Raw genomic sequence first — 288,358 nt, 5'->3', positions numbered from 1 at the left:
GCGCAACCTCCTTGTCACGCAACTCCCATATAGACTCTTTCAAAGTCCCACACTCTCTTTCAACTGCTTGGAGCGCTGAGACTTTGCTTCCTACAGACAGTCAGGTGGTCGTACCACCGATGCAAGGCTTCCCTGCACCTTCCAGCCTAGTCCGTAGGCACCCCTCAATTACCCCCACAATAGTCAACGCTTCATGTTCTTCCTTATATGGTGTGCTCCCTTAGTTCATTTGTCTAGTGAGGTGCGGCAACAGCCATGGTATCAGATCCACAAATCCTTCTGATGCAGTAGTATCCCTGCCTCCCTTTTGTCCTATCGTACTTAGTTCCTCGGCATAGCCCACCTTTGTGATTTTGGTTTTCAGTTTGTTGATTTATTTGTCCAAGATCCAGCTTTCCTTCCTCAACTATACTCAATTTTCTTTGAGTTTGCGAATTTTCAAGTGCCCTTGCCTAATGGCATCCTATAACTACATATAGTTGACTTCGCATAGCGGCATAATTCCTTCATCCTAGTCCCTACGAATTGTTACATATATGTGAGGATTCCTTCCTCCCAAACCTCTAGCCTCGACCCTGTCCATCATCTTTGGGATCCTATCCACACTCAGATTCTTGTACAATGCCTTGGAGGCCCATCAAACTATTGGTACGTGCCGGTCCCAATCAGCTTGTCTAGCCTGGTGAACCTTGTTCAAGATTCTACATACCTTCTTGAATCTTTCTAAGTGGAACATTTGGGGTGTGCATCGCTTTTCCTATTGTTGTGACTGGTTCTGATTATCGATCCTTAGTCTAGGGTGTGCTAGTGTGGACTGCACAGCCCAAGTCTGCACCCATCGACACAGGTGAGCGTGCAAGCTTCTCTGTCTGGGCTACTCGATTCTCGATCGACACTGGGGGCTTCCAACCCAGCTGTGCCAGTTTACCATGCTCTCCTAATGTGTACTCACCCTTCGTACGGTTGTTGCGCATAGTGCCCCTTACAGTGTAGCATACCACTACTGTTCCGGTACTACGTTTTCAACTTCGTTCAGAAAGTCATCCACCATTGTCACTTCATCATGGGTTGGTAGTTCCCTTGCCTCTGTCATCACACAATGGAGTGATCTAATCATCATGTTGAAATTTAGCATTGTCACCTCATGCACCGGTTCTGCCAGCACTCTACTTCCTCGTTTGAATCCAAAATGCAGCAGCTATCGCTCTCCCATGAGATTCTCCCATCTGCAGTCAGGTTCACTTGATCCTAGTCTCGCGTCATTATCTAGTGAATACAATCCAGCCCATTGTCGCTTTCCTCGTCATGCACTGGTTCGGTGTAGCGCGCTCCTTTAGCTAGGTCTAGCGAAACTACTACGTGTAGGGAAGTTTTCTCGAATATCATCTTCCGCTTCTTTAGGTTGAAGACTCCATTCATATCAGTGGCCTAGTCTATTCCTAGCAACGTGGGATAAGGATTGCTGTCATCGACAATCTTTATTACTTCAAAGTCCGTCTGTGTGCTCGCGCCTTCGATATCAACTGTTACTCCTTGCAACCTTCCCATGGGAAAAATCTTCTGTTGGTTCACCATTCGTAATTGAATAGGGGACCACTACAATGCTAGCCTATCCATGCATTCCCATGTTTGCTTTGGTAACAAATTCACATCCGATCCCAGATCTAGGCTGACCTAATCCATTTCATACTCACCAATCTGTGCAGTCAACCTCATCTCTCTTCCATTGCACAATGTATGCTTCCCCAATTTCCAGACTACACGCGGTTCTCCTGACCTTGTGCACCTAGTGATCAATTCTTGTAGTCCTTTATCTACCTTATTGTCACACAGTAGTTTCATGCATGTCTCTAATAAGGTAGTAAGCATAGAAGAATCCATCCTTGGCTCTTGTTGATCCTTACTACCTGAAGTAGAGGCCTCTGCGAAGCTCTTCTTAGCTTCAATGAATGTCTCCTTTGCGCAATCTAGGTAAAACTCAGGTTCCTTTGTAGGAGCCTTGCGAACCCATGTATCTCCCTCAGGCTGCTTCCCTTTATCCTCCCATGTGGTCACACCGCTTCTGAGCATCATGTTCACATTTGGGTCCTCTTCGCGCAGTTCAAACTTCATCATTTGGATATTTTGAGTTGGTGGAGGCTGGAGTACCCCTTTCTTGTGCATCTGTGCGATCAATGTACGACAATCTATCATTTCATGATCAAATTGATCACAGTACGAATAGGATATTCTTGTTGAGTTGGTACAATCATGGGCATAGTGCCCTAGCCCTCCGCAATTGTAACAAATTAACAGTCCACGACCCCTTCCTGGTACCATTCCTCCTCGTCCTCGACCTCACCCCTGAAATCCAGTGCATGCTATCCCCACAGTTGGGTCGAGGCCTCACATTTCTATCTACATTCTATAGGCTGGGGTTTGCTCCATCATTAACTCATAGCTATGACAAGTGCACTCATCGTGGCCTACCGACCTGCAGAAATTACAAAACAGCTGTTGTGGGGTCTGTGTATGCTTCTGCAACATATGACAATTATCTGTCATGTGCTTTCCTCCTATCTGATAGATTGCGCACCATAACATGGGTGTCGCACTTGGCCCTACCTGTGCCTCCGGTCTCAATGGCATTGGTCGCCCACCTGCCAAGTAGTTCACGAATACTGGACAGTGGTCTTTGTCATGTCCCTGGCCTTTGCATTTTATGCGCCATACTTCCGCATGTGCCTCTAGCCAAGGTACCCTATCCTACTTCAAGCTCTGCATCTCTAGGCAGAGATTCTATAGTTGCACATGGATTTGTTGAACTCCTAACCCCGAATCTTGTATTGATGTCTCATGCAATCTCATCGCCATTTCTAATGCTTCGGCCTGGGTAGAAAGTTTCTGTTGTGATAGCGTCATCCTCAGGTGCGATGTTAGAGATGACACAAACCATGCACGATGTTGTGCATCTGTGAGCATCATATTAGCCTCGTAGATCATACTCTTTAGTCTCTGATCTAGATCCCAGGGGGTCTCGCCTAGAAGCATCGCGATCTCTTTAAACCCAATGATGGATTGTGTCTCTGATTTCGACTAGCTAAATTATCTGTTCAACGCATTTTGGATCTCTGCTATTCCTACATTTGGGTGATGATTAGAGTGTTTGATATACCATGTCAATGTGTGATCCTGCAGCGCGCTCACCAATGTATCCTTCTTAATGTTGTTGTTCGTGACCCCTTGCACTTCCCACACTACTTTTACCACAAACCAAAATTGGTCCGGATCCTCATTCCCTACTCCTCTGAATATGGGTAGCTTGATCGTGCTCGCCATGCTAAACTGTGGGGTTGGTGGAGGTGGAGTGGGTGGAGGCGGAGGTGAAGGAGGTGAAGTGGGTGGTGGGATGGGTGGGGGTGGTAGTGGCAGAATGCACTGTCTTATCAAAATGACCGCACTTCTTGGAGAGACCCGAGCAAGCTCCTCCTCGCTCTCTCACAAAGGTGAAATTAAGGGATTGTTTCCTAATTCCCCAATACCTTTGTACATATTTCCACTCGGCTTTGTTCTAAACATTAATGTATTCGCATAACCCACTTTTCACATAACAATATCTTAATCCAGGTAATCAGAGATTTAATATACTTACCTCGCGGTCCTTTGAGAAAACATCATTCTGCTTCGTTGTAGCTCATGGTTGTGTCTATCGTGATCTCAGTGATGAATCCCCCCATTATCTGGTGGAGCCAGCGGTCCATAGTTCTCGCAATCTTGTCTTCTGATGCCTCTATTCTGTGCACTAATTCTGGAGTCCACACTATGGGTTGGTCGATCTTACACCTTCCCTAGCTGTAAGCTAATCTCGTAATCCACTCATGCAGCTCAGAAGGAAAGGATGCAAAGAAGATCTCATGGATTACTATATACACGTAGCGATCTAGCCACCTTTTCTCAGATACCTATGGAGTTATGTTTTCCTTTATCGCAAACTCATGAATCTTCTTATCCAACCACTCTTCAATTTCCTTCTTTGTTGGGTTCTAGTGTTCTGACATCAAACATCCCTTAGGCAGATCCCGATCCTAGCAAAGGAACCATTTGTTAGCTTGTTGGGGCCTGACCCAGGTTTAGAAGTGATTTAGCCCAACAAATCCTGAAACTACCGTCCCTTTCAGCAATAGTCCGTAGTACGCGGAATGAGGTCTCACCCGAGGTAGTATGGAGGGTGTTGGAACCAAGTTTCCACACCCTAGGGATATCTTGATGAATTCTAGGAAGCTCATCAACCGAACCTACGCGCTTGTGCTACTCCGCGCAGCCTTCTGTCCTTTGCAACTGCTCTCGCGAAGCGGCGTTGTCTAGATCCTTTACCCTTATTGTGCTATTATTATAGATCTTAACTTAATTATGTGGACCCAATATTCTCATTAATCATTCAACATTCATAACCAGTGTGCAAAATCATAGAACTATAAGGAGATGCATAACTATAATAGGAACATAGACACATAATATTCTAGAATCAACTTATCTTTTATTAATTCTCTGTCCCAGTACAATCCCAACTCCGCCCTGCGCACTCAGCTGCAGGGGTCCGCGCACACAGCTGTGGACTATACCAGGCCTCTGCACACTCATCTGTAGAGCCTCTTCCTACCACTACAACCCAAGACTCGGACTTACAGACTCAGAGCTAATTCATCATCCAAAAGAACATATTATTTCTCAAAAACTAACACTTACTTTACACTTAGAGCCTCACTCTATTTATACAATCCCATGGTTTGCAGACCATGGGTAGGCTGACACACATTACATTAAATTACATTATTTTAGGGTATACAACCCTAGACTCTCACTCTCTGCGCCCACATTTTTTGGGGTCTTTACATTACACTTGACCAAAATTCGGGCTTCAAGCCCCAAAAACCCACTGTGGGGGGATCCATTGCCCAAAAAGGGGGAATGCCCAAGATACATCTCTACCTGGATTACTAATGCAACAGTAACTACAATTGCCTCTTTTCCAAACTCCTGCTCCTACACTGCCTGTGCTACCCCAACTAACTGTGCAACCTAACCCTAACCCGAATAATAATGAAGCTCAGGGCATAGAGGCTCTAACTACCTTCCAGACTTACCTTATTACCCCCGTAGGACTTAATGAAATTTAATTGCGGTCAGGTAAGGTAATTAAAAAAAACCACTCCCCTATCATTACCCAGGAGGAAAGTAATCCTTCTAGAGGAGGTTCAGTAGATCTTGAGGCGGTTGTTACACCTGTAACAACTGATACAGAGAAAATTGTTACATCTATAACACCCAACCCAAGAAGAACTGTTAGTCTTGTAATAGTCAACTCTGGTAAGACCGATACACCTATAGCATCTGAATCGGCTATTATAACTCATAATCCTCCTTATCCTTAGATATTAATTGAGTTCGTGATGGCCTCATAGCCCAAATCCGATTTTCTTAGGGAGTTGCAAAATTTGCACGTACGAATTCCTCTGCTGCAAGCGCGTAAAGAAGTACCTATTCATTATAAAACAATATGAGATTTGTGGATTGCAAAACCTCGAAGGAAGCATATGGACCCTGCTGCTATACACGTGATGGGGAAATTATCTGAATTAATGTCTGCCCAACCTCTTCTAACCAATTATAATGATCCAGGAATGTTATAGACATTTTTGGGCACTGCAACCCCAATCATAAATTTCCATAAACCAAGGGCTCTTAAGTCCCTAAAAGTGTTGTTCCAACCCCTAAAAGAACAAGGTCAGCTGATTACATCATCTCCCAGAAGTTCTCCATGAAAAACTACTCAGAACTGGTCAAACCTGGACCATCTCACCTGCTCCATGGTCAAAGTGCATTGCATCCCACCTAAATTCACACAGGAGGTGTGATGCATACTGAAACGACCTTCTATGGGGTGCGATGGGCGAGAGTGGACAAATGGCAGGGTCAATCTGCAGGGTGCAGGATCATGGAATCTTCCAGAAACTTCTCCTGTGACAATTGCCTCTCTGCATTCGCCCAGGGATGAGTAAGAGATCATAAATCTCCAATTGGAATCAAGAACTATCAGAGAGAGGCCACTAATCAAATCTCAAAAGCTGACTCACCCCCCTTGCAAACATCTATATATGGATCCCTCATCCCAGAGATCCAGAGGCTAGAATTTTGTATCTTGTAAGGAAGTGTTGCTGGTTTCTTGGTGTAACATCATAGTGTTGGGTGATCTAAGCTTTTCATGAGGTGAAGAAGGGCTTTCTCGCTGAGAGGACGACACTGGGTCAGAACAATTGGTTGTAATCCTCTTCGCTATTCTTGATTATTAATAAAGCTATTCAAGTTTTCCTCCACATTCTTGTATGATTGATGATATATGCATTTGTGTGGTCAATATGTATATAGTCCTATATTGTTTATGATAGTAGATCTATGTTCTTGGATAGTGTTATGCTGCTTTGATTCTACAGGTGCTCTTTGAAGCTGGGTAGACAAGGAAGCGAGTGGCAAAGATCTATCAGAAGGGAGAGGAATCAAGCAAGAAGCCAAGCGCAAGATAGAGGTTGGTCTCCTTTGTTCCCCTCTTATCTACTTCTCATAAAGGAAAATGAAAGTGGTTTTAGTTTGTTTGTTTCTAAGGTAGCTACCAGCCTTAGTGGGACTAGTAGCTCTGCATAGACACTAGATTTCCCGATAACGAAATGGTGACTCCGTTGGGGAGTGAATAGATTGTTTGTTTGTCTATATTTGTTTGCTTTATAAACTTACAGACGGAGCCTGAAGTCAAGCCAGATAGCCTTCGAAATGCATTTTCTATGCAAGTGCAAAGTAGATCAATGCTTCTTCAGTCTATCTCCGGGTTTTATTTATAAACTGAACAATTGATTTACAAGCTCTCTAATTGCCCTTGTGGTGGCTCTAGTAACCTCCTCAGATCTACCCCTGTGATTTATTTACTGATTACCACTTGCTCGGCCAAAATCCCTGAACTGTGTTGCAAACTGTGATCAAGGACTGGATCAAAAGTCTCACACTATACCATCGCACCCTCTCTTCAAGGATCTCAGTATGCATCGCACTTCCCATGTCCTGTAGGTGGGATGCATAGTGGAATCCCTGTGTAATAGGTGCGCTGATCAGAAAGGGATAATTTTTCCTTCAAACTTTGGTTTTTTGACTCTTTTCAGCTCTATTCAGGTGTTTTGTTGTCTGTAGTCAGTATACCTCTGTTGGAAACCCCCTTCCTTGCCACTATTCCGCCTCCATTGGGCAAAGAACTGTAAATGTTTTTATGTATTGTGAGCCTTTTTCAGTTCTCTTTTACAAAGAAGTAGCATAATTGAACTGTCGTTTCTTGATTTGGAAGTGTCACAAGTGTCGTTTTCAGTCATAGACGAGAATCTGATTGTTCTTGATAGTCGATTACATTGTTACTCTCGTATTTGATTTGAATTAGTAGTTTTTCAAGTGTCGAAAGCAAGTTTTCAATTCCAAATCGCAAAGTGTCGTCATTGTCTTCATTTTTTCTTGAAAAGAAGCTTGTTAGTAATGTCTCTTTGAAAAATAATTCAGATTTGCGCATTAGCTTTCTTTTTATCATTCACACATTAAGAAGGCTGAAAAAAATACATGCATGTGCATTTTCATTTAGACTGTTTGTTGGTTTGATTTAGGACAGTGCATATAGTGTGTGCTCTCTGCTCTATGTTGAAAGAATATCATCTCTCTTTCTTTAGTAGCTAGGATTTTCATTGCAAAAAGAAGATTAAACGATTGCTTATCATCTTAGATTGAATTTTAGGAATTGTTTATCTACATCACGCGGTGAACCTGAAAGGAAAATTTCTTAAGCAAGATCAACTGTAAAATAAATTTAATGAATCTAAAAACACTTTGGAACCTAACGCACAACATTTAGAAGTCTAGGCTAGAGACGTATTCCGACGTCGTAAAGCCTGGTAACTGTTGCCTTCATTGCTGGTTGGGTGATTCCTCCACTTTGAGACGACAAGTGCCAGTACGGACTTGTGCTCCCACGTATCGTCGAGTATATATGGTGGATTATGAGGATAGTTCTTTTAATGTGTCAACCTCATTAAAAAATGAAACAACTCCCTATCTAAGTCAAGTCTTTCAAAAGACCTCGAAGGTAAACCTTAATTCCAACCACCATGTTGAATGCAATGAAGCTTGGGGGGCATGCACCTCGATTTCCGTTATTATGCTGGGGACATGCAAACTTATCACGAGCAGTGTTACCGCAGTGTTAAAGCTCGTTAAAAAATAAACCCACCACGAGCAGTTTTTATGTGAAGTTCAGGCTCGTTAAAAATTAAACCTAATCAATGAGCAAATGTTTCCCCCAGAGTTCAAGCTCATTAAAAAATGAACCAATTTCCGATAAATAACCATCGTGAATACATTATCACTAGCCTTTGAAGCCTTGGTCGTGTTCTCATCATCACCTCCACTCTTTATTGGCCGATCATTCACCTCCATTTGATTGTTTACCCTTTTTGAGGAACAACTACGAAGAGTGATACTGTTAGCCATCATTGTGACAGTGCCATGATTGGAAATTTCCAAACCTTACCTAGAATTAGCTGCTACCCGAATTTATCACTCGTTCCTTGAAAAATGAGTCTCCTTTTAGCTCTTTTCATCTGACTCGTAAAATATGAAAAGATTGCCGAGTAATTGACCTCTCCAACTCGTTAAAGTGACCAGAAGTGCTATCCCTCCTTTAGATTTTAATCTTTTTGGACCTGAGGGATTATTACACAAAAAGATCGAGCGCTTGTTTTGTTCGGCTCGTTAAAATTACCGAAAATTCATCCCTTTTGTATTATTTTATACCTTTTCCGACTTAAGGGATTATATGACGAAAAAGGATTCTTGGAGTTTTCTTTACATCCCTTTCAGACTCTCTAAAATTGAAAAGTACCGAGTTATCTTTGTCGTTAAACTCGTTAAAACCGAATAGCGAAAAACTTGTCCATAGAGACAAGAACGAGTTTCACTATCGCTAGGCTCGTTAAAACATAGCGATGGGTTTGCCCGAAGGGAAAATTGTAGAACAAGCATATGTTATCCTCCTCAAGCTTGACAAAAATAAAGAGGTACTGGTCAGCAATGACTGGGGAAAAATTGGGAAGAAAACTTGAAGAAACTTTATTGGTAGCAAGTCGCTCTTGAATATGACACTTTCACTCTGCATCCGAGTCGGGTTGGGTTGTTCCGTTCACTGGTCATATCACCATTGGTCCATCACACCATCCATATTTGGGGTTAACGCTACCAATCCATCATGTGAGTTTCGCCGGTATGTTCAAGAGAAGTCGCTCAGAGAATTCACCTATGTCTCATCCACTGCAATACATTTACGCTCCATTCTTTCATGACCGCCACCCTGAACCTTATATCATCAAATCATTTTCACCTCCATTAAAATCATTTGCTCCATTTCGTGTCATTGATGTGGGATTCACTAAGGCCCTCCTATGACGAATCGCTTCCTGTCGACATCAGCTCATTATCCAGGAAGACGATCTAGGAACAACCCTTTCATTACTTTGAAGCTTGCATGCCTTAATGGCAAGTTTCTCACCTCCGGTGACAGGTTTACATCAATGGCCTTCGACCGAAAGATTTTCCGTGGTGTTCGATGCCAATTCCCTTATTCACACCACGTGAATTTTACTGTAGTACCTTGAGGGTCATCATCATTATCGGTGATTCCTCTCGCGCCTGTTAACAGCTTACATCATTGGCTGGTAATCATGTGATGTATTTCCATGTTCAACTCCAGAACATCTCTCACATGGATCGACTTGTACTTTGAGTGAAGATCGAACGAGATTGAAGACCCCAGATCTAGTTTCATCCATCCAGGTTGCTGATTACATCATCTCCCAAAATTTCTCCATGAAAAACTACTCAGAACTAGTCAAAACTGGACCATCTCACCTGCTCCATGGTCAAAGTGCGTTGCATCCCACCTAAATGCAAACGGGAGGTGTGATGCATATTGAAAAGCCCTTCTATGGGGTGCGATGGGTGAGAGTGGACAAATGGCAGGGTCAATCTGCAGGGTGGAGGATCATGGAATCTTCCAGAAACTTCTCCTGTGACACTTGCCTCTCTGCATTCACCCAGGGATGAGTAAGAGATCATCAATCTCCAAGTGGAATCAAGAACTATCAGAGAGAGGACACTAATCAAATCTCAAAAGCTGACTCACCCCCTTGCAAACATCTATATATGGATCCCTCATCCCAGAGATCCAGGGGCTGGAGTTTTGTATCTTGTAATGAAGTGCTGCAGGTATCTTGGTGTAACATCATAGTGCTGGGTGATCTAAGCTTTTCATGAGGTGAAGAAGGGCTTTCTTGCTGAGAGGATGATGTTGGGTCAAAACAATTGGTTGTAATCCTCTTTGCTATTCTTGATTATTAATAAAGCTATTCAAGTTTTCCTCCACATTCTTGTATGATTGATGATATATGCATTTGTGTGGTCAATATATATCTGGTCTTATATTGTTTATGATAGTAGATCTCTGTTCTTGGATAGTATTATGCTGCTTTGATTCCATAGGTGCTCTTTGAAGCTGGGTAGACGAGGAAGCGAGTGGCAAAGATCTATCAGAAAGGAGAGGAATCCAGCAAGGAACCAATCTCAAGACAGAGGTTGGTCTCCTTTATTCCCCTCTTATCTAATTTTCATAAAGGAAAACGAAAGTGGTTTTAGTTTGTTTGTTTCTAAGATAGCTACCAACCTTAGTGGGACTAGTAGCTCTACATAGAAACTAGATTTCCCGATAACAAGGAAACCCTACTGTTCCTATCTAAGTTAATGAGCAACCCATAACTAACACATTGATTGATCTTGGGGTTGTGATTAATGTGATGACAAAGTACCTCTTTACCACCCTAAGGCCACATGCGCTTAGACATAACCCTACTGTACTCTAATTAGCAGACAATTCCCATGTCAAACACAAACGGGTGTTAGAAGACGTAGTAATCACAATAGCCTCCTGGAGGTATATGGCTAACTTTCTTATCATACAACCTAAATCCAACCTGGGGTGACATCCTTTGATCCTAGCGAGACCTTGGTTGGCCACTGCAGATGCATTTATTGGATGCATGTCTGGATCTATGGTGATATCGGATGGCTAGGCTACAAAAAATCTTAGTCTTTACACCCCAAAACCATATGTGGATTTGTATAACCCCTGGTGGGATGATTTTGAGCCTAAATCGAATCTTTCCCTACCACTCCTCACTCTAGGAAATCCCATTATTTCAAGGATGAGACACAAGATGATATCGTTAATGGTTTTATTACTAACTTGCTTTCTATCGCTTTCATTGAGAATTCAAAGGAGGAAGAGGACGTAGAAGATATAGATTTTGAAAAAATGAGAACCATTCTGAATAGTGACGATGGTTCAATTGAAATAAAACCAGGAAATTTTATGAACGTTAACCCCAACTTGACTGCTGAGAAAAACCAACTACTATTATAGCTATTACAAAAATACAAAATGGCATTTTCATGGTACTACACAAATATGAAAGGGATTCATCCCAACCTATGCTCTCACCACATTTATTTGAAAGATGGCTAAAAACTAGTTAGACAATCACAGTGCCGCATGAACCCTGCACTGAAGGAGGTCATGAAGGAATAATTACAAAACCTCCTGAGTGATAACTTTATTTATCCTATATCTGATAGTCAGTGGATGTCTCCACTTGTCATTATCCCTAATAAGAATGGAAAGTGGAGAGTTTATGTGGATTACAGAGAACTCAATAAGGCCACTCAAAAGGAACATTTTCCTTTACCTTTTATAGATCATGTCCTTGACACCCTTTCTGGAAAAAAAAAAAAAAAATCATTTCTAGATGGGTTTAGTGGCTACAACCAGATACAAATTTCCACAGAGGATCAAGATAATTAACCTTTGCATTCCCTTCGGGGACTTTCACATCCAAAGTGCTCCCTTTTGGACTCTACAATGTTCTGGCAACTTTTCAAAGGGAAATACTAGGAATTTTTTCTTATTTGTTGAATGCTTACCTTGAAATATTCATGGATGATTTTACACCTTATGGTGATGCTTTTGAAACAACGTTAGCTAATTTTAGAAAAAGTGTTGGAACATTGTGTACATACTAACGTCACATGAAGATGACCAAAGGGATCATCCTAAGACACTACATTTCTACTGAAAGGATCGAGGTAGACCCTGCTAAAATAGAGGTAATTCTGAAAATTCAAACTCCCAAGATGCAAAAATAGGTACGTAGTTTCTTCGGACATGCAAGGTATTACAGAATATTTATAGAAAAAAAATTCAAAATTTTCATTTCCATTATTTTCTTTGCTAATGAAAGATGTCGACTTTTTGTGGACAGGAAAGTGTCAGTAGGCCTTTTTGAAGCTAAAATGATATGTATCAGCAGCTCTGGTTTTATGTAGATCTAATTGGGAACTGTCGTTTCAGATATCTACAAATGCATCTAATATTGTTGTATGTGTTGTTTTGGGCCCACTGGAGGATATGAAACCTTATCTTATTTACCACATAAGCAAGAATTTGACACCGCTGAGCTCAATTACACAGTGACCGAGAAGGAATTATTAGCAGTAGTGCACACCATCAATAAATTTCGACATTATATCACCGAGTATCAATTATTTGTACACATTGACGACTCTACTATTTGTTTTCTAATGAATAAGCCAATTACCAATGGTACAATTACACGTCGGTTATTGTTGTTATAGGAATTTGATATCACAATTGTCAATAAACCTGGAAAAGATAATGTAGTAGTTGATTTCCTTTCTAGGTTAACCATTGATGACAATTGCATTCCTACTGAGGATTCTTACGCTGATGAATATCACTTTATATTTCTACTTACTCACCCCGGTATGAAAATATAGCCAGTTATCTTGCTGCAAGGAAGTTTCCACAATATTTGTCCTCCAAGGAGAAGAGAAAGATCATACAACAGAATTCTACCTATACCTAGATAGATGGGAATCACTATCACACTAGACCAAATTTCTAGATCAGTGGTTGTGTTAGGGAAGATGATATCTTTGACATCCTTAAGGCTTGTCACGAGGAACCTTGTGGAGGGAACTTCGTAGACAAGCAGACAGGATACAAATTCATTTCTACACGATATTATTGGCCAACAATATTTCAGGCTACCAAGAAGTTCGTGAAAGGATGTGATAGTTGCCAAAGAATGGGCCAACCACTGCAATCAAATGAGATGTTGTTATAGCCTCAAATTGTCTTAGAACCTTTTGAGAAATGGGCCTTGGATTTTGTGGGACCAATTAATGCTTCATCCAGGTAGAAATCCTACACTTTGGTCTCCACGGACTATTTCACAAAATGGGTTGACGCAAAAGCACTAACTAGAGCCATGGAGCAGGCTGTTTCAGACTTCCTGTTTGAAGACATATTTTTCCATTTTGGCATACCCAGGGATATAGTCACAAATGGAGGGCCCCAGTTTGCATCCCATATATCAAAAGTTGGTTTAAAAATATAAAATCCATCATAGAATCACAACACCTTATCATCCACAAGTGAATGGCCAAGTTGCTTCAACTGGGGGGAGATGTTGGGCGGGACTTTTACACCTATTTCCTAAACTTTCCTTTCCCAGTTTTGATCCTCTTTCCCTCTAGGCCCATGAAACTTCACATGTTAATCACCCTTCTTCTCATTTATATAGCCTATTTCTCCATCATGTTATTTTTCCTTTTTTTGTTGAATGTTACGATACAATATTCCTTTTTGTGGCTAACTCGGGTAAGAATTGGAGAAGTAATTTGGACCCTCTTCTCTTTTTCAGGTGTTTCTTGCAAGGGCTAGGTTATGGAGTGAACAGGCTACGTTGATCGGTTTTAGAGCCGAGTAGAGTAGATTTTTGTTACACCCTGTCTGCAGTTACAGATTGTTGTTACACACTATATGCTGTTAGAGGTTGTTGTTACACCATGTGCTATTAAAGATGGTTGTTGTTACACCAAGGATGTTGTTACCTAGGGATTTTTATTACATCTTGAACCATCATTTGACCATAGGATGTTGTTGCACGTAGTTGGAAAAGTCATGGGTACTATTCCATACAATAGCTATTGGGGGTCATGAATTTCTTATTTATAAGTATTAGATCCAAATAGTTGCGATCTTAACCAATGTATTTGAGAATAATTTTTATTTAGAAATAAGCTATAACTAATTCTATTTTTATGATCAACATGAGAATCATGAGATTCTCATGACTAATCTATTCCTAATTTTAGGTATGCAGTAATTACATAAGAAACTTGATTCCTCATGTACAGGGAAGGCATAGAGAAAAGCATTGTTACTCTGATCTTGTAATTGTTTACTTAATCAGTCCTGACCCAGGTTCAGAGTTAATTGTGCCAAATAAAACCCTACACTACTGGCCCTTTTGGCATCAACCTGCATAGAGCAGGCTGAATTCTCACCCGAAGTAGTATGGGGGGTGCTGGAACCAAGTTTCCACATCTAGAGATCAGTGTGATGTCTTTTATTTCCCTGGATCTTCCTTTACTCAAACTTATTGTCCCCTAAGGTTTGGTACTGCAAATTCACTTAAACAGTCCTTAGACCTTCGTGAAGGTCTACAATAGCATTTTCTGGACCCTTAACAGATACAACGTCCACTTACACGCGCCATAAAACAACCCTATTTCATCAATAATTCAATATTTCATAAAGACATTTATTCTATCACGGCATATATCGCAAACATAAATAATAGAAGTAAACAAATAAACACATGAATTTCTCCAACAGTCTTCTTTATTGATAATCATTATGATGTGACAGACTCAAAAATGCCCTGCACACTTAGCTACAGGGGTCTGAACACTCAGCTGCAGAATCTAGTATAGGCCTCTGCCCACTCAGCTGCAGAGCCTTTTCTCCCTCTCTGACTTACTTCTCTCTACTATCTTCTATTAACCCATTACATCCATCATTCGTTACTTTTTTTAGACTCTCTAAGACACACCTATTTATAGCTTTTATTCATACAATCCGATGGTCCATAGTCCATGGGTAGATATCAAAACCGACTTGACTTTACATAAACAAAAGGCTAAATCCCTTTTGAATTCTAACTCTCTACATGCTCTGCATCCATAATTTGCGGAGACTTTACATCTTTTTACCAAAATCAACATCAAAACCTGGGTTTTTAACCCCAAAACTAACCCTGGGGACCCCATCCGAACTGGCCCCCAACATAAGGTCGTGACTCACCCTTGAGTCACTCGGCTGTCACAATGATCTTGTTGCAAAGATCCCCCAGATCAACCTGCACAATTCCTACCTCATCAGCACTCTGTGTAGCTTCCTACTTGACTTCTTCAATGAGCTACTCTGTAGCTAGTCCTTTCGTGGCTAGCCTTATCTTTTGCTATGTTTTCTGCAAGCCCTTCAACTTCTCCTAAATATTGGTTATTACTTAGTAAGCCTCATCTAACCAAGGTCCCAACCAGGCCTTAAGCACAACCTCCTTATGTTGAGATGCTTCTACTTGTGTGCGGAGCTACTTTCCCTCCTGCAACTTGGCGAGGCATTGAGTTGGAGCTATTGAGTGCGCTGTCACCCAAACCTCATCATACTACTTCTACAGCTCACGAACTTTTGTGTTCAACATCAACAAGTTTGGGTCTTCCTACAGGGTTGTCAATAATTCCATCACCTGTTCAAATAAAGTTGAGCAGTCAGTGACTGCGGCAACCATGGTGGTCATTCCTTCTTTGACTATGGCTCCGCGTTGCTCCCTGGTCTTGGGCAGAGTTGAAGGTTGTGTTTTGAGCTACAGCTCCATGATTTTCATGTTGAGTTCAAATTGAACTCTCCCAAACTCTTGCTTTGCCTCATAGATGCCTTCATCTAATTTTTGGATTTTCACCTCTGGTTATGTGTCCTCGGCTATATGTAACTCCGGCACTGTTCTACACAATTCTCCTATTGTGACCACCAACTTGGAATTTTGTGGTTGGATAGTATCTCTCTCCTTTAGGGCCTACATCTTCTCAGTGAGCATTTGTTCATTGTTCACCCACTACTCACTGATTAAACTAAGAGCGCGTTGCACCCAAAATCTAAATTCCTCGGTTAATCCTTTCTATAGATCATGAAGAAAGTCATTGGGGAGCACTGCAATGTTCAACGTGATGTCCTTAAGGGTGCTCAAAATAACTCGATCATCTCCAATTATGCTCACATGGACCCTTTTGGTAGCGCAACTGAGTGAAGGTATAATTTTCTTACCAGTTATGTAGCCTGACTTGTCCCCATGCCAGGCTCGTTTGTGTTGTGCTTGCTTGACCTCCACCCACCTGTATTCTGCTAGTTTGGATCTGCATTTCATGTAGATCCTTCTAGATGCTCCCCAACGTCTACATGTATTGTTTCTTGAACTGTTACAACAACTCAACTGTAATATCCATGACTTTGTCACCGATCTCATCGAGATCTCCCTCTGTCGATGTCATGGGATCCACCTGCATTTTTGCAGGCACCCTCCTATTGTTGTTATATGTGCTTCCTCAACCGAAATTGGGGGCTCTTCCCCTCACCTCTTAAGCCACCCTATTCAGATTATTCTTCCTCCTCTATCGCAGGAAAAGGGGACTTACCACTTCTCTGATATTTACACTACTCTTGCTCAGCCTGTTCCTATGCAACGTGCTACTTCTCCATCCGAGCCTTTTCTGTGACTTCTTTTTTCCGCTGCGTAGCCAAATTTTGCACAACATCTTTTGCTTCTCAGACGATTTTCCTGTGCCCTTACTACTTCCTGCATCTAAAACTAATGGGATGCGCCAATCTTCTAGCTAGTGCTTGACCACCTCCTGTATGTCGTGATTTGTAACCAAGTATGGTAAATCATACCATTTTTGCTGCGGGTCTTCTCGCACCTAAATGTGGACGCAATGGAAGTTAGCGTTGAACGCAACATACGACAACAACTGCTCATACAAGGTTGGGGACAACCTTGGCTGCTGATTGATGGCCATGTAGAAACTCATTTCTATTAAGACCCAAAGTATATTTGTTTCTATGACCCATGTGGGGTCCTTCATGGCCCAAAGGGAGGTGAACTATGTGGCCTCCAGCAACCCTTCCTTCATCGGAGAAAACTAGTTGTACTCTGGAAGGTCCCATGCGACTAGCATGATGGAGAGGAGCAGCCACGGATAGTGGAAGCGTTTGATCTCATCCTGGACCTCATGAAAATTCACAAGGAATTCACTGCATAAGTATCGCAACCAATTAAACTGCACTCCCTTCGTGCATTTTGCAGCTAATGATACCTCAGGTGCTAGAACCTCATTCGCACAACACTTCCTCATATCCTTGACATCTAGTATTTGGCTGGAAATCTTCACCGCGGGGTCATTGATAGACATGATGGAATAGCCATGTGGCTTTTTCACCAGCTCAAACTCCTTTTTCATTTTATCCACCAAGTCCTTTTCTCATGCCTTTCTACCAAACTCCTTGGCCAGATTCAAGCCTTCATGTGGTAGGTGCATAATTCTATGGATGAGCATGTCCGTGATGGGTATAAGTGCTCCTAGAAATAAGAAACCATCGTGCACGAGAGTAAGTAATTTCTAGATACATTTGGTATTAATTGTAGTGCAGTGATAGTGGGGCACCCACAGCAGGTTCAATAACCTGGAATTTTCCACGCTTCGGATCCTTTCCACCATCTTCAACTTGGTGACACCTAAATCCTGGTAGTAAACACGCTTCAGATGATTTTCAGTTGCTAGGTGTGGGAACCTCTCATGGTCTGCCAAGTCCCAATCCTCCATTTTCAGCAGGGGAATCCACACGAGGCGCAGACCTACAAAGGGAACCTGCTCCGGCAATAGGGGCATAGAGATGGCGAACTTGTCAGAATCTAAGTCCTTGGTGACCTTTGTCTTCCCTTTACATGAAGGGATGTAATTAGGTAACTCGATATGGGGCTCCACTCCCTCAACATCAATGTCCTCAGTGCCCTATCCCTCCTCAACCTCCAAATCAATGACCCTCTTGCTCTGCTTTCCCTTCTTCTACTTTTGAGTAGCAGAATTGTTTTTGGGTGACTCGCATCGACATCGGCTTCTTCGGCTTATCCTTCTTTGGCTTCTGGGTTCCTTTAATAGGTGTAGGCTTAAGGCTTGGTGACCTCGGCACCATAGGCATAGGTGCTAGAGCTTCCACACTCACAACTTCTGGAGCGGCTCCTTCCGACGTGACCTCTCCCTCAGTGCTCATAGTCTCAGCAGTGCTTGGTCCTAACATTGTTTCGAGGATAAACTTCTAGTTCAACTCTGGTAGATTGGAAAATGTAGGGCTCACGACCAAATACTCAAAGAGCGAGCAACTCATAAGTAATAGATAACTCAGCTCAAAAATTCTAAGTGTGAAAATCGTTCTTAGTTGGACCGACATGCATAATTTATAGGGGTTTTTGAATTCAAATCCGTCCATTCCCCACAAATTGTGATCATTAATGTTGTTTTGGAGACATATCTTTAAACTTTTAGCCTTAAATGCTACTAGACTACTCCTTTTAACCGCGGCCTAGCAGTCAAATCATGAATAGTGACTCCAACGGTCACTTTCCTACCATGCTACGGGACAACTCCCTTCGTAGCGCATTTCCCTACGGGTAGATTCTTATATTGTAACTTCATCATATTCTGTGTATCCCATCTGTCGCGTAGTCCTCCAATCTGGGAAGTGTAGTTTATAGTCCCGCACTCCCTTGCAACTGCTTGGAGCACTAAGATTGTCCCGCCATCATATAGTAATTGACCCAGAGACCCTATATATGGATTCAATTGGCTGCCATTCACCCTTCCCAGAAAAGGTTCTCCATTCAGCTTCACGAGCTAAACTACGCCTCCATCTCTAATCTCTTTGATAGCATATGGCCCAAGCCAGTGGATTTAAAATTTCCCCAGAAGCTTTGTCAACTTGCTATCATATAATAACACCAAATCATTTACATTGAACGTGCACAGCTTGATGTGTCGATCATGCCATTATTTTTCACGCTCCTTTTATATTAGTTACGCAACCTATCCTTCCAAGATTCCGCGATCTACCATACATGTGAAAGTTGTTATGCATAGACTGGGCACAATATATTCCATTGGCATCAAAGCTTCTATGTCGTATACCAAATGAAAATGTGTCTAACATGTTAGATTTTTGCAAGTAGTCCTATATGCCCATAGCACTGCAAGTATGTGCACATCTTAATCACTTCACTGCACATTAAAAATCTTCGTCAGTACATTCTCTGGGATCTTATTAAAGGCCTTGACTATTACATTAGCCTGAGGATGATATAGTGTGATTTTCTGATGATAAACCTCGAATTATTAAGTTAACGCAATGATTGTTTCATTTTGGAAGTGCATACCGCGGTCACTCATCAACAATTTTGGGCAGCCAAATTTGGTCAACACGTACTCGAACAAGAACTTTATTGTTGTAGCCCCTGTACAATCCTTCACTGGTTGTGCCTCCACCCATATAGTTAGATACTCTGTCCCGATGATGATATAGCATAGACCTGTCTTCTTTCATGGGGGCTGAATTGGTCCAATGAAATCAATTGCCCATATTTCAAATCGCTGCAATGATAGTTGAGGATTCTGTGGCAACTTATCCCTTCACAATGGTTAGTCCATTCGTTGACATGCATCACATGCCCTACGATATGCTTTCGAATCTTTATGCAGCGTAGGCCACCATAATCTCGTGCACAATATTTTTTGCAATGTCCCTTTTCCTACATGATGCCTCCCACAGCTCCTCCATGAGCTTCAGCGAGGATGCTATTTCATTCAAAATCTAGCACATACCGTCACAATATCTCGTTTGCACCCATCTTATATAAATGTCTTGCAATTACTGAGAAATATTCCACCGACACTACTAACTTTTTCTTTTGTTGACTGGTGTATCCTTCTCATGCCATTCATTTCGTTAAAAAGTGGATAATATAAGAAAGTGGTTATCATCTACGCGTACCATGAAGAGCTATGCATCAGGTAATCCTTCGTCCAGATTAGTAGGCTACTCGCATGTATCGATCCGTGAGAGATTGTCAGGTCCTACATTCAACCCTAAGGGCTTCACAATCACCTCGAAGTCATACTCCTAGAATAGCAGCAACCATTGAGAGATCTTCCCCCCAACATAGGCTTATTGACCAGGAATTTCAAGGTAGAATGATTTGTGTACATTTTGAAAATTCTGCCCAATAAGTAGTGCCTAAACTTTTGAAGTGCGTACAACATATCCAATCCTCACACAATGTTGTTGAGTAATTCTTTTTAGACTTTAGTAATTTCTTGCTCACGAAGGCTATAGGGTGGTCCATCTCTCCTTCACCAGCCTGCGTTAGCACTGCTCCAAATGCAATGCATGAGGCATCGACATGCACATAAAATTCTTTTTTCCAATCAAGGAAAACAAAAATTGGCACGATGACCATCTTTTCCTTCAATACATCCAAACTACGCTGACATTATTCATCCCAACATAATGTAGCATCCTTCTTCAGTAGTTTCTCCATAGACATGGTAATCTGGGCATAAGCCTTGATGAATTTCCTGTAATATCCTATATGCCTAAGCATTGTGCGCAGCTGCTGGACAATTCTCGGCACCTCCAAATTTACTATCACCGCGTCTTAGTAGGGTCACCATCAGCCGTGCTTGCACACCACATGACCCAGCAAGATACCAAAGGGAACACATAATAGACATTTCTTTAGGTTCAGCACAATCTAGTATCTCTGGCACGTATCCAGCATCATGCACAGACTTGCTACATGGCACTTCACTAAACCAAACATTGTACAGTCATCGAAATACAGCTCCAATAACTTATGGATGAATTCTTTAAATGCTTCAATAACTATGGGAGAGAATATCACATCGCATTTTTGAGTCCAAACGGAATGACAGTATACTGAAAACAACCCCATTCAGTCATGAAGGTTGTTTTTCTCCTATCCTCTGGTGCATCTGATAATATCTGGAAAATCCATCAATGAAAGAATAGGCCTCCTACCCCCCAACGTTGTCCAATAACTCATCAGTAAACAGTTTCAGAAAAGTATCACGGACACAGGCATCATTAAGTGTTCTAAGATCTACGCAAATTGTTATTTCTCCCTTCTATTTCTTTTCTTGAACCACCATCGGGCTCACCTAGTGAGATTCATCCATAGGTTTGATAATTCCTGCCTCAAGCATCTTATCCAAATCTAAAGAGACCTTTTCCTTATTCTTGCGATTAAGGCAATATGGCCTCTACTTAATATGGTTTTCATCCAATTTCAAAGTAATTTTCATCACACCTAAGTCACCTACAATGCCTTTCAAGTCCGGGAATTTCGTAGGAAAAAGATCCTGGTACTCATGGAGTAACTCAACAACTTTATCCACTGTGGCATCATCCCAGTAGTCTCCAATCTTCACAAATTTTGGCTCTACTTTAGTACCAATGTTTACCTACTTGGTTTTCAATGATGCGGTGATATACAAGTTCCATATTTGCGAGCCTTCAACTTCACGATGGCCTTCTACCTCTGGAATACTGATATTTCTTGGATCTTCATCTTCCCCCTCAGAGGTCACATTATAGCACTCTAGTGCATGGCATAGCTGGGTGCTCCAATCTAGATGAACCAAATCAAAAGGATCCTCTGGTATTCTGAAGATCTCTGCTTTGACCTCCTGCAAAGCTTCATCAATGCTTTGAACCCATCTTCAAAACTGAAGGTCATTAAGAATCTTTCCCTTAATATGTCCCACTCCTCGGTTCCATGTCGGAGCTCCGTTTCTAGGTACCAATTCATAGGGATTATATCCAAAGTATGACAGAATAAGTACACCCACTCTGGTTGTAGTTCCGTTCCATAAAATTTAGTCCAATTGAATGATCGCGGGGATCATTTCTCCCATCGTACTTTTCATTGAGTCAAATTTTAGGATGACCAAATCACAACCTCATCATCTTTTTGTAATCTCACCATTCCTTGAATCTATCCTTATGCATACCTCACCACCATGCGGGCAAAGCATGCAATGCCAAATCTAGTGCTTAGAAGCAATGATCCTCAGGGACCTCTTGTTCCAAGGCATCCAAAAACTTATCTGTGTCAATTAAACCATCATAATAGGGTAAATTTCTTACCTCCAATGACACAAAACACAACGATTTAGTCTTCATGTTGCAACACAACGTAGATACTTCATGCAGCCTATTCTTATAATCCTCCAATTCTTCATCTGAATTTGAGGTACATGAAATTTCCCGGTCCCATGCAATCCGTTCATCAGCTGTTGGATTAATCCAATCTTGATCTCGTGCAGTTATATTGTAAATCTGATCCAAGTCATTATCGTTTTTTTCATAGTCACAGACAGGTTCAGCATAGAGCGCTCCTTCTGCAGCGTCGAATGGCACTACAATTTGAATCGATTTCCTTTCGAACGACATTGTTCTTTTCTTCAAGTTTATGTATCCATTCATATCAATGGCCCAGTCAATTCCAAGGACTACTGGGTATGGATTGTTGTCATCCACAATTTCTATTACTTCAAAATCAGCTAGCGCTCTTACACCTTCTATGTCTACAATGACTTCATGTAGTCATACCATAGGGATGATCTTCTGTTGGTTAGCCACCCATAGTTGGATCGGAGACCACTCCATCACAGGTCTTCTCATTCTCTCCCATGTATGTTTAGGAAACACGTTTGCATTAGACCCTAGATACAAAATAACCTATTCCATCTCATAATATCCTATCTACACAGTGAGCCTCATCTCGCGCCCTGTTCTTGCCTTATGTTTGTCGATTTTTCGTACTACACGATGTCCATCAGGAGCATTTTCTCTACCAGGAAACTTGTTTATCAACTCCTATAGACCCTTCACAGCCTTGCTATCACATAGAAGTTTCATGCAAGTTTCCAGGAATGTGGTAAGCACATAGGGATCAACCTCTATAGGCACACTAGTTTTTGGTGCTTTGTCCTAACTTCCTAAAGTAGATGCCTCAGTGAAGCTTTTCTTGGTTTCCATAACTGTTTCCTTCGCGCGCACCAGATCAAAACCCGCTTCCTTTTCTATGGCCTTGCGAACCCATATGTCTTCTTCAGGCTATTTTCCCTTATTGTCCCCTATTTTTACTCCACTTCTCAACACGATATTTACATTCAAATCTTCCTCATGGGGCTCAGCTCACATCATTTGTAAGTTTTGCATAGGGTGTTGTGGTTGTTCCTTCTTCTCCTACATCTTAGCTATCAGCACAAGGCATTCTTCGATCGTGTGGTCAAACTAACTGTAATATTGACAAGATGGGCATGTATGATTCTGACACTCCCACGCACAGTGCCCTGGTGTCCCACAGTTATAGAAAATAACCTGAATGTAACCTCTACTAGGTCCTCCTCCTCCTCGGCCTTGTCCTCATCCTTTATATTCTTCGCGTGCTCCCCCAACACCCTAATCTGGAGGCTGATTTTCTTCTTGCATTTGATAGGTAGGCATTCTTCCCATCATTAATTTGTAGTACGATAGTGGCGCTCATCGTGGCCCACCGATTTGCAGAAATTGCAGAAAATTTGTTGTGGTGTTTGAACAAACTTTTTCTGCAAATGACAATTATCTGTTACATTTTTTCCAGCTACCTAACAAATAGCGCACCATAGCATGGGCCCCACTCTTAGTCCTGCTGGAGCCTCCTGCCTTAGTGGAATCGGTCCCCCTCCTATAATATAATCTACAAAGGCAGGGCAATGGTCTTTATCATGCCCCTGACTCTTACATTTTAGGCACCATACTTCTCTGCGCACCTCTGGCCTAGCCTCTTTCTCTTTTTTCAAGCTTTGCAATTCCAAGCAGAGGTTCTGCAATTGCGAGTGAATATGCTGGACTCCCAAAGTCGTGTCCTGAATAGGTGTCTCATGCAATCTCATCATAGTTTCCAGGGCTTCTGCTTGAGTTCATATCTTTTGTTGTGACAAAGCAATCCTCAGGTGGGGCAGAAGCGAGGATATAAACCATTCGCGGTGTTGACCATCTATGAGCTACATATTAGCTTCACGAATCACACATTTCAGCCTTTGATCTAACTCCCAGGGCATCTCTCTAGCCTTGGTCATGATTTCCTTAAACCCAACGACTAACTAAAAGTCAAACTTAGGATTACTAAAGTCCGTGTTTAAAGCATCCTAAGTATCTGCTAGCATTTCTAAAGGATGATCAGTACAATACTTAATATATCATGTCAATGCGTGATCCTATAGAGTGGTAACTAAGTGCGGCTTATTTATGCTTTCATCAGTGAACTGTTGCACATCAACAAACCAAAATTGATTTGTATCTTCGCTCCCTATACCCTTGAAAATTGGCAACTTTATTAAGTCTGACATGTTGAATGGAGGTCGTGGTGGTGGCAGTGTGGGCGAAGGTGTATGTTGTGGAGGTGAAGGTGGAGGTGGGGTAGATGGATGATGTATCCACGGAAAACCCTATCTTATTAGCTAGACAACACTCTGTGGTGAGGCTTGTGGCATTCCCTGTCATCACTCGAAGGAGGTCCAATCAATGAGCTATATTCAGGGATTTCTTTCTCTCAATTTTTGAAGATTTGTCCACTTCACGTAGATCTGAACATCAAGGCAATGGTATAACCCATTTTTCACACAAGAGCATCTTAATATAGGTATTCAAAGATCTCAGATACTTACATCATGGTCCTTTGAAGAAGCATCGCTTTGCTTCACTATAGCTAACTAAGGTATCAACCAAGAACTCTGTAACAAATCCTCCTATAATTCAATTGATCTGGTGGTCAACAGCATGCACGATCTTGTTGTCAGAGGCTTCCAACCTTCGTACTAGCTCTGGGATCCACATTATTGGACTATCAAGCCTCCACCTTCCTTGGTTCTCTTCCAACTTAGCTATCCACTCGTATAGTTTGATCTGGAAGGTGCAGAATAATATTTCGTGTATTTCTGTGTACAATTATATGTCCAACCACTGCTCCTTTGACAGGCGCGAATTTTTGTTCTCTTACACCGTGAATTCATGAATCTTCCTACCCAACCACTTCTCAATTTCCTTCTTGGTTGGATTCCAGTGATACAACATCACACATCTCTTTATGCAAACCCTGATCCTGGCAACGGAACCATTTCTTGGCTTAGTGGGTCCTGACCTAGGTTCAAAGTTAATTGTGCCAAACAAAACGCTATGCTACTAGACCTTTTGGCGTCAACCTGCATAGTGCAGGCTAAAGTCTAACCCGAATCAATATGGGGGGATGTTGGAACCAAGTTTCCGCATCCAAATATCATTGTGATGTCTTTTATTTCCCTTGATATGCCTTTGCGCAGACCTATAAGCTCCTAATGCTTGGTACTGCAACTTCACTTAAACGGTACTTAAACCTTCGCAAAGGTCTATGATAGGTTTTTGTTGACCCTTAATAGATACAACATCCACTTACGCACACCATAAAACAACCCTAGATCTAGGTTTTCACAGATCCACTTAATTATTTAATAAACACAACATCCAATATTATAATCTTCGCATAAATACTTCACATGCATTGCATACAATTAGCAAGACTTATCCAATAGAATCATGCATCAATACATCAATATTTCATAAATACATCTATTTTATAACATCATATATCGCAAACATAAATAACACAAGTAAACAGATAAACACATGAATTTCTCCAAAATCTTCTTTATTCATAATCAATACGATGTTACAACCTCAAAATTGCCCTGTGCACTCAACTGCAGGGGTCCGTGCACTCAGCTATGGACTCTACTCTAGGCCTCTGTGCACTCAGCTACAAACCCTTTCCTCCCTCAATGACTCACTTATCTATGCTATCTTCTATTAACCTATAACATCCATCATTCGTTATTTTTTTAGACTCTTTAAGACACACCTATTTATAGCTTTTCTTCATACAATCCCATGGTCTGTGAACCATGGGTAGATCTCAAAACTGACTTGAGTTTACATAAACAAGAGGCTAAACCCCTTTTGACTTCTAACTCTCTACGTGCTCTATATCTACAATTCGCAGATACTTTACATCTTTTTACCAAAATTTACATCAAAACTTGGGTTTTTAACCCCAAAATTGACCAAGGGGACCCCATCCCAACAGTAACTTTTAGTTATTTTTAATATTGAAGTAACTACGGTGATGTTGTTACTATTCCTCATATGATTCTTTAACTAATCTCATGTTTATTCCTGCACCCCTTCTAGGGAGGAAGGGCCTTCCTCTTTAGCAGGGAATGCAGTGGTAGAAGTAGTTGTATATTATTATTTCTTTTGTTGTTGTATGGTTTTCTACTATTTTTGTATAAATTGTAAAATAAATCCGCTTCAGTTCCAGATTATATTACGTTGTTACACTAGTTTCATTAAACAAAAAAGTAGTGACCAGCTAGTGTAGTCATTAGTTTATTGTGTGGCACACCCTTGCTCTAGTAATTATGAAGTCTGATTTCATTTCTATGGAGTGTTTTAATTTATTCATGAATGATTTAATTTCTGCAAATTATTTAGCGACATTCTTTACTGTCTCTTTTTATTTTTCATTCTTGGCGTTAGTGTATCGGCACAGACAGTGCGAAATCCATTCAAACAGGAATACCTACCTTGGGTTGACAATTAATCATTGCAGTCTTGGTCAATTAGTATTGATTAAAATAGAACTACAAGAGGTGCACTATAGTCGGGTCATTTGACATTTTGTGGTAGAGAAAATAGTTACATTGATCTAGAAGTATTTTAATTGGTCGAATCTTCGACAAGATTTTGGGAGGTACATCATATCCTACACTGTGTGTGCCATTCCCAAACCAACCATCAAGAAGAAAGGCTTATATACTCCTCTTTCTACTCTTCTTCAACCTTAGGAATCCATCTCCATGGATTATGTTATCACTCCAAACTTTATTCTAAGTTGTCAAAAAAAAATGATAGGGGTAACCACAAAACAACTTTGGAGATCAGGATCTAGCCTTCCTAATCTCATAGAGGGCTCTCTCTCTTTTATTTAACTTTGTTTTAGTTAATTTATTTTAGGCTAGTTATGATTATGCTTGGGTTTTTGAATTGAATTTGGGTTGTGGGATCACTTACTTAAATGAAAAGGGTTTTCTTTTACCATTGGGCTATGGGGTCAAATGTAAAACAAACATGACTAGATTAAGTTCTAAAAATAGTGTTTGCAGGGCAAGATAGAGGAGTTACTACAGATCTCAAAGGCTTGATGGTGAAATGGTTTCCAATCGGATCCAGGGAGGCATTAAGGGTTCCCTAGGCTGGATTATGAAGAGAAGTGAAAGAGGTCAACCAGGATGGGAGAGCAATTAAGGGTTCTCAATTCTGGATATCAGAGGAAAACATATAAATGATTAATTGTGAAAAATAGAGTGTACTTAAACAAATTCTGAGTTAAATTTGCAGTTAATTCATTCAAATTTAGATAGCATTTAAGTTTATGAAACACATAAGAAAGTAACAAAATCAGAGAAAGAAGATACATCACTGCAATAACTCATCTCATGAATCCTATAGTGTAATCTTTTTATTACTTGCTCCAGTCTATTGACTTAAAAATTGGTACAATCACCCTTAGGTTTAAGATCAAAATAACTCTACAAATGTATAGCAATCCACACCTAATACTTCGAATTATGAAGTATTTATACGAAAGAACTTACAAAATATGTCAAACTGCATTGAGAACTAATCTAGGAAAAAGAAATATCTTCATGCAAGAAGATATAGACAGCTATTGAACTATTATTTGTTGTCCCTGTTATTTAGGTTCTGCTGTCTTTTAGTATCTAATATGTTGCCCTTTAAGCTACTTGGCTTTTTGGTCTTCACGCTGGATGTCATATTTACTTATGACCTTTCATCTGATACACTTTCATCTGTTTGTTTTTTAAATGTATTTCTTTATCTGTGTCCTCTATTTAGTCTTTTAACTGTATGCTCTGTCACCTGCTTTCATTTTTACCTTTTACTGTAAATCTTACTCACTCTTTCATGCTTCTTTGTTTTTAGTAAGAATGATTTTTACTAAAAGATACATGTAGAATACAAAATGTTTCTTGGAGAGTAGCTTGTAAGAATGTTTTGCTGTGCTGGTGAAAATGATTTCATCTCTGTTTTTAAGATTTACTATGTAAATTATTTTCTTCTTCTTTGTGATAATTGTCTTTTCCTTCTAAATAAATCCTTTTGAATACATTTATTTGCAAATTTTGGAGTAAACAGGTTTTGGAACTAGTATCAAAAATTTTAATCCAAGCTCCTGTTCTGCTAATAACCTGCAAAATAAATCAATTTGTTAATAAAATCCAGCTCTGAAAGGAGGTGACCGAAGGCTATATTTAAATTGGGACGAACTATGGACGAAGTCCGGAGTGTGTTCAAGAGGTAATACATGGTGAAATTTGGTTGCAGAGGCTTAGGGTAGCACAGGAAGGGTTAGGCATCTTTCAGTGAAAAACAAGCGAAAAGAGTGAAGATGAGGGTCTTTGGTGTTTTAGCAAGTAATGGCTAGAATTGGTGCAGAATTTCATAATGTGAACAGTGGATGGTTTCGGCCTATGTGGGGAGGTAGTATTAAGGCTCATCGCACAGCTTTTGGCAGTCAGGTGGTTTTTTCATGAGAGCATGCGTGTTAAACCAAAGATGCCACGTACCTAAAAGGGGCCCGAGCAATACCACGAATCCCGCGTGCTTTCAAGCTTTTAGCTGTCGAACATCAAGATCCCACAATATGCATGTGGGTTGTTGGATTTTAAAGCAAGTGATCAGAGGGTTTTCGTGCGGTCGAGATGCATGGAAGGAAAAGGAGCGGAGATTAGCGGGGCCCAGGGGTATTAATTACACTTAACTGTAATTAAATAATGAATAAGGTGGGGTTAAATATAAGCAGGTTTAGTAAAATGGGACTCGGGGTTAATGTGGCGGAGTTCGTTAACCACACCAAGGGTGGTGAGTTAAACGGGTTTTTATCAGGAAAATGTGAATTTTGAGGAGTTAATTAAATAAAGTGAGGGGGAAACAAAACTTAGGAAAAAGGGGTTTTATGGGTTAAAAGGGTTTTGTCGGGAAATACATGAATGGCAAGGTTAATTAAGTAAATACTATTGGGCATGGAATCCCCCCACAACATGTTTCGGGGTTCAAAGCCCAAGTTTTGGTCAAAGGTTTTGTAAGACTCTGTGAATTGCGGGCGCAGAGTGAGATGTATAGGGTAAGTCATAGGGTTGTCCACCCTAAAGTATTGTAATGTAATGTAAAGTCATGTTGACCTGAGATTGTATAAATAGAGTGAGGCTCTAAGTGTAAATATAGTGAATTAGAGACAGTGTTATAGACATTTCTGGGCACTGCAACCCCAAGAATAAAATGTCCATAAACCAAGGGCTCCTAAGTCCCTAAAGGTGTTGTTCCAACCCCTAAAAGAACAAGGTCAACTGATTACAGCATCTCCCAGAAGTTCTCCATGAAAAACTACTCAGAACTGGTCAAAACTGGACCATTTCACCTGCTCCATAGGTAAAGTGCGTTGCATCCCACCTAAATACACACAGTAGGTGCATTGCATTTCAAAAATCCCTTCTATGGGGTGCGATGGGCGAGAAGGGACAAATGGCAAGGTCAATCCGCAAGGTGGAGAAGCATGTAATCTTCCAGAAACTTCTTCTGTGACACTTGCATATCTGAATTCGACCAAGGATGATTAAGAGATCATCAATCTCCAAGTGGAATCAAGAACTATCAGAGGGAAGACACTAATCAAATCACAAGCTGACTCTCCCTTGCAGACATCTATATATGGATCCCTCATCCCAGAGATCCAGAGGCTGGAATTTTGCATCTTGTAAGGAATTGTTGTTGGTTTCCTGAGGCAACATCATAGTGTTGGGTGATCTAAGCTTTTCATGAGGTGAAGAAGGGCTTACTTGCTGAGAGGATGATGTTGGGTCAGAACAAATGGTTGTAATTCTCTTGGCTCTTTCTTGATTATCAATAAAACTATTCTAGTTTTCCTCCATACACTTGTGTGATTGATGTTTTATGCATTTGTGTGGTTAATATACATCTGATCCTATATTGCTTATGATAATAGATCCATGTTCTCGTATAGTGTTATGCTGCTTTGATTCTACAGGTACTCTGTGAAGTTGGGTATACAAGAAAGCAAGTAGCAAAGGACTATCAGAAGAGAGAGGAATCGAACAAAGAACCAAGCGCAAGACAGAGGTTGGTCTCTTTTATTCTTCTCTCATCTATCTTTCATAAAGGAAAACGAAAGTAGTTTTACTTTGTTTGTTTCTAAGGTAGCTACCAGCCTTAGTGAGATTAGCAGTTCTGCATAGACACTATTCCCGGTAACAAAATGGCGACTCCACTGGGGAGCGAGTAGATTGTTTGTTCATCTACATTTGTTTACTTTATAAACTTATAGACAGATCCTGAATTCAAGCCAGCTAGCCTTCGAACTACATTTGCTATGCAAGTGCAAAGTAGATCAACGTTGCTTCAGTCAATCTCTGGGTTTTGTTTATGATTTAAACAATTGATTTACAAGCTCTCTAATTGCCCTTGTGGTGGCTCTAGTAACCTCCTTAGATCTACCCCTGTGATTGATTTACTAATTACCACTTGCTCGGCCAAAATCCTTGAACTGAACTACAAACTGTTACCCGGAACCCAATCAAAGTCTTGTCCCTGGTCCAGCGCACTGTCTGTTCTATGAATCTCAAATTCAGCGCACTTCCCAAGTGTATTAGGTGCGTTGCATTTCAGTTTCACTGTGTTATACATGTGCTGATCAGACTAGGCATTGTTCCTAAATTTTGGTTTTTGTGTTCACTCTTTTCAGATCTATTCAAGAGTTTTGCTACCTGTAGTCAGTACACCTCTGTTTGAAACCCCTTTCCTTGTTGTTATTCCGCCTCCATTGTGCAAAGAACTGTAAATGTTTTTATGTATTTTTTGTGTTGAGATTGCAACAAGATGATGGAGCTTAGTGAAAAGAGTCGCCTTCACTAAGTGGGCCCGTAGGCTATTTTTGGCGCAAGTCTATTTTTAGACTATGTCTATTTTTAGACATATGGATCATGTCTATGTTTATGGATGATTGATCAAGTTGGGAAAATAGATGGACTTCTATTTTTTATGAAAGTGTGAGTGATCACAGTGTGAGTGATCAAGTCTATTTTTAGACTGGCTGTCAAAAATAGAAAAGTCAAATATTATTATCTCACAATAATATTTGGACTATAAACTTAATCTTATTCTCTTGGAGCACTTCAGTTTGAGCTACGGAAGTGGCACATGCAGCTGTCAGAAGGAAATTTGTTTTTTCTTATGAGTCAGTTGAGTTGTTGCATGCATGACTTCAGTTAGAACTCAAGTGAGTTGAGTTTAGTGGACTGGAGGTACAGTTGATGGAGTTGTGTTCAATTTAACTTAGTTAAACTGGTTGTAGTTAGTCTAACTGCAGATAGACTAATGATGAGTTGTTAAACTAATTATTAACTCATAATACAACTAAAGAATACATCAGTTAACTCAGTTGCATGTCAGTGCATGTTCAGTTCAACAGGGACAGGTGGTAGAGAATCAGATTGCTATCAGTTGTGACTATAGTTGTGCACCAGATCTTGCACAATCAAAGGATTGAGTATGCCAATGAGTTTGCTCACGTATTTGGCCCGCATTTTAGCCTTTGCTCACGTCCACAAAGAGTGAGTGACTATTTTGCAGGTGAAAATCGAGTTTGGGAAGCAATTCTCATCAGTTCTTGAGCAGGTATTGAGCAGTGGAGGCAGGCAAGCAGTGGAAGAGATTTGGAGATCAGATCTTAGCTGTATTGTGTGTAACAGAGGTGGAGATACTTGTGAGAAGTATTATGCTGTGTAATGTTACATGACTCAATCATTAATATACAGATAGTGTGGGGTTTTTAGCGAGATGCTTTCCCCGTGATACCTACTGTGTTAATGTGTGAATGCTCTTGATGTTTTATTGTTATTGATGCTGCTATATTCTTGATCAACGTAGAGGAGCTTATGTATTGTGTATGTTTTCCGCATTAGTACATGATCAGGATAATCTCCATTGAATATGTGTTAAATTATTCAAAATTTCTACATGGTATCAGAGCGAGCTAGATAATTGTAGAAAAAGTTTCTACATGATATCGGAGCTGTTGATCATCAGATCTACTATTCAGGAAGTGTTTACATTCTATTTCTTCAGGCAGAGTCTGTAATCGGGCCAGGTAGCCTCTGGATTCATCCTTCCTTTGGAAGGTGAGATATCCGGTGAATGCCCATACAGTCAATCTCTGTACGAGAAATATTGTGTTCTCATGAATTCTAGATTGGGAGCAGTTGAGTTGGTTGCTGGTGGAATTCGAATTTGCAGCAGTGTTGTTGAAATGTCTTTCAGCGGATTGCAAATGTTATTCCAAAGCAAGAGCGACCTGGCGCTTAAGGATAAACTCAGAAACAATAAAGGTGAGAATGGATCTTCATCAAAGGTATCTGATGAAGAGAAATGCGCTTTGGCTGCCAAAGCAAAGAAGGGAAGAACAAGAAAGCTTCTCATTCCGGTGCAAAAGGCAAGAAGCAGGACATGTCCAAGGTGAAGTGTTTTCACTGCCACCAGCATGGACACTATGCCACAAATTGTCCGCAGAAGAAGAAGAACAAGCAAGCTGCTGGATCTGCAGGGGGAGAGGCTTTAGCTTCTCAGTTTGAGCTTGATTTTTCATTGATCGCATGCTTGGTTTCAAGTGTGATGGGATCAGTGTGGTTCTTGGACAGTGGTGCGTCTTTTCACATGACGGGAGATAGAGATTTGTTCTCTGATCTGGAGGACAAAGATCTTGGAGTGCACATCGAGATGGGCGATGATGGTAGATACAGTGCGACCAGTATCGGTACCATTTCCTTTGAGAGGGAGTCTGGTAAACCCTTTGTATTGAAGGAAGTCATGCATGTTCCAGGATTGAAGAAGAATCTCATCTCAGTGGTGATGTTAGAAGACAAGGGGTATGATGTTGTTTTCAGCGAGGGAAAGGCCTTCCTGCGCAGCAAGACAACTGGTGAGACCCGGAAGATAGGGGTTCGAGTGAGGAACCTTTATCAATTGCATGTAGATGGATGCGCAGCAATGGCAGGCAAGGCAGAAGGATTGGTGAGCCGGGATGATGGCGAGTTGTGGCACAGGAGATTGGGTCACCTTCACCATGGAGCCTTGAAGATACTGCAGCAGATCACTACAGGGCTTCCTAAAGGCACACTTGCGCAGTCAGATCAGTGCAAGGGGTGTACTTTGGGGAAGTTTGTGAAAGCCACCTTTCACGAGAAGGATAGTCGCGCCACGACAATCCTTGAGAGAATTCACACAGACGTGTGTGGACCTTTCTCAGTTGCTTCGACAGCAAAACACAGGTATTATGTGATTTTTGTTGATGATTTCTCTCGTAAGTGCTGGATCTTCTTCATGCAGAAGAAGAGCGAGACATATTCAAAGTTCTGTGAATTCAAAGCACTGGTCGAGAAGGAGTCGGGGAAGAAGGTGAAGGCTCTTAGGAGCGATAATGGTGGTGAATACATCTCGGACGAGTTCAAGGATTTCTGCAAGGCAGAAGGGATTCGTAGAGAGCTCATAGCTCCCATAACCCACAGCAGAACGGGGTAGCTGAGCGGAAGAACAGAACGATTGTGGGTGCTGCACGGGCAATGTTGCATGATCAGGGCCTACCCCTTCACTTGTGGGCGGAAGCATGCAATACAGCAGTTTATGTGCAGAACCGTTGTCCTCATAGGATACTTGGCATGAGTACACCCGAGGAGGCTTATTCTGGTAAGAAGCCTGATCTTTCTCATTTGAGGATTTTTGGTGCTAACGTTTACATGCATGTGACGAAGGATGCCAGAAAGAAGTTGGAGCCGACTGCAGAGGTTGGGATATTTGTGGGGTACACTGATATGCCCCACAACTATCGTGTGTATTTGCCAGACAGTGGTAAAACTGTTGTGCGACGGGATATAAAATTTCAGGAGGAGAAAGCCATGAAGTGTTCGCTTGAGAGGGAGCTACACTTGCATGCAGATGAGGAGCTATTAGTTCCTAAGGATGAGCTTCAGGACGTGGATCAGCCACAGGACGAGGTTCATGGAGTGGAAGAGACCACTCATGCAGCGCCAACCATCAGAGGGCGAAAGCGCTTGACAGAAGCTGAGCGACTGGCTCAAGATGCAGAGAAAGTTGTAGGACCACCTACAGCCCAATGCAGGCAGAGACAGTCACCTGATCGGTACACTGGATACATGGCTCTTATGAGCAAGTGTGTTGTGACTGAGCCATCCTCTTTCGAGGAAGCTGTGGAGGATCCCGCATGGGTAGACGCCATGGTGGAAGAGTATGATTCTATTGTCAGAAACAGTGCATGGGAGATTGTTCCTAGACCGGAAGGGAAATCAGTGGTAGGTTCGAGATGGATCTACAAAGTTAAGCAGGCAGCTGACGGGAGTGTGGAGAAGTACAAGGCAAGATTTGTTGCCCGAGGCTTTTCACAGATTGAGGGGATCGATTATGAGGAGACCTTTGCACCTGTCGCAAGGTATTCTTCCATACGGACGATTCTTGCTCTCTCAGCGCAGATGGGATGGCACATTCATCAGATGGATGTGAAGACTGCGTTCCTCAACGGAGTCATTGAGGAGGAGGTGTACATTGAGCAACTCGAAGGCTTTGAAGTCTTCAGCAGCGAGTCGCATGTGTGCAGGCTCAAGAGAGCGCTGTATGGGTTGAAGCAAGCACCACGTGCTTGGTACACACGGATAGACAGCTATTTCACAGGACTTGGATTCTCCAAGAGCGAGGCGGATCCGAACCTATACCAGATTGTGGTGGAGGGTAAGTTGCTTATCATTGTACTGTATGTTGATGATTTGATTCTAACGGGTGATGAGCTGTTGATACTGTCATGCAAGAAGGATCTTGCTACAGAGTTTGAGATGAAGGACTTGGGCCTCCTTCACTATTTCCTAGGATTGGAAATATGGCAGCGCAGTGGTGGACTGTTTGTTTCTCAGGGCAAGTATGCTCGGGAGATACTGGAGAAGTTTAACATGCATGGCTGCAAGCCTGTTGATACTCCTCTTCCTGGAGGTTGGAGGAAGGAGGATGCCACTTCGGGAGAAGAAGTGAATGCCACTGTTTATCGACAGTTGGTGGGGTCGCTGATGTATTTGGTCAATACACGACCTGATATATGCTATGCAGTTAACCAGCTTTCACAAGCTATGGTTAAGCCTACCAAGCTCTTCTGGAAGGCGGGCAAGCATGTATTGCGCTACTTGAGAGGCACATCGGGATATGGTTTGTGGTACAGACAGGAGGATGAGGTGAAGCTATGTGGCTTCACGGATGCAGATTGGGCAGGGAGCCCAACAGACAGAAAGAGCACATCAGGAGGGTTCTTCAGTATCGGATCGACAGCAGTTTCTTGGTACAGCAGGAAGCAGAGATCCGTGGCACTCAGTTCAGCGGAGGCCGAGTATATGGCAGCAAGTTTGGCTGCATGCGAGGCTATATGGATGAGGAAGATCCTGGTTGGTTTGTTCGGTTCTCATTTGGATCCTACTGTGATTTACTGTGATAACCAGAGTTGCATTAAACTCTCGGCTAATCCTGTATTTCATGATAGATCTAAACATATTGACATCAGGTACCATCATATCAGAGATTGTGTGCAGCGGAGGATCATGTTACTTTCGTACATTCCAATGGAGGATCAGGATGCTGATATTCTGACGAAGGCTCTCACCAGGAGCAAATTCGAGTACCACCAAGGCAGGATAGGGGTTGCTGATAATCCATATCTTGTCGAGAGGGAGTGTTGAGATTGCAACAAGATGATGGAGCTTAGTGAAAAGAGTCGCCTTCACTAAGTGGGCCCGCAGGCTATTTTTGGCGCAAGTCTATTTTTAGACTATGTCTATTTTTAGACATATGGATCATGTCTATGTTTATGGATGATTGATCAAGTTGGGAAAATAGATGGACTTCTATTTTTGATGAAAGTGTGAGTGATCACAGTGTGAGTGATCAAGTCTATTTTTAGACTGGCTGTCAAAAATAGAAAAGTCAAATATTATTATCTCACAATAATATTTGGACTATAAACTTAATCTTATTCTCTTGGAGCACTTCAGTTTGAGCTACGGAAGTGGCACATGCAGCTGTCAGAAGGAAATTCATTTTTTCTTATGAGTCAGTTGAGTTGTTGCATGCATGACTTCAGTTAGAACTCAAGTGAGTTGAGTTTAGTGGACTGGAGGTACAGTTGATGGAGTTGTGTTCAGTTTAACTTAGTTAAACTGGTTGTAGTTAGTCTAACTGCAGATAGACTAATGATGAGTTGTTAAACTAATTATTAACTCATAATACAACTAAAGAATACATCAGTTAACTCAGTTGCATGTCAGTGCATGTTCAGTTCAACAGGGACAGGTGGTAGAGAATCAGATTGCTATCAGTTGTGACTATAGTTGTGCACCAGATCTTGCACAATCAAAGGATTGAGTATGCCAATGAGTTTGTTCACGTATTTGGCCCGCATTTTAGCCTTTTCTCACGTCCACAAAGAGTGAGTGACTATTTTGCAGGTGAAAATCGAGTTTGGGAAGCAATTCTCATCAGTTCTTGAGCAGGTATTGAGCAGTGGAGGCAGGCAAGCAGTGGAAGAGATTTGGAGATCAGATCTGAGCTGTATTGTGTGTAACAGAGGTGGAGATACTTGTGAGAAGTATTATGCTGTGTAATGTTACATGACTCAATCATTAATATACAGATAGTGTGGGGTTTTTAGCGAGATGCTTTCCCCGTGATACCTACTGTGTTAATGTGTGAATGCTCTTGATGTTTTATTGTTATTGATGCTGTTATATTCTTGATCAACATAGAGGAGCTTATGTATTGTGTATGTTTTCCGCATTAGTACATGATCAGGATAATCTCCATTGAATATGTGTTAAATTATTCAAAATTTCTACATTTTTAGTCATTTTTAGTTCTCCTTTACAAAGAAGTAACGTAATTGTACTGTCGTTTCTTGATTTGAGAGTGTCGCAAGTGTCGTTTTCAGTCATAGAAGAGATTCTGATTGCTCTGGATAGTCGATTACCCTGTTACTATTGTATTTGATCTGAATTTGTAATTTTTCTAGTGTCGAAAGCAAGTTTTCAATTCCAAATCGCAAAGTGTTGTCATTGTCCTCATTTTGTTTTTGAAAAGAAACTTGTTAGTAATTGTCACTTTGAAAATAATTCAGACTTGCGCATTAGATTTATTTTTATCATTTACACATTAAGAAGGCTGAAAACAAATACATGCATGTGCATTTGCATTTAGACTGTTTTTTGGTTTGATTTAGGACAGTGCATATAGTGTGTGATCTTTGCTCTTTGTTGAAAGAACGCCATCTCTCTTTCCTTAGTAGCTAGGATTTTCATTGCACAAAGAAGATAAAACGATTGTTTGTCATCTTAGATTGCATTTTACGAATTGTACATCTACATCACGCGGTGAACCTGAAAGGAAAATTTCTTAAGCAAGATCAACTATAAAATAAATTTAATGAATCTAACAACGCTTGGGAACCTAATGCACAACATCTAGAAGTCTAGGCTAGAGACGTATTCCGACGTCGTAAAGCCTGGTAACTGTTGCTTTCACTGTTGGTTGGGTGATTCCTCCACTTTGAGACGATAAGTGCCAGTACAGACTTGTGCTCCCACATATCGTCGAGTATATTTTGGGAGACCACAATAGGCTTAATCCTTTATCCATAGGAAGCCGTGTATGCTGCCCTATCGATCGCAATGCACTGAACACAGCATTCGGGAAGATTAACTGTCGTACCGTAAAAAGTATTCTACAGTTTTGTGATTGGTTTGGTAATCCCTCTGTCTAGATTTCCATAGCAGTCCCTTTCGTTCCTTTTCAGACTCCTTAACGGAAAAGGTCCATCTGAGCACTTGTCACTTCAGGGTAATTAAAAGTCGAAGGCGACTAGGGTCATCTTTTGTTTTTTCTCGACTCTTAAAAATTGAAAAAAAAAATTGTGTCAAAGCGTCTAAAATTTATTTTAAACGAAATAATTATCACCTTTCCTAAGTTGGTCTTAGGTTGAAGAAAAATGGAGTCCACCAACCAAGAGTTCCCCTTGGAGGAAATCCTAGTCCCTTGTCCTCTTGGGGAGATGTTGGTGTGCCCCATATGGCCACATTGTCACTTCCAAGATTGACAATAGGCTTGCCCGTATGGCTTTTCTCAACCTCTATCGTTCAGAACACCGCGATTCCTGAACAATCGAGTCAGCAACTAAACGATACCGGAGTTACCCCCAAACCCTATACTTCGTCCAATTCGTCCTCTCCTCCTTCCTCTTCGCTTGATGAAGCTGGTAAAGCCAAGAATCAAGTTCCTGAGAAGAAGAAGGAAAAGAAGAAGAAATAGAAGAAGAAGAAGGAGCCAAAGGCGAAAAGGGGCAACCAAGTGTCTTCTAGCGAAAATCCACATACTACATTGACCGGGCCTAAATCGCCATGTGTCATTTTCAAAGGAGACCACTATCATAGAGATTGTCGTTACATCCCTCAGATCCTAAGGGACTGGTCTCCTCGTGTTCACAACCCGGTGTCGTCAACCTCTGATGATCATGTTGAAAATACACCGTCAACTAGTGAAAGTGAAGCCCCTGGACAAAAAGGAAAATGAAAATTTCCTTGTAAACTGTGTGAAGGTGATCACGCCATCCACCGTTGTCCCTTCTTAGATGAGGCTAAAAGAGTTTTGGACGACCGTCCGGTTTCACCATTACGGCTCCCTCCTAGATATAAGAAACTCTTGCCAAGTCCATCACTAGTTGAAAATCCATCTGACACGCCCTTGTGGTCGACCGAAGTATCTATCACTGAAGAAAAACCATCTGAATCCATGCCAGACGAAAGTCAAAAGGTTGAGGTGGCAGTTGACCCGGTCTTGCCTTTAGAGGTTCCACCTTCAGATGATACTGTCACCGAAGAGAACAAGGATGACACCGTCCAAATTCTTTTCGTAAGCACAGACTCCGATGAACATGGGGGCAGTTTACCCATTCCTTTACCGTAGGAAGGAAGTTCATCAAAGTCATACCCGGCCGTCTATTCGGTCCCACCTCCAAGCAACCTAGTTGTTTCCTTTGACTGGAATCTACTAGGCAGACCCTGCTTACCAACTAGTGTACCATTCCAAATCATTGCTCAAATATATAGAATGGTTATTGTCGATACCATCATAGATGAAGGGGCTTCTGTGAGTATCCTTTCCTCGACTGCTTGGAAAGCGCTTGGTTCGCCATCGCTTTTTCCTGAGATGAGGAATCTAACAGGCTTTGATAAAGGAACCAGTCGACCGTTAGGGATCCTTCCCAATGTGCCCATAACATTGAGAAGGAAAACCGTTCACATGAACGTAATGGTAGTCCAAGGACCCCTGGATTATAATCTACTCCTTGGGCGAGACTATATTTATTGCATGGAGGGCATTGTATCCTCACTCTTTAGAGTAATGTGTTTTCTGCACGAAGGAAGAGTGGTCAAGCTCGTAGACCAGCTTTCATTCCCCGGTTCACGCATAGCAAATAGTCATATGCCATCCCTGAATGGTATTTTCACGCAAGGAATTTCTCATCAATCCCCAGTCCGTCCGCCTGATGAGCGCGATTGATTCGGGGGACATGACTGAAACCTAGGGGGCATGCACCCTGGTCTGCTTCGACAGGAAAACTTCAGGTATAGGATAGGTTTCCGCGAATGATATCTGACTAGTCTGACACTCCCGTCCGTTTAGGAAAAGGGGGTTAGACTGGAATAAGATTCCTCATCAAAGTTATGTGAGTGGAGGCGTCTGCGCCACTCTCCTTTGTTTATTTCGATAGACATCGCCGAAGAAGTGTTTTGTTTGCGGTGCAAATAGAGCAATCTTTGGTAACCTGAAAGAGGTAGGCCTTTCCCGAAAAAAAAAATGTTTTGTCTGCAAAATTGGGGGTGACCTTGAAACTCTATGTCTCTATACCTGGGGGCATGCAAACCTTTTGGCATGCAAGCGAAGAGCGACCATTTATTTTTTAAAATTTGTAGGTCCTCTAACCCTTTAAACTCGTAGGATTGGTCATTTCCTAACTTGCATAAAGAAAGGATGTTGGGGCAAAGCTTTGAAAAAATGTTGTTTTTAGATGAGACATTCTTATTATACGACAAACAGTTTTATTGCGGAATTCAAGCTCGTTAAAAAATAAACATAAGCAATGAGCAAGTGTTTCCCCCCGCGTTTAAGCTCATTAAAAAATGAACTAATTTCCGGTAAATAACCATTGTGAATGTAGTACTTCAGCCTTTGAAGCCTTGGTCGTGTTCTCATCATCACCTCCACTCTGTATTGGCCAATCATTCACCTCCACTTGATTGTTTACCCCTTTTGAGGAACAGCTACGAAGAGTGATCTTGTTAGCCATCCTTGTGACACTGTCGTGATTGGAAAATTCCAAACCTTACCCGGAATCAACTGCTACCCGAATTTATCACTTTTTCCTCAAAGGGGAGTCTCCTTTAAGCTCTTTTCAACTGACTCGTAAAATATGAAAATATTTTCGAGCCATTAGCCTCTCCAGCTCGTTAAAGTGACCGGAAGTGCTATCCCTCCTTTAGATTTTAATCTTTTTGGACATGAGGGATTATTACACGAAAAGATCGAGCACTTGTTTTGTTCGGCTCGTTAAAAGTACCGAAAATTCATCCCTTCTGTATTGTTTTATACTTTTTCAGACCTAAGGGATTAGATGACGAAAAAGGATTTTTGGAGTTTCCTTTACATCCCTTTTCAGACTCTCTAAAATTGAAAAGGATCGAGTTATCTTTGTCGTTAAACTCGTTAAAACCTAATAGCGACAAACTTGTCCATAACAGACAAGAACGAGTTTCACTATCGCTAGGCTCGTTAAAACATAGCGATGGGTTTTCCCGAAGGGAAAATTATAGAACAAGCATATGTTATCCTCCTCAAGCTTGACAAAAATAAAGAGGTACTGGCTAGCAATGACTGGGGAAAAATTGGGAATAAAACTTGAAGAAACTTTGTTGGTATCAAGTCTCTCTTGAACATGACACTTTCACTCCGCATCCAAGTCGGGTTGGGTTGTTTCATTCACTGGTCACATCACCATGGTTCCATCACACCATCCACATTTAGGGTTAATGCTACCAATCCATCATGTCAGTGTCACCAGTATGTTCAAGAGAAGTCACTCAGAGAATTCACCTGTGTCTCACCCACTGCAATACATTTACGCTCCATTCTTTCATGACCGCCACCCTGAACCATATATCACCAGATTTTTTTCACCTCCATTAAAATCATTTTGCTCCATTCTGTGTCATTGATGTGGGATTCATTAATGCCCTCCTATGACGGGTCGCTTCTTGTCGACATCAGCTCATTATCCAAGAAGGCGATCTAGGAACAACCCTTTCAGTACTTTGAAGCTTGCATGCCTCAATGGCAAGTTTCTCACTTCCGGCGACAGGTCTACATCAATGGCGTTCGACCGAAAGATTTTACGTGGTGTTCGATGCCAAGTCCCTTTATTCACACCACGTGAATTGTACTGTAGTACCTTGAGGATCATTATCATTATCGGTGATTCCTCTCGTGCCTATTAACAACTTACATCATTGGTTGGTAATCAGGCGATGTCTTTCCATGTTCGACTCCAGAACATCTCTCACATGGATCGAATTGTACTTTGAGTAAATATTGAACGAGATTGAAGACCCCGGATCTAGTTTCATCCATCCAGGCTGTGATATATATTCAGGAAAATAAAGACATCAAATGTACATCATTGTTGCACAGATAATCATCCAATCTAAGGGATGATGGCTCTACTAGAATCATCTGTCTACACTCAGACAATTGTCTGTCTCATGTACATGAAAAATGAATTTATAAAGCTAAGCATGGGAATGCCCGCCTCAGCTAGATCATGAAAAAATTATGAATGTATTGTATTGTATCTTATTACAGGTCTCCTTCTAGCTTGAAAGAACTTCGGATCCTCATGATAAAGCATTTCACCCGACATCAAAAGATTAATGACCTCATGCTTTAGGGGGAAACTGTTATAGACATTTTTGGCACTGCAACCCCAAGCATAAAATTTCCATAAACCAAGGGCTCCTAAGTCCCTAAAGATGTTGTTCCAACCCCTAAAAGAACAAGGTCAACTGATTACAGCATCTCCCAGAAGTTCTCCATGAAAAGCTACTCAGAACTGGTCAAAACTGGACCATTTCACCTGCTCCATAGGCAAAGTGCGTTGCATCCCACCTAAATACACATAGTAGGTGCGTTGCATTTCAAAAAGCCCTTCTATGGGGTGCGATGGGCGAGAAGTGACAAATGGCAGAGTCAATCTGCAAGGTGGAGAAGCATGGAATCTTCCAGAAACTTCTCCTGTGACACTTGCCTATCTGAATTCGACCAGGGATGAGTAAGAGATCATCAATCTCCAAGTGGAATCAAGAACTATCAGAGGGAAGACACTAATCAAATCACAAGCTGACTCATCTCCCTTGCAGACATCTATATATGGATCCCTCATCCCAGAGATCCAAAGGCTGGAATTTTGCATCTTGTAAGGAATTGTTGTTGGTTTCCTGAGGCAACATCATAGTGTTGGGTGATCTAAGCTTTTCATGAGGTGAAGAAGGGCTTACTTGCTGAGAGGATGATGCTGGGTCAGAACAATTGGTTGTAATTCTCTTGGCTCTTTCTTGATTATCAATAAAACTATTCTAGTTTTCCTTCATACACTTGTCTGATTGATGTTTTATGCATTTGTGTGGTTAATATACATCTAATCCTATATTGCTTATGATAATAGATCCATGTTCTCGTATAGTGTTATGCTGCTTTGATTCTACAGGTACTCTGTGAAGCTGGGTATACAAGAAAGCAAGTAGAAAAGGACTATCAGAAGAGATAGGAATCGAACAAAGAACCAAGCACAAGACAGAGGTTGGTCTCTTTTATTCTTCTCTCATCTATCTTTCATAAAGGAAAACGAAAGTAGTTTTACTTTGTTTGTTTCTAAGGTAGCTACCAGCCTTAGTGGGATTAGCAGTTCGGCATAGACACTATTCCCAGTAACAGAGAGGAATACAAATGGTTCGATCACAAAGTAGGAGTCTAAGTGTATTGGGTTGTAGTGGTAGGAAGAGGCTCTGCAGCTGAGTGCGTAGAGGCCTAGTAGAGTTCGCAGCTCAGTGCGTGGACCCCCGCAGCTGAGTGCACAGGGCGGTGTCAAGTCTATAATCTTGATCAAAGAATAATAAAGAGAAATTGATTCCTATTTCTATGTATCTTCTTGTGCATTACCTTCTTTACCTATATACTGCTTTATTTATCACGCGCACTCATATGATTGCTGAATATGCAGTAATAATCATTAGTCTTACACAAATAAGTTAAGTAATGGGGTAGCAGCAGATTGAATAGCAGTGAGGCGGCGCAACATTTCCTCAAGGGACCGTGAGGTAAATATATTAAATCTTTGAACACTTGGATTAAGATGCTATGGTGCAAAAAGCAGGTTATACGAATAAATTAATGTTTGGGGCTACATGAAGTGGGAATATCTACAGAAGTGGAAGTAGTGAAGAGTTGGAAACCAGTCCCTTAATTTCACCCTCGCGGGAAAGCGAGGAAGAGCTTGCGAAAGTTTCTTCGAGAAGTGCGGTCAGTCTGATAAGGCAGCATATTCCACGTTTACCACCTCCACCCACACTGCCACCTGCCTCACCCTCCTCACCTCCATCTCCACCCACCCCACCACCACCACCACCACAGTTCAGTATGGTGAGTGCGATAAAACTACCAATATTCAGAGGAGTGCGGAATGAAGATCTGGACCAATTCTGGTTCATGGTAAGAGCAGTAAGGGAAGTACAAGGTGTCATGGATGATAATATTAAAAAGTATACGCAGGTGAGCGCACTACAAGATCGTGCATTAACGTGGTATATCAAGCATTCTAATGACCACCCAGACATAGGAATTGCAGAAATCCAGGTTGCGCTGAACAAGAAATTTATCAGGCCAAAATTGGAAACACAATCAATCATTGAGTTTAAGGAGATCGTGATGCTCTTGGGCGAGACCCCCTGAGATTTGGACCAAAGGTTGAAGAGTACGATTTGTGAAGCCAATATGACGTTGACAGATGGACAGCATCGCGCATGGTTTATGGCATCACTTATGCCACACTTAAGGACGACACTGTCACAGCAAAATATTTCCACCCAGGCCGAAGCGTTGGAGATGGAAATGAGATTACATGAGACCCATATATAAGACCCTGGTTTGGGAGTCCAAAAAATCCACGCACAATTGCATAATTTGTGGCTATAAATGCAAAGCTTGAAATAGGATTGGACACCTTGGCCGGAAACGGCGAGGAGGTATGGTGCATAAAATGCAAAGGCCAAGGGCACTACAAGGACCACTATCCAGTGTTATAAAACTACTTGGTAGGGTGGGGCGATGCCATTAAGACCAGAAGTATAGGCAAGACCGAGTGCAGCATCCACATTATGGTGCATGATTTGTCAGATAGGAGGAAAACACACCATGAATAATTGTCATATGTTTCAGAAGTATACACAGACATCCCAGCAATTGTTTTTAATTTATGCAGGTCAGTAGGCCATGATGAACGCACCTGCTGAAGCTAGGAACTACTGATGGATTGGACTCTTGCCTACAAGGTGTAAACTATAACGTGAGCCCTCGACCCAAATGTAGGGATGGCGAGTGATGGAATTCAGGGGCACGGTCAAGGTCGACGTGGAATGGGACCAGGAAGGGGTCTCAGACAACTAATTTGTTACAATTGCGGACGATCAGGGCGGCGATTACACAAACTTGGCAAGAACATCATGTTGGTACTATACTCAGTTTGATCATGAGGCAGAAGACTGCCCTTCGTTGATAGCGAGGATGTGCGAAAAGGGGGTACTCCAGCCCCCTCCGACTCAGAATTTGCAGATGATGAGGTCTGAGCCGCGCGAAGAAGACCCAAATGTAAACATGATGCTCAGGAGCAGTATGACCATGGGAGATGATAAAGGGAAGTAGCCAGAAGAAAGTGTGTGGGTTCACAAGGCTCCTACAAAGGAACTCGAATTTGATTTAGAACGTGCGAAGGAGACATTCATGGAAGCTAAGAAGAGCTTCGCAAAGGCCTCCACTTTAGGTAGTAAGGATCAACTCGAACTACGAATGGATCCTTCAATGCTCACTACCTTTCAAGGGACATGCATGAAACTGGTGTGCGATAGCAAGGTAGTCAAAGGAATACAGGAACTCATCACTAGGTGCAAGGGGTCAGGAGAACCGCGCGTGGTCTAGAAACTTGGAAAGCGTGCATTGCACACAGAAAGGGAAATGAGGTTGACTGCGCAAATCGGTGAGTATGAAATGGATCAGGTAATCCTGTATCTGGATTCAGATGCGAATGTACTACCGAAAAAAACATGGGAACGCATGGGTATACCCGCGCTACAATGTTCCCCTATTCAGTTACGAATGGTGAACCAACAGAAGATTTTTCCCATGGGAAGATTGCAAGGGGTAACAATAGATATTGGAGGTGCAAGCGCTCAGGAAAATTTCGAAGTGATAGAGATTGTCGATGATAGTAATCCCTATCTCGCACTACTGGGAATAGACTGGGCCACCGATATGAAGGGGGTCATAAATCTGAAGAAGCACAAAATGATCTTTGAGAAAACGTCACTACACATAGTAGTACCACTAGATCAACCCAAAGGAGTGCGATACACTGAACCAGTGCGCGACGATGATAATGATGATGATCTTGATTGTATTTACAAGATAACTACGTGAGAACAGGATTTGGTGAATCTGACTATAGATGGAAGGATTTCATGGGAGCGCGAAAGCTCCTGCACTTCAGATTCAGATGAAGAAGTAGAACGATGGCAGAATCAGCTGCACGAAGTAACAATGCTTAATTGAAACATGATGATTAGATCACTGCGTTGCATGAAAATAGAGGCAAGGGAGCTACCGACATATGATGGATTAACAGTGGTGGATGAATTTCTAAGAAAATTTGAAAGCATAGTACCAGAACAACAGCAATTCGATGCTTTGAAATGGGCACTACGTGTAATTCCCACACGATGGTGGGGTACGCATCAAGGAAATTTTGAGGACTCACATGGATGCAGAAGGATGATGCTCCTACGTTTTGGAAAACCCCAACGGTGCTAGCTGTCGTGAAGGTGATTGAGGAATTTCGGAGAAATATGCCAAAAGACGAGTTGAAGTCTCACACAAGTGGTACGACCACCTGACTAGTTGTAGGGAGCACTGTCTCAGCACTCTAGGCAGTAAAAAGTGGGCGCGGGACTATAAAAGAGTCTTTTTGGGAGCTACGCGATGAGGGAGGTGCACGCAGAATCAGCATGTCACAACGGTCGTGATCGCGCATGGCAGGCTGCACTGCCGTGTGGGTAGGCTGGGAAGTGACCATTGGTGTCAATATTCATGACAAGATGTCCAATTTAATGCAAAGGGAGCGGGCAGCAAGCATTTAAGACACAAATTAAGGTCGAGATTTGGGGCAATATACCGCCATGAAAGAATTGATGGCCCGGAATTGGGGGGAATGGTTGAATTTGAATTCAAAAAGCGCTATAAAACTCCAGGGGCTAATCATGAGACAACACTTTTTCATTTGAGATTTGAGCAGTTGAGTGTTGAGCGTCGAGAAAGATTTGAGCCCGGAAGTTCGCGAACACCCACAGATAGCTCAAATAGAACGACGACTACAAGGATAGGTTTGGGCTCTGCAGAAGGAACCACCGACGAGGCCGTGCAGAACCCCACAATACATAATGTTCCCAAAGACACTGGGTTGTGTCGAAATCCCGAAATCATCTCAGATGCTGAGGCCTAAGAAATATAAGCAGGCAGCAGGACCAGTTTGCATGTCCCCAAGGAATCTGTGGTTCAGTAAACTCTCAATGGAATAAAAGGGCAAGGCTATCACCATTGAGACAAATGACGAGGCGGAGGACCTAAAGGCTCTCATCGATGAGATAGAGGAAGCAGAAGACATGGAAGAAGACATCCAGCCAGTGCACTCTACAGTGAAATTGCCCAAGTACATCCCTCCATGAAAAGGGAAAACTAAGATACCAAAGGACCTAGATGCCACTAAGAGCGCACTCCAGTCCCCACTCCTCCCTTATGGAATTGTGTTTCAGGGCTCGCACCTGGGTCATGTGCCCACAATGAATTTTGAAGATTGGGACCTCGTGGACAAAAAGAAGTTCCCACACTTCAAGATGGAGAGCCTCATGAAGCAGAACATGGAGGGGCCAGTCACAACACTAGAACCGCGGAAATGGTTGAGCAGTGTGAAGAAGGCCAAATTAGTTCATCTGATGTGGATTCCATACTTTCACCGTGCACCTATCACTATTTTCATCATCAAGTAGCTGCTTTGCCTCATGCACGATGGGTACTTATTACTAGAATATCCTATTCCCATCACGACGGATCTCATCCATAGAATTTCCCAGATCCCCTGTAAGGGAAAGGACCCCACGGCGAAAGTAGGAAAAAGCAGAGATTTGGTGCTCGCGGAGGCCATGAAGAAAAAATACAAGCTTGACAAGAAAAAGAGGGGTTATGTAATCAGCAGCATCAAAGATAAAGTGGTGCGTGTAGCCACCCAACTCCTCGCTAGGAAGGTAATGAGAAAATGCCATGGCGATGAGGTACCAGTGCCGGTAGTTGCACTAGCCAAACAATGCATAGAGGGGGTCCAATTCAACTGGGACGAGTTCCTCTGCGAGGATTTATTGACCAACTACAAGGAAGACCAGGAGTAGGGCAAGACCTTCCACTATGCATGGTTGCTCTTTTCCATGTTACTGGTAACAGAGGCACTGCCCGAGGATAGTCAGTTCCCTAGCATTGAGCAAGACCTACCAGAGACCGCAAAGTACGCGTCGCTCTAGGCCACCAAGGACACAAAGTGGATTTGTGAGACAAAGATCTTCTGGGTGCTCATGGAAGCGAGCATCCGGATCAGGATCAATAGACAACTGTGCCTGTCCCCCACAGTGCATAACAGTTTGTGGAGCTTTGTAGACTTCAACCCGAACATGCATAATGTTTAAATCAATGCACGTCAGGATCTGGCATAGCAATGGACCAAGCTCCCCTTCATCGCCAATGATGATGCAATCTTTTCAGTGTTAGAATCATGGCCCCCTGAGTGGCGCACCCTGGATCTGGCGGAGCTGGATAGAACAACAGCACGGAAACAAAAGGAGGAAGCCAAGTTATGGGTCACGAAGTTGGCCGAGAAAAGGCGCAATGAAAAAGCGGTCGCGGAGGTAAGGGTTGTCCGTGAGGCAGCAAAGGAAGCCGTGAAGCAGGCAAAGGCTGCCAAAGAAGTAGCAGTAGCGCAGGCAACAGGGGCCCCCACAACGCAGGACTAGGAAGGCCAGGACTTGTCTATAGGACAGGAAGTAGAGGACACAGAAGAAGGCATGGACCTAGGCACAACTTCCACCAAGCTGAAAAGGTTGCGTGTCACAGAGAGATCGGGTCCATGAAAAGGTCATGGCATCGAAATTGGCAAGCAACCCGATCACATTAATAGAAGGCAACCTCAACGACATCGACGTCACGGTTTGCGAAGTCACCAAGGAAGCACTCCAGGAAGCCATGTCAGAGCAGCAGATTGTGTTGGGGGCCCTAAGGGCGCAGCTACAAGAACTACAGGTGCAGCCCCCACAGGAAGGAACTGTAGCCACCTACAACGCAGCAGGCACATCAACAATGGAGCAGCTGCTACACGCAAAGATGGCCAACACCATAGTGCTACCGGAAGGAGTGCTAACAGCTAAGAACGAGGATGACAGAGCTACGGTGAACAAGATCAAGGGACTTGGACTTAATTTCGCTGCCCTTCCACGAGACACATTGTACCAACTGCAGGATGGCATAATAGCAAAGCTCCATGCCAGGGAAGGTCGCACGATTCAGGTTATGAGTGAGAAAAATATCAAGATCAAATAGCTCAGCCTGCAACATGACGAACTGGTGTCACAGAACCAGCAAATTGTGCAAACAGTTGATGAAGCGTGCCGGAGAGTCCCGGAGTTGTCCATTGCCTCGGACCTACCAACAAAGATGAGGATCCACTATCTGGCAAGTGTAGTCTGAAGCGTGCGTGAGGAAACAATGTGAGTGCAGCTGGAGCTGAACCTCCAGATTGCTAAGCTGTGGCTGAAGGCATGGCCTTCCACTCCTTCGAAAGTTAGAGAGCAGCGCGTTAACACTATTCAAACAGGACTGGAACAAATTAGACGGGAAGTGTAGGACTATACCGATATGTTAGGCCAGGCCTTTGACGTCCTCACATCCTTATAGGAGGACACCAACATACAACGCATGGAAACAGAGGCGCGCAAACTGCAGGAGCAGTATGATAATGTAAGGGGAACTGTGCAGACAGACGTCCTCACCCAATAGCTAGCAAAGATGCAACAAGCAAGAGCACTGAAAGAGCAAGTGGATGTCACCAGACAGAAGGAGACACTTCTCAAAGCCATGGATTGATGAGGCCTTCACCATTACGGTAGATATTGAGGGAAATCTCGCACAGATGTAGGTATTCTATGCGTTAAGACAGGTAACTGATCCTCACAAAGAAGCATCGGAAGAGGGCATGCAACAGGTCTAGTAAACCACAGAATAGTGTGTCGCGGACCTCTGAGCAGTATGGGACCAGTTGGAGGGGCTCCATGCCAAGGTCGTCACACCAGTAGAGTGACTTGGGATGATTCACGATGATTGTGTTGGGGGGTTGTTGGGCATGGAATCCCCCCACAACATGTTTTGTGGCTCAAAGCCCAAGTTTTGGTAAAAGTTTTTGTAAGACTCTGCAAATTGCGGTTACAGAGCACGAAGTATAGGTTAAGTCATAGGGTTGTCCTCCTTAAATTATTGTAATGTAATGTAAAGTCATGTTGGCCTACCCATGGTCTGTGGACAATGGGATTGTATAAACAGAGTGAGGCTCTAAGTGTAAAGATAGCGAATTAGAGAGAGGAATACGAATGGTTCGAGCATAGAGTAGAAGTCTAAGTGTATTGGGTCATAGTGGTAGGAAGAGGCTCTGCAGCTAAGTGAATAGAGGCCTAGTAGAGTCCGGAGCTGAGTGCGTGAACCCTTGCAGCTGAGTGCGCAGGGTAGTGTCGAGTCTGTAATCTTGATCAAAGAATATAAAGAGAAGTTGATTCCTATTTCTGTGTATCTGCTTGTGCATTGCCCTCTTTACCTTTATATTGTTTTATTTATCGCATGCACTGATATCATTGCTGAATATGTTGTAATAATCATTAGTCTTACACAAATAAGCTAAGTAATCAAGTAACAATAGATTGAATAGAAAGGAACTTGGGAATTATACGGGTTGCGCCCCGAGTAGGGTTGCATGGAAGCAGCATCGTAGGTTGCGAAGGGATAGCAAGTGTGCGTAGCGACGAGCATGAAGGGTCAAACCGTGGACCTTCAAAACCTCATCAGACATCCCCAGGGTGCGGAAACCTAGTTCTAACACCCTCCCATACTACTTCGGGTGAGACCTCAGTTCGCGCTCCACGGACTGTTGCCGAAAGGGCCAGTAGTACCGATTTTTTCTTGGCTAAATCACCTCTGAACCTGCGTCAGGCCCATACTATCGAGCAATAAAAAGTGTCTTTTTCACCTCTATTTACCCTGCATTAATTATCATTCTAGGTACGATTTGTTATCTCAAAGAGTGTACTCAGTCGGAGGCGGTCATTCGTCAGAGTAATGCTAGCAGTATAGTGCTTTAAATACAAGAGTAAACAGATGCTTGGAATAAAATCTACTTTCAAAAAGAAACTTAACACTCTGAGACTTAAATCATTCACTTAGAAAACTACAGCAACTTATCAGTCAAGGGTACCGTAAGAATAACTCCTCCCTCGGTAAACTGATGTAACTGGGAAGCAATTTAAGGAAAAGTTCATCAACCTAGGAACTGGACAACCACCGTCAATGTTCACTACAGTTTCAAATCGTTTTGTGCACATCAAAGTAATGGTAATTCAAATAGCAGGAAATGGAACAGTGACTGGTGTATTTAACTCAACTGAACAGCAAATTTTTAACCTATGAAAATGAAGCAGTAATTGCAACCTTCACTCAGAAATGATTTGAACAACAAACGGAAATGGGACAGCAAACTAAAGCAAGCTATGAAATATTGAACAACAACCTAAATCAAATGTAAATGCATAGCAAACCAAATCAAATATTACATGCAACACTTTTCTGTTGAAGGAACAGTAATCTAAGATTCGGCATAACAATGGTTAATCACGATTGTGAAGAAACAACAATTGCAATCACGATGGAACAACAGTCCCAATGAACAACAATCACACTTGGGACTAAACCGTAGATAAATAGACAGTAATATTGATTTATAAACACACATCACTATTATTCTGTAATCGAATAGTAATGGTAATCTGTAAGGCACAGCAATGTTACACAATAATATCAGTTTGTTAAAGGAACACCAATACGATATAACTTCAAAATGAGTAGCATAACATTCTTGTGCAGAGAATAACCTTACTATTCAAATAAGAATGAAATATAAAAAAGCTAATACATGAAATAATAAGGAACAGCAGATTACTGAACAAAGTAGATAAGAGAAATCAAACCACACACGACATGGAATTGAGAATTAATGGTACAGGAAGCAAGTGATCCACCAGGGCCGCGCCCTTAGTGTTATAGACATTTTTGTGCCTTACAGCATGGAGCATGAAATGTCAATAATCTGAGGGATCCAAAGTCCCTAAACATGTTGTTCCTACCCCTAGAGGAACAAGGTCAGCAAACCACAGCACTACAAATCAGTTCTCCACTGAAAAACACTCAAAAACAGGTCAATTTTGGATCAAAGCAGTTGCTCCACTAAGCATCTGCGCTGAATGTCAAAAGCTCTATGGTGTACCTGCGCTGCATAGCAAGTGCAACAAAGGCTACCTGCGCTGGGCGTACTTTGACATGTGGAGGAATCTTTTCTCAATGTGCCAGTGCCCAGGAAGCTTCCAAAATGACACTTGGATCAGAAGATTCGCCTAATGATGAGTAAAGAGGTTCTAAAACTCCAAGTGGAAGGTAGAAACTCCGAGTGGACTCAAGGACTGAAGAACAACTGGAGTTGAAGAGGACAACAAGTCGCACATCAAGCTGACTTATCTTCACTCCAAAACTCTATATAAGGATCTCATCCCATGGGATCTAGAGGCCGGAATTTTGTGCAAAGAATTGCTGTTGGTTTACAGTTGTGAGTATTGGGTGATTGTTTGAGGGAGGTGAAGAGGAGATTTCTTTCCGTCGGGAAGGTGATGCTGGATTGGACCTCTCACGGTTGTATCACCGCCTGAACCTTACTTCCTTATATTAATAAAGCATTTGAGGTTCTTCTATTCGCATGTGTTTCAATGGTGTATTGTCTTACTTGCGTATTTGATTTATGCTAATCCTTGAATCAATTATGAATGCATGCTTCTTGTAGTTTCCTTTTCTTGTCTTGTTCGCAGGATCTCGTGTAGCTGGGCCCGTGAGAAGACTTGGAGCTGGGAGCAAGCGGCAAATAGAGGAGATTGGATCGACCATTTGCGCAAGACATCGGTAAGTGGATCTCTTCCTTTCATCTCTTGCATGTCATAAAGAAGTAACTTTAGATAGCTTTGCTTCAGCTGTTGCTAAGGAACTATCACCCTTAGAGTGGGATAGGGTCATTCCGTGTTGGATACTTTTCCCCACAACAGACTGGCGACTCCACTGGGGATCGTGTCTTGTTGGTAGCTTGTGTTTCTTGCTATTCATTTCCTAAACAAAGGGAGTACCGAATCGAACTGCATTCGAATCCTTCGAATGCAAAGTAGAGGGCAGCTACTCTAGCTCATAGCTGGGCATGTTTATGATTTGAAGAGCTGATCCACAAGGACTCTTTTTAGCTCTTTGTGATAGTGTTCATCTTCCTTAATCATCCTCTAGTGTATACTTGGCTGATAGCCTCTGATTTGGCCAAAAACCATTGATTTTTGAGCAAACTGTGACCCGGAATCTGAGAGAGACGAGAGTTGTCTCTTCAGTGCAGCTGCAACAAAGGCTACCTGCGCTGCAACGCAGGTCCCGAAGGGGCTACCTGCGCTGCATGTCAAATTGACAGTGCAGTACCTGCGCTGATCCAGTTTTGCCTTGTGCAACTGGGGTTCCCTATTGTCTGTTGCCCAGTTTTCAATATTGTTTTTGCAGCCTGTTGTCAACCTGTATACCCAGCTGAAACTACCTTTCTTTGCCTTCATTCCGCCTCAGTTGTATGAAGAAACTGTGATTGTTCTTATTGTATTTCTTGCTGTCATTCACAGTTTCCCGTAGCGAAAGTGAACTAGTCTTGTTGTGACCTCTTGGATCTAGGCCTGTAAGAAAGTGTCGTTGTGATTCTAAGAGCTACTTTATTACTGTTCATAGCTGCTTGAACATTTGCTTTCGTTATATGGTTCGAATTTCAGTATTTCTTGTGTTGAAACGAGTGAATCTTAAGGTGTTCTTTTGATTATTGGACAAAAACTTGTTTTCTTTCACTTGAAATTGAATTCGAAATTATACAACAGCTTTCTTTTTGTAATACATCAACATTAAGGAAGAAGAAAAGAAATACTTGCATTGTGCATGTGCATTTTGAAAGTTTGCATGTCGATTTAGGAAAAGTGCATCAGTGTGTGCTCTATGATCTGTTTGAAAAGATGATGTCTTTCTTTTCCCTCAGTAGTTAAGATTTTCATAAGTTGAAAGAATTGAAAAAGCTTGCTTATCATTCTTAGACTGCATTTAGGAGTTGTATCATACATCACGTGGTGATCCATAAAGGCAAACTGCTAAGCAAGATCAACCTAAAAAGAACTGAATTTATCTAACAACGCTTTGAAACATAACGAAACACAGTAGAGGTCTAGGTAGAGACGTGTTCCGGCGTCGTTAAACATAGTGACCGTCGATCTCTACGAAGGTGGGTGATTCTTCCTGAGGGACGATAGCACTAATACGGACTTGTGCCCCCGCGTACCGTCGCGTATATTGGGGGACCCCTATAGGAACAAAGCCTTTATCCATAGGAATCCGTGTCGACCGCCCTACTGATCGCGATGCAGTGAACACAGCATTCACGAAGATCGACCACTCGTACCGTAAAACGTATTCTGTGGTTTCGCGAAAGGTTTGGCACACCCTCTGCTTAGAACTCCAGAGTAGTTTCTTTTGGCCTTTTTCAAACTCTATAACTGAAAAAGTCCATCCGAGCATTTGTCACTTCGGGCTCGTTAATACATCGAAGGAGACTAGAGTCATCTTTAGCTTTTTCTCGACTCTTAAAAATTGAAAAAGCAAGTTGTGTCTAAAGCGTCGTCATATAAAATTCATTCTAAACGGAACATAATCACCCCTTTATTCCTGCGTTGATCTTGAGGTTGGGAACATGGAACACGCCAACCAAGGGATTCCACATGATGGGAACCCTAGCCCTTTCTCCTCTTGGGGAGAAGTTGGTGCGCCCCACATGGCCACGTTGTCGCTTCCAGGGTTGACAATTGGCCTGCCAGTTTGGCTATTCTCAACCACTGTAGTTCAGAACACCACGGTTCCTGAACAGTCGAGTCAACAGTTAGACCAGTCTAGAGCTACCCTCCAGCCTTCCACTTCTTATAAGCCTTCCTCCGATCCTTCTTCTTCGAAAGGTCAAGCCGCCGAAAGCGGAGCTCCCATAGAAAAGAAGAAGGAAAAGAAGAAGAAAGAAAAGAAGCAGAAGGAGCCAAAGGCGCCTGGGGGCAAGCAAAAGGCATCTAACAAAAATCCACACACAGCACGGACCGGGCCCAAATCGCCATGTGTCATATGTAGAGGGGACCACCTCCGCCGTGATTGTCCCGGTATTCCCCGGATACTAAGGGACTGGTCCCCTCGTTTGCACAGTTCGGAAGCGTCAACCTCTGACAACCAGGTGGAATGCTTACCGTCGACCAACGAAAGTGAAGGTTCTAGACAACGAAGGGGAATGAGATTCCCCTGCGAACTGTGTGAAGGCAATCACACCCTCCGTCGTTGTCCCTTTTTAGACGAAGCAAAGAGAGTTTTGGAAGATCAACCGATTGCACTGTTGCTACTTCCTCCTGGATACCAAAAACTCGCGCCAAGTCCTTCGTTGGTCGAAAATATGGCTGCCCCACTCATAGGGCCAGCTGAAGTGTCAGTCACTGAAAATGAACCTACTGAATCCGGACCGGACGAAAGTCCAAAGGTCGAAACGGCAGTTGACCCGGTTCTCCCTTCAGAAGTTTCGTCTTCAAATACCACAGTCACTGAGGATTCATCTTCAGCTGACACCCCTACTGAAGAGAGTAAGGATGACACCGTCCAGATTCTTTTCATCAACACCGATTCTGATGAACATCAGGGCAATGTGCAAACTCCTTTATCGCAGGAAGGAGCATCGTCAGGATCATACCCGGCCGTGTATTCGGTCCCACCACCAAGCAACCTGGTTGTGTCCTTTGATTGGAACCAACTAGGCAGACCCTGGTTACCAGCCAGTATACCATTTAGAATTATAGTCCAAATATACAAAATGGTGATGGCTGGGACTATCATTGATGAAGGGGCATCTGTGAGTATCCTGTCCTCTATTGCTTGGAAAGCACTGGGTTGCCCAGCGCTTTTTCCTGAGATAAGAAATCTCTCGGGTTTTGACAAAGGAACCAGTCGACCGTTAGGGATTCTACCTAATGTGCCTATTACATTGAAAGGGAAGGCTGTCAAGATGAATTTGATGGTCGTCCAAGGACCCTTGGATTATAACCTACTCCTTGGACGAGACTACATATATTGCATGGAAGCAATAGTCTCCTCACTCTTTCGAATAATGTGTTTTCCATACGAAGGAAGAATGGTCAAGCTCGTAGACCAACTTTCATTTCCGGGATCACGCATCGCAAATAGTCACATACCTATCCTGAATGGTCTTTTCGATCAAGAAAGGTCTCTACCTCCGGTTCTTCTTCCTGATGAGTACGAGTGATTCAGGAAAGTAGGGCCGGAACCCAGGGGGCATGCATCCTGGTCTGCTGGGGTCAAAAAAAACCTTGGGTGTACAGTAGAATTTCCGCGGGAGAATATGACTAGTCCGTACTCCGTCCCCCCCTTCATCTCCGTAAAACAGAAGAGCCGACAAGAGCTCTCATGCAGAAGAAGGGGCAGTTAGGAATGGGGTTGTTCTGGAAAAGGATTCTTTTGTCAAGGTTACTTGTTTGACAAAGGTCATTCACCTTTTTCTAAAAAAGTAGGCTCTGCCAAAGAAGGGGATCCGTTTGCGGCAGCAAGTAGTAACCATCTTTGGATAAAAGGCAAGCCTCACCCATTAAAACAAATGATTTAAAGGATAAGTAGGGGCAGCCTCCAAAGAAAGAGATTCTATTGCTGCAACAAATTGTAACCATCTTTGTGTAACCTAATGATAGACATCGCCGAAGAAAGAGTTTCATTTGCGGCAGCAAACAAAACCATTCTTTGGGTAACCAGAAAGAGGTAAGCCTCACCCGTCGAAAACAAGGGTTTTTGACAGACAAGTAGGGGCGACCTTGAAATTAGACTTACACCTGGGGGCATGCAAACCTCTTGGAATGCAAGCACGAGCGGCTATTTTGTTTTTTAGTTTTTTAGGTCCCCCCCTTTAAACTGTAGGTCTAACCCGTTAAACTCGTAGGATTAGCCGATACCCAGCTTGCATAAAGAGAGGATATGGAGCAAAGCATAGCGAGATGAAGCTCCTTAAAAAATAGCGAGCAACCTACCAGGAGACCTTCCTACTTTATGACTGGTAAAAACGAGCAGTTTTGGCAAAGTTCATGCTCGTTAAAAAATAAACGCAAGATACGAGCAGTTTTGGCAAAGTTCATGCTCGTTAAAAAATAAACGCAAAACCGAGCAGTTTTAGCAAGAGTTCATGCTCATTAAAAAATAAATGCACATGTGAGCAAGCTTCCCCCAGAGTTCAAGCTCATCAAGAAAAAATGAACCGGTAAATAACCATTTGAGACCGTAAATTCATCAGCCATAAAAGCCTTGGTCGTGTTTGTGCACCGTCACCTCCACTGTTCATTTGGCCGATCATTCACATCCACTTGATTGTTTACCTATTTTGAGGAACAGCTGCGAAGAGTGATTTCACCTAGCCATCCTTATGACACTGCCGTGATTGGAAAATTCCAACCTGTACCTGGAATCTACTGCTATCCCTATTTATCACTCGTTCCTCAAAATACGAGTCTTCTTTGAGCTCTTTTCACTGACTCGTAAAATATGAAAAGTTTGCCGAGTTTTGGCCTTCCAGCTCGTTAAAAGGACCGGAAGAGCTATCCCTCCTCTAGATTTTAATCTTTTTGGACCTGAGGGATTATTGCACAAAAAGATCGAGCGCTTGTCTAGTTCGGCTCGATAAAGATATCGAACATTCATCCCTTCTGTATTGTTTTATACTTTTTCGGACTTAAGGGATTAGATGACGAAAAAGGACCCCTGGAGTCCACTTTATGTACCCTTTTCAGACTCTCTAAAGATGAAAAGGACCGAGTTGTCTTTGTCGCTGGGCTCGTTAAAAATATTAGATAGCGACAAACTTGTCTTTAGACGAGAACGAGTTTCCCTATCGTTAAGCTCGTTAAAACATAGCGATGGGCTTGCCCGAAGGGCAGGTTATAGAACAAGCATATGTTATCCTCCTCAAGCTTGACAAAAATAAAGAGGTACTGGTCAGAAATGACTGGGGAAAAAATTGGGAAGAACCTCAAAGCTTAATGGTAGCAAGTCGCTCTTGAACATGACACTTTTGCCTCCGTAAATATCGGGTTGGGTTATTATCATTCACCGGTCCCTTCACCATGGTCTCGCCATACCATCCATACATGGGGTAATGCTACCGATCCATCACATCAGTGTCGTTATATGTTCAAGAGATGTCATTCAGAAAGTGTCAACCGGGTCCCATCCACTACCATACATCATCTTTCGTCCTTCCATGACCGCCACCCTGAATCATATTTCACAGATCGTTTTCACCATCATCACTAGCTCCGTTCCGTGTCACTGATGTGGGATTCATTAAGGCCCTCCTTTGGCGGATCACTTCTTGTCGACATCAGCTCACTATCCAAGAAGTTGATCTAGGAACACCCCCTCAGTACTTTGAAGCTTGCATGCCTCAATGGAAAGTTTCTCACTTCCGGCGATAGGTATACATTAATGACCTTCAACCGGGAGACTTTGCGTGGTGTTCGACGTCAGATCCTATATTCACGCCACGTGAATTGTGCTGCAGTACCTTGAGGGTCATCATCATTATCGGTGATTCCTCTCGCGCTTGTTAACAGTTTACATTATTGACTGGTAATCAAGCGATGTCTTTCCATGTTCGACTTCAAGAAATTCTCACATGGATCGACTTGTACTAGAGTGAAGATCGGACAAGTTTGAAGACCCCGGATCTAGTTTCATCCATCCGGGCTGCGATATATATTCAGGAGATAAAAACATAGACATGTGCAGCAGATGACCATCCTACTAAAAGGATGATAATTAAAAGCAGAGAATTATCAGTCTATTATCAGACGATCGTCTGTTTATGTACAGCAAATGTATTTATAAAGCTGAGCATGGGAAATGCCCGCATCAGCTAGATCATGAAAAGAAAGTATGAAAAGATAATGTATTGTATTGTATTTTGTTATAGGTCACCTCCCGACGATTGAATGAACTTCGGATCCTCCTAATAAAGCATTTCACCCGATAAACGACCTCATACTTTAGGGGGCAACTGTTATAGACATTTTTGTGCCTTACAGCATGGAGCATGAAATGTCAATAATCTGAGGGATCCAAAGTCCCTAAACATGTTGTTCCTACCCCTAGAGGAACAAGGTCAGCAAACCACAGCACTACAGATCAGTTCTCCACTAAAAAACACTCAAAAACAGGTCAATTTTGGATCAAAGCAGCTGCTCCACTAAGCATCTGCGCTGAATGTCAAAAGCTCTATGGTGTACCTGCGCTGCATAGCAAGTGCAACAAAGGCTACCTGCGCTGGGCGTACTTTGACATGTGGAGGAATCTTTTCTCAATGTGCCAGTGCCCAGGAAGCTTCCAAAATGACACTTGGATCAGAAGATTCGCCTAATGATGAGTAAAGAGGTTCTAAAACTCCAAGTGGAAGGTAGAAACTCCGAGTGGACTCAAGGACTGAAGAACAACTGGAGTTGAAGAGGACAATAAGTCACACATCAAGCTGACTTATCTTCACTCCAAAACTCTATATAAGGATCTCATCCCATGGGATCTGGAGGCCGGAATTTTGTGCAAAGAATTACTGTTGGTTTACAGTTGTGAGTATTGGGTGATTGTTTGAGGGAGGTGAAGAGGAGATTTCTTTCCGTCGGGAAGGTGATGCTGGATTGGACCTCTCACGGTTGTATCACCGCCTGAACCTTACTTCCTTATATTAATAAAGCATTTGAGGTTCTTCTATTCGCATGTGTTTCAATGGTGTATTGTCTTACTTGCGTATTTGATTTATGCTAATCCTTGAATCAATTATGAATGCATGCTTCTTGTAGTTTCCTTTTCTTGTCTTGTTCGCAGGATCTCGTGTAGCTGGGCCCGTGAGAAGACTTGGAGCTGGGAGCAAGCGGCAAATAGAGGAGATTGGATCGACCATTTGCGCAAGACATCGGTAAGTGGATCTCTTCCTTTCATCTCTTGCATGTCATAAAGAAGTAACTTTAGATAGCTTTGCTTCAGCTGTTGCTAAGGAACTATCACCCTTAGAGTGGGATAGGGTCATTCCGTGTTGGATACTTTTCCCCACAACACTTAGCCTCTAGGGATGCACTGTTTATAATTACTCCAGAATCAAAGATGGAACGGCAACAGAGTTTATATATTAAGCATAAAAACAGAGTTATAGTAGTCTCTCTTTTAGAGAGAGTCGATGATCAAAGTTTCAGTGACAATAGTGAATTTCATAAAAACAACAATAGTTTGTCCTTTAGGCTAGCATTGTTGTCCCTTCTTATAGCATCCGAGTAGAGATATCAACGATATAGAGAATTATTAAGGTAGCGATTCAGGATTCTCCATATTGTTAGCTCTCAATTATCTTCTCGTTCTCTTGCATCGATTTGGTACCTCCTCTTCCTTTTCTTGGCTTGTACGCTCTAATGTGGATTGCTTTGTTTGGATGTGGTTCCCTGTCAAAGGCATAGCAGTTGATTGCATTTTGTTGTTTCCTTTAGAATGGCGATTTTCCATTTTCCTCTTTTTCTACATAGAAAAGGGTAATTATTAGTCACTTTATGTTGCACACAAATCTTCTAAACTTTATCATAATCTTTCACCATATACCTATTTCATAATGTAAAGAAGTTATGAATTTAAGGAAAGGATGACAAAATAAGTGGTAATTACATACCTTCTCTAGTGCTCAACACACCCCCCTGCTTACCAGTTTTCATGCCCTCATGCAAACATTGTAATTGACATGCAAGGCAGTGAGGGAATAGGCTGGAGAATGGATCTCATGAGGTGGTCTATAGCCATGATGCCTAGCTAGGTATTCAAAAAGATGTTCTGTCTGACCTTCAGGAATTTCATATAAGGCTTGATATCCTGGTGCAGGGTGCCAAATGACCAGACTTCGGAACCTACAGCCTAACCAAGACAGGCCTTCTCTCAAAATGAGGGCACCATAGATACCCAAGTGGTCAACAGCTAGCTTAAAGTTCTCATAATTGAATGGTTCCCTATTTTGGATGTTCAGATTAGAAGTCTGATATCGAAATTTGGTTGCTGCAATGGCAAGGTCTTTGATGGAAAATAAGTATTCTACCCCTTGCCGGTTGATTGTTGTGTGAATAGGTCCCAATGCCTCAATCACTCCTGGATTTCTCATTAGGTTCCTATGTTTATTCCATAACTACAGTGAGTCTCTAGGTTCAGCTCTCACCCATAAGTTTAATCCATTCTCTTGTCTTTGAAATACATTGTAGGCTTTAAGCCACTTTATTTGATTAACACCAAAAGAAATAAATGCCTGCAGTTGGACATCACCCATGAAAGGGCTAGGATTCTGCTCTGTTTCTCCATCTAATACAAGATTGTGCAAATAAAATTCACATAACAATCTCTGAACTTTCACCCCATAATGCTTAGAACAATTTATGAAGTCATCAATGGTTTTTATTTCTATAGGCACTCCTGCTTTAACAACTTTAATTTTCAATTCTAAATATCTTTCCATTAAAAACAAAGCTTAGTTCTTAGCAGGTGCCTTACATGCTAGCACGTCAGTATACAGAGAGCATAAGGTATCCATTTGTTTGATGACTACGTCTAGTCTATGGGTTACCTTTGTGACTCTTTCTTCTGCTTTTCACCATCCTTCAAAGGCTTGAGTTTCTGATGCATAAATATCTTTCAAATGCTGTTGTAATTTTTCGTATTTTTCTCGAGGGACAGTCTGCTTTATAAGTTTCTCTATTGTTTGCTGGGCTTGTGCCAGATATTTTCGCAGAGTTACTGTACTTGGGTTATTATCCAACATAATAATTGTAGGCGGGAGATCTACTTGGGTCTTCTTATCACAGCGTCTCATCTTTATGGTCCGATTTTCCTTAGAGGATGGTGCCTCTATCTGGATTTCCTTATCACAGGCCGATACGTTCTCTGTTTGTACTTCGACATGGGCAACAGTCGGATGTTGTTCCTTTCGGTTTTGAATGGCAGGTTGGACTAGAGTCCTCTTGATCTTTTTCTTAAGGGGTTTCACCTGGGCGGTTGCTTTTTATTTCTTCCCCATTTTCAAAACCCTTATCTTTTGTCAAAGTTGCTTAATCACGTTAAGCAGTCTCTACTATTCCTTTTGTAATATTTTAATTTCCTCTGTTTTCATGGAAGGAATAGTCATTTGTTTACTTGAGCCTGGGCTTTGTACCTCCAGTCTTGTATCTTCGCCTTAGCCAGTTTCCTTATTTTCTTCTTGGGGTGCTTCTTCAGTGCTCTACTGATCAGGTTGTTCAGGGGTAGAAACCCTAGCTTGCTCTGCTGTTTCCTGGGTAACTTCTTCTTCTACCCCTTCTTCATTGTGGAACTATTATGGTGTATTTTGATTAGGAAAATATTGTTCCTCTTCTTCGTCTTCGTCACTCTTCTCTCCAGATACACTCTCATCATGGGCAGAGTGATCCTCTTCCTCTTCTTCATCACGCAGTTCTTCGGATGCACTTTTATCATGAATAGAGTTCTCCTGCGGTCCTTCTTCCTCATCACACAGTTCCTCGAATGCACTTTTATCATGAGCAAAGTGCTCCTGCAGTCCTTCTTCGATGTGGGGGTTAAGTGGGCTGTGAGGTTGGGAATATTCACCCATATTGGCCAAAATCCGAGCCAATTCATCTTCTTGCAGTGATTTTTGCAGTGGAATTCCACTGCGTTGCTCTGTTTCCTCTTTCTCCTGACCAGATTGCTCAATCTCTTCCTCCGATTCTCCTTCATTGTTTTCCTCCAATTCTTTTTCGTTCTCCCCTCCTTGTCACGACCATTGTCAGTTACCGGTCCAAAAGAGCTGTGGCCCAGAGAATTTATCCTCCTTTTTACCTATCCATATATATTATGGATTCAATATGTTATGTTTCTAAGTTTCCTGTTATGGGTTGGAAGTGGACAACTCAAGACCCCTTACCCATCCATGTCTATCATAAAGAATTGTGGGACTCTTAGTTCACCCCATACTTCTACCAAATTTGTCATGGAATTATGTTGCCCTTGTATAGAATGTTGTATGATAAAGACCACCGAGGTGCTCGCCTGAAGCATAGGTAGACATCCTTCCTGTCGCAAGATGGTTCAGGGAGGAATTGTTTACTTATGTCAGGGTATTTGGAAGTACTGCACCCCCTCATGTCCTACCTTTGTATATCCCTGATGAACTCTTAGCTCAAGAGATTGCATATCAAACCTGTGGGGAAGGTGGTCTAACTAAAGACTTAAAGGACAAAAGAAGGCTATATGGCCACAGTTTCCTGTAGCCTGTGGGGCCTTTTCGCTATTTGATGTAGGCCACGCATTCACGGAAGTAAATAATATGACTTGTTTACAACTATTCAAATTTCTGGGAAGACCATTTGACCCTAATGGAGTTGCCCAGAATTTCACAACTACAGTCAAGATAAAGGTGTTCTTTGGAGAAAAGGATTTATTTGATGATATATTCCAATAAAAAAGCCCACTTGAAGAAATTCTGCACGAAGCCCAATTACAATTATCTACAGAAGAATTCCAAAAGTTCACAATATACAGAGAAAGAAGGTTAGCCAGTATTCCTTTAGAGAAACTATGCTTACCCTCAAGAGAACCAACTCCAAGTGTTAGTCTTAGTGGGAGTTCAAGAACTAACGGATCTAAATCCAAGTCTGAAAAAGAAATGTCTGAACACTCTGAAAGATCCAGAAATGAACAAGATAAGAGAGAAGGGTCAGTAAAGGATACTGCCCAATCAATGGAACTTCTACATCAGTAGGTTATTACCTCCCCGCAAAGAAATCCTCCCCCTCTCATCATTCAAGCACTGCCAGTAATAACCAAATTAGACAAAGAATGGGAAACCTTCAACGACTTGATCAATCTTGAAGGACAAATCATAAAAACACATGTGAGCAATACACAGGTAGCAAGAGAAGTAGTCACAAGAACAGTTAGCGATGTCTCAGATATGGAGCATATTCCTATTGCCCCATCTTCTGAGCTTATACTCAAAATAGAAGAAATTCCCCCTCTGGATATATTTTATAGCCCACAACAAAAAGCAGTGGTAAGAAGACATAGGAAGGAAAGGAAATTAGAAAATACGCTCTCTCAAGATGCAGAACAATTAGACGTCTTGTGGAAAGATCCCACTAGCGATCCTACTGAAAATCTCACCAAACTATCTCAGATCGCAGGAGCATACGCCTCTGCGACTATTGATAAAGCATTTGAGGTACAACAGTTGTTAAAAGAAAGGGAAGACCAGATACAAGTACTGCAACAACAGTTGCAACAAGCTAACACCAATAATGAAGCACAGAAACAACTTGAGAGGTTGCAGCAGGACTTCCAGCAAATGCAAATAGGATATCAAAAAAGTTTGGATGAGAAAGGAAAGCAATTACAGGATTTACAGGAGATGCACAAAGACGACCCTAAGCTTACAGAATTTATTATGGAGTCCATTTCCTTGAATGAACAATTACTACAGTAGCAAGAAGCATTGGGCCAAAAGATATAATAGTGGAGTTATTATTGTGAAATTAGTGATAAGACCACTAATCAAGTGGTAGATTTACGAAGTGACTATGATCTAATTGATAAACGGGTGACTGAATATTTGGCTTGGCAAGATAAAGACGAGGGAAAAAGAGCAGATGCACCAAGGATAAATGAAAACCATAAAGAAATGCTCTTTAACAAATGGGACGAGCAAATCAGGGAGGCAGAACAAGCGGCAGAAGGAGTAGCCACGACAGCAAGCAGTCTTATTGATTGTGTAAATGAAACTTTGCACAGGGCAAATTTGATCGCAGAGACCACTCCAGGACATTTACCGAACACACAGCAACTAGAGGCAGAATGGAAAAAGAGAGCACAAGAAAAGGCAAAAGCAATACAAGGGCTGAGCAAGTTAAACTGGGAGTATTACTGGGCATACTTGGTGAAGCCGCATAGCCAGTGGATGACTGTTAAGTGTATCATAAATGTAGCCGAAAAAATGGCACCAGCTCTCGTCGATTGTGTTTTCTCAGCTCAGCTAAAAGCAGAAGTCAGCCAGCCGACTCTCCTTAAACAGATGCTGCATATGTGCAATTTCAAACACCAAATACACAAGTAGATTAATTTTAGATTCAATTTTAGCTTTAATTTTTTTTTATTTTCCTAGAAACAGGACGGTCATTTAAACCGCATCCTGAATTTTTGTAAATAAGTTATTTTTAGATTTAGTTAGTAGTATTTAAACCCTTCTCATGCATTTAGAGAAGGGTCCAGAAATTTATCAAAACCTTGTCCTCAAAACATGCACTTTTGCACCCTCCGAGGAGGTTTTGATGAATGAATGGAACAGGATTCGTTGATGTTTGCATTTGATATCTGCTACTGATGTTGGACTTTTGTACTCTTAGTGGATGTTATAGCAAGGAGAGATAAATCATTGTCGCTTGAAGCTCATGAGTAGGACTAGTTATAAATGGTACTTTTATCTCTTACCCATTTATGCTTATGTGTTAAAGTGATATACAGTTTTTAGTTGTTTATGTATTAATGTATGAATGTCTGAGTTATCATTTGGCACTTTTGTACAGTGATAGCTATTTATTTATGCTTAATGTATGAATAGCTCATTATGCGATATGTTTTTCACAACTGTTTCGTCTAACTTTTTATGCGAAGTGGTTCATCCTTATTGATTTCTTTTCTCATAATAGCTGAATGATCTTTATTACCAGTTGTTATTTGAAATCTTTTTAGATCGCATAATAGAAGAATTACATCCCGGGTTAGTATAGACTTAGATGCTGCTTCTTATTAGAATAGTATAGAATTAGATTAAAGTTAGAATTCGAATATCTTAATTAGGAACTGTTAGATCATGAACATCAAATTCTATACACACACACTCATAGATTGGGAAACTGGTCCCATATCCCCAGTCGGACCCGCTATACCAGAAGGATAAGGAGCTGCCAACCAAGGTCCGGACCAGGCGGGTATCCCCCTTGTTGTAGACCCGATTTTCGGGGCTTCAACAGGATGAAGAATAGAATAGTGGACTACAGTTCACATGACTCCCCTTAAAGGATAATGTGAAATCTATGGAATGGGAAAGGTCAGTTGAGTAGCAAGGGAAAAGGTAAAAGAAAGGAATTGGGTGAGAATTCCTTTGGCTATGTTTGGAAACAAAAATTCCAAACGAATGAGTGCTTTGCATGAATACATGAAGTCTTCTTAACCTTGATTTTGTCTAACATTATGCGGATATTGTTATATTCTTGATCATGTATTTGATAGGTATAACAACTAGTTTTCAATTATGGTTCGATTTGTCAAGGAATTGGAGTCCCTTGAGAGATGATATATATACACATGTTCAGTTACAAGTAAGTGTGCTAGGTACAACAAGGTAAGGTAGTAGGTATATTGTTATATTTATTTATGCACTGACAGTTGTGTGTTTATGGAAGTGTGATGCAATGGATTGCATGTCGAAAGAGATTGCCATGAAATCTTGAAGAAGGCTCGAGTCGATCATTTCCTTAGAAGTATTGGGGACCCATGGTGTATGTTGAAAGTTTTGTGCTTTCAGTTTTTTATGATTTGTTTGCACTTGATTTTCAATTTTGTTTATGTTTGGTGCATCGTCACGCCACTTTGTTTTTGGTGTTGTATTTCTATTGGTTTTTCATGGTTTTTTTCTTGTTTGTTTCTTGTTCTTGCCTTTTATGTTTTAAGGGTATTGGGAAATGGTTGGAAAAAGAGGAAAGTTAATGGAGCTCGGGGGGAGCTTAATGAAACCCAACATGTAATATAAGACCCAGATGAAGCCCAGTGCATGAGTAAACGCAAGAGAAGGCAAGAATATGACAGCCAGTTGGGATGGTTGGGTCCATTGGGGTAAATGGACTGTGGAAAAATAGTCATGAGAAAGGTAACAGGAAAAGTAAAGTAAATGGATCTAAGGCATCAGATGCGTTGGCTATGTTGGGAACTATTGTTCTCAATTTTGTGCATGCCTTGCATGGATAAAGGGAGTTCTCTTAACCTTGATCTTATGAACATTGGTAATTATTTTGTGATCATGATTATGCTAATATACATGTGTGTGTGTGTGTGTGTGTCATTATCTGACAAGGTCATCAAAGATCATTCTTGTGGAAGAATGATTGTGTTGTGCAGGTGAATGGAAAGAAAATATTCTTGGTTTATGAGGAAGAAAGGGGGCAAAGTAGCCCTGATAGATCTATGAGGTCAATATCATTTTCATATGAATCGATATTATATTCTTATATTATGTCTATGTTTATGCTATGACAGGTAATGCTCAGGAATACATCAACATAATGAAAGCAATGTGATCTATGGCATGTTGGAACAAGAATGGATAGTGTAAAGAGCCACAAACCTGGGACTTGGGTTGTTGATGCACACAATAAGGCATGGGAAAGACAGTAGAGGCAAGGTTTCCTAGTAGAGATAGTGTGGTCTTACATGTGTAGTATTGTTGTTGTGTATATGTTGTACATGTTGTGTTTTGTACATGTGGTACTATGTCATGAGTATTGTGTAGTCATTGTATTATGACATGTGTATTCATTATATTGTATTGTGTGTATGTATATGTGTTGTGATTGTACACTAGGTGTAGGTGTATGTGTTGTGTTGTACACTAGGTGCAGGTGTATGTGTGGTATTGTACACCAAGTGTAGGTGTATGTGTTGTGTTCTACATTGTGCATGTGTATGTCTTGTACAATGTAATGGGATAGATAGGTATGGAACTGTATAGGCTCTTGTTGTTGATATTGATGGTTGAGGTGGTTTAGTCTCTAGACGCCCTTGTTATTGATATTGAGAGTTGAGGCAGCTTAGTCTCTAAATTCCCTTGTTGTTGATATTAAGGGTAGAGTCATTTTAGTCTCTAGATGCCCTTGTCGCTGATATTGATGGTAGAGGTGGTTTAGTCTTTGGTGCCCTTGTTGTTGATATTAAGGGAGGAGGCGGTATAGTCTCTAGTGTTAGAAAAATATATATTACATAGCAATGGAACACATAAAATATTGCAGAAATATAAACACAGAAAACACATAAAACAAGAGAGACACAGATATACGTGGTTCACCCAGTTTGGGCTACATCCACGGAGAAACAACCCGTCCTTCCTTTTATATTATCCAGCAAACTAAAGAGATACAACCTACAGCAAATCTGCTGTAACACCCTCTTCGCTCTCAATCTCCTCTCTCTTTCTCACTCAGAATACATATCTACATAGACGCAATACAATTCCCTCATATATAGTGAGGGGTTGCCTTCTAGGGCAAAAAAACCTAAATTAAAGTAACTTCTACCGTCAGATCTCCACCTAATGAATGGCCCAGATTGACTAGAAATTACTATACTTTTATAAGGCAAGTTTACATCTATTCTTAGCTTCGGAGGTGCTGCCCCCGAAATCCCCTGCGGGGGGGGGGGGGCTCCCTAAAGGTCATAGCCGCCCCCCCCCAGACCCCCCCTGCAGCGAACATTTTATGGGCGGTGTTGCCGCCCCATTTCGAACTGAGGCCCAATGTAGCTATACCTTTGAATACAGAAGATAATCAGGCTCCACACCCAGCAATCTCCCACTTGGAGACTGATTATAGCAACTCCACCGTTGCTTCATTTGTTGGACAATGACTCCTCTTTGGACCTGGCTGTTTCTCATCTTCTTCATCATACTTGAAGACCAATTGAAACTGAGCATATTCTCAGTTTCTCCCTGGTTACAACTTTTGTTAACATATCTGCAGGATTCTGGCTAGTGTGTATCTTTTCCAACTTCAACTCTCCATCTTCCAACACTGATCGTATGAAATGGTACTTGAGCTATATGTGTTTAGTCCTAGAATGAAATGTTGAGTTATTTGCAAGATGAATGGCACTTTGGCTATCACTATATAACGTTCCCATATCATGCTCCTTACCCAATTCACCAATAGAACTTTGTAACCAAATCATTTCTTTACTAGCCTCTGTAGCAGCAACATACTCTGCTTCTGTTGTTGAAAGTGCAACAACACTTTGGGTTTTTGAAACCCAAATGACAGATGTTCCACCTATAGTAAATACATATCCTGTAGTGCTCCTCCTGTTATCTTTTTCACCTTCCATATCTGCATCAACATATCCCTGTAGAGAAATGTTTGAACTACCAAAGCATAATGCTTGATTTGTGGTACCTTTCAAATATCTGAGAATCCATTTCACTACCATCCAATGTTCCTTTCCTGGATTGTTCATGTACTTGCTTACAATTCCCACTACATGTGCAATATCAGGCCTTATGCAGACCATTTCATACATTAAGCTTCCAACTGCTAATGCATATGGAACTTTAGACATATAATCCATGTCTTCTTGGGTCTTTGAGCACATTTCCTTACTAAGTTTGAAATGGCTAGCAAAAGGTGTACTAACTGGTTCTGCATTGTGCATATTAAATCTTTTCAACACCTTTTGCATGTACTCATTCTGTGACAATGTTAATTTGTGATTTTATCTATCTCTAGTTATTCTCATACCAAGGATTTGTTTTGCAGCTCCCAAATCCTTCATTGCAAATGAATTTGCCAATTTTCTTTTGAGCGCATTTATTTCCTGCATGTTAGACCCTGCAACAAGCATGTCATCTACATACAATAACAATATAATATAGCTGCCATCATTTTGCTTTTTCAGATAAACACAATGATCAGAGTGACATCTAGTATAACCTTGTTCAGACATAAACTTGTCAAATTTTAGATACCATTGCCTTGGAGCCTGTTTTAATCCATACAAGCTCTTCTTCAACCTCCACGACTAGTTTCTCCTTCCATTTACCTCATCTCCTTGTGGTTGTTGCATATATATCTCTTCCTCCAAATCCCCATGGAGAAACGTTGTCTTTACATCTAATTGCTCAAGATGCAAATCTTCTGCTGCTACTAGACTTAGAATAGTTCTGATTGAAGTCGTTTTAACAACAGGAGAAAATATTTCACCAAAATCAATACCTTTCTTCTGTGCAAACCCCTTCACCACAAGTCTAGCTTTATACCTCTATTTTCCTCCATCTTCTTCCTTCAGTCTGTAAATCCATTTATTCTGCAATGTAGTTTTACCTACAGGCAATCTGACTAAGTCCCAAGTCTGGTTATGCATTAAGGAGTACATCTATTCTTCCATGGCTAGCTCCCACTTCTTCCTGCTTTCAACTTGCATTGCTTCTTCATAACATTCGGGTTCACCAGAATCAGCCAACAATAAATAATATAATGAAGGAGAGTATCGTTCAAGGGGTCTGCTTATCCTAGTAGATCTTCTAACACCACTTTCAGGTGTTTGGGGTGCATGTTGCTGTTGTGGTGGTTGTTGTTGTTGTGGTTGTTGATTATTATTATTTTCAGGCACCTTTACTTTTTCAGTGATCTCATCAAGAACTATGTATTCCTTGTTTTCTTTTTCTTGTTTCTTTTCCTGCAACTGATTCTTATACAAGACATTTTCATTGAATATTACATCTCTGCTCCTAATGATTTTGTGATTTTCATAATCATATAAGCGATAACCAAAATCATTAACACCATATCCAATAAAGGTACATTTCTTTGATTTTGCCTCAAGCTTTGTTCTATTTTCTTTATTAATATGGACAAAGGCCTCACAACCAAAAGGCTTTAAAAAGGAGTAGTTTACCTTTTTACCTGTCCATGCTTCCTTTGGAACACCACCATCCAAGGAACTTGAAGGCCCTCTGTTTATTAGATAAACAACAGTATCTACAACATCTACCCAAAATTGTAAAGGCAATCCTGCATGCAATCTCATGCACCTTTCACGCTCCATGATTGTTCTGTTCATCCTTTCTGACACACCATTTTCTTGTGGTGTTCTTGGAATTGTCTTCTCTCTGTAAATTCCATGCTTTGAACAGTACCTATGATCTGAGACACTTCAATTTCTTTCCTATCTCAATCTCAACCAAAGGTTTCCATTTCTTGAAAGTATCAAATACATCAGATTTATTCTTAATACAATAAATCCAAGTTTTTCTAGTTGCGTCATCAATAAAAGTAACATAATAATGAGAGCCACCGAGAGATGATACCGGAGCAGGTCCCCATACATATATATGCACAAGCTCTAATTTTTTTCTCTTCTTTTCTTTCCCAACTCTGAGAAATCTTACTCTCTTCTGTTTTCCATAAATGCAATTCTTGCAGAAGTCCAAATCAACATTCTTCAAACCCGACAACAAATTCCTTGAGTGAAGGATCTTCATCCCCTTCTCACTCATGTGTCCGAGCCTATGATGCCATAATGCTGCATCTGCTCCTTTGGAAGTTAAAGCATTAACAGAGTTAGAAATACCATTGCATAAATACAATGTACCAGTCTTTTCACCTTTTGCTATTACCAAGGCTCCTTTGGTGACCTTCCAAGCTTTATCTGTGAAAGTTGTCACACAACCTTCATCGCCTAACTGCCCTGTTGAAATCAGATTTTTCTTCAAATCTGGAACATGCCTTACCTCCTTTAGTAGCCATTGGTTTCCATTCTGTTGTTTTACAAGAACCTTACCCATTCCAACAATTTTACAGGGTTTATCATCACCCAAACGGACTTGTCCAAAATATCCTTGAACATAGTCATGAAAATATTTCTTATCAGGTGTGGCATGGAATGAGGCCCCTGAATCTATCACCCAGGAATCGGTAATAGTTTCAAAAGAAAGAATCAAAGCATCTTGTAACACCTCACCTGTCACATTTGCTTCATGATTGTTTTCTTGCTGTGCATCTCCTTATTTTCCCTTCCGAGATCTACAGTCCTTCTTTAGGTGTCCTTTATTTCCACATTTCCAGCAGATTATCCCTAATTTGGACTTGGATCTAGCTTTCCTTGATTTACTGCGATATCTTGAGCTCTTTCCTCTTTCCATTTTTCTTCCCCTAGACTCTGCACTCAAAGCATTACCTGATGTCTCACTGGAGCTTTTCTGTCGCATTTCCTCACTAAGGATAGCACTGACAACATCATCAAACTTTAAAGTACTAGATCCAAAAACAGAGTTACTAATGGCCATTACTAAACCATTCCAACTTTCTGGCAATGAGCACAAGAATAACAGAGCTCTAACTTCATCATCAAAGTTTGTCCCTACAGAACTTAACTGACTTGTAACAGTGTTAAAATCATTTAAATGGTCTGCAACAGATCCACCTTCTGACATCTTCATATTAAATAATTGTTTCATAATAAATACCTTGTTTGAGGCCGAGGGTTTTTCATATAGTTTCGCCAACGCCTTAATCAAAACCTCTGTCATTGTTTCCTTCGAAATGTTGAAGGCGACCGACACTGCGAAGCACAATCGTACTATTCTGAGTGCCTTTCTATCGAGAAGGTTCCATTCTTCATCTGTCATACCCGTCAGCATCTTTGTTTTTCCGCCCAATGGTAGGTACAGATCTTTTTAATACAGATAATATTCCATCTGGATCTTCCATAGTGAGAACTTTTGGCCGTTAAATTTCTCAACCCTAAACTTACCATCTTCCGCCATTGCTCCCACTCAAATGAGGAACCCTTCTTTCCTGCGAGTTTATCAGCCAAATAGACCTTTGGCTCTGATACCGGTTGTTAGAAAATTATATATTACAGGGCAATGTAACACATAAAATATTGCAGAAATATAAACACAAAAAACGAATAAAACAAGAGAGACACAAATATACGTGGTTCACCCAGTTTGGGCTACGTCCACGGAGAAACAACCAGTCCTTCCTTTTATATTATCCAGCAAACTAAAGATATACAACCTACAACAGATCCATTGTAACACCCTCTTCACTCTCAATCTCCTCTCTCTTTCTCACTCAGAATACATATCTACATAGATGCAATACAATTCCCTCATATATAATGAGGGGTTTCCTTCTAGGGCAAAAAACCCTAAATTAAAATACTTCTACCGTCAGATCTCTACCTAATGAACGGCCCAGATTGACTAGAAATTACTATACTTTTACAAGGCAATTTTACATCTATTCTTACCTTCGGGGGCGCTGCCCCCGAAACCCCCCGCGAGGGGGGGGCTCCCCAAAGGTTGCAGTCGCCCCCCTTGGACCCCCCTGCAGCAAATATTTTACGGGCGGCATTGCCGCCCCATATTGAACTGGGGTCCAATGTGGCGATACCTTTGAATACAAAGATAATCAGGCTCCACACCCAACATCTAGATTCCCTCATTTCTTTAAAGAGAAGTCACTGTGTGCTTACTGGGTTTGGCAACTGTGTTTATGTGATTGAAGATAAGAGAAGGCATTAGGTGCTTGCCGGGTTTAGAAACTGATATGGTGTGTGTACGTGATTGAAGAGAAGATAAGGCATTGGGTGCTTTTTAAGTTTGGAAAATGATTCAGTGTGTGTGTAGAAAGGACAAAGAACAAAGTCAGAAGCAAAATAATCATTCAAAGATAAGTATCAATTTTTAATTATGCATATGATCTGTGATTCTGATTTATTATGATTGCATGTGATCTATGATTCTAATTTATGATGGTTGAGTTTTTAGCTAACCATATGTGATATGCTTATACATGATGATTTAATCAAAGAGCTAGTTTGACTGGTTGTGATAGGAATTAAACAAAATTGCAAGCATACCTTATTGACGAACCATCAATGAGGTATGAATTAAATTTATTTCAATTCCTTTTTAGTGTAATGGAAATTATGTGCTTGGTACATGAAAGCAGGAAACTGCCCAGTTTGGGTGGTTGAAACTAACTACAAGAATTAGCAGCAACAGTAAAAGGAATTGGAACAAGCAACAATATGTTGGTAAATTCTTCAGGAGTAGGTCCATTGTGGGAAACTAGTACCCCATAGTGTCTATTGATTTCCATGAGCATGCTATGACCAGTATGATGGTTTTGAGGTAGGGATATTCCTTGGTTTTTGGACCTTCCAATGCAAGATAACTTGCCAAGGGATGGATCACCCGAGGGACTGTGTAGAAGAAAAGGGGATGTCGAGGAACTTTGAAGGTGAATGACTACATGGAAGGGGGTGACAGGATTTCTCAAGGGACTAGGAAGCAGAGAAGCAAAGGACAGGGAATGAATTTGTTTTGTTCATTAGCATTACCATATGGAATTAGAAGCACATTGGGAGTGTGCCATGGAATAATGAGGTGGTAATTATTCACTGAGGGAACTTGTAGCACAAGGATCGTAGTGCTGGACATTGGATGCATGCTTGACTTTGGTAGTGGATCCTAAACTTTCTCAGAAAGAGGTGAATCCTGGTATTACTTGAGGGTGGAGGTGTGAGCCTCTTGATTTCGTTGTTACTAATGCGAGCATCGTATCCTTTTATTTGCTAGTAAGAGAAAATGTGCATATGTGTATATGTGTATATTATTATAAATACTATTTCGAGTTGGATTTATAAAGCTCCATAGGCAATATGTTTATTTTTTGGTTGAAGAAAATGTGCATATGTATATGAGGTTGTTATTGTAAATATTGTAATGAGTTGTGTTATAAAGTTCCATTAAATAAGATGTTTGTTATGTTTTTAGTAGTGGTCATTGTAAATACTGCAACGAGTTGTGTTATAAAGCTCCACAGGCGCTATGTTTTGTTTTCAAGGACTTGCTAACTATAGGTGTCATTGAAAACCAAGGACAGTGTTCCCCTAAGGGGGAGGGGTTTGTAACAACCCTGGGTTAAAGGTTCATGTAATAAATGTTAATAAAGGAAAAATAATACCAAGGTCAAGGGACACGTATTCCACACTGACTGTTGGGCAAAGCACTATAGTGGGTGTTGTAACATTTTTTCACCATGTTGTGTTTTCCATTTCCTTTATGTTGAAAAATAGAAAAAAGGCAATAAAAGGGATTTAAATATGTCTTTGTGTGTGTGTGTGTGTGTGCGTGAGAAAAATACATATAAAGTCCCAAATTATAGGCGCGCTTGTTTAAATGTCACTGCAATTAGATTTGTATTATTGATTATCCTTGTATGTTAATTAATCAAAGATTAATTGATATATTGTAAATAAAGTGAATTGATTTGACATTTTTTGGGCTTGCGATAAAGCCCGAGTGAGAACCAAAGGCGGAGATCACCTCACCCGGATCAACGGCGAGGGATGAACTTCGAACCCCCCTGTCCAGATCAATGGTGGGGGATGAAATTTGAATAACCCCATGCTATCGACGTTTAACAAACAGGGGAGTCCAAAAAGTTGTTTTGCAAATTCCGCCCGTGGCTACGTGGCCTCTCCATAGCCATTTTTCCCCCCCCCCCCCCACCAAAACCACAAGCAACCTACCCCCCACCCGAAAATCGCTCTCATCCGCTCCACTACAGTCTCCACTTTCATACCTCCTCACACCTCACCACTTGTCATTCCCTCATTCGTCCACATCATATTACCATTACATTAATAAATTTCCCCGCCAACAACTAATTAACCGTTATAATGAATAAATCCTTCCCGCCAACGTTATTAACTAGATGCGCCAAAATGGTTAATTCATTAAAATCCCTTATAAAACATCATGTTGCCCTTCAAACTCCCTTTCTCCCATTCTCTTGCAGCAATGCTGGTATCATTCAGATTGTATCAGCTGACAAGCACTTGCTACACCAACAATCACCAATTCTCAATAATTCGATACACCTATCTACAAATTCATAATTCAACATGTCGTCATCCAAAGGAAATTCCAAATTAGTGGTATAAATACCAATGTTGCCCCATGTAGTGAATTTAGACAGATTTCCCCTAGTTACAAGAAATACAAAATCTTTGAAACTTAGTGTGAGTTCGATCTTTATGAACTCCACAACTGGGAAAATCAGAAGTTTTTAGATGCCAGTGATGAATTGAGCATATGGGACTCCTTCCTACCCCAATTCATCTTTCCTTAGACCCACTTCTTCCTGAAATTTGTCACTTGGTGTCATTTAAGGTATCTACCTAGTCAGAGGGTCATAATTGCCCAAAATAATGAAGTCTTGTTTACTGTCACTCCTAAGTCAATATGTCAAATCCTTCAAGTTAAACCTACAACCCCTCTGCATCCTTTTTCTGTAGATTCTCTCATGGAGATCTATCAAAAACTCACATTCCCTCAAAGAGCCAAGATATTTGAATCATTTTTACGTGAGAATTCTGAGTTACCAAGAACCAATCCACCCTACTCTTATTCAATATTTCCATAAATGTCTAGGCAAGTCATCGATATGGTTTCATGTCTACTAGGTTACCCTAGTGATTATTGGGTTTATGAGGTAATTCTAAAGTTTTTATTAGTATTTTCAGTAGGTGATAAACCATCACTCATTTTCAACTACAGTCAATTTCTGGTAGAGAGCATTCATGATCAGTTTTTTAAGTTTTCTACTGAAGGTGCTTTTAAGCATCAATTAGTCCTTGTGTATTTATTTTTATTTTTCCAAGCAAATAGATTCAAATTTCCACTACAAAAATTAGATGCATAAGGGAATCCTCATATTGTTATTCATTGGACTTCGTTGGTAAGAAAGAACACAAAGGTGTATTCTTTAAGTGATTATGTAAATCAATTCTTACATTCGACATTGTGTCTTCTCAGAAATGATATTATACCGATAATTTCACTTGAAATCAAAATAATTCTTCACCTCTTCGAGCAAACTAATATTGGAGACTAGTACCTCTATCAAAATTACACATAAATCAGGATCTATGGGTGTGAGCTTCCTCCCTATAGGTTGCAAAAATGTGTACCAATCAATATTTTTGCATTGGAATACATTAGACTAATCATGAACATAGATGATCTACATTTTGTATCCAACAAGAAGAAATTTCAATTTAAACTAAAAGCACAGATTGGACCAGTTATTTTCAACACCAGAGCAACAACAAAAGAGTCAAATCTTATGTTAAAGAAAATGAAGTTCAAATTGTGATTCACCTGGTCTTATGATCCCTTAGGGATTATTTCTAAGTTATGATTCAAATAAAAGACTACACCTTATGCACATACACCTAGGCCAAAAATAGAATAGTATGAAAATCAAGATGAGTGGTAGGAGAACACATTGGAAGAGACATAAGAACAAATTGATATTCAGACAGCTTCACAAACTCCAATTCCTCAAGAGAAAGAGATTAAGAGGCTAAGAGAAAGTGTCTCTCCTTCAATTTCAGAAATTCAAGACACGAACTTCACAGTGTTTAAAAGTGGAAAGAAAACTAATACTCAGAAGGATCCTTTTCAAGGAGAAAATTCACAGGAGCAAGCAACAATGGTGTTAAAATGTTTTCATACTTATACATTTCCAAGGATTGAAGAAATCAACACAGATTATCCTATATCATCTATTTCTCAGGGTATAGAAGAACATATCATTTTTACTAGGTACAAAGAGATTAAAATAAAAAATGAAGCACTGAAGGCCACCACATATTCCAAAGTATGGAAACAGACTTCTACTATCTAGCATAGACTTTTGTCTACACTTGATACTGAAAAGGGATAATTTCAACTAGCTTTACTGGAACAAAAAATTTCCAATCCCTAGAGGTGCAGAAGATTATAAGACATCAATTTTTTCTTTTGACACCAAACAGATTCATGCCATTGATCAGATTGACCTACATAAGCAGGATGGAGAAATGATATATTCTACTTTAACCAACTCATTTATGGCAACTTCAAACTAGAAGCTTCACTGAATAACATTCATTCACAATTAAAGATGGAGAAAATGCCATCCATGGCCATAGATACTAGAAATAAGTCATTGGAATATCTGGTAATAAAATTAGGATATGATCCTAATGATGTTAAAGAAGACGAAGAAATGATCAAGGACAATAATGTTGATATTCAAGCATTACGGGACCAGCTAAAGCTTCTTACTATAGAACATCCACAGGCTAAAGAAGTTGGTCAATTGGAGATAGAAAAAGAGAATACGTTCAAAATGATAATTGAACAAAATCTCCAAATACATAAAATGGAAGCTGAAATGGAGACATTATTAAAGGAAAAATAAAAACAACTGGATGTTTCAACAACTATTCCCATAGCAACATCTATTGCAGGTACTTCACCAACAGGTACTTCAACAACAACAAATGTTATAGTGGATACACAGTCCACTGATGCAGCAACAAATTTATCAAAAGTCATGGGATACTTAATGTTGAAGGATCAGGAGATTGAGAAATTAAAAACTCTACTTCAGAATCTCCAAGAACAAAATATTAAGACTGATAATTCATACTTGGTCGAGTTGCAGAAAACTTATAAGTTGACTCAGCAAATAGAAACTTATGAAAATGAATCTCTAATTCCTCAGACCATTGCTTAGGCCAAAGAGAATATTTGGCTTAATATTAATGAATCAATTACTGAGTTGTGACCTTCAATTTAGATTATTTTTAAACAAGAAGAGTTGTTATAGAAATCAAAGGAAGTAGTAGCAGAATTAAAGGAATACCTCGACCACAAACCAAGAGATGCTACAAAAATAATCAAGGCTCTTAATTCCAAGACAAAATAAGAGCTTGAAGAATATGGTATTGAACACAACACTGAAGTTGTCTTGGAGGTGAGAAGGGTACATACTAAAAGAAATTTAATGCTATAGTTGGAGAATAAATGTCATAATTTAGAAGTCCAGATTAAAAAGTTTCACAAAAAATTTAATTCATTACATGTAAAAGGACTTCCAAGTCTGCAGGGTATAGGTGATAAACTAATTCCACTGGAAGAATATCAACAAAGATTGCATGATATAGCAATAGATAAAGCTAAATTTGATAAAATCAAAGGAACCATCACTGGAAAGGCTTTTATGGAAAGTCTTAGTTATGATTTATTAATTTATCATGAGATCAAGCATCTGTTCATAACTAAGCCTACTTTTGAGAAATCCACTAAAGTGGATGAATCATACAGAATATTATTAAAATTTTATATTCCTAATGAAAAAAGATGTGACAAGTTGTGTGAACTCATCGAATGAGAGACAACAACTTTTCAGTAGCAGAATACCAAGATTTCAAGGACAAAGAATAGATTTCCAGGAACAAGAAACAGAACAACAAATTTATAGCTCCAGTCACCAGCAATAGTCCTCGAATTTTGTGCAAGATGTCAAATCAGTTCATATTTCATCTTTTCTAGTTCTATTTTTGTAATAAATCCAAATCAGTTTGGAAAAGATATTTTGTAATAAATTTGATTTTAAGTCCAGATATTTTGACAAGAAACTCTAAAAATACTTTGTAATTTGAAGTATGAAGGGTTGAAGACGCTTGTGTTTTACTGTGAGTTTCTAGTTTCTTATTATGTTTCCATCTTTATTTTTTCTACACATGTTTAGAGTTAATAGGAAATCTGAAATCCCCTGTGAAGTTATAATCAATTATAGATATTAATTAACTAAAACTATTTGTTTGACTTCATTCCTATACATAATTTAATTGTTTCTTCTTGTTATCTTTAAATATGCTATGTTTGGATGTAAAAAGATTTTACACGCATCATCTATATATGACAAGTTAAATACTATATTTGAATGTTTAAGGAATCATATATATCATCTTAAAATTATACCTTTCATAAACATTTTAAAGCTTAATTATGTTAAAGGTGAAGAATCAACCCTTTTATTATATCATAAATAATTAGGATTTTCATTTGTTTAATAGTTTAAAGCATTGGTCATCCAAACCCAAATTAAAACAACATTTTAGATTCTTTGACACAATTCCTTAGCCTAGAACTGTCTACAAAGGACAACATCATATTGGCATCGTTGTCGAGGAACGAAAATTTGAAGTTACAAGTTTACGTGGGACAATGATAAAAAAAAATTCTTGCTAAAGGTGAATAAGAAGTTAGCTGGCTAAAATCATTAACTTGGCAAGTCCATTAAGTAAATTTGGCTTCATGTAAGCACACTAGGTCTCATTCTAACTTTGAGCTTCATTCTTCATTATCAGATCATGAAAGGTTTGTAAGAATCACCTCTTCTAGACGTGAATTAGAAGCCTCTTCTTCTATTCCTACATTTCTTTCATCAAAAACTCTACCTATCCCAATTCCTATAGAATTATCAGATCTACCACCAAAAGTGCTAGAACTATTATCTAAAGGAGTTGACCTTCAATCAACTTTATTGGTTCATCAATATGAATCAATTAACCCTCCCATTCCTACTTCACAACTGGTTGATACAAAAGCTCAGTTAGGCTCTGAATTGCCTGATTTCAAACTAGTTGATTTTATTTATTTTGAGATACAAACTTACCCATATACTTCTATCAAACATGAGGAAGGTTTTACTATTTATACCAGTCCTTTTGCTTTTGAAGAAGAAGACAAATCTATCCCAGAAGTTCAAAAATTAGTTATCCCTTCTCAATTAATACAACCTATTTCCACCTCATATCATCCATCTTCATCTCAATTAATTTCTTCCTATAATTCTTCTCCTTCTTCTCCTTCTTCTTCTTCCTCATATTCATCTTCATTTTTCCCTACATCACCAAATTCAATGGCTGGTTTTTTTACCATTATAGCATCTCTTTATGCAAAACTAGTCCTTCCTTGCAACTCAACTCCATCCTTTTCCTGATGGATATTTGAAACATTTACCCAGCTTCAATGGAGAAACATTCCCATTTGGTGAAGATCATCTAGATGCATTTTTAGATTTTGTTGATAATTTGAATATCAAGCATGAAGATGTTTATATTAGACTCTTTGTCTAATCATTAGAAAGAAATGTTCAAAATTGGTTTAGACAATTACAACCAAATACTATTAATTCCTCAGTTGAATTAATAAACATTTTTAAGAATCAGTGGGGAATTAAGAAAGATGTTCTTTACTATTTAACTAAATATGAAGATTTGAAAAGAAACCCAAATGAACTTTTTGTTGATTTCATCAATAGATTTAATAAATTGTATAACAATAGTAATTGTTGCCAAAGTTATATTTTCTAAGAAATTTGAAGATGATTTTGTTGTTATTCTTAGATAAAGGAAGTTTGAAACTCTAGAGGATATGCAAACCAATGCAATTGAAGTTGAAGCTAATAGGTCAGCATCTAGTAAACTGAAAGCAAAAGCTGAAAAGGCTGAGAATGGGATGAAAGCTAGAGAAGAAGGTGTGTCATCATCAAAAGCTAAAGATGAAGGAACCAAAATTGATGAAATAAGTTATCTCCTTATAAAATCTCTAATAAAATCTTTAAGATGGAATCTCAACCTAGAGTTATTCAACCAATTGCAAATAGACCACAAGTTCAATATAGAAGACCTTTTGAACCTCAATTTTTGCAAAGACCAAATAACGACCAACAAACCTAACCTCCCGTATTCATTGATGATCAAGACCCTGAAGAAATTTTTCTTCTTGTTACAAATGATATCAATCAGTTTGAATATTCCTCATCCCACAATGCAATTGTCCCAATAAATCAAGATCAGGCCTCTGCCCAAAATCAATAAAGTTCTCAAATTTCTAAATATCAAGATTTTTCTGAGTTTCTAATTGTTGAGTTAAACAGAAGATATGACTTAAGACCTATACTAGGACCTGGTAGACCAACCAAAAAGGTAACCTTTGAGGAACCTCAAGTTAAAACTTTTGAAACACAAACATTATCAAGTGAAACACATCATCAGTTACTAGAAAAAATACTCCTGAAAAAACTACTCCAACAATTTGTAATGTTGAAAAGATTTAAAAAGAGTTAAAATTCAAATTCCATTACCTGAACTCTCTAAAAATCCAGGTTATACAAATCAAGTTTCAAAATGGGTTCAGTTTTCAAGTATTGATGCAAAAGAAGATGTCATAAGTTTGCAAGATGAAAGACCTCAAGTAGTTTTTGATCCTAGCTCTAATATGATTGATGAAATTGTTCCTCCTTTCTATGTCACCTTGAAAATTCATGATTACCTTTTATATAATTGCATGTTAGATTCTGGGGATTCTCATAATTTAATGCCTAAAGTAATTATGGATCAACTTCAATTACAAATCACTAGACCATATCATGATCTATATACTTTTGATTCTAAGAAAGTACCTTGCCTCGGATTAATTAAGGATTTAGTTGTAACACTCGCTCAAATCCCTGTCAAGAGTATAGTCTTGGATATAGTGGTCACAGATATTCCACCCAAATTTGGAATGTTATTGTCTAGATCTTGTTGTGCAAAATTGGGAGGGAGTTTACAAATGGACATGTCTTTTGCTACAATCCTAGTTTATGGAGGTGAACATTTAAGGTTATATAGAGAGGTCAGATTTATTAACACTATTTGTAAAGAAAATCAAGCTATCAATCACCCAATTTATGTTATTGATCAAGATTCTAGGTGCTTTACTCTAGCTAGTAGTGATCTCTCAAATTCTCAGATAAACATTCAAGAAGTTGTTAATACCCCTCCAATTTTAAATAATGATATTTGGAAAATGTAATTTGATGGAGAACTTTCCAAAGGAGTTGGGGTTGGAACTGTACTCATCTCTCCTAATAAGAAAAACATAACTCAATCCTTTAAACTAGACTTTGATGTTACAAACAATGTAGCAGAATATGAAGCCTTACTTTTAGGATTGTAGTTAGCTAAAAGCCTAAAGGTTCAGAATTTTATTTTATTTGGTGATTTAGAGTTAACTGTAAAAACAAATTAGAAACCTTTGTCAAACTAAGCACCTCGAGCTTAGATCTTACAAGAATAAATTTTTGGATTGTGTAGAAAATTACTTTCAAGCTTTTATTATCACATCAATTCCAAGAGAAGAAAATATTCATGTTGATGCCTTGGAAATTTTTGCTAGTTATTTTAAAATTCTTGATCCTATGCAATTGCATTACTAGATTGAAGTGAAATACAGGCCCTCCATTCCTGATAACCTTAAACACTAGTAGGTTTTCAAAGATGATGAACACTTAAAAAACTTCTTACAAGCAATAGATGAATTCTCAGCTTTGCATATTGAAGAACAACAAATTGATGAAAGTAAATCAAATGAAGACAATCAGGACTTAAAGTCGGAACAAAAATTAGCAAATCACAATATCATTCAATTATCTAATAATTACATTCCAAAAGGTTTAGCTCCCCTTGAAAAACTCTTTGATCATAACGATGTCTCAAAAAACTCATTATTAAATTCATAACAAGAGGATGTTCATGATTGTAATATTGGAACTTCTGAAGAAATTAGAAATGTTAAAATTTCAGCATCATTACCTCAGGAAATTAAAGAAAAATATGTCAATCTTTTCAAACATTATAAAGACATATTTGCATGGTCATATGAAGAGTTGAAAACATTTGACACAATTATTATTCAACATAATAGAAGGTCATATGAAGAGTTGAAAACCTATGTCAAATCCTTCAAGCTAAACCTTCCTCTGCATCCTTTTTATGTAGATTCTCTCATGGAGATAGATCAAAAACTCACATTCCCTCAAAAAGCCAAGATCTTTGAATCATTTTTACGTGAAAATTTTGAGTTACCAAGAACTAAGCCACCCTACTCTTCTTCAATATTTCCATAAATGTCTAGGAAAGTCATCTCTATGGTTTCATGTCCATTAGTTTACCCTAGCGATCAGTAGTTTGTTGAGGTAATTCTAGAAATTTTATCAGTATTTTCAACAGGTGATAAACCATCACTCATTTTCAACTACAATCAATTTCTGGCAGAGAGCATTCATGATCAGTTTTTGAAGTTTTCTACTGAAGGTGCTTTTAAGCATCAATCAATCCTTGTGTATTTATTTATATTTTTCCAAGCATATAGATTCAAATTTCCACTACAAAAATTAGATGCACAGGGGAATCCTTAGTTTGTTATTCATTGGACTTCATTGGTAAGAAAGAACACAGAGGAGTATTCTTTCAGTGATTATGTAAATCAGTTTTTACATACAACATTGTGTCTTCTCAGTAGTGATATTATACCCAGAATTTCACTTGAAATCAAAATAATTATTCACCTCTCTGAGAAAACTAAGATTGGAGACTGGTACCTCTATCATAATTACATATAAATCAGGATCTATGGGTGTGATCTTCCTCCCTATAGGTTGCTAAAATTTCTACCAATCATGATTTTTGCATTGGAATATATTAGACAAATGATGAATATGGATGATCTACATTTTGTATCCAACAAGAAGAAATCTCAGTTTAAACTAAAAGCACAGATTGGACCATTTATTGTCAACACAAGAGCAGCAACAAAATAGGTAGATCTTCTGTTAAATCAAATGAAGATCAATTTTAGCTTCACCTGGTCTTATGATCCCTTAAGGGTTATTTCTAACTTAAGAGTCGAACAAAAGACTACACCTTATGCACATACACCTAGGCTAGAAATAGAACAATATGCAAATCAAGAGGAGTGGCAGGAGAACACATTGCAAGAGGAAGAGGAACAAATTGATATTCAAACAACTTCACAAACTCCAGTTCCTCAAGAGAAAGAGACTAAGAGGCCAAGAGAAAGTTTGTCTCCTTCAGTTTCATAAATTCAAGAGACAGACTTCACAGTGTTTAAAAGAAGAAAGAAAACTAATACTCAGGAGGAGCCTTTTCAAGGAGAAAGTTCACAGGAGTAGGAAACAATGGTGTTAATAGGTTTTCATACTTCTACCTTTCCAAGGATTGAAGAAATCAACACAGATTCTCCTATATCATCTGTTTCTCAGGGTACAGAACAACATAAAAAATTTTCTAGGTACAAAGAGATTAAAAGAAAAAATGAAGCATTGAAGGCCACCACATACTCTGAATTCTGGAAACAAAATTCTACTCCCCAACATAGAATTATGTCTGCACTTGATACTGAAAAGGGACAATTTCAACTAGCTTTCTTGGAACCCAAAGTTCCAATCCCTAGAGATGCAGAAGATTATAAGACATCATTTTTTACTTTTGACACCACACAGATTCATGTCATTGATCAAATTGGCCTGCATAAGCAGGCTAGAGAAATTATATATTCTACTTTGACCAACTCAGTTATGGAAGCTTCAAAACTACAAGCTTCACTGAATAACATTCATTCAAAATTAAATATGGAGAGAATGTCATCCCTGGCAAAAGATACCAAAATTAAATTCACTGAAAGATCTGGTAATAAAATTAGGATATGATCCTAATGATGTTAAAGCAACTGAAGAAATGATCAAGAACAATAATGTTGATATTCAAGCATTAAGGAACCAGCTAAAGTTTCTTACTATAGAAAATCCACATGCCAAATAAGTTGGTCAATTGGAGATAGAAAAAGAGAATACGTTCAAAATGATAATTGACCAAAATCTCCAAATACAGAAAATGGAAGCTGAAATGGAGACATTGTTAAAGGAAAAATAAAAATAGTTGGATGTTTCAGCAGCTATCCCCATAGAAACTTCTATTGTGGGTACTTCATCAGCGGTTACTTCAACAACAACAACTGTTACAGTGGATACACAGTCCACTGATGCAACAACAGATTTATCAAAAGCCATGGGAGACTTAACGCTGAAGGGTGATTGAGAAATTAAAAACTCTACTTTAGAAGCTTCAAGAACAAAATATTAAGACTGATAATGCATACTTGGCCGAGTTGCAAAAAAGTTATAAGTTAACTCAACAAATAGAAACTTATGAAAATGAATCTGCAATTGCTCAGACCATTTCTCAAGCCAAAGAAAATATTTTACTTAATATTAATTAATCAATTACTGAATTGGGGCCTTCAATTGAGATTATTTTTGAAAAGAAAGAGTTGTTACAGAAATCAAAGGAAGTAGTGGCACAAGTAAAGGAATACCTCGACCACAAACCAAGAAATGCTACAAAAATAATCAAGGTTTTGAATTCCAACACAAAAGAAGAGCTTGAAGAATATGGTATTGAAGACAGAACTAAAGTTTTCTTGGAGGTGAGAAGGGTACATACTAAAATAAATTTAATGTTATAGCTGGAGAATAAATGTCATAATTTAGAAGTCCATATTAAAAAGTTTCATAGAAAATTTAATTCATTACATGTAAAAGGACTTCCATGTCTGCAGGGTATAGGTGATAAACTAATTCCACTAGAAGAATATCAGCAGAGATTGCATGATATAGCAATAGATAAAGCTGAATTTGCTAAAATCAAAGGAACTATCACTGGAAAGGCTTTTATGTAAGGTTAGTTATGATTTATTAATTCAACATGAGATCAAGCATATGTTCATAACTAAGCCTACTTTTGAGAAATACACTAAAGTGGATGAATCATACATAAAATTATTAAAATTTTATATTCTTGGTGAAAAAAGATGAGACATGTTGTGTGAACTCATCGAATGAGAGTCAACATATTTTCAGCAGCAAAATACCAAGTTTTCAGGGACAAAGAAAATATTTCCTAGAACAAGAAATAGAATAACAAATTTATAACTTTAGTCACCAACAATAGTCCTCGAATTATGTATAAGATGTCAAATCAGTTCAGATTTCCTTTCTTCTAGTTCTATTTTTGTAATAAATCCAAATCAGTTTGGAAAAGATATTTTGTAATAAATTTTGATTTTAAGTCCATATATTTTGACAATAAACTCTATAAATACTTTGTAATTCAAAGTATGAAAGGTTGAACCCTTGTGATAATCCATTGAGCATGATTGTAATTCTTTGAACTATTTCTGAGATTAATAGAAGGATTCTAGACTCAATTTGAAGTATTTTGTGTTTTCCTGTGATTTTTATAGTTTCTTATTGTGTTTCCATCTTTATTTATTTCTACACATGTTTAGAATTAATAGGAAATCTGGGTAAGATAAGATTTAATATCAATTTCTCTAAAATCCCCTCTGAAGTTATAATCAATTACAGAGATTAATTAACCAAAAATATTTGTTTGAATTAATTCATCTACATAATTTAATTGTTGCTTAATGCTATCTTTAAATATGTTATGTTTGGCAGTAAAAGGATTTTACACGCATCATCTATATATGACAAGTTAAATACTCTATTTGAATGTTTAAGGAATCATATATATCATCTTAAAATTCTACCTTTCATAAACATTTTAAAGCTTAATTATGTTAAAGGTGAAGAATCAACCTTTTTATTATATCAGAAATAATTAGGATTTGCATCCATTTATCAGTTTAAAGCATTGGTCATCCAAACCCAAATTAAAACAACATTTTAGATTCTTTGACATAGTTCCTTAGCCTAGAACTGTCTACAAAGGACAACAGTGGGCATCACTGTTGGTTTATTAATGGTTATGGAAATTGGCATAGGAAAAGAGGCATTATTTGACATTTTATTTATGAAATAAAGGAAAATAGGGGAAAAGGAAGGTAAAGAGAGACAAATTTGCATGCTAAGGAAATTAGAAGGAAAGGAAAATGAAGAAAATAGAGACATCAATATTAAAAAGACTTCAAAGAACCAGTTCACAACCTTTTTTTATTTACCTTTTTTCAGTTTGGCTTTGGAATTAGTTTCAGAGAGAGAGAGTGAGTGCCAAGAGGAAAAATCAAGCAAATGAAGCAAAATTAAAAGAAAAGAAAAGCAAAGGAAAGCAAGGAGAAGTTTGGATCAATAACTTCAACAAGAGGATTTTGCAGGTAATAGTTTGCATGTGTGAATTCCTAGTTGAGGTGTGAATGCATGGTTCATGCATTTGTTTATTTGGTTCGTTTGTTGTCATTGGCGTGGGTTTTTACTGGGTTTGACAGTGGTTTCATCCTTTCCTTTCCATTTCATGGATAGTCATGGTGTGATGGGATTCATTTATTGGTTGAGCTTTGGATTGTCATAATTTTTTGGAATCGGGTGAGGTGGTCTCAAGAAAATTCCCAAGGGTTGGGGGTGGAGATGGTTTTCTCTAGGAAGCGCTCGAAAGGTGTGTTGAGACAAGAAAATTTGTCAAGGCATTGTGAGGAAATTCTAAGGCACCTAAGCTTTTTTTGGTTTTGTGAATTCTTGACTAGTTTTGGCGAGATCACGGTAATTTGAGGGTGGAGGTAGTTTAACCTATCGATTCCCTTGGTTGATTATAAATTGGTTTATCCCATGAGATCCCACATTGATGCTTGAAATATGGCACGAGGGTGATTGGCTTAAGGAAATATTTGGTTAAGCTTAATCTATGGCCGGGTGGTACATGGAAGCCCCTGACTTGGCTGGCTTTTGCATATGTTAATAAGAGTTATTCTCCTATTGTGATTTATGAGAATTTGTACTTATGTTGATTTGATGATCGTTTTGTCATGGTTAATGTTCTGGTTATATGTTGGTTATAATCATGGTTTACAATGTGCTCTGGCTATGGCTCTTATTATGCTTTTATAAGTTAATGAATGGTTAATGAATGCATCATGGGCTAAATAGTGTTGTTGCAGCTACTTGAGATGGCATTAGACCTTCTCGGTGATTCTCAACTAAAGTACAGAGATTTACCCTTAGATATGCATTCATGACCTGTAGCTTACATGTTTACCATGTGTTTGAAGGAATGTCTAGTATGTTCTAGTTAGTCTAGGTCAAGTTTTGGCTTCAATTTTGAATGATTAGAATTATTGTTATGAGAAATATGATATTAGACAGTTACAAGAATTTTTGGGAAGTGGTCTAGGGACTAGCCTAGAAAAGTGGCTTAGATCTCAGGACCATAGGCACAAAACTAAGGATATTGGGTTATAAATGCATGGAGAAAGGCGTGTGAGTGCAGCTGAAGGCTCACACCCGTATACAGGCAGTGTGTTACACAACATTTTGTCACTATCCCTGTACTCCCCATCTACGATCCTGGAGGACCTCTACAGTGTACTGTTGTGGCCAGCAACAACCCCCCTCGTTCAATCTAGTATCAGCCACGATACTGAATGAATGGGGACCCTTAGTTAATTTTTAGGAAAAGCAAGGATTTCTTTTTGAAGTTACAACCATACGCTCAGAAAAGGTTTCTTGAATGTCCTAAGCCTAAGCATGTGTTCATGAAAGCAAAATCTTTAAGGTCGCACCACATAAGGATAAGAAACACCTTCATTTCCCTTCTAAAGACCAATATGCGCACCGCCCCAGTGTCAATAACAACATCGCATCGCAACATACTAACATCCATAAAGAAAAGCTTACAAATCTGTCGATATGCGATATTGCGATCGCATATCGCAGAAATAAGGCAGGCGAAGTTTGGCAAACATTGAATTATTGCGATCGCTGCGATTTGTGATTGCGCGACATGCAAGGGTACGTTAGCAAATCATAAAGCACCTTAGTACGAATCCTTCGGGCACGTCACCCAAAGAAAAGCCACTTACTATAACCTGACTTGAAATTATGCGCTTTTAATGATAGTAATAAATTAGTTGTCAGTTATTAAGTGGAATAAAGACGCGTGCCTTGATGCGGATTTGCTTCACGTAAGGTGGCATATCTGATTATCTCTTGCATTTAAAACTCTCCCATCACCTTTCTGATCAGTCTTTCCATTTCACTCGTAACCTGCAGGAGCAAAGTGCGAAGGCAAATCAGACAGAAGCGCAAGGCGAAATGGGAAAGAAGAACAAAGCTCGAGGCTCCGAAACAAGAGAAAAAACCAAGGAGATGGCGCCCCTGTACACAGATACAACCTGCAACAGAGATGCAGGTATCTCAACATGGGAAGGCATGTATAGGCTGTTAGAAGAAGAGAACCCTAGAATAATGAAGGTAACTGCTGCTGTCGCGGGTGCATCACGTCCTTCGGAGGCATCCCTGGAAGACCTAGCGTGTTCTTTCCTCCATAGAATAGCGGCAAGGCCGAAGATCCTACCATATACAGACATGATCAAGTGGATTCTAAATGATGCGGAATTGGCAAATAGGCAATTCAAAGTCCAGGGACATGGGCTCGTGGGATCGTTTGCTGCTCAAGACCTGAAGGTCATGTATCATCTTCCTGAATCGCAAGCGACCTATAATGAACAGTTTTTTAGGAAGTTCGCAGTAGAAAATACGGATCTATCAGACACCACTAAAGAATGGTCAAGAAGAGATGAGCCGTTGAAAAAGGATAAAAATGGTATGTACAGCACTGGTTCCCATACCTCTCCATATTGTTTTGCTGCAGCCATGCTCTGTAGATTATTTGGTATGCCCGATATCAATAAGTTTTCATCTGAATGGCTACCATTAGTTGACGCCGCGACTAACTCCGAGATAGTAGATTGGGCCAAAATCCTTTCTGATACTCTATACACGGCGGTTGTCAAATACCGTTCTAAGAGATCCTTCTCCCAAAGGGTCTATCCTCCTTTTTATTTGTCTGCCTATATAATGGACTCTGTCTGTCTTGTATCAAATTTTCCTACCATGGGTTGGAAATGGACTACCCAAGACCCATTGCCCATCCATGTTTATCATAAAGTCTTATGGGATTCCCAGTTTGCCCCTCATTTTTACCAGATTTGCCATGGGCTCATATTGCCCATACATAGAATGATATATGATAAGGATCCCCCAAGGTGCTCTCCCGAGGCCCAAATTGACATCATCGCCATCGCGAGATGGTTTGGGGAAGAATGGTTTACCTACATTCGAGGTTTTGGAAGCACTGTACCTCCACATGTCCTACCCTTGTATGTCCCTGATAAACTGTTGGCCCGGGAAATCGCTTATCAAACTTGTTCTGAAGGCGGCTTAACCAAGGAACTAAAGGACAAAAAGAAGGCCATTTGGCCTCAATTTCCCGTCACTTGTGGGGCCTTCTCTTTGTTCGATGTGGGACACGCTTTTGACGAGGTGGAGAATGTGACGTGTCTTCAATTATTTAAGTTCTCATCAAGACCATTCGACCCAAATAAAGTGGCCCAGGAATTTACAATCAACGTCAAGATAAGAGTGTTCTCTAGGATGAAAGATCTGTTTGATGATCTCTTTCAGAGTAAAAGCTCGCTCAAAGAGATTTTGCAAGAAGCTCAGTCGAGGTTGTCTCCAGACAACCTCCAGAAATTCACGTTATATAGAGAGAGAAGGCTGGCTAGTATTCCACTAGAAGGGCTGCGAGTAGCTACTAGAGAACTGACTCCGAGCATCAGCCTCAGTGAAAAGTCCAGCACTTCCAGATCTAAGTCCAGCGCCGCAAGAGAAATATCTGAACATCCTGAAGAGTCTGTGCACGACAAAGAAAAGAACAAAGAAACAACCAAAGACACAGCTCAGTCAAGTACGATGGCTCAACAGCAAGTTATCGCCTCATCACCAAGAAACGTTCCCCCTCCTGTCGTCGAAACACCTCTTGTCACAACAGAGTTGGATAAAGAGTGGGAAACCTTCAATGAATTAATTAATCTTGAAGGGCAAGTCCCGAAGACACCTGTGGGCAATACACAGGTGGTGCAAGGGGTCGTCTCGACCATAGTCAGTAGCGCCGCAGAAGCAAAACACCTTCCTATCGCTCCATCCTCAGAACTTCTACTCAACGTAGAAGAAATTCCTCCACTGGACGTATTCTACAGTCCCCAGCACAAAGCAGTTGTAAGGAGACAAAGAAAGAAGAGAAAGCTTGAGAATGCACTGTCTCAAGATGCTGAACATCTAGACGTCTTGTGGAAAGACCCAAATAATAATCCAACCGAGAATCTCACGAAGCTGTCTCAGATTGCAGGAGCATATGCTTCTGCAACTATCGACAAGGCCTCTGAAGTTCAGCAACTCCTAAAAGAACATGAAAATCAAATACAACTGCTACAACAACAGTTGCAACAAGCCAGCGCAAACACTGAAGCTTCCAGACAGCTCGAAAAGCTACAAGAAGACTTTCGCCAGATGCAGGTAAGCTATCAAAGAAGTCTTGAAGAAAAAGAAAAGCAACTGCAGACGGTGCAAGAAATGCATAAAGACGAACCTAAGTTGGCAGAGTTTATTTTAGAATCCATCGGCTTGAACGAGCAACTATCACAACAAAAGGAAGATATGGTACGTAGAATATCACAGTGGAGACACTTTTGTGAACTAAGCGACAGGATCACCAGCCAGGTGGTGGAATTGCGGAACGACTATGATCAAAACAAAAAAAGAGTAACAGAATATTTGACTTGGCAAGATGATGAGGAAGGGAAAAGATCAGGGGCACCCAAGATTAATGAAAATCACAAGGAGCTGCTCTTTAATAAGTGGGACGAACAAATCACACAGGCGGAGCAAGAAGTAGAGACAGCGGCGACACAAGCGAGCATCCTTATCGACTGTGTAAATGAAAATTTACACAGAGCCAATTTGATTTCAGAGACCACCCCGGGATACCTACCGAGCAAGTTGCAACTGGAGACAGAATGGAAGCAGAAAGCGCAGGCAAACGGGAAAACAATCCAGGCATTGGCTAGACTAAATTGGGAAAGTTACTGGACATACTTAGTTAAACCGCACAGCCAATGCATGACAGTAAGATGCATCATGAACGCAGCCGAGAAGGTAGCGTCGGCTCTTATGGATGTCGTTTTCGCAGCCCAGCTAAGCACAGAAATCAGCCAGCCTACTCTTCTCAAACCTATGCTTGACAGCTGCAACTTCAAAGACCAAGTTCACAAGTAATTTCATTTAGAATGTTGTTTTTTCCTTTTTAACTAAATTAGAAAAAGGGCGGTCATTTGAGAACCGTATCCTCAATTTTGTAATAATACTATTATTAGAATTAGGAAGTAGTATTTTAACCCTTCTCATTGCATTGGAGAAGGGTCCAGAAATTTGTCAAAAACTTGTCCTCGGAACATGCACTTCTGCACCCTCAGAGGAGGTTTTGATGAATGGAAGGATCGAGATTTATTTATGTTTGCATTTTAATGTCTGCTACTGATGTTGCACTACTGTACTCTTAGTAGATATTAGAACAAGTAGAGATAAATCGTTATTGCTTGAAGTCTGTAAGTTAAAATCAGTCATAAATGGTACTTTTATCTCTTGACGAATTTCTGCTTATATTCTTAGAGTGATATGCAGCTGATATTGTTTATATGTTAATGTATGAGTATATGGGTTATCATTTGGCACTTTTGTACGGTGGACTCATTTATTTGTGCTTGACATGTGAATGATTTATTTATGCGATATGTTGTTCACAATTGTTTTGTTTAACTTCTTATGCAGAATGGTTCATCTTAAATGGTTTATATTCTTGTGATAGCTGAATGATCTTTATTACCAGTTATTATATGAAATCTTTCTCAATCGCATAATGGAAAAGATATATCCCGGGTTAGTGTAGATCACATATGTTGTTTTCATTAGATTACTGTAGCTTAGAATCAGTTTGCGAGTTAGATTTAAATTAGTTTTAGAATGCTTCCAGAATCAACATAATCAAACTCTACACACACACACATCCCATGCATCGGGAAGCTGGTCCCGTTACCCCCAATCGGACCCGCTACATCAAACGGGCAAGGAGCCGCCAACCAGGTTCCGGACCGGGTGGGTATCCCCCTTGTTGTTGACCCGATTTCAGGGCCCTCAACATGTACCCGGCATGCTTTCCCATCATGAAGAAACTCCCAGTATGTCCCTCTTCATGAGCAAAATAATTCCTCTTTGCATCATTTCCCAAGAATATTCCTTCTATCCCAGTTTACAAGATTGGCGCTATTGACCATTTTTCTCCTCACATTGATTTACATATATTAGATCTAGCCCTCACGTTGTTCGGAGAGACTGAACCCTTTTCCAGTCGTGTCAATCCTCTTTTGGAAGGTTTTTTAAATATGGAGTCAAAGGTTCCATGTCTAGAAGCTTCGTAACCAAAGTCTGGTAGATGATTGGGCCAGATAGAGCTGAGGAAGTCAGTTTGAGCTCCTTTCCCCTATTAGGATGGAACAACCTCAAGAGATAAGACCTTCTCCCATGATGAGAGGAACCATCTCCCATCCATCCAAGCTATATAAACCTCTCTTTTTCCCAAGCGAAAGCTAGTTGGAATTTTGGAGCAAGTTTGAATAATCAGTAAGTCATCTATAACTTGTAGATTTCTAGTGTATTTTTGAGGGAGAATAGTGTGATTTTGGTTTGGTTTGAGACTAGAGGGAAAGAGGCCTTAAAACTTTCATTGTTGAGGCTATCCATGAAGTGCTAGCAGAAGTGTGGGAACCCGGATACATCGGAGGAGACCAGCATCATCAAGGCATTGGTTGTAATCTCTTTCTGATTTATATAAATGCAATTGTTGATTGATTTCCTACATGAAGTGTCATCTTACATCTTTATGGCTTAATATTCCTTGACCTATTAATTAGGTTGAATAAAATATTATATGCTATCACGTTTGTTTTTATTGTTGTTGTTTGCTTGTTTCAGGTATTTGAAGGAAGGAAACGGGAGATAGATGGAGTGAGGAAGCAGGGTCATCATCAAGTGGAAGAGCGTTCTAAGAGGTAGGCCCTCTTAATTGATTCTATCTTAAGGAGATTTTCCATAGATCGTTTGTTTGTGGCTAGATCCACTCTCTCGGCTAGAGGAATTGTTTGTGTCCATACTGAGAATTTACCTACACCACATAGTGTCAAGGGTGCAATTATAGGTCTAAATTAGAGAAAAAGGGATCTAGCTCTAGGATTGGTCACCTAGGGTGGTTCTTTAGCCTCTAAGTGATTTTTGGTTCCTGATGAAGGTCAGTAAGTCTCAATTGTAGGCCCCACTTCCTTAACTGGAATTATGAGATCGAGTCATATCATATTAACACTCTGCTTCACATTTACCCAGAGGACTTGTAAAAGTTGGTAAATGTGGGGAGGGGCATGTTATAGGTTGAGCATAAAGCTTTAGAAGAGATGAAACAAAAGATTAGTTAAGCAATAATTCTTGTATTACCCAAATTGTAAAATCTTTTTGAAGTGGATACAAATGCAAGTAGATATGTTGAGTAGTCTTGATATATGAAGGAAATTTAGTATGTTATGCTTCTAAAATGCTTCATTATAGAGTTATAAGCTACCATACACATGACAAGTAACTAATTATTTGGTTCAAGCTATTGAGAAGTGGAAGCACTATTTGATATGGAAGGAGACGGTCATCCACATTGGTTATTAACCAATACAATATTTGTAAGCTTGAAATAAGATTCAACAAACCAATGTGTATAAGTGGATGGGTTTTGCACAACAATTTCATCTAATCATCAAATATAATAAGGTAAATAGAAATAAGTTGAAATACATGGTTTCAAGGTGGCCACCTACAAATTACAATATCATAGATTTGGGAACGCTTATGCACATGGGACCTTTTACCCATGATGTAGACAAGAGAGGCATATAAAGAATATGAGGACTTTAAAGAGTCATTTCATTGCTAAAGCATCAAATTTGTGTAGAAGAAGGTTATAGTAAGGAAGGTTATCATCTCTAAGATAGGTTTCTATATAACATAGACAAGATCTATGCTCCTAATATGAAATGTTGTAGTTTATTGGAGAGGATCATACCTCCAAAGTTTTGGTTATTTTGTCCTTGGGGAGATATTCACCAATTTACAAAGGCTTGTGCATTGGTTTAGAATATAACATGATGTAGCTCAATTTCTTAGAATATGAATACTTTTTGGTATCAAAATGTCAAATAACATAAAAGAAAGGCTTATACCATCCCCTACTTATACCTACTAGATCCTAGTAGAGAATTTCCATGGATTTCATGGGTGGTTTTCTAAGAAGAAGGAACGAACATGACTATTTGTATGTTAGAAATATGTGCATTCTCATGTTTTGTAAAATACCATTGCGAGACAAGATATAACAAGTGTGTGCTTTGAAAATCTCTAGGAGCACTTTGGGACACCAAGGAGCATCATATCATATAAATATATTAGATTTCTCAATGCCTTTTGGACTACTCTTTGGGAATTATGGAAACCAAGTTGTCATGATATATAGGTTTCCATCCACAGACATATGGGTAGACAAAAGTAGTTAACATAATATTTTTTTATCTTTTAAAAGGTTACAATCAAAACCATCCAAGGATCTGAGATGAAAATATGATTTATATTAAGTTCTCTTATAATAGAGTAGTCCATAATTCTACTGGCAAGTCCCCTTTTGAAGCTTGTTTTGGGTATTTTTAAAATTCACTCCTTGATGTTGCATATGGAAAATAAGGGAAGTAAAGGAAGATACCATAAAAGAAGCACTGAAGGTTGAAAAAATCATTGATAATATTAGGGAGATCCATTGCAATTACCGTACACATTGAATAAGTCATAGAAAAGTATAATGCTTGGAATTATCAATACAAATGAGAAACATTCAAGGTTAGAGATAGAGTTTGGTTGTATCTAGATAAAGAAAAACTATAAGGTCTTGGTAAGAAGATCAATGCTTTGCAATCTGGTCATTTTGAAGTGTGGGAGAATGTGGGTGATAATTCCTCAAGCTCAAACTACAGCCTTCCAAGTTGGAATAGGAAAGTCCAACCTATCATAGAGGACATAGGACCAAAATCTTAAGTAGAGTTAACAAAAGATATAGTTTTTCAAAAGAATTCCAAAACAATTAAATGTGGGCACTAGGTACTTTAGTGGGTTGATTTCGGGCAAGGTCAAATGGTACACCAGGAGAAGGTAGAGGAAAAGTTTCCTCACCTCCTTTAGTAAAATACTTTTGGATAAAAATCCTCCCTAAATTGGGAGGTATGGTCTAAAATGGATCATTATATAATGTGTCATCAATTTTGGTACTTTTTGGTTTGAAAAGTTGGATTTATTGGCTTGTGGAGATCATTTTAGGGGTAGGTCTTGTTTTGGTGATTTGGGGTCTAGAACCTTCTAAAACCAATTTGGGGTCTTGAATGACTATTTTTAAGGTCAAAACTTTGTGCATAAAATTCCCAACCTCTTTATGATGTTCTACACTTTGAAATCTTTTCAATAACATGAATATGACCTCAATCAAAGTTTATATGTAGAATTTCTCTTGCGAGTTAACCTATCATGTTGGCCTCTATGATACCGAGTTGATGCCACATTGGCACCACATTACTTACACATGTGGAGCTAGTCACATGTTGACATTCAAGAATATTCTAGAGGTTCCAAAATAGTATCCCTAATCAAGAACTGAACCATGAGAAACCCTAGCCTTAGATGATGATCACACCATGTGAAGTATTGGACCACTAGAAAAGGAAGATGTTACATTCTCATTGCACTATTTATTATCCCACAATCAAGTAGAGCATATATGAGTATGATATTGAAGTATAATATAGGAAGTAGAAGATCTTGTAGCAGCTATTTGGGAAACATTAACAGTGGCAACTCCATAGTAAGTGCACTTTCTTTGAACTTGCATTTCATAATTGAGTAGAAAAGAAAGAGCATAAGTCTCACCTTCTAGGAAAGAAAATTTTAGGGGCTAGATTTCATTATTGGGCTATTTTTTCTTTTCCTTTTTTCTAAAAAGGCTTCATCAATTTGCATTTTTCTCCTAATTGAACCGCCAAAATTCTACTCATAAAAGTTATTTTACTTCCAAAAATATTAAAAATTTCTACAAGCTATATAAAATCCTTAGAAATTTGAATTTTTATACAAAAAAATTGCAAAACATTTTATAGTTGCCATTTTAAGAATTGGTAATACTTGTCAAGGTTTCTACACTTTAAGCTAAGCATGGATCCTTAAAACCTTATTTCCCTTTTAACTAGTTTCCCTAGGGAACATCTTGTGTTCATTGATTGGCTGGTGTGTTAGTTGCTTAATTTCTTTCATTTCAATGTCAGTTTCTTTTCGAAATTTATGCACTAAGATTGTAATACTAATCTGATTCTAAAGCAAACCACCACATAATAAGAAAATTCATAATATTGTAAGATTTGTTGTGACATAATATTCTAGTGGAATATCTACAACAATGTAGATACTAATTAAAGATAAGTAGAATTTTTTTTTTGAGTTTAGAGGCATATCAACCCCATATGAGGAAGATGTGTAACTGTTTCAATGCTCAACCTTGAGTTGACACATGTCCATTTTAAAATTAAAATAAAATATTCTCTAAATAAAAAAACAATGTTTGCTCTAATAAAAAAAATGGATATACATATTTGGTTAGTTTTAATTAAAAACATTATCAAATACCAATAATTCCACTCACAACCTAGGAGATGTAATAAAAATATTTGATTTTCACTCTGAGCCATAAATAAAATATTTGGATATACATGTTAAGTGTCATAATTTTATATCAACTTTAAAGAGAGATAAAGTAATTAAAAGTAACAAAAAAGAACTTATATTTTTAATGTGAGGAAGATATATAATTATTATTCTTCTTAAACATATTTCAATATAAAACTTAAATAAACTCTTTGAATATCCATATTGACTAATTTATTTTTATACCAACTTTGTCTAATTATTATACTTAAAATATTTCAATATAAAGCTTCACTAAACTATTTGAATGTCATATTAACTAATTTATTTTAAAGAGGAAAAAAAATCAATTACTTGGTTTTTAATATAAAATTATATGTGGTATTTAAAAACTATTAATAATAAAAATATTCAATATGAGTTATAAATAAAATATTTCAATATGCAAGGTTAACTGATATTAATATGGATAAACTTTTTGAAAAAATAAATTCTTATGGTTAAAATATTTCAATTAGTTTCACTATTTTACATTTTGACCTTATTCTAGGTGTATTTTTATTATCAACTTTATCTGAAATCTAGTAAAAAATTTATTGGAATTGCAAGATTAATTTATATACTCTACACAATTCAACATCCATCTTAACCACAAAGATTGATCTATCAAACTCTTAAAAAAATCAAATCTATGCAAACTATTTTTTCAAATTTTACATTATAAAAAAAATTACACCTCGCAAAATATAATCTATCTTAAAACTTATTAGATAAATAATTTCAATCTATAACAACTAATAAAACATGGAAAAAAACAATACTTTTCCCAAAACCTAAGTCATCAATATTATAATAAATTATTATTTATAAAAAAATTACAACATTTAAATATATTCACACCTCAAATATTCTATAATTTCATGATCACTTATTAGGTTTGTTCACCATTTTTATTATAATTCAATCTTAGACATTGGTTAAATAAAGAACCTCATTACAAAAAATATATAATTCACTCTCATATAATCCTAAACTCAAATATTATAAGTCAGTGCTACATTTCCAAGTGTCAAATAATATTTCTCAAATTAAGAGTGTTCTCACCTTTTATCGAATGTTTGTCTTTTAAAAATTGACTTAAATAACCATTTTAACTCTTTTATATGGATATAATTTAAAAAAAAAAAATAGGATATTAAATATATATAAAATTTCAACAACTTAACAGTTCAAAAGTATCCCTACAATGAGAAATTATAATATTTTGACATTATCTACAAGTCTAAAATACACTAAAATAGAGACATCATAGCAGACTTTCGTCGGCCTCGTGGTCGGTCATATTGGTTGCCTCAATAATAGACTAAAAATACTATAAGCATGTTATAAATTTAAAATGTTATAATATGTATCATAGTCTTAATTTAATTTACTACTAATTATTATAAATTTAAAATGTTATAACATGTATCATAGTCTTAATGTAATTTATTATTAGGGTGAGAAGCGTTCGAGCCTAGTAGGTAAAAAAGTATTTTGAAATTTTGAAATTAATTTAGATAACAATAAAAATAAATTTAAAATATAATTAAAAAATTAATAAAATATAAGAATCAAATTATTAGTTAAATCAAATTACATAAAAATAAAAAATAGATTAAATTAATAATTAAATTACATAAAATAAAATAAAATAAAATAATAATTATAATGATCAATTATTTATAATTAAATTAGCTTAGATTTATTTTAACAGATTTATCTAGTTCCGAGAAAGATTAAATAAAATGAAAAGAGATTTAAATTTTTTTGAGACTTGGTAAATCTAAAATTAAAATAAATCTAAAATATTGGTTTCAAAACTGTTCATACATTTTTTTACAAAATTAAAAAAATAAACTGATTTAATTATTCATTAAATTGTGATTTATTTTTAAAAATATTTATTTTGAAAAATATTTGTGTATTTACCTTTAAAACCATTCTATTTAATTATGGTTATTGATATGAGATTTAAAACTTTGAAATTTAATTGCATAACAATAGCCTGTTGATGATGACTAAGAAGGTACACTGACACTCTTGTCAAATACTTTTTAATTTCGAGTCATTTGTGTGAAGCAGTCCCAGAAAAACAAACTCTTAATTAAATCAAACTAATTTTATGTAACTGTCCATAACTATCACTCATTTATATATTAGGGAAAGAATATATATCTGTATATATAAAATAAAATAGTTTACTCATAAAGCACATCAAACAATTCAAATAATTATAGTTTAATTTGGCAACTCAAACATGGGAAAAGGTTTTTGCTCAGTGACAGGAACTGCCATTTGAGTAACTGTGACAGAAGTTGGCATTAAGTAACTATGATACTCTGGAGCATGTGCATTAGCAAGTACGGTCTCATCTTTAGAACTAATACTTTATGATTATTTTCACCAATACAAAGAAGAGTGCATGTGATATTATACCTTAAATGAGGGAGCCTGTCCTTTATGAAGGGAGAGATAATAAAATAGAGAAACTTAGTTATTGATGAACAATAATTTAGCGCTGATTACTGTGTAAAGACATCCCAACATATAAAATACCCTACATAATACAGCTGAAAAATTAGTTATTTAAGAAATTATTACTATATAAATACCTACATAATTTCAACTAGTAGCAAATACCAAGGATTAGGATATTTAAATAAGTTTGTAGTATAATTATCTTTATCTAAGTAGATAGGTGTATTCTATAAAATCATAATTTTAAATTTGTATATGTGAATTTATAAATGAATTTAATTTTTTGGAAAATTTATTGAACATTAAGATTGTGAAGATTTTTTTTTTTTTTTTTTTTTTTTTTTTTCTTTCAGTGGGGGAGAGAATCTCCGCTGAAGAATCAAATACATCAAATATCGCCGAAGCGAGCAGATTTTTATCATACAATATTTATCGCCAAAGCGAGCAGAATACATCACATCGAAACACATACGCGTCATCATCGAAACAAATGTTGTTGCGCGTTGCAGCGCCCGCAGGAATCGAACGTGGCTGGGGGTGTGAAAGCCAACCGCCCCAACCAACACATCATGCACTCACGTGTTATATAGTTTAAATTTGTAAATTAAAAAAAATGTAATTTAAGTAGGAAAAATTGAATGTAAAATATGTCAAAAAAATCAAAATATAGAAGAATTAGACTACTTTTTTAAATAAGTAATTCTTGCAAGATTACAAATTTTTTTTATTTAAATTATTTTATGAATCTACACACGGATTCAACCCCTTGGAAAACCCCTGGTCACAGAGATTATGAAGAATATCTAGAGTTCCCAATGTTAATAAATCCTTTTAGAATTCCTAATAAAATTGATTGAAAAATATGCCTAGAGAAGAGCTAAAATATAGAAGAGTTAGACTTTGTTTTTAAGTAGGCATTAATTACAATATGAGACAATAGTAGTCTAATGAGAAAACTTTTTTATTTCTTTCTTGAGTGGAATTTTCTCTTTATATTACTTGAAATCTATACTTAGAAAAAAGCCAAAATGTAGAAGAGTTAGACTAATTTTTTAAGTGGGCATTAATTACAATATCAGGGAGTAGTAGTCTAATGAGACAATTTTTTAGTTCTTTCTTGAGTGGGATTTTCCCTTTATATTACTTGAATTTTAAGTTTGTTGAATGTGCTCAATTTAAGTGTCTTAGGTATTTTTGAGAGATTTGAATCTCTCTTTAAAAATTGGGAAAATTGTGATTTTAAGTCCCTTGATTGTACTATTTAAAGAGTGAGAAAACTTTTCATAACCCAGTTGCCAAATTCACAATGAGGACAGCGATCACTCACTGCTATCTGTGAATGTAGGTCGACTAATCACTCTTATCCAAGGAAAACCATGCCCCTTGGAATTACCCACTTGTCTATAAGGGGGTAGACTTTCGCTCTTGCAAGATTCCTTTGAGTCTTGAGTTAGGTGTCTACCGAGGCGAGGAATTGCCCGAACGGCCAATAGTGGCAAGAATCGGAACATAAAAGTTTAAAAAAATCTTGCACTAACAGTGTTTGAATCATGTTTTTTATGGTGGAAATGGATTCAACACTATCAAAAACCTTGAGGCACCCAAAACTTTGAAGTTTGACAGATGTTACCTGGATTTACAAATATCCCTGTTGGATTTTATCAAAATCTTGCGGGAATTTCCATGATTTTCAAAGAAAAAAGCACTCAATTAGACTATAGCTAACCTATTTCCTTGTTCAAGAAAAATAAACTTTTAACCAAACAAAAATAGTTTTTAGTCATTGGTTGAATATACTCCATTTAAATGTTTTAAAAAAGTTTCAAAACATTAAATTTATTTTTGTATTTAAAAATAAAATATAATAATTTGAAAGAAAAATTATATAATAATAGTAATTTAAAAAAGAGTTAAAAATACATAGTCCCTGATGTGAATACATGAAATAAATAGAAAATAATACGAACACATGAAAGAGGAAATAAGGAGAGTCATGGAAATCAAATGTGTGGGGTCAACATTAGATTTAGAATAAGTGTGAACTAAGTAAATAAACCGGGGACTATGGGCCATATGTGTATTAAATACATCATGTTAAAAGGGATCATGGGGGCTTTTGTGTTGAAAGAGCAAATGGAAAATGGGGGTCACCAAAAGGACATGAATGGACAAAACGCTTTTGTCGGCACATTTGTCATTTTGGTGAAAAAAATTCATGTGAACACAGCTATTCTCTGTTGACTGAGAATATCGTAGTTGGGAAAGGATTTGAACCCAAAAAATGACGTTAATGGAGAAACCACCACGGATCTCGAGTGTGAAAGCAGTGGGATTCGAACCCGGATACACCACACGAAGAGAGAATAGGTTTAGGCATGACTAGGGAGGGAGGGACAGGGGAGAGTGCCAGATTGATTATGCCATCCAATCCCTTAGGGCAGGGCAGGGCAGGGTGTAGCATAGATGGGGAACAAGTGTTTTTGCTATATAATTTGGGGGCACCAAAGTTATCCGAATAATCAAATGAAGGTGTGTATCATCATGGTGGTCGTCATCTCACACGCTTGTGCGCACAAGAAGATCTGTCGGTCTGCTGGTTTGTCCGCGAGAACACTGCACGGGACTCGAAGCTGGGGCGGGGGGAGGAGAGGAGAGCACCCTGCAGAATGAGTCGAATCACTGATGAGATCGATGTTGTACAGCGTCAGCAAAGCATTAGATCATTGAATGCTCGTGTTTAAGTTGTGTACTCAACATGGATTCCATTAGCAGAGAAGTAACGTGTTGCTTAGGGTAGGGCAGGGTTGGAGTTTGTTGTGTGATATCACTTTTGTGTAGGATCTAAGCAACCGTCCTCCCCTCTGTTTTTCTGAGATCTAATGGTTCAGTCACAATTGTACTGTGAAGCCAAATAGAGGGTCAGGTCAGGGGAACCAGGCGCTGCCCCTGCCCCTGCCCGAGGCTGACTGACCATCGATTGACTACGGCCGGACGCAACATGTGTACTTTACATCACCCCGCCATTACACAGAGAGGCAGCATCTGCATTAGCAAATATCGTATACAGTTGCTGCGTTATGCTGAGGTCTATATAAGGACCTGCATTTGCTTCTGGCTATACGTTTTTTCGATTCCTTTTTCTTCCATGTCTCAGAAAATCATAGACCCAGCTATCCCATCAACTCTGTACCACGTTACAGACCCCTTGGGATTGCTCCATTTTATAATGTCCAAGGCAGCCATAATAATACAAATCTGCTCTCTCTGAGCCAGCTGATTAAAACGATGCCAGGGATAACGTTCACGTGCATCCCCTGATGGAGCAGCAGAGATGATTACATCAGTCAAAAAAGTTGAATGCATGGATGGATGGATGTATGTAACAGGTTTGTTTCAGTCTTTTGGAAACCCATCAGAGCTTGTTGCCCGTTGGGTCTTTGAATCTCATGTTATAACAAGGGAATCAATTTGAGTGATCAGAAAAATTGAATGTATGGACAGATGTCTGGTTTGAAAATCCATCAAAGTATTTGTACACATGGTTCTTTGCTCCTTATGTTATGATAAGGAAGTCAGTTAGCAGAGTAGTGGTACATTGATCTTCATAAGAATTTTTCATCCTATGTTATGATACGGCAGTCAATTAGCACCGAATTAGGTTGCATTGAATTTCACTACTCGTATAGGCCTTTATTGAAAAGAGGGTGGCACATTTCAAAGGTTTTTTATTATAAATATTGAGGTGGTAGATTTTCAAGTGTTTTTATTAGGAATATTAAGTATATTGAAATTTTGATAAAAAAGAGTTTGTTATTAAATTTACTAGAATATTTGTATTTTATAAATGGAGATTCGCATTTGTTTATATAGTTTTTTTTATAGTTATATAGATATTTTAAAATTTGAATTATGAATTTAATTGGTGATTACTTTTTATAAAGTATTACGTATTTGAAAATGAAAGTTTTCACAATCTAAATTCCAATTATAGCTGACTATTTTTGAAAAATGTGTAATGTATGAAATTCCCAAAACTACACACATGGATTCCCAAAAACTACACTATAACTTCTATGAACACTTTGGATTCTCAAAGACTACACTATAACTTTTATAAACACTTTACATGTTTGAAAAAGACTACAGTGTAACTTCTACCCGTACTTAATAAACCCACCCAATTACCACTTCATAAATTATATTTTTTTATCAATAATACATCATATAAAATTAAATAATTTAAAATATTACAATTTAAAAAATTCCCTCTTACATAAATCTACATTCAATGATATTATTTCTAATATACTTATGTTTAAAGTTTCATATTCCAATTTAGAAAATATATATCTTGCATATATGACATCATCATATATGTAACGAAATATACACGCTTGTCACACGACCAGAAAGCCAAACGGGTGGGTCGTTGGGAGTGGGTAAGGGAATTGGTAGCCGTCAGGAGGGAAGGAAGAATGTATGTTTTTGTGGTGAGTTGAAATTGAATTTTTGGGAGAAAGCATACAAGCGTGCGGGTGGACCAAGAAGTAACGTATGTGGAACAAGAACAGAGAAACTATGACAACCACCATGGCGTGGCGTGGTTGACTCCCTAACCATAACGTAATGCTACTCAGTCACGACTCAACTCACTGGAATGGACGGACGATATAAGGAGAAATTCACTTTGGGATGTTTGTTTGTGATTGTCAGCCGAGCAAAAAGGGGAACCAGTCGAGGTTGGAATTGGGGTGGTATGGTGTGTACTTTTGCTGGCGTGGAAGTGTGAACAAGGCATGATATTATTATCATTATTATTAGGTTATTGGGATTCCAGTGTGGGGGCATGGGGGAACGAGGAGGGGCGTCTGGCCAGCCAGCACAAAAGATCACGGAATGCAGTGGACGTCCACCGGGGAAAAGTACATGACAGGGTAGATAGGCCTTGCTAACACACACCCCCCAACCTAGTGAGCGAGTCTCCCCTGCTTTGCCCCTCTCTCATCCAGGCCCACCCAACTTCCAACCTTTGTACATACTCCAGAAGACCCTCGATATCCGAGAAGCCCGCAGAAATGAAAACTTTTGGTCGAGGACCCGCACTAAGCCCAGCCAGGGTCTAGTGGACCCCTTTCCCCTTCGCCCCCAGCTCTTCTTATAGGCCCGCTCACACGCATAAAATCATCATTTCGGTTTGTATACCAAGTGAGGGATGTGTACTGCAACTCTCTCTGAATTTCATTGAATCCTTCTTGTGTGCGTAAGGACAAGCCAAGCTTTAGAGGCGAGTAGTCGTAATGGAGATTCATGTGAACTTTTTCGTGAAAGCCTAAATCATGCTCTGCAATCCCATTTTGTGCCTAAGCCCCACACTAGTAGGTTCCCATTAGGACGAGCTGCTGCTGCCAGAAGACGATAGTTTTCTCAGAGAGTTTTACGTAGATTATTACTGCCCTTCTCTCTCTCTCTGCTTCAGTCATCATGTGCCATCAAACTGCCTGTCTCGTCTGCGGAAACGATGAAGAAAGCGTTGTTGCCCATCAATGCCAAATGGAGAAACAAGAACAAGCCCAAGAAAGTCTTTATCTTTCCATCCTCCCTTTCCCTGATGGAGATGAGGAGCAGAGGGTGGTCTCCCAGCAAAAACTCTCAGATGAAGAGTTGGATAAACGTGAGCTGGAGCGCTGGCCAACCTGCTGTGAGGTTTGTGTTTTCGTTTTAAGTTTATTCTCAAGTGTTAATTGTTTTAAGTTTATCCTCAAGTGTTAATTGTTTTTTGTGGTTGTTAGGATCACGGAACACTGAAAGAAGTGGTAATATCTAGAGATACCATTGTTGTGATCTTCATTCGTCACTAGGACAAATTGACATAAAGTTTTTGGGTTTCTAAATAGACTACGTTAAAGATAAATACCATGTGTGCTGAAGGCCTGGCAGGACTCAAGTTTACCTGAATAATTGTAACTAGTATTCAGAATATAGTATAGTCCATATAGATAACTGAGTTACATGAATTTAAATGTGCAGGTTGTGCAGGAATTGAATGCAATAGGAAGAATCTCAGGACCCATGGTGTTGACAGGGCTGCTGCTTTACTCAAGAGCCATGATATCAATGCTGTTCCTTGGGTACCTGGGAGAAATGGAGTTGGCTGGAGGGTCCCTGGCTATAGGGTTTGCAAATATAACCGGATACTCGGTTATATCTGGGTTAGCAATGGGAATGGAACCTATTTGTGGCCAGGCTTATGGTGCCAAACGATGGAGTCTCATGGGACTGACTCTTCAGAGAACTGTACTAGTTCTACTATGTGCTGCTCTGCCTATTGGGTTCCTATGGATAAACATGGAAAGAATCCTTCTCTGGTGTGGGCAAGATGAAATCATCACTAAAATGGCTGCTGTTTACATTCTCTGTTCCCTTCCAGATCTTCTGGCTCAGGCTTTCCTTCACCCTCTCAGGATTTATTTGAGAGCTCAAAATGTCACAGTTCCTCTCACCTATTGTGCAGCCATAGCTCTGATTCTTCACATTCCCATTAATTTTCTGCTCGTTGTGTACCTGCGTTTGGGAATAGGGGGGGTTGCTCTAGCTGCTGTGTGGACTAATTTTAATCTGGTTTCTTGGTTGGCCTTATACTTGTGGTTCTCTGGGGTGTACAAGAAATCTTGGGAAGGGCTTTCCAAAGAATGTTTGAAAGGATGGAGGTCATTGCTCAGTCTGGCCATCCCAAGTTGTGTTTCTGTTTGTCTGGAGTGGTGGTGGTATGAGTTCATGATTATTTTGTGTGGGCTGCTTTTAAATCCTAAGGCAACTGTTGCCTCCATGGGAATTCTCATTCAGACCACCTCTCTTGTGTACATATTCCCCTCGTCATTGAGCTTTGGGGTTTCGACTAGAGTAGGAAATGAGCTAGGTGCCAACAGGCCTGGAAAAGCACGGAGGGCCATGATTGTAGCACTTTCTGTGGCTGTTGTACTGGGATTCCTGGCCATGACTTTCACAACCACCATGCGTCATAGGTGGGCCAGAATGTTTACAGACGACCAGGAAATCATTTCCCTAACATCCTTGGCATTGCCCATCATAGGCCTGTGTGAGCTTGGAAACTGCCCCCAGACTACAGGGTGTGGCGTTCTCAGGGGAACAGCCCGTCCTGCCACCGGTGCAAACATTAATCTGGGCTCCTTCTACTTTGTTGGCATGCCAGTCGCTATTCTCATGGGTTTCGTATTCAATTTTGATTTTGAGGGCCTATGGTTCGGACTGCTGGCAGCTCAGGCATCCTGTGTCACGCTTATGTTGTGCGTTCTGCTTCGAACAGATTGGATTCTGCAAGCCCAGAGAGCCAGGGAGCTTACAGGTGCAGATCATGATCTATCAATAAAGCCCATTAAGAGTTGCCAGAACACCAAAGGGGAGACAGAAATGTCAGCCACCCCATTACATCGTGATGAAGATAGAGAGCCTCTGATAACTGTAAAAGTTCATGTATCTGCGGCTGCTGCCACCACTCAAAACAAATGCTAAAGCAATATTTAAAAAAGAGTATTTTGTCATGTTCAGAGTTCATGAGAACCAGGCTGTGTACACTGTCTCCAATGAGAAATGTAATATGATTTTTTTTTCCCAGTCCGACTGTAGTTTTCATTCGTTTATATATATATTATATCAGTTTAACCATTCTTTGATATATATATATATTATCAGTTTTACCGGTTAAAAGAATACTATTCTCAGTTTAACATGTTAAAATAATACCATACAAGTATAATCATATAAATTAAAGAGCTAACAAAGGCCTATAGCAATCAAAATTTTTATATGGCATTTGTAATTCTGATGATTTGTAAAGTTAAGACCGGAGTGAAAGAACTGATAAAGTTTTTGGAAAAATATTCTTACATCAATAAATTATTTATACCATCTAGGATTTTTTTAAAAATTGGAAAATTTTAGAAACTCTGTGATGAACTAAATCATATTATCTTAATTGTAGTTAATAATTGAATAAATTTCGATTTAAAATCATATTCCCTAATTATAAATGATAAATGTATGAATTCACAATTTAAAAATTAAAATCTCTCAACTAGCTCTCTAATGGAAATTCTAGAAATCCTATTTCATGAAATAGGACATGCCTATCAAACCTAATTATGGCTAGTAATTAAATTGGAAATTCTATAAATCCTATTTCATGAAATAGAACATACCTATCAAACCTAATTATGGCTAATAATTAAATAATTTTACAATTAACAGCCGATCCGTTAATCCGTTAGTGGGATAATGTGCAAACAGGGTGCATGCTAAATAGACCTACCCTAAAGAACACAGTAGAACATTTTAAAAGTTTTAGACTATTGTTTCTACAAGGATAACACATGGGTTTGCTGGGGCGACGGTGATTTGCATGTTTAATGATCCAGAATGACTATAGAGAATTTATTTCTTTATGGGTTCGATCAGAGTTTAGCGTCAGCTATTCGTCATTTTAATGGGTTAAAATAAAAGGCAAAAGTGGGTGAGGTAGGACAGGATTCGCTGATGTTAAAAGCCCCCTCCCCGGCAAAAGGTTACTCGGCAAAAGCGCCGGCACACAGTATGACGTTATCTCTATATTCGTGGGTGGCAGGGTTGGAATTTCAAAAGACTTATTTATAGTATTGGATGGTTTTTACCTCTCTCACATAACCCTGGTTTTTCCAGTTTCAGCAAAGATTTAGATAATTTCGTAAATATTTTAACTAAAAAATTCACCTTTCATAAATAAACAATTTACTCATCAAATTCCATCCCGGGTAAGTGGGGATGTACCGGTAGCTGCAACAACAACCCCCCGCTCTCTCACTTCGGTTCTATAAATATAACGTGTATCCGTCTCGACTCCCGACTGCGGCCACTCGAAATTATTTGTACATGGATAAACACTAGACAGAGAGATATTATTGTGGTGGAATATACACCACCACGCAGCAGCAAGATCTCAAGATTGTGTCATTATTAAATTGCTTCAGAGCATCCCTGGATTCTCGATTATGGCGCACGTCTTAAGTCTGAGTTATAATTATTAGTAATAATATACTCTCAACTCAAAAATATATTCGTAACTGAATTCAAGACACATAGGTATAGCATAACAAACACAATCAAACAATTTCAGGTTTGAACAACGAATGATTTCAAATTTTATCTTTTTGAAATTATGTTCGATCTTGGAAGGCCGGACACAACGAATTAGACTCTTTGAATCGCGCCGTGGACGTGCTTGTCAAAGGAAGCATGCATGCATCATGATTACTGACTGGTTTCCCTTTTTTTTAATTGTATCAAGCTGACGTTCTTTGACTGTGTATTTTTAATGAGTTTCTCTGGTTTTTAATTGTAATTACGAAGGTTCGCTGATATCGAAACATTGGATAAATTTTCCGGCACTCCTCCGTCATATATTCAAATGTGAAACTGAATAAAGTGCCTGGTTTAAATAGGCAACCATTTCGCTGGAAAGAAGAATATAGAAGTTTTTGGAAATCTAAGTTAGAATTTTTTGGGAATCTAAATTATAAATCTCAATTCTCAAAATTTCAAGTGTTCTTGATTCGAGGAAAATTAATATCCTAACTTTACAAAACCCTCAAAAACCACTTTGATTTAAGTAGGAAAACGTTTTCAGTTTTTTGATGTAATAAGGTGTCAATCTTAATCTTCTACCAGTCAAAAGATTTTACATATATATTTATTTATATATATATATCATGGTTTAGAGAGCCAGCGAGCCCAATTATTTTAAAGGGCGAGGTACCACGTACCACGTCTCAAACTTCAAGTCCATTTGTGCTTTTGACCATTTATTACAGCATACCAGTAACCCTTTTTATCGTTTTGATTTTTCACCGCAATTTGCAAGGGCGGTCGATATTGATAATTACAACTTCGACGGCACCAAAATCCGGTTTCGAAGATATGAGCGGTACTAATCCCCATGCTAATCACGTGCTACCGCCGCCATCTTCGTCCTTGTGAGTTTTGCAATTGCGAATTGGGAGCAACGTGATAATGAAACGAGAATGCCTATGAAACGACGCTGATCAGTAAGCGTAGAGCAGTGTGCTGATAAATGCAATGTTATAATATACATTTGTTTTTTATGTTTGAGATTCCGCTATTGTTTTTATTATTACTTTTATATCGTTGGCTCTATTTTATTTGTCAGAAAATCGTAAAATATAATAGAGGTGGTTACTTCGTTGGCTCTATTTTATTTGTCAGAAAATCGTAAAATATAATAGAGGTGGTTACTATGAAGGATGATTACGAGCAAATTTAAAAAGCAGTGCAATGATAATGCAAGGTGGGTAAAGATATCATTTTAAAAAAATCCCCTGTATTTATATTGTTTTATGATGTATGTTACTTGTTTAAAATTATAAATAAAAAGCATATATGATAAACATTACATGACTACTTTAAATTTGCATATATATTTAATCAGATACCTTGCTCATAGCTAAAACTATATATATATATATGGGGGGTTAAATGCTTCATGTTCCTATTTTATATATTTATATATATATATATATAAACATTCAATGTATTTAGATTGTTAAAAAAGGTAGGGGTATATTAATAGGTTATCTTTTATTTTTCTAGATATGATTAAATATATTTTAATGCATAGTATATTTATGTTAATAAGTGTTTTTTAATTATTGAATGTAGTATATTAATATTTTTTTAATTTAATTAGAATTTTTCTTTTCTTGGTTATTAAGTAAAGATACTTGGTATATTTTCTCATTATCTAGTTTATATTAATAGATATAATTTTCAATAATAAGTTTCTTGCATGTCTAAATGTAAAGATTGTTTTATATTTTGAATAGATTAGACCTCGAAAGAAGTTACAGGTAAAGAGATGATCTAACTTAAGGATGTGCAAAGGAACTTTTCTATCTGTTTTTCGACCAGGATGTGCGGATGTGGCACCTTTATTGTTTTATGACCTGGAAAATTCTATCATTTTTGGTTGGCGGGTGGCGAACATACCAATAGCGTACCAATCGCTGTGCTGAACAAATTGCTTTGTGGGAAGTACTTATATGTGCCAAGTGGCTGGGTATTGAAGATCTATATGTGTTTGGAGACTCTAAAAGAATCGTCGAGTGAGTTTTGGGGCATTCTCATTTTGAACCCCTTTCTCTCACTAATTGGATGAGGCATATTCGTTCCCTAGAGAAGGCTTTCCATCAAATCTCTTTCACTCTTTCGCCCACATTTACAGGGAACAAAACCAGGTTGCGAACTTACTATCAAAGAAAGGAGTTTCTATTGATCCAGACTAGATTTGATAATAATGTATTTTTGTTTTTGCTCATATTAAGGTTTATTGTAGATTGATAGATAACATGATAATTGGATTTAAGACTTCTGTGGTTTATATCTTTTGAAATTACCGGAGAATCCATAGTAAAAACCATTTTTCCATCAACGTTTCAAATCCCAACTAGGATCCATCATCAGGACTACTTGAATGCTTGATAGAAGAAGAGCTTAATTGAAGTATTTAAATAGTAATGAGGAGAAGATTAAAAATGAGATGATAGATAACATGATAATTATTTTTTTTGTAGAAAGAATAGAATGAAACGAAGATAGTCCATATACAATATTAGATCATTTTCAAGGGATGAGAGGATATATATGCTAAATATGATATGTAATATTAAGGGGAGAAGATGTGAAATGCACAGTGACAAACTAATAAATATGTAAGTAGTTTTTTTCATATATATATATATATATATATATATATATATATATATATGATTATGTTTAACATGTATTTAATTAAATTAATAATTCATGGTATAACTAATGGCTAACTACTAAAAAGTGGAATGTTTAACTATTCTCCTCTCATCTCCTCATAGTTCTTCTGAAATGTTATTTGTTTGTAATTTTTATGCCAATGTATATTCCTAGTCTAGTTCCTAGGGTTAGGAGTCTCATGTATTAAGGAACATTAATCATCAAAGATGTTGGATGTTGGTATATTTTGTTTGTCGTCTCCTTTACATCAATGAATGGAGTTATCAATAATAAGTTTCTTGCATTTATAAATTCATGATTATGTCTTCACATTTACCTAATCTAATTATAAATTTAGTATATGATTTGTTGATAATCACATATCATATTAGTGAAAAGTGGAATCCCTAAGTGTTCTCCTCTCCTCCAGTTTTTATAAAAAAATCATTGTTTGTAATTCTTATGTGTAGCAACTTACCACCAGTAGTGACTTAGCCAACTAGGCTAGTTCTATACATTGTCTATTTTAGTTTTATGAAATGTTCACTCTATGTGGTTCTTATGCCATGCAACAATTCATGGTATGCTCGAGTGGTAGACCAACAATGACTTAGTTCATTGTGCTCATTATATACATTGATAAGATGTATAATTTCAGTAGAGTTCCCAAGATTAGGAGTCTCATATGTAAAGGAAATTTATTCATTAGATATTATGGTATAGTCTATTGTAGTCTCTTTCACATTCATGGATGAAGTTTCAATAATAAATTCCTTGCATCTTTAAATCTATGAATATGTTTTCACATTTACTTACTTTGATTATAAATTTACTATACAACTTGTTATAACAAGTGAAAAGTGAAATACCTAACTATTCTCTGATTCTACTTATTCTTTTTATAAAAGGTTCATTATTCTCATCTGAATGTTAACTCTTAGTAATTCTTATATCATTCAACAATTCATAATACGTTCAAGTAGCAACCAATATCTATAAGCATTCCACAACAATGACATCGCTGGTTATGCCAATTATATACATTGATAAGATGTCTATTCTTACTCTAATTCTCATGATTAAGAATCTCAAATGTTAAGGATTAGGAATCTCAAATGTTAAGGAACCTGTTGTAGCGGCTACAACCACCCTCCAAAATTTTGGCTCGCATGCGAATTTCAGGGCCTACCTTGGATCCTGCAATCGATCATCCTTGGTCACCTATTGGTAAGATTATGATTTCAAGCTCCCCTCCTTGATCTTAAGAATCGCCCGTGTTCTCATCTTTATGCAGCATGTGTCATCTTTGAGCATAGGGGATGTTGTTTTCAACGCAAAGGGAATGTTGTTTTGCTTCAAGGGAATTGTGTGTGCATGAGTGGTTGTCATCACATAGACATGTTTCACTTCCACTTCATGCACTCTTGTCATGAAGGTTGTTGCATCAAGAAAAGTATGTCTTATGTATTCTAGATGGTCTACGTTGTGTCACTAAGTGTCTGTGTGTGATCACAGTCAAGTCCTATCAATGTTTACATATGTTCACTGATCTCACACTTAGCCATTTTCCTGAGTGATCCAGATTTAAATAGGAATGCAACAAATTACAGATATAACCATAAATACAGAGATGCAACAAAAATAACACTTCATTTCATTAATATCAAATATTGAACTATACTTAAAAACAGAATGGAAATAAGACTAGCTCGAACGATGGTAGCTTTTCTCTAAGAAGAGATGTGGTGGCTACATGTCTCTGAATTGTGTTACAATGAGGCTCAACGACCTATTTATTATTGAGAAACAATGGGAAACCGTAGATATCCAAAAACCTAACCCCACTTGGACCCCCACTATTGTTTTTTTAGTTTTTTAGTTTCCTTATTTGTAGCACAATTTACTTTTTTTGGCAATTTTCAGGTCCTGAACTTCCAGAGCCATTTTGAGGCCCTAAATGATGTTTTTTTGGGAAAACGGGGGCCAACATGGATTGTAAATTGATTTTGGACACTCGAAAGTTGTATTCCTCGGATAGATCTTTCTAGCGAGGTATTGTACGCGCCAAACAGAGATTGTATGCCAAAGTTACGACCCTGGGAAGTTGATGTACCGATTTACCCAAACAGGGCCCATAGTTTGGGTAAATTGGTACATCAACTTCCCGGGTTCGTAACTTTGACATACGATTTATGTTTGATGCGTAAAATACCTTGTTAGAAAGATCTATTTGAGGAATACAACTTTCGAGTGGCCAACATTGGTCCAAAACTCTTTTCGGCCCTAGTTTTCCCAAAAAACGTCATTTAGGGCCTCAAAATGGCTCCGAATTTCAGGGCCCAAAAAACTACCAAAAATAGTAAATTGTGCTACAAATAGGGAAACTGAAAAACTAAAAGAAACAATGGTAGGGGTCCAAGTGGAATAGGTGGGTGGCCACCAATATCCACCTGGATCACTAAGCAACCTAGCTTCATCCAGCTTCCTGGAATTGTGCGCTTTGCTTCTGCAACCATCAAGTTTTCTCCCTTACCCGTTGAAACCCTGCAGTGCGCAGAAACACCTGTTAGCCTTGTTGGAAAATAGCCCAAAAATGGATCCAAATATGCTCAAAGCACTCCCAAAGTCTTCAAAATTTGCTTAAGGATCATCCAAAATCGAAACAATCACATGCCAGGAGCCCTTGGAAGGGCGGAAAAGCACTATCAGGAGGCAAAAACCAGAGAAAACCATGAAAAACCATGTACAGGCATAAACATAGAGACGCACAACAGCTGTCAGATCTGGCTGATCAACGACCCAATTCTAAGCGGCAAATCGCAATCGGCCAAACACATAGGAGGACTTAAGGTTGGGCGGAAAACACCCCTGATCAGCGATCTCCGATGATCGGATTGGCAGGTCGCAATCAGCGGAGGCAAGTCGATGGAGTAAGTGCGCAAAACGATGGCGATCAACGATGTAATGTGGATCGTCGATCAAGCACGCAGATTGACGGTCCACATCGTGTCGTAGGATCACAATCGACGGGGACATACGCCAGGTTATATGGAAATACCTCTGGCTTGGGCGATATGCGGTTGCGATCAGATCACATCGATGTGTCGCATTGGAGAAACATTAAGGGGCGGGGCCTATGCACATGTATATGTGCGACTCGATGAACCGGACCCGACGTAATTCTAAATATTATTTCATAATATTTGAGGTTCACGGGAAAGCCATTTCCAATGCATTTTCGTAGTTTTTTAGGTATTTATAAAATACAAAGGGAACCTTGGACTTGAGATATGCAACAAGACTTGGACCCAAAAGGGTTCGAGAAGGGAAATATATGATATTTGAAGTTTGGAGGGAGCCATTTTCATTATTTTTGCATTTCTAGAATACAAAGCAAATACACAAAGAACAGGCCACTAGCAATTTGCGATAGCGACCCAGAGGGCGGACCCGCTAGAGAAATAGGTCATGTTTAAGGACTTTTTAAGTCTGAAATGAACAAAGATGCGTGGGATTTGCACAATTGTAGTGTTTTCCGTATGAAACAGAAAACAATCATGGTTATCAGTTGAAACGATTTTAAAAGGCACACAAACGCATTCCATCACCTAACAAACGCTGGGAGACAGAGACCGTGAGACAGAAGGCCGGAAAGGGAAAGGCGACAGCGTAGCTTATCCAAATAAATAGAAGCGATCATGGAGCAGATAGGCCAGCTCATCCAAACAAACAAGGGATCATGGAGCAGACAGCGCAACTCATCCAAACAAACAGAACGGTCATGGGGCATCTCTGGCACGAGAGAGCTCCCAAACAGCGCAACAAACTACCCAAAAGCAGTTACTCTGCTGTCAGAAGAAGAAACCTCCGAGCCCACGCTTGCCTAGTCAGGGCATCAAACAGTTAAAGGACAGATAGGATAGATTAATACACTCTAAGCCTTTGAGATCTCAGGAGCATTGTAAAGGGCCTATAAATGGCTGAGAGTTAAATCTAACAAGGGTTCAACTTCTGGAGACTGTAGAGACTTTGCTACTCAAGCTTCTCATCTTCATTCTAGCAATATAAGCTTCTTTTGTTGTTATATGTTCAATATTCCATTTTATCTTCTGTTCTAAGCTTGTACATGAATAGGTTGTTCATGTTTCTTTTGTGTCTAATGCCAGATAACTGTCATCTTATCTCTGCATTGATAAATTAGATTTGCAAGCTTCTTTTACTTCCTGTAGCTGGCCATTCATATATGTTTATATATGCATCTGCTGGTACAGTCAGTATTCTCCATCTATTCATTAAATCTACAAACTATTGAGCATTAGTGTTCTAAAGCCTTGTAAAGTTGAGGGTGTTCATGCATGTCTTGAGTAAAAACAGATTTGAAATGGTTATCTGGCTTGACCCAAACCATCATCCATTCCAATAGTTCAGAGAACAATATTGAAGATTATATGTTACCAAGCATCTTCGAGCTGCAACCATAGGAGAGCTTCCTGGAGTGATAACAACACCAACCTCCCTTGCCTACTGAAATCTTGTAGCTCGCAGAGACCCCAGCGAACACTACTCTCCAAAAATTACGCAAAGCAGTAAGGCAGCTAGTACTTCTCTCCAGAAATGTGCAGAGCAGTCTAGTTGCACTACACTTAGAAATTGCGTAGAGGTGTCCTCTCAGGACCCCTATCCCGTAGTAGTGCCTTGAGCCTCAAAACTGCGTAGTGTTGTCCAATTTGTCTTGTCGGTCTTACATGCAGAAATTGCACGGACGGGCCTCCCAAGGCCTCATTATAGCAGTAGTCATTGTCCTTTGAAATTGCGTAGATCTACCTCTCAGTGACTTCAGGGAAAGGTGACATGCTGAAATCGCTTCCAAGGAGTTGAGGAGAAGGACTAAGGAACCAAGTAATGGAAGGACTAGGACCGCATGCAAACTTCGTCGGATGCATGATCATCTTGAGGGTAAGTATGGTAAGTAAAGAACATCTTTCGAAGTACACCTCTTAGTTGAGTTTGCAGGACTGCTTGTCATTGTCATATCATCTTGTCCTCAGTAACATGCATGTGCGAAAACACGAAAATTCATTTTATGTGTTTCTTCTACATGTCTTGCTTCCTTTTCACTTGTTCGACTAACCGTCGTCTTTGGCGTGTTGATTGTCATGTCATGCTTGTGACCTCGTTCTGGTAATGTTGAAGGTTGTGTTTGAGTTGTGTTCGCTATGTAAACATCTATCACACTCACACATGATGTTGTAAGAACTGTCGCGCAAGTGTTATCACGGTTGTTTGAATGTTTATCTGAAGTGTTGCACTTGTCTCTTTCACCATTTGATAGTCTCGCAGTTAGTCATACTGAGCACGTTGTCTCGTTGGTTCGAGGTGTCTTGTTTTCGAGTCACGTCGAGTGTGTGTTCACACGGTCGTTTATGCACAAGTTCACTCACTCACACACTTAGTTATTTTGCTTAAACTTTGTTGATCGGGCCACCCCTCAACAGCCGGACCTCCACTGAGCTGCATTGCGCAGTCTCAGTGTTTAGGGATTATGTACTGATGCCCAAAATTGCACAGAGCTTGAGGCTGCCTCCGACGCAGTCTGCATTGCGCAATCTTGGAATCGACCTGACTGACTGTCACCTGGAACAATGTAGAAGTTTCTTAGCAAGCCGTCTTAATTTGTGTTGCCCGCAAGCAAAGGCCTCAAGCCTCCAGTTGGTCAACCAAAGAGTTTGACCGTGTAGTGGCCCTGGGCCTCACTCCTCGAAAAAATTGTGTAAAGCTGTCGAGCATGCTCGCTTCCGCTCACTGATGAAACTGCACAGACATGTCGGATAGACATCCATGGCCTGTCACTGCACTGCCCTAAAAAATTGCGTAGTTTTCTCAGCCAGTCACCCTGTCAGCCGCCTGCTGCTCCTCCTGAAAACTTCGCAGCTCTTATGTGAAGTCTCCTAGCTGTGTAACATCCCACTCAACCCAGAAACTGCGTAGGATGTCCTGCAGGCTAGCCTCCCAGCTCTACGCAGTTTTGGCCAACAACCTCCCGCAGCCCGCTGCTTGCCTCAGCGGAGAATCTACATTGTTTTCACTGCCAATGTCCCCCTGCTCCTTGCACTGTCTCCTTGGGAAAATTGCACAGATCTGCCCTCCAGCCGAGCCAGATCCCGCAGATAGTCGTTGCTGATCCGGATTGCCCGTCTCAACCTCCCAGTGACCTCTGCGCAATATTCATTGACAGTGCCCCGAGCCCGCATCCTGGCCTGAAATGTGCTCTGTGTAGTTTCAGAGCCTTTTCCTCTCTTCCGGTCATCTGCATCCAAAAGTGAAAGAAAATGCATTATGGTAAACCAAGAGATTTATGGATTTGATGTCATCTCGTCATGAGTGATTGCAAATAGAGTTACATGGATGAGACATGGCGCGACGATGAACGAACTGAACAAAGAGCGCATGCAAGGAGACTTGTTTGCAAACAGACGAACACATGGAGCATGCCAAGTACAAGCGAAGGAGAGACATGCACGTGCAACATCAAGCGAACACTAAGACCATCGAAGACTCCACACACCTTGCCATGCAGAGGTGAAGCTATGATACACCAAGAGCACATCCATCACTTAGTAGCACTGTAGCTCGACATGGACACCACCAACAGCATGAACATACCAACTCTGTCATGTCGAGTCATGTCATGAGTCATCTCAACCACATCACTACTGTGGGCCATACTATTGTAATCAATGTAATATAACGTGGAAGTCCAAGAGACCCACATGTAAATCTGAAGAGTCATGTAAGTCAAACAGTCACGAGGGAAGTCGAATAGTCACAAGGGCCAATTTTGTATATATACCTCTAATTTGTACATGCAGAGGACTTTTTACATTGGCTCCTCCCACATAGCTTTGAGAGTCTGTAATATTTTCTTTGACGAGCGAGCAGTGGCTCCAACACCCCGCTATCGGGATTAGTGATGTAATGGTGTCTGAATGTGTCTTGAAACTTTCACTTAATTCAGAAGCCTGTTAACACGCCATCACATTTTCACACATGTATTGTATTCGTTTGTAAGACTATTCTTTGGACACTTGTAATGCATGTTGCTTTAAGCTGTATTAAGATAGTTGAACTATTTCGGTTGTTTTAGTACAGATGCTATTGGAAATGTGTTGTATGAGCTATTAACACTGTCTTGCCTGTGTGGGTTATTCCGCTAGACACTCGACAAATTCATTCTTGTAAACTTGTTATAACACCTGTCACACTTGTGTGGACTATTCCACTGGGTGTTGTATGTGCTACCTGTTCACCTTGTGTTTGTGACTGCCGCATCTGTGTGGACTACTCCGCCGGAAGTTGTCCATGTCCTATTGTGTTGTGTCTCTAGCAGAGTTGGGGCTATTCTCTTGCAACCTCAGACTCACATCCACCCTCTCCCTCTACAGTGAAAAAAGTTTGACACAAGCGGCACTAAGAACTCACTAGGCACCCGAACCTCATTGTTCGAAGACAAAGTAAAACCCTTTCATGTGCTGACAAGCAAAAGCTAAGGCATATATTTAAGATAATGGAAACCGGGCCATCGTACCGGATAAGGCTCCTACACCCAACTGTTTGAGGTCTAGTTGGGATTTCATACATGAGAGATCCCTTTAATGTTAGCGGGTCCAGCACCTTGGTTTAGGGAAAGAATTTCTAAAACATCTGCTAAATTTCACTGTGTTTACAGCTCTAGTGTGAGACTTGATGTTAAGGAACAAAAAAAATCTTTAACTTTTAAGCACGCAAATCACACGGTGTAACCCGTCAAATAGATACATAACATGATGCCTTGATATAATTTATTTTAACGTGAAACAGGATTCGAACCATATTTATGGCAAATCTGTGGTGTGGCCCGTGGAGGGTCCTACAGGAACCTGGAGTACGACAGGTGCTGGAGGGCGTGGTGGGGAAGGCAAGACTCGCAAATATATCCACAAATCATGTGACGTTGGTTGGTGTGGGAAGGTGGAAAGGTGGGAAGGGAATTCATTGTTCCGATTGCGGGCGCCCCCCAAGAATCCCAGAATTTGAAGTTGGACCGAATGGCGCCTGGTCAGTCGACAGTAGTCCAGTCAGTCCTTCTCCACCGTCAAAAAGAGAATGTTTGAATGAAACCAAATCGTGTAATCGGATCTCGTGACGCATGGAGGAAAAAAAGGCTAAGCAGGCAAAGGCGAGGCATTATTGCATCAATCAATCAGTCAATCCAAAGGCTAATGGCAAATCGCGCTACAATCTTTTTAATTCGTTTTCTATCGTTGATCCCCGCCAATCAAGCCCTTCTAGTGCTTACAGTCCAACAGAACCGAACAACTACCCAGTCGCAGGAAACCAAGTAATTCCATAAAGTGGATTGCCCATTTGAAAAAAAATGGTATGGCAAATTGGCGGTGATTTTTTGGCTCGGTCGGCATCTTCGGGACATTGGGTTGGAAGTATGGATGTGTGGTGGGGTTGGAGATGTTGCAGAGCAGGCTGCCACGCATGGTCCACCTTCCCAATTAACGCAGCCAAAAAAACAAAGGTGCACACCCACACCCCATCAATTCCATGCCTCCTCCCTCCCTTTCATGAACAGGGTAGGAATTTCAAATCTGAAACATTCCTGATTTTTTTTTGCGATTCTCATGCATATTCCGATCATTTAAAAAAAAAATTGACGAACAAGACGAACAATTTACACATCAAATTCATCCCTCTTCGTAAGTCCACATTATCCCCATTGCCCGTCCTTCCGTAAACTATGTATCCCACACAAACAAACATCTGGGTCGCCAAAAAGCCCCCGCAGTGCACTGTGCGATGAGGATCTAAGATCTGATTGTACTACTCCCCGATTGCTGTCGATAATCAGATGCCCAAAAGATTAAAACATCATCAGACAAACTATTTTTATCTCCTGTATTTGACTAAGATAAGACAGCAGCATTTTTTGTCGTCTCAACGGATCCATGTTTGACGATTTCAGGGATTCGCAAATGGTCCTGCATCTTCGCACTAATCAAGGTTTGCCTGCATTCGCGCATCCTCCTCTACCCTAGCCCCATAAATATAACGCATTCTCCTTTTCATAAATTAGTTTAGATTTATGGAACTCTCAATCCAATTTGTAAAGGTGTAAATTTCATTTATATGTTTTTAATATAATAGTATACAAGTAATGTGAGAGTATGTTTCATTATTAATTTTGGCTTCTGGAGTTTTGGTGTTTGGAATCGATTTGCAAATAGTTCTTCCATTAGTATTTTACATTTCAAAAGGAAAATTTATGTTTTTTAGTTTAAAAAAACAAATGTCAACTCTATAAAGAATCACACATTACCTTCATCCACTTTTAGGAACAATCAATAAAACCCTAATCTACTTCAGCCTCCTTTAGTGTCAATAACATGACCTTCATTTTGTCAATGCAAAGGGCTTCTCAAACTTCAAAGTTGTTTTCTCAAATTTGTTTGACCAACTAAATGAATGAATTATGTTAGCATAGCCATATAAATTAAATTAAATTAAATGGTTGAAATTTCAATAGTTTTCAAAATACTTATGTCTCATTTATCACAAGAATTTGCAACACTGCCACTGGAGCGGTGATGGGAACAAAAAAGGTTAATATTTGGAAACGTTTAGTTTTATTAATTGGATTATATATACTATAATTACCAAGTTCAAATTCAAATTTGATTTAATATAATGCCATTAATTGAATTATATATATAATTACCAAATTTGAATTTGATTGGGTATGGATACAATTGGAAAATATAATACCATAATTAGCAAATTCAAAGTCAAATTTGATTTAATATAGTTTCATTAATTGAATTATATATACATAATTACCAAATTCCAATTTGATTTGGTATGGAAACAATTGGACAATATAATACCATAATTACCAAATTCAAATTCAAATTTGATTTAATAAAATTTCGTTAATTGAATTATATATACATAATTACTAAATTCGAATTTGATTTGGTATGGATTTATTACTATTATTATCTAATTTTAAGGTCAAGCCAAGCCAGACACCAAATTGGTGTATGAGACCTTCTTGTTTGTGGGACAAGGGACCCACTTCTGTGAAGGGATTTGACTACTAACTCTATGAAGACATAAATACTCTACCCCTCTGGTTTTAAACCTCTAATCTCTTGAGAGGAAACACATACTCTTAAACGCTGCACTATATAAATTCTAATTAAAGAAAACTTGGAAAATATATATCTTAGAAATATTTAAACATATTATTATTTTTTTTCTATTTTAAAAATTTAAAATAAATAATTATTATATTTAAAACTTAAAAAAATCATTAAATCTTCCTCATAGAAATACTTATTTACTTCTCTTCAATATTAATTTTATTTTATTTAAGATGTTATAAACTGTTTAGGATACTCCAGAAATAATTTGAAATAAAATGTTCTAGATATTCTATAAATAAAATGTTTTAGATATTCTATAAATATTAATTTAGTCAATTATAATTACTGCTCATGAAAATAAATGAATGCTTTATTTAATACAGTTGAATCCAAACAAAATCTAATATTCTATAAATAATAAGAAACAAAATGCATCGCATTTCCTAAATTTAATTCACCCTTTTTCACACCGGTAAACTTACCATTCTCCACGATATTTTAATATCCAATTTAACAATGGCAAATTTACAGTTCTCCACCGTATTTCAATATAAAATTTATCATTAGGCCAATACCGCAAAACTCGATAACTATGATATATAATACCAAGAATCTTCACAAAATATTAAATTAATTTCTTTAAAATGAAAAGTTTAAAAACCTATTGCTAAATAAACCACGCCTATGGATTTATTTTTTAAATGAAAATTTTAAAAACCGCCCAGCAGCATTCTTAATCCACCCGTACGGGGAGACAATTTTTTCAAGTTTCCGATAGGATTATGCTTTTAGAAACCAGAGCTTAGTAAAAGGCCTTTTTATACAAACAGTTGATCAGCTAGGGCATTGGAATTTGGATCCCAGACTGTGAGAGCATTTTGTTGTTGATGCGGCAGGGAATGGATTCTATAGTATTTTTGTTTCACATGGTTTAGTCTAGTAGCGTTTTAGCATTTGGAGGTTTACTTTATCGTATTTTTGTTTGATATGGTTTAGTTTGGTGGAGTTTAGTATTTGGAGGTTTCTTGTTCTTCATGTTTGGTAGGTATAATGTTTTTTAGTGTTATTGAATTCAGACTTTCGTGATCCATATCAATTTTATTGAAGAATTTTCGGCGAAAATAACATAGAAAAAATTATGTCGACGTGGTTCATCTTCAGGACAAGTTGAATGAGCAGATCACATTTAGCGCGTTTCGAACCATCCAGTGTGGTTCATCTTCAGGACAAGTTGAATGAGAAGATCACATTTAGCACATTAAATAGACTTGGCAGAGAATCCATGACTCAACGGCTAAAAATAATAGCTATGATAACCGCTAGTTTGACCAAGAAAAAGGGAAATTTATTATTATTAATATTGTCTTCTTTTTTTTTTAGTGTTGTTGCATAGGTTTTGGATAAAAGATTTTATTTTATTTTTATTTTTAAAATTTGTATTTTGATAATTAATTTATGTAGAGATAAAATTTATAATAGTTTTCGGTTTTTATTAAATTTATTTTTTATAGTTTTATTTTGAAAATATAATATACTAAATATTTTTTTTAACATTCAAATTATTATTTTTAATTGTTTTTGAGTATTTTTTGTGATTAAAAAATAATTGAATTTTAATTATATGTTTATTTTGAAATATGGTTTTTAGAATTTTAATTTAATTATCATTAATATTAGGTGGGTGGTAGGGATTTACCCTCCATGAAATATTCTAGAATATTTTTAGTCGTATTCACAAATCAATGATTGAGATTTCTCTTAAAAGTAATTATGCCATTTCTACCCTTCTAATTAAATTTATTAATTAAAAATATGCCATAGGAACAACTGTCATACAAAATAAATTATGTATTTTTGAACATGTGGTATTGATAAACCATGGTATTGGCCAATGGTATTATAACAAATTCTATTTACACATTAAGAATTTCCGTGGGAAAATGGAGATGGAATTCATATATTAATTCTTCTTATAATTAATAATAATTTAAAATAAAGTCATAATTTAGTTATTTTTTATGATTTCTTTAATCCTAACAATGTGATATGGTTCATGAAATAAGTTTTTTTGATGTTTATCATGGATTGATGCCCTAGTAATAAACAACAAAAGTAAAAAATGAACTTCTCACTCTACATATGTTCAACCCTTGTCAGTCACACATAGACCCATTTTACTATAGATGATTCTTAGCTTGTAAATAGTCTTTGTTATAATACCATGGGCTAATACTATGAGTATATTCTATTTATTATCAATATCATATGTCCAAAAACAACCATAAATCTTTTGAGTTAACATTTGAGAAGCATGAAGAAATCAAAATATTATATATTTTAAGTTAATTTAATCTCGCGTCTAACAATCTCCCACTTGATACCAAATAGAAGCTTAATTGAGCAATTTTACTATTGTTTCTATCCCCTTGCTACTAATGCATTTGAGAAGCATGAAGAAATTAAAATAATATATATTTTAATTTAATTTAATCTTACATCTAACAATCTCCCACTTGAGACCAAACAGAAGCTTGAGTAAGTAATTTTACTATTATTTCTATCTCCTTGCAAGTAATCGTTTCCCAAAATGCCTTTCATGACATTTGCATTCATCTAGCTAAGGTTATGCAAAACTCTTGCTTATCCCTTGGAAAAATCTTTGTCAACATATTGGCAATAATATCTTCAATGTGTGTTTTGTCCAACTGTAACTTCCCATCATCTAGTGCTTCATGAATCCAATGATATATTACATCAATCTGCTTTGTCTTAAAATCATTTGTTGGGATTTTTGTTAAATAACTGTGCTCTATCTGTTACAACACAACACTTATTTATCTCATTTTTCCCCGTCCCTCCTAAGAATCATTGCATCCACAACATCTCTTTGTAGGCTTTTGTTTCAATAATGTATTCTACCTTTGTTGTGGAGAGGGATACTACTTTTTGTAGTCTAGGCACCCAAGACATTACTACAACTACCAAAGTATATAAATAAAAGTGGTGGACTTTTCGGTGTTCACATCTCTATCTATATTTGCATTTATATAACCTTCAAGCATAGCATTATTCTTATTACCAAAATATAAACAATAATGACTAATACCTTTGAGATATCTTAAAATCCATTTTTCTACTTCCAAATGTTGTTTGTTTGTATTTCCAGGGAATCTACTTACTGCTCATTGTACATGTACAATATTTGGTAGGGTACATACCATGGCATAAATCAAGTTGCCAATTGTTGAAGCATATGGGGTTTTACTCATTTCCTCCTCTTTCTTGTCATAATAAGGGCACAAACTAGCATTGAGTTTGAAGTGGGATGCTAAGGTGTACCAATTGGTTTGACATCCTTCATGTTGAACCTATTTGATACCTCCAAATATATTTTTCTTGTGAAAGCCACAACATTTTGTTCCTTTTGCCATGCATGATCCTCATGCTCAATATTTGTTGTGCTAGACCCAAATCCTTCATTGCAAACTAATTGCCAAATCCTTCTTCAACCTATTTGTCATGTTTCCATCATTGTTATCACAAAAAATTGATCATCTAGCCATAATGTACTAGATGAATTGAAATACACCATGTAGAAACAATTTTGCCATAGTAAAATTGCTTTCACTGTGAGAAATTACTTAATAAACTACATTTGTTAAGTCATTTATAATTAAACCCATGAAGAATAATTAAATAAATCATTGTTTATTTAATTATCTTCTAGGAATAATTAATTAAACCATTGTTTAATTAATATTCCTTGCCACATTTGACCCAATTATGAGAAATAAATAGATAAATCATTAACTATCTTATTTTTCTCTAGGAATAATTAATTAATCACTAATTAGTTATTATTCCTTGTCAAGTTTGACCAAATCCCTGAGGAATAATTAAATAAATCATTATTTGTTTATTATTCATTAACCATATTTCTTGAGATAAATAAATCATTTATTCATTTATTATTTATAAATAAAAGTTTAAATACTTTTTCACTCTAAACAAACATAATAAAATATTCCAAATGGTTGATTCTAGAATGGGGTTAATAATATTTTATTATTGCTCATTATTCTAGGATAACCTAATATTTTGTTATAAATAGAAGGGTTTTCCGTTCATTCTTCACTTTTGATTATTTTCATTGTTGCACTTACTATTGCATCGCTGATTATTTTCACTGTCGCGCACCATCTTCCTTTTCATTTGAGTTCTCATTGAACTCAAACATTTTATTTGCTGAGTTTTACACATTATAGAGGAGAGAGACTCTACAAAAGTTGAAGACATTTGAGGATAGCCAAGAACCCATCCCATAGAGGGGGACTGATAACATTATTTGTTCCCTTCACACATGTTGTTTAATAAAATATATTCTTTATATATCTCGTTTCCATTGGATTATTGGAGTTACTTACACTTATTTTACTATTCCATTTTGTTGTTTAACTATGATTGTGACATAGATTAGAGCTTTGGCAGGTTTTGTTTCTATCATTTGCTGCAGATCTACAATGTTTAACAACCATTTTCATTGTTAGGGTTGTTTGTCATCCACAACATAAATTGCTTTCTTTCCATACACATTCGAAAAGAAAACACAATAATAATTTGGCGACTCCACCGCGTCTTTAATTTTGATCTGAAAACCCGGGTGACCTTCAGTTTTTCAGCTTAGGGTTTTTCTTTTTCAGTCTCTTAATGTTGTTTACTAGATTTCTAAACCTAGATAAGTCAAATTTCTAAATTCGGTAAGTTTTCTGGTCTTTTCTGCAGGTCACAGGAACCAGCCGTAACAGAGACGACAAATTTTTCTAAGACTTGCTGACCAAAAATCAAGGAGAATAAATCACACTTTTCTACCCCAAAAGTGCGATCTGGAGGTCTAGAGCGATCTTTCTGGCCCAAAAAGTGCAATATCACAGGAATCAGGTCAATACCTGTGGTTTTAAGGGTTTAAGTGATTTTTCCCGATCTATTTCTGGGTTTTGATGAGAGTTGTCTGCTGGATTAGTTGACCACTGTCTTACCCTACTTAGGCCTTGATCTATTCTGATTTGCTCGTCTAAGTGGAATTTAGCCCCTTAGGGCTTCTAGTATGCTTCCACCTTTATAGGAGGAGTTTAACTGAGTAAGAAGTTTGAGTTTTTGCAGATATTTCAACCATATTTTCTAGATCTGTACCTTCTTGTTTCAGAACTTCAAAGATAGGTTGTTTCCATCCAAAGTTTCACCTTAAACCTTGTTTAGTCATTTGCCTTAGGGTCCCATTGTTCGCCCTAGGTTTCACACCCATATCCCTATATTTTTGCAACGATTTTCCTACCTTGTTTTTTGTTGTTGCTGCACCACTTTCCCACATCATATTATCATTTGATCCCAGTCACAGCGACGCTTAGATCTCTTGGAATTTTTCATGTGTTTTTAGTTGATTTCACCACCAACCAACATAGTGTTTGCAAACCCAGTTTGGGTGGGGTTTAGAAAGTTGATTTTCTATTCATTTTCTGTTTTTAATTTTAGTTTATTTCAACAATCATTTTCTTTTTTTTCAAACATGATCTAGGATTAATTAATAAACACACTTACACACAATCACACCTTAAGCAAAGGGTGCTTGGTTTACATCGCCAAGCCAAGACTTAATTAATTTATCTCCCCACACAGAGGCAAAAACATCTTGTTGATCTCCCTTCACCATTTCTGTGTCACTTGTGTCTTCCAACCATTGATGCACCAAGGCGTTTGTTGCGGAGACTCTTAGGCCTTCATCCCCAACTTCTGCTTGGGTATATTACTCCTCCCTGTAGGGTTTGAGTTCATAGTCCCCCAAGTTCCCATACCGACTCCTCTTCTGGTTCATCTGATTCCTCATCCGATTTCGAGCTTCCTTCACCGCATATCGTCATCATGTCAGGACCCACTGCATGTGCAAGAACCCAACCTAGTGTTGGATCCGGTTCTACCCTGGTTGTCACATCTAGTGAACCATCTCAGGAACCGTTCTGACAACTCCCATGCTACCTTTCATGGCTGGGTTAAGCCTCCCGGATTTTATCCAGTTGATTAATGACCATGTACACCACGATGCTGGTTGGCCAGCTATGCCAACTAAGCTCCCCTCCGACATTCCCAAGTTTGAGGGTAATTCTGGAGAGGACCCCACCAATCACGTCCACTCCTTCCATATGTGGTGTTCATCCAATTCCATCATCGATGATTCCATTCGTCTTTGGTTATTCCAACGCATGTTCACTGGAGAAGCTGTGAAGTGGTAAGATGACCAAGCCCGCCGCCTCTCATTCCATTTTCATGGCGCTTGCAAAAGCATTCCTCTCATATTTTCAGATACCTCTCCGATAAGACATTGGTACAAAGCTCTTGACTGCACTTTGTCAGTCCTCTACCACCCGTCTTTTCGATCATGTCCAGGAATGGCGTAGAAGGACAAGCATGTGTCATGCTCTGCCCTTCGAAGATCGTGTCTACCTCAATTGGTTCCTTAGAACTCTTTTAGCCCCTATTTCCAAATATGTTGCATCTCATTTTCCTCAGATTGAGGAAGAGTCTCTTTAGACTGCTCTGAGATATGAATTGATTTATGCTCAAACCAGTTATGTTTATACCGTTATACCATACCTCCCTCGTTCAGGTGGTGCCAATGCACCGGGGGCATCTCACGCGCAGACAGTATCGTTGGAGCTATTTCACATCCTTTACCATATACTCAACAGAGTTATGGCTATCTGTAAGGGAGTACCGGTTCCTCTAACCCTTATGCCCCTCCTGCCAGCAACATGTATTCAAGACAAATAACATCTTATGCATTCACCCAACCACATCAGTAGATGTTAGGGCCAGCTAGTGCTCAACCTGTCTACTAGACCATTGCCCCTTCACCAACTTATACCTATGCACCGCCAAGCGCTCCAGCCCTTAGGAATTAGCACCGTAGCCTCCCATTCATCCTCAGCCCCAACAGCCACCGCCCCCTCAGGGTCAAGTGTTTGCATAACAGAGTGTGACCAATCCCCCAAATTTAATACCTCCTTAGTCTATTACTAGGGTAGATAAGGTAATGGTAGATAAGGTAATTGCTTATTTATACGATGCGCCACTTTCGAAGGAAAAGAATAAGGGGAAAGGTAACAAGGGTAACTAGGGTAACCAAGGTAATCAACCTAATGAACCCCAAGGGAACGAGCCTAACACTAACAACCAACAACAAGGTGACCAACCCAAGCAGAACAAGGCTATTCGTACGAACAAGACTTGTGCATGTTGTGGTGTACATGACCATTATACTAATGAATATCCACTCTTACCCCATATGCACCAAATGTAGGAAGCCCAAGTTGCTTCTAGAGGCCAACTTCCCATGCAACAACTGCCTCAGAATCCTGCGCCATCTCAACCGACCGTGCTGACAAATCCTTTCCCTGAGCAAGGATTTGTTGCTGTTAAACCTCAGCAAGGTCAAGCAACCCACCTTCCCCAACCTTTTGGTCCTGGTGACTACCAGATCCTTATGATGAATTTTGATGAGGTCAATCCCTTTGATATCAACCTACAAACTCGGTCGTGTCAATATGACAAGCCATTGACTTTGTCTGCCACTGAGTCCAAAACCAAAGCCTCTACTGAGCCTCATGTGACACCAAATGGCTCACTACAGACCCCTGAACCTAAAGTTGTGGCAGTTCCTAAGATCCTCAAGGGACCATTACGTCATAACACGACTTCTAACCGAGCTTCCCATACATACAGTATAGTAGACGACTTGGCGCAATCCCCTATTGCCATGTCGAAGTTGGAGGTGCTCTAGTCATGGCCATCTCAAAAGAAATCGCTATTAACTGTTTTGGGTGCAGTATATCCTTCAGATGATCATTTGATTGTCTTTCCTATTGATACATCCGAACATCCCCCATTACCTCCATCCATTGCTTTTCAGATACTAGTTAGAGTCCGTAATGCCATCATTTCTAGATACATTATTGATGAAGGCGCATCCACCTACGTGATGTCTGCTGCTATTTGGAAGCAACTCAAGTCACCTGAGCTGTCCCCATCCACCATCACTTTGTGTGCTTAGGACGGTCACTCCTCCCAGCCTCTCGACATGTATCACAATTGTCCAGTGACTCTTTTGGGAAAGACTGTTCATGTAGACATCGAGGTTATTGATGCCCCTCTAGATTACAACATTCTCTTGGGTCGTAGTTACACTTATGCCATGTCAGCCGTCATGTCTGCGATTTCTGCAAGATGTGCTTCCCCCATGAAGGGAAGATTGTCACCATCGATCATTTGACATACTACGAGTCATCATCCTTGACCTCCCCTAAGTCCATTATCTCGTAGATGTCCGACAAGTAGTATTCTATCCCTCTCACTGTTGTTTCACCCAGAGTCTACAAAGATTCCTCTTTATTAGGTGTTTTCCCTAGTCCTCCCACTCCCATCTCTGAGCCTAGTTATTTGAGTGTTTACATGTTACAAGCATCACAAGCTGCTCAAAATCAGTCTGGTACATCTTATCCACAACCATCTCCTCAGCACCGTGCATTACCATCTCATCCAAGCCATCTAGATCCACCCCCCCAGGACCTCCTCCTTTTATGGGTGCCTCCCCTTTGTTCCCACTAGGAACTATTCCTCAATATCTCAACCATCCAGGAGATGTTCTGCCAGGACATTACCCTATAGGACAAATACCTTTCTTGTTTCCTCCTCCAAGAATATTTTATGTCCCTTTCATGGCTTCGTTGGTCCTCCCTAATATGACTTTGGGATCCCAGTGTGGTACATTGATCCCCTTGCAAACACTTCGCCTGGTCAACTAAGACAATATCATGCTTTGACCCTGGTTCAACCAGTCTCTACGACCCTTTTGAATTCTCTAGTTCCACCGCCACCTCAATAGGAACCCACTCTTGTTGCGAAAGCATCTGGACAGGGGGGCAAAGCCAAGAAGAGGAAACTAAGGATAAGGCTGCCCAAGCACCTCCAGCTCACAAAGCTCCAAAGCCGACACCTCCATGCGCTTTGTGTGAGGTTGTTGGGCATGCCACCAATAACTGTCCTGAACTTCCTCATCTCAAACCTTTGGTTCATGAAACGTTCCCTGAGTCAAGTATCCCTGAGGTCTAAGTTACCTTACCGGGACCAGCCAAGAAACTCAAAATGTTGCGCACAAATCACCCTTGTGCCTTGTGTGATCATTATGGTCACTATTCCCATTTTTTCCCTCGTCTCGACAAATTTCGTGATTTCCTTCAAGCGCTTTGCAAATACGAGGCCACTCATAGTGTATCACCTACTTCTCTACCCGTGGATTCTAGTACCATTAGTACACCAGAATAGGGAGACTCTAGTCCCACCATCGTGATCCCTCCCCCTAATGTCGAGATGATGGACTACATGGTCCATATCCTTTACTTGTCGTCATCCTTGAGTTCCTCGCAGGAAAACCACTCTGAGGTTTCAGCACGCGCTTCTATCGAACCTCCTTCATCGGAAGCACAGGTCTCAACATCGATAGATTTTTTATCTACTAACTCATCGTCTACAATTCTAGATTATGCGTATGTGAACCTTCTTTCTGATGATGATGCATTAGGTACCACCGCTGCATCATGTAGTCAGTGATCCTTCCATTTTCCCATCTTCCATTTTGATGAGGACATCATGGAAGCGACGTCTACCGCTGATTACCCTTGGGATGATATACACCATCGTGCGTACTTCCTGTTGCAGCAGTCCCACAACCAATATGTCGTGGAATCAAAAGAATTCATCCATGGTGAAGTTGATTGGTTTAGAGTCCCCGCTTCTTATCATCCTTTGGAGGATCTCGTGTCAAGTTGGGCCGAGATGCTTGAATACCTTTTTCAAGCACTCGAAACACAACGACGCTCCACAAACTCATCCTGCTAGGGGGGCATCATTCCCACCTGTGCATACTAGATCAGTCCCCTCCATCACATATGTGTGCGGGCAGTATCCCATGCTTGGTGGCATAATGGTTTCCCCCTAGCCATCTTCTCAATTGATTAACATAATTCTTGGCCTAGATCCCACTAAATCTAGGTATGGTCAATTATCCTCCCATTCCTTGGATAGTTTTTCCTATTGGCCTCTCCGGCGAGCCATATTCACATTGCATATCGTAGACGTTTGATACCATATCTTCAAATATTCTACTCTATGTCATACCACCTTTACCACCTAGTTTCCATGTTTGACTTAGTGGGTGAGGATGATTCTAGACCTCCTCCAGTAGTTCATTCTTTTTTTTCTATTCCCTTAATTCTTCACCAAGAACCATCGTACCAAGAACCATTAAGGCCATTATTCCGCTACGATCTCCACAAGATTTAGGGCCTTCTCTTCCTCTCAAATTGGAGGGAAAATGCCCTTTTATAGGGAAACCCACAATTTTTCTATCACACATTGTGACTAGACCGTAGCTTTGCTTGATAAACCCTCAACACCATTGAAAATCTCTCATCGAGTACTATAATGGGTCTCTCTTCCTTTTTGATGATTTGACACTTCACCTAGAAGCCATTTTTCCAAGAAGGGTCACTTTGTCGCCTCTTAAAATCGAATTTCTTCATATGCGACAATTGTACTTTGGGTACCACCTTCCCTTGGCGATTTTTGTCTCACGTGTCGATTTTTGTCATGGGAAACCATCATTTGATCATCTTTTCATGGTCCCCACTGGGCCTATTCTATGTGGCAGCATCATCGAGTCACCTTTGTTCAAAGCATCTGCAATGAGTCACCTTTGCGTCCATGGAGTTTTTTTTACATATCATGTCATAGTATTCCATCCATCTTTGCATACCATTCATCCTTGTGTTGCTCATTTTGGTGTTTAGTCATACTGTCCACCATCCCCTCTGAAGTTGAGTCTGTCACTGCTAGGTCAACCATGCACTTTATGCTCTGACAAGGGACGTCGTATGTTTTTCCCTTAATCCCATTTTCTCCATTGTCCCTAGTGTCATTCCATTAGTCACATTACTATTTTCCCTCATGCCTTAGTTGAGAATCCTCATTGCCTCACCTATGGCGGGCCCTATTATGTCAACATCAACACATTTATTCCAGAAGAACGAGCTAGAGGGCGGTGTATCTTGGTTCCAGCTTCCACTCTTGTTTGGTGCCTCAGATCAATCAAAGGGACTCATTATTTCCGTTTGACTTGGTTGTTTCATGCTTATGATTCATACACATGATGGTCCAGTGATACAATAGATTGTACCAACAATTCCTTGGTGTGTGTGAGATGTTTCAGACCTCATGAGGGGGTGGCCCTTCAGGTAGACCCCCACATGCCCGAATGCCTTCATATTATGCTACAGCCTCAAATGCAGTTCTGCATATCTGATGGGTTTGGTTTTTTCCACTTGAAACATTCATAGTATGCATGTCTCCTTTATATGATCCATTCAGTTTTGCAGAGCCCTTTCTTGTTCAACAGGGCTTCTCTGGTTGTTCTAACCTCCCTCCCACCCATTTTTTGAGGGAAGGGCCATTATATCTCATGTACTCATATGTTATTGTATTCAATCCTGACTCATGCTTTTTCCAGGTGCATTATGTATGTGAGACACATCGTATTATTTGTTGGCTCATTTATGCCAGCATGTCATGTACCATTCAACATGTATTTTATTGCTTAGTTTCATGTTTCTGGGCGCATCATTATTTTGTACTAAGTTTTCTTGGAAGGTATAGGTATGCCTCCCCTACCTCAAAGAGATCCAATACCACAACATAAAAGGAGACTTGCATTGGTCTCACCCCCTCTGTCCCTATACTCTTTCGCTTTAGCTCCATTAGCCTCTGTAGAAATTCTCATTGTAGATCACTTGATAATGCAATATATTAAAGCAAAATACTTGATCTACTTCTACAAACAAAATTGCGGAAGCTTAATCGACTTTGAGCAAGATCAAATAGAACACATATAATAGAGAATGAGAAATCAATCACACATGAACACAAAAGAATACTCTGGGGAAAGCCTCAGCTAAAAATCTCGTTATTTGTATTATCATGCAAGTGGAAATATCTTCGGATTACACAAAGCTTTAGCTCACAAGATATCTAGCTCTTAGTACAATCCCTCAATGCTGCTCATAGACTGAATAGACACAACATATGTCTTCCTTCAATCCACCAAGCCTCCTATTTCCTTGCGCAATTTTTCCTGGGTCCTCTGGCTGCCACCTATGTGAATTCACCTCCCACACAACTCACCAAACTCAGAAATAATTGCGCAATCTTTAAGGAATGAATTCCTTCTACATGCAAGAGATATCCTCAATGGAATATTCCTGCAACTGATAGTACACTGTCCCATCCTCTGATTTCAATTGGGTCTCTGACTGAACTGACATGCATGAGTTATTTATGAGAGAATATTCTGTTATCTGAAGTACACTAGTTACATTCATGCATGCATTAATTAACTGAACTCATAATTAGTTCCACAAACTGTTGGAACTAATCTAACTGGACTTAACTCAGTTAAATAAGCTAACTAATTACAACTCAAAGTACAACTCATCCTGATCTCCTTAATTAAGGGATAAATTCCTCAATCAAAGGGATAACTATTGCATGCCTTCACATAGACTTCATGTTTGATTTTCTCCAACTAATTAACTCAAGATGAATTAATTAATTATTTTTCAAACAATTGCTAAGATCAAATTCAAATTTTAATTCTCAATTTTAGTTTAGGGACTAACTAAAATTGGAATGTATCCCGAAATGCTATTTATAGCAATGCTATGTTTAGCACTTCTATATTTAGCATATCTTGTTGCTATTTTCAACACTCCCTCTCAACAAGAAAGGGATTATCTGTCACCCCAATCCTGTCTCTGTGGAAATCGAATTTGCATTTTGACAATGCCTTAGTCAAAATATCTGCATTCTGCTCCTCGGTCGAAACATACAACAACAACATGATCCTCTTCACCACACAGTCTCGAAGATGATGATATTGGATATCGATGTGCTTGGACCTGTCATGAAATATTGGATTCTCAAAGAGTTTGATACAACTCTGATTATCGCAATAGATCACAGTTGGATCCATCCTCTGATAAAACAATCCAACTAGAATTTTCCGCATCCAAATGGCCTCACATGCTGCCTGACTGGTAGCCATGTATTCAGCCTCTTCTGAGCTAAGTGCATTTGACCTCTGTTTCGTGTTGTACCAAGAAACTACAGCTGAACCAAGGTTGAAAATTCCTCCTGAAGTGCTCTTCCTATTTGATGAACTTCCTGCCCAATCTGCATCTGTGAAGCCCTGAAGCTTCACTCCCTCTGTTCGTCTGTACCATAATCCATACTGAGATGTACCTCTGAAGTATCTCAGCACATGCTTATTTGCCTTCCAAAATAGCTTGGTAGGTTGAACCATAGCTTGACTCAGCTGGTTCACCGCAAAGCACAAATCTGGTCGTGTGTTCACTAAATACATCAATGAACCCACAAGCTTCCGATAAACAGTAGCAACTACTACCTCACCTGAAGTATCATCCTCCTTCCTCCAGTTACTTGCTAGAGGAGTTTGCATGGGCTTGCACTTCTCCATGTGGAATCTCCTGAGTATCTCTTTGGCATACTTGCCTTGAGACACAAACACTTCCCCATCCTTCTGCCACACTTCCATGTCTAGAAAGTAGTGCATGAGACCCATGTCTTTCATCTCGAACTCTCTTGCAAGGTCCTCCTTGCAAGACTTGATCAACTGATCATCACATGTCAATATCAGATCATCAACATAAAGAACAATGATCAATGGCTTACCTTCTACCATGATGTGGTAAAGGTTCGCATTTGCTTCACTCTTTGTGAAGCCCAACCCAGTGAAATAGTTGTCGATCCTAGTGTACCAAGAACGAGGTGCTTGCTTCAGCTTATACAAAGCTCTCTTGAGTCGAAACACATGTGACTCACGATCGAAGGTCTCAAATCCTTCTGGCTACTCTATGTACACCTCTTCCTAAATCTTTCCATTGAGGAATGCAGTCTTCACATCCATCTGATGGATCTTCCAACCCATCTGTGCTGATAGTGCCAACATCGATCTGATAGATGAGTACCTTGTTACAGGAGCAAAAGTCTCATCATAGTTGATCCCCTCAACCTGTGATAAACCACGGGAAACAAACCTTGCCTTATGTTTCTCCACACTCCCATCAGCTGCTTGCTTTACCTTGTAAATCCATCGGGAAATCACTATTGACTTGTTCTCTGGTCTTTGAACAACATCCCAAACACTGTTCCGAACTATGGAGTCATACTCCTGCACCATAGCATCAGCCTAGACTGGCTGCTGCACTGTTTCCTCAAAGGAAGATGGTTCGGTCTCTATACATTCCCCAACCAGGTCCATGTAACCAGTGTACCGCTCAGGTGACCTCCTCTGTCTGCGCTGAGAAGATGGTTGTCCCATATTCTCTCTTGCATCCATCATCAATCTATCAGCTTCCCTTGAGAGTTTCTGCCCATCTCTGGAAGACTCTGCATGAGTGGATGTCTCCACTCCTGGATCCTCTGCATGTGGCTGCTCCGCATCAGTTTGAGGCTCCTCCTCCTTAGGAACCAAAAATTCCTCCTCTGCATGCAACTTGAGCTCCCTCTCAAGGGAAACTCGCATGGCCTTCTGCTTGTCGAACTTAAGATCTTTGCGTACCACTGTCCTCTGACTGGTAGGCAAGAACACCCAATAGTTGTGGGGTGTATCAGTGTACCCCACAAGTATCCCCAACTCACTTGTTGGCTTTAGCTTCTTCCAGGCATCTTTGGTCACATGGAAATAAAACGATGATCCAAAGATCCTGAAGTGACTCACATTTGGTCTCTTCCCGGAGAAGGCCTCCACTGGTGTCTTCATCCCCAGTATACGATGTGGGCTTCTATTCTGCAAGTATACTGCTGTATTGCATGCCTTAGCCCACAAATGAAGTGGTAGGCCTTGGTCATGCGGCATCACCTGAGCTTCTCCCATAATTGTTCTGTTCTTCCTTTCAGCCACCCCATCCTGCTGTGGGTTATGGGGTGTCGTCAACTCCCGTTTAATTCCTTTTGTTGCACGTAAGTCCCTAAACTGTTAAGAGACATACTCTCCACCATTGTTGCTTCGCAAGGCCCTTATTTTTTTTCCAGATTCTTTCTCAACCAAGGCTTTGAACTCACAAAACCTTGAGAAGGTTTGATCCTTCTTCTGCATTAAGGAGATCCAACATCTACGAGAAAAATCATCAATAAAAATAACATAGTACCTTTGTTTAGTGGTGGAGGCTGTCGAGAATGGTCCACATGCATCTATATGAACTCACTCTAAGATTGCTCTAGCTCGACTATATCGATCCTAAAAGGAAGATTTTGCATACTTACCCAAGGTACAACCTTTGCATGTATCCACTTGCTCCAGTTTACCCTTGGGAAGTCCGGTAGAATTCTGCTGCATGATCTTCAAGGCCCCATGGTGCAAGTGGCCCAACCTTCAATGCCATAGCTTGCCAATATCTTGGCTTTGCACCAACTTTTCTTTGGAACTCAATGCAACACAGTCATCTACCTCTATCTTGTAGAGATTCTTTACTCGAATCCCAATCCTCTTGGTCTGTCCAGTGCCAATGTGCCTCAGGAATGCCTTTCCTTTACTAAAGACTACATCATAGCCTTTGTCTTCCTACATTGCGACGAACACCAGGTTCTTCTTCAGTTTAGGCACATACTTTACATCAGTCAGGGTGAGGCTCCATGCTCCCTTTGAAAGACAACCGTATCTTCACCTGAAACACAATACTTTCCGTCATCGCCCATCTCTATGCGCATTTGGAGGTCCTTCTCCTCCAAGGTACTGAATAAACTCTTGTCGCCGGTCATGTGGAATGAGGTTCCACTGTCCAAGTACCAAACACAACCCACCATCGATGAAACCATGCATGCGATGAAGGTGAAATCCAATTCGAACTGTGAGGCCAGTGCCTCACCATCTTATCCTTTCGCGGATCCCTTATTGGATTTCTTCTGTGGACAATTCGTAGCATAATGGCCCACCTCATGATAATGAAAGTAGCACACTTTCGATTTGTCAATATTCTTCCCACCATGGGAAGAACTCAATTTGGAATGGGAAGCCTTCCCTTTCCCTTTCCTTGCCTTACTCGCTAAGGCTAGATTTTCTTCATCATCATGCTTTGATGAAGATCCATCTCTAGTGCTTCTCCTTATCTCCTCCTACATCAGATCCGACCATAGTTGTTCCCAATCTGGCAGTTTCTCTCTTCCATTTACCAAGTCTTGGTAGCTATGCCAGCTCTTAGGAAGACTGAGGAGAGCAAGACACACCATGTCATCATCGACTGTTGTGATTCCTACACTTCCAAGCTCATCCCTGCAGGTGGTGAGCTTGTTTAGATATGTAGAGACTGTGTCGCCCTTTTCACACTTGATTTTTCAAAGATTGTCTTTCAATGCTAGCTTCCTGTGATCGCTGATATTCTGATATATATCCTTCAAGGTTTTCCACATTGAAAACAGTGTCTCCTTCCCATGGAGACTCGAGACAATGTGGTCTCGAACTCCCTCCAGAAGAATCCTCCTCGCTCTAGCCAGACATTTCTTCCATTTTGCCAATTCTTGGGCATTAGCAGCTATTGGCTTGGGGACTTCTTGATAAATGAAGTCCTTCAAACCATTTTCATCTAATACTTCCCCCATGCGATCCTTCCAGGCTATATAATTCGAGCTACCATCCAGGGCATACTTGAGTCTCAAACCGTTGAACGCCATTGGTGAAATTTGAGATGTGATAAGAATTCGATTTCTATATTCAGGAAATTCTTCAAACTTCAAACTTCTCCCTTATTTGTATACCGTTCTCCGCTTTGATCACCTTTGCTCTGATACCATGTAGAAATTCTCATTGTAGATCACCTGATAATGCAATATACTAAAGCAAAATACTTGATCTACTTCTACAAACAAACTTGCAGAAGCTTAATCGATTTTGAGCAAGATCAAATAGAACACATATAACAGAGAATGAGAAATCAATCACACATGAACACAGTAGAATACTCTGGGGAAATCCTCAGCTAAAAACCCTGCTATATGTATTATCATACAAGTGGAAATATCTCCGAATTACACAAAGTTTTAGCTCACAAGCTATCCATCTCTCAGTATAATCCCTCAATGATGATCATAGACTGAATAGATACAACATATGCCTTCCTTCAATCCTCCTATTTCCTTGCGCAGTTTCTCCTGGGTCCTCTGTCTACCACTTGTGTGAATTCACCTCTCACACAACTCACCAAACTTAGAAATAAATGCACAATCCTCAAGGAATGAATTCCTTCTGCATGCAAGAGATATCCTCAATGGAATATTCCTGCAACAGATAGTACATTGTCCCATCCTCTGATCTCAACCGGGTCTCTGAATGAACTGACATGCATGAGTTATTTATGAGAGAATATTTAGTTATCTGAAGTACACTATTTACATGCATGCATGCATTAACTAACTGAACTCACAATTAGTTCCACAAATTGTTGGAACTAATCTAACTGGACTTAACTCAGTTAACTGAGCTAACTAATTACAACTCAAAGTACAACTCATCCTGATCTCCTTAATTAAGGGATAACTTCCTCAATCAAAGGGATAACTATTGCATGTCTTCACATAGACTTCATGTTTGATTTTCTCCAACTAATTAACTCAAGATGAATTAATTAATTATTTTTCAAACAGCTGCTAAGATCAAATTCAAATTTTAATTCTCAATTTTAGTTTAGGGACTAACTAAAATTGAAATGTATCTCGAAATGCTATTTATAGCAATGCTACTTTTAGCACTTCTATATTTAGCATTTCTTGTTGCTATTTTCAACAGTCTCTCTCTCTCTCTGACTCCACTTCATTGTCTAGTGATTGTGTCCTTACAACGTACTTCAGTCATACATTTTGCTCCTAACACTCATATGTTGGGGGGCATTCTGTTATCACAAAAATTTGATCATCTAACCATAATGTACTAGATGAATCGAAGTACACCATGTAGGGCCAATTTTGCCATAGTAAAATTTCTTTCATTGTGAGAAATTACTTAATAAACCACATTTGTTAAGTCATTTATAATTAAACCCATGAAGAATAATTAAATAAATCACTATTTATTTAGTTATCTTCTAGGAATAATTAATTAAACCATTGTTTAATTAATATTCCTTGTCACATTTGACCCAATTATGATAAATAAATAGATAAATCATTAATTATCTTATTTTTCTCTAGGAATAATTAATTAATCACTAATTAGTTATTATTCTTTGTCAAGTTTGACCAAATACCTGAGGAATAATTAAATAAATCATTATTTGTTTATTATTCCTTAACCATATTTCTTGAGATGATAAATAAATCATTTATTCATTTATTATTTCTAAATAAAAGTTTAAATACTTTTTCCCTCTAACCAAATATAATAAAATATTCCAAATGGTTAATTCTACAATGAGGTTAATAATATTTTATTATTGCTCATTATTCAAGGATAACCTAATATTTTGTTATAAATAGAAGGGTTTTCTATTCATTCTTCACTTTCTTATTTTCATTGTTGCACTCACTGTTGTAGCTCTGATTATTATCACTGTCGCACACCATCTTCTTTTTCATTTGAGTTCTCATCGAATTCAAACATTTTATTTGCTGGGTTTTACACATTATAGAGGAGAGAGACTCTACAAAAGTTGAAGACATTTGAGGATAGCCAAGAACCCATCCCATAGAGGGGGATTGGTAACATTATTTGTTCCCTTCATAGGTGTTGTTTAATAAAATATATTCTTTATATATCTGGTTTCCATTGGATTATTGGAGTTACTTGCACTTATTTTACTATTCCATTTTGTTGTTTAACTATGATTGTGGCATAGATCAGGGCTTTGGCAGGTTTTGTTTCTATCATTTGCTGCAGATCTACAATGTTTAGCAACCATTTTCATTGTTAGGGTTGTTTGTCATCCACAACCTAAAGTGGTTTCTTTTCGTACACATTCGAGAAGAAAACACAATAACAATCATGTCTAACAGTTAGCATGTCATCCACATATAACAACATTATAATATTTTTTTTCTTGATTATACCTCCTAATGTAGACACAATGATCAACCTCTAGTTTTTTGAAACTTTGCTCCAACTTAAATGAATCAATTTCTAGTACCATTGGCAGGGTACCTACTTCAACCCATAGAGACTCTTCTTCAATATGAAAACTAGTATCTCTTTACCTTTTACTTTGAATCCTTCTAATTGCTCCATGTAGATCTCCTCCTTGAATTCTCGACAAAAGAAGGACTAATCTACATCTAACTATTCACATTCCAAATCTAAAGCAACAAGATGACCAAGAATAACTCTTATGTATAACATCTTAACAATAGGTGATTTTTTGTAATAAATTCAATGTATTCTTTTTGGGAAAATACCTTCACCACCAACATTGCTTTGTATCTATCCTTCTTTGCTTCACCCTCATGTTTAATCATGTACACTTTTTTGTTTTGTAGGTCAATTTCTTCCTTTTGGAAACTTTACTAACTTCCAAGTTTTGTTTTCCAACAAGTAGTCCATTCCTCCTCCATTTATTTCTTCCACTTATTGTTGGTCTTCACATTACAAGACCCCTAAAAAGAATGAGGTCCATCTTCATCAATTAACAAAATATAATTGAGGGCAGATACCTTTCTGAGGGCTTATGAGGCCTAGTATACCTACGAACCAATTGTGTTGATGTGTGTTCTAGTTGGATCTCTTGTAACCACTGCTGCACGATTTTTTCTTGTTGTTCTCCATAATTTTTGACTTGTTTTCCATCGGTTTCTTGAATTTATTGCCGACTTTATTACAAAAATATGATATTTTCTTGATGTCTACAAACCTATCAACGATTTTTCTAACCTCCATATCACCTATAGGCATTTTTTACATGTTTGACTCATTAAATATGACATCCCTTCTTCTAAAAAGAATGTTTTTAACTGGATCCCATAGAGGGTAACCAAACTCACTGTCCCATATCTCAGAAAAATACATTCTATTGGTTTATCATCTAACATAGTTATATGATCTTTGGGAATATGCATAAATGCTTCACATAAAAAGTAAAATAGGTGAGAATAGTTTACCTTTTTACTAGTCCAAACTTCAATAGGAATGTCACCATCCAAGGATGTAGTAGGTGATCGATTGATGAGGTAACAAGTTTCCCTCACTTCTTCTGCCCAAAAGTTCTTTTCCAATCTATAATTTGACAACATACTGCTCACCTTCTCCATGATAATGTGATTCAACATCTTTGCAGTACCATTCTGTTAAGGAGTACTAGGGATAATCTTCTCATGTTTTATGTTAAACCTATTATACTGATCCTTGAATATATTATATAAATACTTTCCACCATTATCTGTTATCAAGTTTTTTAGTCTTTCTTTCAATAAAAACATGAAATTTTTAAATTTCTCAAACACCTCCACCTATTCTTTTCATGGGGTAGTCTCAAACCTTCCTAAATGCATAATATATGAATGTGAAAAAATATGAGACTCCTCCTAAATACTTAACATTGATTGGATCAAACACATAAGAGGATATCAATTCTATTATTTTTTTTTCCTTTCATGGCCACCTCTCATAAATTAAACTCTTTGTTTCCTACCATATACAATTCTCGCAAAGGTCAAGTTCATAGGATTTCAAGCCTATAAGCATGTTTGTGCCAATAAGGATTTTTAGGCCCTTTGCGCTCATGTGACCCAAGCACTTATGCCATAAATCCGCTGAATTTCATTCTTTTGCAATAGTATTCACATCTAATATATATATATATATATATATATATATATATATATATATATATATTTGTTTCCCACAATTTGTACAAGGTTCATGTTTTGGATCCTCCAACTATAACCAATGACCCTTTACTAATTTTCTAACCACCTTTACCAAATCTTGTGGAGCAACCTTCATCATTTATTTGTCCGAAAAATATTAAAATCATACACATCTTTGGAACATGACTAACTCATTTCAACAAGATACTTTGTTCATCCTTCGTCTTGATTCAAACATCTCCTACTCTAATAATATTATAGAAGTGATTGTTTCCCAAATTTACTCCATCATAATCACTAGTTTCATATGCAACAAAATTATTTTTTCATGGAGTTATGTGGTGAGAGGCCCTAGAGTCAAGTGCCCAATCAATGCTACTATTATAAGTATATAAACATACTTATATTTCTCAAACAATAAATAAAACATCATGTTATGAAGCTACAAAATTGGTATCACCTTCATTTTTGTTGCTTGATTTTTTATTTGTGTTGGTCACTTTTTGTTCCTTTTGTTCTTTATTGTAGATCCAACAATCTATTTTCTTGTGTCCTAGTTTTTCGCATTTAAATCAAGTGAGTCTTCCTAATTTTGATTTTGTTCTGCCACTTCGTTTTGAACACCCTTGTTTATTACAATCAATTTTACTTCCACGATTAGCTAAGAAAATAGTTTCTCCTTCCTAGTTTTCCACAATTGGTTTGCACCACAACTACTTATTCATTAAACTACTACTATTGTCATCAAATATCAGGGTCCCTGCAATTGCTAAAATTCTCATAACTAGTAAAATATTACCCCCATTGTCTGGCATGGAACATGCAAGTAGAATGGCTCTAATTTCATCATCTAGAGAAATTTTTATGGAGGCAAGCTAATTAGAAATTATATTAAGTTCATTTAAATGCTTTGCAACTAAAGCACCCCCCCTTCATTTTGAAATTATACAACTTCTTCATCAACACACTTTGTTTGATGTTGTTTTTCTCATGCAACTCTTTCCATATTCCTTCCATCGTCTTCTCAGTAGCCACATTGAAGTAGACATTATTTGCTATGTACTGTTATATTATAGAAATGGATTTTCTTTCCAACAATTTCTAAGCTTCATCCATCATCAATGAGGGTTTCTTTTTCACTCCCTCAATCGGTAAATGCTAATCATTTAAGATCAATACATCCTCCATGTTGGACACCTATATGTAAGGGTTGGTGTGGAGGAATTCTAACAACCAAGGAAGTCCAAGAGACCTTTTGGAATATGAAACCAGTGGTCAAGATAAATGTATTTATATATACAGCTTGTGAATAATATGGAAACACACAACTTTATCTAATCTTATATATCATTTGCATGTGTTTAACATGGTATCAATGCAGGCATATTATTTCCTTGCTCAAGTCTAAGCCACGGTGTGTGGCCTTCCTTCTTGACCACTGGTTTTGTAGTTTCCCTTGGACTGGACTCTCCTCCTTACGCAACTGAGTGATTATTTTATACTTTGTGCTTATTTCTTCTATATGTCAAATCTAACATTATGGCTAGACTCTACTCATTGATTACTTAATTATTTAGGAGGTCTCATTCATATTCCTCACTAACTGTAATGTTGCCGTTTCCACTCTGCCAATTATATGCCATTTTGTAACCTCTGGATACCTGAGATAATGCCCCTTCCTGCACATATATTATTCTCTACCATATTATCTACAAATCTAATGCTCTCTATTTACCTGTCACTCTTGGTCTGATATAATGCTCCAATGCATTCCTGCTTGATAGTTATAATTCAACTTGGCCTCGACCATCACTAGTTGTCTCAAAAAGTTTGCACTACTAGTAGTAGAGATCAAAGCTTAGGGCAAAAAAACCTAACCCTATTTCCTGTGTGATATTAGGACATATGGACCACTATTCATTTATTGCCTATGATATATCCAACACACAATGTAGACTCAACACTCCATAACAGACCCATGTAGGGTGGTATTGCTAAGGATCAAATGACTTAATGGAATTTGTTTGCAAAATCCTATGAACTTGGAATTCTATGGATTTTAGGTTGGTTCAATGCATAATGTGTGAGAGGTAAAAAATATGAAAATTTGGTTGGCCAATATATGCGATAATATCAAAGTTTATGGAAGAAAGATCAAATTACCATCAAATGGATTTATTTAAGATTAGTACAAAACAAGTAGATGTGACCATTTGACTACACTGGTGCATATGGTAATGTGATAACTTAATGAGATGTGATTTTTGTTGTCTTCTAATTTTTTTTGTCTTCTGTAAATTGACTTAGGAGACAAATTTTGTAAAGAGGATGTAGGGTAGCCAAAAGGTTTTATATGAGCTAGAATGTGCAAGTTGTATGCTCTAGTGGGCACTATAGAGTGTTAGAGTCGGTCTTTTCATCCCTCTGTCAGCGATCAAAATCTCTTTTGTTGCATTTCATTTTTAGGTGTCTCATTTTGTCCAGTCATTTGTATTCCATTAGGAGCATTGATCTTCTGACGGAAGAGTCTTGTCACTCATCTCCCTCATGTCATGTACCTGCTGGTCTGTGTCTGCTCATCAAAGTCAATTTTAAAGTCATGTATAGTCTCGTTTGCTCTTGTGGTCAGTAAAGAGTCATTTTAGTCAGTTGGTTTAGGGTTTCGCAAGTTTAGTCTTTAAAATGGCTAATAATTCCAGCAGGCACATGAGGGAGATTCGATATAAGTTTTCATTGCAAAATTTCATTGTAATAATGCTCGATTATGACTTTTCTTCAAAACTCTATTTTGAAGAAAAATCGTCAAATTTCGTCTTTTGTAATAAATACCATGTGATTTTCAAAGTTGTTTCAGTTGTAAAGTCCTTTAAGCGTAGCCCTGGTCACCTTTGCCAAACACCATGCCATCCATCCCTGCAGATCAGATAAAGAGATTCATCGTCAGCTCAAAAATGAAAAGGAAACAAGCAAAACAGAGTTCTCTTGTAAAAGTGTTAAAGTCTTCAAATAGTGGGTTCTTCTTAAATAAAAAATCAAAGTCCATGCCATGAAAGATATTTTCATTTATTTCACGATTCATTGGCATAGAAAAGGTCAGCTAGGAGCCAAGAGAAATCATGGATAAATCAGTTGGAGGGCGAAACTGTGTTTTGAAGGCTGAATTGTTGACGAAATTACAGTCGCGGCGCATTGGGAGGTGGTCGTGGCGCATATAAAGAGCGTGGCGCATAGAGCCGCCCACTGCAGTGTTATTTTTGAACATGCGTGGCGCATATAAAGTGCGCGGTGCACAGGGCCGACACATAAAAACTTTGCCACTGTTCCATAAATTTAAACAACTCAATCTCCTATGCTCCGTGTAAGTCAAATCATCTTGCAATGGCCATTGAATAGTGTTTGGTGTGGTTTTAGAAGGTTTGTTTGGAGAATTTGAATGTTAAAATTTAAACCCTATACTCATATCAAAAACTTCTCCCTTAGGGTTTGAATTAGAATGTCAAAATTTGACTTTGGTGTCAAAACACTCCAATTCTATTTCTCATTTGTGGCTCCTTGCCCCTTCACTGTCATATTATCATTTGTCAATCCCTTATTCCCTAAAATCCCAAATCACTTATTCCTAAGTTCTATTATCCCTATTCCTAAAACCTACCATTCCCTATCACTCTCCTTCTCTCATTTTACTTATAAAATCCTTAAGTCCCCAAGCAGTCAAGTGATTGTCCTCACACTTTAAATCTCACTTGAAAAACTCCATCATTCTCACTACCCATTTTTTCCCACAGTTCCTCATTTTACTTTGACACATTTGGCAAAATAAAATAAAGCACCAAACTCTTCATTTTCACCTCAGGCGACATAGATGAAGAATGCATCGAGGAGGCGTGAAAGACATGATCTTGGTCGAAGCTTCTTTGGCTGAGCATGATACTTGATGATGGACCTTTAGTCCAAATCTCAGCAAATTTGGAGAAAATTTTGAATTTTTTGGCTTCAAAATAGATTTTCCTGCCCAACGCGTAGCGCCACTTGGCGCGCGCTTAAAATTGGGAGATCCTCTGGAGGAAAAAAATGCATTTCTGGATTTTTTATGAAAAGTTATGCATGCTCATGAATTACCTAAGGATTTCATCAAGTTCTGCATTGCCTAAAGGGTCAAAAACACACAAAAATGACCTTTCTGCCACCTTTTGCACCCACAGGAAGTAGTGTTGGGAGATTGGATTTTTGGAGGGGCAAATGACATCCAAATCCAGAAATTCTACTTGAGATGGAAAGTGGACAGGCCGGGCTTTTCAAAAAGCTATCTTGAGCTCAATTTGGACTTCGGGAAGGGCTTCAAAATCAGCTCCAAAGTTGTGCTACGCATACAGGTTTTGGGCGCGGTGCATAGAGAATTTTGGCCTATTTTTCACTCAACAACTCAGAATTTTGCTCAGTTTTGACTAGTTTCACTTTTTCATGTAACTCTTGATCTACCTTGATGTAATTTTTGCACATATTTACTTGTTTTAGTAGATTCATTCACTAAAAAGTGAAAAACAACTAAATGAATCAGTTTCCTTTTATATAGAGGCAAGTTGTTTCATTGCCTATTTTTCAGTTCCTTATTTAGATATGGTTGAAACAGCTCCTAGAATGATGAGCTCGACTCCTAGAGGCATGGGAAGGAGTTAGGCTTGTCTATATCATGTAATTTCTTAATCATTTTCAGGGTTGGACTCTTGAGAAAGCCTTGAGCTTCATTATACATTCACTTTCAGTATTTTGGCTAAGGAATTGAGACCAGGATTTGCAGCACTCTTTGGGATTCATGTGGCAATTTATATCGGTATAGTGCTTCCCTTTGTAATTGTGGATTTTTTTTTATGTATGCCATCATCTATCTTATTTCTTCTGAACTAAACAAACAAGAGTGTAAGTAGAACTCATTGAAAGTGCAATGCTCTACTTGAAGTTTGCTTTAGTTATTTGATGTTTTTAGCTATTTTGGGAGGATTCTTGATTGCTCTTGCCCTCTTCAACACCTCACCTGTCTTTTCCTTCCATCTCACTAAAATTTAAGTGTCAAAACGATTTCCTACCTTACCCCATCGAGATCTCTGCAGAACTGAGCCTCAATCCTTGCACCCCAAAATGTGCCTTTCCCTCTGAGCCAACAAAACATTATTTTATTTAATCAAACTCTCTTGCATTCATACCTAGCCTAAGATCAAAAGATAGTTCAGTTATCTCAAGCCCATTGATTATCTTTCTCTGAGATTGACCCGGAGAGAGCCCTCTCTTGTCCTCGTAGGGATAGCTACGAGGTTGAGCGTGGTTTGATGTTGGCCCTGGGTCCTACCTTTTCAGCCTGAAGTAAATCTAGGCGCTAACATAGTGGTGACCATACTGGGGAAGAAAGTTTATTTTCATTGTTTGGCTTTGTAAACTACAGATGGAGTCTGAAGTTATGCTAAGTAGCCTTTGAAACGCTTTTGCTTTGCATTAGCGCAAGTAGATAAAAGATGCTTTAGTCAATCTCCGGTCTAGTTTATAAACTGAACATTTGATCTAAACGATCACCCTAGTACATGTATCAAGTTAGATCTGATTGTTGATGGTGGACAACGATCAGACATAAGAAGGCTGGAATCATTCACCTGGTGACTCCAACTCAATGTAGAGACTCCACTGAAGGACTAACTCTTCTCTGATAAAATGGAAGGATCTTATGCAAAGTTCGGGTATCCAAAGTGGAATGGTATTTAGGATCTGGTCTGCTTTCTTGTAAATTACTTCTTTGTTGTTCTTGAAGCTGTCCTGAAAGTTTTTCAGAATTTGTTGTATGATAAAGGTGATCAAAATCTTCACTCGACCTATTCAAAAAGTGTAAATACTGAATTTCCCTTTGATCCTAGCTTCCTTACTTTTCCCACATCTCATGATGACTCTCTTCAGCATGATGAGCCTAAAGAAAACAAACCTGATCCCGTAGCTCTTGTATATACTCCTACACCTTTTATAGTCTCAAATAGGTATAAACCTCTTGTTTTACCTTCTGTACTCCATGCTTTCCCTGCAAATTTTAATCTATATTTGCCAAGATTTGACGGTGGATGTAACAATGTCAACGCTGATAAACATGTGTAGAATGTTGAGACTTTTCTAGACCTTTTCAAAGTTGATAACGAAGATGTTAGTATTAGGCTTTTTGCTCTTTCTTTGCAAGGCAAAGTCAAGAGTTGGTTCAAAACCCTGCCTGATGTGAGCATCTCAGATTTCCAGCAGTTCGTCAAAGTTTTCCTCGACAGGTGGGTGGTAAGACAAAACCCTTTCTTGATTATAGAAGAGTATAACCAACTGAAAAGATTGCCAGGGGAGACAGTGCAACAATTTTCTGCCAGGTTTAACAAAGTCTATTATTCGATCCCTGTTAAGATAAGACCTCATCCTGGATCCACTCTCTTGCACTACCTGGTTGCCTTTGATCCGGAAATGGAGTTTCGGTTGAGGGAAAGGAACCTTGCAACACTTGAATAGATGTAGAACAGTGTAGTAGATGTAGAGGCTCATTTGCTGATTTGAAGGGCAAAGTTGAAGGAAGAAGAGATGAAAAACATAGATCCAGATGAATCGACATCACTAGAGGTAAAGCTTGACATTTTGGTAAATGCAGTAGAAGAGATGATGCAAAAGATCACCACAAGGAATCATTATGATGTTCACAATCATGGCTCACTGATTGAAAAGGAGCAAGTTGTTGATCCAAAACATCTTCTTTCTTACCCGAGTTGTCATAGATCTGATAATGATTGTTTTATAGATTATCTTGGAGGAGAGAGATCAATTGATATGACATGTATGCTTGATGATGTGTTTTATACTGACGATTTGCCTCAGTTTGATCAGTATGATGAGGATTATGTTCTCCAAACAGAAGCTAATATTACAGACAAATCAACAACTAGTTTGTGGGAGGAAAAAGTTCACTTTTAGCAGCTCGAATACGATGTTCAGCTGATGCATATCAGCTATGACAGTGATGATGAAAGTGCAGCAAATTTTGAAGTAAGTGAAGGATCTTTTCCTTTTTGTTTTGCTTCGTTTCATTTCATCAAAGACAACATTCATGTAATCAGAAGTCAATCGTTGATAAGTCTTGATCTGAAACTTTTTGAGGGCAATGAAAACCTTGTTCAAGACTTCTCATATCCAGATTTGCAGCCCCAAATGCCATTGATTGTCAAGTTGTCGATGAAGATTTGGAAGCTGGCACATATGATCAAATGATACAAGATGATTTTGTACCATTTTTTTTTGAATCATTTCAGTTTCTGAGGGGAAAACAACATAGTATATCTTCAAATGAGTAGCCTGTAGAAAGTCATGCAATCTCATTGGAACCAATAGAAAATGGGTTGCAACAGTCTTTACATGTTTTTCACAATCCAATAGATGATGTGTTGGATAATGTTTGCAGTCAAAGTCCTTCTCCTATCTGTGAGCTTGACAAAATTATTGATACAAACTTGATCCAGCAGTCGGTTTCTTTGTCATTTTCAGCAGGAGTCTCGTCACAAAGTTCAGATCAAAGTTTGCATTCATGGTATGAGGAGAAGAGAAGTAATTCATTGGATGAGCTAAGTCCCAGTGTGCATGAATTTTGAGATCCTTATGCGGTGTTTTTGGAGGCAGATAAAGAATCCATATCATTCAATGGGTCTGTTCACAAGTTTTCATGGGAGTTGCCTTTCAGTATTTCTCTCTTGTTGTTCATAAGCGAGCACATGTGGAGAATTCAAACAGCAGCCGGAATACTTACTTGGTTGCATTGGTTGTTTCATTTCACTTGATCAGGTGATGAATGGAACAACTAGAGTAGGTTGTATTGAATAAGCTCTACTTTGAGCATCATTTCTAGTTTGTCGGTTGTGTTTAAGTATCGAGTCAGTTTTTAGTTGAGTGAGAGTCAGTTTGTGTCGTCAAGTCGACAGTTTGTAGTTTGGTATTTTAGTTTGAGTTTTTGACTCCATTGCCCAATGGAGAAGGCACTGTATGCTCTCCCAAAGATCTGAAATTCTTGGCACCTCCAAGGAGCTAACATCCCCATTGGAGCCAATGTTAGAGTCGGTCTTTTCATCCCTCTGTCAGCGATCAAAATCTCTTTTGTTGCATTTCATTTTTAGGTGTCTCATTTTGTCCAATCATTTGCATTCCATTAGGAGCATCGATCTTCTGACGGAAGGGTCTTGTCACTCATCTCCCTCATGTCATGTACCTGCTGGTCTGTGTCTGCTCATCAAAGTCAATTTTAAAGTCATGTACAATCTTGTTTGGTCTCGTGGTCAGCGAAGAGTCATTTTAGTCAGTAGGTCTAGGATTTCGCAAGTTTAGTCTTTAAAATGGCTAATAATTCCAGTAGGCACATGAGGGAGATTCAGAATAAGTTTTCATTGCAAAATTTCATCGTAATAATGCTCAATTATGACTTTTCTTCAAAACTCTGTTTTGAAGAAAAATCGTCAAATTTCGTCTTTTGTAATAAATACCATGTGATTTTCAAAGTTGTTTCAGTTGTAAAGTCCTTCAGGCGCAGCCCTGGTTGCCTTTGCCAAACACCATGCCATCCATCCCTGCAGATCAGATAAAGAGATTCATCATCAGCTCAAAAATCAAAAGGAAACAAGAAAAACAGAGTTCTCTTGTAAAAGTGTTAAAGTCTTCAAACAATGGGTTTTTTTAAAATAAAAAATCGAAGTCCATGCCATGAAAGATATTTTCATTTATTTCACGATTCATTGGCATAGCAAAGGTCGGCTAGGAGCCAAGAGAAATCATGGATAAATCAGTTGGAGGGCGAAACTGTGTTTTGAAGGCTGCACTGTTGACGAAATTACAGTCGCGGTGCATAGAGCCGCCCACTGTAGTGTTCTTTTTGAACATGCATGGCACATATAAAGTGCGTGGTGCACTGGGTTGTGTGCGCGGCGCACAAGGCCGACACATAAAACTTTGCCACTGTTCCATAAATTTAAACAACTCAATCTCCTATGCTCCGTGTAAGTCAAATCATCTTGAAATGGCCATTGAATAGTGTTTGGTGTGGTTTTAGAGGTTTCGTTTGGAGAATTTGAATGTTAAAATTTAAACCCTATACTCATATCAAAAACTGATCCCTTAGGGTTTGAATTAGAATGTCAAAATTTGACTTTGGTGTCAAAACACTCCAATTCCATTTCTCATCTGTGGCTCCTTTCCCTTTCACTGTCATATTATCATTTGTCAATCCCTTATTCTCTAACATCCCAAATCACTTATTCCTAAGTTCTATTATCCCTATTCCTAAAACCTACCATTCCCTATCACTCTCCTTCTCTCACTTCACTTATAAAATCCTCAAGTCCCCAAGCAGTCAAGTGACTATCCTCACACTTTAAATCTCACTTGACAAACTCCATCATTCTTACTGCCCATTTTTTACCATAGTTCCTCATTTGACTTTGACACATTTGGCAAAATAAAATAAAGCACCAAACTCTTCATTTTCACCTCATGCGACATATATGAAGAAGGCATCGAGGAGGCGTGAAAAGACATGATCTTGGCTGAATCTTCTTTGGCTGAGCATGATACTTGATGATGGACCTTCAGTCCAAATCTCAACAAATTTGGAGAAAATTTTGTCAATTTTGAATTTTTTGGCTTCAAAACAGAGTTTCCTGCCCAACGCGTAGTGCCACTTGGCACGCGCTTATAATGAGGAGATCCTCTGGAGGAAAACATTGCATTTCTAGATTTTTTTATGAAAGGCTATGCATTCTCATGAATTACCTAAGGATTTCATCAAGTTCTGCGTTGCCTAAAGGGTCAAAAACACACAAAAATGACCTTTCTGCCACCTTTTGCACCCACAGGAAGCAGTTTTGGGAGATTGGATTTTTTTGAGGGGAAAATGACGTCCAAATCCAGAAATTCCACTTAGGTTGGAAAGTAGACAGGCAGGGCTTTCCAACGAGCTATCTTGAGCTCAATTTGGACTTTGGGAAAGGCTTCAAAATCAGCTCCAAAGTTGTGCTATGCATACAGGTTTTGGGCGCGACGCATAGAGAATTTTGGCCTATTTTTCACTCAGCAGCTCAGAATTTCGCCCAGTTTTGACTAGTTTCACTTTTTCATGTAACTCTTGATCTAGCTTGATGTAATTTTGGCACATATTTACTTTTTTTAGTAGATTCATTCACTAAAAAGTGAAAAACAACTAAATGAATCAGTTTCCTTTTATATAGAGGCAAGTTGTTTCATTGCCTATTTTTCAGTTCCTTGTTTAGATATGGTTGAAACAGCTCCTAGAATGATGAGCTCGACCCCTAGAGGCATGGGAAGGAGTTAGGCTTGTCTATATCATGTATTTTCTTAATCATTTTCAGGGTTGGACTCTTGAGAAAGCCTTGAGCTTCATTGTACATTCACTTTCATTATTTTGGCTAAGGAATTGAGACCAGGATTTGCAGCACTCTTTGGGATTCATGTGGAAATTTGTATTGGTACAGTGCTTCCCTTTGTAATTGTGAATTTTGTTTATGTATGCCATCATCTATCTTATTTCTTTTGAACTAAACAAACAAGAGTGTAAGTAGAATTAATTGAAAGTGCAATGCTCTACTTGAAGTTTGCTTTAGTTATTTGATGTTTTCAGCTGTTTGGGGAGGATTCTTGATTTCTCTTGCCCTCTTCAACACCTCACTTGTATTTTCCTTCCATCTCACTAAAATTTAAGTGCCTAAATGATTGCCTACCTTGCCCCATCGAGATCTCTGCAGAACTGAGCCTCAATCCCCGCACCCCAAAATGTGCCTTTCCCTCTGAGCCAACAAAACATTATTTTATTCAATAAAACTCTCTTGCATTCATACCTAGCCTAATATCAGAAGATATTTCAGTCATCTCAAGCCCATTGATTATCTTTTGCTGAGATTGACTCGGAGAGAGCCCTCTCCTGTCCTCGTAGGGCTAGCTACGAGGTTGAGCGTGGTTTGATGTTGGCCCTGGATCCTACCTTTTCAGCGTGAGGTAAATCTAGGCGCTAACATAGAGAACTGACACTCAACCTTCCCATGTGTAGAATAATTTATTAACAAAATAATTTCTTCAAATAGAAATTCATTCTTTACACCCAAATCTATGTGCCTCTCCCTTTAACTAGATTGATAGTAGAGAAGTGTGTATGAGGGAACATTGATGAGGACAAGTGGTTGGGAAAGTTGTAATATAGAGAAAAACTCCTCACCTTAACTTGGAAAAATGAATTTTCAATTGTTGTTTTTATGGGTTGAATTTCAGTTCCCTGGCCATGAATAAACTTACACCAATTCATTGTATAAGCCCATTGAAAAGCTAATGAAATCTATATTTTTAATCAAAGATATATATGAAACAAGAGCTTAAGCACATCCAACAACTAATTTGGAACAAGAATCAGAAGAAAACACAAGGTAGGAGAAGCTTAAACTCTAGCATGCTTCTACCTCCAACAATTATGCGTCTCAAACCACTTTCCAACATTTTTTTTCATGGTCATTAGAACATGACGAGCTTCTATTTTCGGTCATATTGGTGTAATTTGAAGTGTTGGTTGTGATTTCTATTGTTAGCTATTTTAAAATGTTAATTTTTCTTAGGGCTATATTGTTCTTTTCTTTGATAATTTCATTTCATCATTTCCAGATTACATTCACCCCACAACATCATAACATTATTTAGATTTACATCATTATTCAACAACATATGCAATTATATAGAAAGAACAATATCATCATGAGTGCAACAAAACATAAAGGAAAATATAAGAAATGAATTCACACATAGAGACACCAGGATTGGTCGAAGGCCAGGGAAAAAACCACTATGGGGAAAACCATTTCAAATTCTTCTTCTTATTAGATTGTCATTGAATGATTTTGCAAAAGAGAGTACAATGGTTCATATCTTCATCCATACAACTATCCAAAAAAATAAAATAAACAATATAATGAGATGAACCCAACAGTGCCAATAATCCAAAACATTGAATTTGAAGCATGTGATCAACTATCACTATCTACGGTTAACTGTCTAACCCTGCAGTCAATGAGTGAAATATGTTGTCAAATGAAAAACCAAGCACTAGGTCCCAGTTGCACCCAAAGAGTGATGTGCATGTGGTTGAAACCCTCCAACCACACACATGATCCTACTAGCCTACGGTTATGACTGGAATCTTCCCGTGTCATGCCTGCAATTGGAAACCAAAAACCTTAGACACATGCAAGCGTCAGACCCTACAATCGCGAACTCGTGCGAGTGAACTATCCACGAACTATCTCAAACTTGTGCAAGCCAAACCAATGAAATAAGTAGAATGATCATATTGATGATGTCCAAATGAGGTTTAGTTCACTTGTATTTATAACCTTTCAAGGGGGTCCAATTTTCTTTAGGGCTAACCCGATCAATTGTGCACATGTGGGATTTAATAAAAAAATACACTTTTCCTTATCCAAATTGAGCGCTTCAATAGTCAAATTGGTCCTCTCGAAAAGAGGAATCTCGTCCCATGGTTGGAATTTGTCATTAAGCTTCCAAATTAACACTCCCTCTCAGCTAGGTAGAAATTCCAACTATATCATGTAATCACTACAATAATCCTGTCATCAAATCATATCTAATCAAGAGTCTTGTCATCAAATGTCGTCACTTTCTCATATCTTCTCATCTCTTGATTGCCCCTACTCTTATGATGAACAATTTTGAATGTAAAAGAAGACGAATTTGACATGAGAGGGGAGCCTAAGCTACCACCCTCTATCCACTGGGGAGCCATTGCTTCCACCCAGAATCGTTGACACCAGGGAGCCCAATACTACTACTTGGGAAACATTAGTTGGGAGCCAATTCTACGACCCACATCAACATTGGAGGGCCTAGATCATTCTGGAACAAGATCAGGGAGAACATCTCAACCTAAAACCACATCAGGGAGCTTAGTCTCAACCCAAAATATCATGGGGGAGAAAAAACATATTCTACCCCATATCAAACAATAGGTCATATAGGGGATCACATCTCAATCCATCCTATTTCCCACTGATATTCCCAATAAATACCCTCAAGAGTCATGTGGTAGAACACCTGAATCATAATTTGAGCTTGGGTGAGTTACCCGACATACCAAAGGTAAGGATCACACACCCTCAAGCCTCCTTAACCTATTGGCCAAATAGGGAGGGGCAATCCCAACAAGCCCAACTTGTGGGTATGATGACAACTCGGGTATACTCTACATACACCAAGATAGGAGGAGATAACTGACTCATCAAAACAGAAAAGGATCACACACACCCTATTGGTGACAGATAGGGGAGCGACATCTACAACCCTATTATCCAAAGATCCCTTAACCCTAGGAGCCTTCCATCTCAATTCCTCACCCTGGGAGCTCAAACAGGGGGGGGGGGGTGGAGTTGGCTCAATGTTCTTGATTAGCCCTTCTCTTTGTAGATCATAAAAAGATCATCGTGCTCATATTTGGTACCTGCTTAATCATCATGTCACAATAGAAACAATATTATGTTCATACAAAGACATCAAATCAAATTATTATTATAGAACAAATATATATATCACAAAAAGTATACCTTATCCATCCTCCCTCTTAGGGAGGCAGCAACCACAAGCATAAGCTTGATTTATACAACAACATTGGCTAAGGATATCTCAGTCTCATCTATATACGAGATTATTTGTCAATGACATCCCACTCATTATTATTGCAATGTATCCCTATCATATCCAAAACCTACTCAAACAACTCTCCAAAGAGCTTCTTCAACCTACCTCACAGCTAGCCATGCTAGCAAAATCATACCCCACCTCGACGGTGCTTAAAGCTATGAAATTTTCGTCCACAAATATCATGGTAGATATTATACTAAGGCAACACCTAGATGTGCTCATCTGATCAATAATGATCCCAAACATCATCAATACATCCATCTAGTCAGATATCATAGGAAGAATATCTCGGACCAAAAATTTATTGTTCCATGCAAATATATTGGCCTCCTCGTTCCTAGCACATTGGTTGAACTACTGACAGTTGTAACAACCCTCGTTAAAAATTCATGTAAAAATATATAAGACCACCAGCATGGGACACGTATTCCAAGATGAATGGTGGGAAAAACATCCTAGTGGGTGTTCATTCACTTTATTATGGCTAAAGGAAATTGGCAAAGGAAATGTAAAAGGATTTGGAAAGGCAAATGAAATTTTTGGCACATTTATTTATTAAAATAATGGAAATTAGGAGAAAAGGAAGGTGAAAGGTCACAGGGTGCATGTGAGGAGGAAAATGAACGAAAATAATGGAAAATGAAGAAAATAGAGGCCTCATTGATAAAAAGGGTTATGATGATCAGTTGACAAGTTTTTTCACAGGTTTTACATTGGATCAAGAAAAGAAAAGAAGGAAAGAACAAGGAAGGAGAAAGCAAGGAAGAAAAATCAAGCAATGACAACAAGATTCTTTACACGTATCAATTTGTATGTGTGTTTTCCTTGCTAGAATTGGCATGCATGGTATTGCATGTGGTTTTTTTTTTGTTATGGCATGGGTTTTTCCAGGTGTGAAAGTGTTTTCGGCCTAGCCTTGCCATTTCTGGATAACCATGGTGTGATGGGCTTCTCATGTTTTGGTTGATTTGGCATGCCAAATGGATTTGAAGTTGAGTGAGGTGGATCTCCGAAGGAAAGAACACATGGCATAGTGACCCCTGAACCAGACTGTGGATTGCGGTAAAGCCACCAGCCTAGTGACCCCTGAACCAAACTGTGGATTGTAGGAAACCTAGGTATTATGTGCCTCGGTGGGCCTAGGAATCCTCAACCGGCGAATGGCGGGATATACGGTAAAGCCTAGAGGTGGATTCTCTCCATCAAGCATAGTAATCCCAGGATGGGATATGTGGTAAATCCTGGAGAGTGGGTCTTGGTTTAGGGCCTAGTGATCCAATGTGGATTGGGGTAATGCTTGAGAGTCTAGGAGACAGGAAATTCCTCATGGTGTAGGTGGAGAAATCCAGTGGCATCCATGCTTATTTTGGCCTAGTGATATGGTGGAGATCATGGTAAATCCTATTATTACATGTTTATTGTGTTGGCCTAGTGATCTGATGTGGATTGCAGTGAAGCTTGGTTTCTATTGATGAGGGTGAGGTGGTTGAGCCTCGGGATGCCCTGGTTGGTTCTTTTGGTTTGAGTCCCACATTCATGCTTGGAATATGGCATGAGGGTGAATGGATGAAGACAAATTTGGGTCAGCCATTCTATGGTCAGGTGGAACATGGTAGTCTCATCCTGGGTTGGATTTTGCATTCATTAATAAGAGGTTATCTCCTTGATATCTTATGTATAAATGTACTGGTTTATATATGGATTTTATGGTTGATGTATCTTGATATTTATATTGTTATTATGTTGCTTATAAGCATGTATTATGACAGTGATGATGTATGGATTTCCTCATGTTTTGATTGGTAAATGAATGAACAATGTATCTATGACCTAATAGATGATAATGCAGGTAATGATATAAGGGAACGATTCTTCTTAGCGATTCTTAGATAAGTATGAGACCCCTATGCGTAAATATGTTGTTTACACCTGTAGATTAGATATTTTTGATATGTTTGACAAAATGCCTGTCATGGCTAGTAGGGGTCTAGTCAAGCCCTTGTTCAAGTAATTTAATTTGTATCATCATTACCCTTTTATCTTTCTATTTTGAAGGTTTCATTGAATTTTGTGCAGTGACCTGGGATTTGAGCCTAAAAAATTAGCTCAAATCTCACAGACGTTGGCACAACAAGGAGTAAAATAGTACCTAGATGTTGGCATGCCATGCTGTGGGAGAGTCCAGAGCCCTCTAGACGCTAGCATGCCCAGGGGCTGATTTGTGGAAAGGTTGGGATGGTTCTTGGGAGTCCTCATGCTGGTTTGGAAGGTTTGTATGTTGTGCTTCTGTCTATTCCACTTCCTTAAGGTCACATAGGAGGTTGAATACCATCATAGTAGCCTCTTGTCACATGTTTACCCCGATTTTCTGGTTACTTGGGTAGATGTGGGAGGAGGGTGTTACTATGGTATCATAGCATGGTTCACCCCTTAGACTGGATGGGTGGTGTGTTGTTCATGCATTCATGTCGGTTTCATATGTGTTTCTTATGCTTGTAGTCCATGTGCTTGTCGCATTTGCATGGTGTTGATCATGGTTGTAGTGATGTCGCCATGTGAAGGTTGGTGTTGTTGTGGAATGTATTGTCATGAGTGTATGGTTGTACACACATTTGTTATGCATGTTAGTGTCTATATGTTGTTATGCATGCATTGTCATGGTTATGGTTATGCATGTATGGTAGGCCAAACATGCATTGTGAAGTCATTATATGCAATTAGGTCATCATGATGCTATTGGTATGTTATGATGCTAATGTGTTGACTGAGATAGAGCAGGAGATGTAGACCATCAAAGTGAAGTTACGACATTGAACCTTGAGGCAAGAGCATGTTGTCATACAAGTCTGTTTCTTGGGCATACAAGTATGTAGGTTAAGGATTGTTATATGCATTATGGTTATGTGTATGCATTTCATTCTATTGATGTTATGGTTACATACATGATAGATGCTAGTTGATTAGTATAGTCATATGCACATGTGTCAGATAGTCATGAATGATAGTAACCTATGGTTGTATGCATTGCTATTGCTGTTTTATGTTAGATAACTTGATGATTATGTTATATGTTGTTGATGAGTATGCTAAAGGTTAAGTTGTTGTTGTTATACGATAGTTAGCTTGATGATTAGGTTATATGTTGTTGATGAGCATGATATACAACTTGTTGTTGTTAAATGCTAGTAACTTGATGATTAAGGTTATTACATTAAGATCTTGATGTTATAATGTTTTGTGCTAATTTGGATTGACCTATGCAGATGACCAAGGTTATGAAATTCAGGTATGATTTAGTAAGTTGTGATATTATGTCATACTAACCTAGATTGATCGTACATATGTGACTGTTATGCATGAATGACAAATGGTTATGAGCTTATGATGTGAACATGTTAGCTAGTGGCTGTTATAGATATCATGGCCTTATTTATGTTTGAGTTGTGTAGACAAGATAGCCTCCCCTGAGATACATTAAGGTATGATCCTTCTTATGTCATCTACTTTGTGCTTGAATGTTTGATTATGTTGTTTATTTGGTTTTTGAGTGTTTGGTGTCTATTATTTCGTCTATCTATTATCTGAATGTTTGATTACTTGAATGATATGAGTATGTGTCTATAAGATTTCTTGCCGAAACAATATTTTTTTAAGATGGCTGTACTAATACATATGTGTTGAGATAGTGGATATGTACTTGAGTGTAAGTAGGTGATAGTTGTAACATTATGTATTATGACCGGTGAATAGAGTTGATTGTTGAGTATGACATGGTTGTTAGGTTTGGTAAAGGTTGAATTCAAATTAATATACATGATGTCTTGATATTTGGAACGTGAGACTGACATGTGTGAGAAGTTTTAGGGAAACATGCTTGGTATTAGCATGAAAAGGTAACAATTGATGTGTTTATATAACTAAAAATTGGGTGATGTGACAATACATAGTAAGACTCAATTGCAGCAAGGTAAAAAGGTAAAAGAAAGGAATTGGGAAAGAATTCCTTTGGCTATGTTTGGAAACCTTAATTCCAAACGAATGAGTGATTTGCATAGAGGGAGTATTCTTAACCTTGATTTCGTTTGACATTATGCACTGGGTATGTGCTATAGTCATGAACATGTATTTGACAGGTATATCAGCTAGTGTCTAGTTATAGCTAGATTTGTCAAAGGAATTGGAGTACCTTGAGAGATGGCATGGATGTGTTCAGTTGCAAGACAATGTGCTTGGCACAACAAGATAAGGTAACTGGTGTATTGTTAAGTTTATTTTTGCACGAGAAATTATGTGTTTATGGCAGTATGATGCAGGGGATTACATGGAAAAAGAGACTACCTTGAATTCTTGAAGAAAGCTCAGGTTGAGATTTCCCTTGGAGGCTTTGGGAATTAGGAGGATTAAGTCATGGTGTTTGTTGCTAGTCTTTTGATTTTCATTATTTGTGCTTTGTTTGCCCTTGATTTGCATCTTTGTTTATGTCTAGTGTATGGCCATACCACTCTGTTTGTGGTGTCGTATTTTTATTGGTTTTCATGATTTTCTTCATGCTTGTTTCTTGTCTTGCCTTTTATGTTTTGAGTCTTGGGAATTGGTTTAGAAAAGAGGAAAGTTAGTGGAGCTAGGGGAGATCTGAATGAAATCCAGCAGGAAACATAAGAGTCGGTTGAAGCTATTGCATGTAGCTAAAGGTAAGAGTATGACAGTCAACTAAGTTGGTTGTGTCCATTAGTGTAAATGGATGGTGGTAGCACAGTCATGAGAAAGGTAACATGAAAGGTGAAGTAAATAGATCTGAGGCGTCAAATGCCTTAGCTATGTTGGGAATGATTGTTCTCAATGTTGTGCATGTTGTTCATGGATAAAGGGAGTCCTCTTAACCCTGACCTTATGATATCTAGTAATTATGTTGTGATCATGATTATGTTGATGTCTATATTTGTATACATGTATGTATGTCATTTCTGATAGGGTCATCATGGATCAAGATTATTAATGGTAATATTTATATGTTGTTGTCCGACAGATTGTTTAATGCTAATATATATACATATGTTTATTTTACTATCTGATAGGGTCGTTAAGAATCATTCTTGTGGAGGAATGATTGCTTACATGGGTGAATGACATGAAGATGCTCTTGGTTTATGAGGAATCAAGTGGAAGAGTAGTCATGACAAATATATGAGGTCAGTATCATGTGGTTATGAGTTGATATTATGTGATTATATTATGTATATGTTATGTAAAGACTATACCGAGGGATACATCAACGAAATGAAAGTAGTGTGGTCTATAGGATGATGGGATAAGCATGGATGGCATGAGACACTGAAAGAAAGGTTGCTTGATAGAGACAATGTGGCTTTGGATGTGTGGTACTACTATTGTGCATATGTTGTATATGTTATGCATGTTGCATCTGTGATGTTGTCCACATGTGGTGTGGTGTATATGTAGTGTGTGTACATGTTGTTTATGAAGTCTTATGTACAGGGTGGTACAAATAGTGTTGTGTGAATACTGCATATGCAGTGTTGAGTATAGATGGTGCTATGTACATGTTGGATATGTAGTGCTATGTATATGTGGTGTTGCATGCATGTTGTACATGTGGTGCTATGTACATATGGTGTTGTGCACACGATTGTAGAAGTGGTGTTGTGTACATGTTGTACAAGTGGCGTTGTGTGTAGGTAGTGTTGTGTACATGTCATGCATGTGGCGCTATGTACATGTGGTGTCATGTACATGTCATGCAGGTGGTACTGTGTACATGTGGTATTGTGTACACGTTGTATAGGTGGTGCGGTGTACATATGGCTTTGTGTACACATTGTGCATTTGGTGTTGTGTGCCTGTGATGTTGTGCACACGTTGTGCAGGTGGTGCTTTGTACAAGTGGTACTGTGTACATGATGTACATGTGGTACATGTGTATTGTGTGCATGTCGTACATGCCATGTTGTGGGCATGCGGTACTATCTATGTTCATTGTGTAGTCATGGTATGGTGACATAGGTATTCATTGTGTTGTACTCTATGTACGTATTTGTGTTGTGTTTTGCAGCAGGTGTAGGTGTATTTATTGTGTTGTGGTGTACACCGCATGTAAGAGTATGTATTGTGTTGTGTTGTCCACTGGGTGCAGGTGTATGTGTGGTATGTCAGGTGTAGGTGCATGTATTGCATGGCATTGTATGTAATGTGTGGTTGTATGTGTCTGATGCACACTATGTGTATGTGCACATGGTTGAGGAGAAGGCACTGGTTGTTGTCAGGTGTGGCAACCAATCTGGAGTACGTACATAATAAGGACAAAGGTAGAAGCTAAGGACTGATTAAAGGATAAGTATCCGTATTTTATTTCAGTTTTGCTATGCATGTGAGTTATGATTCCGGTTTATGATAATTACATGATTTATGATTCTGGTTAATGTTGTTATATGTGATTTATGATTTTGATCTATTATAATTTTGTTTTAAGCTAACCTGATGTGATATGTTTATACATGATGATTTGGTCAAAGATGTTAGTTTGACTTGTTGTAACATGAAGTAAACAATATTGCAAGTATACCTTTTTGACGGGCCACCAATGAGGTATGATTTGAAATTATTTCAATTTATTTTAAGCTAATGGAATTTATGTGCTTGGTACAAGAAAGCATGGGAAATTCCTGGGTTGGGTGGTTGAAACTGACTACAAGGATTAACAACAACAACAAAAGGAATTGTAACAGGTAACAATATGTTGGTAAAGCATTCAGGAGCAGGCCCATTGTGGGACACTCGTACCCAATAATGTCCATTGATTTCCATGAGAATGCTATGACCATGTTGATAGTGTTGGACCCGCCAACATGTCATGGGATCTCCCCGGTAAGAAGTCCCAGTTAGACCTCAGAATGTTTGGTGTAGGAGTCCCAACAGTGGTTCGTATGGTAATGCCTTAACTGCAATTTCACATAGAGGCAAGTAATATGTCCGTGTTGGTAGCAAGGGGGTGACAGCTGCGGCGAGACAAGGAAGGTGCATGAATGGTTCTAACACACGGAGAGTGGGGTGAGTGCGCCCCTTGGAAATATGTGATAGCACGTGGCTTGGAAAGGAACACATAAGTGAAGATGCAACAAAAATTGGAAGGCAAGTTAGCTAACAATCCAAAGTGATGGTTAAACCAATTAACACACTTCAGTAAGCTTCATACATACTTCTACATATTAGTCCATACATGCATGCGTAAGAAAACATATACATATACCATTTAGAGTAAACAAGATAGTTGGAATACAATATGACATATGCATGAAACGTGCTGGTTATGTTAAATTAAGAAGTGTAAGTTCCAGTCATACAATACATCCATGCCCAACCACTAGTTCCGATAACGGAATGTTATAGCCACAATCGCTTGCTCCTCCAAAGAGATATACTAGCTCTGTGCAGTGGAGAATCCAAGGTGCGTTACAATATTGTCCAAGCTCTCTCTAAGATAGTTTATCGGAAGCTTGGCCGACCAAAAGCCTATAGCATGTGTTATGAGGGACTATTTATAGAAAAGGGTGGGGTGGCCCTTGACATTCCCCTTTGTGACAGTTCATCTATCCTCATGAATCTTCATCTACTCTATGAATGTACGTCCAACTATCGACACTTGAACTTATAGTTGACAAGATGTTACATTACAATGCACATCTACCCATGTGAGACAAAATGGCTTGGGAAAGCCATGAAAGACATCACTAACACTTGGATTGTTGTGGTGAGACCAACTCTTTGACATCCTTGTGATGGTCGATGGTGGCGAACTGATGCCAAGCTTGGTCGTCTGTGATGGTGTTCGTGCGCTCAATGGTGACATCTTGTTGAAGCGAACTCTTGCCTCCATTGCATCCAGGTACACTGATATGGCTCCTCCATCCAACTCGTCTGATAGCATACACATGGTTGTCCTGGGTGCGACTGGACCAACAACATGTTGATGCATAGTGTCTGTGCTGATCTCCAAGCATGTGCTAGTGGCCGTGCACATCAACTTGTCAAAATACATGTTCAACTCCAGTTGGACTTACTTCTTGTCTTCGCCTCGGTGAGTGTGCCAAATGGGTGAGATTGCATGCATGTGTACAATAACATGCATGCTGCAGAATTCCCTTGCATGTGATTAATAAAACTTCTCACCTTGTTTTCTCTGTGTAAGCTGCTGGGATGGATCTATAACTTGTACGGGTGCAGTTTCATCCATTTGTGCATGTAGCGCCCCCTCGTTGTACCTGTTCTTACTGCAACTCATTCTCTCGTTTGTACAACTCTTGTTATTCCTTGAGTTGCAGCTTTAGCACATGCAACTCCTTCTCTATTTTGTTCTCTTCCTTCACGCAATCTTCATCTCGCCATCACCTAATAGCCTCAGTATCCAAGGTTGCGTTCATCACAAGTAGATCTTCTTCAGCTTGCAACTTTGTTTCGCCTCTGTGTTGTCAACAACCTTCCTCTTGCATTCATTGTGTGCAGGTGTGCTACCTTCTGTTGCTGCTGATGGTGCTGCTCGTTGTGATTTTGCTGCCATCTTATCTTGATGTCCTTTTCTATGACCAACTTGATGTCTTCATAGGTAGGTAAGCTCATAGACACTTGCTTGGCTACAACCCCGTTGTGCTCTCAATGGTGTCCTTTGACTCTGCTCTCCTGAAGGCCATTGTACTTGTGCTGCTGAGAGATAGACGAAAACCTATGATGTCTGGAGACATAGCAACACTCATGGCAAGAAATCTGTTAGTCGAAAACCAAAACAAACTTGAGGACTGACTTGCAACATACCTGTGTGATTGATCATGAAGGTTGCACAATTTCCACCGGGAGGTTGGGAGACTGACTGCCAAAATTGTGCAAGGCACAGTTAGGGATATCAAGAGGCTGAATGATTGATGGAACTACAAAATGCACAATCCAACCTAGCCTGCTAAGGACTAAAACCGCGCAATGCGTAATTTCAGTCACCAGTGACATGCAACTAGCAAACTGCATTGCGCAGTTTATGGGGCTAGCATGACACTACCTCCAAGAATTTCACAATGCAAGCCTGGAGGTCAGTGTTGGGCTAGACTTGCACAATTTCTGGAGGGAAGGCAGAGTCTTCGCTTTCGAAAATGTGCAGTGCTAGCCGGGCAAGGCAGGGTCTGGGCCAAGGCAGCCTGGTCCGGTCGACGGGCGGCTAAAAACATGAGAAGTCTAAATGCATGATGAGATGAGTGCAAACAAGAGTGAATTATCATACATGCAAACAAAAAGTGTAGGATTCAGAAAACGGGAAAGCATGCATGTGTGTGAAGCGAGTCATTGCAACGGTGACCGTCCGTGCAAAACAGTGTCATGCATGCGACAACAGTGAGATGCGAACGAAAACTGAAATGATGCTTCTACAAGCTAACATACATTAAAATGACAATAAGTGTTCACTAAAATCAAGTAGACAACACTCACACAAAGAGAAACACAAAAAGCGACAGAAATGTAGTGCGAGACATGAAAAACAGGCTTACCCCGAAACAACTGAGCTGAATGTGCCGACGACTCCTAGATACAATGTGGGATGTCAGAGCTGCAAGGTTGATGTGACGAATGAGTTCTACAACATCCATTTGATTAGTTTTGATAAAATCAAGGTTGCAATGCGCATGCCACAAATCTAGGAAAAACGACACTTGGTGGGAGGTTTCTGAAATGATCCTTGCATGTAACCTCCAGCTGCTAAAAATAGATCCATGAAACAAGGGATTCCTTTGCATGTTTCTTTTTCCTATTCCAGGAAAAAGCACCTGATGCATGCAAGTCAAGTTTTCTTGGTCTTGGGTGGAACCGGTCAACCCAACTGCACATGCAATAGTCTTCTCAGCTGATGGGAAAAAATGCGCATTTACGGGAGGGAGCTGGGCTGGCTGCCCAAAGGGATTGCACAATTTTTGGGTAGAGCAGCTGACTACTACCCAGAATTGCACAATTTCTGGGTTAAGCTGTCCTGCTGGGAGGAATTGTACAATTTTTCCAGTGAACAGTGACAGGCAGATTTGCACAATTCTGGAGCCCAGTAGGCTATCAGATAGAATTGTGCAATTTCTGGAGGGAAGGCTAGTTCCCCTCCAAAATTGCACAATTTTTTGAGGGGGCTACTCACCCTGCAGCTGGACCAAGTCTGGATAAACATCATGTGAGGGGGGTGAAATAAGCCATGATGCACAGGCTGGCATTCTGCAAGAAAATCGCTGAAGATTGTGTACTTGAAAAGGCAAGACATGCTGTTGTGAAAGGTTGGTAGGGAGGCTCCAAAATGAAGCTAATGAAAAATTTTGGAGGGTGGTTGTAGCTGCTACAACACTTGGTGACACACTGGTAGAACTCCAACTCTCTAAATGGACCTTGTTTGTGAAAAGCAAGTCTAACAACTCCGGAAGTATTGTTCATTTCTCAGTTCGTCTTGGTTTCCACACTTGCTTGATTGTAAGATGTAGCATCTGCCAAGCTCTTCGTCGATTGACACACATTCCAAGCCAAGTCAACACAGTTGTTCCGATTGGGGTTGAGGGGCATATCGGTGCACAAGCAATATAGTCGTTAGTCTTAGTTTCAACTTTGGTGTTGCTCTGTTGCCAGCAGGCTTGGACAATACCTCGACGGAGTCACGCAGGAACACAAGCATCACTCCACTGCTAGCGAGCCTGGTCAATACCCCGGTGGAGTTACTTGCATCACCTCTCTACACAGGAAGCCTTTCTCTTCTTTGGCCTTATTCATTTTTGAAAATTTTCACTTTTCATCTTTTTTGTTTTTCATTTTCATAACTGTGCATAACACTTATTCATTTCAGAGGTAGAGAGGGATCCCAACTTATTGAGATAAGAAGAGGTTGTTCCTTCAGAGAAGTAGTTTATTATATAACTCTGACATGCCTATTAAGGTTTCCCCCTTACCTTACTCTAATTGATTGAGCTGACAAGGGTTAACCCAAAAACAACCGATTAGAGTAGGTGACACTAGTTAGCGAGCAAGTGTTGTGTTTTCACCAAGGTCCACTTCGAACAGTACATATTTTCCATCGATGTATCATGGACCAAAAGTAACAAGTTCTTTGCACAGAGGCAGGATGACGAATAACCAAGAAGTGATAGTTTCCCAAGGCCTCTTGTACTTTACCCAGCTTGTTTCAAGAATCATGCATGGTTTCATGTGAAACTAACCTACGAAAAGAAAAAATCAAACAAAAAACAACGCAAAGATGAAGCAGAAGTAAATGCAAAGCGAGTAAGAAAACAAGCAAGCAAACAAACAAACAAGCAAAGCAAGTAAGCAAACAAGAATGAAAGAAAACAGATTGTGTTAGGTCCCTATAATACTAGTGATTCCCCCATTAATATTGTCATTGTATCCCTTATTGTTATTGTTGTGCCCCTATTGTCCCCATAGTGTTGTTATTGTGCCCCATAGAAGCCCACTATTGTTATTGTTGTGCCCTTATATTATTTTTATTAGGTCGGCTTTGATTATATTGTGACCCCTTAGACTCCTATATATAGAAAGAAGGTTTTGTCATTTGTATCATCGAAGAATTTTTCATTTTTGTAATGTAAAGGAGGTTCCCCCCTTGAAGAGGCTAAATTCTAAGGTGTTTATCTCTCTTTTCTATATTTTTTTGAGTTGGTTTCATAACATTTGGTATCAGAGCTTTGGATTCTAGGGTTTTGCTGCTCCAAACAGGTCATCGTGGAATTTTCTCTATAACTCTTTTTCTACGATGTTTCAGAAGCTAAAAAAAAAAACCCATTTGATCTGAACTCGTTTTGAACCTCGGGTCAAAATTTCGGATTTTGTCTCACTATATCTTCAGAGATATGATCTGAGTAAGTTAGGGTTTTTCCAGACTCTCGAATTACATTCCAAACAGGTGACCTTGGGAAAATCATCATAACTTTCTCTCTAGGCATCAGATTGAAATTTCGTAAGAAGTTACAGAAAGAAGACAAAATTTAGTTTTATGTGTATATTTGTTAGATACAAAGGTCGAAACAGTAACATGTGGCATGTCGTACAAGTTCTCTCTACTGAAAAATTATATAATCAGGTCATCGTGGGAGATTTGGCATAACTCTTTCCTGGAGAATCCAATTTTGATCCGAATGGTGGAATTGGAAAAAGTACTTAGAGGGCTATTGCAGGAAGCCATTTCAGACCTTGGAGATCTGTAATTACAAAGATAAAACAGTAATATCAAGCTTCTACAAAGAGAAAAAAGGGTGTGTAGTCTTTTTAAAATTTTGCATAAGTTTGGGTTGAAAAATTAGGTTGAAGTTCAAAGGGCATAGTCAAGAATAATTATCATTAATTGATACCCCAAAAAAAGAAAATGGAAACACCTAGTAAGAAACCTGAAATCTCTAGAATGACTCATGAAGAAGAGGAAGAAATGCAACATGATATATCAAAATTACGAGACCAAGTGCAACAAATTTCACTCTCAGAAAAGGTAACTGAAGCTAAGATGAATAGTGTGGAAGCTAATATGAATGGTGTGCAAGTTAAGATGGATGGCATGGAAGCTAAGATGAATGGAATGGACACTAAGATGGAAGATTTGAAGATATATTTGAATAAGTTTCTACAAGAAATGCTTACTAATGGTGAAAGGGTAGTAAAGGAAACTCATGATGAGAACAAAATAAATGTTAATCATGATTTCATAGACTCTACTATTGGATTGAAGACCCACCATGTTCCAAATATCAATATGAGGAAGTTTTATGGCAAGGATCCCGTAACATGGATACTACAAATGAAGCAATTTTTCGACCTCCATAATGTGCAAAACACACAAAAGGTATGCATTGGAACTTTATATTTGGAACCAAATCAGTTTGTATGGTATTGATGGCTTTTCTCTCATAAACAAATTGTCACTTGGGCAATTTTTACAGAAGAAATGATAGCACATTATGAGGATACAAAAAGCAACACTTTTTTTAGCCAATTGATAAACCTCAAACAAAAGGGTTCAATGATGGAGCACATTGAGGACTTCTGAAAATTGAATATAAGGGTAAAAGATATTCCAGAGGAGCATAGGATTGATGTGTTCATAGGGACTTTAAAGGATAGCATCCAACATGAGGTTCGCCTTTGGGAACCTGACTCATTGGAGAAGGCATTCAGGCTGGCAAGAAAAATGGAAAGAAAAATTATGGAAACAAGGAAGCCTACCATTCATAACTATAAAGATGAAAGTGTTATTTCCCCTAGCCTTCCACAACCTACAAGGTTGAAGCCCTAAATATTGGAAGAAAAAAGAGCAAAAGGGCTTTGTTACAATTGTGATAGCAAATACACTAAAGGTCATAAGTGTGCTGAGAAGAAATTATTTTACATAGATTGTGAAGAGGAGAAAGAAAAGGAACAAGAAACATAAAAAGAAGAGGATATACACTAGGAACAAACCCTAGAGAAAGAATAAATGAATCCAACCATATATTGTAATGCATTGGTTAGAATTACCACTCCTCAAACTATCAAGATAGAAGGACATATGAAGAAGAAAAAGGTAATAGTGTTGATTGATTCGAGCAATACCCATAATTTTATTCATTGTAAGATAGCCAAGGAATTGAATGGAGCTCAACAAGCTCACTATTAAAGATAAATTTCCCATTCCTGTCATTGATGAACTATTGGATGAATTGCATGGATCAATTTACTTTACCAAGTTGGATCTTCATTCATGATATCATCAAATTAGAATGAATACTGAATACATTCTGAAAACAACATTTAGAACTCATGAGGGTCATTATGAATTTTTGGTCATGCCTTTTGGCCTTACCAATGCACCTTCTCCATTTCAAGGTTTCATGAATTCCATTTTCAAACCCTTCCTTAGAAAATTTGTGTTAGTATTTTTTGATGATATACTAATCTATAGCAAGTCTTGGAAGGATCATGTTCAACATGTTGACAAGGTGCTCAAACTATTGGAGAAGAAACAATATTATATGCAAAAATCTCCAAATGTTTCTTTGGAGTACAAGAGGTGGAATATCTGGGTCATATTGTATCTCATGAAGGTGTTAAGGTAGACCCTAGCAAAATTAAAGCCATTAAGGAATGGAAAATCCCCACATCCATAAAGCATCTGTAAGGATTTGTTGGGTTGACAAGGTATTATCACAAGTTTGTTAAGAATTATGGGAGAATAGCAGCACCTCTAACAACATTATTCAAGAAAGATGCATTTTTATGGATTCCAGAAGCAATGAAGGCCTTTGGACATCTTAAAGAGGCAATGTGCCAAGCATTGGTCTTAGCTATGTCGGAATTCACAAAAACCTATATTGTGGAATGTGATGCCTCAAGAAATGGAATTGGTGCTATTTTAATGCAAGAAGAAAGACCCATTTCTTTCAAAAGTCGTCCAATCAAAGGAAAGTATTTACACAAAGCTATTTATGAGAAGGAAATGTTGGCAATATTACATGCACTTAAGAAATGGCGACCCTACCTAATGGTAAGACACTTCAAGGTAAAAACGGATCATGATAGTGTTAAATAATTTTTAGAAAAAAATATTATCTTCATAAGAGAAGCAAAAATGGGTCACAAAGATGTTGGGTTATGACTTTGAAATCATATACAAAAAAGGAAGAAAAATGTTGTGGCAGATGCACTCTCAAGAAAGGATGAGGATGTGGAAGCATTGCTTTGTTCCATTTCTATTATCCAACCAAATTGGATAAATGAAGCAAGGGATGAATGGAATAATGATGAAGAAGTGTGGGGACTCATTCAAAGTTACAACAAGATCTCAGTACATCTAATACATTTAGCTGGAAAAATGATTCGTTATGGTACACAGATCGCTTATACCCATGTTAGAATTCCCAACTCATACAAAATATTGTTATGGAATTTCACACCTCTCCCTTAGGAGGGCACTCGGTATTTTTACAATCTTACCACAGGGTTAAGAAGGAATTTTTTTGGGAGGGCCTTAAATTTGATAGTCCTGCAGAAACTCCGATATATCTAGAATTATAGTTAAATTAAACACAAGTAATTTGCTGATATTCAAGAGAGGAAAGAAATAATTTGCTCCATAAAATAAATGTATTAAATTAATGAACGATAGTAATACATGAGAAACCAAACCTCTAATACCAAAGGGAGGTGGTTATATAGAAATTGCCGAATCTAGAAAACTAGGAAAAAACTAGTAAAAAACTAGTAAAAAACTAGAAAAGGCTAAGAAAAGCTAAAGGGAGGCCTAAAATAGCAACACTGACTCAAGACAACCTATGCCAACTATCAACCATGAGGAAAGCATGAGGAGGAGTGCATTTCCCAAGGAAGGCAACATTAAAACATGATAAAATGGTCTGGGGGACCAAATCCCTTGATTTAAGGGGGAATGTTCATGTGGGGCGCCAATCCTGAAATAACTCAATTGGATGAGGTGTGGTTAGGTATGAACATGCACTTATATGTATAAATGGTTTAGGAAAGTGGTTGGACCAATATTTCCATAATATTAAGCCTTTAAAGGCAAAAAACAATGGAAAGTTGGTCCACCGAGCTAGTTTACCAAAAAACAAGGGTGAACCTGATTTTTAGTGCATGTGGCTAAGTCAAGGATACTTAGCCTAAAAAATAAATGTAGATGTTAGGATTATATTCCAACACCCCCCTTCATCCTAACTCACTTATCTAAACTGAGTCCCGGCCAAGATGCCATGTTAGGTACTCAGGTACAATAAATAAAAGATCCTCATAAAATTAAGAACGTGGGAACCCCCTCCAAAAGAGGAAAGAAGGGCTAAGTGGCTAGAAGGGCCTACTCAGCTATCTCCACCAGTGCAAGCATAGCTCTCAATTATGAAAATTTCTTTTCAGTGAAAGACTTGGTGAAGATGTATGCAACCTGTTGCTCAGTGGGGCAGTATTGTAGTGATATGACTCGGCCACGGATCATCTCGTGGATGTAATTCATTTGAATCTCGATGTGCTTGGTCCTCTGCCTCTAAATTGGATCAAATGATATTTGAATGGACCCCTGATTGTCACAAAATATGATATTTGGAAGTGGATACTGAATACCAAACTCGGAGAGAAGCCCCTGCAACCAAACAGCCTGTGTAGCTGCATTCACTGCACCTCTATACTCTGCCTCGGTTGTAGATAAAGCAATTGTGGATTGCTTCTTGCTAGACCAGCAAAAAGGCCCTGAACCAAATTTGAAAACATAACCATAGATGGACTTGCGGTCTGTACTATCCCCAACCCAATTAGAATCTGTGTACCCAATCAGTGAAAGTGGGCAATTTGCAGCATAAAAGATACCAAAAGTGGAAGTACCTTTCACATATCTAAGGATTCTCTTTGAAGCTTTCCAGTGAAGCTCATGGGGCTCCTGCATGTATCTATAAAAATTTCCTACTACAAAATATATATCAGGTCAGGTGTGAGTAAGATACAACAAATTCCTAACCAACTGTCGATACAGTGAACTGTCCACCAAAGGTGTAGTACCCGCATCCTCAAATCTGATCCTCGAAAGAAAGGGAGATGTTGCTGGCTTGCATTATGTCATCTGAAAGCGGACAAGTAGATCTGATGCACACTTAGACTGTGCCATCTTGATCCCTGAAGTAGACTGAGAAACTTCAAGACCAAGAAAGTAGTGCAACAGTCCCAAATTTGTCATGGAAAATCGACCATGCAATGCTGATTTTTCCGAATCAATAGCTGAGGTAAGGTTCTCTATCATCAATAAATCATCTACGTAAAGTACTATCAGAAAAAGGGAATCATCATGTTGCAGAAAATAAACATTCAGATCAGATTTTCATTGAATGAATCCAATGGAAAGCAGGAAAGAATCCATCTTTGCATACCAGGCTTTGAGAGCCTGTTTTAGGCCATAGAAAGATTTCTTTAATCTGAAAATGAGGGAAGAGTTATGAATGTATCCATATGGCTGCTCCATATATATCTCCTCTTTGAGATCTCCATGAAGAAATGCACTCTTCACATCCATGTGATGAACTTCCCATCTACGAGAAGCAGCAATGGCTAAAAATAGTCGAATGGAGTCCATTTTCGCAACAGGTGCAAATGTCTTTGTGTAGTCTATGCCATGTGCCTGTGAGTATCCTTTTGCAACAAGTCAAGCTTTGTAATTGCTGATCTCACCATTTGCAACACTCTTTGTTTGATAGATCCATCGGCATCAAACAAGCTTTCTTCCTTTCGGAAGTGGAACCAAGTCCCACGTATTGTTTTCCATGAGAGCATAGTACTCTTCATCCATGGCAGCCTCCCAAAGAGGGTTTCCAATAGCCTCAGAGTGTGACTGTGGATCTGAACCAAGTTTCATATAGAAATGTATGGGAAGAAATGGTTCGGTGGTAGCCAGGTCTTGAGGAGCCCAAAAAAACTATGATCTAGTCCTTCTCGCATCCGCAGGATCACTGACTAGTTCACCCGCTTCTTGCAGGGTTTTCTCTGGTCAAGTTGGTAGCTGAATTGGAGCAACCATGACCTGCTCCTCATCCTCTAAATCAGACCCAAGAGGCTTCTTTGATGTCCACTCTGAAGTGCTCAAAGAAGTTTCAGACTCCTCCTCATTAGTGGCAACAAGCGGTTCCTTAGCAGGGTCTGCTGAAAAATCATGCAGTGATTCTTCTTCAAACTTCACACTTCGAGCTACAAGGAACTTTTTCGTGTCAGAGTCTAGCAATATATATTCTTTGACACTGTCAGGATATCCAACAAAGATACATTCAACACTTTGAGGCTCCAAAACATTCCTTCCAGAGCCGAAATGAGTGATCTGATATATCAAGAGAAAATTTGCGGACAGCAAGGGAACATGAAGCACATTTGTGAAGCAACCCCCTTCAAGGTCTACAATTCCTTCTCCACACACCTTTGCGGGTGTGGCATGTCCCAAGTAAATTGGGGATCTGGTGCTTTCTTCGATGGAGGAAAATTCATCTTTTGATGTAGCCATATGGTTCGATGCCCCTGAATCAAGGATCGAAGCTGATGGAGTGGATGTTACAGCCATTAAAGCATGACCATCTCGTGCTCTCCCTCTCCCATCTACTGTTCTATTATCATCCTTCTTCTTTGCATTCTCGGGCAAGGTGAGATTGTGTTGGTGCAATTGCATAGCCATCTCATCGATTGTTTTCCTCATGCAATTTTCTTTGGGATGAAAACCTTTGGAACAGTAGCTGCAACGTGTTCTTTCCTTCTTCTTCTTACCCTTAGGCAAAGAAGAGCTCTCTCAAGATTGTATGGGTCTCTCCTACTTCGATTCATTAAATTTACCCTTCCGTTTTCGCTTGTCTCTTCCACTACTCTTTGGAGCATCAGTAGCCGCAAGTGCTTGGTTCTTTGAATGCTTGATGGCACCCATTTGGACTAACTTAGCTTGCTCTTGAGTCAATGCTGCAATGAGGTCATTCAATGGAGGCATTTTCCATTTTTCTTGAGTCAACTTAGATGCTTGAAAAGATGATACAAATATGGAATATTCAGGGCCTAATTTCGAGAGAATCGAAAGGATGAGTTGATCTTCCTCTTTCTTGACTCCACATGCATCAAGTTCAATGAGGAGGGATTTAAACTTGGTGAAGTATTCTTGCAGATTGCTGAAATGAGTTGGAATGAGGGACATGAGTTCATTCTCTGGTTGATGCACTCTCATGTCATCCTGCTTGTCGAATAGTCCTTCCAATGTGGTCTAGACCGCATCGGGTAGTGGCTCCGCTGACATGAAAGAGGAGTTTTATGGAAATTGATAGGAATATCAGCCCAATTGCTTCATCTAATTTATTGAAATACTTGATCTTCTTCGTTGCAAAAGTCAGTTTAGTCTCCATTCCCATTGTTACCTTGTAAAGCCCTTTGCTTCAGAGGCGCAGAGTAATCTTTGTCTTCCATTCGAAGTAATTGAAAGGATTTAGAACGAGTTTTGTGGGTTGAGAGAGATGATCCATTACTTCTTTCTATACTTCCTGATGATCTATACCTTCAAATAAAACCGTGTACAATCCACTAGATTTGAACTAGCTCTGATACCATGTAGAATTCCTGTAGAAACTCCGATAGATCTAGAATTCTAGTTAAATTAAACACAAGTAATTTTCTGATATTCAAGAGAGGAGAGAAAGATTTTGCTCCATAAAATCAATGTATTAAATTAATGAAAAATAGTAATACATGAGCAACCGAACCTCTAATCCCAAATGGAGGTGGTTATATAGAAATTGCCGAATCTAGAAAACTAGGAAAAAACTAGTAAAAAACTAGAAAATGCTAAGAAAAGCTAAAGGGAGGCCTAAAATAGCAAAAATGACGCAAGAAAACCTATGCCAACTATCAGCCACGAGGAAAGCATGAGGAGGGGCACATTTCCCTTTCAAATCCCTTGATTTAAGGGGGAATCTTCATGTGGGGCGCCAATCCTCAAATAACTCAAGTGGATGAGGTGTGGTTAGGTGTGAACATGCACTTAGATGTCTAAATGGTTTAGGAAAGTGGTTAGAACAATATTTCCATAATATTAAGCCTTTAAAGGCAAAAACGGAAAGTTGGTCCACCGAGCTAGTTTACCAAAAACCAAGTGTGAACATGATTTTTAGTGCATGTGGCTAAGTCAAGGATACTTAGCCTAAAAAATAAATGTAGATGTTAGGATTATATTCCAACAAAGAAGGAGTTTTTTTGGGAGGGCCTTAAATTTTATATTCAAAAATTTGTGGCAAAATGTTTGGTTTGCCAACAAAATAAAGCTGAAACAATTAATACCCCGGGTCTATTAGAACCTTTATCCATTCCAAGTCAACGTTGGGAGGAGGTTTCAATGGATTTCATCACAGGTTTACCCAAGTCCGAAGGAAAGGGTGTCATCATGGTGGCAGTTGACAGACTTACCAAGTATGCACACTTTTTTGCATTATCTCATCCATTTAAAGCCAGTATAGTTTCTATTGCATTTATGGAAACAATTCAAAAGCTACATGGAAACCTAAAGATTATTGTAAGCGACAGAGATCCCATTTTCACTGGAAATTTTTGGACATAGTTATTTTCTTGTCTTGGTACTGAGTTAGCTTATAGCTCATCTTATCATCCTCAATATGATGGGCAAACTGAGATAGTAAAAAATTGTTTGGAAGGATATCTTCTTTGCTTTGTATCTGATAAGCACACACAATGGGTCAAATGGTTGCCTTTGGCTGAATGGTGGTATAACACTTCCTTCCATACTACAACAAAAATGACCCCATTTATGGCACTTTATGGATATCACCCACCATCCATCACATCATATTTAAGAGAAAAAAATCTAAGGTTCAAGCAGTGGAAGATCACATCGAGCACCAACAACAAGTTCTCCAACTCTTAAAGGATAACCTAACTTTGGCACAGAAAACAATGAAACAACAGGAAGATCAACATCATAGTGAAAGAAATTTTCATATAGGTGATTGGGTATTTCTACGGCTACAACCATATAAACAAATGTCCCTTAAGCAAGCTAATAAGGATAATAAATTATCACCAAAGTATTATGGTCCGTACAAGGTGTTGCAAAAGATTGGTACTATGGCATACAAATTGGAGCTTCTGCCAAATTCCTGAGTTCACCCAATTTTCCATGTTTCATGCTTAACGAAGGTTATTAGTGGCAAGCTCCCAATTCAAACAATATTGCCAAAACTTGATGAGGAAGGAAAAATCATATTGGAACCTGAAGCAGTCACAGAAACAATAACTCGACAACTGCGAAATTGATCAATTTCAGTGTATCTTGTCAAGTGGAGGAACTTACTCGCTGAAGATTCCACATGGGAGGATGAGAATTTTATACAGAAGCATCCACAACTACTTAATAGTTGAGGACAACACTTTTTTGAAGGAGTGGGGCATGTTAGGTCCCTATAATACTAGTGATTCCCCCATTACTATTGTCATTGTAGCCCTTATCGTTATTCTTGTGCCCCTATTGTCCCTATATTGTTATTATTGTCCCCAATAGAAGCCCAATATTATTATTGTTGTGCCCTTATATTATTATTGTTAGGTCAGCTTTGATTATATTGTGACCCCTTAGACTCCTATATATAGAAAGGAGGTTTTTTCACTTGTATCATTCAAGAATTGTTCATTTGTGTAATGTAAATGAGGTTGCCCGCTCGAAGAGGCTGAATTCTAAGGTGTTTATCTCTCTTTTCTATCTTTTTGTGAGTTGGTTTCATAACAAACTGAAAGAAAACACTACTCCTAGTCATAAGCTAATGGTGCATGGGCTTGATCATGTAAAGTGATATTTCCAATGCATCCACTGACATATTGGTTGACCCATGTTGGTGAAGGCTTTGTCCACGAGCAACCTAGTTGCCAACAAATGTGAAAGATACAATAATGAAAACCGACACACTCCAAGCTTACAAGCGTCCACAGAACAAAAATGAGTGAAAGTGTATTACATGCACTATGTGGACTTGCCATGGTGATATGCTACACTACGTGCAGATGTTGAGTGTACACATTCCCTTGACTATGACATGCAAGAAAACATGAGAGATGTAGACCACTTACGTTGCGCAAGTGTGCTTGCTTTGTAAGATTCCTCCAATGCATGAGCGACGGGATTGTGTAGTTCAAGTAGAGGAAGTAAAATCTGAGTGTTAGATTGTTCTTCAGTGCATACATATGAGTGATGAGGAGCCTCAAGTGTGAACAATTTCCTAATCGGAAGTGAGACCAACCTCATGATAGTGAGGGCCTGACATAACCATCAGCTCGGGCTGAAGTGCCTCGATAGTCTGGGGGGTTTCAACCTCATCGACAGATAAATCATCGTAGACCAGTGGCTTAGATAGATTAACAACGAGTGAATCACCATCATGATAAGATGATGAGGTAAAGAGATCACGATATCCAAGATCAGAAAACTCAGGATGTTGGTCGGCATCCTCATGATTTGATGAATCACACAGAGGGGTAGATGAGAATAAAGGATGTTCACCCTCTGCGTTTCTGGAAAAAACAGATGAAAGATCAAGTGGATTTTCAATGAATGATTGGTCCTCTCTGTTGTTAGGTGATGGGTTGGCATATGGTGTGTCCTGTGAATGATCAACAATGGGTGCATCCATGGATGGAGATACACATGAAAAATCAGGGATGACAAGATCATCAAGGATGCCAGGAAAAAACAGAGGAGGTATGGAGAGATAGGGATGGTCCCCTGTTGTTGGTGGATGTTCAAGCTCCCCATCATGCTATTCATGAATGCAGTGCATGTTGGTTGTGCAACACCAACTTCGTCGATAGATAGATCCTTGTTCAAAACAAATGTAGAGTCCGGAATGGAAGAACACAAGACAGTGTCATCCGGAGGATGATTAGAATAAGAAGATGGAGGTTGAGGTACAAAATACATGTGACGAAGTATGGGACTCACAACCAAGTCCGCACAAACATTGAAAGGAGCGATGTCGAGAGGTCGTGACGGTTCAGCAAATGTGTGTTCATGCTCTCCCACATCACTCTGTGATGGTGGAGCTGTTTGACGAGGGGACGATGGATAGTCACTTGTGAAAGCAACTGTATTCGTCTGTGGTTGTGTAGCTCCATCATCGAAGTATGTTGAGTGGGGTTTGAGCTTGAACTTCTTCTTGGGATGGATTGACGTGTTAAGACAGTACTCAAATCTATCCCAAATATAAGGAAATTTCATCTGGCTCGTTGGAGCTTGAAACTTCAAATCACAGAAGTGCTTCCAAAAATCCATAGGCGATTCATGCGAAGCCTTCCAATGTTGTAACAGTTTTTGGTCAAGATATTCTGGATCAAAATGACAGAAAGTATCTTCAATGAGATCACAAAAGTGTTGAAGTGAGTGCACGCTGTCATCCGGTAGGCTGCACAACCACCGATGTGGAGATTCTCGAAGTCTGTATGCAAGCAATAGACTGGCCTGTTCATCAAAACATTCATCATCCTCATGAAGCAAGGCAAGGAAGTCATCTAAGAACTCAAGCTAGGCCACTTTGCCTTCACCATCATACGTGTATGTGGACAAGAGATCGAAAAATTCCCTCGTGATGGTAACAGATTCAGCATGCGAAAAACATCATGGAGGGAGGAGAGTGCAAGACTCCATGATATATATGAAAAGGCTCAAAACAGGATGAGAGGACACAGATTGTCATTTGGACCTCCTTCTAGCACCAGAAATGTTGATGGTACTGGACCCACCAACATGTCAGGGGATCTCCCCAGTAAGAAGTCCCAATTAGACCTCAGGCCGTTTCGTATACGAGTCCAAGCAGTGGGTCATACAGTAATGCCTTGACCGCAATTTCACATAGAGATAGGTAAGCTGTCCCTATTAGTAGCAAGGGTGTGTCAATTGCACCGAGACAAGGAAGGTGCATGAATGGTTCTAACACACAGAGATTGGGGTGAGTGCACCCCTTGGAAACCTATGATAGAAAGCGGCTTGGAACGGAACACACGAGAAAAGATGCATCACAAACTAGAAAACAAGTTAGCTAACAATCCAAATTGATGGTTAAACCAATCAACACACTTTAGTAAGATTCATACATACTTATACAAAATAGTCCATACATGCATGCATAAGCAAACAGATACATATACCATTTAGAGTAAACAAGATAGTTGGAATACAATATGACATATGCATGAAACGTGTTGGCTCTGTTATATTAAGAAGTGTAAGTTCCAGTCATACAATACATCCATGTCCAACCACTAGTTCCGATAGCAGAATTTTATAGCCACAACCGCCTCCTCCTCCAAAGAGATATACTAGATCTGTGCAGTGGAGAAGCCAAAGCGTGTTACAACACTACCCAAGCTCTCTCTAAGATAGTCTTATCGGAAGCTTGGCTGACCAAAAGCCTATACCATGAGTTATGAGGGACTATTTATAGAAAAGGGTGGGGTGGCCCTTGACATTCCCCTTTCTAACAATTCATCTACCCTCATGACTCTTCATCTACTCTATGACTGTTACATCCAACTATCAACACTTGAACTTATAGTTGACAAGACGTTACATGACAATGCACATGTACCCATGTGAGGAAAAATGGCTTGAGAAAGCCATGTAAGACATCACTAACACTCAGACCATTGTGGTGAGACCAACTCTTTGAAATCCTTGTGATGGTTGATGGTGGCGAAATTATGCCAAGCTTGGTCATCCATGATGGTGTTCATGCGCTCAATGGTGACATCTTGTCGAAGCGAACTCTTGCCTCCGTTGCATCTGGGTACACTGATATGGCTCCTCCGTCCAACTCATCTGATAGCATGCGCATAGTCATCCTATGTGCCATCGGACTGAGAACATGTTGATGCATAGTGTTTGCGCTGATATCCAAGCATGTGATGGTGGTCATGTGCATCAAATTGTCAAAATACATGTTTAGCTCTAGTTGGAATTTCTTCTTGTCTTCACCTCGGTGAGTGTGCCAAATGGGTGAGATCGCATGTGTGTGCACAATGACATGCATGCTACTGAATTCCCTTGCATGCGATCAACAACACACTGCTCACCTTGTCTGCTCTATGCCAGCTACTGGGATGGATCTATAACTTGTACGGATGCAGTTTCATCCATCTGTTCATGTTGCGCCCCCTGTTGTACCTGTTCCTGCTGCAACTCATTCTATCGTCTGTACAACTCCTTTTCTTCCTTGAGTTGCTACTTCAGCACATGCAACTCCTTCTCTATTCCATTCTCTGCCTTCATGCAATCTTCATCGCGTTGTCACCTCATAACCTCAGTCTCCAAAGTTGCTTTCATCACAAGTGGATTTTCTTGAGCTTGCAAATTTTTTCTACCTTTATGTTGTTAACAACCTTCCTCTTGCATTCATTACGTGCAGTTGTGATGCCTTCTGCTGCTGCTGATGGTGTTTCTTGCTGTGATGCTGCTGCCATCTTATCTTGATGTCCTTGTCTATGACCAACTTGATGTCTTCATATGTAGGAAAGCTCATAGACACTTTCTTGGTTGCAACCCCATTGTGATCTCAACAGTGTCCTTTGACTCTGCTCTCTTGAAGGCCATTGTACTTGTGCTACTGAGAGATAGATGAAAACATGTGATTCCTAGAGACATAGCAACACTAATGGTAAGCAATCTCTCAGTCGAAAACCAAAACAAACTTAAGGACTGACTTGCAATACACTTGTGTGATTGATTGTGAAGGTTGCACAATTTCCGTCGAGAGGTCAGGAGATTGACTTCCAAAACTACGCAAGGCATAGTCTGCGCTGTCAGGAGGCTGATTGATTGCTAGAACTGCACAATGCACAATCCATCCTGGCCTGCTGAGGACTGAAACTACACAATGCACAATTTTAGTCAGCAGTGGCATGCAACCAACAAACTACATTACATAGTTTCAGGGGCTAGCAGGACATTGGCTCCAAGAATTGTGCAATACAAGCTTGGAGTTCAATGTTGCGCCAAACCTGTGCAATTTATGGAGGGAAGGCAGAGCCTTCACTTCCAGAAATGTGTAGTGTTAGCCGGGCAAGGCACCGTCTGGGCCAAGGTAGCCTAGTCCGGCTGACGGGAAACTGAAAACAAGAGAAGTCTGAATGCATGATGAGATGAGAGCAAACAAGAGCGAATGGCCGTACATGCAAACAACAAGTGCAGGATTCAGAAAATTGGAAAGCATGCATGTGTGTGAAGCGAATCACTACAACGACGACTGTCTGTGCAAAACAATGTCATGCATGTGACAATAGTGAGATGCGAACGAAAACTGAAACTGTGCTTCTACAAGCTAACATACATTAAAATGACAGCAAGCATTCACTGAAATCGAGCAGACAACCCTCGCACAAAGTGAGACACAAAAAGCAACAAAAATGCATCGCAAGACATAAAAAGCAGGCTTACCTCGAAAGAGCTGAGTTGAATGTGCCGACGAATCCTAGATGCAATGTGGGATGTCAAAGCTACAAGGTTGATGTGAGGAATGAGATCTGCAGTGTCTGGTTGATGATTTTTGATAAAATCAAGGTTGCGATGCACATGCCACAAATCTAGGAAAAGCGACACTTGGTGGGAGGTTTATGAAATGATCCTTGCATGTAACCTCCAGCTGCTAAAAATAGATCCCTGAAACAAGGTATGCCTTTTCATGTTTCTTTTTTCTATTTCGGGAAAAATCAATTGATGCATGCAAGTCAAGTTTTCTTGGTCCTGGGTGGAACTGGTCAACCCAACTGCACATGCAACAGTCTGCTTAGTTGATGGGAAAAAATGCACATTTTTGGGAAGGAGTTGGGCTGGCTTCTTAGAGGGATTGTGAAATTTCTGGGCAGATCAACTGACTGCTACCCAGAATTGCACAATTTCTAGGCTGAGCAATCCTGCTGGGAGGAATTGCGCAATTTTTCCAGTGAATAGTGATAGGAACATTTGCGCAATTTTGGAACCCAGTAGGCTGCCAGACAGAATTGCGCAATTCCTAGAGGGAAGGATGGTTCCCCTCCAGAATTGCACAATTTCTTGAGGGGGCTGCTTAGCCTCTAGCTGGACCAAGTTCGGAGAAACAACCTGTGAGGGGGGTGCAACAAGCCATGATGCACAGACTGGAATTCTATAAGAAAATCACTGAAGCTTGTGTACTTGACAAGGCAAGACATGCTGCTATGAAAGGTTGGTAGGGAGGCTCCAAAATGAAGCTAAGGAAAAATTTTGGAGGGTGGTTGTAGCTACTACAACATACCGGTATGATGGTTTTGAGGCAGGTATATGCCTTGGTTGTTTGACCTATCGATGCGAGGAATCCTTGCCAAGGGATGGATTTCCTAGGATAGGAGATGCCAGGGAACTTGGAAGGTGTCTGATTGCATAGAAGGGGGTGATCGGATTGCCCAAGGGACTGTGTAGTAGAGAAGGTAAGGTGAAGGAAGCATTTGTTTTGGTCATTAGCATTTCCAGACGGAATCAAATGCACATAGGGAATGCGCCCTGGAACAATGGGCTCGTAACTATTCAATGAGAGGACAAGTGGCACAATATTGTAGCACTGGACGTTGGATGCAACTTTGACTTTGGTATTGGATTCTAAACTTCCTGGGAAGGGAGTGAATCGTAACATTACTTTTGAGGGTGGAGGTGTGAGCCTTTGGATTTCCTTGTTGATTGATACAGGAATTGTATCATTTTATTTACTGAATGAGAAAATGTACATATGTGTATATAATTGTAAATACCATAATGAGTTGTGTTATAAAGATCTAGTGAATGGTATGATTGTCATGTTTCAGCAATTTGTAAATACTGCAACGAGTTGTGTTATAAAGCTCCATGGGAAATATGTTTTGTTTTCAGTGGTCTTGCTAGTTATAGGTGTCATTGAACATCGAGGACAGTGTTCCCCCAAGGGGGAGGGTCCAGTAACAACCTTGGTTAAAAATTCATGTAAAAATATATAAGACCAAGGTCATGGGACGCATATTCTAAGATGAATGGTGGGAAAAACATGCTAGTGAGTGTTCATTCGGTTTATTATGGCTAAAGGAAATTGGCAAAAGGCTTTGGAAAGGCAAATGGAATTTTTGGCACATTTATTTATTAAAATAATGAAAATTAGGAGAAAATGAAGGTGAAAGGTCGCAGGTTGCATGTGAGGAGGAAAATGAAGGAAAATAATGGAAAATGAAGAAAATAGAGGCCTTATTGATAAAAAGGCTTATGAGGATCAGTTTGCCAGATTTTACTTGGGTTTTGCATTGGATCAAGAAAAGCAAAGAAGGCAAGAGGAAGGAAGGAGCAAGTAAGGAAGAGAAGGATCAAGCAACTATAACAGGATTCTTTGCAGGTATCGATATATATGTGTGTTTTCCTTACTAGATTTGGCATTCATTGAATTGCATGTGGTTCTTTAATGTTATGGCATGGATTTTTCTAGGTGTGATAGTGTTTTCATCCTAGCCTTTTCATTTCTTAATAGCCATGGTGTGATGGGGTTCTCATGTTTTGGTTAAGCTAGAATGTTGGATGGATTCGAAGTTGAGTGAGGTGGATCTTTGAAGGAAAGAACACATGGCCTAGTGATCCTTGAACTGGACTGTGGATTGTGATAAAGCCACTGGTCTAGTGATTCCTGAACCAGAATGTGGGTTGTGTAAATCCAAGTATTGTGTGCCTTGATGGGCCTACGAATCCTCAATCGATGAATGGAGGGATATACGGTAAAGCCTAGAGGTGGATGTTGTCCATCAAGAATGGAAATCCTGGGATGGGATATCTCGTAAATCCTGGAGAGTGGGTCTAGGTTTAGGGCCTAGTGATCTGGTGTGGATTGCGGTAAAGCCTAGTTTATATTGATGAGGGTGAGGTGGTTGAGCCTCAAGATTCCCTCGTTGGTTTTTTTGGTTTGAGTCCCACATTCATGCTTGGAATATGGCATGGGGGTGAATGGATGAAGAGAGATTTGGCTAAGCCATTCTATGGTTGGGTGGAATGTGGTAGTCCGATCCAAGTTGTATTTTGCATTCATTAATAAGGGGTTCTCTCCTTGATATCTTATGTATAAATGTACAGGTTTGTATGTGGATTTTTTGGCTGATGTATCCTTGATATTTCTATTGTTATTATGCTGGTTATAAACATGTATTATGAGAGTGATGATGTATGGATTTCGTCATGTTTTTATTTGTAAATGAATGAACAATATATCTATGACCTAATGGATGATAATGCAAGTAATGATATAAGGGAACAATTGTTCTTAGTGATTCTCAGATAAGTATGAGACCCCTATGCTTAAATATGTTGTTTACACCTGTAGATTACATATTTGTGATATGTTTGACAAAATTCTTATCATGGCTAGTAGGGGTCCAGTCAAACCCTTGTTTAAGTAATTACATTTGTACCATCCTTACCTTATTATCTTTTCTGTTCTAAAGGTGTCATATAATTCTAGGCAATGACTTGGGCTTAGGCCTAAAAAAGTGGTTCAAATCCGGAGGAAGCTGGCACAACACTGAAAACAATAGTCCCTGGACACTGGCATGCTCATAGCATGGGAAAGTTTGGTTGTTAATTGGTCTAAAAAATCAGTGGAACCTAGGGGATGATTGTCGGAAAGGTTGGGATGGTTCCTGGAGTCCTCATGGTGGCGTGGAAGGTTTGTATGTTGTGTTTGTGTCGATTCCACTTCATTAAGGTCACATATGAGGTTGAATCCCATAATAGTAGCCTCTCATCACATGTTTACCCTAGTTGGCTGGTTACTTGGGTAGATGTGGGAGTAGGGTGTTACAACAGTTGTGATTCAGCATGAAGCTATCTTTCAATGAATGGATGAAACTTGCATGGCTTATCCTTGGTATATGCATTTTCATCTAGTGACATAAATTACTTATATTATGATCATGAGAATGAATTGATGAAGTTTGGTTTGATATTTCTTATGAAAAATTGTTGGCATGATAATAGATGAAGTCATATCTTGATGAGAGCTCTACCTATCACCTGGTCTAAATAATTTGATATTGTGGTATTGATATTAGTTTTGATCTGGCATCTTTAATTTGATTACACAATATTGATTTTTGTAATGTTGAGCATATTGGTTTGGTAAACAATTATGTTTGCAGAGATCATTGTATGAATTAAGCTCCCCGATCCAGATATATCCACATTGACAAATATATATGTTGATCCAAACCTCTACTTCAAAAGTGGTCCAAGGTATGGCTTTGAATTTGATTTTATATGTTGATGGTATGCTCTTAATAGGAAATAAGCCTCTTATGATCTAAGTAAGATGGAGATGGCTTATGAAACTAGAAATATTGAATCATGGCATGATGAATCGATTTCTGAAGTTGGGAAAATAAAATATATATTGCAAAACTATTGAAGAAGTGGAAATGCAAATCCTTGGGCACTCTGATTGAATTTCAAGAAGTTGTGAAGAGATATTGTTGAACTCAATTTGGAAAATGATAGTTGATTGAAGCATTGATGTTACGTTTCAAACATTCGTCCATATATACATGATGTGCATAGAACCTGAGTGAATTCATGATTGATCAACTTCATATACTTTGAGTTGCTGCCAAGAATCCTTCGAGATACTTGCATGGGACGATCAATTTTGACTTGAGATATTAACTCTACAATATGGGACTACTTGGATGTACTGATGATGATTAGGATTTTTATTGATGAGATGAGCACATTTAGATGTTTCCTTAGTATGAGATCAACTATGATATCATGGATGAGAGGTCCGTAGCATGACCGAGGTTGAATACTATGTTGCTAGCATGGATAGTTGTGTGGTAGGATGAAGAAGCTCCTTGGCGAGTCGTCTGAGCAGGATATGGATATGACACGGATACATTATGATGACAAAGAGTGGGAACCAATTAGCAGAGAATCCCTCATATAGCTAGGACTGAGTTACCTTCATATATTGAGACAATGCTACTGTACGAGACAAGCTCAAGCTTGTGGTTGATACGTCCATGAGAGGGAGGATGAATATGGTATCCTTTTTGTGATATCTATATATATATATATATATATATATATATATATATGATTGTTTATGTTCTAATATGATATTTGATTTGATGTCCTACATGAACAAGAGTGCTACATGATGATCAAGCTGATACCTTATATAAACATAATGATATGACAAAGAGCATTGTTGATTGAGGACACTGATCCATCTCTTCCCCCCCCGTTTGATCTCCCAAGGTGAGGAAATGAGGCAGAGGACTCATGGGGTTGAGGGAACTTTGGAAAATAGGGTATCACCCCTATCTGTTACCCATAGGGTTGGAGTATTAGCTCACCCTATCTTGGTCTTTGCAGAGTATACTCCATTTCGCATCATACCCACACACAAGGCTTGTTGGGATTGGACCTCCCCATCTGGCCAACGGGTTGAGGGGGCTTGGAGGCACATGATCCTTACCTCTTGGTAAGTCAAGTATCTCATCCAAGGTTGGAATATGATGCAGGTGTTCTACCACATGACTATTGAGGGTCATTGTTGGGAAGATCAGAAGGCAATAGGATGGTTTGAGTAGTAGCTCCCCTATATCACCCATTGATCGATATGGGGTCGTAGTAGTAACTCCCCCATGATATTTCAGGTTGAGATATGCTCCTCGATGTGGTTCTAGGTTGAGATGGGCTCCCTAATGATATGCTATCCGATGATGATTTGGGTCGTAGGTCTGACTCCTTGTCAATATTCCCGAGTAGTAGCCTGCTGACAGAGATTCCAAGTAGTATCCCATTGACAAAGATTCCATGTAGTATCACGATGGAAAGAGGGTTGTATTGAGCTCCCCTCAAATGTCAAAGCCTTTTTCTTTTAGATTTGAGAATATTCAACATATGAGTAGGGACAATCAAGGGATAAGCAAGAATGAGCAAGAGATGAATTGAGATAATTAGTGGTGATACAAACTGATGAGATACTTGAGATTGGATATGATTAGTCGACATGATACACATGACATGATGCAGGTGGAATTATCCCTAGTTGAGAGGGAGTGTTAAAATATGAAACTGTGGTTAAATTACACTTTGTACATCTCACCTAATAGAGATAATTATTGTGTTAAATTCATATTTTCGAGAGGATGAAAATCAACCTAAATATCACTCAAATTGGATAAGGGAAAGTGTACTTATGAAGAAAAGCCCACATGTGCACATTTGACAAGGTTGACCTTGAAGCAACATGGGCACCGTTGGAAGACTATAAATACAAGTGATCTCTACCTCATTTAGACACAATGATGATACACTCTTCTATCTTGGTTTTTGGCTTGCATAAGTCTGAGGCTCATTCGCGGATGAACATGTTTTCTTTGAAGTGAAATTGCAGGGTCCAAAGCTCACATATCTGATTTAGAGTTTTGGGCCTCAGTCGCAGAAATAATACAAGAAGGATTAGACCATAGTAGCTCACACAGGAGCTCATCCATGAGACTGGAGCCTTCTAGTCGCACAAACAACTCTCCATCCATGCGACTGGGAGTTAGGGTTTCCACAGTCCAGATCTGATCCGAGTCGCTTGCATGCCAGGCTTAAGGGAGTGACTGGGAAATTATAGTCATTCACACGACTCCTCCTTCATGTGACCAGAACCTAAAAGATGAAATCTTAGTCTTCCGAAGATTTTTCTCTTTGACCACAACGTTTGGCAGTTGACCGTATTGAAATATGGCAACAAGAATATTCCAATCTAATTTGTCCTTGAATTAAATTGTGAACTAAAATCAAATTTAGTCTTAACAACTACTTGGAAATAATTAATTAATTTATTTTACATTAACTAGTTGGAGAAATTCAAGTTAGAAGTCTTTCTGAAGTCATGCAAGAGTTATCCCTTAAATTAAGGAGATAATATTGAGTTATATTTGAGTTGTAATTAGTTAACTCAGTTTACTGAGTTAATTCCAGTTAAATTAGTTCCAAACTGTTTGAGGAACTAATAGTGAGTTAACAATCAGTTGATGAATTAATGCACTCAACTAGTGCTACTCCAGTTAACTGAAGCTTACCTCATCAGAAACTCATGCATGTCTATTCTGAGAAATACCCAGTTGATATTAATGTTCAAGGACAGTGTACTATCAGTTGCATGTGTTTTCTCATGGAGAAAATTCATGCATGCAGTTAAGGATTCATCCTTGAGGATTGCGCAGTTTTGAAGGATTGGTTTTCCACTTGGTAATAGGCTAATCATCCACAAGGAACAACGCAAGGAAATAGGAGCTTGGAGGGTAGAGAGGAAGGCTGGAGAGAAGCCAAGATTCCTTGTGAGCATCCTTGAGGATTATACTAAGAGCTGGCTAGCTGTGAGAGCTAAGGCTTTGTATATTCCTATGTATTTCCACCATGTATGATAATACAATAGTATGGGGTTTTTAGCTGAGGCTTTTCCCAAAGTAATTTCATGTGTATTGTGCCATTGATTCTTCTTCTTCTGGTTATATTTTTCAGCTCGATATTTAAGCTTTTGCAAATTGATGGTAGAAGTAGGTTATAGTATTCTTCTTTGATTTATATTGCATTATCGAGTTAACCTACATAGATTTTCTACATGGTATCAGAGCTGTGAATAGTATACTGAGAAGAGAATTTGAAGTTTGAAGTTCGGGGTTGCAGGTGAAAATCGAATTCATATCATACTTCAAGGTTGTCCAATGGAATTCTATGGCTTGAGACTCGAGTATGCCTTGGAAGGTAGCTCGAATTACATAGCATGGAAAGATAGAATGGAGGCTGGATTAGAAGACAATGGCTTGAAGGAATTCATTGATCAAGAAATCCCAAAGCCAGCTTCAACTAATGCACAAGAGTTCGCTGAGTGGAAGAAGTGTGTGGTGAAGGCGAGACAGATCATCCTTGAGGGAGTTCGAGACCATATTGTCTCAAGTCTCCATGGGAAGGATACTCCATTTTCAATGTGGAAGACATTGAAGGACCCCTACCAGAACAGTAGCAACCAGAGGAAATTGGCGCTCAAGGATAAGCTTCGAAGAATCAAGATGGAGAAGGGCGATACTATTTCCACATGTATGAACAAGCTCACCACTTGCAGAGATGAGCTTGGTGGTGTGGGAATAACTACTACCAATGATGATATGGTGAGCCTCACTCTCCTTGGCCTTCCAAAGAGTTGGAACAACTACCAGGACTCTGTGAAGGGAAGGGAGAAACTGTTGGATTGGGAATGGCTGTGGTTGGATCTTATGTAGGAGGATATCAGGAGGAGCACATGATATGGTTCTTCATCCAAGAATGATGATGAAGAAAATTTGGCCTTGGCAAGTAAGGCAAGGAAGGGGAAGGGGAAGGCTTCCCATTTGAAATCAAATTCTTCTCATGGAGGGAAGAAGGGTGACATGTCTAAAGTAAGATGCTTTAATTGTCACAAGATGGGACACTATGCAACTAATTTCCCATCGAAGAAGTCCAAGAAGGGATCCTCGAAAGGATTGGAAGGTGAGGCATTAGCCTCTCAGTTCAAAATGGACTTTACCCTCATCACATGCATGGTGTCATCGATGATGGGTTGTGTCTGGTATCTTGATAGTGGAGCCTCATTCCACATGACCGGTGATAAAAATTTATTCAGTGCCTTGGAGGAGAAATACCTCAAGATGCGCATAGAGATGGGTGACGATGAAAGGTATAGTGTTTCAGGAGTGGGCACAGTTGCTTTTCAGAGGGAGCATGGAGCTCCTCTCACCTTGACAGGTGTGATGTATGTGCCTGGATTGAAGAAGAACTTGGTATCAATTGTGATGTTGGAGGACAAAGGCTACGATGTTGTCTTCAGTAAAGGAAAGGCATTCCTAAGACACATAGACACGGGTCAGACCAAGAGGATAGGGATTCGGGTGAAGAATATCTATAAACTAGAGGTAGATGATTGTGGAACATTGGGTATGAAAGAAAAATTGGTGCAAAGCCAAGATATTGGCGAGTTGTGGCACAGGAGGTTGGGCCATTTGCATCATGGGGCTTTAAAGATAATGTAATAGATATCTACAGGACTTCCCAAAGGTAAACTTGAGCAAGTTGACACATGTAAAGGTTGTACCTTGGGAAAGTACACAAAGTCTTCCTTTCATGATTGAGATAGTCGAGCAGAGGCTATCTTAGAGCAAGTTCATACTAATTTGTGTGGACCATTCTTGACGACATCCACATCAAAGCAATATTATGTGATTTTCATTGATGACTATTCTTGTAAATGCCGCATTTATTTCATGCAGAAGAAGGACCAAACCTTCACAAAGTTTTGTGAGTTCAAAGCTTTGGTCGAGAAAGAGTCATGGAAGAAGATCAAGGCCTTGAGAAGTGACAACGGTGGAGAATATGTCTCTCAAGAGTTTAAGGAATTTGTAGTGGAAGGAATTAAACGAGAGTTGACAGCACCTCATAACCTACAGTAGAATGGGGTGGAAAAGAGGAATAACAAAACTATTGTAGGGGTAGCACAGGAAATGCTACATGACCAAGGCCTACCACTTCACTTGTGGGCTGAGGCATGCAACACAACTGTCTATTTGCAAAATAGAAGCCCACATCACATACTTGGGATGAAGACACCAGAGGAAGCTTTCTCCGGTAAGAGACCAGATGTGGGTCACTTCAGGATCTTTGGTTCAACTGTATATTTCCATGTGACAAAGGATGCACAGAAGAAGCTTGAGCTGACAACAGAGTTGGTGATATTTGTGGGGTACACTGATACATGTCACAACTATCAGGTGTACATGCCTACCAGTCGGAGGACAATGGTTCGCAGAGATCCCAAGTTTGATGAGAAGAAGGCCATGCGAGTTTCCCTTGAGAGGGAGCTCCAACTATAGGTTGTGGAGGAACTGTTGGTTCCTAAGGAGGAGGAGCCTCAGACTGATGTGGAGCAGCCACATGCATAGGTTCCAGGAGTGGAGACATCCACTCAAGTAGAGTCTTCTAGAGATGGACGGAAGCACACAAGAGAAGCTGACAGATTATTGGAGGATGCGAGAGAGAAAGTGGGAGCACCATCTTCCCAACGAAAATAGAGGAGGTCACTTGAGAGGTACACTGGATACATGGCCCTTGCTGGGGAATGAGCTGAGACTGAGCCATCTTCCTTTGAGGAAGTAGTGTAGCAACTGATTTAGGTTGATGCTATGGTGGAGGAGTATGACTCCATAGTTCGTAACAATGTTTGGGACATGGTTCCGAGACGGGAGAACAAGTCAGTTGTGAGTTCCTATTGGCTTTACAAGGTAAAGAAAGCTATTGATGGTAGTGTGGAGAAGCATAAGGCAAGATTTGTTTCCCATGGCTTTTCACAGGTTGAGGGGATCATGTTACTGTAGCATATTTCGATAGAGGAGCAAGATGCTAACATTTTGACAAATGAATTGTCAAAGTGTAAATTCGAGTTCCATAGAGACATGATCAATGTGGCAGATAATCCCTTTCTTGTTGAGAGGGAGTGTTGAAATATGGCAACAAGAATATTCCAATTTAATTTATCCTTGAATTAAATCATGAATTAAAATCGAATTCAGTCTTAACTGCTACCTGGAAATAATTAATTAATTTATTTTAAATTAATTAGTTGGAGAAATTCAAGTTAGAAGTCTTTCTAAAGTCATGCAAGAGTTATCCCTTAAATTAAGGAGATAAGATTGAGTTATATTTTAGTTGTAATTAGTTAACTTAGTTTACTGAGTTAATTCCATTTAAATTAGTTCCAAACTATTTGAGGAACTAATAGTGAGTTAACAGTCAGTTGATGCATTAATGAACTCAACTAGTGCTACTCCAGTTAACTGAAGATTCCCTCATCATAAATTCATGCATGTCTATTCTGAGAAATACCCAGTTGAGATTAATGTTCAAGGACAATGTACTATCAATTGCATATGTTTTTTCATGGAGAAAACTCATGCATGCAGTTAAGGATTCATCCTTGAGAATTGTGCAGTTTTGAAGGATTGGTTTTCCACTTGGTAATAGGATAATCATCCACAAGGAACAACGCAAGGAAATAGGAGTTTGGAGGGTAGAGAGGAAGGTTGGAGAGAAGCCAAGATTGCCTATAAGCATCTTTGAGGATTTTACTGAGAGCTGGCTAGCTGTGAGAGCTAAGGCTTTGTATACTTCCTATGTATTTCCACCATGTATGATAATACAATAGTATGGGGTTTTTAGTTGAGGCTTTCCCCAAAGTATTTTCATGTGTATTGTGCCATTGATTCTTCTTCTTCTGGTTATATTGTTCAGCTTGATCTTTAAGCTTCCGCAAATTGATAGTAGAAGTAGGTTATAGTATCCTGCTTTGATTTATATTGCATTATCGGGTTAACCTACACAGATTTTCTACAGACCATAGATAGTGACAATTCATTATAGGTTTATGAATAAGGGTTTTTAGTATAAGCATTGTTGGGTTTATTCCATGGATGTTGTAGTTGTTTTGATAAATAGTTGCATAGATGAAGATATAGATCATTGTACTCTCTTTTGCTGAATTATTTGATGACGATCTAATAAGAAGAAGAATTTGAAAGGGTTTTCCCCATAGTGGGTTTTTCCCTAGACTATGGCCAATCTTGGTGTCTCTATGTGTGAATGCTTTTCTCCTATTTGTTGGGTGTGGAGCCTAATTATCTTCTTTATTCATAGGTAACACCGCATTGGACCCCAGTTCGTAATGTGGCAGCAATGTCGCTTGTAATTTTTGCACTGCAAGGGGGGTCAAGTTGGGGGTGGCTACGATATTTGGGAGTCCCCCCCCCCCTGTGGCGGGGAATCGGGTGTAGCTAAAAATAGATGTAAAATTTCCTTTTAAAATGTTGTAATTTTGTAGTAAATCTAGGTCATTCATTAGGTGGAGATCTGACTGTAGAAGTTATGTTTAATTTAAGTTTTTTTCCCTAGAAGGCAACCCCTCGCTATATATGAGGGAATTATATTGCGTCTATGTAGATCTGTATTCTAAGTGAGAAAGAGAGAGGAGAATGTGTGAGAGCGAAGAGGGAATTACAACAGATTTGTTGTAGGTCGTATCTCTTCATTCTGCTAGATAATATAAAAGGAAGGACTAGTTGTTTCTCTATGGACGTAGCCCAAATTGGGTGAACCATGTATATCTGTGTCTCTCTTGTTTTATGTGTTTTCTATGTTTATATTTCTGTAATATATTTTATGCGTTCCATTGGTCTATAATATATATTTTTTCTAACAATTGGTATCAGAGCCAAAGGTCTATTTGGCTGATAAACTCGTAGGAGAGAAGGGTTCCTTGTTCGAGTGGGAGCAATGGCGGAAGATGGTAGGTGTAGGGTCGAAACATTTAACAGCCAAAACTACCAGCTATGGAAGATGCAGATGGAATATTATCTTTATCAAAGAGATCTGTACCTATCATTGAGTGGAAAGACAAAGAAGTCGATGAGTATGATAGACATAGAATGGGATATTCTTGACATAAATGCACTTGGAACAATACGACTGTGTTTAGCAGCGCCGATAGCCTTTAATATTTCAAAGGAAACGACAATAGAGGGTTTAATGTCGACATTGGCAAAATTATATGAAAAACCCTTGGCCTCAAATAAGGTATTTCTTATGAAGCTTTTATCTAATATGAAGATGTCAGAAGGTGGATCTGTTGCTAATCATTTAAATGAATTTAATACAGTTACCAGTCATATAATTTCTGTAGGGGTAACTTTTGATGATAAAGTTAGGGCTTTGTTATTTCTGCGCTCATTGCCAGAAAGTTGGAATGGTTTAGTTATGGCCATTAGTAACTCAATCTCTGGATATAGTACTTTAAAGTTTGATGATGTTGTCGGTGCAATCCTTAGTAAGGAAATGTGACAGAAAAGCTCCGGTGAGACATCAGGTAATGCTTTGACTGCAAAAACTAGAGGAAGAAAATGGAAAGAGGGAAGAGCCCACGATATCATAGTAAGTCAAGGAAAGGCAGATCCAAGTCTATATCAGGGATAGTGTGCTGGAAATGCGGGAAGAAAGGACACCCGAAGAAGGACTGCAAGTCTCGGAAGGGAAAAAAGGAGACATGCAACAATAAAACAATCATGAAGCGAATGTGAGAGGTGACATGTTGCAAGATGCTTTGATTCTTTCATTAGAAAATATTATTGATGCTTGGGTGGTAGATTTAGGGGTCTCATTCCATGCCACACCTCATATGAAACATTTTCATGATTATGTTCAAGGAGATTTTGGACAGGTTCGATTGGGTGATGATAAACCCTGTAAAATCTTTGGAATGGGCATAGTTTCAATAAAACAATAAAATGGAAATCAATGGTTATTGAAGGAGATAAGGCATGTTCTAGATCTAAAGAAAAATATAATTTCAATAGGGCAGTTGGGAGGTGAAGGCTGTGTGACTAATTTCTACAGATAAAACTTGGAAGGTCACTAAAGGAGCCCTGGTAATAGCAAAAGGAGAAAATGTTGGTACATTGTATTTATGCAATGGTATTTCTAATTTTGTTAATGCTTTAACCTCTACAGGAGAAGATACAACATTGTGGCATCATAGGCTCGGGCACATGAGTGAGAAGGGGATGCAGATTCTTCACCCAAGAACTTTGTTGCCAACTTTGAAGCATGTTGATTTAAAATTCTGTGAGAATTGTGTTTATGGAAAACATAAGAGAGTCAGATTCCTCAAAGTTGGGAAAGAAAAGAAGAGCGAAAAATTATAGCTTGTGCATATATATGTATGGGGTCCTACTCAAGTATCATCTCTTGGTGGCTCTCGTTATTATGTTACTTTTATTGATGATGCAACTAGAAAAACCTGGATTTATTGTATTCGAAATAAATCTGATGTATTTGATACTTTCAAGAAATGGAAAGCTTTGGTTGAAAATGAGACAGAAAAAAGGCTGAAGTGTCTTAGATCAGACAATGGAGGTGAATATTGCAACAAAGAGTTTGATAGGTACTATTTAGAGAATGAAATTCATAGAGAGAAGACAGTTCCAAGAACACCACAAGAAAATGGTGTATCAAAAAGGATGAACAGGAAAATAATGGAGTGTGCAAGGTGCATGAGATTGCATGCATGATTGCCTTTACAATTTTGGGCAGATGCTGTAGATATTGTTGTTTATCTAATAAAAAGAGGGCCTTCAAGTTCCTTGGATGGTGGTATTCCAGAGGAGGCATGGACAGGTAAAAAGGTAAACTACTCATTTTTAAATATTTTTGGTTGTGAAGCCTTTGTCCACATTAATAAAGAAAATAGAACAAAGCTTGCGACAAAATCAAAGAAATGTACCTTTATTGGATATGGTGTTAATGATTTTGGTTTTCGCTTTTATGATTATGGAAAACACAAAATCATTAGAAGCAAATATGTCATATCCAATGAAAAGGTTTTGTATAAGGATCAGCTACATGAAAAGAAACAGGGAAAAGAAAAGAGGGAATACACAGTGCTCGATGAGATCACATAAAAAGTGATGGTGCCTATAAATCATAATGATAAACAACCAGAATAACAATAGCAACCACAACAGCAACAAGCACCTCAAACACTTGAAAGTGGTGTTAGAATATTTACCAGGATAGGTAGACCCCCTAAATGATACTCTCGTTCATTATATTATGTATTGTTGACTGATTTTGGTGAACCAGAATGTTACGAAGAAGCAGTGCAGGTAGAAACTAGGAAGAAGTAGGAGAAAGCCATGAAATAAGAGATGGATTCCTTAGCACATAACCAGACTTGGGACTTAGTCAGGTTGACTGTAGGTAAAACAACATTGCAGAATAAATGGGTTTACAGGTTGAAGGAAGAAGATGGAGGTAGGAAAAGGTATAAAGCTAGACTTGTGGTGTAGGGGGTTTCACAGAAAAAAGGGTATAGACGTTGATGAGATATTTTCTCTTGTTGTTAAAATGACTTCAATCGGAATTATTTTAAGTCTAGTAGTAGCTGAAAATTTTCATCTTGAGCAGTTAGATGTAAAGACAACCTTTCTCCATGGGGATTTGGAGGAAGAGATATATATGCAGCAGCCATAAGGATATGAGGTAAAAGGGAAAGAGAAACTAGTGTGTAGGTTGAAGAAGAGCTTGTATGGCTTAACATAGGCTCCAAGGTAATGGTATCTAAAATTTGACAGGTTTATGTCTGAACAAGGTTATACTAGATGTCACTCTGATCATTGTGTTTATCTCAAAATGCAAAATGATGGAAACTATATTATATTGTTATTGTATGTAAATGACATGTTTGTTGCAGGTTCTAACATGCAGGAAATAAATGTGCTCAAAAGAAAATTGGAAAACTCATTTGCAATGAAGGATTTGGGTGCTACAAAACAAATCCTTGGTATGAGAATAACTAGAGATAGGAAGAATAAAAAATTAACATTGTCTCAGAGTGAGTACATAGAAAATGTGTTTAAAAGATTTAATATGCAAAATGCAGAACCAGTTAGTATACCTTTGGTTAGCCATTTCAAACTAAGTAAGGAGGTGTGTCCCAAGACTCAGGGAGAAATGGCCTGTATGTCTAAAATTCCATATGCATTAGCAGTTGGAAGCTTAATGTATGCAATGATCTACACAAGGCCTGATATTGCACATACAGTGGGAGTTGTAAGCAGATACATGAAGAATCTAGGAAAAGAACATTGGATGGTGGTGAAGTGGATTCTCAGGTATTTGAGAGGTACCACAAATCAAGCATTATGCTTTGGTGGTTCAAACATTGCTCTATAGGGATATGTTGATGCAGATATGGCGGGTGATAGAGATAACAGGAGGAACACCACAGAGTATGTGTTTACTATAGGTGGAACAACTATGAGTTGGGTTTCAGAACTACAAAGTGTTGTTGCACTCTCAACAATGGAAGAGGAGTATGTTGTTGCTATAGAGGCTAGTAAAGAAATTATTTGGTTACAAAGGTTTCTGGAAGAATTGGGTAAGAAGCAGGAGTTGGGCAAGTTATACAGTGACAGCCAGAGTGCCATACATCTTGCAAAGAACTCTGCATTTCATTCCAAGACTAAACATATATAACTCAAGTACCATTTCATATGGTTAGTATTGGAAGATGGACAGTTGAGGCTGGAAAAGATACACACTAGACAGAATCCTGCAGATATGTTAACAAAAGTTGTAACCAGGGAGAAACTGAGATTCTACTTAGTTTCACTTAGTCTTCAAGTATGATGAAGAAGATGAGAAATATCCAGTTCCAAAGTGGAGTCATTGTCCAGCAAATGAAGCAGTGGTGGATTTTATATAATCAGTCTCCAAGGGGGAGATTGTTGGGTGTGGAGCCTGATTATCTTCTTTATTCAGAGGCATCACCATATTGGACCCCAGTTTGTAATGTGGCAGCAACACCGCCCATAATATTTGTGCTACAAGGGGGGTCCGGGGGGGGGGGGGCGACTGCGATATTTGGGAGCCCCCCCTGGCGGGGGATTGGGGGCAGTGCCCCCGAATCTAAAAATAGATGTAAAATTTCCTTGTAAAATGTTGTAATTTCATAGTCAATTTGGGTCGTTCATTAGGCGGAGATCTGATGATAGAAGTTATGTTTAATTTAGGGTTTTTTGCCCTAGAAGGCAACCCCTCGCTATATATGAGGGAATTGTATTGCGTCTATGTGGATCTATATTCTGAGTGAGAAAGAGAGAGCAGATTGTGTGAGAGCGAAGAGGGAATTACAATGGGTCCGTTGTAGGTTGTATCTCTTTATTTTGTTGGATAATATAAAGGGAAGGACTTGTTGTTTCTCCATGGATGTAGCCCAAAATTGGGTGAACCACTTATATCTATGTCTCTCTTGTTTTATGTGTTTTATGTGTTTATATTTCTACAATATATTTTATGTGTTCCATTGGTCTGTAATATATAATTTTTCTAACATTATTGTTCCTTTATGTTTTGCTGAATTGATGATGATGTTATTGTTCTTTCTACATAGTTACATATGCTACTGAATAATGATGTAAATATGAGTAATGTTATGATGTTATGGGGTGAACTTAATTTGTTAATGATGAAATGCAATTATCAAAGCAAAGAACAATATTTCCCTATGAAAAATTAACAAGATACAGGGAACATGAGGGGTTGTTTTAGTCAGTTTATGCAGACTATGGATCTTTACTAGAAGATGAAGTTTTTACTGGGATAGACTATCTTGGACCGACATGAGAACCACATGGATGTCCTTCACTTTCTTGAACACCTACATAGGCACCTAATGGATTTTGACTAGATAATGGAAAGGATATAACAACATCTCAACATTCCTACAATGATAGGGGGAACTCCAAAGGACCCATAAACACCCATCCAGGTCATAGTCTCGAATTTAGACCTCAACTTATGACTTATGTGTGGTATGTCCATTGTTCTTAACCACTTATTTACAACTATTTATGTACAAGGCCACATAGGTCACTATTTCAGTCTTAGTTGGTTAATTTTGTATCTTTTAGTTCACAACTGTCCCTCTCCTCCTCAAGGAGATTTTATTTTTGCATCTGATTAGGTCTCCCCAATGAGAAACTAACATGACTATTTACAACTCACTTTGTAAATTTCAGTTTCAAAAAATAATATAATTCACCCTAAAAAAATAAAATATTTTCATAATAATGTTTTTAAATTATATTATCATATTTTATCCTTAATATGAGTAAAATAACGAATTTTGTTAATAAAAGTCATAAATTTACTATACATAAATACCTAATTTAATAAAAAATTAGATATTATAAACAACCTTAATTCTATGAAAGTCATATCCAAATTAACGTATATAAACATGTCTCAACTCTTTTCCCAATTTTTTTTTATTAAAAAAACAATTATTCAAAAATATTATATTGTGAAAAAAACTAACATATTTATAAATTATAAGTTAATTTACTTAATTTTTTTTTTTTTAACTACACTTAAATTTCCATTAATAAAAAAAGAAGTACATGATAAACCACTAATCTATACAATCAAAAGGACATAATCAGCGGGTGTAAAACTCTTCCCTAGACCACCAACTAAAAGTGACACAATTGAAAATATGCAGACATCAACATTTGATAAACCATCCTTAGATAACCAATAATTGGGGCTACAGTAAAACAATAAACATGCAACTTTTCTTCACAATGAAAATAATTGAGAGTATACACAACAATAGAACTCAAACTGACATAATATCCATAACCAGAGCTAAAGTCATATCCCTGGATGCATGCTAGGACCATTCCCAAAATTTCAAAATAGTGATATACCCAATCCAAGACGTCAAGAGAGAGTTTCAACAACAACTCTATAATCATCCTCAACAAATCTTTGAGACATCCACCTTGAACCAACAATACCCACCATGTACCAACATAGATAGACCCACCAGAAATCAATCTTGATCAGCAGTAGTGTTCTAATGGATACACATGAAATTTCTAGAGTTCAAGCATGCAAAGAGCCCAGTAGTATCATCTCTAAGACTAGAAATTCTTCTAACCCAAAAACAAGTGCATAGGAAGACCATTTGAACCTTCATACACCCTTGGAATCTTGACCATAGTAACTGTGATAAGGAAAGAAAGCAAGACAAGTGCACAATCCACGTCCTATGAAAGAATAAGTCAGAATGGCATGTTGGGCATGGAATCCCCCCCACAATAGGTTTTGGGACTCAAAGCCCAAGTTTTGGTCAAATATGGTGTAGAACTCCATGAATTGCGGGTGCGGAGCGCAGAGTGTACAATTGAGTCATAGGGTTTTTTGCCCTAAGCATTGTATTATAAATTAGTGTAAAGTCGGTCTACCCATGGTCCGTGAACCATGGGCTTGTATAAATAGAGAGAGGCTCTAAGTTGTAAAGTCAATGATGAATAACAAGAATAGCGAAGGAATGGTTCAAGCTTAGAGTAGAAGTCTAAGTGTCTTGGGTTGTAGTAGTAGGAAGAGGCTCTGCAAATGAGTGCGCAGAGGCCTAGTAGAGTCTGCAGCTGAGTGCGCTGGGTGGAGTCGAGTCTATAATTAGGATAGAAAGCTAATAAAGAGAAGTTGATTCCTAATTATGTGTACTTGTTGTGCTTATCTTCTTTATGTTTATGATCATTTATGTATCGCACGCACCGATATAAATGTTGGATATGCTGTAATAACCCTAAATCTTACACACATAAGCTAAGTAAACGGTTAATAAGCAAGGAACTTGGGTATTATACAGGTCGCGCCCCGAGGAGCGCTGTGCGGAAGTCGCACTGTAGGTCATGAAGGGATCGTAAGTGCATGTAGCGATAGGTCAGACCGCGGACCTCCAGAAGCCTATCAGACATCCCAAGGGTGCAGAAACCTAGTTATAGCACCCTCCCATACTACTTCGGGTGAGACCTCAGTATGCGCTCCGTGAGTTGTTTGTCGAAAGGGCAAGTAGTACCGGGATTTGCTTGGCTAAATCATCTCCAAACCTGGGTTAGGCCCCACTAAGCCAACGAATGGTTCTGTTGCTTTGACTGGGATCTGCATAAAGGATGTCAGATGTCGTGCCACTAGAACCCTACAAAGAAAGAAATTGAAGAGTGGATGGACAAGAAGATTCATGAGTTCGTGGTGCAGGAAAATAGAAATCCACGAGTATCTAAGGAGCAGTGGTTGGATCGCTACTTGTACACTGAAATCCACGAAATATTCTTTGCATCTTTTCCATCTGAGTTGTATGAGTGGATCACAAAATTGGCAGATAGCTAGGGAAGGTGTAGGCTCGAGAAACCAATAGTGTGGACTTCAGAACTAATGCGCAAACTAGAAGCCTTAGAAGAGAAGATAGCACAAGATGTGGACCACTTGCCCGACCGAATAATAGGAGGATTTATCACTGAGTTCATGGTAGACACGAACTTCATGTATAGCGAGGCAGAGTGACGTTTTCTCAAGGGATTGTGAGGTAAGTATGTTAAATATTCAAACACTTGGATTAAAATGCTATTGTGTGAAAAGCGGGTTATGCGAATAAATTAATGTTTGGGACTATGCGGAGTGGAAGGATCTACAGAAGCAGAAGTAGTGGAGAATTAGAAAACAATTCCTTAATTTCACCCTCGTGGGAGAGCGAGGATGAGCTCGTGAAGGTTTCTCTGAGAAGCGCAGTCAGTTTGATAAGACAACAAATTCCGCGTTTACCACCTCCACCCACACTGCCACTCGCTTCACCCCCCTCACCTCCATCTCCACCCACTCCACCTTCGCCACCTCCATAGTTCAATATCGCGAGTGCGATCAAATTACTAGTATTTAGAGGAGTAGGGAATGAAGATCCAGACCAATTCTAGTTCATAATAAGAGTTGTATGAGAAGCACAAGGCATCGTGGATGATAATATCAAAAAGGATACGCTGGTGAGTGTGTTGCAGGATCGCACATTAACATGGTATATCAAGCATTCTAATGACCACCTGAATGCAGGAATTACAGAGATCCAGAATGCGTTGAACAGGGAATTTAACAGGCCAAAATCAAAGATGTAGTCAATCATCGGGTTTAAAGAGATCGCGATGCTCCTGGGCGAGACCTCCTAGGATCTGGACCAAAGGATGAAGAATACGATCCGTGAAGCCAATATGACATTAATGGATGTGCAGCATCATGCATGGTCTGTGGCCTCGCTTACGCCACACTTAAGGATGACACTGTCACAGCATAAAATTTCTACCCAGGCCGAAGCATTGGATATGGCAATGAGGTTGCATGAGACCCCTATACAAGATCCTGGATTGGGAGTCCAATAGATCCACACACAGCTATAGAATCTGTGTCTAGAAATGCAGAGTTTGAAATAGGATAGGGCCCCCCTGGCCAGAGGCGCGTTCGGAAGTTTGTGCATAAAATGCAAAGGCCAGGGCCATGACAAAGATAATTGTCTAGTATTCGCGAACTACTTGGCAGGAGGAGGGCCAATGCCATTAAGACCGGAGGCACAGGAGGGGTCGAGTGCGGTGTCTGCATTATGGTGCATGATCTGCCAGATAGGAGGAAAACATACCACGGATAATTGTCACCTGTTACGGAAGTATACGCAAACATCCCAGCAGTTGTTTCGTAGTTTTTGCAGGTCGATAGGCCATGACGAATGCACCTGCTGAAGCTATGAGCTAATGATGGATCGAACTCCTACCTATAGGATATAGGTTGAAACGCAAGCCCTTGACCCAAATGCAGGGATGGCGTGTGCTGGGTTTCAGGGGCGCAGTCGGGGTCGAGTTGGAATGGGACCAGGAAGAGGTCACAGTCAGATAATTTTCTACAATTGTGGAGGGCCAAGACATTATGCCCGCGATTGTATGAACCCGACTAGGATATCATGTTAGTACTGTAGTCAGTTTGATCATGAGGCAGAAGATTTCACTTTGCTGATAGCAAAGATGCGTGAAAAGGGGGTACTCCAGCCTCCTCTAACCCAGAATTTACAAATGATGAGGTCCGAACTGCGCAAGGAAGACCCAAATGTAAACATGATGCTCAAGGGCAGTATGACAATGGGAGATGATAAAGGGAAGCAGCCAGAAGAAAGCACATGGGTTCGCAAGGCTCCTACAAAGGAACCCGAGTTTGATTTAGAACGCGCAAAGGAGACATTTATGGAAACTAAGAAGAGCTTCGCGGAGGCCTCCACTTCAGGTACTAAGGATCAAATAGAACCAGGGATGGATCCTTCCATGCTCACTAACTTTCTGGAGACATGCATGAAACTGCTACATGACAGCAAGGCAGTCAAAGGGCTACAAGAATTGATCACTAGGTGTGCAGGGTTAGGAGAACGACGCGTGGTCCGAAAAGTATGAAAGCATGCATTGCGCACAGGAAGGGCGATGCGATTGACTATGTAAATAGGCGAGTACAAAATGGATCAGGTAATCTTGGATCTGGGTTTGGACGTGAATGTACTACCAAAGAAATAATGGGAATGCATGGGAAGAATTGCATTGCAATGGTCCCCTATTCAGTTATGAATGGTGAACCAACAGAAGATTTTTCCCATGGGAATATTGCAAGGAGTGACAGTCGATATTGAAGACATGAGTGCGTAGGTGGATTTTGAAGTGATAAAGATTGTCGATGACAACAATCCCTATCCCACGATACTAGGAATAGACTAGGCTACTTGTTATAGACTTTTTTGGGCACTGCAACCCCAATCATAAATGTCCATAAACCAAGGGCTCCTAAGTCCCTAAAGGTGTTGTTCCAAACCCTAAAAGAATAAGGTCAACTAATTACAACATCTCCCAGAAGTTCTCCATGAAAAACTACTCAGAACTGGTCAAAACTGGACCATTTCAACTGCTCCATGGTCAAAGTGCGTTGCATCCCACCTACCTACACACACTAGGTGCGATGCATGTTGAAAAGCCCTTCTATGGGGTGCGATGGGCGAGAGTGGACAAATGGCAGGGTCAATCCGCGAGGTGGAGGATCATGGAATATTCCAGAAACTTCTCTTGTGACACTTGCCTCTCTGCATTCGCCCAGGGATGAGTAAGAGATCATCAATATCCAAGTGGAATCAAGAACTATCAGAGAGAGGACACTAATCAAATCTCAGAAGCTGACTCACCTCCCTTGCAAACATCTATATATGGATCCCTCATCCCAGAGATCCAGAGGCTGGAATTTTGTATCTTGTAAGGAAGTGATGTTGGTTTCTTGGTGCAATATCATAGTGTTGGGTGATCTAAGCTTTTCATGAGGTGAAGAAGGGCTTTCTTGCTGAGAGGATGATGCTGGGTCAGAACAATTGGTTGTAATCGTCTTTGCTCTTTCTTGATTATCAATAAATCTATTCAAGTTTTCCTCCACATTCTTGTATGATTGATGTTATATGCATTTGTGTGGTCAATATATATCTGGTCCTATATTGTTTATGATAATAGATCTATGTTCTTGGATAGTGTTATGCTGCTTTGATTCTACAGGTGCTCTTTGAAGCTGGGTAGATGAGGAAGCGAGTGGCGAAGACCTATCAGAAGGGAGAGAAATCGAGCAAGGAACCAAGCGCAAGACAGAGGTTGGTCTCCTTATTCCCATCTTATCTATTTCTCATAAAGGAAAACGAAAGTAGTTTTAGTTTGTTTGTTTCTAAGGTAGCTACCAGCCTTAGTGGGATTAGCAGCTCTGCATAGACACTAGTTTTCCCGATAACAAAATGGCGACTCCACTAGGGAGCGAATAGGTTGTTTGTTTATCTACATTTGTTTACTTTATAAACTTATAGACGGAGCCTGAAGTCAAGCCAGCTAGCCTTCGAACTGCATTTGCTATGCAAGTGCAAAGTAGATCAATGCTGCTTCAGTCTATCTCCAGGTTTTGTTTATGAATTAAATGATTGATTTACAAGCTCTCTAATTTCTCTTGTGGTGGCTCTAGTAACCTCCTTAGATTTACCCCTGTGATTGATTTACTGATTACCACTTGCTCGGCCTAAATCCCTGAACTGAGCTGCAAACTGTGACCCGGAACCCAGCTAAAGTCTCGTCCCTGGTCCATCGCATTGTCTCTTCTTTGGAACCTGAATGCATCGCACTTCCCGAGTGTAGTAGGTGCGTTGCATTTCAATTTCCCTATGCTACAGGGGCGCTGATCAGACCTCTTCTGCTCTTAGATTTTGGCTTTTGTGTTCACTCTTTTCAGCTCTATTCAAGAGTTTTGCTGCCTGTAGTCAGTACACCTCTGTTGAAACCCCCCTTCCTTGCCGTTATTCTGCATCCATTGTGCAAAGAACTGTAAATGTTTTTATGTATTTTGAGCCATGTTCAGTTCTCTTTTACAAAGAAGTAGCGTAATTGAACTATCGTTTCTTGATTTGAAAGTGTCGCAAGTGTTGCTTTCAGTCATAGAAGAGAATACAATTGTTCTTGATAGTCGATTACACTGTTACTCTTGTATTTCATTTGAATTGGTAGTTTTTCAAGTGTTGAAAACAAGTTTTCAATTCCAAATAACAAAGTGTCGCCATTGTCTTCATTTTTGTTTTGAAAAGAAGCTTGTTAGTAATTGTCGCTTTGAAAAATAATTCAGATTTGCGCTTAGCTTTCTTTTTATCATTCACACATTAAGAAGGCTGAAAACAAATACATGCACGTGCATTTGCATTTAGACTGTTTGTGGTTTGGTTTAGGACAGTGCATATAGTGTGTGCTCTCTGCTCTATGTTGAAAGAAAATCATCTCTCTTTCCTTAGTAGCTAGGATTTTCATTGCAAAAAGAAGATTAAATGATTGTTTATCATCTTAGATTGCATTTTAGGAATTATACATCTACATCACGCGGTGAACCTGAAAGGCAAATTTCTTAAGCAAGATCAACTGTAAAATAAATTTAATGAATCTAAAAACGATTTGGAACCTAACGCACAACATCTAGAAGTCTAGGCTAGAGACGTATTCCAGCGTCGTAAAGCTTGGTAACTGTTGTTTTCACTGTTGGTTGGGTGATTCCTCCACTTTGAGACGACAAGTGCCAGTACGGACTTGTGCTCCCACGTACCGTCGATTATATTTTGGGAGACCACAATAGGCTATATCCTTTATCCATAGGAAGCCGTGTCTGCTGCCCTATCGATCGCAATGCACTGAACACAACATTCAGGAAGATTGGCTGCCGTACCGTAAAAAGTATTCTGCAGTTTTGCGATTGGTTTGGTAATCCCTCTACCTAGATTTCAAGAGCAGTCTCTTTCATTCCTTTTCAGACTCCTTAAAGGAAAGGGTCCATATGAGCACTTGTCACTTCAGGCTCATTAAAAATCGAAGGCGACTAGAGTCATCTTTTGTTTTTTCTCGACTCTTAAAAATTGAAAAAACAAGTTGTGTCAAAGCGCCTAAAATTCATCTAATTCGGAAACATACTTCCCCTTGATTTTTAGTTGATCGAGTAATCTGCAATCGTGGAAGAAAGTCAATTGAAACCCCATCGTTCACGGAGGCTTACGAGTCAACTGTCTTTGTCCCCAGAATCGAAACTGTTACGGACAAAGCGAACTCGTTTAACCAGTTCCAAATCCCCTAGTAAAGTTAGAACAAGTGTTCCAACACCATCAGAGACTCCGGTTACTCCAAACAATTATGGTATCCCTGCCTCTACAGAAGAAGTTCAGCAGCCACCAAAGGATAGTAGAACTGATCCTAGTGTGAAGGTAAACACTTGTATTACTGAACCAACTCCATCTACAGCTGATTCAGAAGGTGTTAATCCCCAAACATCTGTCGCTGCAGATTCTATACCTTCTTCGGCACCAGAAATATCCTACGGACCTGACGATCTACCTCTTCCACCTGGTCTGATTGCTATAGAAGAGATTGTGGAGGATCCTCCATCTAGTACTCCATCGCAGTTTGGAGTCGGGATCACCCTATACCCTTCTTCATCAGAAATTAGTCTACTGTTATCGGAAGCTCGTGTAGAATCGCTAGGCAATCTTTTGGATAGACTAGAAATGTCTGAACAACCGTCGACATCTAGGACTGTGTCATCCGACACAGCAATGATAGAACTTCCTGCTGTCACTCCAACAATGTTCGCCGGCATACAATCTGTCCCAACTAGCTCTCAATCGCTAGAAGGGGCCCACTTAGGGGCCATTTCGACAGTATGGTCTGTTCCTATTTATTCATCCGGAATAGTATCCGGGAACTCTTATGTTGAGTCTTAGCAAATTGATCCTCCAGGGTGTCAATTTGGGCAGTCCGGTTCTCAAGGACAAACGATTCCTTTGAGTACTGGATTACCGCTGTATGGGGGGCAGTATACCCTTTCATTGTCACCTCTGGGAGGACAACCGTACATGAGTTCACAACAAAATTTAGGTTATGTTGGAATTACATCTAGCGGTTGGGTGCCAATACTGCCTCAACAACCAAGAGTTGTATATTCAATGCAATAATGTTTACCTATGTCAAATATACCAACTACGTCAGCTATTGTGATGGTGTCGCAAGTACAAGCGTTTCCTGTTGTATGCCAACCTCAGGTTTCTCAGGTTGTAATGCAACAACCTCTTGTCCCTGCGACTCAACCACAATCGCCAACTAGTGGAATGACACAGACCCAAACGGGTACAATTACCCCTCATCTTGGTCAAACAGTTAGTATTTGACAACAGCACATGGCTTCACAACCGGGGCTGGTGCAATACCAACAACCGTAATTCCAACAAGTATACCAAGGATTTGAGCAACAAATCTTTGCAAATAGTGGGCAGCCGTATATTCAAATTGTCAAAATCAACCATTCTACAATGGTTATGCCCATCAACCTTACCAAAGTTACCAGCATCAAATGCATTATGCTGGTATGCAAAGACCAACTGCTCAGGCAATCCCATCTTATCCTGGGCATGCTTCGCCAAACCTGAATCAACAATTACGCTTCATGGCAACTTTGGAGTTACCAGACCTAAATAGGTTAACGAACGATCCAATTGCTTACGCCCATTGGTGGCCAACGATTCCGCATAAACTTCCGTCAGATATTCCTAAATTTAATGGAAATCCGGGTGAAGACTCGTCGAATCATGTGATGACATTTCATCTATGGTGTTCATCTAACACTCTAAACGATGATTTGATTAGGCTTCGCCTTTTTCGGAGGATGTTAACTGGTCTGGCAGCAAAATGGTATATCGAATTACCCAGAGCTTCGTTTGACAACTTCAGTACCCTGGCCACAACCTTTTTAACCCATTTTCAGCTACCAATAAGGTACGAAATGGGAACAGAACTTCTTACCAATTTCAAACAAACAACGGCCACTCACATATCTGATCATATTCATGAGTGGCGACGTCGTCGTAGAATGGTAAAAACATATGTTCCTGATTAGCTTTTAGCTGAATGGTTTATTAAGTCATTATTACCTTCCATTACAGAAGATGTGGCAAAAGGAGGAGTCGTCATTGAAGAGCAAGTTATTGCTCGTGCGCAATATTTAGAGTTGATTTATACCTAGTCTGGCACGCTCTACGATAAAATCCCTGACGCTCCTAGACCGGAATTTTCTGTCCCTCCTCCTCCTAAATCAAACAATGACTCTCATGCCTGCGATGGCGTGATTGGTACGACAGACACGAAATCGACAAAGGCTACATCTAAAAAGGTCCGTGAGATTTAAAGTCAAAATGCAAAATAAGAACTTCTCACCTCGGAAGTAAATGCCGTCTCGACTGATAAAGGCAAAGAAACCAAGCAACCAGGAGGCAAGAAGAAAAACAAAGGGAAGAAGAAGAAACAGGAGGAATCATCACCTGAAAATTCTTCTGCAAACCCTCCTGGAGATAGGAAACCAAAAAATCCATGCTTAATATGTGATGAGGATCATTGGACAAAAAATTGTCCACATAAAGCTGAGTTTAAAAGATTCTTCAATAATTCAAAAACCTCGCTGGTATTGACTGATCCGTTTCCAAATCCAGGGACAAATCTGGTTGCTAGTGAAAATGCTTCCCTGTCCCAAGTACTGATGTTGTTGGTTTTGAAACAGCAAAATGATGCTTTGATATCGACAAGGAATAAAGATTACGGGAATCCACAGCTGTCGAACAACAAGGATAAAGATCAACCTAGTAGTTCGACAACAACTTCAACAAAAGTTGCGCCGCCCATCATTCCAGAGCTAACAATAAAACCACCAAAGGGAGTAGTACACAAGTCGACATTTGATCCTCGTGCCAGAGCAGCACAACATTATAATATAGTGGAAGATCTGGCCCAATCGCCATCCGCTATGTCCACACTCGAGGTACTGCAAAATTGCCCATCCCAAAAGCAGGCTTTATTATCAGCTATAGGTGGGATAGACCCAAAGGATTCTAATATTGTGTCCTTTAATCACAAAGGATACGATCCTCAGTTACCAGCTCAACTAGCTTTCCTCATTCAAGTGAAAGCCCTCGACAAAACTGTTCATCGAACAATTATTGATGAGGGGGCATCTACATGTATTATGTCGATAAGTTGCTGGAAAACTTTAGGATCTACAACCTTGTCGCGATCTTCGACAAAATTAAAAGCATTTAACGAACGAACGTATACCCCATATGGTATTTTAAGTAACTTGCAAGTTGAACTAAGGGGAAAAAAAATAGAGATAGATGTCGAAGTAATCGACGGAAACCTCGATTACAACATCCTACTGGGAAGACCATGGATATATGCTATGGCTGCAGTTGTGTCGACCTACTTTAGGAAGATTTCATTTCCTTTTCAAGGGGGAATTACGATCGTCGACAAACAAACATTTCTCCCCAATAGTTCCCAAGTTACGGGAAGCATTCCGATGATCCATGGAAGCCCCCATACGCTTCAAAATATCGGAGTAGGCCTACTAAAAGACCTTATATTAATGGGGACTTTTTCCCTCATGCCTCCAATCAATCTGGCGGAAGTGGCGATGGTAGGAACCTGCAATATGATATCTTTGATTCAAAAGATCTCAGAAAACGATATTAACATGGATCATCCGCAGGTATTGCCTCCAAGCCCAATAGAAATATTGTAGCAATCAATGTTTTTGGCATGGCAGGCAGACCCAAATCAACGCTCATTGAGCGTTTGGATAGATAGGTCTATGGAATATGGCACACCTTCAGATCCTTGGTTGCAAGTGCATTACACTGATGAAGGAATTGTTCAGTCAATGGTAACTGATGGGACTCCATGGGAAGACTAACACCATCGTTCCCATCTTCCGAATTGGCAAGAAGATACTCCTGATAACCTTCATCATCCTTAAGTTTTTGATTTCCTATCAAATACTGTAAACACAGTGGATTCTGAGAGAAACTTGTCCAATATTGAAGAGACTATCGCCATAAATATCTCGACCAAAACGGATGTTGTAGAGAATATTTATGTTGGCAAATGTTGTTCTCCTTCAGAACCGGAAATATATAACACTCTTTTTCGTGAATTCAAAGATGTGTTTGCTTGGTTATATGATGAAATGCCAGGCATTGACTCGAGTATAGTTGAACACGAAATCAAGATGTATCCATATGTCAAACCAATACAACAACGGCTACGGCAGGTGCACCCCAAGAAAGCTGCTACCATTAAGGCAGAAGTTGAAAAGCTTCTCCATGTTGGTTTCATTTACCCAGTTCCTCTAACCGATTGAGTGTCGAATATTGTTCCTGTGATGAAAAAACAAGGAACGATTAGAGTGTGCGTCGATTATAGGGATGTAAATCAAGCTTGTCCAAAAGACAACTATCCTACACCCTTTATTGACCAGATATTGATGAATGCGTCGGGTGTGAAATCTTTTCATTCATGGATGGATTCTCTGGGTATAATCAAATAAATATCCGCCCACAGGACCACTCAAAGACTGCATTTATTTGTTCGTGGGGCACATTTTCTTATCGCAAATTATTCTTTGGTTTAAAGAACGCAGGGGAAACGTTTCAGAGGGCAATGAATTATGCCTTCCATGACATCAAAAACATCGTTCAACCATATCTTGACGATCTTCCGGCTCATTCGCGAAAGCAGACCGATCATCCGCAGCATTTGAGAGCGATATTTCTATGTTGCCGACACTACAAGATACGACTCAATCCACACAAATGTGTGTTCTGTGTCAGTTCTGGTCATTTACTTGGCTTTGTAGTCTCAAAGGATGGGATTCATCTCGACCCATGTAAGGTTCAGGCAATCATAAATTTGCCTCCACCTTCAAATTTGCTTCAGATTCAGAAACTCCAAGGGAAAGCAAACTTTCTGAGGAGGTTCATTCCAAATTACGCCGAACTTGCTAAAGGTTATACGCGTCTATTGAAAAAGGAAGTGCCCTTTGTCTGGGATCAGGTCGTGCAAGCTTCCTTTGATGATTTAAAAGAATCCCTAATGAAAGCATCATTAATGTACGCTCCTGATTATAAAAAAGACTTTAACCTGTATCTGGCTGCAGTGGACACAACCATCGCAATGGTTTTAGTTCAAGAAGACAACGGAATTGAACATCCTATATATTATTTAAGTAGGAACTTAAATGATACAGAAAGCAAGTATTCCTATGTTGAAAAGCTGGCACTCGCAGCTGTTCAAGCGATACAGAGATTTCGACACTATATCCTCTTTCGAAAAACTACCGTTCTGTTAGATTGCAACCCCATGACTTATATATTGTCGCGACAGTTGCTGGGGGGCAAATATTCAAAATGGATAGCAATTCTTCAAGAGTTTGATCTGGAATTTGTAAAATCCAAGTCAAAGAAATCCCTGGTTTTCGCGGAATTACTATGCGATCTCCCATCGTTGTCCAACGATGAAACATCAGAAGAAACAATCATGGATGAATCTTTGTTTCTGATATCTTCAAGCAATCCGTGGTATGGAGACATAATCATCTATCTCCAAACCCAAAATATAAGCCTAATACCTCCCGCTCAGAATAAAAACGTATTCGATACCAATCAAAAGACTACATGATCGTCGGTGATATGCTTTACCATCGTGGTGTCGATACAGTTCTGAGGAGGTGCCTCACCCATGAGGAGGTAGAAAAAGTCCTGAATGATTGCCATTCAGGCGCGTGTGGGGGGCATCAATCTGGTTACGCTACGACACAAAATTTTTTACGAGCAGGATACTTCTGGCCAACAATGTTCAAAGATTGCATAAGCACAGTAAGAAGTTGCCATGCATGTCAAATTTTTGATAGCAAAACCGGAAGACCACTCGCACCTCTGCAGCCAATAGTTGCTGTTGGGCCATTCGCCAAATGGGGAATTGATTTCATGACATGTAACCCCACCTTGACCGGGGGGCATGGGTATATCATAGTCATAGTAGACTATTTTACCAAATGGGCCGAGGCGATGCCTACATTAGATAACACTGGTGAAACAACTGCCCTTTTCTTTTTCAATCATGTAGTTGCTAGATTCGACATTCCACAGGCTATAGTCACAGATCATGGATCGCATTTTCACAATCACATGATGGTTGAATTGGCTGCCAAATTAGGGTTGTCACATGACAGCTCTACTCCATATTACCCGCAGGCCAACGGATAAGTTGAAGCAATCAACAAGGTCCTGAAGCAAATGCTGCAAAGGATGATTGGAGTCCACAAAAGGAGTTGGCACCTGATCCTCTACTCGGCCTTGTGGGCATACCGAAAATCAGTAAGGAATGCAACCGGGTTTACACCCTTCCAACTGGTGTATGGCCTAGAAGCAATCTTACCAGTTCAGTGTTAAATCTCGTTCCTCAAACTCGCAGTCGACCTTCTCCCCGGAACTTCAGAAGAAGAGGCTCATTTCTTGGAACTAATCCAATTGGATGAAACCCATCGTGATGCCGCTTTGGCTAACGAAGCCCATAAGAAATGAGTCAAGGCACAGTTCGACAAGAATGTCAAACCCCGTGTCTTCTCAGAGGGTGACTTGGTCTTACTTTACGACCAAGAATCCGATAAATTGGGAGCAGTAAATTAAAGTCTTTATGGATGGGACCCTATATTGTTAAATGTGTATTAGCAAAAGGAGCCTACGAGTTAATGGATTATGACAGGATTCCGTTGGCGCAACCCTGTAATGGGTTGTACCTTAAGCGTTACTATGCATGATGCAGTGTAGTAACCCATATGCTTTTGTTACATTTTTGTTTTCGCTAAGGGTAATCGTTTTGGTCAAGTAATCCACTTTTTACATTTGTTGCAGATGTTGAACCTATTGGAATCTTTTGTTGGATATGCCGACGGAGCGAGTCGTAGTTCGCGGAACCTATCTTCTGCGGCCTGGGCCATTTTTGATCCAAGCGGCGAGTTAGTAAGTTTCAGAGGGGTATGTATTGGTTGGTCAAAAAATAACATCACTGAATATAGCACGTTGATAGAACTTCTCTCTGATGCCATCACCCATGGCATACGCTGACTTGTCATCAGGCTAGACTCACAGCTCGTCATACTACAACTCACTAGTATCTACTCCGTCCAAAATCCAACTATCTATCGCATGTTCCTAAGGATCAAGATTTTGGAAAGGCAATTTGATTTTATTCAATATCAGCATATTTCCAGAAACTTAAACACATTAATAGACTCATTGGCAAATTATGTGTTAGATAGACATTTGCAACATTTATAAAAATAAGCATTTCATCAACATTTGCATCAGGATCATGTAACTTAACTAAAATAAAACTCCGAAAATCAAAAAAAAAATATATATATATATATATATATATATATATATATATATATATATATATATATAACTGTTTATGGTTTATACATAATGTTCTGTAACCAAGACAAAATTAGTCAAATGACCAAAAACTCAAAACGCTAGGGGGCACCCTAGTCTAATGATGCTGGTGATAACAAGTCACCGCCTATGCAATCATGCGTAAAAGCCTAGTCCATCGACTCGGCACGCCAGTAGTATGTCGCTGCAACCTCAGAGGCAGCTCATCAGTCCTCACATCTGGAATGCCAAGTGTGAGGCTCTTGACCTGATCCTGTAATGCTGAAAGAGTCTTAGCCACATCGAGGTCGTGAAGGATAGCCCTTCCCACAGCCTCTCCTACTGGAGCATCAGCTGGCACTCTCAGGCGTACTACTAGCCGAACTGGTCCAACATCTGCATGAGCACATGAGTTTTGATAGAAGAAAGCACAAGAACATTATAAATAGAAACGATGAACAGAGATATGGTCAAAAATTTTACCAATGACACCCCACTGCTCGCCAGCCAGCAGTACCAAATCCGGGTCACCCCGGAAATCCGTACCAGCATATGGATACTCGGAAAAAACCATATCCCGACGATCGAACCACCCGAAGAAGGTATCAGAAAAGGAAACCTGAGACTGACCAGCATGTCTGGACATATGGTCGACCCATCTCTGCATCTGTTGCTCAGTCGGTGGAAGTAAACCAAGTGAAATATACTGTGGCTGCATCAGTGGGATCTTTTCCAAGGCAAAAGCGGTCAAAATAGAACCATATCCAAAGTTCTTCAATCTTACGTTTTTCACCTTGGTCAATTTTTCTTTCATCACAAAGAGTACTGCATCACACCAGTTGAACACCTTTGGTTCAAGGCACTCTAAGGCATACTGCATATAAGACCGGTTGGCCACATGAAGAGCCGCACTACCAGCCATTCTAGAAAAAGTGAACAGAATGGTCCTCAAGGGCCTGTCAGTGACATCTCGGATGTTGATCTTGCTGTCCTTACTCGACTGAGATTCCTCTCTGCAATACCTGCGAATGTAAGCTCTCACAGATTCAACCCCACGGGCCGAACCTGATAATGAGATAGGGGCAGCCCGCTCGATAAGCCGGTCAAAAAATAGATGTCCACGACAGTCAAGGGGATAGATTTTCCCCTAATCTGGAACACCTGACTGGTAGGATCCCAGGCATCGAGCAAATACTGCAACAATTTGATTTGTTGCCTCATGCTAGAGATGCAGAAAAACTTGAACAGGCCACAGTTCCACAGTGCATTTACCGTAACCGGATCATGTAAAGCAAGCATTTCCTCTTCTTCATGCTCATGTTCTCGCCATGTAACAGGAATTTTTCTCCAATGAATCTCTGAAAACAAACAAGAGAAGAGTTAGATCCTGATTTGCTGAAAAACAGGCAAAAATTTCCATGAAAAACTGTGCACAATTTTCCCTCCTTGTGCCCATCGCACCCCTAGTAGTGTTCTGGTAGCATTGCATGCTAACTGGCCAATGGCCAGGCCAACATGAAATGCACCTTTCGATATAGAAAGGGTGCGATGGAGCCAGGGCGAGTTTTTCAAACCCCAAAGGCTCAGAAAAACCAGAAAACATGCTTAGAATTCAAAAAGGAAAGAATGAAACTGAAGAGCTCAGGTTTAGCTCCTACCTGGTCTAGACGGCGCCAAGAATCATCCACAGAATCTCTCGGAATCAGCTAGTGAAAATCAAGGGGGAAATCACCTCCAAAGCTCCAACAACCCTTTCAGTACTTTGAAGCTTGCATGCCTCAATGGCAAGTTTCTCACTTCCGGCGACAGGTTTACATCAATGGCCTTTGACCGAAAGATTTTGCGTGGTGTTCGACGCTAAGTCCCTTATTCACACCACGTGAATTGTACTATAGTACCTTGAGGGTCATCATCATTATCGGTGATTCCTCTCGCGCCTGTTAACAGCTTACATCACTGGATGGTAATCAGGCGATGTCTTTCCATGTTCGACTCCAAAACATCTCTCACATGGATCGACTTGTACTTTGAGTGAAGATCGAATGAGATTGAAGACCCTGGATCTAGTTTCATCCATCCGGGCTTCGATATATATTCAGGAAAATAAAAACATCAAATGTACATCACTGCTGCACAGATAATCATCCAATCTAAGGAATGATGGCTCTACCAGAATCATCAATCTACACTCAGACGATTGTCTGTCTCATGTACATGAAAATGAATTTATAAAGTTGAGCATGGGAATGCCCGCCTTAGCTAGATCATGAAAATATTATGAAGATAATGTATTGTATTGTATCTTATTGCAGGTCGCCTTCCAGCTTGAAAAAACTTCGGATCCTCATGATAATGCATTTCACCCGACATCAAAAGATTAACGACCTCATGCTTTAGGGGCAACTGTTATAGACATTTTTGGGCACTGCAACCCCAATCATAAATGTCCATAAACCAAGGGCTCCTAAGTCCCTAAAGGTGTTGTTCCAACCCCTAAAAGAACAAGGTCAACTGATTACAGCATCTCCCCGAAGTTCTCCATGAAAAACTACTTAGAACTGGTCAAAACTGGACCATTTCAACTGCTCCATGGTCAAAGTGCATTTCATCCCACCTGCCTACACACAGTAGGTGCGATGCATGTTGAAAAGCCCTCTATGGGGTGCGATGGGCGAGAGTGGACAAATGGCAGGGTCAATTCGCAAGGTGGAGGATCATGGAATCTTCCAGAAACTTCACCTGTGACACTTGCCTCTCTGCATTCGCCCAGGGATGAGTAAGAGATCATCAATCTCCAAGTAGAATCAAGAACTATCAGAGAGAGGACACTAATCAAATCTCAGAAGCTGACTCACCTCTCTTGCAAACATCTATATATGGATCCCTCATCCCAGAGATCCAGAGGCTGGAATTTTGTATCTTGCAAGGAAGTGTTGTTGGTTTCTTGGTTCAATATCATAGTGTTGGGTGATCTAAGCTTTTCATGAGGTGAAGAAGGGCTTTCTTGCTGAGAGGATGATGCTGGGTCAGAACAATTTGTTGTAATCCTCTTTGCTCTTTCTTGATTATCAATAAAGTTATTCAAGTTTTCCTCCACATTCTTGTATGATTGATGTTATATGCATTTGTGTGGTCAATATATATTTGGTCCTATATTGTTTATGATAATAAATCTATGTTCTTGGATAGTGTTATGCTGCTTTGATTCTACAGGTGCTCTTTGAAGCTGGGTAGAAGGGGAAGCGAGTGGCGAAGACTTATCATAAGGGAGAGGAATCGAGCAAGGAACCAAGCGCAAGACAGAGGTTGGTCTCCTTATTCCCCTCTTATCTATTTCTCATAAAGGAAAACGAAAGTAGTTTTAGTTTGTTTGTTTCTAAGGTAGCTACCAGCCTTAGTGGGACTAGCAGCTCTGCATAGACACTAGTTTTCCCGATAACACTACCGATATGAATGGAGTCATAAATCTGAAGAAGCACAAAATCAGCTTTGAGAAAAAGTCACTACGTGTAGTAGTACCCCTGGACCCAGCCGAAGGAACGCGATACACTGAACCGGTTCACGACAACAATAGTGAAGATGATCTCGATTGTATCTATAATATCACTGCACAAGGACAGGATTGGGTGAATCTGACTATGGATGGGAGGATTTCGTGGGAGTGCGAAAGCTCCCGCACTTCAAATTCAGATGAAGAGATAGAGCGATGGTAGAATCGACTGCACGAAGTAACAACACTAAACTGCAACATGATGTTATAGACATATTTGGGCACATCAACCCCAAAATTATATGTCAATGTATTAGGGCTCATCAACCCCTAAAAATAGTTGTTTCATACCCTAAAAGAACATAGTCATTTGAATACATCATTCCCCAAAAGTTCTATATGAGAAACCATCCAGAAATTTCCTAAAGTGAACCATACTGACTGCTCTATTGGCAAAGTACGATGCATACCAAGTGGTACACTACCAGGATGCGATGCATTCTGTTTAGGCCTTCTATAGGGTGCGATGGGCGAGGATGGGCAAGTGTCTGAGATAGGTTTCTAAGTGGATGCTCATGGAATCTTCTAAAAACTTCTTCTGTGCCACTTGCCTCTCTAAATTCGCCCAAGGATGAATAAGGGATCTAAAACCATCTGTTATCCCTTCTCTTACGGAACCAATTGTAACAAGTGGAATGACACTAATCAAACCCCATGGATGACTCATACCCTTGCACACATCTATAAATGGATCCCTCATCCAAGAGATCTAGAGGCTAGAATGTTGTGAATTGCAAGTAAGTGTTGATAGTTTGTAATTGAGGAGAGTGCATTGTATTCTTGTTGGAATGATCTTGCTATTTCATGAGGTGAAGAAGGATTAAAGCTGGGAGGATGATGCTTGATCAGACAACTGGGTTGTAATTCTCCTTTCTATTAATAAAGCTCTTCAAGTTTTCTCCCATATGATTGTGCAATTGTGAATGTTATCATTTGTGAATGCCATCATTTTTTCATTATATATCTGATTTTATAATGATTATGTTGTAATAGATTACGATGCTTTGATGGTTCTTTGTTGTTGTACTTGTGCAGGTACTCTCCAAGCATGTTAAGTACGGGGACGAGTTGCGGGATCTGTCAATGGAGAGAGAGATCAAGCAAGGGATTAAGAGGAAGTTCCAGGTTGGTTCCATTATCTTTCTCCTATCTGTTACACATAGAAGAAATCATTGAATTGCTTTAAACTGTTGTTTCTAGGGTAGCTGCCAAACCTAGAGGGCTAGCATTCCTTAGGAATACTAGTTTTTGCAGAAACAAATTGGCGATACCTTGGGGGAAATCCACCTGTTCCATCAAGATAGGAGGAAAATCCTCCAGTTCTCATAACTCAAGGGGTTAATTCTCCCATTTCTTCGATACCCCCTCCAAGTAGTCTAGTCACTTCCTTTCATTGGAATCGACTGGCAGGATGTTGCCTACCTTCTTATGTGCCTTCCTAAATCATAGTACAAGTTTGTAATATGATTGTATCTGGCACTATTATAGATGAAGGTGCATCAGTGAGTATCCTTTCCTCAATTTCTTGGCAAACGCTCGGTTCACCACCGCTTGTGCCTGTTACACAGAATCTTTTAGGCTTGAACAGAGGAACCAATCGACCGTTGGGGATCCTTCCTCAGTTACCTATCACTTTGGGAGAAAAAACAGTTTATTTGAATGTGATGGTAGTCCCAGGAGCTTTAGATTACAATTTACTTCTAGGGCGTGACTATGTTTATCACATGGGAGCTATTGTTTCAACACCTTTTTGAGTGATTTGTTTCCTGCATGAAGGCAGGATTGTCACCATTAACCAGCTTTCATTTCCCGGTCCAAATATGGCTCCTACTCAACCATCTTCCCTAAATGGTCCTTTTGTACCAATGGTATCATCCCTGCCACAGGTTAATTATTTGGCAACTTGTTCCATACCTACACCAATTGATGATCAATTTAGTGATGTTGTACAACATGTACTGGGGGCATTGGAACCAGATCTCTCCTTCATGACCACCTATGAGTTGTGATATAAGGGTCTCCGAGGATGGTTCGTTGTATTGTGTCAACCTTGTTAAAAAAAATAAACGAGGACCTCAGAGGATAGTTCATTATCTTGGGTCAACCTTGTTAAAAAATGAAACCAAGGGTCTCCGAGCATAGTTCCTTGTCTTGTGTCAAGCTCTTTTAAAAATGAAACAAGGTCCCAAGTTCAAAGTCAAGTCTTTCACTTGATCTCGTAAAAGAACCTTCATTCCACCCACCTGATAGCCATGAGAAGTCTACTTAGGTGAATGTAATGAAGCTTGGGGGGCATGCACCTTGTGGTAAAGATAAGTTTCCCTATAGGTTATGTGATTGGTCTTTCACACCATTCACCTTTGTCTATCTGAACGAAGCCAAAGAGGTGTTGGATAACCGTCCTGCTTCACCACAGTGATTTCCATTTGGTTACAAGAGACTCTCCTTTTCATCATGATGGGGGCATGTAAACCAATTCAAGCATATTTTTTCCATTTTAAGCTTGTGTAAAAAAGAAACTGAAACCAAGCATAGTTTATTCGTTTCAAGCTTATGTAAACATGAAACCGAATCCAAGCATAGTTCCCCATGGTTAAAACTTGTCTAAAAATGAACCCATTTTCAATTTTTAACCCTGGTGATTGCCTTTCTGTTAGCCTTTTGAGCCTTGGTTGTTTTCATCTCATCACCACCATCTCTTTGGCCGATCATATGCCTTCACTTGGTTGTTTTACCCTTTTGAGGAACAATTGCAATGAGTGGTCTTATTAGCCCACCTCTTCACATAAATCAACATGTTTTGAGAAGTTACAACATCACCAGAACCAGTTGCTACCCTAGACACCACTCATTCCTCAAAATAGAGTCCTCTTTAAACCCTTTTTAGACTCATTAAACATGAAAATATCGTCGAGCGCTTGTCCTTTCCAGCTCGTTAAAGTATTGGAAATGTCATCCCTCCTGTATTATTTTATCCTTTTTTGGACCTGAGGGATTACTTTACGAAAAATAACTTATGGAGTTTTCTTTTCGTCCCTTTTCAAACTCTCTAAACATGAAAAGGACCGAGTTATCCTTGTCGTTAAACTCGTTAAAACAATAGCGACAAACTTGTCCATCTAGATGAGACCGAGTTTCACTGTCACTAGACTCGTTAAAACATTAAATAACGACAGGTTCACCCAAAAGGCGAATTATAGAACAAGCATATGTTATCCTCCTCAAGTTTGACAAAAATAAAGAGGTACTGGTCAGCAATGACTGGGGAAAAAGGGGAAAAAACTTGAATAATTTATGGTAGCAGGTCACTCTTGAACATGAAACTTTCACTACATCTCCATTATTTAGTTGGGTTGGGTAATTCCGTTCACCGGTCATCATACCGTTGGTCTTTCATACCATCGATCTTTTGGGGTTAACGCTACCAATTCATCTTAGTGTCACCGACATGTTCAAGAGAAGTCATTCAGTTGAGAAATCACCATCCAGTTGAGAAATCACTATCCAGTTAATGTTTCATACACTGCAATACCTTCAACCTTCATTTTTTTCCTTACCGCCATTCCTGAACCTTGTGTTGTCAGCTCATTTTTCACCTCCAGAAATCATTAGCTTTGTTTCGTGTTGTAGATGTGGGATACATCAAGGCCCTTCTACGACGAGTCGCTTCTTGTCGACATCAGCTCATTATCCAAGAAGTTGACTTAGGAACAACCCTTTGAGTGCTTGGAAGCTTGCATACATCAATGGCAAGTTTCTCACTTCTGGTGATAGGTTGACATCAATGGCCTTCGACCGAAAGATTTTGTGTGGTTTTTGACATCGGATCATGTATTCACACCACGTGAATTGTACTGTAGTACCTTGAGAATCATTATCATTATCAGTGATTCCTCTCGCGTCTGTTAACAACTCATATCATTGGCTGGTAATCAGGCGATGCCTTTCCATGTTTGACTTCAGAACATCTCTTCACTTGGATTGACTTGTACGTCGAGCGAAGATTGAACGAGTTTGAAGACCCCGGATCTAGTTTCATCCATCTGGGCTGCGATATATTCAGGGATATAAAAACATCAAATGTATAAAGGCTCTACACAGATGGTCATCCTAACCATGGATGATGACTCTATCTGAAGAATCACCAGTCTGTATCTACAGACAACTATCTGATCTATGTACATGAAATGAAATTTATAAAGCTGAGCATGGGAATGCCTCCCTCAGCTGAGATCATGAAAATCATATTATGATAATGTATTGTATTGTAACTGATGTGGGTGACCTTCCAGTTCGAAACTTTGGATCCTCATGATAAAGCATTTCACCTGACATGAATATTTACAACCTCATGCTTTAGGGGCGCAACTGTTATAGACATATTTGGGCACATCAACCCCAAACTTATATGTCAATTCATTATGGCTCATCAACCCCTAAAAATAGTTGTTTCATACCGTAAAATAACATAGTCATTTGAATACATCATTCCCCAAAAGTTCCATCTGAGAAACCATCTAGAAATTGCCTAAATTGAATCATATTGACTGCTCGATTGGCAAAGTGCGATGCATACTGAGTGGTACATCACCAGGGTGTGATGCATACTATTTAGGCCTTCTATAGGGTTCGATGGGTGAGGATGGACAAATGTCCAAGACAATTTGCTAAGTGGATTCTCATGGAATCTTCTAAAAACTTCTCCTGTGCCACTTGCCTCTCTAAATTCGCGCAAGGATGAATAAGGGATCTAAAACCATCTGTTATCCCTTCTCTTATGGAACCAATTGTAACAAGTGGAATGACACTAATCAAACCCCATGGATGACTCATACCCTTGAACACATCTATAAATGGATCCCTCATCCAAGAGATCTAGAGGCTAGAATGTTGTGAATTGCAAGTAAGTGCTGATAGTTTGTAATTGAGGAGAGAGATTATATTCTTGTTGGAATGATCTTGCTATTTCATGAGGTGAAGAAGGATTGAAGCTAGGAAGATGGTGCTAGATCAGACAACTGGGTTGTAATTATCCTTTCTATTAATAAATCACTTCAAGTTTTCTCCCATATGATTGTGCAATTGTGAATGTTATCATTTGTGAATGCCATCATTTGTTCATTATATATTTGATCCTATAATGTTTATGTTGTAATAGATCATGATGCTTTGATGGTTCTTTGTTGCTGTACTTGTGCAAGTACTCTCCAAGCATGTTAAGTACAGGGAGGAGTTGCGGGATCTATCAAAGGAGAGAGAGATCAAGCAAGGAATTAAGCGGAAGTTCCAGGTTGGTTCCATTATCTTTCTCTTATCTGTTACACATAGAAAAAATCATTGAATTGCTTTAAACTGTTGTTTCTAGGGTAGCTGCCAAACCTAGAGGGCTAGCATTCCTTAGGAATACTAGTTTTCCCAGAAACACATGATGATCAGATCATTGTGTTGCATGAAAATAGAGGCAAGGGAGCTGCCGACATATGATGGATTGTCAGCGGTGGATGAATTCCTAAGAAAATTCGAAAATGTAGTAACAGAGCATCAGTGGTTTGATGCGCTGAAATGGGCACTGCGTGCAACACCCACACGATGGTGGGGTACGCATCAAGGAACTTTTGAAGACTGGCATGGATGGAGAAGGATGATGTGCCTATGGTTTGGAAAACCCAAAGTACGACTAGTAGACAAATATGACGGACGAGATGATCCATGCATGCACCTTGCGAAATGGACCAAGGTCTACAAGGAAGAGCTGTAGCCTAAATGGGTGCACCTATTCTACTATACCCTGGACGTCATACCCATGAATTGGTATACGAAGACGGAGCTATGCCATGGTACAGGCGAATGGGATGTCTTGCGAGAGGGATTCTTGTTAACATTCACATTTGAAGACCATTGGTCAGATATTGTGGACGATGCACTACAAGCAGTGAAAGCCACTATATTTAAAATACCATAGGAGCCAATGGGAGTACTTTAGCCAGAATGGGTGATACAGTTAAGTAGCGCACTGGAGTGTTATAACGTGAATATTGACAAGGATGATGAGGACCCAAGGAACCTTAGAAGGCACTCGCGAGATTCACGGACCAACACTTGAAGACCTTGAAATCACCACACTACAAAAGATGAAGCAGGTCAACATTGGAACGGAGGCAGAACCAAAATATGCAACGTTTGGGGACTATTGGGACGATGCCATGGTCGATAAAGTCGCTGAGTTACTCTGCAAATACCAACACTTGTTCCCAACCAGAATTATGGACTTAAAAGGGATTGTAGCTGATTTAGGGACGATGAAGATCACCCTAAAACCTAACGTGAAGCCAGTTAAGTAGCAACCTTACCGCCTGAATCCAAAGTATAAAGAAAAGGTCCACAACAAGTTAGACAAAATGCTTGCAGCCGGAATTATTGAACCAGTAGAAGAATCCGACTCGGTGAGTCCTATGGTGGTACAGGAAAAAAAGAAGAAGGGTGAAATAAGAATATGCGTAGACCTCAAGAAGTTGAAGATGCTTGTGTACACGATCCATTCCCAACACCATTCACAGATGAAGTACTAGAGAATGTTGGAGGTCAGGAAGCATACTCGTTCATGGATGGGTTCTCAGGGTACCATGCAATCAAGATTGCGCTGAAGATAGGATCAAGACGACCTTAGCAACAGAATGGGGATGCTTTCAATACACTATGATGCCGTTTGGACTAAAAAATGCACCAGCTATATTTTCGCACATCATGGTAGCCGCGTTCAAAGAATACATCCACAAGTTTTTGGAGGTCTGTCTGGAGGATTGGATTGTTTTTGGATTAGTTAAGCACCATGTAGCAAGCCTATGTTTGATGCTAGATACTTGCCGCCGACACCAGATTGCGCTGAACCTGAAGAAGTGCACATTCCTCGTTCCCTTTGGAAACCTGCTGGGACATGTGGTCTGTAAACAAGGATTGATGGTGGACCCTGCGAAGATTGTCGTTATCCTCAATTTGGAAGCACCGCAAAGTGTTAAACAATTGCGCGCTACCTTGGGACACACTGGATACTATAGGAAGTTCATCAAAATTTATGCCCAAACAACCGCGCCAATGGAAAAGCTATTGAAAAAAGATGTTACATATTGTTGGAATGATGATTGCATGAATATTTTGGATGTCCTAAAGGGGAAATTGGCCTCCGCGCCAATCTTGGTCTTCCCGAAATGGGATGTGGAATTTCATGTACATGTTGATGCGTCATGTATCGCGTTGGGTGTTGCACTCACACAGGAAGGCGCAAAGGGTGTGGATCACTCGATCGCATTTGCAAGTCAAAGATTGTCCAAAGCCAAAAAAAGCTACTCTACCACTGAACGCGAGGGGTTGGCAATGGTGTACGCGCTCCAAAAATACCGACACTATTTACTTGGAGGACATTTCAATATGTATACTGACCATTCCGCGTTGAAATACAGGTGAACAAGCCTTTGTTGGGGGGCGATTATGTAGATGGCTTTTACTATTTCAAGAATATGATTTTGAGGTCATAATCAAGTCGAGACACTTAAATGCAGGACCAGACCATTTTTCATGAATTGAGACAGGCGAGGAACCAACAAATTTGGAGGAGGGACTACCTGATGCACAACTCTTCGCAATATGTGTCACGGATGAACACTTCGAAGATATAATCCAGTTTCTAACAATAGGAACTGCGCCGAAGGAGTACTTAATCCAACAAAAGAAGGAATTGGTGGTGCAAGCGACAAACTTTTCTGTCATCGCGGGGCACCTCTACAAGATGGGCAACGATGAGATATTGCGAAGATACGTACTTGAATTTGAACAAGGTCAGATCCTCGCGGAAGCACATGGGGGCGTTGTAGGAGGACACTATGCAAGACGCGCAACCACACAAAAGATTCTTCGCGTAGGGCTATGGTGGCCGACCCTGCACCAGGATTCGAAAGCGCACTGTAAGGCCTGCGATATATGTCAAAGGACGGGAAAACCATCACACAGGGACGAGATGCCACTAAATCCCCAAATGACACTACAACCATTTGAGAAATGGGCAATCGACTTTGTGGGCCCAATCAAACCTCAGTGAAAGACGGGTGCGTGCTACATCATCACCGCGGCGGAGTACCTGACAAGATGAGCGGAAGCACAACCGGTCAAAGACTGCATGGTTGCTAAGACTACAGAGTTTTTGTTTGAAAATGTGTTAACACGATTTGGCTGTCCAAAAATATTAATGAGTGATCGCGGAACACATTTCATGAATGGAACCATCAGTGTGCTCACAAAAGAGTTCCAGGTTTATCACCAAAAAAGTACACTGTATCACCCACAGGCCAATAGAACAGTAGAAGCATTCAATAAAATACTGGAGACTGCGCTGACCAAAGTATGTAACATGCAGTGGGACGACTGGGACCTGCGCATACTCGTTGTGTTATGGGCGTACAGGACAACGTGCAAGAAATTAATGGGACAGACACCATTCTGGTTGGTCTATGGTACTGAAGCAGTCATGTTGATGGAATACATTATACCTAGTCTGCGAGTAACAACGCTCACAGGCATGACGAGCCACGAAGCTCGAGAAGGAAGGCCGACGCAATTAGAAGAACTCGAGTAAGAACGATTTCTCGCCGGGTTTCACCAGTAGGTACAAAAGAAACATGAAAAAGCCTGGCACGACTGCCATTTCAAGTTGCGCACCTTCAAGGTAAATGATTTAGTGCTACTGTATGACAACAAGTTTGAAAAATTTCTGGGAAAATTCAGAATGCACTGGTTGGGACCATATGTGGTAAAAGAGGTCACCGACAGAGGTGCGGTCCATCTAGTCAAACTCAATGGAGAACCCTTCCCAGGCAAATTCAATGGCAGTCGTTTGAAACCCTACACGAGTGGGCCAACTCTATGACGAATAGGCCGAAGCAAGTCTTCGTGGCCCGAGGAGCCAGACGAGGGCACAAGACTATAAAAACAAGCACCAGAAGCCGGTACCAAAGAAGGGACATGAGTTAGACGCGGATGATTCAAAAGTAGGAATGGAGCAGATCCAGTAGACTGTAGAAGAGTGCGCCACAGACCTCAGGGAAGTGAAGGAACGGTTGGAAGGGGTCTGTGACAAGATCGCCACACTAGCTGAGTGACTTGAGACAAGTCACATTGATTGTGTTGGGGGCTTGTTGGGCATGAAATCCCCCTCCACAGTAGGTTTTAGGGCTCAAAGCCCAAGTTTTGGTCAAATATGGTGTAGAACTCCACGAATTGTGGGCACAGAGCGCGAAGTATACAATTGAGTCATAGGGTTGTCTGCCCTAAGCATTGTATTGTAAAATAGTGTAAAGTTGGCCTACCCATGGTCCGTGGACCATGGGATTGTATAAATAGAGCGAGGCTCTAAGTTGTAAAGTCAATGATGAATAGCAAGAATAACGAAGGAATGGTTCGAGCTTAGAGTAGAAGTCTAAGTGTCTTGGGTTGTAGTAGTAGGAAGAGGCTCTGCAGCTGAGTGCGCAGAGGCCTAGTAGAGTCTGCAGCTGAGTGCGCGGACCCCTGCAGCTGAGTGTGCAGGGTGGAGTCGAGTCTATAATCGGGACAGAAAGCTAATAAAAAGAAGTTGATTCCTAATTATGTGTACTTGTTGTGCTTATCTTCTTTATGTTTATGATCATTTATGTATCACGTGCACTGATATAAATGTTGGATATACTATAATAACCCTAAATCTTACACACATAAGCTAAGTAAACGGTTAATAAGCGAGGAACTTGGGTATTATACGAGTCGCACCCCGAGCAGGGCTGTGCGAAAGCCACACCACAGGTCGCGAAGGGATCACAAGTGCGCGTAACGATAGGTCAGACCACGGACCTCCAGAAGCCCATCAGACATCCCAAGGGTGCAGAGACCTGGTTCTAGCACCCTTCCATATTACTTCGGGTGAGACTTCAGTCTACGCTCCGTGGATTGTGCCGAAAGGGCCAGTAGTACCGTGATTTGCTTGGCTAAATCATCTCCAAACCTGGGTCAGGCCCCACTAAGCCAACAAGACAGTAGACCCTTGCAATCTTGACTACAAAGACTACAAATCACCCCCCCAACACCACACTAATGGACCAAACTCAAGTAAATATCCCAAATCAAGGAAAACCAATGAAATGGGATGACAAAACCCCTAGGAAAAAATAAAATGGAGAGAGAGCCCAATACCCAAAGACTCAATAAGAGCACTTCATTCCCCACAACATAGAGAAACCGACACGATATTAACCAAATTAATAGGAGATTTCCTAACATAAACCATGTGATTAAGAATTCCTAGAAGAAAACTGAATTAACACCCAACAAAGCCAACACCCAGTCACCACCAATCTGAAAATTAAACTGAACTTGGCTAAAACTAAAAGATACCGAGAGCATGTACCAACTAAAATGTCATGAATCACTTTTGAAATGCAATATAATAGCATACTAGGCACTATCCTTGCTAGATAAAATGAAAAATTGAGACATAACCAAAGTAACAATGATTAAAGACGATAGTTGAAGCATGAGACAAAATACCTCACTGTAGTTGAGCAACGATTCTAAACGAAACAAAAGTGAAGAGATGGGCACCTGAGCCATAAGAAACCCAGTTGTACCAACATGAAAAATAACCACAACTATCAACAGGCAACATGACCAAGCTATACCAAGTGAAGAGTGATGAGGGCACCACCTCACCTCCTTTCCTACGAGATACATACTTCCACCACCCCAGAGCAATAAAATGACATTTAAAATGCCTCAACCTATGGTACACCCTCCAACATTGTTCAACATCCGTTTATCACACCATAATGATAAGAGAGAAACTTGGAAAAAAAACACTCCTTATAATGGGTCCTCATTAATGCCCAGACTATCACCCTATCAGGAGATTAATTTACTTAATATAGAGAAATTTATTAATAAAAATTCATTTTTTTTTTTAAATATAAAATTAAAACTTATAAATACAAGAAATTAATTAAACTTTATTATAAATTATATATGTTTTTTTACCTACACCCTTTTGTTGTAAATTTTAAACACATTTAACATTATGACTTATAAATAGTTGAAAGTTAATTAAACTTCATTGTAAATTATGTGTATTTTTTACCTAAGCCTTTATTGTATATTTTAAACTCATTTAAAATTATAATAAATTCATGAAAGATGAACCATGCTTTATCAAAAAGTGTGTTGGAATTGATTAAATAAAGTTTATTTAAATTTAAATTTTTATTCTTTTTGTCTGTCATTTTGCTTGTGATCCTCTAGGTTTGACTTGGTTTGAGGAGCCACGACCCAAGGGTGTTTAAGCCGTTAAAGTCACCCGAGGATCGCACCAGGCTTGGGCCACACCAACCCTTAGCTAACTGGATTTTTAACATGTTTCCTCCCCTAGCACAAGGCACAACCACCCCATGTGAGGGCTAACTGGATTTTTAACATGTTTCCTCCCCTAGCACAAGGCACAACCACCCCATGTGAGGTTTGATCCTGTGTCGCCTTGTTGATGAGGCCATCCGCAACTGGTTGTGCTACTAAAGCTTACACAGTTTTCACTCTTTTAATAAAATTGTTTATTTTTTAATAATTTTTTTTTGGAAATAAATTGTATTAAAATACATTTATTTCAATAAAATATAAATATTTTTATATATTTTATATTTTATATAAAATTGATCAATCAAAAATTTATTGAAGAAAATCATTTTAAAATATTAAAAATGTAATTTTTTTTTGGGGTCTTTCAATTAGCTATTATTATAAAAATCAAGTCTTGTGAATAAGAGATCTAAAGTTCAATTTCTTGATAGTGATAGCTACTAGAAAAGACCCACTTCTTATAAAAATCAAGTCTTGTAAGTAAGAAATCTAAAATTCAATTTTTTCCAGACAAAAAAAAGTTATAATGATAAATACTAAAAAAAGACCCATGTCATGAGAATAACCCATCGTCAAATTCTAATACAAATAAAATATAATAAAATATAAAAATTATAAATAATTAATATTCAAATATAAATTTTATTTAAAACTAATTTATTGGAAAAATAAATATCTCACCACAAATTTTGGATGTAAAAAAATATATAACTGTTTTTAGAGAATGGATGGACTTAGCAAAGTGGAAAAGAAATGGAGAGGAATTTAACTTCAATAATGGAACTAATCATAAAGATACTTTCATGAATAAGATATATTTTCTACCATTGGATTGGGTATTTAGATAATATAAGAAAAGAATGTACCATTTAAATAATAAAATAAAATAATTTATAATTTAAATGAAATAATGCAATAATATTTTTAAATATTTTATCAATATTAATTTAATTAATTGAATTAATAAAATGAAAAAATACGCATAAAATATTTTTAAATATTTTATCAATATTAATTTAATTAATTGAATTAATAAAATGAAAAAATACGCATAAAATATTTTTCAAATTTAATAAAGTTTAAAATTTTAAAATATTAAATATATTTTTATTAATTAATTAAATTAAAAATTCAAATATTTAAATTTAACCATTAAAATTTTATATAAAAAAACACAAATTTCAAACTTTTTATAAAAGTAGTTGAGATGGCATGCTAAATTAATAAAATTCAAAATATTATATTAAAAAAATAATAAAATTTCTTCATTTTAATATATGTAAATGGATTTCAATACCAATACAAACAAAATAAAATATTTTTACTTACCTACCTTTAATTAATCATAATTAAAAAAATACTTTTACTTATCTACCTTTAATAAACCAAAATTAAATATATACATATTTATATTTTAGATAAATATTTAAGTTTGGGACGAATTTTTTTGGGGGTAAAACATCACATTTAATATGTATATGTATAACAATTTTAAACTAGTAATTAACATATACATATAATAAAATATTTTAATAAAATTTAAATATAAATAAAATAATACTTGTCACATTACTATTTTATTTTATCGTACATATGCAAAAGCATTTGCTTTCGAGATATATTAATTTAAAGATGAGTTGTTAAAAACTTCTAAACTATATAAAAGCTTTTCTTTTAAAACATGTATATTTAACGAGCAATAGAGTCTAATGAAAAGCCAATAGTCTATGTATCCTATATAAAAATATATTTAATAATTATTTAAAATATTATTTTATTAATATTTATTATATAAAAATATGTAATAATTATTTAAAATATTATTTATTAATATTTTTATTATATAAAAATAATAAAATAATAATATGGTAACCTATTTATCACATGTTTATAAAAACATGTTTAACAATTATCCAAGATAATTGTTTTTTTAATTATGGGGAAAAATTAATTTTAAAATATATATTTAAAAATGATTTAATGTTTAAATAAACTATAATTTTGATAAAATCATTATCATGTAAAATAATATTTAATAATTATTTAAAATATTATTGTACTTTTACTATATGATATTAAAACTTAATTATTATTCTCATTTTTAAAAGTATGTACACATTTGTTTTATATATATATATATATATATATATATAATAACAGTGTCTTATCATACATATAAAATAAAAATATATTCAAATATCGTTTGTTTATATACATATGTATTATAATAACACATCATAATTTAGGATGTCATCATATATTTTTACATAACAATTATTCAAAGTATCATTTATTGCCTTGCCTTTAAAGTATGCAAAATAATTTTTAAACTGTGCAGGAACATTTTATTTTTATAATATATAAAATTAAGCGTTAATTAAGAAATGATTATATATGTCAGCTGAGGTAAACGAGTTCCCCAGGAAAAAAACAAAAGAAAAAAAATCTGCATAACACGCTGTGAGTGAAGTAATTTTAGGATATTTTAAGCGCTAAACGGGATTATAAAGGGAGATGCAAGCTATCACTGTACGACACCAGATGGGGATCTGACTCTCCTACAGTATTCTGCTGCTGTCTAACCAACTTGTCCCTTTCATGCTTTAGTGTGTATATGTTTCACGCTTTATGTGTGTATATGTATCATGCTTTGGTGTATATATATATATATATATATTGCCAGCTTACTAAAGTATTATGCCTTTGTACGTATCCAAATTTTAAGTACGTCTGCGCCAGACTTTCAAATAATTTAATTATTATACGCCCAACTAGAATTTATCCATAATGTAATAAATATGGCATGTGTTCATCTTTATAGAACATTCAAATGTGCTGTGTTTTTTCAACAGCCACCTTTCTGTGTTTTTTTAATCTGGCGCAGTGTTTACCATACATAATATTGGTGGGATTATTTGCTAATTTATTTCAAACATTAAAATTTTATAGACAAAAATAGTGATAAGACTTGCATTCATATTATTTATATTTTTGTGATAAAACTTGTATTTATATGGCTTATATTATATCCTCTGACCTCTAAAACTTTTTTTTTTTTTATAAATCAAAAAGATTTTCTCTGTTCATCAGAGTTTATAACACACAGCTTTTATCCAAATGGAAGGTTTTTCTTCTGTGTTAGTCAGAGTTTACAACACGCAACTTTCTCTCCATTGGATGGGAGTTGTATTTTGTGTAAAAGTGGTGGAATATATATATATGAGTATGCACTTTGAAATTTGAAACTCAGATTCTTTTAACGAGACTTTTATGTCTTGGTTTGAAATTTGAAAGCTGGGCGGTGCAGAAGCAAAAGTAATTTTCCTTCAATTTCTTATTTTATTCGGAAGCATATTCATACATTTAAATATTATATATTTATGCAACAGTGTTACTTATTGATAATATTATGTGTTTCCAACAATTGGATTTTCGGTTGTAAGTAAAACTTTTGCCGACACTGACACTTCTGAACGACTAATATTATAAAAGGTTTATAATACACGTAAAGAATATCCAACAAACCGATTTTCTTATAGAATTCAAAACTTTTGAATTAAAAAATATCTTAAATATCTAATCAAGATAAAATATAATTTTATATACTTTATTAAATGACTTTTTATACAAAAGACAATCTAACAAACGATTTTCTTACAGAATTTAAATTTTTATATGTATTTGAATATTTAATTAAAATTCTCTTTTTATTATATTAAATAAAAGTAAAGAAATTTTACAATTCAATTTTTGAAAGAGAAATAATTTTTGTTTATGTGTGGGGTTTAAAAAAGTTAAGAAATATTGATGATACTTAATATTTATTAAATTTGATATTTGATTTGGTCTTTTAGATTTTAAGATGGTAAGAGATTAATCATAATTCTTCTCATTTTATTGTTATACTAAAGAAATGTTAAAGAAAATAATCTAAGATTAACATAGATTTGTTGATTCACAAGGAATATTAGAAAAACATTCCAAGATCACTATAGGTTTTCTAATTCACAAGGGATACTCCAAAAACATTCCAAGATCACTATAGTTTTTCTGATTTAAAGGTTGAGAAGGTTGATAGTGTGACCAATACTTTGAAAATTTAGATAGAATCCTAGTATAAGAGGAGAATTTAAGAGAAAATGCTTTTCATCTTCTACCTCTTATCTTTGTGTGACAAAGGTGATAAACTCTTTCATTTTATGGGGTTTTGAGAATTGAACAACACCCAGTTTGCTATTCTTTATTTTTTGGAGTTGGCCTTGATCACCTTGTTATAATATCTTAGTTTCCTTCCCCCATCTATCTCTATATCTTTATAATATTATATTTATTCTACAAAATTATCTCATCCTTTATTTCTCACTGGTATAGCCAAGATTGGGATCCTTATGCCATCCCCTTTAAGTAGAAAGTGGGGGTTTGGGTTAGAGTTCGAAGCAAATTTAGGAAATCTCTTGATCTTGAGACTATAGGTTATAAACCCAACCTTGAATGAGGGATTTGAACTTTGAATCTCATTGCTTACATAATACCTCATATCACAACAATCACCAATTGAGCTACACAACTTAGGCAATTATGCATAATTATATATAAAAAAGGTGCAATGTATTTATAAATATAATATTTAAAACTAATTTTGGAGTAGAACATTAAAATGTTTGTTTTGGAGACAAGGAATTAAGCTAATAATCCAAGATTTAGAGACATACAATACTAGTAAAAGCCTATCCCTTATAGATTACCAATTAGTTAATTTATCTGCAATAATTAAATAACAAGAATAAATTACATTATTTGTAAATAAGAACTAATAATTATTCATAACTAGTTAAAAATTATAATAAATTAAATTTACATGATTATTTATAACTAATTAGTTATTTTTTTATTTAAAATATAATTTTTTTTTTATAATAAATCATGACTAATTAGTTATTTTTTTACTTAAAATATATAAATTTTTTTATAATAAATTAAATTTACTTTTAATTAGTTATTCTTTTACTTAAAATATAAGTAAAAAAATTAATAAATCTATTAAAAAAATAAATCTTATTCATCACTTACAAATTAACATTTTTTAAATAGCTATTATAAATCAATCTATATTTCTTAATTTAATTTCAATATCATTTAACAACCATAATAAATTTTAGTGATTTAAAAAACTTTAATCTCCTTTTTAAATTTTGTTCAACAACTTTAAAATATCTACTCAAACGAATCAATCCTAATCCTAAACCCAAAACTTTATGAACAACCTGGTATCAAACTTTGTAATCAATTTGTATATTATTGAATTTAATCCATCAAATGCAAGAAAATAGTTGATACTACGCGCTAATTGCTCATATGGCATTTCAGAAAATATGATTAGTCACATGAACGGCTTAAGTACGACTTTATATTTTAATTTCATTAAGATTCACCGTATAAACGTAACATCATGCATCATTTTGATTTTAATTGGTCCTTTCACCTTATAATGTTTGAATATTATTTAACATCATTATTGAATCACGCCTTTATTAAGGTATTCTCCAAATCCCACTGAGATTTGATTGAGATGAAATAAATGTATTAATAATTTAATTATATTTAATTATTAGTTTATTTGTAAGAAGATATTAATGTATAGATTGAGATGAAATAAATGTACTAATCATTTAATTATATTTTATTATTAGTTTATTTGCAAGAAGATATTAATGTATTAAGTTATATATGGTAATTAAATTTAAGTAGGAAGGATAAGAATTATTCTGGTCGATTAAATGAGATAAATTTAATTCACAAAAGGTAACAAAGTTTATCATAATTTAGTTTTTAATTGATAGTGAGAATGATTATCACTAGTTGCTATTCACAAAATGTGGGTTGACTTGTTACTATTATTCAAGGAAATTTACACCACCTAAACAATCCACTACTGATTTGTAAAGGGGTAGATCTACTCTGGTGCTATATACCTCTAAGTCTTGGATCATTAAGTTGTTTCTTTTGACTTAGATAGTATCCACGAAAAAGCTAATTTCCTTAGTGATCAACACCAAGTCTACCACTAGTAAGATCATATATTCTTTAGGAGCACTTAACTTTAATTCCATAAATGAAACTAATTACCATTTCTAGTTATAATTAACAATAAACCTTAATATCATACTTTGTAACACTAATAAAACTAAAAATAATTTTTTATATCTATCAAAATTAAATATTACAATTCATAACATTTAAAATTCGGTTGAAAATATATTCTCACAATATGACAAAAATAAATAAATAAATAAATAAATATTTTTGTGAAGTTCTTGTCTATATTAAATTGTAGAAGTTAAATATACAAAAATGTACAATCAAAAGAGCTAGTGATGCCCTGTGGGAAACCAGGTCGTTGTTCCACAAAACCCAAGTTACACAATACATGTTGTGTTCTAGATATACTATGGATAAAGTCAAAAAAATATGACCATTAACCATCAAAGCTAAGATGAACCAGACTGTTACAAAAATCCATAAGCAATTAATTGATAACATTTTTCCTTAGAGAAATGACCCAGTGACTAAGCAAGAGTCGAGACGTTCCATATTGGCTATGGATAGAGTGAAAACACCCTTGGGCTACCTACTCCTTAAGCCTAATTAATACATACTAAGCATGCCATTTCAGGGAATCAAACACGGCTGGTGAGGGAGTTAACATCCCACCTCAACCACTCAACCTACCCTTACTTGACAACTATTTGATAACAATGATTTTATTTACTCTTATAATGATTATGAAAACCATGAAGGGGTTAGGGATGTCCTCCTTGGGGTTAGACATTTCCTCTATCTCTTGGGTCAACCCTTGAAGCCTCAATAAAGAGAATCCTTGCTTTTTGTTCATAATTGAAACTGATGGGCATTTTAATTACTTAAATTGTTGTTCATTAAATTATCGAATGTGTAACACCCTCCTCCCGCATTTACCCAAGCTAATTAGTCAACCGAGGTAAACATGTGACGAAGAGTTACTATGATATGATTCAAATCACCATGTATAGTTAAGGAAGTGGAACCAACATGAGAAGACCAAACTAACCTTCCTCAAAAGCTACAGAACCTTTAGGAGCCAACCAGCCCCTTCAGGCGCCCAAGCCCTGAGAGAACTTGCTTTTTCACTTCCCTAGAGCCTGAGTCGCTCCCATGACAAGAAATGCATGCAATTGGGACCCTCGAGTTGCTCTCACAACAAGGAATACATGCCACTATGGCTTTTTTCAAACCATTCTGTGCCACTTTTTTAGGGCTAGGACTCAGGCCACTGCCCAAAACTTCATGAAATTTCCAGAAATCACAAATAACATCGAAACAAGGGTATTAATGCAAACATTTGAACAAGGAATTAATCTGAACCCTACTAACCATGACAAACATTTCGTCAAACATATCACAAACATGTAATCTATAGGTCACAACAACATATTTAAGCATAGTGATCTCATAATTATCTGAGAATCATCAAAGAGGACAGATATCTCCTCACAATAGTTGCATTGTTATTTATTAGGTCATTCACTAACCAAAACATTATGAGATCTATATATCATAACTGTCATAAAACATACTTATAATCAACAAATAACGAGAGCTATATCAATGAGGAAACAACCATTAAAGCCACATAATATCAAGAAAATTTACTCATGAAAATACCAAGGAATAGGAGCTCTTATTAATATATGAAAATCCAACCAAGTTAGGGAATTCCATGTACCACCCAACCATAAATTGGGCTGAACCAAATCCCTCTTTTAGCTAATCACCCCGATGCAATATTTGAAGCATGAATGTGGGATTTCATGAAACAAATCAAACAAAACCAAACGAGGGCTTCCAAAGACCAAACCACCTCAACCCTCAACCAATGATTCCACTTCATGGTTGGGCATCACTAACTGTCACCGGATCGGTCTCCACCCAAGATGTCCAGGGCTCTAGAGTGTTTATTCCAACCAAAGCTTCTAGGACTAGTAACTCAACCCACAATTGTTGTCGAGCTGCAAAGCGTTTGTCCAACTAAGGCTTCTAGGACTAGTAACTCAACCCACTAAGGGCTCTAAAGCATTTGTCCAACCAAAACTTCTAGGACTAGTAACTCAACCCAAGCTATTACAGGGCTTCCAGAGTGTTTGTCCAAGCAAGGCTCCGAGAACTAGTAACTCAACCCACAACCAAAGGAACATGAGAACAAACCAGAAAATAAAAGGGAAGAAACCCACAACAACATGGCTATCTAGGAAATGGTGAGGCTAGGCAAAACCATTGTCAATCCAGGAAATCTTCCATGCCAATGACAAATCATATCCAAGAAACCACATGCATATGCCATGCATGCCAAAACTAGCAAGGAAACCATACATGTAACTCGATACCTGCAAAGAAATCTAGCTGTATCTGCTGATCCCGCTGTCCTCTTGCGCTTTATTGCTCTTCCTTTTCCTTCTTGCTCCAAATCCAAAATATGCCACACTCCTCCAAGAGTGCTCCAAGAAACTCTAAGTGTCCAAGAGTATGACAGATAGAATAGAGAGAGAGATCTACGCTAAAACTGAAAAAAAGTATTTGAATTGATCATCAGAAGCATTTTTATCAATGAGGCCTCTAATTTCATGAATTTTCCATTATTTCCCTTCATTTTCCTTCTCACATGCAACATGTGACCTTTCACATTCTTTTCTCCTATTTCCCATTATTTCCATAAATACATGCTAATTAATGCTTCTTTACCTTTGCCATTGCGTTTGCCAATTTCCTTTGCCATTAATAAACTGAAGTGACACCCCACTAAGATGTTTTTCCCAACATTAAGCTTGGAATATGTGTCCCATGGCCTTGGTCTTATATTTTTTTTGCGTGAACTTTTAACCAGTGCTATTACAAAAGCCTCCCCCTTTGGGGAACATTGTCCTTGATGTTCAACGACACCTACAACCAACAAAGCTACTGAAAAACCAAAATATACTGCTTATGGAGCTTTATAACACAACTTGTTGTAGTATTTATAATGACCATCGCTGAAAACATGACAAACATACCATTTATTGGAGCTTTATAACACAACTCATTACGGTATTTACAATAACAACCACATATACTTATACACATTTGCTTCAACCAAAATAATAATTATACTGTCTATGGAGCTTTATAAATCAAGCTCGACATAGTATTTACAATGACATACACATCTACATATTTTCTCAACCAATAAATAAAGGATACGATGTTCGTATCAACAACAAGGGAATCTAGAGGCTCACACCTCCAATCCCAAAAGTAGTACCGGGATTAAACTCCTACTCAGGAATTCCAGAATCCACTTCCAAAGTCAAAATTGTATCCAATGTCCAGCGCTACAATCCTGCACCACTTGTTCTCTCAATGAATAGTTACCGACTCATTGTTCCAGGGAACACTTCCAATGTGCATATGATTCCATTTGGAAATTCTAATGACAAAAAAAAATCCATCCCTGACCTTCCCTTCTCTGCTACACAGTCCCTTTGGCAATCTGGTCACCACCTTCCATGTAGTCACACACCTTCCAAGTTCCCCGACATCCCCTATCTCAAGTGATCCATCCCTTGGCAAGGTTTCCTCGCATAAGAAGGTCCAAAAACCAAGGCATATCCTTGCCTCAAAACCATCATACCGGTCATAGCATGATCATGGAAATCAATGGACACTATTAGGTGCCACTGTCCCATAATGACCCTACTCCTGAAGTGCTTTACCAACATATTTTTGTATGTTCTAATTCCTTTTATTGTTGTTGTTAATGCTTGTAGTTAGTTTCAACCACCTAACCAAGGCATTTTCCATGATTTCCTATAGCAAGCACATAATTTCCATTAGATTCAAAATGAATTTAAATAAATTCAAATCATATCTCATTGGTGGCCCATCAATAAGGTACACTTGCAATTATGTTTACTTCCTATCACAACAAGTCAAACTAGCTCTTTGATCAAATCATCATGTATAAACATATCACATATAGTTAGCTCAAAATGAAACCATCATAAATCACATGCAATCATCATAAATCATTATCATAAATCACAAGTAACCATGATAAGGTAGAGTCATAGATCACATGCATAATAAAACTGAAATAAAATACTGATACTTATCCTTCATTCAGTCCTTTTCTTCTGCCTTTGTCCTTTTCGTACACACTGGATCAATTCCCACACCCAACAAACACCCAATACCTTTTTCTTTTCTTTAATCATGTACACATACACAATGTACATCACAACACATACATCCACACACAATGTATGACATTATAAAATACATACACCTACATATGACATACGACACAACATATACACCTACATCGAGTGTACATCACAAAACAATATATACACCTACACTTGGTGTACAACACAACATATAAATACACCTACATCTGGTGTACAACTTGTTATAGACATTTTTGTGCCTTACAGCTCTAAGCATGAAATGTCCATAAACCAAGGGATCCTAAGTCCCTAAAAGTTTTGTTCCTACCCCTAGAGGAACAAGGTCAACCAATTACAGCTTCTCCCAGAAGTTCTCCACCAGAAACTGCTCAGAATCAGTCAAATCAGGATCATTTCAGCTGCTCCACTAGCTAGCTGCGTTGCATAGCACCCCAATACACTAGCTAGGTGCGTTGCAATGCACCTAAATGCACTACCAGGGTGCGCTAAGCGGGAAATGACAAATGGCAGTGTCATTCCACGAGGTGGACAGACAATGGAAGCTTCCAGAATCTTCCCCAATGACACTTGCCTCACTGAGTTCGACCAAGGATGAGTAAGAGGCTCTCAGTCTCCAAGTGGAAGCAAGAACTGACAGAGAGAAGCCACTAGTCAAATCATAAGCTGACTCATCCTCTTTGCATACATCTATATATGGATCCCTCATCCCAGAGATCCAGGGGCTGGAATTTTGTACATTGCAGAGAATTGTTGTTGGTTTTGAGATAGAGATCAGTGTATTGGGTGATTTATGCTTTGTTGGAGGTGAAGAGGGGATTCCTTTGCTGGGGGGTTGATGCTGGATCAGGAATCATCGGTTGTAACTCCTCCTGGACCTTCTTGTTATATCAATAAAACTATTTGAGTTTCTCCTACATGCTTGTGTATTAATGATGTTTTGTTATATTTGCATGTTTAGCTTAAATCTGATCCTAAGCTATTTATGAATGTAAATCCATGTCTTTGTGTAGTTTTCCTCTTCTGTGATCTTGCAGGAACTTGGTGAAGCTGGGCAAGTAAGGAAGCAGGTAGCTGGAAGCTGTCAAAGAGGAGAGAGATTGGATCAAAGGACTAGCGCAAGACACAGGTTGGTTCATCCTATTCCTCTTCGTTTATAGTTCATAAAGAAGAATACGAAAGTAGTTTTCCTTGTTTGTTTCTAAGGTACTGTCACACCTTAGTGGGATAGGGGCGTTTGAGTAGACACTTTTCCCGTTAACACAACTCAATACATATACGTACATAGAGTACATCACAATGAATACACTTGTCACAATGCCACGACTAGACAATGCACATATGTAGTACCACATGTACACAACACAACATATATGACATGCACATAATACGACATATACACCAGTACCACCTGTAAGACATGTACATAGTACCACCTGTAGAGAACACCACCTACACAACATCACATGTACACGACACCACCTGCACAACGTGTACATAATGCCACATGTACACTGCACCACCTCTACAATGTGTACACAACACCACATGCACTACGTGTACAAAACACCAGATGTACACATGACCACATGCACACATAACCACATGTACAATCATGCACATAATACCACATGTGCATAGAACCACATATAAAACATGCACGCAACACCATATGTACACGGCACCACATATCCAACATGCACACAACATCATCTATACACAACACTGTATAAATGACATGTACACAACACCCTATATACACAACGTCACATTTATACAACATCACGGGTACAAGATGTACAATATGTTAAACATATACACAATAGTAGTACTTCACATCTAGATACCACACTATCTGTACCAAGAAACCATGCTTCTAGTGTATCTCTGTGCTAAAATATGAAACTTTGGTAAAATTAAACTTTGTACAACTCAACTTATGGAAATAATTATTACATTTAATTCCTCTTTTCGAGAGGACAAAAATCGACCCAAAGATCACTCAAATCCGATAAGGGAAAGTGTAATTATAAAGAAAATCCCACATGTGCACATTTGACAAGGTTGACCCTAAAGAAAAATGGACACCCTTGGAAGGCTCTAAATACAAGTGACCTCTACTTCTTTTGGACACCATCATGAGACACTCTTCTATCTTTGTTTTTCGCTTGTGCAAGTCTAAGGCTTGTCCACGGAGGAACAAGTTCCCTCTGAGGTGAAATTGTAGGGTTCGAAGCTCACATATTTGAATTAACATTTTGGGCCTTAGTTGTAGGCACAATATAGGAAGGATTTGACTGCAGTCGCTCACACAGAAGCTCATCCATGTGACTGGAGCCTTCCAGTTGCACGAAAAACTCTCCATCCATGTGACTGGGAATTAGGGTTTCCGCAGTCCATATCAGACCCAAGTTGCTGGCATGATAGACTTAGGGGAGCGATTGAGAAGCTATAGTTGCTCATATTGTTAGAGTCGGTATTTTCATCCCTCCGTTAGAGATCAAATCCTCTTGTTGCATTTCATATTAGGTGTCCTGCCCAGTTATCACATTCCATTAGGCACATAGATCATCTGACGGTAGTGGTATTCCTACAGTTTCCTCATGTTATCTACCTACTGGTTCATGTTATATACTGTCTTCTTTTATCTTGAAAATTGCAAAAGTTGTCTTTAAGGTTTCATGGTCTAGGGTTTCATTAGGGTTTCGTAAAAAAATGTGTCAAAGTGTCCAATAATTACCAGCAGGCCATGAGGAGGTTGCAACATCAATAAATTTCATCACCCAGTGTTTGAAAATGTGTTTTTCCTCAAAACTCTATTTTGAGGAAAAAACAGAGTATTTAGCTTTTGTTACTAAAAAGTCATGAAAATTTGTTTTCCTCTTTGTAAATTCCTTCATCTGCACCCTGGTTTCTTTCCTTAGCCCAAAAGATTAAACACCTACAAAAACAAGCAAAGCTCAGGGCATTTAGCTCATCACAAAGCCAAAAAAGGTGAAAAAGTCCAAAAAACAGAGTTTGAAATAAAGTCATTTGCAAAACATTATGAAAGTGGGTTTGGCAACATTTAATTTGAAAAGCTCATGCATAAATCATTTCTCCAAGTGTTTGAAGTTCATTTCTATTCCAAGAGCAAAGGGAACCAAAGCAAAATGATTTGGGTGAGTGAGTGTGAAGTTTGGGTAAAAAATTGTAGTAAGTTGCTGGCACAGCGCATACAGGAAAAATTGCGAGTTTGACCAAGTTTTGCTCTGTTTTTTGCCTAGCTTCGCTTAGTTTGACTTTTTCACTTTCCTAATGGCAAATTTATGATGTAATTTGATGAACATTGATGGATTATGATGTAAATATGTTGGATTTTTCACTTGTAGAGGAAGATTCATCAGTTTAGAGGTTGTTTGAAACTGAATGAATCAGTTCCCTTGTTTCTAGAGGCATGCTGTTATGTTGCCTAGTTTCCAGTTCTCAGTTTAGAATTAGTTGGATCAGCTCCTAAACTTGTGAGCTCGACCCCTAGAGGCAAGGATGAATTATGTTTGTCTATATTATGTTAATTTTCAGTCATTAGCATGGTTGGACTCTTGAGAAATCCTTGAGCATCATTGTACACTCATATCAACATTTTGGCTAAGGAATTGAGACCAAGATTTGCAGCACTATTTGGGATCCATGCGGCAATTTGTCTTGGTACAGTGATTTTGTTTGTAATTGTGAATTTACTTATATGTCATGTATGCCATTCTCTATCTTGTTTCTTCTGAACTAAACAAACAAGAGTGTAAGTAGAATCCATTGAAAGTGCAGTGCTCTACTCGAAGTTTGCTCAGTTTCTTGATGTTTTTTCAGCTGTTTGGAGAGGATCCATGATTTCTCTTTCCCTCTTCAACTCCTCACCTGTCTAATCCCTCCATCGCATTCAATTTGAAGTGCCAAAAATAGTTGCCTACCTTTCCCCATCGAGATCTCTATAGGACTGAGCCTCAATCCCCGCACCCAAAATCTACCTTTCCATCTGAGCCAATAAAAATATTATTTTATTAAATAAAAATCTCTTGCACTTATACCTAGCCTAAGATCAGTATTTCTATCAGTCATCTCAAGCCCTTATCAATCATTATTTGTTGAGATTGTCCCGGAGAGAGCCCTCTCTTGACCTGGTAGGGCTAGCTACCAGGCTGAGCATGGTTTGATGTTGGTCCTGGATCCTACCTTTTCAGCCTGAGGTAAATCTAGGCACTGACATAGTGGCGACCATACTGGGGAACTAAATTATTTGTTTGTTGGTATTCTTCATTTTATAAACTACAAACGGAGCATGAAGATTAGCTAGGTAGGCTTTGAAACACTTTTGCTTTGCATTAGCGCAAGTAGATAAACGCTACTTCAGTCAATCTCTAGTTTAGTCTTATAAACAAAGTATCTAACTTGCAGATCACCCCAGTACATCTGAGAGTTCTAAGCTTTTGGATGATAAGTTTAGGATTTGTTACGCTGAACTAGTCGTTAATGTCCTTTTGATTTCTTGGAAATAATAACACACTGGCTTCCAGAAGACATAACAGAGCAAATCCAGATCCTGATCCCCCTCCTGTCTACGAAAATCCCAATCTTATTCGAAGAATCGTTCGCCAAGGAAGTTCTATCATTCCCGTGTTCAAAGCTCAGTCGTGTCCTGTTGGTTTTGAATATCGTGAGGATCAAGAATTTGATGAGAAGTTTGAGTTGTCTTTGCTTGAAACCAAATCTGAAAGCGTTGTCACTTCAACTGTCTTAAATCCTGAGTTTGTTCGAAATCTTGAAACTGAAAGGGTCAATAAATCTATTGATGATTATATCCTGAATCGGCTCCAGACTTCAATTATGGCTTCTAATATCGCTGCTTTCTTAGAGACTGCTTCTGCAACCCTTGGGTCATCTGCAATTGTGTCTAGTTCAAGAATTCCCACCAAACCTCCTTTCATTCCTACCATTCCTATGCAACCTACTGTTTCTGATAAAAAATCTTCAGTAGTATCACCTCCATCTACTCCTTCTACTCCTAAAATAGCCAATATTGCTTTCACCTTCGCATACACCTCCGCATACACCTCCTCATACCCCTCATACATCAGCTCCACCCACTCCCCCAACATCCCCAAGACCGATTGCAAATCCACCAAGAGCAATGGCTGCTCGTTTTGCACCTCTTGTACTGCCTCAAAATTTGGATGATATGCCCGCTGACTATCAAAGCAAAATTCCTTTGTTTGATGGCACTCCTCATGGTGTCACAGCTCAACAACATGTGGACATAATGATAGATTTCTTCGATCTCCATGAGATTGATGCAGAAAATGTAACCATGAGACTTTTTGTACAAACATTTGGTGGTGAAGTAAGGAAATGGTTCAGGGCCTTGCTGGCTGCAAGTGTAACTACATTGGCCAATCTACAGAGAAAATTCTTAGATTGTTGGGAAGTGAAGAAAAATCCGCTTCAGATCCTTTCTGAGTATGAGCACATCGAGTAGAATGCTGGCGAGTCTGTTCAAGATTACTGTATTAGATTTAATTCAGTTTACAATGCAATCCCTGATCATATAAAGCCACCCATGGGGCTAGCCTTGATTAAGTTTCTAGACAGTTTTGACATTGATATGGCTTATCAATTAAGAGAAAGAGATCCGACTACTTTGGAAGACATGCAGAAGATTGCAGTCAGTGTTGAAGCAAATCTGCTGGCCAAGAGAGCTAGAGCAAGAGCTGAGAAGAAATTCACAATAAAAGAAGAGTCTTCCTCGTCAGATCAAGTGCTTCGATAGGTAGAACAGATGCTTGATAGACTGAAACTTGACAAGTCTAAACCACAAATCAGAAATCCTAACTTCCGTGGCCAACAACAGCCCCAATATAGGATCAAGAAAAGAGAGCAGTGAGCCCAAGATCAAATAGCGCAGCAGCAAGTGCAGACACCTCTACAACAGAATGTAGTACTTGGTCTGGAATTCGAAGAGGAGGAGAATGTGATTGGAGAAGAAAATCATTTCTTTATGCCCGATGACATGCAAATTTACATCACTGAAGATGAGGAGTACTTTGAGAATCTAGCTGAACGAGGGGATGAAAATTTTATTTTGGCAAATGAGACAGTTCTTGAGGAAGAGTCTGATGATTACCAAAGAGGATACATGAATGCTTTGTTAGCTCATCAGCGGAAATATTCACTTCGAAATAGAGACGTGCCTGTAAATCCAATTCAGAAAAGGAAGGAGGTAGAAACGTCAAAGAATGATCCTACTAATGTGCAGAAAAAGGGAAAATAGACAACTGATCCTAGCACCAACAAAACGACATCAACAAGTGAAAGACCAAATCAGCCAAATTAGTCAAAGGAGAAAACGGAAAAGAAGAATGTTCCAGTGAAAGAGGTAGAAAAATTTTCAGTTTTTAACTTAGAAAATGAAATTGCTAAGTTGAAAATATCCATTCCTTTGACTGAGTTGATGAAGAACAACAATTATAAAAGTCAGGTGTCTAAAATTTTGAGTTTAGATCCATCATCAGACATGGTAAATGTGGAGGATGACAGTCCCAAGCTAATATTTGGGCCAACTTTGGAAGGTCAATCCCAAGATAGTGATTTTTCTCCTTTCTATCTCAGTCTCAGGGTGCATGACTTTATTTTACATAATGCTATGTTTGATTTCAGAGCCTCTCATAATCTCATGCCGAAAGCCATCATGGAGAAATTGGGATTGGACATCACTAGAAAATACCATGACCTTTACTCTTTCGATTTCGGTAGAGTAAGGTGCATTGGGCTTATCAAAGATTTGGTGGTCAGTTTGGATCATATTCCGGCTAAAAATGTTTTGATGGATGTGGTGGTGGTGGATATACCTCCTAGATTTGGCATGCTTCTTTCCAGATCTTGGGGAGCAAAGATTAAAGGGACAATGCAACTTGACTTCTCCTATGCTACGATTCGCATGTTCAGTCAGATGAGGAAACTATATCGCGAACAGAAAATGAAGTACATGATCACCAGCAAGGAGAAACTGGTAAATCATCCGATCAACTATGTACATACTGATCTAGAGTCATTTGTTTTGTATTCAGATAGTTTTAATGATGTAAATAGTCAACTAGTGGAAGTAGAAGACATTCCCGAGATTACTAAAAAGTTTAGAGAAGTCTTGAGACAAGAACGATAAAGACTTGATGGTACCACTGAACAATCAGCAGTCTGACAGCAACAACATATTGATGGACAACAAGGAAAAGAAAAAGAATTTCAGCATTTGGAAGAGGATGAAATAGGCCTATGGAGTATGGACTTTGATGGCGCGGTAGGAAGGGAAGGTGCTGGAATTGGTATTTGGATACACAGCCCGGTTTTCACTCCAAACAAAGTGCCAAGTAATGTAAGGGTCTGCTCTTATAGATTAGCTTTTGACTGTTCAAACAATGAAGCTAAATATGAAGCTTTGATTGTTGGTTTGGAAGTTCTTAGAAAATTAAATGCTAAGAGGATTTCAGTGTATGGCCACTTCGAGTTAGTCATCAAGCAGGTGAAAGGTGAATACCAAGATAAGCATCCTCGAATGTGGGCCCACCGCAATGTGGTGTTGGATATCTTGAAAGTATTTTCTGATTACACTATAACTTGTGTACCCCGTGCTCAGAATGTCATTGCAGATTCACTTGCAACAACAACAAGCAATTTGAAGATTCCTATGAACTCAAACAATAAGTTCGAAATTCATGTGAAGCATCGCCCGGCTGTCCTCGACAATCAAAGGTATTGGCAAGTGTTCCAAGATGATGATGAGATCAATGAATTTATGCAAAATAAAGGTAAATTCAAGGACATTTCTATTGATATGGAGTATGATGATGGTGATGAGAATATGGAAGTCAATTAGATGGAAGTTTTGCAGCTCAAAGACAACATCATTCCTAAAGGTCTAATACCTTTAGGGGAGCTCTTCGATCAGGATGATGTGGCTAAGAAACCGACCTGCTGCCAACTGAAAAAGGAGTTGAAGATGTGAACATTGGATCAGCTGAATATCCCAAGATGGTGAAAATATCAAAAGCATTGCCCCCACATGTAAAAGCAAAATATATTAGTTTGTTATCCTCTTCTACTGATGTATTCGCTTGGGATTATTAAGATTTGAAGGCATATGACACAAGTATAATTCAACATGTGAATAGGTTGTATAAAGCTGGTATCATAGTCCCCATCAGATTTTCAGATTGGATTTCAAACTTGGTGCCCGTCTGCAAGAAAACAGGTGAGATCCGGTTATGCATTGATTTTAGAAATCTGAACAAAGTTTCCTTGAAAGACAATTATCCATTGCCCAATATGGATCACATACTTCAGCGAGTAGTTGGAGCATCACGGATGTCACTACTCAATGGTTATTCAGGTTATAACCAAATTTTGGTCCATGAGGATGATCATGACAAGACAGCATTCACCACTCCGTGGGGAACTTTTCATTATGCAAAGATGTCGTTTGGATTGAAAAATGCTGGTGCAACCTTTAAGCGGGCGATGGATATAGCATTTGCCAATGAAAACTATGTTTTTCTAGTTGTTTATCTTGATGACATAACAATTTTCTCTAATACAGATGAAGAGCACCTCTATCATTTGAAGATTGTTTTTCAACGGTGTAGGAAGTATGGCATCTCTCTCAATCCAAAGAAAAGCTTGTTTGCTATGGATGAAGGCAAGCTTCTCGGGCATATTATCTCAAAGGAGGGTATCTGCATCGATCCAGCTCGGGTGGAGGCCATTCAAAAGATTGACTTCCCACGAAGTAAGAAAGAAATCCAATCCTTCAATGGTAAGATAAATTTCCTACGTCGCTTTGTTCCCAATCTTGCAGAACACTTAAGAGAGATCACAAACATGCTGAAAAAGGATAGTGTAGTAAGGTGGAATGAAGAAGTAGTTAAGTCTTTTAATTTGGTGAAATTAGCTCTTTCTCAGCCTCGGTTTTGATCAGCCCAGACTATACTCAGGATTTTATTCTGTTTTCCTTTGCCTCGGATCATACTATGGTAGCGGTCTTGATGCAGAAAAGAGACCAGCTCGATAAATCAATTTCATTCTTCAGCAAAACCATAAGGGATGCGGCATTGAAGTATAATATTATTGAAAAACAGGCCCTTGCATTAGTTAAAGCATTGAAATATTTTTTGGTTTATATTTTGCATTCTCACATCCTTGCTTATGTTCTTAATGCTGCTGTTAAGGATGTCTTAGTCCAAGCAGATCCGGAGGGAAGGAGAGGCAAATGGATCGCTGCCTTGCTGGAATATGATGTGGAAATCAAACCGATGAAGCTCATTAAAGGAAAGGGGTTGGTTAAACTCATGGCTGAGTCAAATTTGCATGCTTTGGAAATTAATCTAATTGCTGCTATGTTTGAGGAAGATGAAGAAAATATGCCCACTCAGGTATCAGAAATTTTCCTCCTTTCTCCTTGGTATTCGGAAATTGTTTATGTACTTCAAAATCTGTCATCACCTCCCGGAATGGCCAAGAACAAAAGTAGGACACTGAAGTTGAAGGCTGCAAAATTTTGTATCATGAATGGTGTACTTTATTGGAAATATCCCGGTGGTGTTCTGCTGAATTGTTTGGTAGAAGAAGAGGCGAAAAAAGTTAAGGAATATTTTCACAAGGGAGATGGCGAAGGCCATCTTTTCTGGAAGACAACAACCAATAAAATCTTGAGAGCGGGGTACTATTGGCCAAGTCTATTTGTTGATGTGTACAAAACAGTGGCCAGCTGTCATGAATGTCAAAATTTTCAAGGTAAGTGGAAGTTGCAGCCTTTACCACTCAAACCCATTGAAGTAAGTGCTCCATTTCAGCAGTGGGGTTTGGATTTTATTGGTGAGATTCATCCTTCTTCTTCAGCACAACATAAGTGGATCCTCACAGCGACAGATTATTTCACCAAATGGATTGAGGCAATTCCTACAAGGTAGACCACCGATTCGGTAATTATCTCATTTCTTGAAAACAATATTTTGTCTCGTTTTGGATGCCCAAATAAGTTGATCACTGACAATGCAGCAGCCTTTAAATAAAAAAGAATGATTGACTTTGTCATAAGTATCAAATTACTTTGGGGCATTCGACTGCCTATTACCCACAAGGTAATGGTTTGGCGGAATCCTCAAACAAATCTCTTGTCAAAATCATCAAAAAGTTACTAGAAACTAACAAGAAGAGTTGGCACAAAAAACTGGTCAATGCACTTTGGGTAGATAGGGTAAGTCAAAAGAAATCTATCGGCATGTCTCCTTTTGAGCTTGTGTATGGTGTGGACACAGTGTTCTCGACATCTTTGGTAGTCCCCGTGGTAAAATTGTTGCAAGAAGCTGGCAGCAAGGACGATAGTTTGTAGCGGAGGATCAATCAAATGATACATTTACAGAAAACTAGAGAGGAGGTATTTCAACACACTTCCAAGCTGCAAGAAAGGATTAAGAGGATATATGACCGGAAAGCAAAGGCAGATAGGTTTGAAATCGGAGACATAGTAATGAAATGGGATGCAAGGAATGGAGAAAAAGGTAAGCACGAAAAATTTGAAAATATTTGGAAAGGACCGTACAAGATTGCTGAACATCAGGGTCAGAATGATTTCCTTTTGCAAGAGCTGAATGGTGAAGACTATCCTGGTGGACCGGTCAATGGTCGGCTCCTCAAACAGTATATTGTGTGAACTGTTTTCTGCTGTCCTATTCATCATTGTATATACGGTTTGTTTAAATTCCATTGCAAGAGTGTGCTGTTTTCATTCTTCAGCTTGGGGCTCGAGGCGAGGGCTATAAAGCTGAGGTTTGATTTCAGTCTTGGTTTGGTTTGTTAGAGTCAGATCTTTTGGTCAATTTCAGTCTTGAAAATGAGTCAATTTGAGTCACGTTCAGTCCTGAAATTGAGTCTTCAGTCAAGAGTTCAGTTTTGTTGTGATGATGTTATTGACTCCATAGCCCAATGGATGAAGGCACTGCCTGCTTTCCCAGAGATTTGAAGTTCTTGGCACCTCCAAGGAGCTACCATCCCCATTGGAGCCAATTTTAGAGTCGGTATTTTCATCCCTCCGTTAGAGATCAAATCCTCTTGTTGCATTTCATATTAGGTGTCCTGCCCAGTCATCTGCATTCCATTAGGCGCATAGATCATCTAACGGTAGTGGTATTCCTACAGTTTCCCTCATGTTATCTACCTGCTAGTTCATGTTATATACAATCTTCTTTTATCTTGAAAATTGCAAAAGTTGTGTTTAGGGTTTCATGGTCTAGGGTTTCATTAGGGTTTCGTCAAAAAATGTGTCAAAGTTTCCAATAATTACCAGCAGGCCATGAGGAGGTTGCAACATCAATAAATCTCATCACCAAGTGTTCAAAAATGTGTTATTCCTCAAAACTCTGTTTTGAGGAAAAAACAGAGTATTTAGCTTTTATTATTAAAAAATCATGAAAATTTTGTTTTCCTCATTGTAAATTCCTTCATCTGCACCCTGGTTTTTTTCCTTAGCCCAAAATCTTCAACACCTGCAAAAACAAGCAAAGCTTAGGTCATTTAGTTCATCACAAAGCCAAAAAAGGTGAAAAAGTCCAACAAACAAAGTTTGAAATAAAGTCATTTGCAAAACATTATGAAAGTGGGTTTGGCAACATTTAATTTGAAAAGCTCATGCATAAATCATTTTTCCAATTGTTTGAAGTTCATTTCTATTCTAAGAGCAAAGAGAACCAAAGCAAAACAATTTGGGTGAGTGAGTGTGAAGTTTGGGTAAAAAATTGTTGTAAGTTGCCGGCACTGTGCATAGAGGAAAAATTGCCATTTTGACCAAGTTTTGCTCTGTTTTTTGCCTAGCTTAGTTTGAATTTTTCACTTTCCTAATGGCAAATTTATGATGTAATTTGATGAACATTGATGGATTATGATGTAAATATGTTGGATTTTCACTTGTAGAGGTAGATTCATCAGTTTAGAGGTTGTTTGAAACTGAATGAATTAGTTCCCTTGTTTCTAGAGGCATGCTATTATGTTGCCTAGTTTCTAGTTCTCAGTTTAGAATCAGTTGGATCAGCTCCTAAACTTGTGAGCTCGACCCCTAGAGGCAAGGATGAACTATGTTTGTCTATATTATGTTATTTTTCAGTCATTAGCGTGGTTGGACTCTTGAAAAGGCCTTGAGCTTCATTGTACACTCATATCAACATTTTGGCTAAGGAATTGAGACCAGGATTTGCAGCACTCTTTGGGATCCATGTGGAAATTTGTCTTGGTACAATGCTTTTCTTTGTAATTATGAATTTTCTTATATTTCATGTATGCCATTCTCTATCTTGTTTCTTCTGAACTAAACAAACAAGAGTGTAAGTAGAAGCCATTGAAAGTGTAGTGCTCTACTTGAAGTTTGCTCAGTTTCTTGATGTTTTCAGCTGTTTGGAGAGGATCCATCATTTATCTTGCCCTCTTAAACTCCTCACCTATCTAATCCCTCCATCTCATTCAATTTTAAGTGCCAAAAACTATTTCCTACCTTTCCCCATTGAGATCTCTATAGGACTGAGCCTCAATCCCCGCACCCAAAATCTACCTTTCCATCTGAGCCAACAAAAACATTATTTTATTAAATCAAACTCTCTTGCACTTATACCTAGCCTAAGATCAGTATTTCTATCAGTCATCTCAAGTCGTCAACGATCATTATTTGTTGATATTGACCTGGAGAGAGCCCTCTCCTGACTTGGTAGGGCTAGCTACCAGGCTGAGCGTGGTTTGATGTTGGTCCTGGATCCTACCTTCTCAGCCTGAGGTAAATCTAGGCACTAACACACATGATTCCTCCTCTATGCGACCATGACCTAAAATATGAAATCTCAGTCTTCTGAAGATTTCTCTCTATGACTGCAATGTTCAGAAGTTGACCGCAAATAGTGATAGTTCATTACAAGTTTCTGAATCAAGGTTTTTGAGTATAAAGATTGATGGGTTCATTCCATGGATGTTGTAGTTGTTTTGTTGAATAGTTGCATAGATGAAGATATGGATCATTGTACTCTATTTTGTTGAATTATTTGATGATGATCTAATATGAAGAAGAATTTGAAAGGGTTTTCCCCATAGCGATTTTTTCCCTGGTCTCTGCCAATCCTGGTGTCTCTATGTGTCAATTCTTTTCTTCTATTGTTCCTTTATGTTCTGCTGCATTGATGATAATGATATTATTCTTTCTACATAGTTTCATATGCTATTGAATAATGATGTAAATATGAATAATATTACGAATTTATGGGGTGAACTTAATGTGTTAATGAATAAATGAAATTATCAAAGAAAAGAACAATGTAGCCCTATGAAAAATTAACATGGTATCATAGCTGGGACGAAGAAAAGTCATGGAGATCACCCCTATGATGACACCATTGATGGAAGAAAGAAGAGGATGGTGGAGACCTAAATAAGTCTAGGTTTTGAAGAAAACCTTAGGAAATTTGTGTATTAGGGTTTGATGGATATTATGAGGTTAGGGTTTGAGAGAAAACATGGTTTATCAAAAACATATGAGATATGAAATCTAGCACGGTCAATGTGAATATGCTCAAGCACTTGTGACATATTTGATGAATCCCTAGATGGGATAGTCTCTAGTAGGCTTGGTTTTTGGTAAAGTTGATGAATGGACAGTGATGGCTCTTGAAGGCTGGTTCAAGAGGGAGAGGAATACCTATCATTGAAGATAAGTTCCTTCTGATTTATGGTGCTTCTTTATGTCCTTACATTTGTTTAGACATTGATATATTTATTGTTTTGATCATCACTTATACTTCCTGCATGTATGCTTGAGTATTTGGATGTTTCTAACCTACTTGATGAGATGTAATAAAAGGATCATTCTTGAGGATCATTTCAGATGTAGAAAGAAAAGATAGAGCTAGAAAAGGTAAAGAGGCTCATGATGAAAGGTGGCAAAGAGCTACAAGCTTCCTTTGTAAAATAAGAAGGTGTGCATGTATCTAAACACTACAAGGTATGCATGTTGGTATGTTTTAGCTCCAAAATTGGATGGCAAGCCCTAAGGTATGATGAGAATATCTCTTTCACAAATAGCTCATACATATGAAAGTGATTTGGATTCATGGTTGTTATGATCAAATGGTGCAATTGGTATTGAAAAATTATCTTACTTCTTGATCATGATGAACTTATTAATTCTATGAGACTACTTAATATTGATCTTTGATATAGTGGTATACTTGATGTTTGGCTAACATCGATCATTTTGGATATCCTGATCCTGTAAATAAGGTTAACACCTTGATTCTAACATATGGTAACATGACACCACTTGTTTGTGAAAATCATGGCAACCATGATGATAGAATTATAATAATGATATTGATACTCAAGATCTTTTGTTAAAAATGGTTATGCTTTGATATGCCTAGTAATTATGGCATATGGTAAAATTGAATGACTTGACTTGATGGATTGAGTTACATGACAAAGAAGTAATTTTGTGATCATGATTATTGAAGTATGCTCCTATTATCTATTTGACACTAACCTTTGATGAAATATTGATGGCATGATTTCATTGTGAAGTAGCTAATGCTAACATAATTGAAAGATGAATATGTGGATATAGTCTAACTCTATGGTCTAACAGATCTACTGATGCATGATAACATTATAGACAGATTGATGACATGAATGAACATGATAAAAGTGGATTCCCATTCATAGGGATAACCTCTCCATAAAGATCCCTTCTCCTATTACCATTTGCATTATATGTATATCTTTTATTGTTGAAGTATGATTTATGGGCATGAATAGAAAAATATATGACATTGTTGATCTGCAACGCATATTTGATCTGAGAAGATAAATTTTTCCCTTGCTCTAAGCCTCATTCGCATAGAAGCAAACCTACAAGTGCGAATGTATGCTCTCAACCACATGGAAGTATGTTGAAGGGTGAGACTGTAGCCTCCCAACCACTTGTAGAGAAGGCCTATGGGTGCGACTATGCCTACTAGACAAAAAAATGAAGTTTTGTGCATGAAATAAAAAGTAAAATTGAAGGATGATAGTCCTATAGATGTGGAGCAGGCAATACAAATATCTGTAAGCAAGGAAGTTTGAATATTTTTTATAATATGAATGTGTAGTCTGAACTTTTCTTTGCAGGTGACTGAGATATGATGTGTCATTATTATTGAAGTTTATGCTACAAGATTTTAACGGATTTAGATGATTGATATAAATGAATAATGTTTGGAGTTTTGACATGATGATTGATAATAACATAGAACTATGACCTAATTATTAATGATTTTATTTTACGACTGATGATTTGCATTAATAACAATTATATATGGGACTAATGACCTTTAATGACTAATATTGATAATGGTTTTGTATTTTCCTCATTGTTCTTAGCACAATGATTGAATTATTGACAATTGTGATTCAGTATGAAGTAATCTCACATGGAATCTGCATAACTTATTCTTGGTGTATGCATTTAGTGACTTATATTATGATCATAAGGATGACTTAATGAAGTTTGGTTTGATATTGCTTATGAAAACTTGTTTGCATGACAATAGAAGAAATCATGACTTTATGAAAGCTCTACCTGTCACCTGGTCTAAAGAATTTGATACTATGATATTGTGATGATTCTGATATTAGTTTTGATTTGGATCTAAACTTTGATAAATTGACTTAGTTGATTTGATTGTACAATATTGTGAGACTGAGCATATTGGTCTGGAAAAGCATTACGTTTTCAGAGAGAATTGTATGAAGAAAGTTCCTCGATCTCGATGTGTTCACATTAATAGTTATCTGGTGAAGTCAAGATGATGTGTTGATACAAATCTCTACTTCAGAAGTGTTCCAAGGTATGACTTTGATTTTCATTTTGGTTTTGGTTTTATACGTTGACGGTCTAGTATTGACAGGTAATGAGCCTTTGATATCTAAGTTAGATGGAGATGGCTTCTAAAGAGCGAAATGATGAATCAATTTATGAAGTTGGGAGAAGATAATATATATTCCAAAGCTATTGAAGAAGTATTGGAAAGTGGAAATGAAAATCCTTGGACACTCCGATTGAATTTCAAGAAGTTGTGAAGAGATATTGTTGAACTCAACTTAGCAACCAACATTTGATTAAAGCATTGATGTTCTGTTTTGAACAACTTCTCGTATATATACATGATGTGCATAAAATCTTAGTGAATTCATGATTCAGCCACTTCATATACATTGAGTTTTTGCCAAGCATCCTTTGAGATAATTGCATGGGACGATCAATTTTGATATGAGATTTTCATTCTATGATATGTGACTAGATGGGTGTACTAATGATGTTTGGGATTATTATTGATGAGCACATTTGGATGTTTCCTTAGTATGAGATACACCATGATATCTTGGATGAGAGGTTCCTAGCACGAACGAGGTTGAATACGACGTTGCTAGTATGGATAACTATACGACAGGATGAAGAATTTCCTTGGATAGCCATCTTAGCAGGATTTGGATATGACATAGATAAATTATGATGACAAAGAGTGGGAATCGATTGGCAGAGAATCCCGCATATAGTTGGGACTGGGTTACCTTCATATATTAAGAGAGTGCTATTGTATGAGATAAGCTCAAGCTTGTGGTTGGAACCTCCTTGAGAGGGAGGATAACTATGGTATCCTTTTTGTGATATATATATATATATATATATATATATATATATATATATATATATATATATATATATATATATATATATATATATATATATTTGTTCTAATATGATTTGGTGTCTTGTATGAATAGAAGAGAACTGCTATCGAGACATTATGATTACCATATATGAGAACGATGATATGTTTCTGATCTACATAGAGTAATACTGATTGAGAACATTGAGCCATATCTTCCCCCTGCCTGAGCTCCCAGGGTGTGGAATTGAAATAGAGGGCTCCTGGGGTTGAGGGAACTCTAGATAATACAGTATCACCCCTATCTGTTACCCACATGGCTAGAGTAGTAGCTCACCCTATCTTAGTATTTGTAGAGTATACCTTAGTTGGCATCATACCCATAAGCAAGCCTTGTTAAGGTTATCCCTCCCCGTCTGGCCAATGGGTTGAGGAGGCTTGGACGCATTTGATCCTTACCTCTTGGTAAGTCAGGTATCTCATCCAAGCTCAAATTATGATGCAGGTATTCTACCACCTGACTATTGAGGGTCATTATTGGGAATATCGATAGATAATAGGATGGGTTAAGTAGTAGTTCCCTAATTATATCACCTATTGCTCGATATGGGGTCGTAGTAGTAGATCCTCCATGAGATTTTGGGTTGAGATATGCTCCCTGATGTGGTTCTAGGTTGAGATGGGCTCCTTGATGATATGCTCTCTGATTATGATGTAGGTAATATATATGACTCCCCACAGATATTCCCGAGTAGTAGCCTGTTGATAGATATTCCTGGTAGTAGCCCGCTGATAGGTATTCCGGGTAGTAGGCCAATGACAGATATTTTGGGTAGTGGTCCATTGGTATAGAATCCGGGTAGTAGCTCGGTGGATAGAGGGTGGTAGACTGAGATCCTCTTCAATGTCAAAATTCTTCTTCTTTTAGATTCGAGAATATTCAGCATATGAATAGGGACAATTAAGAGATAATCAGGAATGAGAAAGAGATGAATTGAGATGATCAATGATGATATGAAATGATAAGATACTTGATATTGGATATGATTTTGTGACATGATACACATGACATGATGCAGGTGCAATTATCCCTTGTTGAGAAGGAGTGTTAAAATATGCAACTGCAGTCAAATTCCACTTTGGACAGCTCACCTGATAGAGATCATGATTCTATTAAATTCCTCTTTTCAAGAGGACCAAAATCAACCTAAAGATCACTCAAATTGGATAAGGGAAAGTGTACTTATGAAGAAAATCCCACATGTGCACATTTGACAAGGTCAACCCTAAAGCAAAGTGGAAACCCTTGGAAGGTTATAAATCCAATTGATCTCTAACTCATTTGGACACCATCATGAAACACTCTTCTATCTTGTTTTTTTGCTCACACAGGTCTGAGGCTTGTCCATGGAGGAACATGTTTTCTTTGAGGTGAAATTGCAGGGTCTGAAGCTTGCATCTCTGATTTATGGTTTTGGGCCTCAGTCATAGGCACAACATAGGAAGGATCCAACCAAATTTTATCACACATAATCTCATCTATGTGAATAAAACCTTCTAGTCACACTAATAAATCTCCATCCATGTGACTGTGAGTTAGGGTTTTTGCAGTCCAGATTTGACCCCAGTCGTTCACATGCCAAGGTTAAGGGAGTGACTGCGCAACTATAGTCACTTACATGATTCATCCTCTGTGAAACTAAGACCTAAAATATGAAATATCAGTATCCGAATATTTCTCTCTGTGACTGCAGTGTTCGACAGTTAACCGTAGACAGTGACAGTTCATTATAGGTTTCTGAATCAGGGTTTTTGAGTATAAGCATTGATGGGTTCATTCCATGGATGTTGTAGTTATTTTATTTAATAGTTGCATAGACAAATATATGTATCATTGTACTCTCTTTTGCTGAATTATTTGATGTTTATCTTAGAAGAAGAATAATTTGGAAGGGTTTTCCCCATATTCGGTTTTCCCCTAGTCTTCGACCAATTTTGGTGTCTCTATGTGTGAATTCGTTTCTTCTATTGTTCCTTTATATTCTGCTTCGTTGATGATGGTCATATTGTTATTTCTACAAATTTGCATATGCTGCTGAATATTGATGTAAATATGAATAATATTATGAAGGTATGGGGTGAACTTAATGTGTCAATGAAGAAATGCAATTATCAAAGAAAAGAAAAATATATCCCTATGAAAAATTAACACTTCGCTATCCATGTTTGTCCCAGCATTTCGTATATCACACTGCTTTCATTCCATTGATGTCTCTCTCAAAATTACCTACCATAGCATAAACAAAGACATAGTTTAATCACATAACATCAATTCATATCCACATGATATTGACCTCATAAATTTGTCAAGGCTACTCTTCCCACTTGATTCCTTATAAAAACAGGAACCTCTTCATGCCATTCACCCACATAAGCAATCATTCCTCCACAATAATGATCCTTTCAGATAATGACATACATACATATAGACATATAAACATCAGCATATAACAATCATGATATCTGATGACCATTTCAGACAACGACATGCATACATACATGTATACATATAGAGACATCAGAATAATCATGATCACAACATAATTACAAGATTTCATAAGTTCAAGTTTGTCAGAACCCCATTTATCCATAAACACCATGCACAACAATGAGAACAACCATTCCCAACATATCGAAGGCATCTGATGCCTCAAATACATTCACTTTACCTTTCCTAGTTACCCTTCTCATGACTATCCTGCCACCATCCATTTACCTCAATAGACCCAACCAATCTAATTAGATGTCATACTCTTACCTTCAGCTGCCCTTATACATGCACCAGCCTTCATCTAGGTCTTACATTATCTCTCAGGTGTCATTTAGCTCTCCTAGAGCTCCATTAACTTCCTCCTTCCCTACCAATTCCCAAGACCCTCAAAACAAAAAAGGAAAGAACAAGAAACAAACAAGAAGAAAACCATGAAAATCAATAACAATACGACACCACAAGTAAAGTGGCATGGCCACGCACCAAACATAGACAAAATTGCAAGTCAGGCACAAAACAAATAACAAAATATCGAAAGAAAAAAACTCCAACAAACAACATGAGTCAATCCCCATGGGTTCCCAATGCTTCCAAGGGAAATCTCAACCCGATCCTTCATCAAGATATATGGTAGTCTCTTTGCCATGTAATCCCTTACATTGTACTTCCATAAACACACAACTATCAATGCATAAATAAATATAATAATACACCGATTACCTTACCTTGTTGTTCCAACACACTGACTTGTAACTAAACACATACATATATTATCTCTCAAGGGACTCCAATTCCTTGACAAATCCAGCCATAACTGGAAACTAGTTGTTTACCTGTCAAGTACATGTTCATGAATATAACATATATCCACATAATGTCAAACAAGATTAGGGTTAAGAAGGCTTCCTGTATTCATGCAAAGCATGATTCGTTTGGAATTGTGGTCTCAAAACATAGCCAAAGGAATTCTAAATCCAATTTATTTATTTTACTTTTTTCTTCTACAATTGAGTCTTATTATGTCCTATCACATCACCCAAATGTTAGTTTTATAAACAAATCTACTATTACCTTGTCACGCTAATGGCAAGCATGTTTCCCTGCAACTCAATATATCTTAGGGGAGGCTTTATTATCTGCATAATCCATCTAGATTAGAACGATATAAATTCACAAACAAATCAAATCAAACATAAATGAGGTCATGATATCCATAACAGTAACTAACTGACATGTTTACATCATAAACTCATAAACAATTAGTATTCATGCATAAAAATCACATCTACACAAGTCAATCTAGATTAGTATGACACAATATCACAAGTATATTAACTCATACATGAATATCATAACCATGACCATCTACATAGGCCAAATCAAAGTATCTCTATACATATAGCATCAAGATCTTACTGCAATGAACATACTCATCTTGTGTATGAATTTAATGAATATAACAACAAGTACTATGATGCATGATTGAACGGCACACATGTACATGACCACACTAATCAACTAGAATCTATCATGCATGTAACCAAAAAAACAATAAAATTACAGGCATATACGTATGCATAATGTATATAAAAACCATTAACCAACATACTTGCATGCTAAACATACAAACTTGTATGACGATTTTCTCTTACCCCAAGATCTAGTGCTGCAAATTCACAGTAATAATTTGCATCTCTTGCTCTATCTCATCCAACACATTAGCATCATAACGTACCAGCACCATCATGATGACCTAATTTGCATACACTGACCTCATGATGCATGTATGACCTAATATACATGGATAACCATAACCATGACAATGCATGCATAACAATATATAGACACTGAAATGCATAACAAATGCATACACAACGGACATTCATTCATGACAAACGAATCCCAACATCCACATCATCAACCTTTACATGACAACACAACTGTAACAATAACCATCACCATGCATACATAATAAGCACATATACAACCTACATGCATGCATGACAACCACAATCCACCCATCCAGTCTAAGTGTTGAACAATGTTTTGATACCACTATGTAGTATCTGATATTACCCAAAGAGAATGAAAACCAGACATCACCCAAAGAGAACGTGACCCGCTCTAATACCACTCTATAACACCCTCCTCCCACATTTACCCAAGCTAATCAGTCCATCAAAGTAAACATGCGACAAAGATATACTATGATATGATTCATCCCCATGTACAATTAAGGAACTGGAACCAACATGACAAGAACAAACTAACCTTCCTCAGAAGCTATAGAACCTTCAGGACCAACCCAACCAACCCCTGAGAGAACTTCTTGTTTCATAGCCCTAGAGAATGCATGTGACTAGGACCCTCCAGTCATTCCCACAATAAGGCATCCATGCGACTATGACATTTTTGAGGTAGTTATGTGCCAACAACCCTAGATTATGTGCCACTTTTTCAACACCAGGACTTAGGCCATTACGCAGAACTTCATGAAACTTCCATAAAGGACAAATAACATCGAAAAAAGGGTACTAATGCAAACACTTGAACAAGGAATTGATCTGACCCCTGCTAGCCATGACAAACATTTCGTCAAACATATCACAAACATGTAATCTACATGTCACAACAACAAATCTAAGCATAAGGGTTTCATACTTATCTAAGAATTGTCAAATAGGACTGATATATCCTCATAATAGTTTCATTTCTATCTATTAACTCATTCATTCACTAACATTTCATATACTAACAAAAACATGATGAGAGCCATATATCATAACTGTCATAAACCATACTTATAACCAACAAATAACCAAATATATACCAATGAGGAAACAACCATTAAAGCCACATAATATCAAGAACATTTACTCATGAAAATACCAAGGAATAAGATCTCTTATTAACATATGAAAATCCAACCAAGTCAGGGATTTCCATGTACCACCCAACCATAGATTGGGCTGAACCAAATCTCTCTTTCAGGTAATCACCCCCACTCCATATTCCAAGCATGAATGTGGGATCTCATGAAGCAAATCAAACAAAGCCAAATCAGGCTTCCAAAGGCCAAACCAACTCAAACCTCAACCAATGATTCCACCTCACAGTCAGACATTATTAACCATCACTGGATTGGTCTCTACCCGAGATGTCTACGGCTCCAAAGCATTTGTTCCAGCCAAGGCTTCCAGGACTAGTAACTCAACCCATAACCGTCGTTGGGCTCCAAAGCATTTTTCTAAATAGGGCTTGCAAGACTAGTAACTCAACCCACCAAGGGCTCTAAAGAATTTTTCTAACCAACTCTTCTAGGACTAGTAACTCAACCGAAGCTGTTACATGGCTTCCAGGGTGTTTTTCCAACCAAGGCTCCAGGAACTAGTAACTCAACCCATAGCCAAAGGAACATGAGAGCAACTAGAAAACAAAAGGGAAGAAACCCACAACACCATGTCTATCCAAGAAATGGAAAGGCTAGGGAAAACTATTGTCAATCTAGGAAATCCTCCATGCCAATGACAGATCATAACCAAGAAACCACATGCATATTCCATGCATGCCAAAACTAGCAAGGAAATCATACATGCAAGTCGATACCTGCAAAGAAATCCAGCTGTAGCTGTTGATCCTGCTGCCCTCTTTTGCTTTCTTTCTCTTCCTTTTCCTTCTTGCTCCAAATCCCAAATATGCCACACTCCTCCAAGAGTGCTCCAAAAAAACTCTAAGTGTCTAAGAGCATGAGAGATAGAATAAAGAGATATCTCCAAACTAAAGCTGAAAAAATTCTATGAACTGATCCTCAGAAGCCTTTTTATCAATGAGGCCTCTAATTTATTCAATTTTCCATTATTTTCCTTCTCACATGAAACATGTGACCTTTCACCTTCCTTTTATCTTATTTTCCATTATTTTCATAAATAAACTCTAATTAATGCCTCTTTGCCTTTGCGAATTTCCTTAGAGATTAATAAAACAAAGTGACACCCCACGTGGATGTTTTTCCCAACATTCAGCTTGGAATACGTGTCCCATGACCTTGGTCTTATATATTTTTTACATGAATTTTTAACCGGGGCTCTTATAGACTAGAAGTTCATAAAATGATGAGTTACCAGTAAAATATATGCAAAATGGGATTGGTTGGTTCTAAATCAAAAGAAGCTACAACATTCAATTATAAACATGATTTACAAGAAATTAATTGAACATGTATTCACCCTTTGCATGCCCCACAAAAAAATTTTAAATAATAATTTAATATATCATCTCATTCATGAATATCTTAAAGGCGTCTAGCAGGTTCAATAATTCTTGTAACAATAAACATGCTCAACACATGACTAAAATAAACACGAAGGAGTCGTAGGTCCAAGCCCCGTGTCCTCTCGAACATTAGTTGGGTAACCAAGTTAAAAACTCCCCACACTAGGGCCCTGCAAAACCACACCACACAAGCACACAAAAATATGGAAATTGGAAGAATTAAACTATTGGACTCAGTCTAACTATGCATGGAATAAATAAAACAAAAATACAAAAGTTATAGGAACATGAGCTAAAAATACTTAAATCTGATATAAATGCACATGAAATAAATTAAATAACATCTATAGACCTATCTCACTTTGCAAGTGCATCCTAGGATGAGGGAGCCTTCCTGGCTAGGAGCATTGCAGGATTTTACAACTTAGAAACTGATCAATAATAGGATAGTTTTGTTAATCAACTAAAAATTACAGACTACAGGTTCATACAACCTTCTCTAATGTGTCCGCTATATCAAAATAAATATTATCCCTCCTCTCTAACCACCTTTGAACTTGGATTTTACTTAGGAATTCATACATAAAAGATGGGGGGGTGACTTGGAACTATTTTCCCCAAAATTGGCTTATCAAATCATGATTGATTTGACAAAAGATTGATTTGTTGGTATCCTTGGCTAAATATTTGATCACATAAATTTTATTTGGCATGAAACCATCTTGAAATAGCTTGATATGATGCATTCTATTAACTGAAATATGGCAATATATTGATCTAATGTGGTCTAGTAACTGGTTGATGAGTTTGTGCATAGCTCAACAATGGTTGCAACTAGAAATTTCCCTCTAAAAGAACCATATGTATCTCCAAATCTATGCTCTTTTTAGAGGAAATTATCCTTAATAACCTCAATTAGGATGTTCTGAACTAAACCCATGTTTTAGTTTTTCAGATTCTTCTCCATTTTCCCGGAAACTGCACCCAAATTTAATGACTCAATTATGCCTGACACGAGCTACGTGAATTGTTAATAATTGCATGGAGGCTTATAGAACTAACCTAGGTGCAATGTGAATGACATAAAATAACACTGTTGATGCTAGAAATAGAGAATTTTTGAGGTATAAAATGGGCCTCCTAAGGAATATTATAAAATAATAGTGGAAATAATAAAACAAGATTAGATTACATCATTAAATTTTAGATGGAAAAATGAAAAAACTATTTTTTGAACTCATATTTTAACTTATCTCCCTATGATTTTACTCAAATTTTAAGTGCAAGCACTCATTCAATGAAAAATTTGATTCATCATCCAAGGAGTACCCATGTTGCATACTTTCAATGGAACCTGCTACACGAAAAATGAGAAATACATGGAAAAATGTGATTGCAATCACATTTTAATATATTTCTCATTTTTCTTATAGTAGGCTTCATTGAAAGTATGCAACATGGGTACTCCTTGGATGAACAATAAATTTACGCATCCAACGAGTGCTCCTGCTCAAAATTTGAGTAAAACCATAGGGATATAAGTTGAAAATACGAGTTGAAAAAGTAGTTTTTAAATTTTTTTAATCATTTTACTTTGTTACTCCAAAAATGGTGAATTATCCTCCATGGTTGTAACCATCATCTTGAATGCTATTGGTTCTTATAAATTTGATTTTGGTTGTACATTTTTGTTTTAAGGCTCATTTTTGACCTCAAAATTTCTGTAAGGAAACAAATCCCATGTCGTGATTTGCACGAATTTGGTGGAGAGATATCTCAACTAAAAAATGCACCATTGGTGTTCAACTACAGGAAATTCCGGTAATTGAAAACATGTAAATACCCTTGTGTAAAAACTGAAATAGTGCATCCCAAATTTTGGTAACTCGATGCTCTTGATGGTTCATTTGGATTAGCATAGCTTGTCCACTTCCAGTAACTCAACCATTCTGTACTTCCAGTAGTCAGATTTTTTCCCGCTTCTGGTAGTTGGACTACTGTGTGCTTCTAGTAATTAGAGTGACACATGCTAACCCTGGAGGTTGCATAGAAACTATAAGAACCAAGCTAGGAAAACCATCATTAGTAATACATAAAGCATTATCCTCTTTAATCCAGTGAAAATAAAGGAAAATGAAAATAATTCACTACATCAACATACTTGGATTTATAATGACACATTTATGGAGAAACTATGTAAGAAAGGAAATGGATAGGTAATAGACGGTCAAAGAAGTATGATAAAATAAATGAAAATGGGTGCTTGGAATGGTGAAAATGGTGACAATTTGGCGACTTGACATCTCCCCCACCCCTGCATTTTTGCATGCCCTCATGCAAACAAGATAGCATTAGAAACAGAGAGTTGCCTAATTTTTCAAATGTAACCAACCTTCTTGGTTATACTAGGAATATTATTAACATTCCTATTCTCTCATTTCATTCTTGTAAGCATGGAACTTGCATTGATTCCTTTCATTATCACTTGTATTCTTTTTAATCTCACATGCATTTTTGGACATATTGTCTCATAACATCATCTTCTTTTACTCTTAGATCCAATTTATTGAGGCCATTGAGCATTAGGTGGAATGAAATAGCGTTCTTCTCTATGTTTTGGATTGTGAAACTAATTTGTACTCTGGCCATATTCTTTAAAGAGACTTCATACCACCCATTCTCTTCATTGGACTAGTTCCCTTGCAATGAAGTACTGAATGTTTGATTGTCATCATGTTTAGCTATAGGTTTTACATTATTGCAAGAACATTACCTCGTGGAGCCCATATACAATACCAAAAGACTTAAATAATGTAATTCCATTTTCTACCTTTAAAGAACTTCATGTACCTTTCCATTAGTCCTCTTATAAATAGTACTGACTTTGCCAATTTGGAGTCTAGTCCAACCACTTGAGAGAGTTTTGAAATGTTATCAAAATGTATGTTACTTACATGTGCCCTTTGTGCCATGCAATGGACCACATACTCTGCAACATTAATAATGTAACAATCATCAATTCTATCTCCTATTGCTTGCAAACAAACATCATTGGGACAAATTACCAAGAAAGGAATAAATCTTCTTGCATTGGTAATAGCATGCTTAATTTTCTTAATAAGATGAGCTTTCTATTATACAACGTTTTTGGCAATAGTTTCTAGCTGCAATGAAATTTCCATACCATTATTTTATGTGACATCGTCCAAAAATAAACCCCAAAGATGAAGTATAATATAAAAATAACTTAATGAAATCAACTATCAATGAGAATAGAAAAATGGGCTACATGTACCAAGCCTTTTCTAGAATTTTCCTGAAAATTATGTTTGTTTTTAATCGATCATTTAAGTACAAGTTTTCTAGTAGCTTCCAGTAAAGTCCAAGGATAAGGGAATTCCAAATCATAAAATATCAAAGTAAGTAGGTACAATACTAGATGATCTCTCACCCAAAATCATTATATTCAATATAATGAGAATGCATAAAACAATTCCCATTTTATTTAGACAAGCCCTTCAAAAATATGTTTGCAATTACATGATCTGATATGGATGTAGCGTAAAACTTCATTAATCAATTTCTCACAAATTATAAACTGGGTTTCCATGATTTTTTTAAGCGGGTTTCTACCATATTAATTCCTCCCCACACCGAAAATCAAAGCTATCTCATGCAAATATCTCAAGTTACAGGAAAAATGGTTGTAGGTGATGATGTTAAATTTACCAACGACTATAAATTGGATTTGTTTGAAATTTTTTGAGAACGTTTCTACCATCTTAATGTCTCCCCACACTGAAAATCAGAGCCATTTGATGCACATATATCAAGTTATAGGAAAAATGGTTGTAGGTGAAAATGTTAAATTTCTTAAAGAATATAAACTGGGTTTGCTTAAAATTTAGTAGGTTTTTGCATCATACCTTAGTTCATCTCTCCTATGAATTTTGTGGCCATTTAACACATGGTTTGAAATATATACTTGAACCAATTTCTACATTTTGCTTCTACATGGATTGGGGTAGGCATTACTGCACATATTCATTTACATATGTATTCCCAGGGATTCCTAAAATAGTGTTGTGACCTAAATCAAACTCCAATGGTGATCCACTTGGTAGACCAAACAAAGAAACAAATGGGCAGAGTTTCGACCATTAGGGAGAATGGTCCAACAGAGGATAATCATTCTTCCTGTGTCAAGTATATTGACGAAAATTAGGAAGAATGGTTATAGAGGCGCATAATTACTCAAATAGAGTGTGGCATTTCATCATTAAGCTCATTTAGCATCAGGCCCAAAATCACTCAGATAGAGTGTGGCCTTTGGAGATTCATCATGTGTCAAAATATTAAATAGAATGATGGTGAACAAAGACTAGTCTATATGCCATGTGTTAGATAGACCATAATTATGGTGACTAGTTGATGCTAATGATGTACCATGTGTTAGGAGTACCAACTAGTATTGTAGTGAGGAAATACCATAGGTAAGAGGTACATACTAGAATTATGGTAGTCTACCGATGTTGTTGATATACCATGTGTCAAAGTTGTTTGGCTAGAATTATGGTAGTTGAATGATGCTGATACTATTGATGATTTGTTATAACCATTTCTTAGAGATCTTTTCAACAAAGGAACATTCATCTAGTCATTATGAATAACTCCCTAGGTAAGAGGGAGCATTGAATTTTTGTAGATATGGTTGGTCTTCATAACTTATATTTTTTCCCTTGAAATGTATAGCGATTTTTTAAGAAATGTTCTTCATTTCATTTTCATTATTTATCTCTTGAAAGAATTAATATAAGAAATGTTCTTCATGTCGGATTTAAAAGAGAAATTTTGAAATTTGAATTTTGAATTTTTGGCTCTAAACTAGTTAAGTCATCCCTCCAAGTTGGCTCTAGTGAAGAGACACACCCATCCACAAAGGAAAAACACTATATAAAGAGGATTTTACCTCCTTCACAAGGCACCATTCGAACGCACACGCGAAAGACAATTTATAGTCATTCAAGTGAAGGTGACGAAGGAAAATAAGGATGAATTCATCTCTCTCTCTCTTTCTCTCTTGACTTCGCAGATGTGAATTTTTGGGTGGTTTATGGGCATCATATTCTAGGCAGTTTGAAATTTTGGGCATATTCTAGGAGGTTAAAATTTAGCCTAGGAAGACCAAAGAGGGTCGAAGTTGTAGGGAAGAAAGTTTGATTGACTTGACTTGACAAGAGGGATGCTTGACCAAGTTTGAGTATAACTTATTGACTAGCTACATTAGATGTATCTATTGTTGAACTGAAGAATTTCTCTAACGAAAAGGGTTGTATGGATTTTCCCCCAAGTGGAGTTTCCTGGGGTAAATCTTGTGTTCACTTTGTGCATTGTGATATCTACTTATTTTATGCTTTTGTGATTGAATTTTTGAATTGTAATTTCTAAATGATAAAATAGATTTTTCAAAAGAAAATATGCATCATTAGAGGTAATTATTAGTATTTCAAAAAATTGTGCTTGTATTTATTGCACTTGAAAAATCAATCAAAATAATGAAAAATATGCATATGTGAGGATTCAAATGAATATTATAGTAGTGGCAGTGTCATACATATCACTCACAAATGTGTAGGATGATCTTCCCATTGATGCGAGTGAGTAGTGAGGTCATCCAAATATGCCTCCATGATTTATTTGACGACATTAGAAGCATAAGACATGGCCCACTGGAAAGTAACCCCAAATATTTTAATACCAAATGCAAGTTTCTTATATGCCAACATACCCTAAGGAAAAATGCAACCCATTTTATGTTTATCTTCTAGTTTTATCTGTACCTGGTTATAGCTAGAGAAACCACCCATCAAGGAAATGATATCACTACTAATGCATTCATTGATGATTTATTCAATGAAGAGGGTTAGGTAATTATCATTTAGAAATGCCTGAATGACATCCCTATAGTTGACACAACAAAAATGGTACCATGATTTGTAATGACAAGAATGATGTTGGAAATCCATTCTATCAAGGGAATTAGATAGATGAACTCAAATTTGAGAAAATTTTCGACTTTCGCCTTAATGGAAATAACTTTGTGACGAATGACTAGTCAAGGTCATTGCTAAAATACCCTATATTCTTCATAAGTAATGATTTCGTGCTCCAAAATTCATGGATTAATGCCAGACATTTCTTCGTAGGGTCAAGAAAATACGTTGCATAATTCTTTCAAAAGAGAAGCATAGGTAGCAAGCTCATCTAGAGTGCAATCCAACCTAATCATTATGTTTTCCATGATCCCCATTTTCATAGAAGTATTAATGGGAATAACATGAAATATGTTTTCTAAGTTCCTCTCAGAGAACACATCGTGTGTCATGATAGAATCTTATGTCCAAATGACATTTCATTATGAAATAAGGTGGTGTAATTCATCATTCATATGCTTCAAATAATGGATGAAAGATGATCGATGATGAGATTCTTCCTAAGGTGGATTAGAGATTGTTGTGGCTCCTAGGATGGCCTCATCAAATGGCACCATGGTATTGAGGAAGTAACAAGAAATGGAATGATTGACAACCCATGCTAGAGAAGAATAAGCATCAAGCTCACATCATGTGAGAGAATTGGCTCAGGGCTAGAAGTTTTCATTTGGATAGCTTGATAGGCCAACTCGATGGGGATCAAAGGCTTTTGATCACCATACATGTCAATTTCCAAGGGAGAAGGAACTATCTAAAGATCACTAGGCCCACTGGAGTCATAAGTGACAAATGTGATCATGTTGGTAATGTTGGAAAACTATGACATGTCGAGAGGATTTAGAGGAAAAGTACCAATCAACAAAGAGTCTTTGAACATCCCAATTGTAGGTTTTAACCCTGTACATAAATTACCTGCATACGAATTCTAAAAACAGAAAATAGACAATGACGAGATCATGAACCATAAAATAGATATACACGTAAATTTTCCCATGGATCCCAAAACTAGGACTACTAGATTGATTTTTCATTATGTTCCTTTAAATGTTACAATACATATATATAGATGTTGAAGCATCCATAAACCCCAATCCATTAACCCTATATTAGAACATAACCGTAATTCCCTTGACTGGATCTACAAAATACCATGGACAGAAAACCATCATGCCCAAAACCATGTACGAAACCCATGCACAAAACCATAGGTAGGTATTCCCACCTAATATAGGGTCCAAAATGTTTTTCCCGGGGTGTTGCCCCAGACCCCGTGCAAGGGGGCTACTGCGCCCCTGCATAACCTCCGACAGGGGGGTAACCACCCCACTTGTGACCCCTCTGTAGTGCCTGACACAACGTACAGGGGGGGCTGCCACCCCCTGTGCATGGGGTAACCATGGAAAGAATATAACACAACCCAACACCTATTCTAATAGTTTCAGCAATGGAAAGGGAGTCTCCTATTAAGGGAACCAAATAATTATCATGAAAAAAATAGCTTGCTTGCAAAATTTTAGTTGGTTGATAATGACTATTTTACCCTAATGGGAGAGCATCACAATGTGAAAGATGGTTGAAATAATACTAGTCATGGCATATAACCATCTTTACCTAAGAAATAGGTTGTACTATAATGTGGAATTGATGAATTTAACTTCAATTGGTATCATTTTACACTTGAGCTTGACAGGAAACGCTGGAAAAATCCCTTGAGTTTGTAAGGCATGACCATCAAAAGCCTTTAACATAGACTTGAGTGGTGACAAATTCGGTGATCCAAGATATTTCCAATGCTTCAATGACATAATACATGTAGATGCTCCTTTATCGTAGATTGTTTGATGAACATGTCATCTAAAGATGTGGATCATTATCTGCAAATCTAGATGATGTGGAATACATGTTTTCCATGAGGATGGATAGAAGGTGATGAGATTCAAATATAAGGGATCTACAACACCAATGATATTTAGAAGGGCCTTTCATTTTATGGAGCAAATTTGCAAAAATTTGAGTTCCAATGTAGTAGTAGGTGCTTGGGCCCGATCCCTAACAATGTTGTAGTTGTGAGAAACCGTTGCATTAGGGTTGTGTTTAGTATTATGAAGTGTTCCTTTAGGAGGACACATCACAATTATCAACAATTATTTATCAAAATGAAGAGGACCATTAGGTTGAGTAGGGATCTGGATTCCAATGTGGAAATATGACTCCCAGGATTCTCATAATTGTGTACTTTGGTAGTGATGTGGATCGATTGTTCCACCATAAAGATATTTTGTGTGGATGATGAGGGATTATGAGAAGAATCCCCCCTCCCTTGCCCCTTGCTGAGGAGGTTGAGGGTTTGCAATCATATGTTGTTGTTGGGCCAGAAATGGATATGCAAGGATATCAGGTTTTTGGGCAGTATTTTGCTTCGAGAAATAACAATGGATCTCTATTATAACCATTTTTCCCACCTTATGTCAGAAAAGGGAACCCTATCTCAACCTCCCTAAGTTTCTAGTCTAAATGCATCCTTCTTCCTCCTTGATTGTTCTTCTTTACTAGCCCATCATTCCCATAGGTCTGTCATCCTATCACCCATTTCTCCATTGCAATGGAATATCCTGATACTTGAATATTCAACATTTATTTTGCATGGGAGTGATGGAGTTCAAATTTCTAAATAGGTTACTCTTGAGGAGAATAGCTCGACTGACTTGTTCTTAAGTTGGATGGGGGTCAATTATTAGAGAATTTTCCTAACTTCTCATTGCTATAGGTGTTTATATACATCCTCATAAGTCTATGAACATCCTATCTAATGAGACCATCTAAATGGGAGAGGTAATGAGAGAGAGGGAGAGAATCGTTCAGTGATGCTAGTGGATTTATGGCAAAACTTCTCTTGCATGTGAGATGATCCTAGTATTGTTATAATTCTAGGGAAGGGTGTTGAGGATTGGATATGGGATCATACTATTACTAAGGTGACTTGTTCCCTATACTTCTTATGCTAATATCAATGTAAATTATTTCCCTTACAATGTCTTTTTTATGATGGAAAGCTTGATCGTGTTTCTATAGTGGGTTTATTTGTTAAGCTAATCTATCTTATATAGAGGTGAGGATTATATTTGTACATTTTTTCTTGTGTGTAGGATATTTGTTCTAGTTGTTTAAATGTGATATTCAAGTAGGAAGAGGATCTTCAATAGAAAAAAATCTACATAATCTACACCAATATGCAAGTGTTGAGGAGTGAACTCTTTATTTGTTTGTCTCCATTATGTATGTATATAATGGTATTATAGATACTTGGGATTGAGTTTGATTATTCACACACTATATAATGGATCTAGGGGCCATATCCCTTGAGTAATATATCCTTAGCTCCTGACTATAATTTGAGCTAACAGAACTAGCAACTCCACTAAGAAACTTTCCCTAATGTCTTGATTCCTCCTTCCTTAGTATTGATATTCAATTTTTATGTATTGTATTTCTCTTTAGTTTTCAACCTTATATGGGCCTATTACATGATTAATTTTATTGAGTTTGGTTAGATATAATTCAATTTATCTTTCAAATCTTGGCCTTGGGGGCAAGTTTCTCCCTATAAGTGGTTTACATAGTGACTTTTGTAGCTAGCCACTCCATATGGTTGATCCTTGTAGCGACTAGGTATTCAATGTGTGAATTACTAGGGAGTGTTGACTCCTCATTGATCAAAGTTTTCACAAGTTTTTCTATAATATTTACTAATAGGGTTTTAGATTTATCATCCTCTACGTATTTGGTCATATCTGGTTTAGTTGGCCTTTTATTTTTGAGATTTCATATCTTGTTGCAACTTTGGTTTATTGTTTGAAGGTTGTGTGTTTGGAACTACTACTTCTAGCAATGGTTAATGTTTCTTTTACTTTTGTGACATTGTAAACCTTATTTGGGTGGTCTGGTGAGTATTTTTCATCTATTCTCCTGTTTGGGTCATGAAGAAATCCAAATTATGTGGCCAATCAAGGTCACCTGCATTGGTCAATGATAATATCGGAAGGTTGGGGTAACTACTTATCTAGTCCTTTGTTAGGCCAAGGTACTTGGGGGATCAACCACCTCAAGGATCTTACCTTTCAAGAGGTATTAACTTTTTGTTCATTTACCTATTGGATCTCTTAGAGAGTTTATAACGTGTGTTGATTAGTCCAAGTCTAGTAACATATTGGCATCTACAATTAATTGATTAAATAATAAACATATGTTTGCTATGGCTGACAAAAAATTCCATCATTCTCAAATACTACTAAATCTTTATCCCTAAGAGGAGGGTCTACCACCTTGAAGACATAGGGTAGATCCACTATAATAGGGCTTATATCAAACTAAAGTTGGGGATGGGGGGGGGGGGGGTGTTAATTCTGATTCTATGGGGAATATGTTGTCACTATTGAAGTTGTAGAAAATATTTCTCCACAATACATTAGCCCACTTATAACTAACTCTCTTGACCCCATACTTGTACATCTAGGTGGCTATTTTACAAAGCCTTTTTCCTTGTTCTCTCATAAAATGTCTTGTGGGAGTGGTGTTTCTACCATGGGTGAATTGGGCCCCTCATCACCATCCATGACAATAGTTTTATTATTATTATTATTATTTATCACTAATAAATGTGATAGGGCCCACTATCTCAATTTCAACTACACCTTTGTCCTTGAAATGGGGCGCCCCACCAGTTTCAACTGCAAAAATGACAAGTTTTCCAAGTTTCTCTATGTCCCTTCCTCCATCAATCTTTATGTTTGGAACAAGGGAAAGCCCAAGTAAACCCGTGGGAGATGGATGACTTCCACCTAGTTCATCTATCCTACAATAAACAATGTAAAATTTGAAATGAGAAATGTAAACTCAAAACGAGAACTGTAGCCAAAAAACCCCCAAAAACCATGAAAAAACAACCCAAAAATGAAAATTATGGATTCCAAAACGATGTTTTTTTGAGGGTAAATTTTCAACATATTTTAAAAATGGCAGTAAAAACCATTTTTTTTTTTGCAAAAAGATGAAGAAAATACACTAAAAATGAAAAGTGTTGATGCTAGAATAATTTTTTTTTTGTTCGGGGCAATTTCCGCTTTTTCTAGCAATGGAATTAAAGACAAAATAATGGGTGTTGGGATGGGGTGCCCTGGGTCAATTTTGGGGCAAAAACCCAAGTTTTGGGGAAGAAGCCCAAGTTTTGGGGCAAAAGCCCAAGTTTTATTGTAAAAAGATGTAAAGTCAATGCAAGTTAAGGTCACGGAGCACCTAGCTAGTTAAGAATCAAAAAGGGTTTTACCCTTCCTTTATGTAAGTTGAGTCGGCTTTTGAAGATCTATGCATGGTCCACAGACCAAGGGATTGTATAAATAGGTGTGTCTTAGAGAGTCTAAGGCATTATAATAGAAGAATAGAAGTTGTCTATGGGTACAAGAGAAGGAGTCTAAGTTAGCGCAGAAGGTAGAAGAAAGGCTTTGCAGCTGTGTGCGCAGAGTCCTAGAGTAGTGTCTGCAGTTGAGTTTGTAGGGAAGTCTTGAGTCTGTAAGCTTAACTGAATATCAACAAAGAAGATTATTACAGAAATTCCTATGTTTCATCTCTTTACTTCTGTTATGTATAAATGCACTTTATGCTGTGATGAGTAATGGTTGTATAAAATAATCATGTATTAATGCGCAAATTTACTTGAGTTATATTTTTATCTAAACACAATTGATGTTAAGTGCTTACGCGAATATTATATAGTTATATGTTACAAATATCAAACACTTAAAATAAGGTTTGAATAAACACAAGGTTAAGAGTAATCTATGATGTGCGTAAGTAGCTAATTAGCCTATTTAGGGTTCGCAAAAGCCAGTCATCGACCTTCATGGAGGTCTAGCAACTAATTAAAGGAAGTTAAATTGATAAGCCATAAGGGCTTATCGATCTGTAAGAAGGCAGAAATGGGGCACAAAATGACATCACATTGATCTCTGGGTGCAGAAACTTGGTTCCAGCATCTCCTGATACTGCTTTGACTGAGACTTCAGTTTGCACTCTACGAATTGATGCTGAAAGGGCCAGTACTGTAGGGATTTGTTTGGCACAGCTAACTCTGAACCTGGGTTAGGACCCACTAAGCTAACAAATGGTTTTGTTGCTGGGACAGGGATCTGCATAAATAAATGTGTGATGTCGCATCACTGTAATCCAAAAAAGAAAGAGATTGAGAAGTGGTTGGATAGAAAGATCCACGAATTCATGACGCAAGAAAACAAGAACCCTCGACTGACAAAATGACAACGGTTGGATAGTTATTTATACACAGAAATACATGAAATTTTCTTTTGCACCTTCATGATTGAACTCTACATGTGGATTGCTAAATTGGGAGACGACCAAGGAAGGTGGAGGCTTTATGGTCCAATAGTGTGGAATTTGGAGCTAGTGCGAAGGTTGGAAGCTTCTGAAGATAAGATCACGCGCGCTTTTGATCACTGGCTTGATCGAGTCATAGGAGGATTTGTTACAGAGTTTACGGTTTTCAGCTACAGTGAAGCAAAACGACACTTCTTCAAAGGGCCGTGAGGTAAGTATTTGAGATCTTCAAATACTTGGATTAAAATGCTCTTGTGTGAAAAACGGGTTATGCCACTACATTGATGTTTGAATCTACATGAAGTGGATGAATATTTAGAAATCAGGAAAGAGGAGGTCCTAAATATAGCCCACTGATAGAACCTCCTTCGAGTGACGACGAGGGAGTGGTACAAGCCTCACCACGAAGGGCTGTACAACTGATAAGACAGGGTTTTCCATGAATAAGTCATCCACCCACACCACCTCCACCGTCACCTCCACAACATACACCTTTGCCCATGCCACCACCACCTCCACCTTCACTTCCACAACATACACCTTCGTCCACACCACCACCACCTCTGCTGCCATTCAACATGTTGAATACCATGAAGTTGCCTGTTTTCAAGAGCTTGGGGAGTGAGGACTTGGATTAGTTTTGGTTTGTTGCAAAATATGTGTGGACAACACAATAAATTACGGATGAAAATATAAAGAAGGAATAGTTGGTTATTGCTCTGCAAGATCGCACGCTAACATGGTACTTTAAGTACTATACCCATAACCCGTTAGCATCATTAGCAGACACTCAAACCGCTTTGAACAAAGAATTCGTTAAGCCTAAGTCAGAATCACGATCAGTAATTAGATTCAAGGAAATCATGATGAGGGCCGATGAAATGCCTTGGGAATTAGATCAAAGATTGAAGTGTCAGATCTGCAAAGCTAATATGAATCTCTCAGATAGTCAGCACCGTGAATGGTTTGTAGCCTCACTCCTACCCCACCTAAACGTTTCTTTATCACAACAAAAGATATGAACTAAGGAAGAAACCCTGGAAATTGTGATGAGATTGCATGAAACACCTATTCAGGATGCTTCTTTGGGGGTTCAATAGATCCACATGGAGTTGCAGAAACTCTGCTTAGAGTTGCAGAGCTTGAAAAAGGAAAAAACGCTCAGCCAGAGACACATAAAGAAGTTTGGTGCCTCAAGTGTAAAAGCCAGGGGCATGATAAATATCATTTCCCTATCTTCGTGAATTATATTACAGGGAAAGGGCCAATGCCTCTGAGGCAGGAAGCTCTAGCAGGACCAAGTACAGGGCCCGTGCTATGGTGCACTATCTATTAGGTATCTGGAAAACATGTAATAGAAAATTGCCACTTGCTGCAAAAATTCTTGTAGACACCGAAACAATTATTCTTCAATTTCTGTAATTCAGTGGGCCATGATGAGTGCCATTGCCATAGATAGGAATTAATGATGGATAGAATCCCCGCGTATCAAATGCAAGCAGAAACTCCGCCTCTGGATCAAGGCACTGGGGGAGCATGCAGAGGATATCAATGCCGCAGACGAGGCCGAGGAGGAGGAGGACTTGGGAGAGGTCGAGGGCAAGTTATTTGCTATAATTGCAGAATGCCAAGACACTACGCATGAGAGTGTACAAACCAGACATGCCCGTCATGTTGATACTGCACTCAGTTTGACCACACAATAGAAGAATGCCCTATATTGATAGCTAAAATGCAGGAGAAGAAGGCGCAGCCTCAACAACCTACACAAAATTTACAGATGATGAGGGCCGAGTCCCGTGAAGAGGATCCCAATGTGAACATTGTGTTGCGAGGCAGAATGATGACTAGTGATGATAAAGGGAAAAGACCTAAAGAAATTGAGTCATCCACAAGGCTCCATAAAAGGAGGTTGGGTTTGATCTGGAGCATGTGAAGGAAACATTCATGGAAGCGAAGAAAAGCTTCGCTGAAGCCTCTACCTCAAGAGGTTAGGATAAGAGGTTGACCCCTTTGTGCTTACCACCTTTTTGGAGACTTGTATGAAGCTATTGTGTGATAGAAAGGCCATGAATGGGCTACAAAATCTGATAGACAAGTGTGATGGTAAGGACACTGCTCTTGAAGGACACATTGTAGTAAAAAACATAGGAAAACACAAGATGAGAACAAGGCACGAGATGAGGCTTACCACACAAATAAGAAACTATGAGATGGAGTAGGTTATTTTAGATCTACGGTAGGACACAAACATTTTTCATAAAAAAACATGGGAAAGGATGGGGAGACTTGTGCTACAATGGTCTTCGATTCAATTGAGGATGGAAAACCAGCAAAAGATTATCCCTATGGGGCGATTTCATGGGGTAACCATATATATATAATGTGTGAGCGAGCTGGCTAATTTTGAAGTGATAAATATTGTTGATGACAGAAATCCAAACCCCGTGCTCCCAAGAATTGATTGGGCTATTGACATGAATGGGGTAATCAATTTGAAGAAGCAGACAATGTTATTGAAAGAAAGCTGCTTCACATTGTAGTCCCATTGGACTTGGCAGAAGGACCGCGCTACACTGAACCAGTCCACGACTATGAAAGCGACAATGATTTGGACCAGATCTATAAGATAATAGCGCGAGACCAAGGCTAGATTAATCCAACAGTTGATGGATGAATTGCATGGGACCAAAAAATTTCTTGTACTTTAGATTTAGGCGAAGAGTTGGAACATTGGAAAAACAGGTTGCATGAAGTATCCACATTGCATTGCAACATGATGACCAAATCGCTGCGCTATGTGTCATCAGAGGTAGGAATTTTTCCTTGTTATGATGGTTTAACTAACATTGATAAATTTTTGGATGCTTTTGAAAGAGAAGTTCCAGAGAATTACGATTTTCAGGCATTAGACTAGGCATTGCGCGCTACGCTCACTCAGTGGTGGGGTACGCACAAAGGCAACTTTGATGAGTGGCACGATTATAGAAGAATGATGAGAACACGGTTTGATTAGCCTAAAGTACGAGTAACTGAGAAGTATGATGGGAAGAATGATCTGTGTGATCACTTGGCTGAATGGACTAAGGTATATGGAACATAGCTGCAGCAAGAATGGGTGCATTTATTCTGTCACACTTTGGATGTAATCCCTATGAACTGGTATTTGGAGACGGAGCTCTGCCATGGCACCACGGAATGGGATGTCTTAATAGAAGGGTTCATGAGGACATTCATCTTTGAATATGGGTTCGAAATTATCGATGAGGCATTACAGGAGGTTAAGGTAGTGATCTTCAAAATACCGCAGGATCCTTTGGAATTGATTCAACCAGATTGGAGCACCCAGCTATGCCATGCCCTGGAGTGCTATAATGTGACTGCTGAAGGAGAGGATGAGGATCCAAGGAATATTAACATTCCAGAAATAGAAGGCCACTGTGAGGTAGAGGGACCACATATAAATAATCCATACATCACCACGCCACTGAAAACTAGGCAAGTAAACAATGGCACAGAAGTGGAGCCGAAGTTTGCAAAGATTGGGGATTATTGGGATGACAAAATAGTAGATAAATTCACTGAGTTGCTCTGTGAATAGCAGGATTTGTTTCCTACAAAATTTTTGGACTTGAAAGGCATCATAGGCGATTTGGGAGTGATCAAAATAACTCTGAAACCAGACGTGAAGCTAGTTAAGTAGAGGCCATATCACCTTAATCCCAAAAACAAGGAAAAGGTCCGCATGGAGCTGGACAAGATGCTTGAAGCAGGTATTATTGAACCTATGGAGGAGTCAGATTGGTTGAGTCAAATGGTAGTTCAGGAAAAGAAGCAGAAGGACGAAATAAGGATTTACGTGGATCTCAGAAAGCTTAACAATGCCTGTGTCCATGATCCCTTTCCGACACCATTTACTGATGAATTACTGGACAATGTGGGAGGACAAGAAGTGTATTCCTTCACTGATGGGTTCTTTAGGTATCATCAGATTAAGATCGCGCCAGAGGTTAGGAGTAAGACAACCTTCGCGATGGAATGGGGTTGTTTCCAATATACAGTAATTCTGTTTGGACTCAAGAATGCGTCAGAAATATTCTCTTGCATAGTCATCGCGACATTCAAAGAGTTCATTCACAAATTATTGGAGGTATATTTTGATGACTGGATAGTGTTTGGGCTAGTCAAGTGCCATGTAGACAGTCTGCGCTTAATGTTGGATACGTGCAGGAGGTATCAGATTGTGCTGGACCTGAAAAAGTGTTTGTTCTATGTCCCCTTTGGGATTTTTCTGGGTCATGTGGTATGCAGGCAAGGGCTCATGGTAGACCTTTCCAAGATCACAGTAATAATAAATTTGGAAGCCCCAAGGAGTGTTTAACAGATGCGCACAACGCTAGGCCATACCAGGTATTATTGGAAGTTCATCAAGGCTTATGCTCATATTACCACGCCCACATAAAATTTGCTAAAGAAGGATGCTACATTATGTTGGAATGAAGAATGTCAGTGTAGTTTGGATGTCTTGAAGGAGAAAATGGTTACTGCGCTGATCTTGGTATTCCTAGAATGGGAGAAAGAATTCCATGTGCATGTTGATGCCTCATGTATTGAATTGGGAGCAGTGCTGACACACGTTGGTGAAGGGGAGATGGATCATCCTATAGCACTTCAGAGCAAAAAATTGTCAAAGGCTGAAAATAATTATTCAACGACAAAGTGCAAAGGGCTGGATATGGTGTATGCGCTCCAGAAATTTAGAAATTACTTGCTGGGCAAACATTTCAAGATGTACACAGACCATTGTGCATTGAAGTATTTAGTCAATAATCCTGTGTTGGGGGGGGGGAATATGCATATGGCTGCTGTTGTTTTAGGAATATGATTTTGAGGTAATTGTGAAGCTAGGAAGGTTGAATGTAGGGCCAGACCATTTGTTACGCATTGAAACTGGGGAAGAGCCTACTAATTTGGAGGAAGGGATGTTTGACGTGGAACTCTTCGTAGTGTGCGTAGCAGATAATCACTTTGCGGATATTATCCACTTCCTAACTACAAGAACGACTCCAGAGGGATATACCAATTAGTAGAAGAAAGAATTGGTGGTATGCGTGACATATTTTTTAGTAATTGCAGGCCATTTGTAGAAAATGGGATTAGATGAGATACTTCACCATTATGTGCCTGATTTTGAATGAAATAGTATCCTCATTGAATCTCATGGAGGAGCTACGGGAGGGCATTATGCAGAAAAAGCAACAATGCAGAAGATTCTCCACACTTGGTTGTGGTGGTTGACGCTGCATAAAGATTCTAAAGCATATTCTAGGGCATGTGATGCATGCCAAAGAATAGGCAGATCATTGTAGAGGGATGAGCTACCCTTGAATCCATAGGTGTCATTGCAGCCTTTTGAGAAATGGGCAATTGATTTTGTCGGACCAATACAATCCCCAAGAACAAAAGCTAATGTGCGTTATATCATCACCGCAACAGAGTATTTGACCAAATGGGCAGAGGCACAACCTATGAAAGACTGTACGGGGGAAAAAACAACAAAATTTTTGTTTGAATATGTGTTGACCAGGTTTGGTTGCCCAAAAGTATTAAGGAGTGACTGCGGTACACATTTTATCAACGAAACGATCAATGCACTAACAGAAGAGTTCTAGGTTTACCATTAGAAGAGTACACCATATCATCCTCAGGCAAATGGAATGGGTGAGGCTTTTAATAAGATATTTGAGAACATGTTGACAAAGGTTTGCAATGTGCAGTGGAATGATTGGGATGTGCGCGTACCAATAGTCTTATGGGCATATAGAACTACTTACAAAAATCTCACAAGTCGGACACCTTTTAGGTTGGTCTATGACGTGGAGGCTCCAATCCCTATGGAGTGTATCATTCCAATTCTACGCATAGAGGCTTTCACAGGAATGGCAGACCATAGAGCCTTAGAAGAACAACTCGTGTAGCTAACAGAGCTTGAAGAAGATAGGTTTCTGGTTGGATTCGATCAACAGGTTTAGAAGGAATGTGAAAAATCTTGGCACGATTGGCACATCAAACTCTACACATTCAATATAAATCATTTAGTTTTATTATATGACAGTAAGTTTGCTAAGTTTCCAGGGAAGTTTCAGATGCATTGCTGGAGCCCTATGTCGTTAAAGAAATTATAGATGGTGGCACAGTTCAACTTGCAAAGTTGAATGGAGAACCATTTCCGAGAAGGGTAAATGGAAGCTGGTTGAAGCCATACATACGAGATCCAACCCAATGACTACGTGACAGCAGGATAGTCTTAGTGCTCTAGGCAGTTGTGAGGAAGTGCAAGACTATAAACTACACTGCCTAGTTGGTGGAACTACGCGACAGAGGGGCTGCACGAAAAAGGGTAATTTCACAATAGAAGGAGGTGTGCGAAGGGAGCTATGCTATGAGGGGAGATACCATGCAGCACATCCAAAAAATGATTGTTATAGTCATTGTTCGTGATTTGATGGCCAGGAGATGGTTAAGAGGAGTGGAGGGGCGACATTTAAGGCTGAAATATTTGGAGATCTGTCGCCAAATCAACATTTATGAATGGATTTTGGGGGGAACGATCGAATTTGAATTCAAATTCACCTATAAATTGCGCATGGCCATCAAGCAAAGAACACTTTGTGTTCTTAGAATTTTTGAGTTGTGCTATCAATTGTTTTTGAATCCTCAGGTTTTCATGGATTTAGTCGCTAGTTCTATATTTTCTAAATTACCCGATGATACCCAACATTTTATTCTCAGCACGATGTTTGGACGAGGTGAAATTGCAAATGCTGGAGAAACTGTCAGATCTGAGGGAGCTGCTCCAGAGGTTGTGAGCATGGGGGCTCTAGTAGCTATGCCTACGACACCAAGGTCACCTAGGCTAAAGCCCACACGAGTAAGAGAAGCCCCCAAACCCAAGAAAGACAAACAAAAGAGGCTGATGCCAGTGCGCAAGTCACCAAGGGAGCTTTTGCTACCCAGCTTAGAAGAAAGAAAAACAACTGGCAAAAGATAAGGGGAAAGTGGTCGATTTGGAGGCCGAAGAGGGCACGAAGGACATATATGCAGAGGGCATGGAGCCTATCTCCAAGTTGTTAGAATATATCCCTCCACACAAGGGAAAAGTGAATATAACCAAAGACCCGGACACAGGGAAATTCCTCTTGAACACGTCCCTGCTACCAGAGAACATCACCTTTGAAGGTCTGTGCTTGGAGTGGATTCCCCATTTAAAGATGGAAGACTGGGATTTGGAAAACCATGAGAGGTTCCCCCACCTTGCGATGGAAAATTACATGAAAAGGGTATATTACAAGGAATCTGGTGTCACTGTGTTGGCGCCTGTGGAGTGGATTCGCGGAGTGAATCAGTCGGGGTTGCTAAACCTACTGTGGGTGCCCCACTACCACTACTCCAACATCAAACTCGTTATTATCAAGAAATTTCTGACCATGGTGCATGACGGATGTTTGTGACTAAGTGCACCAATCCCAATTATTGATATGTTGATCCATCGGATGATGCTTTTACCGCACTCAGGCCTGAATTTGGTATGGAGTTTGGCGGAAAGACGCGTGAGCGCGACCTAGCAGCGAAGATGAAGGAAAAATTCAAGCTAATCAATAAGCCACATGAGTACTCCATCACATGTATCACTGACCCCACGGTGCACGTTGCTACATAGATCTTAGCTGGAAAGGTAATGAGAAAATGCCGTGTGGGCGAGGTTCTGGCTCCCGTAATTTCATTGGCTGCACAGTGCGCGGAGGGTGCGCAATTCATTTGGTCACGCTACTTATGTAGCGAGCTCCTCACAAATTTTGGCGAGGCTTAGGATGAGAGCAAAACCTTCCACTATGCATGGTTGTTGCTCTCCATCATGCTCGTGGATTGGGACTTGTCGAGGAATAGTCAGTTTCCTCCCGTGGAGAAAGGTTTTCCAAAGTTTGCCTAGTTTTCCTCCCTTTGGGCCATAAAGGATGCACGTGGGTCACGGAGACCAAATTTTTCTAGGTGTCGTGGATGTGAGCATTCACATGGCCATCAACTAGAAGCCGCGGTTGTCCCCAATGACGTTTGAACAATTAGCAGAGTATGTGGAGTTTAAAGCTGACTTCCATCGCATATATATCAGAGTGCGAAAGGATCCATAACAAAAATGGTGTGACCTACCTTACCTTGTTACAGATGATTTTATTCAGGAGGTTATCAAGCGATGGCTGGCAGATTGGAATTTTCCATCCGATCTGGCCGTAGGTAGTAGCAATGGCTCGGTGAGTTGTGCGGAGAAGAAAAAGAAGGAGGCAACAAAATAGGTGGTCTAATAGTTGGCCAAGAAGTGAAGGAAAGAGGCTGTGGAGAAGGCCCAACTAGAAAAGTAGTGCGCTATGAAGCAATAGGCTGAACAAGAAGAGCACGACTCCAAGCGGAGTGGTAAGTCCCCTTCGCTCCAGACAGAAGAGGAGGAGCAGTTAGAGCAGGGCAGTGGCAGTCAAGAGGAACAAAGCACCCCCTTCCAGGCAAAAAGTTACATGGATTAGCAGAAGGAGGGGCCCCGGAAGAAGCCGAAAGCGGAAAAGCCAATGCTGGATCCAATCACATTAATAGAAGGCGATCTCGATGAGATCAGAGATAAGGTGCATGATACCACAGTGGAATTGCTGCAACAATTCAAACAACAACAACATCAGGTGCTAAGTACTATCCAAAAGGATCTGTGTGAGTTGCAGATTCAAATCAGCAGGATCGAGGTGGGCGCAGGGTAGATAAGCACTACACCAACGAGCTTGGCACCCAGGACTAGTCAAGCAATAGAGATGGTCATATCGCTGGATATCTAGGCAATTGCACTACCGGAAGGGCCATTGAGCGTGGAGGCGGCTGATGACAAGGTCATCATGAGTTCTCTAAAGAACATTGGACTCAACCTCGCTGCACTCCCCAATGAGTATCTTCACATGCCGCAGGTAGGTGTGACAACAAAGTTAAGAGTTCAGGAGCAGCGCACTATCAACCTCATAAGTGAATATGGGGTGAACAACGAGCATATGTTCACAGAGAAGACAAAGGCCTTAAAAGAAAATGATACCATCCAGTTGTAGAGCGCTCAGATAGTGGTCGCGGTGGCAGAAGCATAGAGGACAGTGTCTGAGTTTCACATACTTGAGGAAGCGTCATTGGAGGCAAATATCAGAAAATTGTTGTGGGCCTGCGCGATGCCAAGGCAGAGGTGGCCAGAGTCTAGTTTGAGCTGAACATGAAAATCACTGAATTGGAGCTGAAGTCATAGCCTTCAACCCTACCAGAGGTTAGGGAACAACACGAAGCCACTGTTAAGGATGGAGTTGCTACGATGGATGCCACGGTTGTGGACTACACCACGCTGTTTGAGAAGGCTATGGAAGTAGTGATGACCCTGTAGGAAGATCTCACCCTGCAGGTATTAAATACAGAAGTCCATGAGTTCTAGCAACAATATGACGAAGTGAGGGTGACGACGCGTACTATTTCTAGGACACAGTGCCTCACCAAGCTACAGAAGGCTAAGAAACTACTCACACAGGTGGAAGCGGTGCAAAAGAAAGAGGCAGTCATAAAGGCTAAGTTGGAGCCTTGGTTGGATGAAGCCTACATAGTCTTGGCCAACATACAGGAAACATTGGTGAACTTGTAGGGTACACAGTAGAATATTAAGTAGGATAGCACAGGACCAGCCATAGAGTAGCTAGCAGAACAAGTCAAGCAGGCAGCCACACAGAGCGTGAATGAAGTAGAGTTTGCACAAGTGGAGCTGGGGGATCTTCGCAACAAGATCTCCATGCCAGCTGAGTGACTTGAGGGTGAGTCACAATATTTATGTTGGGGGCCAGTTGGGATGGGGTCCCCTGGGTCAATTTTGGGGCAAAAGCCCAATTTTTGGGGAAAAAGCCTAATTTTTATTGTAAAAAGATGTAAAGTCTTTGCAGGTTGTGGTCGTAGAGTGCATAGCTAGTTAAGAATCAAAAAGGGTTTCACCCTTCTTTTATATAAGTTGAGTCGGCTTTTGAAGGTCTACCCATGGTCTGCGGACCATGGGATTGTATAAATAGGTGTGTCTTAGAGAGTCTAAGGCATTATAATAGAAGAATAGAAGTTGTCTATGGGTACACGAGAAGGAGTCTAAGTTAGTGCATAAGTTAGAAGAAAGGCTCTACAACTGTGTGTGCAGAGGCCTAGAGTAGTGTCCACAGCTGAGTGCGCGGACCCTTGCAGCTGAGTGCGCAGGGAAGTCTTGAGTCTGTAAGCTTAACTGAATATCAATAAAGAAGATTATTACAGAAATTCTTGTGTTTCGTCTCTTTACCATGTTATGTATGAATGCGCTTTATGATGTGATGAATAATGATTGTATAAAATAATGATGTATTGATGCATGACTTTACTTGACTTATATTGTTATCTGAACACAATTGATGTTAAGTGCTTACACGAATATTATATCGTTATCTGTTACAAATATCGAACACTTAAATAAGGTATGAGTAAACACGGGGTTAAGAGTAATCTATGACGCGCATAAGTAGTTGATTAGCCTGTTTAGGGTCTGCAAAAGCTAGTCGTCAACCTTTGTGGAGGTTTAGAGGCTGATTAAAGGAAGTTACATTAATAAGCCATAAGGGCTTATCGATCTGCGTGAAGGCAGATCTAGGGCACAAAATGACATCACACTGATCTCTAGGTGCCGAAACTTGGTTGTAGCACCCGCCCATACTACTTTGGGTGAGACTTCAGTCTGCACTTAGCGGATTGATGCCGAAAGGGCCAGTAGTGTAGGGATTTGTTTGGCGCAACTAACCTTGAACCTGGGTTAGGACACACTAAGCTAGCAATGGGACCCAAAAAACCTTAAAATTCCAACAATTTTCATCCATGTTAAAGATGAAATATCACGACTCTAAAAAAACCTAAAATTTTAATTGTTTTCAACCATAGCATTAAAGAAAAACTATCATAACTCATAAAAACCTTAAAATTTTGACAAATTTTCAACTATGTAATTAAAAAACCTTAAGTTTTCAACATATCTCAACCATGACATTTTGAACAAATTAGATGACTAAAAAAACATTAAAAATGAACACCTGAATGAAAGAGTCATTATTGAGGGAGTAATTTTTATTTTAAAGGGTAACAATATAACTTTTTTCAAATCTTAGCTTAAAAAAACTTATCCCATTGGAACAAAAATGTAAAAATGAACCATCGAAATGAAGTATCCGCTTTTATTGAGGCATTAAAATTGTAACATGTTTTTTAACTATGGTATTAATCAAATGATAGTAATAAATCATATCATGGCAATATCACTATATAATTTAAAAATTCAACATTAATTTCTAATATTTTTTTTACTTTTAATCAAAATATTAATACTTGTAGATTAGATGAAACATAAATTATTTCTCTAAGTTATTGTGCATTGTGGATATTCTAAACAAATGAATTCATC

The 288,358-nt window shown here is 38.8% G+C and overlaps 1 protein-coding gene across 1 annotated transcript; it reads left to right on the top strand.

Annotated features, from left to right (window-relative positions):
- The first annotated feature begins 106,248 nt into the window (after positions 1 to 106,248).
- Positions 106,249 to 108,643, top strand: LOC149192065 (protein DETOXIFICATION 48-like). The gene is made up of 2 exons (XM_089406299.1): positions 106,249 to 106,746; positions 107,071 to 108,643. The coding sequence occupies exons 1-2, from the start codon at positions 106,525 to 106,527 to the stop codon at positions 108,571 to 108,573; spliced, it is 1,725 nt and encodes a 574-aa protein (XP_089262425.1). The 5' UTR covers positions 106,249 to 106,524; the 3' UTR covers positions 108,574 to 108,643.
- Positions 108,644 to 288,358: the final 179,715 nt, after the last annotated feature.

The sequence above is a fragment of the Pinus tabuliformis genome, chromosome 2_2 (assembly GCF_031772625.1).
Source record: "Pinus tabuliformis cultivar Carrire ecotype Pingquan chromosome 2_2, CPIR1, whole genome shotgun sequence".
NCBI lineage: Eukaryota > Viridiplantae > Streptophyta > Pinopsida > Pinales > Pinaceae > Pinus > Pinus tabuliformis.
This window is presented reverse-complemented; position numbering and strand designations above follow the sequence as displayed.

Excerpts from the sequence above, each read along its gene's own strand:
- LOC149192065 (XM_089406299.1), top strand. The coding sequence starts at position 106,525 with ATGTGCCATCAAACTGCCTGTCTCGTCTGCGGAAACGATGAAGAAAGC. Across the intron at positions 106,747-107,070 it reads GCTGGCCAACCTGCTGTGAG|GTTGTGCAGGAATTGAATGC; the intron begins GTTTGTGTTTTC and ends TTAAATGTGCAG.